This window comes from Eumetopias jubatus, unplaced genomic scaffold (assembly GCF_037043125.1).
Source record: "Eumetopias jubatus isolate StellerSeaLion01/CBP00866 unplaced genomic scaffold, mEumJub1_p1.0 scaffold_16, whole genome shotgun sequence".
NCBI lineage: Eukaryota > Metazoa > Chordata > Mammalia > Carnivora > Otariidae > Eumetopias > Eumetopias jubatus.
Window position 1 is genome coordinate 84,286,074 of NW_028274822.1, and position 269,607 is coordinate 84,555,680.

The following is a 269,607-nucleotide window of genomic DNA, read 5'->3' on the forward strand; positions in this document are numbered from 1 at the left end:
AATTAGTATTTTTCTTTCTTTCCTTTTTAAAATTTTATTTATTTATTTTTATTTTTATTTTTTTTAAGATTTTATTTATTTATTTGCGAGAGAGAGAATGAGAGATAGCACGAGAGGGAAGAGGGTCAGAGGGAGAAGCAGACTCCCTGCTGAGCAGGGAGCCCGATGTGGGACTTGATCCCCGGGGCTCCAGGATCATGACCTGAGCCGAAGGCAGTCGCTTAACCAACTGAGCCACCCAGGTGCCCTTTTCTTCTTTTTTTTTTAAGATTTTATTTATTTGTCAGAGAGAAAGAACGCACAAGCAGGGAGAGTGGCAGCCAGAGGGAGAAGCAGGCTCCCTGCTGAGCAAGGAGCCCGATGTGGGACAAATTAGTATTTTTCAGAGTGGTCCTCAGATTGAATTAGCATGTCTGGGAGTAGGCTCCAGGAAACTCATGTTTATCAAGTTTCCCAAGGGATTCTGATGTGCACTAAAGTTGGAGAATCCTTTCCTTGGACACTAAAAAGCCAAGAAAGGGAGAGGGAAGGAACATCAGTAGAATGGGTCAACCCCAGCTGGTCAAGGATGACACTGGGGACACTGTAGTGCAGGGGATGACTCTGGTTCTCTACTCAGAAAGACCTGAGTTTGAATCATAGTGACTAGTGTGGCCTTACGTTAGGTTATGACTCTACTGAGCCTGGCACACATAAGTGGCTCCTTCCCTCTCCAAGTCTTTGACAATTATCACTTTTTCAGCTAGGCTTTCCCTGACCACATTATACATATAAGATTGTCTCCCTCCCGCACTCTCCAGTCCCTGTTTTACTTTTCTCAGAATCATTTATCACCACCTAATATGCTATCTATTTTCCTGTCTCTCCCACTACAAGTAAAGCTCCGTGAAAACTTTGTCTACTTATTGATGTAGCCTCCGTGCCTAAAACAAAGCACGGCACATAATAGGCATTCAATAACTACGAGTTGTATGAACTGATTTACTTTTTCCCTCCAGTTTTACTGAGGCATAATTGACAAACTAACTGCATTACTATTTTTTAACTTTTTTTTTTTAAAGATTTTATTTATTTGACAGAGAGAGAGAGACAGCGAGAGAGGGAACACAAGCAGGGGGAGTGGGAGAGGGAGAGGCAGGCTTCCCGGCAAGGAGGGAGCCCGATGAAGGGTTCGATCCCGGGGCCCTGGGATCACGACCTGAACCGAAGGCAGACGCTTAACTACCGAGCCACCCAGGCGCCCCTGACTGCATTACTATTAATCTAGGATGCTTCTTAGCTGGTTGAGCCCCAGGCGAAGGGTGAAGGGATCTTGAACTTTTCAGGCTTATTTTTACTGTTGATCAGCGTCCTTCCCCCCCTCGCCCCCCTTTTTAAGTAAGATCTGTGCCCTAGGTGGGGCTTGAACTCATCAACCCCAAGATCAAGACTCTCACGCTCTACCCATTGAGCCAGTCAGGCACCCCAGATCGGACAGACCCCTTTTCCCCACTGTCCCTTGGGTCAGTCTCCCAGAGGAGTTCCCGCTTCCTCAACAATTGGTCACAGACAAGTCTAACTGGTCCTCCCTCGGACACAGGATAAATACGATAAGCAGGAGCAGCCGAGCCCCAACTTTGACCAAGAGTTTCTCCCCTCCTTTCCTCACTACCCAGTACGTGACTCGGAAGGGATTTCAATACGAACAGCCGTCTCTTCCACCCAGGTTGATTCCATCGGGCCAAAGGAGGAAAGTGTCCTATTGAAGAAGCCACTGCGGTACGGGTAGGGGTCAGCGGGCTGGAGGGCTTCCCTTTCCGCGCAGGAGCGTTCAGTCGCAGCTCCGCGACTATCGCGATAGAAGAGCTGGATCGGCGCTGGCCCTTTAACAGCCCCTTCCCGAGGGCCTGCCCCGCGCGTGCGCACTGCGGTTCTGCGCTTGTCATCATGGCGACGCGGGGCCATGTGCAGGACCCTAACGACAGGCGCCTCCGGCCCATTTACGGTGAGTGCCTGGGGCCAGCCTCTTGTCGGCCGGACGCGTCGAGAGCTGCTGAGGCCGGGGCGAAGGTCCAGGAGGGGCGCTGAGGGGGCGGGCGCGGAGCTGGCGGGCGCGGGGGGCGGACCGCGCGGGCCTCTAGGCCGCAGCCCCGGGCCTCGCGTAGGCGCTGGCCGGGCCTTCTTGAGCCCAGCGGTGGCAGCGGCGCGGTCCAGGCAGGGTCTGGTCAGCAGAGCTGGCCCGACGTGCGAGACACACTCTCGCTGAGACGTGCGCTGCCCGCAGGCTGCGTTGTTAATGCCGCACCAAGGAAGACCCAGGATCTCAGGTGGATCCCAAGCCAGGTGAAAGCTGGCTCCGGCATGAGGGTGCGACACTCTGCTTGAGGGAAAATTCCTCACTAAAGACATTTTACTTAGGAGAACCGGGCCTCGGGGGTCGTCTGACTAGTTGTGCTCGGTGCATATGGAGAAACAGGTCCAAAGAGGGGAAGGGGCTTATGCAAGGTCACCCAGATCGAGTCAGGAGCAGGCCCTATTCGAGGCTCCTAATCCAGAGCTCTTTGGTGGAGAAACAGCTGCTCTGGGCGCACGTGGGAGGCGGGGTGTGTGTGGGGGGGTCGTGGGCCCAAAATAGCGGTGAAGAGACAGTGTTAGCTCTTGTCAGAGGGGCATGCAGGGCTGCTGCAGGGCTTTTCCTCTCTGCAGCTTCTCTGGTTTCTCTGCAGCTTCCCTTGTGCTAAGTGGATCCCCCTCCTTAACGCTTACCTCAACTCTCAGGCATTCAGACCTTGATGTCATCCTGCTTACCCGGCTGTGAAAAATCAACAGATTTGAGTCAGGGAGAAACACCTTTTCAGTAACCAGGATGTTCTGTAATTGGGCAGTGGTCCTTTTTGCAGTTCCTCTCTCTCCTCATAGATAGTTGGTGTGTCTTAGTGAACAGTGAGGAAGGCTTCAAGGTCAGTGGTTTTTGCCAAACTAGACCTGGAACTTATAGTGTAAATGTTACTAAATGGAGGTTTCTCCACATGGCTGAGATCATTCAACTTTTTTGGAGGAGGGGGCAACTTTATTTCTGGCACGGTTGGTCCTGCTTTTAAAATTTGTATGATGCTTTACTTACAACTCATTTGATTCTAGCAACAACCTGTGAGGTGGGAAATAATAGCTAATGTATCTAGACCGATTATTATGTTATTCTCTGTGATTGGCCCTTCACATGGCTTATCTCATTTAATATTCACACATTCTCATGAAGTGGATAGTTTTTTCCAGTCCTGCAAATCTCCCCCCACCCTTTTTTCCCCACAGATGAGAAAAATGGGGCTTTGTTGATAATTGTTTAATTTGTCTAAGGTCATTCAGCTAACATTTGATGGAGTTAGGGGCCTAACCCCAGTGTCCCAAGCTCACCCTCTTAACCACTGCTAGAAAATTCCTCGCTTTAAGGGGAAGACACTGACTTTCCAAAGGTCACACGGGTGGTGAGTGGCAGAGATAGGACTCTATTTCCACTTCCCCATGGTGTATGTTACCATACCCTCCAGTATATATTTTCAGAGGGCAGGGATGAAATAAGGATGATTGAGGGTAGGAACTGAATCCAGCCAGGGTCCACAGTTTCTAGCTTATTATGACTCTCTGCAGCAGCAGCTGCCTGCAGACATTTTTTTTTTTTTTAGTTTTATTTATTTAAGTAATCTCTTCACTCATCATGGGGCTCGAACTCACGACCCCGAGATCGACCCCAAGATTGAGTCGCGTGCTCCTCCTACTGAGCAACCAGGTGCCCCCCTCCTTTAAACTAAAAAGATTCAGTACTTTTCTTTTCTTAATATAAATTCTAGTTAGCTAACATGCAGTGTAATACTGGTTTCAGGAGTAGAATTCAGTGATTCATCAGTTACATACAACAAACACCCAGTGCTCATCATAACAAGTTCCCTCCTTAATACCCATCACCCATCTAGCCCATCCCTTACCCACCAGATTCAGTACCTTTTTTTTTTTTAAAGATTTATTTATCTATTTTAGAGAGAGCACTCATGTGCTTGGAGGAAGGAGGATGGCGGGGGAGGGGGGGAGAAGCAGAGGGAGAGGGAGGAAAAAGAAACCCAAGCAGACTCTGCATATGGAGCCTGACTCGGGGCTCGATTCCAGGACCTCGAGATCATGACCTGAGCTGAAGTCGAGTCTGATGCTTAGCTGACTGCGCCATCTAGGTGCCCCCAAGATTCAGTATTTTTGAGAATAATTGGATTTCTAAAATTGTTCTTGAGGACCAAAGGAAATGCCTTTGGTGTCCCATAAGTCATTTAGAAATAACAGTGTTTTGAACTACTCAGTAAGAAAAATCTTGTCCATTTCACGTTGCTAAACATTAGGGTATGTTAACTGGAAGTGACAAGTTGTATTGTCAAACTGAAGCGAGAATTATGTAGCTTTTGTTATAGTTCATGGGGTGAGTATTAGACGAAGCTTCCTTTAAGAATTTCAAGCAGTTAGGGGCGCCTGGGTGGCTCAGTTGGTTAAGTGACTGCCTTTGGCTCTGGTCATGATCCTGGAGTCTCAGGATCGAGCCCTGCATCTGGCTCCCTGCTCAGCAGGGAGTCTGCTTCTCCCTCCGACCCTCCCCCCTCTCATGTGCTCTCTCTTTCTCTCATTCTCTTTCTCTCAAATAAATAAATAAATCTTTAAAAAAAATTTCAAGGCAATTAATATCAACTGGCAGGAACAGGAAAAGAGAGGGTACCAACTGTCCTTGACTTCAGCACTTTTGACCTCCAAACTTTGGGACAGCCCTTGCTTTTGTGTTTAAATATATTAGTACCCCTAAACCACTATTGTTACTTGAATTCAGACATTTATTAGCTGGTAAATGAAAAGCTTATGCTTGGTAGATAGTGCTTGCCCACCAGCCAGAAGTTCAACTGTCAGCATTAACTGAGTGCTTGTTTGTATGCTAACTGTCCTATTAGGTAGTAAGATTATTGTGATCACAGTAGTAAACTAAAGGCCAGAGATTAAATTGCTCAGAGTTAACAGCTAGTAAATTGTAGATCTGGGATTTGAACATAGGCGTTGTCACTGAGAGCCCAGCTCTTCATTGAGTTCAGAATTAGCAGCATCACTCTCTTTGTACAGCATTATTTGTACTGCCAGGGTTTTAGCATTTTACAACTGTTGGAAACTGCCTGTAACCTCAGCTCTTGCTGAATATTGTTTAGGGTAGAAGTGGACAGTACTGTATAGGTGATTAACTGTGAAATTGTGGTGAGTTGAGATGTGGTGGGTTGAAATTATATTTTCATTGTCCAGGTTTAGAATAACTTTTCAGAAAGCTCATTAGTTGAAACATCTTCAGAGTGCTTCTCATTACTTATAAATTGGTAAGTTTAGGTATTATATTTTTAGTGTTTGAAAACCACGCCTGACCTTACTAGAACACCCACTTTATTCATTTTCGTTTTGCTAAAATTATTGTCTCGTGCTATGTGGTTCTTTACAGATTTTGTACTCTGACATGACTTGGTGAGCGCCAATGCTTTTTTCTACCATTATTATTAATTTAAAAATGTTTTTAGTGGCTAGGGGGACAAGCAGGGTGGAAGTGATGGTCAAGTATGGCACATCATAAATTTGTGTAGAATACAGGAATTGCTAGGTCAGCAATTGTAAAATAGAGAAGTTTCAAAGACAAAAAATATTCTCATAGTTTTTAGAATGCACATACATATTTTTATTTACTTTCCTGGCACACGATCTTTTGTTCTCATCTGTCTTACTGGCTTTCAGTCTTGCTATAGTCTGGGTGAGGTGTAACATACTTCCTAGCTGTGTTTCCTGAATGATAGTGACTTTTTAGTGAGTTAAGACGTTTCCCTTTGGTGCCTGGCCAACTCCAGGTAATTATTCTGCTATAGTTCATTAGTAAATGCTCCCAAGTCCTCAATCCAATGTGGTGTTTATTCTGAGCCTTCTGTTGGGCATTGTTAGCCCTGCGAGTCATGTCCTGTTTTCCCCGAGGAGTGGCAGGGCGTCTTGGTGAGTGAAGATTATCTTGTCCTTCTTTAGAAAAGTCACTTGGTACAACCTGTTTTCTTTCTTTCTTTTTGTTTTTGAAATTATTATGACCATTTTAAAAGGTCTGACTTAGGGCGCCTGGGTGGCTCAGATGGTTGGGCGTCTGCCTTCGGCTCAGGTCGTGATCCCAGAGTCCTGGGATCGAGTCCCGCATCGGGCTCCCTGCTCCTTGGGAGCCTGCTTCTCCCTCTGCCTCTCTCTCTCTCTCATGAATAAATAAATAAAATCTTAAAAAAAAAAAAGGTCTGAGTTAGACCTATACATTCTAAAGCATTTTAGACTTAAAAGAATGATTTTAATGCACAGAAAATTCCTAAAAGAATACATAGAGTAGAGCATGGTGAGAGCATAGGTCAGGTTTAAGAGACTAATGCTTTTCACGTTATGCCCGTATGAACTGTTCGGGTTTTTTTTTTTAATTATTTTTTAACCATGGCTTGCACTGTTTCTGTTATTTAAAAAATTAGTTGGGGGTGCCTGGGTGGCTCAGTTGGTTAAGCGACTGCCTTCGGCTCAGGTCATGATCCTGGAGTCCCAGGATCGAGTCCTGCATCGGGCTCCCTGCTCAGCAGGGAGTCTACTTCTCCCTCTGACCCTCCCCCTTTCATGTGCTCTCTCTCTCTCTCAAATAAAGAAATAAAATCTTTAAAAAAAATTAGTTGGGGCACCTTGGTGGCTCAGTTGGCTGAACGTCTGACTCTTGGTCTTAACTCAGGTCTTGATCTCGGGGTCATGAGTTTGAGCCCTGCATTGGGCGCCATGCTGAGCGTGGAGCAGAGTCTCCTTAAAAAAAAAAAAATTAGTTGAGGGGTGCCTGGCTGGCTCAGTTGGAAGAGCATGCGACTCTTGATCTCGGGGTTGTGAGTTCGAGCCCCCCATTGGGTGTAGAGATTACTTAAATAAATAAAACTTGAAGAAAAAAAAGAAAGCTTTAAAAAATTAGTGGAAAAGATTTTTAAAAAACTTAAATAGTATGAAGCCATCACTAGTCATTGGTTCTTTGAACTTACTGTTGTGTTGTGGTCACTTTGTATGTATGCATCTCTCATTTTCCTGATAGACTACTCAATTTCTAGAAGACTTTTTTTCCCCCTATATGGTTTGTTCATTTCTGTATTCCTTTTTTCATTCACCTTATTTATTGAGGGCCCAGTATGCGCTAGGCACAATGTAGATTCAGGGAATGAGTGAGTACTGAACAGCAAAGCAGAGACATGGTTTCTGCTTTCAAGGAGATTGTAGTTTCAACAGATTTCTTAAAAATAATGGTGTACATAATCATTACACTTGTGTTAAGAGCGCGCGCGCGCACACACACACACACACACACACACACACACACACACACAGTTGGGAGTGGTGGGGGGAAAAGGGAGAAGAGCAGGGAGCCTGACGCAGTGCTCTGTCCCAGGACCCCGGGATCATGACCTGAGCCAAAGGCAGATGCTTAACCGACTGAGCCACCCAGGTGCCCTGTGTTAAGAGCTTTGAAGGAAAAATGTAGGTTCCCATGAGTGCATACAATGTGGGCATCTGAGCTGTCAGGGACAAGACAAGAAAAAGTTCCCTATGGAAGTGACATCTTACTTTGAACATGAAAGAAGAGCAGAGGGTTAGTCAGGCAATGATGGAGGGAGCATGTAAAAAGGAGCTTGCTCCACCTTATGTGTTGGCAATGCGAAGATTGGTTGAGATGAGGCTACTGTGGTAGACAGACTCAGCTTTGTAAGCCATTTTAAGAATTTTGAAATTTGTTTTAAAGATAGTGGGAAGCAGTGAAGAGATTTAACCAGGAGAGTGAGGTTATCAGGCTTGCAGTTTAAAAAGATAGCTCTGAATATTCTGAGGGAAATAGTTTAAAAGGGGGCAAATGTAGGCTGTGAGGTAATTGGTTAGGAGGCATCATTCCTTTTTAAATTTAACCCCTCCCAGTCATCTTGCAAGTAGTAGATATTTAACAAAATTTGTTGACTGAAGGAATGTTTTACCTACAATTTGTATTCTTGGTAAAAGCAAGGCTCCTATTCCAAAGCATTTAGAATTTTAAGCAAAGTGGGGCCTGGGTGGCTCAGTTGGTTAAGCGACTGCCTTCAGCTCAGGTCATGACCCTAGGGTCCTGGGATCGAGCCCTGCTTTGGGCTCCCTGCTCCGCGGGAAGCCTGCTTCTCCCTCTCCCACTCCCCCTGCTTGTGTTCCCTCTCTTGCTGTCTCTCTCTCTCTCTCTCTCTCTCTCTTTCTCTCTGTCAATTAAATAAATAAAATCTTTAAAAAAAGAAAAAGAATTTTAAGCAAAGATGGAGCTATGTTGTATTCAGTCTTTTTTTCTAAATTGGAGCAATATTTTCAGTAGTCTTTGAAGCTCTTGTAGGAAGTGGAAACAGTGTAGGTTGTCATTTTAGCTGCCCTAGAGACTTTCACAACAGCTTCAAGAACACACAGCCTAAAAGCAAGCTTGCTTGCTTGCTTTTTTTTTTTTGACAAGACTGATCTCTCTTTTTTAAAGTAAGCTCTATGCCCGACATGGGCATATGCCCGACTCATGACCCTTAAGATCAAGAGGCGCATGCTCCACAGACTGAGCCATGAGCCAGCCAGGCGCCCTAAGACTGATCTCTTTCTTTAATTAATTTATTTTTTTATTCTTTTTTTTTTAAAGATTTTATTTATTTGAGAGAGAGAGAATGAGAGATAGAGAGCACAAGAGGGAAGAGGGTCAGAGGGAGAAGCAGACTCCCTGCCGAGCAGGGAGTCCGATGCGGGACTCGATCCTGGGACTCCAGGATCATGACCTGAGCCAAAGGCAGTCGCTTAACCAACTGAGCCACCCAGGCGCCCCGGACTGATCTCTTTCTTACTGTCAGTATCCCTAAGTATGATTGGACAAATTAATCCCAGGGCCTCTTCTACCAGGCACGTAGGCCTGCATGTGTCAGGGCCTACTGCTGCCTGCATATGTAAGGAAGAGTCACTTCTGTTCAAATTGTTACCCAGGAAGGTGGCTGGCTTAGTCATTTAACAGAATTTGATAGTCTCTTGCCAATGATTTAACCCAATGTTTTCCAGATTTCTGTCGTTCTTCCATCTAGTGTGATGATTCTAGCTTTATTTAGTATTATCTGTGCTATTATTTACTTAATATTTTTCTCTAACTTGATTTTTAACTTAAATTTATTTAAAAATAATCTATATCATTATCATTAATGGAGGACCTGTCACTTGTGCTGAGAAAACAAAGTGATAAGATGAAAACAAAACAGTGTTGTTAAAGTCTTAACTAGATTCTGATATTTGTGTAGCTCTGAGTCTGAAGTCTGTTCCTTTGCTGTTAAAAGAAAAAACATTAGAAAGTATTAAAGAAGTGGCTGGCTTAGTTGGAAGAGCATTCAGCTCTTGATCTTGAGGTTGTGAGTTCGAGCCCATGTTGAATGTAGAGATTCCATTAAAATCTTAAGGGAAGAAAAAGTATTAAAGAAGTGACTGGCTAACCCTAAACTGAGACTGTCTCTTTAATACAAGGGAAACATTGGAAGAGATCAACTTCTCACTGTGTTACCTAGTGCTGACTGCAAGGACCACCTAAAAACATTTCACTCAGAGAGTGGTACCCATGGTTTGCAAACATTGCTTTCATCTGTGCATCATCATCAAACTGTTTCCTATGCCTGATTTGTGGATGGCTGATTTTGGCTTATTCCTGTTATTAAGGGAACACCAGTCCTCATGGTCAAACCACAGTTACCATTGAATAAGTTTTGTTTGTTTGTTTATTTATTTATTTATTTATTTAGAGAGAGGAGGGAAGAGGGAGAGAAAAACACTAGTACACTCCATGCTGAGCGTGGAGCCTGACACGGGTCTTGATCCCATGACCCTGAGATCATGACCTCAGCTGAAACCAAGAGTTGGATGCTCAACTGTGTCACCCAGGGGCCCCACCTTTGAGTAAGTTTTAAAACAACTTACTAAAAAGATTTAGGATATCAATTTATTTATATATTTATTTTAATTCATTTTTTTTTTAGAGGAGAGGGACAGAGGGAGAAAGAATTTTTTTTTTTTGTTTAAGATTTTATTTATTTATTTGACAGAGAGATAGAGAGCACAAATTGGCAGAGTGGCAGGCAGCGGGAGAGGGAGAAGCAGACTTCCCGCTGAGCAGGAAGCCTGATGTGGGGCTCGATCCCACGACCCTGGGATCGTGACCTGAGCTGAAGGCAGATGCTTAACCGACTGAGCCACCCAGGCACCCCGAGAAAGAGAATCTTAAGCAGGCTCCATGCCCAGTATGGAGCTGGATGTGGGGCTCAGTCTCATGACCCTGAGATCATGACCTGAGCCAAAATCAAGTTGGAGGCTTAACCTACTGAGCCACCCAGGGGCTCTGGAATATTGTTTTTATTGGCCTGTTTTCTCCAAGGGCTACATAATTTATATTCCAGAGTCAGTAATGTAAAATGAAAATAGACTTTTACCATCTAGGCATCCAGGAGCAGGGAGCCTGACAGCAGACTGGCTGAATGTAGTGGAGTGTCTTAAACTTTTGGGTGCAAGGAGCAGAAGCCCATTGACACAAGCTCTAGTGAAGGGGCCTTGCTATAAACCCTGGTGGGAGCCTAGAGCAGGGATGCAGTGTTCAGGGTTTGATGGAAACTGGAGATGGGGTGCCTGGGTGGCTCAGTCATTAAGCATCTGCCTTTGACTCAGGTCATGATCCCAGGGTCCTGGGATTGAGCCCCGTGTCAGGCTCCCTGCTCAGTGGGAAGCCTGCTTCTCCCTCTCCTACTCCCCCTGCTTGTGTTCCCTCTCTCGCTGTGTCTCTCTCTGTCAAATAAATAAATAAAATCTTAAAAAAAAAATAAAAAAGCAACTGAAGAGCTGTCAGGATCTAAAGCTTTTTTTTTCTTTTAAGATTTTTAAAAATTTATTTGTCAGAGAGAGAGAGAGAGCACAAGCAGGGGGAGTGGCAGAGGGAGAAGCAGGCTCCCCATTGAGCAAGGAGCCCAATGTGGGACTTGATCACAGGATCCTGGGATCATGACTTGAGCCAAAGGCAGACACTTAACCACCTGAGCTGCCCAGGCATCCCTAAAGCTCCTCCCCCCCAATTTTCATCCTTGCTTTTATCTGTGTGTGTTTATTCTCTGCTTGGTTCTTCAGACTGGGTTTTTTTTTTTTTTTTCCCCCTGCCTACTCATCAGTTTATCCAGGGCCCAACATGTTGGCTTTGTGGCCACACCAAGATGTGACCTCTCTCCACGAGCTTAAATTAATCACACTGCCCTGCCCCCAATCCTTTGATAAAGATAAGTGACATTTTTAATACTTTTATAAATGTTATGTGAATGAAGAGGCAAGAGACAACTCCTTTTCTTCACTCCCCATCAACTAACTTGTATCCCCTAAGGCGTCTTCAAAATGGAAATTCTGGAGCTGCCACTGGTAATGTCAGACTAACAATATTTATTTCCTTCCAAATGAGGTTCCCCATAGTTTCTGACTCTGGCTTTGTGACTCATTGTTGCAGTTACAGATTACCAGGGAGAAACCTGATTTACCCTTAGGTTAATATCCACCCCATTGGGTGTAGTTACAAGGTCTAGACGTGGTCATCCAATCCTACCCCTGCAGTAGAGGCAGTGGAAACCATTCCCAGAGAAGAGGGCATGGGCAGGTAAGTACAGAGGGAGAGGTTAAATGCCCTTATAGTCCTGACCTCTGGTCTCATCCATTTATGGGCAGATCCTCAGAGTTGGGGTCTTATCACGGATGTTTAATTACTCTTCCGGGTATGCTCTAAGAACGTGGAGTCTTACAGGAATGAGTCAGAAGTAACTTAGAACTGACTCAGAAAGAGATCTGCACGTTATTAGGAAGAGAAAGTGTCCTTTATTGAGCTGAAATATCTCTGTCAGGCATTCTGTAAGGACAAATGATGGCATATTGGCTGAGCTATTTAAGAAAACTGGTGTTAGATATTTGGGTAGTTAGGCCAAGTTTGTATGCTTTTAGTTTTCTGGTTCTCCAGTCTCTCCACCTGAGTATTAGGTCTTTGATCTTCCTTTCTAGATTGCGATTGCCTCCACAGTGAGTCTGTCTCTTTTTGATCTTCCTCCTTAGATTGTGATTACCTCCAGAGTAGGGCTTCTTAATCTCTTCACCTAGCATATTTAGTGCTTATCTGTGTTATGGCATTGAAGAAAGACTGAAGAGATGAAACTCATGGGCTCATGTGGGTCTGTTTTAAGTTTTAGTCAAGTATTCATTGGAGGAAAATGGAATTCATTAGGTAAAATGATAGTCTATTTCTGTTATTTGGGGCACTCTGGGCCACGAGGGCCATAGATTATTTTGAGTTCTTTATGTTTCCTTTGTCCCTATGCTGATTTGGGACCTTGATGGACAGAGTGGGACCATTAGCGGTAGTAGATTCTGAACTGGCCCGCATTCAGTCATCTTTCTATAATTAGAACTGACAGCTACCACCCATGTTGCCCACCTATAACACTTCTCACTTTCCGTCTCTGGAAATGAATCTTTGCTTTGTGTGTGTGTGTGTGTGTGTGTGTGAGACACACATTTGTTTTTGTTTTTGTTTTTAATCTTATTTATTTGAAAGAGAGAGAGAGAATGAGAGATAGAGAGCATGAGAGGGAAGAGGGTCAGAGGGAGAAGCAGACTCCTCGCTGAGCAGGGAGCCTGATGTGGGACTCGATCCCAGGACTCCAGGATCATGACCTGAGCCGAAGGCAGTCGCTTAACCACCTGAGCCACCCAGGCGCCCGACACACATTTTGTTAATGTGCTTTATTTGTTAGAGCAGTTTCAGGTTTACAGAAAAAAGAGTGGAAAAGTACAGAGTTCCTATATATCCCTACACTCCCACTCCCTCCCCCCAGTTTCCCCTATTGTTAATATCTTGATTTAGTGTGGTACTTTGTTTCAGTTGCTGAGCCAATATGATAGGTTTTTTATTTTTTTATTTAAAAAAATTTTTTTTAAAGATTTTATTATTTGAGAGAGAGAGGGATAGAGCACAAGCAGGGGGAGCAGCAGAGAGAGGGAGAAGCAGGCTCCCTGCCGAGCAGGGAGCCTGATGCGGGGCTTGATCCCAGGACCCTGGGATTATGACCTGAGCCGAAGGCAGACACCCAACCGACTGAGCCACCCAGGCACCCCAGGTTTTTTAATTTTTTTTTAAAGATTTTATTTTTTTTTGAGAGAGAGGGCTCACGAGCATGAGCGGGGGAGGGGCAGAGGGAGAAGCAGATTCCCTGCTGAGCAGGGAGCCCAATGCAGAACTCAATCCCAGCACTCTGGGATCATGACCTGAGCCACCCAGGAGCCCTGATAGGTTATTTTTAACTAATATACATAGTTTACTAGTTTACATTAGGGTTTCTTCTTTGTGTTGTACCTTCTGTGGGTTTTGACAAAAGTATGATGACCTATATCCATCATTACAGTATCATACAGAATAGTTTCACTGCACTAAAAATTCCCTGTGCTCCACCCATTCATCCTTCCCCCAGCCCCTGGTGACCACTGATTGTTTTATTGGCTCTATACTTTTTTGCCTTTTCCAAAATGTCATATAATTGGAATCATATAGTATGTAGCCTTGTCAGATTGGCTTCTTTCACATAGCAATATGCATATAAAGTTCCTCAGTGTTTTTTTGTGCCTTGATAGCTCATTTCTTTTTATCACTGAGTAATATTCCATTGTATGGCTCTATCACAACTTTGTTTATCCATTGGCCCATTGAAGGACATCTTGGTTGCTTCCAAGGTTTGGTAGTTGTAAATAAAGCTGCCATAAACATTCGTGTGCAAGTTTTTGTGTGGAGGTAAGTTTTCAGCTTATTTGGGTAGATACCAAGGAGCATGATTGCTGATCAAATGGTAGAGTATGTTTAGCATTTGAAGAAACTGCCAGAGTGTCTTCCAAGGTGGTTTTACCATTTTACCTTCCCAGCAGCACTGAGTGAGAGGTGCTGTTGTTCCATGTACTCACCAGCATTTGATCCATAACTTATTTTGAGTTACCCATGCCTCATCTGCCCCTACACTGATTTGGGACCTTGCTGAGCAAAGAGGGATCAGGTAGTAGTAGTAGTAGGTTGTGGACTGGCCTGTTTAGTCATTTTTCTGTATTTAGAATTGACAGCTACCACCATTTTCCATTTATGACACTTCTCATTTTCTTCTGGATCTTCTCATCTGGAAATGAATCTTTTCTTTGGTTAGACTTTTGGATAATAATTGATTCCTTTTTTTCCATAACACAATTCTATAACAGGTCTGAGAGATGACTATAGGAATATAAGATTGTATTCTGGACCATCCTAGCCACTTAGAGTTTTTTTTTTTTTTTTTTTAAGATTTTATTTATTTATTTGAGAGAGAATGAGATAGAGAGAGAGCATGAGAGGGGAGAGGGTCAGAGGGAGAAGCAGACTCCCCGCTGAGCAGGGAGCCCGATGCGGGACTCGATCCCAGGACTCCAGGATCATGACCTGAGCCGAAGGCAGTCGCTCAACCGACTGAGCCACCCAGGCGCCCTAGCCACTTAGAGTTAAAATTGGCACCATGATGTTTTTAATACTGAATTAAAATACTTTATGAAACATCTCATACCAGCATATGCATTTTTCATATTTGCTGAAGGAATATAATTATCATAATTTGTTTTCATAGATTATCTTGATAATGGTAATAATAAAATGGCAATTCAGCAAGCAGATAAATTGTTGAAGAAACATAAGGATCTTCATTGTGCTAAGGTAAGTTCATTTGCTCTTGAGTTACTTATATTTGGTGGGTTATATATTATAATCTTAAAAGGGAAAAGATATTAAATCTGTTAAGGACTTTTTTCAGGTTTTTTTTACCCCCAGGTTATGTTTTGTTTTGTTTTTTAAGCAGGCTCCATGCCCAGTGTGGAGCCCAATGCAGGGCTTGAACTCACAACCCTGAGATGAAGAGTCACACACTCTACCAACTGAGCCAGCCAGGCGCCTCTCTAAGCTCTAAGCCATTTCTTTTTTAAAGATTTTATTTATTCATTCGAGATAGAGGGATACAGAGAGAGAGAGCAAGAGCAGGGGGAGAGGCAGAGGAAGAAGCAGGCTCCCTGCTGAGCCAGGAGCCGGACGTGGGGCTCAGTCCCAGGATCCTGGGATCATGACCCAAGCCGAAGGCAGATGCTTAACCATCTGAGCCACCCAGGTGCCCCTAAGCCATTTATTTTTCTGATTACTTAAATGCCATAAATAGTATTTAATTAAAAGCTAACGGTTTATTTCTTTGGATATTTTGGACATAACTTAGCTAATTTAATTATTTTATATTGATAGACTTCTTTTTTTTAAGCAACTTTGTGTCTTTTATTTATTTTTTTAAAGTAGGTTGTATGCCCAACATGGGGTTTGAACTCACAGCCTCGAGATTGAGAGTTGTATGCTGTAGAGCCTGAGCCAGCCACGTGCCCCTGTTCTGCCTTCTTAACATGACTGAATAGGAAAGACTCTTGATGTGCTGCGATTTTTAGTAAAATATGGTTTACTTGATCAGCAACCTAGGCGTACCTTACAGCTTATCTTGTGTTTTCAAGTTGGCTTCTTTGGCTTATTTTTTTTTTAAGATTTTATTTATTTATTTGACAGAGCATAAGAGGGGGAGCAGGAGAGGGATTAGCAGGCTCCCCTCTGAGCAGGAAGCTTTGGCTCATAGTTTCATTTCTGTCCTTTTAAAACTTATGTTTTTCCTATGTATCAGGTTTTAAAGGCAATTGGTTTACAGAGAACTGGAAAGCAAGAGGAAGCCTTCATGTTAGCACAGGAGGTGGCGGCCCTTGAACCGACAGATGACAACTCGCTACAGGCACTGACTATTCTTTACCGGGAGATGCACCGACGTATGTTTCTTTTTCATTGTTTTTAAACCTGAGCTGTAGTTTTTGTTTCTTCCTTCTTCTTCTTCTTCTTCTTCTTTTTTTAAAGATTTATTTATTTATTTTAGAGAGCGAGAAAGCACACAAGTGGGGGGGAAGGGCAGAGGGAGAGGGAGAGAGAGAATCTTTTTTTTTTTAAAGGTTTTATTTATTTATTTGAGAGAGAGAGAATGAGAGCCAGAGAGCACGAGAGGGAAGAGCGTCAGAGGGAGAAGCAGACTCCCTGCTGAGCAGGGAGCCTGTTGTGGGACTCGATCCCGGGACTCAAGGATCATGACCTGAGCCGAAGGCAGTTGCTTAACCAACTGAGCCACCCAGGCGCCCGAGAGAGAATCTTAAGCAGGCTCCACATCCAGCATGGAGCCCAAGCTGGGGCTCGATCTCATGACCCTGAGATCATGAGCTGAGCTGAAATTAAGAGTTGGATGCTTAACCAACTGAGCCACCCAAGCGCCCCAAGGTTTTGTTTATTTCTGATTGAGTTTTGTATTTGTTCATTTTACTTATCATTCATGTTTTGAGTGGATGGCAATAGGCAAAATAATGCATTAACCATGATTTACAAAGACTGTAGGCAGAAAGGATATTTTACGCATATTAGTATCCTGAATTGGAATGAGTTGATGTTGGTTTGTGACATTTTGATTTACTGAATGGAAGAGTTATCCTTTTTACTATTTGATAGGAAAATTTCAAACATAAAAAAACCAGAACAGCATAAAAAATCTCAGTGAACTCCTTATCCACCTTCAGCAGTCATTGTCCCATGGCAAATTTTACTGTATCCCATCCCCTGCCAGATTATTTCTTTTTTTTTTGACAGAGAGAGACACAGTGAGAGAGGGAACACAAGCAGGGCAAGTGGGAGAGGGAGAAGCAGGTTTCCCGCAGAACAGGGAGCCTGATGCAGGGCTTGATCCCAGGACCCTGGGATCATGACCTGAGCTGAAGTCAGACACTTAACGAAGTCAGATGCTTAACGACTGAGCCATCCAGGCGCCCCTGCCCATCCCCCGCCAGATTATTTCTAAGCATATTCTAGGTAGTCTACCATTTCACCTGTAAATAAAGTTTTTCATTGTTAATTTCTCATATCTTTTATTATGGAATAATACGTATCTTCCATAATACATATTATAGAAGATACATTTTATATAACACACTAGAATACTTCATGTGGAATAATGAATATTCATGAATCTACCAGCCAACTTAAGAAAGAGCATTATCAATACTGGCAGCTTCCTATGTGTTCCTTACCAATCTCACTTCCCCTTTTACATTCCAAGAGGTACTTGTTTTCCTGAATATATTTTATTATCTTGCTTTTAAAAAAATCTTTTATCACTTTTGTTTTTCTAAGTAATACTTTATTAATTTTGCTCAATTTTGACTTACTTGAAAAGTTTTGCCTTTGGGGCGTCTGGATCGCTCAGTTAATAATGTCTTCAGCTCAGGTTATGATCCCGGAGTCCAGGATAGAGCCCCACATTCAGCTCCCTGCTCAGTGTGGGGAGTCTGCTTCTCCCTCTGCCCTTCACTGCACTCGTGCTCTCACGCTCTCTCTCAAATAAATGGGTAAAATCTTAAAAAAAAAAAGGTTTGCCCTCAAACCATCACGTTGTATACCTTAAGATATACAATTTTTATTTGTCAGTTATTCCTCAATAAAGCTGGAAAAAATAAAAAGTTTTGCCAACCTAGGGGACAGAAATGTTACTTTCCAGTTTTGTTTTTCATTTTTTTTAAAGATTTTATTTATTAGGGAGCGCGAGCAAGAGGGGGGAGGGGCAGAGGGAGAGGGAGAAGCAGACTCCCTGTTGAGCAGGGAACCCAGTGTGGGGCTCGATCCCAGGACCCTGGGGTCATGACCTGAGCTGAAGGCAGATGCTTAGCTGACTGAGCCACCCAGGTGTCCCGTGCTTTTCGTTTTTTAAAAGACAGAACTTAAGAGTTGGGTATTATATCTGATTATTTAGGGATTATGTTGATTTGGGGTTATGGATTCTCCCCCAGTGTTTTTTTTTAAAATCATTTATCTCACAAATACTGAATATTTCTCTATGACAAGTATTGCATCCAAGTCAAAGATGAAAGGTGCTCTCTCTGCCCTTGTGTTACAGTCTTTAAGGGGAAATTCAGGGGGACGTGGCTGGCTCAGTCAGTAGAGCATGCAACTTTTGATCTCAGGGTCGTGGATTCAAGCCCCACGTTGGATGTAGAGCTCAATTAAAAAAAAATAAGGGGAAATTCATCAATAGACTCTTTTCTACATTATGTGTTAATAAATGTTATAAGAGACTTGTTTAAAAAATTTAAAGATGGTGGAAGGAAGCAGTGATCAAACCGGGTGGAGGTGCAGAGATGGTGTTGGGGAAGGATTACATTTGAACTTGCACAGTTCCTTGCAGAGAGGATTACATTAGAGCTGGGTCTTGGTCTTGGATGATGTTCACTGAGTAGAAAAGAGAGGAAAGGAGAATCCAGGCAGAGGGAACATGCAGAGGTATGAAACAGCACTGGGAGTCTAGTGGAGCTACAAATAGTTTGAGGTGCTGGAACACGAAGTGCTGTGGGAAATAAGTAGGAAGGAGACAGAGAGGCTAGATCCTGGAGGGTCTTATTTATGTATTGCAAATGTGTTGGGGAGGCCGAGCTATTCCATGCTTCACTGAATAACACCCAACCAAGAGAAGAGTAATGATCAGATGAGGCAAAACAAATACTTTCTTCTTCCTTAGTGATAGGAGACATCTGTTTCCTCCAAAGGGGAAAAAAATTAAATGCTGTTAAGATTTAAGGTATACTTCAATAATTAAGGAATGTCCTCTTTCTCTTTACCCTAGCGGAGTTAGTTACAAAACTCTATGAGGCAGCTGTGAAGAAAGTTCCCAATAGTGAGGAGTATCACTCTCACCTCTTCATGGCTTATGCCAGAGTGGGCGAATATAAGAAAATGCAACAGGTAACTTGATTCCAAACCTCCTGGGCTGTGGGATTTGCTATTAGACGCAAGTCTTTTTAAATATGACTTAATTGTAGGACTGTGTGTGCATGCATGTGGGTGTTTGCGTGTGTGTGTAGAGCCGAATCTCTGTATTTGTGTGTGGAGATCAGGCAGATACTTTCTTGTGTGTTTTAAAGATGAACTATTATGCAAGTTCTTCAAGTGTTTTATTTGGGGAAATCTGATTGTTCTTTGGTGGCCTGGTGGTATGTTTTGTTTGGTTCTGGTAAGTTGGCTTCAAATTGTCCCACTGCATGAGATTGTTGTTATAGTTTCAGAAAATAGGCAGAAATCCCAGAACAAAAAAATGAACAGACTATAGAAAGATTAACCTTAAAGTTTAGATCTAATTTGTAAATTTAACTCTTCGTAGCCTGCGGAGATTTTTAAATCCACCTGGGAAAACTCCCCACTGTTTGGGTACTTGTCTTTTTCATAGAGGCAGCTTATTTGCCAGTTAGCACGTTTTAGGTGTTGCTTATATTTAGATGTATGTGAAGGAACCTCATTTGGACTAGTGGGTGGGTAAAGTCAACATCCCAGAGAAATGAAACTGTTAAGCCCGTAAAGGGTTATGATGTCAAACTAGCATTTTTTTAGAAATGGCTTTGTTTGTGGGTATAATTTCTTCTGAAAGCAAAGCTTTCTTACTTGGGTTTTTATTTTGTCTTATTCTTTACTTGAAATATCAGACTATAACAACAGATAAATTAGGGAGGGTGGAAGGTACTATATTAATATAAATCCTTTCTCCTTAAAATTAATCTTTGTATTTGCTTATGCAAGGTTTTAAATTGGAAGAATTTTTTCCCCCAAATTTAATTCTTTGAAGAAGTTTTATTTACTGATGGAGTATATTCTCAGGAAAAATAATCAGATTATAATTTTTCTTTTCTTTTTTTTTTTTTAAAGATTTTATTTATTTATTTGACAGAGAGAGACACATCAAGAGAGGGAACACAAGCAGGGGGAGTGGGAGAGGGAGAAGCAGGCTTCCTGCAGAGCAGGGAGCCCGATACGGGGCTTGATCCCAGGACCCTGGGATCATGACCTGAGCCGAAGGCAGACGCTTAATGACTGAGCCACCCAGGCACCCCTATAATTTTTCTTTAAATGTAAAATGGGTATATATTTTTAAATTGGCAATGCTAACATGAAAATATGTAAATCTTTAGTATCATTTTTACTTCTAGGAATATGTTTTCAGGAAAGTATATTAAATGTCCATTAATACAGATACAGTTAAAGGAATTATGATTCATCCATGTGGGAGAATAAAATGCAACACCCCACCTCCCCTTAAATGGTACTGTGTCTTTGTCTTTTTCTACCAGTCCCTAAAGGATATCTCTAAGGGAATGTGCCAAAATGTTACCAGGATATAGGCCTATGGATACTTTTCTTTCTCTTAATTTTTTTTTTTAAAGCATGTGTTAATTTTATGATCCCACAAAACATATTTTTGAACCATGTCTTTTATATATACATGCAATAAAATAACAAAAAGGACAAGTTAATGCAATGACAATATTAGGGTAAATTTTGAAAAAGGGAAAAAATAATCTGCCACTTGAACAGATTTTTTTTTTTTTTTTTACTGTTGAACTTTACATGTTGGCAGAGATCTACATATACCTTTGCATCTTGCTCTCGGGAGCCACTGCTTTGATGTGGCTTAATAGTCATTGATCCTAAATATGTTGTAGCTATAGCTTTTTTTTTTAATGTTTGTTTTTAAGATTTTATTTATTTGAGAGAGAGAGTGAGCAAGAGAGATGGAGCAGGAGAGGGGCAGAGGGAGAGGGAGAAGCAGACTCCCCGCTGAGCAGGGAGCCCAATGACGACATGGGGCTTGATCCTTGATCTGGCACTCGGGGATCATGACCTGAGCTGAAGGCAGACGCTTAGCCAGTGGAGTCAGCCAGGCACCCTGCGATAGCTTGTTTTTATATTATTCCATTCTAGTATATTGGAAGAACAGAGCGTTCTGGTGTTAAATGTTTCAGAATGAAAAGTCTTAATTTTTATTTTACCTTTTTTGCTGCTTAAGATTGTTACAATTTCTTAGTTTATATGTATGTTTATTTTGAAAGTGGTTGTCAGTGTGGGGTAATAGGTAGTTTACGAATTAAATGTCATGTTTCATCAGGGTGAGCGTTTTTGTTCCTGTTGAATCCTCAGTGCCTAGAATAGCATCTGCACAATAAATTTTTGTTAAATAAATGAATGATTTGCATTAACTGGTGGAGGTAAAAGGGAGGGAAGCCAGGGAATCAGAAAATATAAGGACTTCTGCTGTCCCAAATGACATTCCTGGCAGGTAATATTTAAAATCATCTTGAATGAAGATTTGCTAGGGGTTCACAGGTAATTGGACTTTTCTTTTTCTGTAAATGGTGTTTCCTTTTGTTCTTTTGTTTGTTCATTTGTTTTTTGACGTTCCTGTATTCTGAGTCACCAGTTCACAGCCATGTTTTTTAAACTTGTCTGTCTTCAAAAGTTTTCTGTATCAGCAGAGTATCAGTGTCTGCAACATAGTATAGGGTGCAGGCATGAAATTTTTGCCTTATCTTTTGTATTAAAAATTCATATTAATTTTATATTTTACTTCTTTTTATTTATGTCATTATAAAAATGTTTTCTTTCCCCAAATGATCAAGTAAAATTGGTTTTCTAACATTTGATTCCATTCCTCCAGAGTTTAGTGTTAGGAGCAGGGACTTTAAGCCATCTTAGACTCTACTTTTTTTTTTTTAATTTTGTTTATTTGAGAGAGAGAGAGAGGGAGAGCAGGAGAGAGAGCGAGCAGGGGGAGGGGCAGAGGCAGAAGGAGAAGCAGACTCCCCGCTGAGCAGGGAGCCTTACTCAGGGCTCAGTCCCAGGACCTTGAGATCATGACCTGAGCCAAAGGCAGATGCTTAACCGACTGAGCCCCCCCGGCGCCCCTTAGACTCTCCTTCTTATCCTGTATTGTGCATTTTGTCTTTAAATCATCTTGACTCTTTTTCTACAGTGTCTTTGAGGTCTCTTTCTAGTTGATCTACCTCATCCTGGTTTAGTTCCTCATTGCCTCATCTCTTCTATTTTTTTTCCTTCACAGTACGGCTAAAACACTCTTCCTAGAAGAGTATAGATGTGTACGTATCACTCCCTTACTCTGTATAACACTCCGTTCTGAGTGCTTTACAACCAGGGTATCTCAGTTGCCTCTCAGCTCTTTTCCCCTCCCTGTCCTCTTAATCCTTATTTATAGCCAAAGGTTCTGTTTGTTCTTGTCAACATATGTCTCTTCTTTCTTTAATATTTTGTTCAGATTCAGATTTTGCTTCTACCTAGAATTGACTCACCCCAAGTGTTTCTCTTTGTGTATATGTATCCTTAACCCCATCTTGGCCTGTAGACATTCTCTTGACCTTCAAGGTTCATCTGAAAGACTGCTACTCTGAAGAAGGCTTTATTGATTAAGTTCCCTTCCCTACTTTCGCTTAAAGAAAGAAAAAGAAAGGAGTGAACAAACTTAACCATGCTTTTTTTGAAAACAAAAAGGCATCGTGTTTTTGTATAGGATGTTTATTTTTTTTGCCAAGTATTATTTTAGTCATTTGAATATTTGTCTTATCTCTTTCCCTAGCTTTTGTGTTTGGGACCGGGACTCAATCTTTTTATCGTGGGCAGAATAGACATTTCCTTCCACTAAATAGGGGCTCCGTATAATTTTTCAAGTGGATTAAAGTTAAGCAAAAGATTAAAAAACATAAAATAGTAACTGTGACAATTAGCTGACTGAGTTCTTAGCATTGATTACTAGTTGGCTAATTATGGGCAGATTCTCAGTTATGCATGAATAGATCTACTTTGTTCCTTCTTGCCATGTCCCTGCTTTTAAGTATTTCATATTATACATTTCACAAAGAAAGGGTTCAGTTCAAGTTAATGGTATCTTGAAAGAACCTGATTATTTTCCTAACCTAAGAATTATTATTTTTTTAATAATGTCAGAGTAAACTTTTCTGATTTTTTTTTTAAAGATTTTATTTATTTATTAGAGAGAGACATAGCGAGAGAGGGAACACAAGCAGGGGGAGTAGGAGAGGGAGAAGCAGACTTCCCGTGGAGCAGGGAGCCCGATGCGGGGCTCGATCCCAGGACCCTGGGATCACGACCTGAGCGGAAGGCAGACGCTTAATGACTGAGCCACCCAGGCGCCCCTAAACTTTTATGATTTTAAGTTTAAATATACTGTCTGGGGGCGCCTGGGTGGCTCAGTCGTTAAGCGTCTGTCTTCGGCTCAGGTCGTGATCCCAGGGTCCTGGGATCGAGCCCCGCATCGGGCTCCCTGCTGAGCAGCAGGGAGCACCTCAATGTTGTCAATTGAGCTTCTTCCTCTCCCACTCCCCAGGCTTGTGTTCCCTCTCTTGCTGTTTCTCTCTCTGTCAAATAAATAAAAATCTTTAAAAATAAATAAATAAATATACTGTCTGCCTTTTTTTGTTTTACTATAACTAGTTAGTGCAGTATTTTTAGGTAAGTTTGTTGGTATACATTCATAAGCCAAATTTTATGTTTGTTGGTAGTCTGTCAGAACCATATTGGATTGCTCTATTTTCCAAAAATACCGGCCTTTAATTTGAAGAAATCTGGTTCAAAAGGTGAAATATTCCTGATGTAAAAATTCACCTTTGTGATTACCTATATTGCTGTCTACTAGAGAATATCCATCAAGTCACTAGGCACTTACAGTAACTGGGATGTGTAGACATGTTGCTATTCTCCTAGGAAACTTCTTGCCACATATCTAGATCATTAATTGCCGTCTGTATTTTGTTTTCCAAATTAAGCATTTATGGCTCTCTGTCTTTCAGGCTGGCATGGCTCTATATAAGATTGTCCCCAAAAACCCTTACTACTTTTGGTCTGTGATGAGCTTAATTATGCAAGTGAGTATGGCATTCAGAATGGGATTGAGATTTATTTTTATTTTTGTGTATAGTTATTGTCCTTAACTTGTCTTCTGAACACCTTGGGTAATGTGTTGCAGCGTGTGTCAAACGGGGACTTTACATAATGTCAATTGACTTTTTGAGTTGGGGAATTTTGGTATTTGTTCCTTATGAGTTGGTATATCAGTTTATTTGTATGTAGCACACACTGTATTTCCCCTGAATCTTAAATCCATTCCTGGGTTATTTGATCAAGTATGAGCCTTGAAAAATTTGGTATTTTGACTTGAGGTTTGTCTTTAAAACAGTATTGTTTGTTAGCGAACACGTTATTGAACTGGATGGCCTTGTTTTATCAATTCTGTTTTTTGAACCTCAGTTTGCTCTTTTGCAGGGAGATGCTTATCTTCCAGAGCTACTGTAAGGACCAAAAGGAGATAGTGTGTAAGAGAAGATAGGGAGGAAAGAGTTAAAATGTAGCGGTTAAGTCAGAGAGGCTCTGGGTTTAGACAGGTCTGCATTCATATACTGGTTTCAGCACATGTCTTAGAGAGCTGTTGGGGAATTTAGTTTATCTATGAAATAAGCATAATAGCTGCCTTGAGCTACTGAGCTCTGAGCAGAATCTCAGGCAATGTTAAAATTATTAATAAGCATTGATTTAATTATCAATCTAAGATAATCCTAATTATCGAAACTAGTTAATACTAGGCTGTATAAATGGAAAGTATTGGCGTTTTCCCTCTAATATGTGAACATCCCAAAAAGACGTCTGAAAGGCTTTTACTCTTCAAACACCTGATGATACCTTTTACATATACTGAACAGTATAGGCATATCCCCTCTTAACATAGTTCTAGAAAAATGTATGAATAACCTATTTAAAAGTTAGACCATATTATGGAAATCCAGTTTGTCAAAAATGTATAGGATAATGCATCTTTAATAAATCTCTTCTAAAGCAAACCACTCTGTAATGTATCTTCATGGCAAGTTCAAATTAGGTCTGATATTAGACATAGTGGACTGATAATTACGTGCTGGAGTCACAGTAATGGTCTGCCTGGTAATAATATAAATAGTGCAAGCAGGGGGGAAATTAGAGTGAAATATTTATTTTTTTCTCCTATAGTCTATATCGGCACAGGATGAAAACCTCTCAAAAACGATGTTTCTGCCCCTCGCTGAAAGAATGGTAGAAAAAATGGTGAAAGAGGACAAGATAGAAGCCGAGGCTGAAGTGAGTAATGGAAGTCCTACAAAAGCCGTACTTTTGTATTTGCATGAGTTTGATATTGCTACAGTATGCTACGGTATTACAAACTGCTCTCTTATTCCAGTTAGAGAGCTGGGTCCTCATTCTTGTGTAAATATGAAGCTTTGGAAGTACCCAGCTTAAGTATAGCGAACATTCTTACTGCTGATTTCATCTCATTTGAAGATAGTGTTCTTTTCTATTAGATACTTTTTAAATTAAATTAAATTAAAATTAAATTTTCTTAAGTAGGCTCCACACCCAGCATGGGGCCCAACTTGGGCTTAAATTCATGACCTTGATACCAAGACCTGAGCTGATATCAGGAGTCGGACACTTAACTGACTGAGCCACCTACATGCCCCTTGATAACTTTTTAAAAACATGCAAATGACTATTCTTATTGAAAAGTTTCGATTGTTGCATTTCTTACTTGTTTTTTCTGTAAGGTTGAACTTTATTATATGATCTTGGAACGTTTGGGAAAGTACCAGGAAGCCTTGGATGTTATCAGAGGAAAATTAGGAGGTAATTTTTAGTTTTCCTAAAGTTTTTTTTCTTCTATTTAAACACAAAAAAAAATATTTTTAAAGATTTTATTTATTTATTAGAGAGAGAGTGAGCGAGAGAGCGAGAACAAGCTGGGGGGTGGCCAGGGGAGAGGTAGAGGGAGAAGCAGACTCCCTGCTGAGCAGGGAGCCTGATGCGGGGCTCGATCCCAGGACCCTGAGATCATGACCTGAGCTGAAGGCAGACACTTAACTGACTGAGCCGTTCAGGCGCCCCAAACATGAAAAATATTTATTGTGAAAAATTTCTTCCTTACACAGAAACATAAAGATATAAAGACATAAAAAAAATCACTTGTGATCATCTTACGTTCTTCCAGACTTTCCTGTATGTTATACATTTACTTTAAAAATATATTTTATTTCATTTTATTTTTTAAAGATTTTATTTGTGAGAGAGAGAGAGAGAGGAAGAGAGCATGAGCAAGGGCACAGCAGGCAGAGGGAGAAGGAGGATCCCTGCTGAGTAAGGAGCCCGATGTGGGACTTGATCCCGGGACTCCAGGATCATGACCTGAGCCGAAGGCAGACACTTAACGACTGAGCCACCCAGGCACCCCAAAGCTTTTTTTTTTTTTTTTTAAGATTTATTAGAGAGAGTGAGAGAGTGAGTGTGAGCTGGGGGAGGAGCAGAGGGAGGGAGACAAGGAGACTCCACGCTGAGGGTGGAGCCAGTGCAGGGATCAATCAAATGATCCTGAGATCAGGACCTGAGCTGAAACCAAGAGTTGTACGCTTAACTAACTGAGTGGCCCAGATACAGCAAGGCTTTTTTTTTTTTTTTTTTTAAGTAAGCTCTACACCCAACATGGGGTTCAAATGCAAAACCCTGAGATCACGAGTCACATACTCTACTGACTGAGCCAGCCAGGTGCCCCTATTTCAATCTTTTTAATGTTTTTCGATCTGATAGATAAAACATATCTTACAGTTTTTATTTAATTTTGAGGGAGGATAATTTTTTTTATTTGTTTAAAAACCATTGATACTTTCTTTGAGCTGCTTTTCCTTATCCTTTGCCTATTTCTAAAAATGTGATTAATCTTAATGATTTGCAAGAGCACTTTATATGTTAAAGATGTTAGCTCTTTTCCATTATAGTGAAAATACTTCTTCCCTTTTTGTTGGAAAACTTATTTGTAGGAACTTAATAGATTGATCTAACCATTCCCCTTTGAAGATGTTTCTGACAGAGATTTAGGTTCCTAAACATTTACCCATTTTTGATGATTTCTGTGGGAGAAAGTCCTGGAAATCCAGTGTTGTTTTGACAAACCTGGTTTTTAATTGTGCCTTTATAGTCATTGGGGGAATCTAACTGTAGATGAATAGCCTGAGATCTCTCATTAGGAACAGTCATTAAAAAACTTCTATTTCAGGGGCGCCTGGGTGGCTCAATCGGTTAAGCATCTGCCTTTGGCTCAGGTCATGATCCCAAGGTCCTGGGATCAAGTCCCTCATTGCGCTCCTTGCTCAGCAGGGAGCCTGCTTCTCCCTCTGCCTGCCACTCCTCCTGCTTGTGCTTTCTCTCTCTGTCAAATAAAATCTTAAAAAAAATAAAATAAAAAAATAAAAACTTTATTTCATACAGGTGTGTATATCCTTTACTTGACCATGTGTGGTTATAAAACTAACACTGATAGTTTTAACTAGTTATATAAAATGTAGGAGTTTTTGTTGTTACTGTTTCTTTTTTTTTTTAAGATTTATTTGAGAGTGAGAGAGAGAAAGTGAGCATGTGTCGGGGAGAGGGTGGTGGCCAGAGGGAGAGGGAGAAGCAGACTCCCTGCTGAGCAGGGAGCCTGATGCAGGCTGATCCCAGGACCCTGAGATCATGACCTGAGCCAGAGTCAGATGCTTAACTGACTGAGCCACTCAGGCACCCCCCCTTTAAGATTTTATTTGTTTATTTGAGAGAGAGATTATTATTGTTTTAATGTTATTTATTCTTTAATTTCAGCCTCCTTGCATATGGGTATAAGTCAGCCTTTCTGTTTTTATCCAGCTGGATTGTAGTTTAGGATAGTTAAAATGAAGATTATCTGTAGGAAATTCGTAATGTAATTGTTGGTATCCGTAATCTGCTAAGCTGTTCTGAAAGGTTGGGGCAAATCTAATTTGTTCAGAAATAGTAGTCATAGTTTTTCTGTTCCCAGCTCTTGGGAAAGTGTTTGATTCATCTCTGTTCATTTTTGTATTCCTCCTAACATCTCACCTTGCTCATCCCATTCCAGTCTTAGCTCATTCAATGTTTTGGAACTGTTTGTATGGATGGGAAGTCTGTCTTTGGACCATTTATACTAGTTCCTAGATGCTTTTGGGGTTTTATAAGTGTACCCCATGTTTTAGATCCTCAACTCAATACATTCTGGATCTTTATAGAAAAAATAATTATAAAAGTTTAGTATCAGAAATTTACTTTTTTCTTCTCAGGAAAATAATCTTTATTAAGATAATAGTTTGTATCTGGTAGTGGTCCCATTTTCTAAGAGAGGGAATAAGAAAATGTGACATTTTCCTTCTTGTGTTTGGACATTATTCTGGTTTCTGAGCAGAAATGAAACTAGCTTACCAATTTTTATAACTTTTAATTGTAGAGAAGTTGACAAGTGAGATTCAAAGTCGGGAAAATAAATGCATGGCTATGTATAAGAAGCTGAGCAGGTGGCCAGAGTGCAATGCCCTTTCCAGGCGCCTCTTATTGAAAAAGTGAGTAGATGCTTCTTTTTGGACCATGAGACTGGAGTGGGGCTCTCAGGTGTCACTACTGAATTTTTTTTTTTTTAATCTGTTGTCTTTTATATTGCCTGGGCATAAATCTTTTAGTATTGTGTGTCCTAGGTATTTTTAAAAGTTTTTGATGAACCTTTATCTTTTGGTAAAGAGGTATAATGGAACTTATGCCGCAAGGGTGCTGAGTGTTACATCTTCAGAATGAATGCTAAAAATCATTGATTTGTTAAATTCAGTATTGGTCTAAAAGAAACATGTCCCTCCCTTATCCCCCCGCCCCCCCATTTTGGGGAAGTGCTAACGTGGGAATTTTCTGTTAAGAATATTAGTTTTCTGGACCTGGTTATTTCATTGAAGGAAATAATTGTTTCTTAAAAGTTTTTTACTTTTTTTTTCTTCAAAAGTTTTTTTGCTTTGAAAATGCCTTTGGAGTTGTCCTTTTAGGGTGGCAGAGGAAACTCAGAGGGAGGGGTGGGCTTTTCCTAGTAAAGACTAAAATGTAACCTAGAAAATAAGTTGAGTATCATGGTTCCTAGGGCAGACTTGTCACAACTTGGGTTTAATCCTTTGTGCATCATTCAATCTGATTTTAGCTCAGATGACTGGCAGTTCTATCTGACTTATTTCGATTCTGTCTTTCGACTGATTGAAGACGCCTGGACTCCTCCTGCTGAAGGTGAACAGTAAGTTGACTCCTTTCCTGAGTTACAGTGGCACTTTTTAGCATGGTGTAGCCAAAGGATTTCTTTGGAAGCCTAATAGAATTCTTTTTTGGTCTCAATAGTGTATCCCTTTCAAAGAAGATTTTTCATTTATTTAAAATTACAAAATAAATATATGTTCATTGTAAAAAATCTTAAACTAGTGCAGAAATGTATGGTGTGAAAGTGTTAGTTCCTAGTCTTACCATCCCAGAAATAACATTTTTTTCCTTTTTCCAATTTTATTGAGGTATAATTGACTCAGAGATAATTCTTTTTTTTTTTTTTTTAAGTAATCTCTGTGCCCATGATCTTTGAACCCATGATCGAGTCGCATGCCCTGCCAATTGAGCCAGCCAGGTGCCCCCAGAGATAACTCTTGATGGCAGTTTAGAGTCTTTTCTTCCAGATTTATTTCTTTCGATATACTAACTTAATTCTCATTATTTAACATAAAAATGCAGTCATATTAGACATAATGGTTTGCAACTTAGTATTTTCTCCCTTAAAATATATCTTGGATATCTTGAGCATCTTCCATATATGGTACATATGGACTCGTTTCATTCTTTGTAGTGACTTAAGAGAACTCCACTTTAGAGATGTACGGTAACTCATTTAACCTGTGCCCCATTGATAGACTGATGGACACTTGGATTGTTGCTGGTTTCCTTTTTTTTTTCTCTGCTATTCTAGACAAAAACACAAACATAAATGGGATCTTTTTAAAAAGGAAACCGGATTTAAGATGGTGATGAGCTGATGCTTACTTTGTAATATTAACTGAGTCATCTAACTTTTCTCAGTCTTCATTCTTTAAGCAATAAAGTAAAATTTACTTAGATTTTTTAATTAGGCAATATTTTACGTATATAAAGTTATCCTTTTTTTTTTTTTTTTTAAGACAGCGGTAGAGATCATTAGTCATAGTGCAGTAATGAGATGCCAGAACTGGGCGCAGTCCTCTGCCACGTTGTCAGAATGTGCTCCTGTATTATCTTATAATTATCAGTGCTTTTTATTTTTTGTTTCTTTAAGTCAGTTTGGCTTCACTTTTAAGTTTTAGGATGGACAAGAGAGGTACAAAATACCTTTCTCCATGTGTTTTATACTTAGCTCTTTAGAAGGAGAAGTGCATTGTTCTGCAGAAGAAGCTGTGAAGTTTATAGAAGATCGGATAACAGAAGAATCTAAAAGTTCCCGCCATCTCCGAGGACCACATCTTGCTAAACTGGAACTGATTAGACGTTTAAGATGCCAAGGTTTTAATGATGAGTACAAACTGGGTAAGAACCCTTAATATTATTTGGGAACCTTGGAGAAGATACAGGAATCAGCTCCATACCCAAGTGCAGTATTCATTCTCTGAGGTCTACGATGAAGTCATGTTTGGGAAGCAGACATCTTCATAACCTGAAAATACTTACTCATGAATGGATTACTGATACCATTAGCCCTCAGTCATATCTTCAACTCAACATTAGCATCTCTTCCTGTTCCACCAGAGTCTTTCTCAGGCATTCTTTTTTGACCCAACATTAATGTCAAAATCAATTTCAAAGTAAAATAACCAGTTTCATGAAAGTTTCAAGATTTCATGAAGTGGATGAAAGGTTTCTTGAAAGTCTGCTTCAAGCCCTCACAAAACCATTGATGAAAGAACATCTGGCAGAGTTAGAACAATTAACAGTTAAGAGAAAATTTATAAGGACAATGACAAGATAGGAGAAAAACATGATTTGGGTAGTAGTGCACGAAGAGAGGCTTTCGGGAAAGTTGATGAAGCCCTTCGATGTTTTTTGAAAATGTTTCTTTTTGAGCTTACTTCATAAGAAATGAAGGATGCCGGGCGCCTGGGTGGCTCAGTTGGTTAAGCGACTGCCTTCGGCTCAGGCCATGATCCCGGAGTCCCGGGATCGAATCCCGCATCGGGCTCCCTGCTCGGCAGGGAGCCTGCTTCTCCCTGTCACCCTCCCCCCTCTCATGTACTCTCTCTCTCTCATTCTCACTCTCTCAAATAAATAAATCTTTAAAAAAAAAAAAAAATGAAGGATGCCATATTGTGCTAGTTCACAGTTTTGTTGGAAAAATGGCACCCTTCCCCTCAGAAAGTAATTCTTTGCTCATACTAAGAATTAGCTTATAGTTTAGTTATACCCTAAATTTTGTTAAGTTTAAGTTAATAAACTTAATTTTTTAGTTTCATTTTTTAAAGATAAAGCTCCAAAGAAACCTTTTCTCCCCCTACTTATCATTATGGAAGTTTAGTTCTCGTTAAAAGTTGATCAGGGGGCGCCTGGGTGGCTCAGTTGTTAAGCGTCTGCCTTCGGCTCAGGTCATGGTCCCAGGGTCCTGGGATCGAGCCCCACATCGGGCTCCCTGCTCCGCGGGAAGCCTGCTTCTCCCTCTCCCACTCCCACTCCCCCTGCTTGTGTTCCCTCTCTTGCTGTGTCTCTCTCTGTCAAATAGATAAATAAAATCTTTAAAAAAAAAATTTGATCAGAAGGGTCTTGTTTAGGCACCAGTTGTCCTGAGATGATGAGCACTTCCAGTTTCTAAAACCTATCTTAGATCGTCTCTGTTCATTTTAATCATCTAACTAATGCTCTTTGCAGCTTATTCTGAAATTAACTGTGGGCTTCTCTCATTCCCTTTGTAGAGTTTTCACAACCAGTTTTTGAATTCCATGTTGACTTTTTTAGGTCTACTTCAGAAACCTTAGTCTCTGTTAGTTCCAGAATTGCAAATGAAAATTTTCGTTTGAGCCTCAGCAAAATGTTAAGATAGATCCCAAAGAATTGCTTCTTTCCAGAGCTGGAACTAAAAGCATTTGGATCTGTGTTGGCACTTGCTATGTCCATCTCCTGTCTTCCTCTTCCTTCTTACCAGCCTGTGGATTAGAAATTTGTGAGTTTGGTTAGTCTCCACAATTTTTTTTTTTTTTTTTTGAAGTAAACTCTACCAGCAACATGGGGTGCCAACTTACAGTCCCAAGATCAAGAGTCACATGCTCTACCAACTGAGCCAGTCGGGTGCCCCTCCACAAATTTTTTTTTTTTTTAAGATTTTATTTATTTATTTGAGAGAGAGCGCGAGCAGGGGGAGGGACAGAAGGAGAGGGAGAGCAGACTCCCCGTGGAGCAGGGAGCCCAACGCAGGGCTCAATCCCAGGACCTTGGGATCATGACTTGAACCTAAGGCAGATGCTTAACCCACTGAAGCCACCCAGGCGTCCCCACAAATTTTTTTTTACCCAGAGCAGTGATTCTTAGTGTCTTGGATCGGAGTCTTTTTTGAGAATCTGATGAAAGCCATGGACTTTTGTTCCTAGAAATGTGAACAGAAACCAACACCTAAAATCTTACAGAAACTCTTGGTTCAGTTTGAGAGCATTTTATTTTTTTATTTTAGTTTTTGTTTTTAAAATTGTTTTGTTTTTAATTTGAGGAAAAACAAAAGGCACTGGTAGCTTCTGCAGATCCAGGTTTGAATTTTCCATAGTGAGTGATCTTGTTGGGAGTTATTGGCTTGTGACTCTTCCCATTTATTTTCTCTTCTGTTAGTGTGCCTGTTAAACATTCCCTTTAATTTAGTTAACATTTAATACTTGTTAAGTAGTTTAAGAACTGTGGAAAGAAGCATGTTTGTTTAATGTTTGTATATAAACTTCAGTCTCAATTTAAACTTTAATGAAAACTTTTTAGCTATTTAAACTTTAATTAATGAAAAGCGTCACATTTCCGAAGCGTAGTAACAAGTAAACTGAGTTTGTAAGATTCAGCTCCTTTTTAAAGTATTTGTTTAAATGGGCAAGCCATCCTGCAGCCCTCATTGTCATTCTCATTCAAGCATTCAAGCAAAATTTTATTTTTTATTTTTTTAAATATTTTATTATTTGAGAGAGAGAGAGCATAAGCTGGGAGAAGGGGCAGAGGGAGAAGCAGACTTCCCACTGAGCAGGGAGCCCGATGGAGGGTGCAGGATCGTGAGATCATGACCTGAGCCAAAGGCAGACCCTTAACTGACTGAACACCATCAAGCAAAATTTTAATTTAATGGAAATAAATGTTTTTCAAATCAGACCTCTTAAATTAGAATTTGCTTCCACTCTTGAATTAATTTAGTGATTTCTTTTTTTCTCTCTCTTAGGTGATCCAGAAGAATTAATGTTCCAGTATTTCAAAAAGTTTGGGGATAAACCTTGTTGTTTTACAGACCTCAAGGTGTTTGTTGACCTCTTGCCTGCTACACAGTGTACAAAAGTAAGTACAGTTCAGAGTTCTGTTGGGTGCCTGTATTTACTGTAACTAGGTTAAATTTGTGTGTGAGAGTGGTGAACACGAGATGCCAAGGTCAAGGACTCCAGGCGCTATCAGATTAAGATATGATTTCTTGTTAAATTAAGCCACCAAGAGAATAAGCCTCTGATGGGTAATTGGATTGTCTTTGTGTTTTATGGTGTGTTTTTGTTTTGTTTTTTTACATGTAGTTGTAAGAGAAATATAATACAGAGAGCTCTGTATACCCCATTCCCATTTTGCCCCATTGATAACATCTTGCATAACTATAGTATAATATCATAACTAGGAAATTGACATTGATACAATTCACTGACTGTATCCAGATTTCATGAGTTTTACATCTGTGTGTGTATGTGTGGTATGTTACATGTGTATTTAGTGCAGTATGTAGTGCATGTGGATTCAGTGACCCCCACCAGCTTCAAGATACAGAACAGTTCCACCACCAGGATCCCATGCGCTACCCCTTTTTACCTAAGGCCATTTCCCTGCACCTTCCCCTTTCCCTGTCTCTGTCCCCTAGCAATCACTACTATGGTTTCTATTTGTGTAATTTTGTCATTTTAAGAATGTTATGTAATAGAATCATATTACGTGTAACTTTTTGAGATTGACTTTTTTCCTCCCTCAGCATAATTCCCTGGAGCTTCATCCATGTTACATGTTTCAATAGTTCATTCTTTTGTATTGCTGAATAGTATTCTGTGGTATGGATGTGCCACCATTTCTTTAAGTTGTTGAAGGACATCCAGTTTCCTGTTTGGGGCTGTTACAGATAGAGCTGCTGTGGACATTTGTGTGTGGGTTTTTTTGTGTGAACTTAAATCTTAATTTCTCTGAAAAAAATGCCCCAGTAGTGTAATGATAGCTACATGTTTAGGGTTTTGTTTTTGTTTTTTTTCTTTAAAGAAATGGCCAAACTTTCACAGTGGCCATTTCATTTTAAATTCCTGTTAGCAGTGAATGAGTGATCCAGTTTCTCTGCATCTTCATCAGCATTTAGTGTTGTCACTATTTTTTATTTTAGCCATTCTGGCAGGTACATAGTGATATTTTATAGTGGTTTTAATGTGCATTTCCCTAATGGTTAATGATGTTGAACATCTTCTCGTGTGCTTATTTATTTGCCAGCTTTATATTCTCAGTGAAATGTGTTTCTGTCTTTTGCTCCCTTTCTAGATTGTTTGCTTTACATCTTGTTCAAGGTGTTTGCTTTACATCTTGAGTTTTGAGAGTTTAGATATTCTAGATACAACTCCTTTGTCAGATTTGTGGTTTCACATATTTTCTCCCAGTCTGTGCTTGTCTTTTCATCCTTTAATAGGATCCTTTGCAGAGCAAGATTTTACATTTTGATCCATTTATTTTGGAATAATTTTAGATTTACCAGAAAGTCACAAAGATGGTACAGAAAGTTACACCATACTTTTAACCCTTGCTTGTTAATATCTTAATTACCATGGTACATTTGTCAAAACTAAGAAACCAACATTGGTGCATTACTATTAACTAACCCCTAGATTTTATTTACATTTCTCCAGTTTTCCCATTAATGTCCTTTTTCTGTGCTGTGATCTAATCCAGAGTACCACATTGTAGTTAGTGGTCATATATTGGGAGTTTTTGATGTGAATGAACCAACGTAAATCTATTACATAATGAGATGGAGAACCATATCTTTAGACTCCTCATCCACAGCAACATGTATTGGGTCAGATTGCTCACCCATTGCTGGGAACTTCATACCCTGTTCCACATTAAAGGTTTGTAGCATTTAGTCCAGAGTGTCCTTGGTAATGGGCAGCTGGAGTACTCTACCAATTGGAAGAACAGTGTATTTGGGGTAGGATAAGAGCACCATATAAAGAAACAGTGGCATGTATAAAAGAAGGTCTGGGGCTTTGATCAGTTTTACTCATAAATACCTCTGTAAATAGTGAAGGTTGCAATGAAGCCTTCCTATCACAGGGTTACCACCACCTGTTATTCCAGAATGCCTTCTGTCACCTCCATAGTGGAGGTGACTAGAGTATTTGGTGGTCATATCTTCAGTCCACCGGGCTTGATACTTGGCAGTCTTGAGGTGACGTATCTAGGGCAGATGGAGTAGTGCATTCCCAAACTGGTAAGTAGCCAGTGGTCTCTGTTGGTTCTGAAATGACTGTCACCATTCACTTTTGTTTAGTAAAGCTATTCTTGGAGTGCTGTACTTACAGGGCTCAGGCCAAGTTTTAGATTTTCCAGATTAATTGCTGCATATCCAGAAAAAGGGTTCTGGGTTGTAGGAGGACTTGAAAGCATAGGAAAGAGAAATGGTTAAGTGGAAGAGAGGTTTGGTCTGGTGAGGACACAGTCCTTCCTTTCTCATAATTGAAAAGCTCCCGTACAAAAGGGGAATGAGAATTGGGATCAGCAAGAAGTTGTTACAGGGAGTTCAAAATTTGGCCAGTGAAAAAAAGATCTTTCTAGTAGTTAGATTCTCTAAAAATATCGTGTGTGAGTTTCATGTTACTAGAGAGATTTAAGCAGAATCTAGAACCACGTTGAAGAGATTCCTTCAGTTGTGTTGCACATATTATGTACTAAGTGCTAAGATATGGAACAATTGATCATGTCTTCCATTGCTTCCCATCTTAGAAGTTGCATCAAATAATGGGGCTGCATTAAAGGAACACTTAAATTACCTTCAGCTGAGATTCACAAGGGTTTGTTAATGTGTATCTAGTACAAGCAGCTCTACTGTATTAGTACGTTTGAAAGTCTTAGGTCATCTCATGTGACCTCATACAGTAATAATCTATTGAGAGGAACCCTCTAGAAATGCTGGAATACTAGCAGTGATAGGTAGTCGTTGTTTTGTGAGACAAAGGGTTTAAAGCTGTTGCAATGAGTTTTGTAGTCCCACGTAAATTTTTCATCGAGAGGGGTCATTTTGCTGCCACAACTTTTTAAATGTAGGATGACTTCAGTAGCTAAAAATTCTGCCACTCAGCAGTGCGTTTGTCAGAGGATTGCAAGCCATTCAAGTAGGTTTCAAGCTGATAGCTGTAGTCCCGGTCTTTTGACACTGGGACTGGCCCCTACGAGTAGGTCACTGAATCCAGTTATCCTGAAGTGGCTCACCCAGAGTGATGTTTTTATCTTTTGATTTCCTTTGCCTTGGGGTTTTAAGCTAAACAGATGATTCCAGTTTTTAAAGAAGCTTTTTGCATAGCAGTAAAACTGTACAGACTAGAATAAAGAATGAACGTATTGTTTCATGACAAAACCTATCTGAAAGATTCTTCAACATTCCCTGAAGAAGGCCTTAATATTAAGCATCACTAATAAATAAAATAGCTAACAAGAATGGAACAGCGGGCAGTAGAAACTATATAGGCATTTAATAAAAAAAATGAAAACCAGTGCTTCAGTTTCTTTGTTGCAAATGGTTATCTGATCATCATAATTAAAATTCATACAATTGGAGACAAATTGAAGCAAAATTGTTACAGATGTGAAACTGCATGAGTGGGGTTTTCTTTTTAATTTTTATTTTTGTCAAAAAATTACATGGATAAAGTTGAAGAAGCCAAATGGTACTATAAGGCTTCTATTGAGAAACAGTAGCAGCTCTTTGCCACCCTCACCCTGGTCTGGCTCTCTACAGCCAGATCACTTTCAACTCCTAACTGTCTTCTGTGATTTACCTCTGTATTTCTAAATTACAGATTTGTATAGCTGTTAGTTTATTTTTACAGTTACAGTCTTCATCTGTCGGAGCGCTTTTGTGGAACGAGGATCATCTCGTTTACAACATCCCACTTCTCTCCTTGAGTACTTGCCCCCCAGTTTAGTTTAGTGTTTATTCAGAATTTATATTTTTATGACCAAAGGCTGAAGCACTTTGTATATGGAGATTACCTTTCTTGCACAGCTTACTTTCTCAGATTTAATATTTTTTTGATTCACCCCAATCTGACAGAACCATAAAAGTATAAAATTCTCTTAGTGTAGTCTAAAACATGAGGTGATCATCTGTTTCATTCTCCCCCAAACCTTCTCCATCCTCCTGCCCCTCACCACTCACCTCAGAAATACTTTTTTTTTTTTTTAAGATTTTATTTATTTATTTGACAGAGAGAGACACAGCGAGAGAGGGAACACAAACAGCGGGAGTGGGAGAGGGAGAAGCAGGCTTCCCGCGGAGCAGGGAGCCCGATGCGGGGCTCAGTCCCAGGACTGTGGGTTCATGACCTGAGGCGAAGGCAAATGCTTAACGACTGAGCCAGCCAGGCGCCCCAGAAATACTTTTTTTTTTAAAGATTTTATTTATTTATTTGAGAGAGAGAGAGGAGAGGGAGAAGCAGACTCCCCAGTGAGGAGGGAGCCCGACATGGTGCTTGATCCCAGGACCCTGGGATCATGACCTAAGCTGAAGGCAGACGCTTAACCGACTGAGCCACCCAGGCGCCCCTCAGAAATACTTTTCATAGAACCTGTTTGCCACCCTTGTGTTTGGGGTCTCAAACATTTGGGCATGTGACATTCTGGGATCTGGTTGGGAGTAGGGGGAGGGGGCCAGGGCACTCATCACTGAATAACTGAGTTTCACTTGATCCTCTTTTTTTTTTTTTTTTTTAAGCTAACACAGAGGTTTTATCCATTTATTTTAATTCCAGTATATTGTATATACAGTGTTAAATGAGTTTCAGATGTACAATATAATGATTCAGCATTTCTGTCTGGTACTCAGTGCTCATCATGATAAGTGTACTCTTTAATCCCCATCATCTGTTCCACCCACCCCCCACCCAACTCTCCTCTGGTAACCGTGTTTGTTCTCTATAGGTAAGAGTCTGTTTCTTGGTTTGCCAAATTTCCCCCCCTTTGCTCATTTGTTTTGTTTCTTAAATTCCACATATGAGTGAAATCATGGTGTTTGTCTTTCTGTGACTTATTTCACCTAGCATTATACTCTTTAGCTCATTGATGTTGTTGTAAATGGCAAGATTTCATTCCTTTTTTGGCTGAATAATACTCCAGTGTGTGTACGGGTGCACACGCGTTTGTGTGTATACACTACATTTTCTTTATCCATTCATCTATTAATGGATACTTGGACTGCTTCTATAATTTGGCTATTGTAAATAATGCTGCAGTAAACATAGGGGTGCACGTATCCCTTTGAATTGGTGTTTTCGTATTCTTTGGGTGGATACCTAGTAGTGTGATAACTGGATCATATGGTAGGTGAGGATGTGGAGTAAAAGGAACCCTTGTGCAGTGTTGGTGGGAATGCAAGCTGTGTAGCCACTGTGGAAAACAGTATGGAGCTTCCTCAAACAATTAAAAATAGCAGTTTAGGGGTACCTGGGTGGCTCAGTCGTTAGGCGTCTGCCTTTGGCTCAGGTCATGATCCCAGGGTCTTGGGATTGAGCCCTGCGTTGGGCTCCCTGCTCCGCGGGAAGCCTGCTTCTCCCTCTCCCACTCCCCCTGCTTGTGTTCCCTCTCTTGCTGTGTCTCTCTCTGTCAGATATAAATAAATAAATACAAACAAACAAACAAACAAAAACACCATTTCTAGCTATGCCTGATATCCCTGAGTCTACAGTGCCTCTGGTTCAGCTTCTCCTTGCGAGTAAAACTGCAGGCTTCTGCTGGGTTTGGGAAGTCAGTCTGTGAGCTAGGGGAGGGGTCAAACTTCTTAGATGGAATTTAACCAATTCTTCTGTTCCGTCCTACCAACACTTGAGCTTTCTAGTGCCCTGAATTTCTGCCTTCCAAGATTCTGTGGCTGGAATAGACTCGAGGCCCCTTGTGTATGTTAGCTTTCTGCCCTGAGCGTGTAGGTTAGCACTTAACACCTGTCCTTTATGCTTTTTATCTTTGAAATCTTCTTAATGTTTATCTGCTGTCATCTTTTCACATGTTCTTGATCCTTGTGGTTTGATTCTTTGTCGTCATCTTAATAAGATTTTGGCAGTGAGGAATAAGCCTGTGTTTAATAATGTGTAATGGAAACGGTACATTTTTTTAAATTCTTATGAATTTAAAGAATTAAAAATGTTTTATTTATTTTAAAAGATTTTATTTATTTGAGAGAGTGAGAAAGAGAGAGCATGAGTGGGGTGAAGGGCAGAGGGAGAAGCAGACTCCCTGCTGAACACGATCCCAGAAGTCTGGGATCATGACCCAAGCTGAAGGCAGATGCATAACCGACTGAGCCACTCAGGCGCCCTGAATTAAAAACAGTTTAATGCAAGATGTTACCATTGGGAGAAACTGGATGAGAAGGGTACATGGGATCTCTCTGGATGATTTCTTAACAACTGCATGTGAATCTGTAATTATCTCAAAATAAAACTTTAATTAAAAAATCATTTAAGGCCACTGACATAACTATTCCTCTCAATGTGTCTTATTTTGTTTAAGAATTTACTTGTATATCAGTTGTAATTGTAGGTTTGTTTTTTGTAATCTGCTCTTTTTATAGTCTAAACTTTTCATTGTCATTTCATATATTATGTTGATGTGGAATAATTTATGAAACATTTTCACAATTCTTTTAATCTTTTAGTTAGTATAGTACCCAGTATTGACAGGTTACTTGTGGCCAGCATTGGATGAGTATGCATGCCATTTTCATTGGCCTTTTACCAGCATTGTGTGCTGTTAGAAACTTTTTTGTTTTAGTAATTTTGGTAAATAGAAAACGTCTTGGGATGCCTGGGTGGCTCAGTCATTAAGAGTCTGCCTTCAGCTCAGTTGGGATCGAGGCCTGCATCGGGCTCCCTGCTCTGCGGGAAGCCTGCTTCTCCCTCTCCCACTCCCCCTGCTTGTGTTCCCTGTCTCGCCATCTCTCTCTCTGTCAAATAAATAAAATCTTTTTTTCTTTTTAAAGATTTTATTTATTTATTTATTTGAGAGAGCGAGAATGAGAGAGAGAGAGAGAGAAAGAGAGAGCGCACATGAGAAGGGCGAGGGTCAGAGGGAGAAGCAGACTCCCTGCTGAGCAGGGAGCCTGATGCGGGACTTGATCCTGGGACTCCAGGATCGTGACCTGAGCCGAAGGCAGACGCTTAACCAACTGAGCCACCCGGACGCCCCTAAATAAAATCTTAAAAAAAAAAAAAAGTCTTTTTCTCAATCATTTCAACGTTTGTTAATTATGGCCTACCAAAGATGCGTTCTGTTTTGAGATCTGTGCTCCTTTTTTCTACATTGCAGTTTATTAATCAGTTACTTGGAGTTGTTCCTTTGTCGACACCAACTGAGGATAAGCTGGCATTGCCCGCGGACATCAGAGCTCTGCAGCAGCATCTGTGTGTGGTGCAGCTGACGAGGTTGCTTGGCTTGTACCACACTATGGATAAAAGTCAGAAACTGAATGTGGTCAGAGAACTCATGTTAAGGTACCAGCATGGACTAGAATTTGGTGAGCATTCTTTCAAAATGTGTAATAGTTGCCTGATTTGCTAAGTTTTAGTCCATTTTTGTTGTTTTTTGTTGTTGTTGTTGTTGTTGTTTTACCACCACTCAGAGCACCTTGTTTTAATGAATTTGGCAAGGAGAAATTTTGTCAGGTGGGAAGAGTGTTCACATGTAAAACCTTTCTTAAGTTTGGAGCTTTAAATAATTATAGTTGTCCATATTCTTGATTGAGCTAACTCTATTACACTGGGGCTCATATGAATTACATGGAGTTTATGGTTAATTGTGACATTTTCTGCTTATAGGCCTTAGTATTTTAATATATAGACTGAAATTGAACAAAATGAATGTTGTAAATTATGAGGTAAATGTTTAGTTTAGAAGTAGATGATCTTTTTGCTAGATATATGTGATAAAGTGTAAATTATGTGACGAGATAATGTCAGTGTTTCTCTAACTGTATTCTAAATCATTAGGTGAAGTAAAGAGCGTACTATTACTTTAGTTGTACATGGCCCTTGGCTTCTGTTCTTCTCTTTACCTGAAACCTTCCAAATCTTGCTGCTCTCCCTTTTGGGGCCATTGCAGATACCACCTTTGTTCTGGAACTCTTTCTTCTTTTCCAGCTGAGTGTGGCCTTAAACCTTCTTTTGAATCCTTTGATTCATGGCTTATATTTTTCTTCTGGTATTTACACGACTCTTACTACTTTCATTTCCTCTTTTTATCTTCTCCCTCCTGTCACTTTCCTGCTTTAAAAAACTCCTTTGGGGCAGTGTTAGTTGAACAAATGTTAAAATACAAATATGGGATTTTTTCCCTACAGGGAAATCCTGTTTGAAAACCGAATTGCAGTTTTCAGACTATTACTGTCTCCTTGCTGTCCATGTGCTTATTGATATATGGAGAGAAACAGGTAAGGAAGAGTAATTTCAGTTTAACTTTACGCTTTGCTTTTATTGATTATAAATCCTGAGACTGATTATATAATCCAAGAATTTGATTTATGCTTTTAGGTTTTTCCTCCTTGCCCTTCTCCAGGGTGCTTCTAGAAGAACCCTTCTCCAGATATCCCCCTCTCTGTAATCAGGATAGTCTTAAATCAGTGCACATCTGTTCTGTATTTTTTAAATTTTGTTAAATTGAAGTATAGTTGACACACATTACATTAATTTCGAGTGTACAACATGGTGATTCGACAATTCTGTACATCATGCTATGCTCACCACAAATGTAGCCACCATCTCTCACCATACACCGCTGTTACAATACCATTGACTATATTTCCTATGCTGTGCCTTTCATCCCTTATTCATTCCATGACTGGAAGTTTGCACCTCCCACTCCTCTTTTTGCCACCCCCACCCCTCCTGACAACCACCAGTTCTCTGTATTTATAGGTCTGTGTCTGCTTTTTTGTTTGTTCATTTTATTTTTTAGATTACACATATAAGTGAAATCATATGGTATTTGTCTTTCTCTGTCCAGCTTATTTCACTTAGCATAATACCCTCTAGGTCCATCCATGTTGTTGGAAATGGCAAAATATTCTTTTTTATGGCTGAATAATATTCGTGTGTGTGTGTACCACATCTTCTTTATCCATTCATCTATTGATGGACACTTGGTTTGCTTCCATATCCTGGCTGTTGTAAATAATGCTGCAGTAAACATAGGGGTGCGTGTATCTTTTTGAGTTAATATTTTCATTTTCTTTTGGTAAATAGTAATAGAATTACTGAATCATATATTTCTATTTTTAATTTTTTGAGAAACCTCCATACTGTTTTCCACAATGGCTGCACCAATTTATATTCCCACCAGCAGTGCATGAGGGATCCTTTCTCTCCACATCCTTGTCAATACATGTTATTTCTTGTTTTTTGTTCTGTTTTTAAACATTTCTAAATAGTGAATAATGACAAAGTTGCAACAATTAAAATATAGAGAAACTGATTCAGAGATAGATGTATAGGCCCATGAAATGGAGTAGCCCTTTTTGTTCACTTAAAAAATGTTTAGGAGATGCACTCTTTTTGGAATATAATTGTAATTAACCTATTTAGGACAGAAATACAATATATGCTGAAGGAAGCATCATATATCATTGAGCAAGAAAAGGATGATTCAGCAGATGGTATTGAGATTACCTTTTCTTTAGGTCTCACTCCTGACATTTTCTTTTATTAGCAGTTTTTTTGGGGAAAAAAATAGGTACTTATTGCATATTATTCACGAGAATAAACTACACAAGAAACAAAGGCCTGGGGAGACAGTACTGTGCATGATGGACACAAGACCTGTCCTCGGGATCATTTCATGGACCACTTGATTTTGATACCATCATCCTCATGCTTAAAATCCTTCAGAGGTGCCCTACTTTCCTGAGGATAAAGGCCAACCTCTTTAGGATAGTTTACAATGCTCTTTATAATCTAGCCTCTGCCTGTATCTCCAAATTCTTAGGTACTTACAGCCTAAATCTGCTGTTTTTTTGTTTGCTAGTATTAGTGAACATCATGTGCCTCTCTTTGAAATAACTTTCTTCCTTCCTTCATCTAACTTTTACTCAAACGGTACCTCTGACAAGCCTGTCTTGATTTCACCCCCCTCCCCCACTGCAGATTTTATGCCCCTTCTCAACTTTTGTAGGACGTTGTGTGTACCCCTGTGCTAGTACTTGTTATACTGTATTGTACTGGAGATGGGGGTGAAATCCTTTTTATCAGTCTTTGTCATCTGAGCCCCAGAATTGTGAGTTTGCATAGAGCTTAAAAAAAAAAAAATCATTGATGAACTGACCTCTTAGTAATTTGGTTCCTACTCAGATACCCTTCCCCACTTATTCTAGCATCCATTCTTGCTCATAAGTGACTATATGGCTTTGCTAATCCCTTGTTTTTTTGAGCAATATGCCCAATATAGCAATAGCGGCTAGCAATTGTTGATCATCAGGCACTTGAAAGTGCTTTACATGAATTAGATAATTTAAACCTCATAATAATACAGTTAAGATTGGTGCAGTTTTATAGATGAAGGAAAGACAGGGCAGAGAGAAAGAAGTTAAGCAAATTTTCCATAATCATACAGTGCAGATGCATTGGAAAATTGCCAATATTATAAAGATGCCAGGTTTCTTGCAGTCACTGAAAGTGATGTTGAAGTGCTCTAATTAGAGGTATAGTCATTGTCCAAGGGGGATCTGACAGATACTAGAAATCTATAGAAATTTGGTACGGATGTTGGAAGAGACTAATTTGAATGTGAAAGATTAAGAAGAGCACTTTAAGAAGTTGATGATGCTCTCGGATATTTTGCAAAAAGGCGTTTGTTTATGATTCTGCACAAGTAAAATGGGGAGTTAAGGATCCTTTTTTCCCTCTAGTTTTATTGAAGAAATGTGATTGGCATATTACATTGTATTAGCTTAAGATTGTATAGCTTAAGATGTATAACATGATGATTTGATGTATGTATATTATGAAATGATTACCACCATAAGTTTAGTTAACATCTGTCACCCCATAGTTAGATGTTTTTCCTTGGGATGAGAAATATTAAGATCTACTCTCCTAGCACCTTTTGAGTATGCAGTACAGTATTGTTATCTGTAGTGCGTGCTATACATTAACATATCCCTAGAATATATCATTTTGTTATAGTACAACATTAAGTTAGAAAATTTTTCTCTCAAAAAGTCTAATCAGTCCTTCATGTTCTTTTCTTTTTTTGCTTGATGCTCTTTTGATTTGGTGAAGAATTTGCATAGGTTGTAGTTACAGCGTAAATTTTGCAAAATAATAAATATCTTTATAACGGTTTAATAGTTGAGAAAGAAGTGTAAATTATTCTTTTTTTTTGCTATTTAGTTTGAAATTTTGTTTCTGTTTTAAGGAGATTATTTTTTTAATACTAGTTATCTTTGAGTAACTAGGACTTTTTTTTTTTAAAAGATATTTATTTGAGAGAGAGAGAGAGAGAGAGAGAGCGAGCATGAGCTGGGGGAGGGGCAGAGGGAGAAGCATACTCCCCTCTGAGCAGGGAGCCGGACACACAGCTAAATCCCAGGACCCTGGGGTCATGACCTGAGCCAAAGGCAGATGCTTAACCCACTGAGCCACCGAGGCACCCCATTTTTTTTTTTTTAAGATTTATTTATTTACTTCAGAGAGAGAGTGAAGAGTAAGTGTGCACACCAGTTGGGGGAGGGGCAGAGGGAGACAACCCTCAAGCTGACTCCCTGCTGAGCACGGAACTGGTTCCATGTGGGGCTTGATCTCACGACTCTGAGATCACGACCCAAGCTGAAACGAAGAGTTGGTTGCCTAACTGACTGAGCCACCCAGGCACCCCGAGTAACTAGGACTTCTTTTTTTAAAATCTTTTTTTAAAGATTTTTATTTATTTATTGAGAGAGAGAGAATGGTAGAGAGAGAGCATGAGAGGGAAGAAGGTCAGAGGGAGAGGCAGACTCCCTGCTGAGCAGGGAGCCCAATGCGGGACTCGATCCTGGGGCTCCAGGATCATGACCTGAGCCGAAGGCAGTCGCTTAACCAACTGAGCCACCCAGGCGCCCTTGAGTAACTAGGACTTCTTAAAATTATTTATTCCCTTTAATTGTCCAGCTGTTTTCTCTACTTACCTCTGAGCCCCTTGAGGCCAGGAATCACCTGTGACCCTTATCCTCTGGTCCTATATCTAGTGTTGCTCCAGAGTTTAAATCAGTAAGTGTTGAATTCAATAAAATTATGGTTGTGAAGACTAGGTAGCAACATGGAAAAATACTTCAAAGAGCAGAACCCAGAATTAGATGTATGTTGTGATTATTACTGTGTAAAAGTAATTCTGATTCAAAGGCAATACATTAAAATCAATGGTAGTTTGCATAGATTATACATATGCATAGTTTGGGTAGGATTATGGATATTTATCTAAAGCCCCAATTTTTGATTATATCTTATTTCTTTTAGAAAAAAGCCTGTAGCATATAATTCGAAAAGCTCAAGGCATAGAGCTTTTACTTTAAGTTTCAGTTTTTTTCTGACTGTAAAAATAACTTATAAAAGTTTTGGGAAATGGGCACACGCCTGAGTGGCTCAGTCATTAAGTATCTGCCTTCAGCTCAGGTCATGATCCCAGTGTCCTGGGATCGAGCCCTGCATCGGGCTCCCTGCTCCGCGGGAAGCCTGCTTCTCCCTCTCCCACTCCCCCTGCTTGTGTTCCCTCTCTCGCTGTGTCTCTCTCTGCCAAATAAATAAATAAAATCTTAAAAAAAAAAAAAGTTTTGGGAAACAGTTTATTTTAATCTTACTTTTCCATCTTCCAAAAGGCATTCTAAAATTTGGCATATTTCCTTGTCTTTTTTTCTGTGCATGTCTTATAGACTAAAGATCACATCTTCACATTAATTTGAATTCTGTGTGTTTTACTGAACTGTTACTGTATAAGTATTTTCCTTTATTACTAAAAACTCATTAATGTCAGATGGCTGCATAATGTGGGTTTTACTATAATTTATTTAATCATTCCCCCATTATTAGTACAGTGAATATTTTTGTATATAAATCTTTATCTCCAGTTCCTATTATTTTCTTAGGTTCATAAAAGAGAAGTTACTTAATCTTTAAGACTATTGATTTAAGACTATTGAATTTTGGTAGGCCACAAATAAGTATATTACATTAATTTGATTATTAATGAACAGCTTTTTTCAAATATCACTTGACATCTGAATAGTAGAGTTACATATGGAAGAAAAACGTTGTCTAGAGAGAGCATCTTTCTGGGGTCTGGTAGAGAAAATCCTGTACTGGGAAGGTTGGTGGACTCAAATTCTCCTGCAAAGTCCATCTCTTCTCAGAATCTAGGATTCTCGGAGATTCTGTAACTTCTTTCATAAGACCTCGCAACTTAAAGTTTGCATCACTTTTGCACATGCATGTTTAAGAACTGAGGTAACTATTGAGAAACTGTCTATTCTGGGAATCCCTGTTTTGCTTACAGGTGTGTATCTAAAATTTGTTCTTTGACACCTAAACTCATTCTTCAGATAGTTAGAGGAGCTGATAATATCAGTAAGTTTTTGTCTTTTGTTTGTGAGAAGCCTCCATTTGCTGCTAAATACTGTGGGTAATACTGTTACATTTTGGTTCTAGGTGACCAGACTGCTGTGTGGCAGGCCCTGACTTTGCTGGAAGAGGGATTAACCCACAGCCCTTCCAATGCTCAATTCAAATTGCTGCTTGTTCGAATCTACTGTGTGCTGGGGGCATTTGAACCAGTGGTGGATCTGTACTCCAGCCTCGATGCTAAGCATATCCAGCATGACACCATTGGGTTGGTAGTATATACTCTGAATACTGAGCAGCCAGCTGCACCAGCCAGTTTATGCCAGGAGCACAAACTCTTCAATTTTAGCAGTAGAGTTGTTTCTGTTAGTAAGCTTTTTAGATTAAGTAATCCCCCGTGATGACCCATTGCAAAGCAGAAAGATTTTTATATCTTCCAGAATTTAATGGTAACTTTTAAATTTGCACAGTTTTGAAAAGGTAACAAAATTTTCCCCAGAGATAGCAAACAGCTATATACTTTGAACACTTTTTCTTAGCACACATTGTCTTGAAGTCTTTATTTCTGCTTTGCAGTTGAGATTAACACATGTACTTTATTTGTTGACCTTAGAGATCCTTTGAATTTGTATTTTGACTATTCTTTATGATGAATCAAGGATATTGTCTCTATTCCCTTTGGTTCCATTAATCATCCGAGCCTAAGAAAGCGTGGCATAGAGCTTTAGGTCTCCCACAAAACTGAAATAACTTTGCTCTTTTTAAAAAAAAAATTGTTGATAGTGGAGGTGGTATGTGGCAAGATATTTTAACTTTCCTGTGTGCCTATTCTCTGCTGTAATAATTTGAAGTGTAGTTGATACTGGAGGTGGTAAGTATAACACACTTTCCCCTTTTCCTTTCTGACCTAGCTATCTTCTGACCCGATACGCCGGATCCCTAGGTCAGTATGCTGCCGCAGCCCAGTCCTGCAACTTCGCACTCAGGTTTTTCCACTCCAACCAGAAAGATGTAAGTGAAAAATATTTTTTTAAAATACGTTCTTTTCTGCTGAATGCACACGATTCAGAGAACGTCTTCCCTCATGCGGCAAGCGCGCATGTTGAGATGCACCATGCGTACTTGCAGGTGCCCTTAGGCCATAGCTTACTGGCCACGTCTTGTTAGGTAGAGATAAAGAGTTATTTGTGGTTGCTAGAATGGGTGTGTTTAATAGAATCCATGCAGAGGTATAGTTAAAATGGTATTACAGAGTAGGAAGTGGTATTCCTCCTAGACCTATCTTTTAATTTCTAAGAGACTTTTTCTAAGGGTATAAGAGGTAACCCATAAGTGTTTCTGGCCTGGGATGCCATAGAAGATTCTGCAATAGCAGCTGCTCTTTATTTCTGAAGTTTATACTACCGTGCTCCTTGCCCACAGCCAGTGCACTCGTATTTTCTTAGAATTATAAAATTGACCAGTTGAAGGACATTTCAAGAAACTTGTGTCAATAGTGTGTTTTAAAGTAGCAATAAATAAGGTAGAGCAATAAATAATAATAGAGCTATGTGCCGTAATGAAAGGATGGGATTTGCACCGTATTTTTCACTGCAAGCAGACTTGGTCTCCACTTGTCAGTTAAGCAGAAGTTTTATGTAGTCTCTAGTCAGTCAACCAGCTGTGCAAACCCACCTAGAACACAGGTGAAAAGAAGGCGAGTCTCTAGGATGGTCATTGCCTGCTTTGTTCTCATGTGCTTCTAAAACTCATTGCCTGGAGTTCGGCCATGCCAGGTATCTGCCCATAGTTTTCTGTTTTCATGGTCTAACAGCAACTAAGGAACTTGGCAAGAAAGCTGGTTTTTGGGGTGGTTCTTTTGTAACCTTAATAGCTATGGCTAATCTATCTTCCATTGAATTCTTTAGGCTTGTATTAAATAGAAGACAGAGCAGAGCATTTCTGAACAATGGAATTTAGGTTTATTGTTGTCAGCTTGCAGTAATTTTGTCCTGACAAGCCTTAGGGGAAGGCCTAGAGGCCTGGTGTAGCAAGGGATGGTAAGCTGTGCATCAGTTGGCTTTTAAGCCCTATTCCCCTTCCCCTGTGGTGCCCTTCCTCCAATGATTGGGATCTCTGTTCATACCTTATTTTGTGTCATAGCTCCTGATCAGGGAGAGAAGGAAGTAGTCATCAGCATTTGAACATGCTGCCTGGAAGGTGCTGGCCTGGCTTAGAGATCCGAGGGCATCTCTAGGACCTTGGGTTTCTAAAATGTCCTAACACAAGTAGGCAGTTGAGTTATAAATCTGTGTTTGTACTGTGTGTTCAGGTATCTGTGCTTGCCCTTCTCTGTTCTTAAGTTTCACTAAGTCAAGGGGAAAAAAAAAACTTTCTCAGATCTCATTATTCTGGCTGTCATTTCTGTATTTCTAAGAAAGAGGTTAAAGAAATATTTGATTTATTAATGACTCCTTTTCAAAGTTTTGTTTCTCAAATAGCTCTGAGGTGGAACTCGGGGATAAATAAGAGATTAATCCATGCCTGGTGGCTGGTTTTATTCTAGTTTTTAATCATCCAGCATTCTAGAAGCATCATATTGTTCCTGATTTGGTCAATAAGGCACATTTCATATACTGCTGAAAATTAACCTTTAATTTTTTCCCCACAATTATTGTGTCTAAAGAGTTGTTCTGAAAACAAAACACACCCACCCCAAAACAAAACAGGTTATTGTTACAGAGAAAGGAGATCCTCAGGAATGATTTGAGAGGGTATTTTATTCTCAGTGGCTTTTTTTTTTTTATCTTTGAAGTTTTGCTGATGCATGTGTAGCAGGAGTGACTAATTGGTCTGAATATATGTGATGCTGGGACTGATCATTTTATTGATCTGGGAGTAGGACTCTGCTTGAAATTTATTTTTATTACTACCAAGAAGAAATAGTTTAATCTTACTGAAGTAAATAATCTTTGGGGAGCCCTAGAGGCAAAAGCAAAAACCAATACAGCAGGGAAAATGCACCTTAAACCTTCATGCCTAGCTTGAGTCCCAAAATAGGGAACTGGAGACTGTGGTGTGGACTGTTTCCTGTAGGAATTTGAGGATAAGAAAGAGCATGATTTTAGTGTTGCCTTGTATGTGTTAAACCTTCTGATAGTATTAGATACATCTCTGGAAACCGAAAGCTCTGTGTTCTGTGTCTTTTATTCTTGGTAGTTTTTGAGATCCCCAGATGGTTTTTTCTTGAGTGACTGATGTATTTCAGTTCCCAACTTGCTCTTTGAAAGAACACTTTTACTCCTTAACTGGAAAATCCAGTGTTCTGCTTTGTAAGGCTTTGTGCTGTGGGATTGAAAGTTATATTTGGAAGGTCTACACAGGGATTTTCTTTCTGGAAAGGTCATCATTGTTGCTGTCATCTTACTTTGGAATAGATTTTTTACAATATGAGACTTAGAGCCAGATCTTCTTATCTCCAAAAGTTACTTATGTATTTGTACTTTAAAAATAATTTCCCTTTAAAAGTCTGTTCTGGTATTCATGAAGATGATCATTCAGGGTTTGATGTCCATCTATTTTGTTAATTTTTACAGTGACCAGGGTTCATTTCAGGAATCCATATGGGATATAACTAGCCTCATGGTGCACTAAATGAGTAGAAATAGGTACGGACAACATTCTCTGATACTCAAAAGTTTTTAAAGTGCCTGTGGCTTCCGGTTTTGCCTGCAGTTCCAGTAGGGGTTGTCTCTTCAAATTGTAGACCTCCCTCATGCTCAGTCTTACTGCAGGATGCCCAGGCCCTTTTCTAGCTCTGCAGTGATACTTTGCTGCAGCATTAAAGGAGGACTACCTTAAAAACAGAAGCCAGAGAGCTGCAGTTACCTTCTCAGTTTGTTAAAGGACTACATTCCCTTTCTGTTGCCCCTTGTTTTTCTTTTTTAAAAAGTTACTGCCTTTTTTTCAAAAGTGGTATTCCATAGACCACTCAGAAATTAAAACTGCCTCTATACTTTGTAAAGCTGAGTTCTTTTCTTTAATCAGCATATTTTGGAGCTGTAATTGAGAAATTTGATTGGAATCCCCAGAAGTCCTGTTTTTATCCTGATTAATTGCTGGATCATTTTGTTCCTAAGCAGCTGGTTTTTTCAAGCTGTAAGTTCGTGTTGCAAGGGCTGATGGTAAACCTTGCTTTTTCCAAGCCAAGAGGCCATCGGATAGGCATGTTGTGTTTAGAGTATCCTGGCCTCTTCTTGATGGGGCATATCACTGTCCTTTAATCAGGCTAGAAGGTACACTTGAGCTTTTTCAGATAGTCCTTCTTTAAACCTGCAGGATCACAAGTAATCTTTTTAATTTTCTTGTGTCCGTCCGTCTTTAATTTCTCCAGATACTGCAGGCAAACAGCTCGCCGAGGTGTCCCATGGGGTTTAAAAGCCGCATCGAATGCAGTTGAATTAGCGCCCGTGGCGCAATCCCGCGGCCTGAAATGAACCCTGCGAGGCTGTATATCAGAGGGTATGTTGTTGACTATTGGCCTATTTTCCTACTGGGCAAATAATTCAGTCATAATGGAGATGGGGGCAGAGCTGACTGAGGCTGTGTAAAAAGACTGGCTTTTCTAGAAAGGTTCTTTGGGGCAGACATCTACTTTGAGCTTAACATTCCTTGGCCCAAAAGGGTACCCTTCTGACTTCTGATCCTGATGGCATAGGCCCATACCCATGAAATGTTCTTCCCTGAGTTTTTCTTCTATTGTGCCAGAATTTCTGTTGACAGTTCTTTTTCTTGCCTCTGTTCACAACATTTCATCTATACATATGTATTAATCTAAAATTAAAGCGCATGTGGTGAGTGTTCCCTTCACTTACTTCTTCATGGAATTTTCCAGCATAGGTCTTACGTAGTTTGGATGGACAAGACACCTGGTTCTTGCAGTCTTTCTGTCCTCAGAATGGAGTCTGATGAATTCTTATGGGTCTTTTGTTTGTTGTCTTCTATCCTGATGTAATGCATATATGCCCTGTGTTTGTGATACATAGTACTCAGAAATAAACAAAACCAAGGAGCAGCCTGTCTTTTTTCTGGAGGAGGGTGATTTTTATTTGGGTTGGTGGTGGGGTGGTTATATTATTCTGGTGTTTTTGGATCCTTTGTATAAAACACAATTTATCTTAGATGCAGAAAAACATGGAGTAACATCCCTTCCACAATGGCACTAACAAACCGACGTGGTATCGCAAAACCTCCAGTCCTACTGAATTGAAAGACATAACTGCTAAGAGAAAGTCTCTGTGGTGGTAGCAGCGGTTGGATATTAGTAGTAGTAGAATTAGTAAAGTACACGTACGACTGGTATAGGAAAGAAGAAAAATAATGTTTTTTAAAGCTGATATTCTACTTGATAACCTTTAAAGATTAGATTTCACATCTTAATTTTTAGTTTGAGTGTTTTGTTTTGCCTGGCAAGGTTTGCCTTCATTGTCTGATCTGTGAAATATTTATACGGAGGTGATGTCTTTCCTTCCCAGACCTCAGAATATATTATTCAAGCTTACAAATATGGTGCATTTGAGAAGATCCCAGAGTTTATCGCTTTTAGGAACAGGCTGAATAATTCTCTTCATTTTGCACAAGTCCGTACTGAACGGATGTTATTAGACCTTCTACTTGAAGCAAATATGTAAGTATTGCACAAGAGCTAAAAAGGAACTAAGGATTAGATCAGAACCTGAGAGCCATTAATGGGCTCCTGGGTGATAATAGCAGGCGTAGGCTAAGGAAAAATGGGGGGAAAAAAAAGAGAGAATGAGAGAGAGGAAGTTGGGAGTAAAGAAGAAAGGGGAAATGACCCAGGTCATGTCGTGGGGAATGATGGGCGCTACCAGCACCGCACCATCTCATGTCACATACACAAGCCAGCCACCCCACTCCATGTGGTGTTTAAAGGGTTTCCCTTCCCCTGTTAAACATGGGATTTCAGGAATTAATGTTGATCCACTTCCAGATGCTTTCTCTTGCTGTGTAGCAGGCCAGCATGGTATGGGCTTGGTTCTGTGTCATCCTCTGTGAACTTTTACTTCTTAATAGTAAATCCTTCTTCCTCTTTCTTGTCCTTTCTAGTAAAACAGAGTTGTAGCTAATATGTTTTCATGGCTGTTTTACTATTGAAATAATACATAAATTTTCTATATCACAGATCAACCAGTTTAGCAGAAAGTATAAAGTCAATGAATCTTCGGCCAGAAGAAGATGACATTCCGTGGGAAGCCTTGCGAGACAACAGAGACTTAAATGTTTTCTTTAGCTGGGATCCAAAAGACAGGTAACTGGAATTAAACCCCAGGTATTTATTTTTGAACAATTAGGATGAATCTAAGAGATACAGAAAAAAATTTCTTTTTTACACAAATAAAATAACATAGTTATTGTAGAGATAAGAAGGTATAGGTAAGCCAAATGAAGAAAATGACTCTCACTCCTATGTTGGATTGCTGGCTAGTCTAAAAATTAGATTGTCCTTCATAGCATACATGAAAAGAGGTTCCAGATGGATTAAAGGTTATGTGCTAAAACCCCTTAGAAGTTCTATAAGAAAATTTAAAAAAATAAATAAATTTTTTTTTTTTTTTGGAGAGAGAGCATGGGGGTTGGGGGCTGGAGGTGGGGTAGGGTGGGAGCAGAGGGAGAGGGAGGGCGCAAATCCCAAGCAGGCAGCACACCCTGTGCAGAGCCTGATCTGGGGCTCGATTTCGAGATCATGACCTGAGCTGAAATCAAGAGTCAGACACTTAACCGACCGTGTCATCCAGGCACCCCTAAAAAATATTTTTAAATGGTTAGGGAAAGCCTTTCTTAGCATTACATCAAACCTGGAAACAAAGGATTTGGTTTCTGTAACTATTAACCTTCTATATAGAAGTAAATTTGTTAACAAGTTCTAAAGGTATGTGGTAGATTGGTAATTTTCTTCGTATAAATATCTTTCACATAAAGGGAGACTTTTTTTAAAGTTTTTTTTAATTTTTTTTTAAGATTTTATTTTTCATTTGACAGAGGAGAGACACAGCGAGAGAGGGAACACAAGCAGGGGGAGTGGGAGTGGGAGAGGGAGAAGCAGGCTTCCCGCGGAGCAGGGAGCCCGATGCGGGGCTTGATCCCAGGACCCTGGGACCATGACCTGAGCCGAACGCAGATGTTTAACTGACTGAGCCACCCAGGCGTCCCTAAAGGGAGAGTTCCTAATAAATCAGTAAGAAGAAGATAACTAAAAAACAAATTGGACTTAAGAAATTCAAAGAGATGCACCTTATAGTGATAAAGATTTTTTTTTTTTTAACTATTGGACAAAGATAAAAAAAGATTAATACTTGTGGTCAGCAAGGTTGTGGGGAGAGAGGTTGTTGTACATTGACATGGAGATATAACTTTATATAATCTTCCTATAGAGAATTTTAGTAATCTGTATTAAGATTGAAAACTCTATCCCACTTAATTCAGCAGATCACTTCTAGGCAAGTACAACCAAAGGCAGTAAGTGCACAAGCATGCAGAGAAATGTATATGAGGTAGTTCTGAATATACATTTGACCCCTGAACAATGCAAAGTTGGGGTCTGACCCCCTAGCACAGTCGGAAATCCATGTGTAACTTTTAACTCCCCAGAAACTTAACTACTAAGAGCGTACTATTGACTGGAAGCCTTGCCTATAACATGAACAATTGATCCGCACATATTTTGTATGTCGTATATTATATCCTGTATTCTTACAATAAAGTAAGCTAGAGAAAGAAAATGTTATTAAGAAAATTACAAGGAAGAGACAATACATTACAGTACTGTACTGTATTTACAAAAAAAAAAAAAAATCTGTGCATAAGTGGACCCATGCAGTTCGAATCAGTGTTGTTCAAATGTCAACTGCACTATGATTTGGGGATTGCCAAGACCACATTCAGTGATTTGCTAGGACTCATAATTAACCTATAGTTGTCTTCACAGCTAAGGTTTATTATAACAGGACAAATGATAGGATTAGCAAGGGAAAAAGACAAAAAATCTGGAAAACTCCATGCACAGACTTCCAGTGCTCTCTCCCTCCTGTGTTCCTAGCAGCAAAAAAATGCAGTGATGTGTGTATAGCATTTCTGCCCAGAGAAGCCCATTTGAGATTTGGTGCCCAAGGTTTTTACCAGCTGGTTATGTAAGCACCCTCTGTCCATCATGTGTCAACATTCCAGACTCCCAGAAGGAAAGCAGATGTTCACCATAGACCATATGGTTTGTACAAAAAGCCTAGGCATAGTGAGCCACTGTTATCATTTAGGGAATGGTTGGAGTGCCAAGTTCCTAGACATCAGCTAAAGGTCAACCTTGCAAGCTGGCCCTTCTAAAGATAATAGCCTCAGGCTTTCTATGTTAATTCTTTTCTGCACACTGTCAAAAAAGATGTCGTTTGCAAAATAGTATAAATATCATGAACCCATTTTATTTAAAACATGTCAAATTATATATATATATTTTTTAAAGAATTTATTTATTTATTTGACAGAGAGAGACACAGCGAGAGGGGGAACACAAACAGGGCGAGTGGGAGAGGGAGAAGCAGGCTTCCTGCAGAGCAGGGATCCTGATGCGGGGCTTGATCCCAGGACCCTGGGATCATGGCCTGAGCCGAAGGCAGATGCTTAATGACTGAGCCACCCAGGCGCCCCTATATAAATATTTTTAGTTGCAGTTTTGTACATCTGTATTGTAAGAGTCTGAAAGGATTGATACCAAGCTTGTTAATATTGCAGGTGTTTGGTTATTGCACATTTTTCTATTTTTCAGTTTTCCATCATTTGAAGTTTTTATATCGTGTATTTTGTTGAAAATGCATGATACAAGAATTTTCAACAAAATACATGATAAATATTTTGTTATTAGAAGTCTCACTGAAGCGGAAAAATGACCTGTTAGGTAGGTTATCATTCCCCATTTTATTGATCCTGAATTGGGGACTTGGGTGATTGGGTTTATCTGAGATCATTCAGCTAGGAGACGAGCACCGGGACCATTCAATGGCATCTTGCCTGATGGAAGTAAAGCCTAAAAGATGTAAAGGCAACACATTGAATAAAATGGATGGTTTGGGGGCACCTGGGTGGCTCAGTTGGTTAAGCGACTGCCTTCGGCTCAGGTCATGATCCTGGAGTCCCGGGATCGAGTCCCACATCGGGCTTCTTGCTTGGCAGGGAGTCTGCTTCTCCCTCAGACCCTCTTCCCTCTCATGCTCTCTATCTCTCATTCTCTCTCAAATAAATAAACAAAATCTTTAAAAAAAAAAATAAAATGGATGGTTTGGGGATGTTTCTTTTTAAGGGATGTTTCTGAAGAACATAAGAAACTTTCCTTGGAGGAGGAGACCATGTGGTTAAGAATCCGTTCCTTAACATTGAGGCTGATCAGTGGACTTCCAAGTCTAAACCACCCCGTGGAGCCAAGGAACTCGGAAAAGACCACTGAGAATGGTGTGTCCTCCCGGATTGATATTCTTCGTTTACTCCTTCAACAGCTGGAGTTGGCCATGGAGACAGGAAAGCGATTTATTGAGAAGGAAGTTCAGGTATCATCAATATGTGTTTACCATCAAAGCTGCAATAACCTATGACTGTCTTTTTTAAAAATAGAAATTTGGGGGTGGATGAATAGTAAAAGAACAGTATTTTGTCCCAGTTTATGGCACCTCTAGGAAAAACCTGATTTTATAGACTTGGGAATTACCGAGGCTTCCTCACTATCCAAACTGGATAGCGAGGAAAAGCAAAACAGCTTTATTTGTAATGGTAAATACCATTAAAAATGGTATTTTTAATAGCTCTCAGCAAACTAATACAGAGTTTCTGTTTTCACCATAATGATTCAGTTGTTAGTTATTTAGATCAGTGGTTTGCAACTTAATCACTGAGATAGACTTTATCCAATAGTTATAGTCCCGTGTTTTCTTGTTTTATATAAATTTAGATGGATTTAAAGGACATTACTTTTTCCCCTTTTTTTCCAGTATCCTTTCCTTGGTCCTGTACCTACCAGGATGGCTGGATTCTTTAGTTCTGGCTGTTCTCAGTGTCAGACCAGTTCTTTTTATCTTGTTAGTGATATTTATGAGCTGGACACCAGTGGTTTAGGTAAGTATACATTTGCATGAGTGTATTTACTAGGTCTTTGTCTTTGAAAACTTAGTAAATATAACAGTTCACATATTTGGACAGATTGGGAGGAGGCGGAAGGTGTTCTGTCTGGTTTAATATCAAAGAAGGTACATTCCTAGGTTACCAAGTAATGTTTTAGAAATTTAAATCTTCCCTACTTAAAATCACTTGTTAGGTCCAAAAGTTGAAAAAATCCTTAATTTGTTGAAGTATTGTTGGATTTCAGATTGAATTCTCTACGAAACTTTGTGTAAAAGACTATTTTCCTAACTCAGTGTGAATCACACATATTCCATTAATTCCCCCCACCAAATCATAAGGTTTGTGGATTCTGTCATTGAGAGTATTTGAAGCACATAGATTTTAAGTCTTCCTAGAGAACTTTAGGTATTACTTTTGAGAGAAAGGTAATTAATGCCCTTTTTTCCTTTTACTCTCTTTTATCTTTTTGTCTCTTAGTAATGAAATTTGATACCTGTGAGTCTTAAGAGTAAAGAAAATGTCCTTGCCCATGAGTTGCTTGCAGTTGTTGATCTTAGTTCTTTTTCTTCCTAAAAAAATGAATCGAATGTTTTTTCTTTTTTTTTTTTCCAATTTTAGAGGATACAGTGGAGATCCAGGATCGAGTAGAGAATAGTCTTAAGTCTTTACTAGAACAATTAAAAGGTAAGCATTCTGACTGTGGACTCCCATATTTTATTGATTGTCTGACAGGAACTCATTTTTTTTTAGCAGAAATTTGCAAGAGTTGCAAACAACAACTTGAAAGTAATAATGCATACTTTTGGTATTTTGAAAGACTTATTTTTAATTTTAAAAAGTGTTGATTACAAAAGTAGTAGACAACCTACTATAAAACAGTACACAAGTGGGTATGATCTTTCTCCCATTCCCAGCTCCATTCCCCCAGAGAGAAGTAAACACTTTTACTTACAAGGTAAGTAACACTTTTGGAGTCTGTACTCCCAGATGCCCCCTAAACAGTCTTACATGTGTATGTGGAAATACATAGTAGTGATTTTATTTTTTTAAACACACGAAAAGGTATAATACATACTTTTTTTTATTTTAATGTTTTTTTGTCTTGAACATTTACCATGTCAGTTATATATAATATGCCACAGTACTGTATCAGTGTACTAAGTTTTTTTATGTATGCCCCATGGAGTATATAACATACTATATACTTGAGTTATTCATAACTGTATTTATAATAATGCTGAAGTGAACATCTTGGGACATAAGTGTTTGGGTACTTACTTGAGCATTTCCTTGGGATTAAATTCCTGGAAATAGAATTGTTTGGTACAAGAGGACATAAATGCATTTCAAATCTATAAGGATCTTTCTTTTCAAGAGCATAAATGGTCTTTTATTTTATTGCCCAACTGAAGAATGATAATTAAAAGACAAAGATTGTGAGAATAAAACATGGCATTTATTATGAAGGTGAATTTCTATTTTGCGCCTTAGTCTTTTAGTCCATAATGGCATACATTCTTTTAAATCATTCATTTGGAGTCTTAATTTTATTGTGGCAGTGGCCTGTTTGTGGAAAGGCTAGCTGGTGTTTAGACTCTAGAATGTATAACTTATAAGGCCACCTTTTATATTTTGAAGGCAACAGAGCAATAGTTACATGGCCTTTTAAAGAGCTTAAAGTAGGGGCTCCTGGCTGGCTCAGTTGGTAGAGCCTGCGACTCTTGATCTTGGGGTCGTGAGTTTGAGTCCCACCTTGGGGGTAGAGATTAAAAAGCTTAAAATAGATATCCTTTGTTGTTTGGTTCACTGTAGGGGGAAAAACTTTCTGGATCAAGCTTTTTGTATTTGTTTACTCTTTATTAGAGTGTACATTTGTATTCCTAAAAATATCATTGAAACAAAAGCTGAATAAAACAATAAAATACTTTCCTGTTTTCAGATGTCTTCAGTAGATGTAAAGGTGACCTCTTAGAAGTTAAAGATGGTAACTTGAAAACACGCCCTGCTCTTTTAGAGAACCTAGTCTTCTTTGTTGAGGTATGTCTTTGTTCTCTTCCTGAAAAACTCGGTTTTCCTTAATTGAGTGAAGGATTAATTTTTAAAAAATGAACAGGTAATAGGCACCTTACACCTGTAATTTAATCCTCCACCCCCACCTTTTGTTAAGTGAAAAGCAATTTAAATCATTAAATTTTTTTCAAATTTTATTTTATTATGTTATGTTAATCACCATACATTACATCATTAGGTTTTTTTTTTTTTTTTAAGATTTTATTTATTTGACAGAGAGAGACACAGTGAGAGAGGGAACACAAGCAGGGGGAGTGGGAGAGGGAGAAGCAGGCTTCCTGCGGAGCAGGGAGCCCGATGCAGGGCTCGATCCCAGGACCCTGGGATCATGACCTTAGCTGAAGGCAGACGCTTAACGACTGAGCCACCCAGGCACCCCCATCATTAGTTTTTGATGTAGTGTTTCATGATTCATTGTTTGCGTATAAGATCCCAGTGCTCCATGCAATATGTGCCCTCTTTAATACCCATCACCAGGCTAACCCGTCCCCCCACCCCCTCATCATTTTTGAATGAGTTCCTTCCAAGCATACTAAGAAGGTTTTGTTCGTAATGAATAAAACTTGCAATTTGCTTTACCAGTCTTTAAAAATTCCTCAGATTCACTCCAAATCCGCCTGTTCTTCTTTCCTTTTTGACTCAACTGTTACATATTTTAAGTTAACCACCAGCTCTTTATTATTTATTTATTTATTTTACCATGGATTTTTTTTAATTAACATACAATATATTATTTGTTTCAGCGGTACAGGTCTGTGATTCATCAGTCTTACACAGTACACAGCGCTCACCACAACACATACCCTCCCCAGTGTCCATCACCCAGCAACCCCAACCACCAGCTTTTTCTATTTATTTATTTATTTATTTATTTAATGAACATATAATGTATTATTTGTTTCAGGGGTACAGATCTGTGATTCATTAGTCTTACACAATTCACAGCGCTCATCATAGTATATACCCTCCCCAATGTCCATCACCCCAGCCACTGCATCCCTCCCACCCTGCTCCACTCCAGCAACCCTCAGTTTGTTTCCTGAGATTAAGAGTCTCTTATGATTTGTTTCCCTCTCTGGTTTTGTTGTTTCATTTTTTCCTCTCTTCCTATGATTCTCTGCCTTGTTTCTCAAATTCCACATATCAGTGAGATCATATGATAATTGTCTTTGATTGACTTATTTCACTTAGCATAATACCCTGTAGTTCCATCCACATCATTGCAAATGGCAAGATTTCATTTTTTGATGGTTGCATAATATTCCATTGTATGTATATACATCTTCTTTATCCATTCATTTCCAGCCACCAGCTTTTTAAATTTGTTGTTGCTATTCACTAATTACTAAGATTCCGCATTTTTTTTTTAAGATTTTATTTATTTATTTGACAGAGACACAGCAAGAGAGGGACACAAGCAGGGGGAGAGGGAGAGGGAGAAGCAGGCTTCCCGCTGAGCAGGGAGCCCGACATGGGGCTCAATCCCAGGACCCTGGGGACACGACCCAAGCCGAAGGCAGACGCTCAACGACTGAGCCACCCAGGCGCCCCTAAGATTCTGCATTATGAAGGAAGCAAAACTTTCTCCTCTTTTTTAACCAGAGAGAAGAGGAGGATTGCAAACACTCATAATCCATTATCTTATTTTTGTCACATGTTTATTTACTTTTCTCTTCCTCCTAGTCTGTTCTGGTGACTGGCACAGTGTAAGTGTCTAAGACTGAACAGATCAGTAATAATTGCATGGGTGTGTCCATACACTCTGTAGCAGAGAAGCAGCATAGGTATAAATATGTAACTTAAAGGAGGAAGCGTGCTGACCAAGGAGATTTCTCTGTTTTTTGCGTTTTTTTGTTTTTTGTTTTTTTTAGAGAGCATGGGGGGAGGGGCAGAGGGGGAGAGAATCTTTTTTTGTTTAAAGATTTTATTTATTTATTTGAGAGAGAGTGTACAGAGGGAGAGGGACAAGCTGACTGTGCTGAGTGCAGAGCCCCATGTGGCGCTCTATCCCATGACCCTGAAATCATGACCTGAGCCTCAATCAAGAGTCAGACACTTAACCAACTGAGCCAGGGGCCCCGAAGGAGAGAGAATCTTAAGTTGGCTCCACGCCCAGCATGGAGCCTGACGTTGTTCTTGATCTCACAGCCCTGAGATCGTGACCTGAGCCGAAATCAAGAGTCGGATTCTTAACTGACTGAGACAGCCAGGCACCCCTCTCTGTTTATATTTAAGTTAAGATTTGTAGGTGAGCTAATATCTTACTGGGCTGGGAGGTGGGTGGGGGGAGGCATGTTGTAATGAATCTTTGGATTCCATGCATAGGAATTTGGACCTCTCACTTGAGTGAAAGGGATTTCTACTTCCTGTAAGGGAGTGAAAGGAAACTGGACCAAGTGGAGGATGGCTTTAGGGCTGGATGAGCTAGAAGTGAGGTTAAAGATTGAAGCAATCGTAGTATTCTGAGCAGTATTCAGATGAAGGTCTTCTGGATCTGTGTGGTAATTGTAGAAATTAATCTCTCTAATCTGTAGTAGAGAGCTAGAGAAGAATTTGAAGGGATTTGCACAGAAGAACTGTCAGCAAGGATTGTTTAATCCATAACCCTTAACTGTTCCTGATAGATGTCTTGAATATAATCCTTATTGATGAATTTGCAATTTTTCCTCTTTTAGACTATTTCTATTATCCTTTGGGTGTCCAGTTACTGTGAGAGTGTCCTGCGACCATACAAATTAAATTTACAGAAAAAGAAAAAGAAGAAAAAAGAAACCAGCATCATCATGGTAATAACAGAGAAAATACAACCTGGCTGCATGCTGCTTTTTCTTTTCACTGTTTTCCTGCATATTATAAGAGACCTTAGGATCCTGTGTACTCATTTTCTCTCCCCAGCTTGTTTTTGTTTTTAAATTACACACCTGTAGTAAAGCCGAAACGCTAGCATGGTGACGCCCAGATGTCCTTACCTCGATTCGTGTGTTGACCCCACTTTGCCCCATATGCTTTCTCTTTCTCTCTCTCATCCTGTCATCTACCCCCCTTGTTTGTTGAACTGTTTGAAAGAAAAGTATAGACTTTGTGATACTGAACAGGATGGAACAGGGCAGTCTCCCTACAAAACCACAATGCTCACATTTTCACAGTCCGGACATTAGATTGATAGGATAATATTATAATGTCTATGTTCACATATCCCCCTTTATCCCAATTGTGTCCTTTATTATAGCCTTTTTCAAAATACTAGAATCCTATTAAGGATCTGACCTGGCTTTTAGTTCTCATGTCTTTTTACCCTCCATTAATCTAAAATACTTCCATAGCCTTTTTTGGTGAAGAGAGTCTAGCTAGGTTTTTGGTAGAATGTCTGGCAGTCTGGATTTGGTTAATTATTTCTTTGGGTTTAGGTTCAACAAAAATGCATCTGTTTTAGCACATTAAATCAGGAGGCACTAAGGTTGTTATGTCCCATTTTTGGTGCTTTTAGATTTAATTATTTGATAAAGGAAATGTCTATGGATTTCTTCATTGTAAAGGTGCCTTTTCCCCCTGTAATTATTAAGTCATCTGTAGGATGACGCTTCGAGACTGTGAATAATCCTATTCCCTTACCAGCCTTTCACCTACTGGTTTTAGCATCCACTGTTAAGTCTAACTTGCATGAATCATTTGGTACCCTGATGGTGCCACAATGGTGATTTTTAAAAATTCTGTCAATCCTTTATCACCTATTAGCATTTTTCTGTAAAAGAGAGCTGTCTCACCCCCATTCGTATATATATATATATATATATATATATATATATTTGTGTGTATAGTTTTTAATATTACTATCTATTTGAGTATCATTCTTTTTAAAATTTCTCTTCTAATCCATTATAATCATTCTGTTGTGCATGCTCAGATTTGGCTAATGGGAGCGACTTTAAGCTGGATCCTGTCTTTGAACATATCCCCACCAGCTTTGGAGCCCTTGTTTTCTGGAACAGCAAAAATGCTCCGTCCTCCTTGTTCCCTTGAACTGAACTGAGACATTGTTTGAAGGAGCCCTGCCTGGTTCCTTTATGGGGAGTGGCATTTCAAAATCAAGATCTAGGTGTTAGGTGTACTAATTGTTAATGGGGTTTCGAGTTTATGTTAGTGGAAAGAGACAGGAAATTTGTTTACTTTACATTCTTATTCTGTGTGTTTGCCTGTGTAAAGTAAAATAAATTCTTTTAGTCCAGCATCATAGCATTCTTCCTTCTTTTCTTTTCCTCATTCCAGTTTGTAGCTCCAAGTTTGAACCCCGGTTCCCTACAGCATCAATATATTTATTTCACTTGTTTTACAAGAAATACTAAATAGTTTTGGAATTACATCAGTATATCATTTGCATTACTAGTTTCAATAAGCCACTAAATAAAGTTCAAATTGTCTGCAGTTTTTCTTTGTCCTTAGAATATGTTCCAGTGAATAGAAACAGTTGAGGTACTCGGTAAAAACACTGGAATTAAAAACTGAGATTATATTATTAGTATGATATAAATAAGATTCACTTATTGCTCTTTGTCTTCAATTTTGGAGTGTCCTCCCATCTTTATTGATTTAATTTTTGAATGTGTAAAACATTAACATAATTTGTATCCTTTTCATAAGGAAAGTTTTTTAGGATTCATTCTGCACAGGACATGCTGTTTTATTAATGTTTGAGTTTATCCTGTCATTCTAAATGGGAGATTTTTCTTCACTGTAGCAACATACAGTGACTATTATCATTTGAAAATGTTGATGGTTTTAGTGGTAATATGGACTTCGTGCATAATTCAGTAACAATTCAGGAATTCTTTAGATTTGACACTGTGCTTTGCTGGATGTTTCCATTCATTCAGAAACAAAGGGTAGTTATATTTGGATGAGGGGCTAAGTGAAGGAACTTTCTCTCCTCTTTTTTCAAGATAATTTAACAGATGAATGTAAAGTTTGAAAATACAGATAAAAGTTGCTCTGTTATTCTCTTCCTCTAATGAAAGCCTATGTTCCTAGAAAATGTTGAATAGCTTATTGGTATTTGGATTTTGGGGCAGGGGTGGTGGTGGTTTGTAGTTATTGCTTTTCTAATTTCTAAAAATGAGAACAGCTTTCCTATTTTTTTGATCATCGAAGTAACCTAAAGGTGTGAATAAAGTGAAGATCACTCATATTCCCACCAACCAGTGATCACCACTGCAGACAAGCCAGAATTATGCTCTATATTTGCAACTTGCCTGTTTGTGTTTTCACTTAACAGGGTACCTTGGACATCTCTTTTGGAGATACATAGATGTATCCCGTTAACTTTTTTTTTTTTTAAGATTTTATTTATTTGAGAGAGAGAGAATGAGAGCGTGCATGAGCTTGCTTTACTAACTGATTGGCCAGGTTTCTTGTGTTTGTCTGATTTTTAAATTGTGTCATATGTTGCTGGGATTTCTTTGATGTATTTTCTGTTCATATCTTTGCCCAGGTTTCCGTTTGTGGTAGTATTTTTCCTAATGATATATTTTAAGCTATTGGGCTCTTAATAATGTTATTAATTCTGTATCCCATATGATGCAGTTTTTTTTAGTTTTTCATTTACCTTTTAACTTGAGTAATTTTTTGGTCAACATAGTAATTAAAAAAATTTTTTTAATGGTTCTTAGCTTGGTGTAATGTTTAGAAAGCGTTTTCAATTTATTATACAAGCCTTTACCTCAGTTTTCTTCTGGTGCTTTGGTGGATTTTTTAAAACTTAGATATTTACTCTATTTGGAATTTATTTTGGTACTTTTTATTTTGTTTATTTTTTTTAATTAATTTTTTTAAGATTTTATTTATTTATTTGACAGAGAGAGGCACAGGAAGAGAAGGAGCAGAAGCAGGGGGAGTGGGAAAAGCAGGCTTCCTATGGAGCAGGGAGCCCGATGCGGGGCTCGATTCCAGGACCCTGGGATCATGACCTGAGCCAAAGGCAGATGCTTAATGACTGAACCACCTAGGCGCCCCTATTTTGTTTATTTTTTAAAAGATTTTATTTTGGGGGCACCTGGGTGGCTCAGTTGGTTAAGCATCCAACTCTTGGTTTCGGCTCAAGTCATGATCTCATGGGTTATTGGGCTCTGTGCTCAGTGGGGAGTCTGCTTGAGATTTTCTCCATCTGCCCTTATCCCTACTTGCGTGCTTGCTCACTCTCTCTCAAGTAAATGTTAAAAAAAAATTACTTTGAAGTCATCCCTACACCCAAGGTGAGGCTTGAACTCAAGACCACAAGCCCCAAGATCAAGAGTTGCCTGCTCTACTGACTGAGCCAGCCAGGTGCCCCTATTTTATATTTTCAGATAGCTAGTTATCTCAGTACCCTCTCAGTACCATTCATCCACTGCAAACCACTGTTTTGAGATAGCACCATTTACATTCCCTTACAGTCTTTGGTTTATCTTGGGACTTGTTTCCTTTCACTTTTTATTTCACTTATATACCAGTACTGTCTGGATTTCATGTAACTTTATAATATACTCTAACATATATGAGGGCAAGTTTCCCTTAATTGCTATTTTTCAGAATTTTTGTGACTGTTGTTACCCATTTTTTTTTTTTTTAAGATTTTATTTATTTGACAGAGACACAGAAAGAGAGGGAACACAAGCAGGGGGAGTGGGAGAGGGAGAAGCAGGCTTCTGGGCTCGATCCCAGGACCCTGGGATCGTGACTTGAGCCAAAGGCAGACTCTTAAATGACTAAGCCACCCAGGCGCCCCATTACCCATTATTTTTTCTATTGGAACTTAGAAAACTCTATTTCTGTTATTAACATTAGAGGAAATCTCAGATATAGAGAAGAAATGATATTTTGGTTCCTCTCATCTTCTTTAGTGTTCCAGAAGATTCTCAGCCTGAAGTTGAGTAATGACCAACTAAGATATTTTCTGTTGGTTTTTCCATCTCCAGTTCCCCAGAGTGAATAAACCCCATTTAAAAAAAATGCTTCTCATTGTTGCTGAGTTAAGCATTATTTGGTGGCAATTAAGTTTACCTTGGTTTGAGAGACTGTCTTAATATCCAAAACTGTGTCCATCCTGGTTACTATTAATAGCATTGAGTAATACTGGAGCAGGAAATTAATACAGCTTATGAGATGTAAGCAGAGGAAATATGTTTGATACTCTTTCATCTTTTTAAAAATCTTTTTTTCCAGCCACCTGTCTTCACCAGTTTCCAAGACTATGTTACTGGGCTTCAGACTTTAATTTCCAACGTCGTGGATCATATTAAAGGGCTTGAAACACATCTAATTGCACTTAAACTTGAAGAACTTATTTTAGAAGATACTTCTCTCTCACTGGTAAGAGACTATAGGCGATCAGCAGTAAGTTATTTGTAGATACTCAAGTGTTCTTTTCTTTATCACAAGGACAAGTTAATTTCAATTCATCATCTGTCCCATATAGGACTTGTGATTGGAAGGTGCCTGGCAGCAGTGTTTTGTTGTGTCATTTTTGGTGGTGGGTTCCCCTCCCCCTTCACTTCTCCCCACCCCATTACTTCCTTTCTGTACATTTTGGGGGTTGTTCTTTTACTGTGAAGACTGATGATTAATTAATGAGGAATACAATTAGAACTATTCGTATTGTGAACAACAGAGGAAACCAGCCATTGAGATCCAGGGACAGTCTCCTTGAGTGAGAAGTTACCTGCTGCTGGGTTGGCTGGTTTCTTTGCTACCCCAGCAGTTACCACCTGAAAAAGAGATGCTGGACATCATAAATAATTATGTCAGTAATAATTAGGCTGGAGCGTAAGCCAGTCAAAAGGGGAAATGGAGCCAAGCATGGAATCAAAGCTGTCACTCATTAGATTTCTCCTGGTAATTACTTTAGACTAGTTTCTTAAAAATTTGTTAGCAAAATCCTTGTAAAGTCTTGCCTTTAAGATATGTATTCTTTAAAAAATTTAAATTAGTAAACTTTTAGTTTGAAATGATTGTCAGGTGAGTTAGCATTCACCAGCCTAGTTGCTCTAGTGATGAAACTCCAGTCATGAGGGAGTGCTCCCTTGAGGAGTTCATCTGACCTGAGCCTCTGCTAGTGAGGGAGCTCATCCACTAATGAGAGCAGCCATCATTTCTAGCCCCAGACCTTTCCAGGAGGAGAATGAATGGAATCTTATTTGGCACACAGTTTTAAAGATTGTTAAGCCCCTCATTTGTAAAGCTTCAACTCATTAGAGCTATAAACAAGGGGCTTACTGTGGGAAGGGGCTCAGAGCCTTTAATAACATTTCCAAAGACTGGTTAAAGAAAGCAGATGTATTCAGAGGTGACACTAGAAGTTTGGTTTTAGACAGTTAAGCTGTCTTTCCTATATACATTAGAACGAATATAGACTTCAGTGGTGAGTAGGACTAATTGATGGATTAATTCTTTAGTATTTTTGTTTTATTTATTTAGTCTTCCTTTTTTCAAGCTTTACAAATTGTTTTAAAAAGTAAAATAAGCACATGGTAAAAAAAATGTGGCATAAATAAAGACTGTATAGTGAAATGTCTTCCTCCCATTCTAACACGTTTCCTTGTTCGTTTCCAAGAAGAAACCATTGTTGTTGGTAGTTTCTTGTACAATCTTCCTGAGTCGATAACCCAGCTACAAGCATATGATGTCTGTTTCCTTCCCCACAACCTTTCTCACTTTTAAACCCAAATGGCATACTATACTATAGCATATATACTATAGACAATATACAGAAGTATATAGAAATATACTGTATACTACTGGAAATAGAGAATAGCACCTCTCATTTCTCAGCCCCAGATAAGTCCCAGTCTCATCATCAGAACCATTCCCACCTCTTCCTCTTCTGTATTCCTATAACACATTTGTATCTGCCACTAGCCTTTATAACTTCTGGGCACTTGGGGAGCCAGTAAAGGACTAGTAATTGAATTCTTTTTTTTTTTTTAAAGATTTATTTATTTGAGAGAGAGAGAATGAGAGATAGCACGAGAGGGAAGAGGGTCAGAGGGAGAAGCAGACTCCCTGCTGAGCAGGGAGCCCGATGTGGGACTCGATCCCAGAACTCCAGGATCATGACCTGAGCCGAAGGCAGTCACTTCACCAACTGAGCCACCCAGGTGACCCTAGTAATTGAATTCTTGAGAAATAGGTACATCCTAGCTAGGATTCTTGCCTTCCACCTCCCACTTGCACACCCCTCTGAAAGAAGAGATACTTGATGGTCTATTTGGAACACTTTTACATATAGAGAAATATGGTAATTAGTGGTAGATTTCCAGCTTTTTGACTTTTTAGGACAAACCCAAACTTATTCTCTACCCCAAACTCTCATCCCCTTTCCTGAATATTGTAGAACAATAAAAATCAAAATTATAGCATTGTTAAAAAAAAAAAATCTTAGGGACGCCTGGATGGCTGTCAGTTAAGCGTCTTCCTTCAGCTCTGGTCATGATCCCAGGGTCCTGGGATCGAGCCCCGCATCGGGTTCCTTGTTCAGCAAGGAGCCTGCTTCTCCCTCTGCCTCTGCCTCCTCCTTCTGCTTATGCTTGCTCCTTCTCCCTCTGACAAATAGATAAAATCTTAAAAAATATCTTAAAGATCACAAACTGGAATGAATGTCACATTGCTTCATGTCACATGCTTCATTGGGCTTTGCTGGTGGGTACCTTTGAGATTGTTAATATAAATTTATTGAGCTTGCCGTTTTGGGTAAATGCTCATAAAATACAGTGATCAAAAGACCTGGCTGTAACTCTGGAAAACAGTATGGAGGTTCCTCAGAAAGTTGAAAATAGAGCTGCCCTATGACCCAGCAATTGCACTACTGGGTATTTACCTGAAGGATATAAACACAGTGATCGGAAGGGGCACGTGCACCCCAGTGTTTAGAGCAGCAATGTCCACAATAGCCAAACTGTGGAAAGAGCCCAGGTGTCCTGTCTATGGGGGCCCAGTGTGCCATGGCTGCAAACAGTAGCCTCCTTGGTAGTGTATGCAGCCTGTTGATTGTATGGGTTGCCCTAAGGGACCTTGGAGACAGCCCTTTCCAGTGGATATTGAGGTCTGACCGCATGCTATCTCCAATCTAGGCTGCAGACAGGTATGCAGGGTGCCTTTGGAAAGTCCCAGGGCACAGTAGCCAGGGTCCACATTGGCCAAGTCATCATGTCCATCCGAACCAAGCTGCAGAACAAGGAGCATGTGATTGAGGCCCTACACAGGGCCAAGTTCAAGTTCCCTGGCTGCCAGAAGATCCACATCTCCAAGAAGTAGGGCTTTACTGAGTTTAATGCGGATGAATTTGAAGACACGTGGCTGAAAAGTGGCTTATCCCAGATAGCTGCGGGGTCAAATACATCCCTAATCGTGGCCACTTGGACAAATGGAGGGCTCTGCACTCAAGAGAACCTCAGCACTGCCCCCTCCCTATTCATGCCCACCAATAAAACCTACTTTCTGTCAAAAAAAAAAAAAACCATCAACAAAACTGAAATTATATAAACTTACAATTAAATAAATTCTATTTTAAAAAGGTAAAAAAAAAAAAAGAGCCCAGATGTCCGTCAGCAGATGAATGGATAAGAATGATGTGGTATAGCTATACAGTGGAATACTACTCAGCCATCAGAAAATGAAATCTTGCCATTTGCAACAATGTGGATGGAACTAGAGGTATTATGCTAAATGAAATAAGTCAATCAGAGAAAGACAGTTACATGATCTCACTCATGTGGAATTTAAGAAACAAAGCAGGATCATAGGGGAAGGGAGGGAAAAATAAAACAAGACGAAATCAGAGAGGGAGACAACCCATAAGAGACTCTTAATCATAGGAAACAAACTGAGGGTTGCTGGAGGGGAGGGGCGTGGGAGGGTGGGCTAAGTGGGTGATGGACATTAAGGAGGGCATGTGATATAATGAGCACTGGGTGTTATATAAGGCTGATGAATCACTGGACTCGATCTGAAACTATTAATACACTATATGTTAATTTGAAAAAAAAAGACCCGGCTGTAGAGAGATGCATACAGATTAATTTGGACATATGATAGAGGCACAAAAACTGAGTGAGTCAGAAAGAGTCTTACCAGAGAGGGGACATTTAAGGATTAATAAGTTTTCGCTAGGTAGACCAGAATGGATGAAAGGAGTCCAAAGCAGAAAGAGGCAGACAAAAACAGGGAGGTAGAAAGGTGAATTGTGTGGGGGCACCGTGAGTCAGTCGGCAGAGCTGGAGCACATGGTATGTGGGAAGGACTGTCCAGTACAAAGATGACAGGCACAGTAGCCCGCTGTTGCTGGTTGTGTGGTTGTTGTTAAAGGATCTGTGCCTTCTGATGTGAGGAATAAGATTTCTCATTTTAAGTATTCATTCTGAAGGTTATCTTTAACTTTGGGCTACTTTAGATTTTTCAAGACTTGACTCTATCCTCATCTTTTTTTTTTTTTTCTTTAAGATTTTATTTACTTGGGCACCTGAGTGGCTCAGTAGGATAAGTGTCTGCCTTCGCCTCAGGTCATGATCCCAGGGTCCTTGGGATCGAGCCCCGCATCGGGCTCCCTGCTCCGTGGAGAGTCTGCTTCTCCCTCTGCTGCTGCTCCCCATGCTCGTGCTCACTTTCTCTCTCTGTCAAATAAATAAATAAAATCTTTAAGATTAAACTAATTTGACAGAGAAAAGAGAGAGAGAGAGCATGAGCAGAGGGAGAGAGAATCTCAAGCAGACTCCCTGCTGAGCACAGAGCCCAATGCGGGGCTTGATCTCACAATCCTGAGATCATGACTTGAGCTGAAACCAAGAGTTGGATGCTTAACTGACTGAGCCACCCAGGTTCCCCATCCTTATGTTTTGACCTTGGGAAGTCACTTAACCTTCCTGGGCCCCAATTTCTTTATCTGTAAAATGGAAATCATAATAACTCTTTTATAGGATTATAGTGAGGATTACACAAAACAGTAATGGAGGGGGTATGGGAGGATGGGGTATTTTATTGCCTATTTTTATTGAAGTCGTAATACTTATACCAAGCAGCACCAGCCACCAAATGTAGGGTCCATATAGTGCTGGCTATTTGTCTTTTGGGTGGAAAAAATTTTTTTCTTCAATTCCGTTTCCACTAGGTTTACTTCTTTTTTCTTTCTTTCTTAACTTGAAACACTATGCCTCTGGGCTGCCACCTCTAGTCTTAGTCCTTTTTCCTCTTCCCTAGGGGTATCCACTGAAACTGGTTGTTTGCCAAGACCTTTTAATGTAACCTTATAATGTACTCTAATAGCTGTTAGGTTTTTGAAAGTAAATGATAAACTCTATTTTACACTGAAACTTGGCTTTTTTTTCACCTAACTTTATGTTCAAGAGATTTGTTCAGGCTAATGCATATATATCAGTCTTACTCTTTTAAACAACTGTATGGTATTCAAAATATGAATGGATCATAGCCATTGGATATTTTAGTTGTCTATATACATTTACTTTTACTACAGTCCTGAATGAGGTGTATTTTACATACCTTCTCTACTAACGCACATGTGTATTTCCAAAGTAGATGAGGTCTCAAGGTGATATTGTTCAGCCAAAAGGTGTGCTTCCTTGGGTTCTTCAGGGCTTTGCAATACTGCCAACTTCATGTAACCCTAACCAGTTCTCAACCAGCCTCCTTTCTCTGTTTGAATACTCCATCCCTTTATCTTTTGTAGTCTCTACTTAGCACATATTTGAGGAGGTCTAGGAAAGCTTTGTTATTTTTTTTTTAGCTGTTTGGTCTCTGGAACCCATGGACTTTGTCAGTGTGGAGGGACACCTATCAATATTGTAACTAGAAAAGTTGGCAAAGGTAAAAGGTAAATTTGATGCCTTTAAGAAGTGGCTCTGATAATGTCCAAATTAATAATTTCTACTTTTGTTTTCTGATGAAATAATCAGAAATCTTAAGTTTTCTATTTTGTACAGCTAATAACAAAATAGTAGTGATTTTATATCCAGACTACTTAGTAATAATTTTCTACCTTTTTTTCTGGATGAACATTAATAATCAGAAATCTCAGTTTTTTTATTTTGTATAACTTAAAACAGAATACTGATGAAAGAATTGAAAGAATAATGATGCTAAAGCAGTAGGGCGTCAGTGAAAAATCACATGGAAAAATACTCATCTGTGATGAGCTTTAAGCCTTCTTTGCATTTTTTGAAATTGAAAATGACCCATTGTATTCTGATGGAGCTTGTAGTGAGACCAAAGGTAATGGTAATTTTTACTTCTATGAGTGGAACTATAATCTGGGGGAATGCTTTCAGAGCAAGACCACTAATTCTTATCTCCTTTGTAGGAAGAGAGAAAATTTTCAAAGACTGTGCAAGGGAAGGTACAGAGCAGTTATCTACACTCACTTCTGGAAATTGGAGAGCTGCTGAAAAAAAGACTGGAGACCACGAAGAAACTAAAAATTTAAGGAGGCGTGAACCACAGGCACCAATGACTCTATAGCAGAAAATGACATCATCTTCCCAGGCAAAAGCTACATCTGGTTGACCATCATTTTAATCCAGAACTTCCTCATAAAATGCATGAAGGACTTTGATTGTGAATTAATTTTTTAGGTATTAAATGTATACAACTGATTAAATTATTGTATATAAAGCAGAAGCAGGACCCTCATCTGGGTTTGACCACTTTTTATACATGTTCATATGCATATGGCAGCCACAAGAGAGCCCCTTTTCTTCTTTCCTCCCATCGCCAGAAACATCTGGTGGGTGGGTACAGGGGGTCCTATAAAAGCAGCAATAGAAATTAAGCATAAAGCATTGACCTCAGAGCAGCTGAATGGGCCTACCATTATCATAGTGGATGTTTGGTCTGGTCCTTGAGCCTTAGGAAGCAGAAAGCAGAAGTATAGGCGGACCATGACTGGGAGAAGGCCCTCTTTCCACATTAGTTTAGTTTTGAGGCTTCCTTAGCTGCTTGGCTCCCACAGAACCCAAAGCAGGTACCCAAAGAGCCTCAGATGAAATTTGGCATAAGCACCTGTCACTGAAGAGCACCACTCAGATGACCACGGGCACTCAGTGTTTGGCTTCATGGTCCAAAAGCCAAGAAATCCCCATCGTAGCTCCTGTGAAAGTTAAATCACAGATAGGCTTGTGTTAACTTACACCATATGGAGGGGAAAGCAGTGCAGACCACTTATGAGCCTGCTGAGGACTAGCTTGCTGTCTTCTCCATCTTTGGGAAAGATGGGAATCACTGTTTTAACGAAGAGAGGTGTACATAATTTATGCAAGCAAGTCTAATACCAATGTCATTGGTTTTGTGAGATATATATATATGTATATGCTTTACATATATATTTTCAAGCATATATATATATATATGCTTGAAAATAAAGATTTAATACTTTAGTGTTTTTTAAGTGGGGGGTTTGGGGAGGAAGGAAGGAATGTATATTATGGACTTAACCTAGGTTTTAAGTTTTAGGCTGGCAAAAGAAATGTTACCCATTGGGTTTGACGTTTGGTCTACTTTCTTCAAACTTGAGGATTACACCAGGATGGTGTTTACATTGCTCACCTGGAGCTCCCCAAGACTATAGCTTCAGAGGTTGGTCTGACAGAAAAGATAAACATTGCTCTTGAAAGTGTTATACAGTTTATATAATTGCTTTGATAACTTTTTGCATTTGAATCTGTGCTTCTATTTTTGGTCTTTGTTACTCAAACACCATTAAAGTTAGTAATTGTAAGAGCAAAGATACGAGTTTTATGAGAAAATTCAAGCATCTGGTGGAGGGTTGATTGGTCTTAAAGACCTTACAGGTCCTTTCCTACTCCTCCAGTGAAATGTGATACTTTTTTCTTTTAAAAGGAAACAAAAGAGAGCTTGGAAAATCTCTGTATGCAAAACAATTGCATTTTGTCCCCTCATCATGACTTTCTTAGATTCACAATTTGATAGGGTGATTGATAGCTGCTTAAACTTCCAAGGAGATTTTTAAGAAAATTACTACATTATCTGTTCAAAATAAGACTTGCTGGAAATCCTAGTCCATCAAGTAATTTCAAGAAGTTATTTTTTGCTGTAAGTTGGTACCCACAGCCATCATACCCCATCCCAAATGGAAGAACTGCCTTCAACAAGATGAATTGAAAATTCTTATTGATTCCAAATCTAATTTAATGACATCATAATTTCATAAAACTATTGCCTATTTAAAATGATGGAACTTGGTGTGTGTATGAGGGTGGGGGGTATGTGTGTATGGCATGTGTTCTTGAAATGATGTTTCTTTGAATATCCAAAAATACTGTACATAGAAATAGAAATGCTCCATGAAACAAGTCTTCAGCTGACCATGGTCAATCTAGCATATGTGTGGTCAGTGAGCTGGCTTTGGTCCTCAGGGACAGTGCTTGACTCCAGTGGTCTACCTAACTAGTCTTTTGCCTAGGGGCACCTGGGACCTCTCCTGGTTTTAGTGACAAATAATGTTATGTCGAGGTTATGCTTCCTTTGTTACTTGCTGACTTTCCTACTAAATGTAGCATTTCAATTAGATCCAACCTCTTACATTTTGGGATAATTGTAAAAAGAATGAAATTATGCAGAAATGGCCAATATCTTTTATTGATCTGTTCTTTTGGAAACTGTTATGCACTATAAATTGTGTACAGTTTAAAAAAATATATATATATATATATTCTTACATGAGTAAAAAGCACCCTCCAGCAATTGTATGTCATTGGTATTTGAAGAGAATTCCCAAATAACCCATTGCTGCTGCTGCTGTTTTTGGTTTGTGTGGGTTTTTTGTTGTTGTTGTTGTATTTGTTTTTGTGTGGTAAATTGATAATTTAAAAAAAAAAGAAAGAAAAAACACGACTACTGTTTACAGACTGAAAAATTACTGCTTTTTATACTACTGAGATCCTAAGTTAAGACTCTCCAAAGCAAACATTTGGTTTAAATCATTGATGTGGATAAAGCATAGAGAAATTTTTAGTGTTCTTCACATAATGGAAAATGTACAAATGCCTAGCTGTGTTGCCCATCAATTTTGTATATTTTCATAATTTTAATTGTTCAAAATTGCATTATATTTTGCAGTCACTATGTTCAACCTGGATTTGTCTTTCATTTAAATTTTTAATATAAAAAGGGGTTTCAATGTATCTATGGCCTTGTTATTGAAACTCTTCCTACTTATTTGATGTCATTTATTAATATGGGAAGTATATATTCTTCCTTCTTCAGAACTAAGTGAAGCATACATAGCCAATTCAACTAGATGGGTTAATTTATATAAACACTTCCATTTTAAGTTGGCATTTCTGCCTGGGTCACTTCTGTTTGGATTCCTAGAAGCCACAACCTTTTAAATGATGTAATTCATCTTAGTTTTGTACTGAGTGTTATATTCCTTCACAAAATTGTAGTATTTGTGAATTTAAGATTTTTATTCCAAGGCCACTGGCCTTTTTGTTTAAAAGTAGTACCTCACATGCTAGCATTCACGAATTCAACATATACGTACTGAACACTTCTTTACACTTTAGGCTCTGCTGATACAGTGGTAAATTAGAGCACACATCCTAGTTAGTGGTTCAAGTGGGGGAGGAGATAAGAAAAAGAAACATTAGTTTGTAAGTCCTGTTTTAGGTAAATCAGAGTGTGTGATAACCTGGGCCCATCTGACCTGACTGATGAAGAGTCAACAACCGAGAAAGGAACCTAAGTGCAGAGGCCCCAAGGCAGGAATTACTGAGCATGTCCCAATGAATGACGAAAAAGGGTTCAAGTGACTGGGCTTAAAGGAGTCAAAAGGGGGAAGGAAACAGGGTAGAAAGTACAGTGGCAGGGGTGTGTGTGTGTGAGAGAGCAATCAGGACTTCATAGACGGGAAGGAATGAGCTTTCTAAATTTGGTGGGAAGTTACTGGAGGATTTCAGGCTGCTATTATTAATCCAAGAGTACTTGGGCCCACAGGCTGAGATCAAAAGTTGATTCGCACATACTGACAGTAAAAGAGGAGCTCCTAGTTTCCTTTCTGTCCTATACTATTAAATGCCCTTGTCTGTGCCCTGAGAAAAGTGTGCTTTTGCCTGCTACTCCATCTCAGCATTCTTTTCCTGTTATAAAAGGTGGGTACTTGGATTTAGAGCGTGTGTGTGTGCATGTGCACAGGGGAGAAGCAGAGGGAGGGAGAGAGAATCCCAAGTAGACTCCGTGCTAATCACAAGCCTGGTGTGGGGCTTGATCTCACGACCCTGAGATCACAACCCGCACCAAAACCAAGACTTTGCCGCTCAACTGCCATTTTTAGTCTAACCCCAAAAGGTGGGCTCAGGTTTATACTTTTTCTTCCATTTTTAGATGCTGTCACTGCCTTGATCCCGACACATATTTCACAGTAACAGCTAGAAGGTAAGCAACCATGGGCCAAATGCTTATAAAAATTATTTGTGGGGTACCTACAGCAATTTATACATGGAACCACAGAGCTCTCTTGCAACCTCCAGCTTCCGTGTATCCCAGTAAAAGTACTATTTCACATACATGAGAAAGGAAGTTACCGCAGGTAAGGCTATCACCTAAGACTACCTAGTGAGGTAAGGGTTACAGAAGATTTAAACCCTTAAGCATTACCATCCCCAACCCACTATCTCACATTCTTAGTCTTGATGGCCACATTCAAATTCCCAGATTCTGTCTTGGTTATTTACTGAAGAATCAATCTTTCCTCAATTAATTCTGATGCCAGCTTTTTTAGTGGCACCAATTGCCAAGGATTATTTGAGGTAACTTACAAGTTCCTCAGAATGAGGTTCTTTATGTTGGATCCAGGGTCTCATTTGCTTCAGGTTATCTACAAATTCCCGAGAAATTGTCTATACTTGTTTGATTCTGGGAAGCCAGTCCATAGCCTTCCTTGTAGTCTGATTAGTAGCATCAATATTATTGTGAGCCACAATATTATTTAATTAGAGGAAGAGGAGGGAAGGAATCCATTTGACCTAAGTGTAAAGGAAGATTTAATTTTATGTGGCATATGCCAGTCACTTCAGACTCTAGAGGGAGCATCTTTAATGAAAAATATTTGATACAAAGAGCCTCTCATAGGATAATCTAGCCCTGCCCAATGGCTCTTCAAGTCAAGACCCTAGACTTAGAAATAATAATACTCAGCCTGGACTCATCCAATGAAGTACCCATTGATGTGCTGCCACCTTTCACAACTGACGGGATCACATTCAGGGACTGTGGATGCATGTAGTTTTAGAGTTCTTTCCCTACTTGCCATTTGTCTTACTATATTTCCCATAATGACAGAAAATGCTTAGTTCTTTGGAAGTGAACCTGTTTTATACAGATGAGAAAAAACTAGAACAGCTAAACAAGGTTATCAGTGAGAAGCATCCAGAAAGATCTTCCAAAATTTTCAATTAGAATGAAACGAGTAGGGGAAATACTGAAATATATAGAGTTACATCCTTTTCTCAAACGTTGAGAGTACCTATGCTGGTTACCGGCAGGTGTTTAGGTCTGAACATATTTTTTTTAGATTTTATTGGGGGGGAGGGGCAAAGGGAGAGAGAATCTCAAAGCAGACTCTGCGCTGAGCATGGAGCCTGACTTGAGACTCCATCCCATGACCCTGAGATCATGACCTGAGCCGAAATCCAGAGTCAGACGCTCAACCCACTGAGCCACCTAGGTGCCCCTGAACATCTTTTACTTAGTTGATTTGAATTGTGAGCCTAAGCTACCACAATTGTTTTTGTTCCATCCAATTCAACACATGGATTTTCCTGCATTTTTGGTTTCCAGTGACTTTAAATACCAATCTGGCTGAAATGGAGGAACACAGACAAGTTAAGGTTTTATTTGCTAACTCCGTTCAACTCAAATTTGTGTGGCTGTAATAATAAATATTTTAGGAGCTGCACTTTGGTATTTCCAGGTAGTTAAATATGAAAGTGGAGATGGTATCATGAACCTTACCACTGCAGGTAATTGCTTGTCACTCCTGAAAACAGATTTTAGTCAGTACAATGGTCTCCCATTACGCTTCTTTAATATTGGTACTTACTGAGTAACTGACAGTGACAAAGTAGCTTAGATGGAAAACAATCCCTTTTAAAAAAAACTTTCAAATTAGACTGAATTCTATTATTTTGCTATCTAAATCCAACTCAAAAAAAAAAACCCATCTGATTTTATCAGTAAAACTAAGAATTTGGGCTCTATTTTTTTTTAAAGCTCCTTTTTTTTTAAAGATTTTATTTACTTATTGGACAGAGACAGACACACAGAGAGAGGGAACAGAAGCAGTGGGAGGAGAGGGAGAAGCAGGCTTCCTGCTGAGCAGGGAGCCCGATGCGGGGCTCGATCCCAGGACCCTGAGATCATGACCTGAGCCAAAGGCAGACACTTAACGACTGAGCCACCCAGGCGCCCCATGGGCTCTATATTTTTCATGGAGTATGGAAAATGATTACACTGAGCTTCCTTAATGTTGCCATTCCACAGGCACCTGGGTGGCTCAGTCCATTAGGCGTCTGCCTTTGGCTCAGGTCGTGGTCCCAGGGTCCTGGGACCGAGCTCCGCATCAGGCTCCCTCTCTGCCTGTTGCTCCCCCTGCTTGGGCTGTCAAATAAATAAAATCTTAAAAAAAAAAAAAAAAAAGTTGCCATTCCACTTTAAGGACCAGAAAAAGGACAATGCATTTTGCCACCCACAATCAGTCCACTGGAGTTTGAACACCGGTAGAAAGTAATATAGGTAGGCCTTGAGCTGGGACCAGTTTCTACAATATTAAAAGGATAGTCAATTACTGTGGTAGAGTGTGCTCCATACCGGCTTAGATTAAAAAATAAATTCAAAGGAGAAAGCAGATCACAGGCCAAAGTATAATTTGTGAAAGAAAACTGAATGGCTTCAGATCCTTTTAACCAAAACACAGAAACTTTAATTGGGTCAGAATAACACCTGTCAAGGACCTGGGCAATACACTCTTCTTTATAGCACCAATTCCTTCAGAGGGGGAATTTCACAAGCCATCTGGTAAGTGCTCCAGTTATACACAGACTGGCTATAGTGATGTCCCAAGCATGGTCACATCAGCGTCAATGTTTGGGCATGCTCAGATTTCTGGCTTAGTGCCACTTTAACCATCACTCTCTTACATCCCAGGAGGGTCTCTCACAGCCAGCAGGTAACGCTCCCCTCCCCACCCCCACCAAACCCTGGAAAACCCAGAGTGCCTTTTTACAGCTCTTCCTTCTCGACCCCCTTCTTCTGGAAAGCAGTCAAGATGTTTAAGCTCTTCTGGAGCTCTTCCTTCTTCCCATCACTCATCTTGTTCTTCTCAATCAGCTTGGTTATCCGGGTCATTTCTGACGCTGGGAAATCCTCACCTTGGTCTAAGACCTTCCCCATGATCTTCAGGTATTGCTCAGCCCACTTCTTCTCAGTCTGCTTTACCTTTGCGAGGTTGTCCTGCCCCTGCTTCAGGAGGGCCTGGCGGGCCTCCACGCCTGAGGCCCTGATGAACTCCCCAGCAAGGGCGTCATATGCAGGCAGGCAACCAGGCATGCCTAGGTAGACTCCTTGCCCCTTTAGCCAGCGCTGGATGGCTCCAACCTTAACCGCCCCACTATATAGGACTGGGTTCTCAAAGTCCCCATCCCGAAAGAGGTAGAAGACTGGGTAGTTCTCTTTGTCCAGCTTGTATTTCTCACTCAGCTCCATATTCAGCTTATCTCCATAATCTGTGAACAGAAATCAGGTATGAGGAGCAAGACCAAGAGGAATGCAGGGCAGGAGACTGCTATGAGGCCTCTCTGAGCTGACAGCAGGAAAGATCCTTGTGTTTACATTTCTCCTCTGCTACTTCTTAGCCGCGCGGCATTAGTCATTTAACTTCTCTGAACTTCACTTTCCTCATCTGAAAAATGGGAATAATTCTGAATATTTATTCTATGCCCACTATATGCCAGGTTCTGTTCTGAGTGCTACGGATCTAGTTATGATTAAGAGTTACAACTTCTCTGACCTCAAGGACCTTATATTCTTTTAAGGGTAAGAAGAGAGATGGTAAACAATGTACATAATTAGTGCCAAAAAGATAAAAATAAAATGGGGTGATGTGACAGGTAAGGAGGCCTACTTTGGGTGGTCATGGAAGGCCTTTCTATGGAGATCATATGAGACCAAGGACTGGAGTTTCAAGGAGGCAGACACGTGATAATCTGGGAAGAATGTCTCAGGTAGGAAGGACTGAAAGTGCCAAAGCTCTGAGGCAGGACTAAGCTGGGTGGACTGAAGGCTTTCAAGTGCCGTTCTGGCTGGAGCTTGGTGAGCAAGGGGAACATGTGATAGGTAACAGGCAGAGTCTCTACCACATGTGAGGTGTTGGGAAGACCCAATGGGGAGATAAGTGCACTTAACCTGGAGAGTTCAGTGCAATCCATGGTATTTGCTATGTACTTCCTAACAGGCAGTAGCGCCAAGGACTGATGCTGTGACAACAGGTTTCTTATACCTTGCCAAAAAGAAAGGGCCAAGGCTGCCTGTTATAGGGCAGTAGTATAGGAAGTGTGGGGTTCCAATCCTCATGCTGCCACTTCAAACTGTACAATCTTGAGCATGGTACTCTAAGCATGAAGTACAGGGGTCATAGTACTTTATTCCTAGAGTTGTCACAAGGATAAGATACATGGATAACACTTAGCACAGGGGTCTGGCACATGGTAAATGTTTGATAAATGTCAGCTGCTATTTTTCTAAAAGCCCCAAGGGAGTGGATTTGCAGCTGAGTCAGAACTGACTGCCCTGGAAAAGTGTGGCGACTATCTCTATCCAGGACCAGACTCTCCAGCTAGCTAGGGAACTGGGGCATCCCAGCTGGAAGGAAGCTGAGAGAGGGAAGAACCACTGCACTTGGGGATAAATACTCAGGTGGAGTTCTGGATGAGCCACTTCCTACTATTCCATGGCCTGAAACAAGTCATTTAGTTCCTCGAACTTTAGTTTTCCTCAAGTATAAAAATGGAGAAAATGTGCCTCACTTTTTAGGCAGGGTCAAGTGAAGATGCAAAGTGCACTGTCTGTGCACACCTTTACAGACTGGGAACCACCACGCTGACAACTATTATTATTAGAGTGGTCACTGTGGTTGACAGCTGTCCTTGATTTAGTGGTACCTCTGATGGATTTGAGTTAAAGCCAAAATCCAATCGTTTTGGTAAAAAAACAGCTGAAAAGAAGATGGAGAAGTGACTATGGAGACCCTAGGAAGCATGATACCTCCTCTGACCACAGTCCCCTGCAAGGAGAGCTCCAGATTCTCAGAGTAGGTTTAATGTCAGTGTGGGGTGGAGGGTGAAGGATGGGGGGATCCCCTTCCCTTGAGCACCTGCAAGGACGAACTGAGGTTCTGTGGTATCAGAATCTGCTCAAGCTAAGCCTGCCACGGGTACCAGATTCTCGAGGCCATGATCCCACTTACACTCCTGTGTGGCTTAGAAAAGTGTTGGGTATTCCACCTACAAGGGCGGAAATAATTCCTAGCTTCCTCCCCTTCTGCCCTCCACAGTCGTGCTGGACTTGTCCATACCTGAGACCCCCACCTCTGCCACCAAGAGATCATCGCTGGAGGCCGAGTTTTCAGCCAGACGCTTGAACTCATCCTGTTTCTCACCGTAGGGGTACTGGGTGTCGAACTTCACCAAGACGAACTTGCTTTTGGGAATGACCTGAGGGCATAGAGAGCTGAGCAAGTCCAGGATTCCAGGGACCTTTGGGGCTAATTCCCTTTCTCAAGGGACCCCTGTTTAAGAAACAGAATGAAAACCATGCCTGCAAGGGAGATAAGTGCTCACACACTAATATTCATTCATTCATTCATTCATTGACCCATTGAATCATTTAATAATTTATTGGTATTTGGTACCCCATTAGGTACTGGTTCATAGTAATCAAAGACATATACAACCCTGCTAAGAATAAACAAAGCTGCAGCTGTATTAAGGCCTTCTCTTCCAGTGGCCTTTTCAGTAAGATTAAGAGAACCCTTAGAAAATACTACATTGGTCCCATTGGCCCTATGGTATGCCCATCATCCCAGAGGGCCTTTCTCAGTAAACAATGAACAAGAAATCTGACAAAAACCAACCAACCGGGGCGCCTGGGTGGCTCAGTCGGTTAAGCGACTGCCTTCGGCTCAGGTCATGATCCTGAAGTCTCGGGATCGAGTCCCACATCAGGCTCCCTGCTCAGCGGGGAGTCTGCTTCTCCCTCTGACCCTCCGTGCTCTCATGCTCTCTCTCTCTCTCGCTCTCATTCTAATAAATAAAATCTTAAAAAAAAAAAACCCAAAAAACAACCAACCAACCATCTGGCACCCATGGAGGTACTTTGGCTAGGGAGCCAAGAGGCTGAACTCTGCAGTTTCAGGGCTCACAGGAAGTTGCTGAGAGGCAGGCTTAGGATAATGTCCCCTCCCTAGACCACAGTTCCTTTGGCTAGATCTCCAGGTCCTAAACTGTCAGAGTCAAGACCATTATTTCAATTGTGGTAAAATTCTCATCACACAACAGTCACCATTTTAGCCATTTTAAAGTGTGCAATACAGTGAAATTTAGTCCATTAACACTAGTGTGCAATAATCACTAATACCGATTCCAGAACATTCCTGAAAAGGAATCACATACCCATACACATTTTAAGCAGTCACTTCCCATTCCTCCTTCTCTCCCCAGCCCCTGGCAACCACTTATCTGCTTTTTGTCTCTATGAGGTCTACTCTGATGGCATCCTACAATATGCAGCCTTTGGTACCTGGCTTCTTTCACTCAGCATCATGCTTTCAAGGTTCACCCATGTTGTAGCAAGTCTCAGTATTTCATTCCTTTTTGTGGGAAAATATATATATATCCACTGTATGGATAGGCCACATTTTATTTATTTATTCATCAGGTGATGGACATTTGAGCTGTTCCCACCTTTTGGCTATTTGTGAATAGCACTGTTATAAACATTTGTGTACAAATGTTTGTTTGAATGCCTGTTTTCATTTCTTTTGGGTATATACCTAGGAGTGGAAATGCTGGGTCATATAGTAATTCTGTTTAAGTTTTAGAGGAATCCCCAAGATCTTTGTTTTGACCATTTCTCCCAATGCACAGCTTTATTCTAACAAACTGCCCTCTCCTTCTCCTATAACTTTTTGCTTTTCTAATCAAAGTGATCACTTCTGGCCAATTTTTCATCATAGACAATCACTGTTATAATTAAGTTGACATCATTCCAGTTTTTTTAATCTTTGTTCCTCACTGTGTGTTGATGTCTATTTGGTTTTAGCTTTTAAAAAATATTTAACACTGCCTAGGGACACAAGGAAAGGAGGAGAAACTACCTGAACAGGCAATTTTTTAAGTGATCACTGACCCCCAAAATCTGAGCTCTGGGGGCCTAAAGGCAGGTAAGATTTTTTTTTTAAGATTTTATTTATTGGGGTGCCTGGGTGGCTCAGTCGGCTAAGCATCTGCTTCGGCTCAGGTCATGATCCCGAGCTGGGACTGAGTCTCACATCAGGCACCTACTCAGCAGGGAGCCTGCTTTTCCCTCTCCCATTCCCCTCTGCTTGTGCTCTCTCTCTTTTGAAAATTTATTTCTAAAATAAAGATTTTATTTATTTATTTGAGCCACCTGAGCCACCCAGGTGCCCCACAGGTTAAGACTTAAAATATAAATCAGATCACATCCCTCTGGCTTGACTGTCCTTATTTCAGTTCAGCACAACAAATTCATTTCCACTTAGGGCCTTTTCATTTGCTGTCTCTGCTGGCTGGAAGGCTGAAATACACTTTCCCCAACTCCTTCATTCAAAGCTCAGTTCAAATGTCCCCCCTCCCCGCCATGGAGAGGCCTCCTCCACTCATACCATCCGAGCACTGCTTCATTTTCACCCTCCTCTATCACGTTACCCTGCTGTGCTTTCTTCACAGCATTAATCACTCACTAAAATTCTTATCTGCGTGTTTGGTGTCTGTCCTCTCCACTAGAACGTACATTATGAGTACAAAGGCCTTGTCTGACTTGTTTTCTGCTCTTTCCTACTGCCCAAGAGTGGCTGGCATGTAGCAGATGCTCTGAAAATTTTTCATATTTGATAGATGAACACAACTAGGGTAGGCTACGGTAGCATACATCTGGGGGAAAAATAATTTAAAAGCACAACACAGGATCCCTACCTTCAAGGAGCCTACATTCGTATTATGGAATAATTAATAATTATATGGTGGTCTAACACTGAAACAGAATTGAGAGGCCTCTGCCATTTTAAGCCATCGGGAGAATGGTTTTGAATGGCACACATTTGCACAGTGGATTTTTTCCTTTTCATTAATCAGTCTGTACCTCTTAATTGCTTTAGAAATCTGTCTCCTTTATCCATAAGGAATCGACTCCACCATATCCTATATTTAGGCAACTTGCTTCCTCAAGATGAAGATGAATTCATCATTCACTCATTGAATAAAAAGGTACCAAGGGCCTATCACGTGCCAGACACTGCTCTAAGTGAACAAAGCAGTAAAAAAAGCAGACAGGGTCTCTTATTTCTAGTGATGGTGAAGAGCAAGAAACAAAAGAAGACACTGGAAATTGCTGAAAGACAAAGCACAAGGCCTCTGGATGTATTACCAGGTAGCTCCCCTTTTGTTCAGTGGTGATGGCAGGAAGATCTAGAAAGGGACTGAAGACATTTGTTCATTCATTCAACAAATTATCTTCTATGTGACAGGTAACCTGCTAGGTGGTGCAGATGATCAGGGGACAAAACAGACAAGGCAGTTCTTCATATTCTAGTGTGGGAGATGATAAAATAGACAAGGGGAAAAAGAGTGATGAGTGCTCCACAGAGAAATCCAACTAATGTGAGTGGCTCTTTTGACAGGGGGACGAGGAAGTCAAGGAAGGACTCTGAGAAGGTAATATTTAACCCAAGCCTGAATGATGAGAAGCAACCAGCCTTTCAAAGACTGGGCAAAGAATGTTCTAGTCAGAAGGAACAGCCAGGGCAAAGGGCCCATACCAGCGATGAGCTAGGGATACTCAAAGGACAGAAGGCATGTATGGCTGGAGCAGAGGGAACAAAAGGGAGAATGGTCAGGAGAGGGGAGGAAAGGCTGAGCAGTGAGACCTGCAAGACTACTGTAATGACAACCGAGACCAGGGTGGTAGCAATAAAAACAGAGAGGCACCAACTGAATAGGAAATACTATTAACTTTACAGTGCAAAATTTCCCTCTAAGTCACACTTGGTCTGTGTTGTTAACCCATTCCTGCTTTTGGGGGTGGGGTGTAATCTTCCCAATAAAGGCCCCAAAAGCATAGGGTGCTGTGGGGTGTGCCTGACAACCAACTAGCCATACCTACCCTTTTAAATATTTGAATAAGCCACAGATGCCACATCTAGGACAAGGAAACCTTTTGGGGAGAGTTCAACCGCTTGAGACAGATTTAGAACTCCACTTTTTGGTTTCACTTCCCAGCAATGGGTACAAATTAAAAAAAATAAAACGAATGGCTTCTCTCTCTATGCTTAGTTTGCCCATCTTGTAGGCGAAGTTGAAAGCTGCCGGTGGGTGAAGACAGGTGCCAGAGGAGGGAGTTGGGACTGCATTCAGCCTTCAACATTTCCAACGTCCATTTACCAGGCGAATCCTTCCAAGTCTTTTTTTTTTTTTAATTTTATTTATTTATTTGACAGAGACACAGCGAGAGAGGGAACACAAGCAGGGGGAGTGGGAGAGGGAGAAGCAGGCCTCCCGCGGAGCAGGGAGCCCGATGCGGGGCTCGAACCTGAGCCGAAGGCACACGCCTAACGACTGAGCCACCCAGGTGCCCCCGAATCCTTCCAAGTCTTGACCCGATGTTTTTCATTTTGTCCCTAAGCCCAAGATATTCCCTACAGAGTTCCCTTATTCTTAACGCTTGCACTTTTCAGGAAGACACAGGATCTCTGGACATTGTTTGCATGGTGCACTCCACACCAAGGAAAGAGGGGCGCAGAAACGCCAGTTAACACGCCGGGTTTCCAACCACCGCCCTCACCTCCCCCGCCCCACCACAGCCGGGAGCACTGTGGCGTCCGCCTCGCACAGCGCTCCAGGCCTGCCACTTGGGACTCGAGGATTGGATCTTGCCCGGCACCGCCCTCTCCCCCTAGGTGCGGGGAAGGGGCCCCTGGTTCCCTAGACTGCATCTCTGCAGCTCTTTTGCAAAAGAGGAAGTACAAATACTCCAAAGGCAAGGGTGCCGGGGACCCTAGCTCCTGTGTGCCCCATGGTCACGGTATGGCCCCGGCCCAGAGTCCACCAGCCCTTTAGGATGGAGGGAAGCCCTGGGACCGTCGCTACAGACTACCTTCTGCCAGCCCTGCCTTCTTCCCCACGGGTGTGCGCTCCCCCCGGTGCTCAGGCTGCACCTGCGCGCGATTCCCCCACCCCCGTTACCTTGTAGAAAGTGACTGTATCCAGGGGAAGAGCGCCCTTGGTGTGCAGGCCGCTACCGCCATGCGGAGCGGAAAGGAGCAGGAGGAACAGGAGAAGGGGAAACAGCGGAGAGAGAGAAGCGGCACGGGGTATGCCGGAAGCCATAACGCCGGATTCTGGCAGTAGGAGCTAGGAAGGCTGTAGTAGAGAAAACGCGGAGTCGGGGGTCACGTGACTTGCAGGGCCGGCTCGGATGCGCGCACGTGTACAGCCCGGGAGGCTCGAGCCGGCCTAGGGTGACAGGGAGGGGCCACGTGAGGGGCGGGGAAATGGGGCTGCCGCGCGCGCGCACTCGGCGAAGCTCGCACAGGCCTAGGGTGTGGGGGCGGGGCCGCGGGGTGGCGGAAAGACGCTGCTGCGCACGCGCACTCGGCGAGGCTCGCAGTCCACCTGCCCTTTTCCCGTCCTCTTCCGCGTGAGAAGAGGCTCGAAGCGCGTGCTTGGCGTCTTGCAGCGATTAGTTCGCTCTCTTTACTTTCGAAGATGACGAGGCTGGCCATCATTTATTCCTGCTTTTGGCCCGTCTCGCAGTCCATTGGGACCCGCTACTACTTTAGGTTAGTCTGTCAGTCTGTGTTACCATCCTCACGAGGTCGGTCATACTCCCCCAGCTCCCTTAGCCAGGACCCGAGTAGGTCACGCAGACGCGTCTTTTCGTCAGCATGGGGGTCAGGGCCACCCCTGAACCCTGCCCAGTGCCTGCTCTCTGGTGAGTGCCTCAGCGGCAAGACGCCGGGTTCCTGTAAAAACAGGCTTTACTGAAAGCCCAGTACTTGCCCAGCTAGTCCTAGGCTCCTGGAGGTCTTCAAAACAAAAAAGTCCTAATAATTGTATTCCCTAGATACTTGTTCAGAGCACGGTTTAAACCAGATCCTGGTTTTGCCTGCGAGAATACGGAATAGAGATGAACGAGACAGAGCTCTGGACTGAAGGAACTCACAGTGTTGGGGAGGAGGAGACAGAGCAATAGTAGTAAGACCATTAGAGTGTTGTGAAAACATAAATGGAAATTCAGTTAGTCCCGCTCAGGAGTGTCAGGGAAAGTTGAAGACAGGAAATGACTTTTGAACTGGATCGTGAAAGAGGAGGAGGCATTTACAAGGCAAACACAGAAGGGTATTTCTAGAAAGGGGGAAAAACATGATGACTCTGTAAAGGTAAACCGGGGAGCATTGCAAAGGTTCTCATCAAGCTGAAAGGTTTGGAGCCACCACAGGTGTTAACCAGAAGAGTGAAGTTGGATTTGCTGTCACTTAAGAGTGAAGGGAGTGGGGGGGAGAAAAAGGAGCCAAGGGAGTGGATCAGAAGAAGGGAGAAGGTTGAAGTCAGGGAGACTAGTTAAGGGTCAATTGTAGTAGTCTAGGTGAGAGAGGTTAGGGTCCTGCAGTAGCACACAACGAGAGGGAAGGGTCGAATTGAGAAATTTTGTAGGGTAGAATTCACAAAACTTATGAACAAATGGTGTGAGGTAAGAGAATAAATTATATATACATTATGAGGGGCTTAGCACCATATTAACCATTGTATATGTCTAATGTGTGGGTGTATAAAATCATCAAAGATCATAGGATCTTATAATGGACAACCAGTTTATATAGAAATTTTGAAAGAGTCAATGTGTATGTGTTTTGGGGGTTTTGGGAAAATTTATTTTGAGTTTGCTCTAATAAGTTATTAAATAAAATGAGCTACATAGACAAATGATAGAAGGTGAGGGGAAAATTATGAGCTAAAGTGGTTGAAGCAGACTTCGTGTAGGAAGTGGAAATGGAGTTAAGCCTTGGAAGAAAGAACATTTTAGGTGAAGAACAAATGAAAAGGGAGCAGAAGTGAGAATAAGCATGATGGTTCGGCGAGACCGACTTGGCTGGAGAGAGTTCTCAAAACACTAGTTAGTAAGACAGTTTTAAGCCCAGGTAGGGGAAAGTCTTGAAAATCAAACTAAGAATTTTCTGTTTTGTCCTGTACTCAATAAGGAGCTATTAAGAGTTTTTAGAACCTTTTATAAGATGTTTAGACTTTTTAAATTACTCACTTCTGAACATGTAGGTGCTTTGGGTACACCTAGTTAGCATGACCAATCAGGAATGACTTTCTAGTCATAGTTTTGAAGTAGGTTTTGAAAAAAAGTGAAGGAAGAGGATTGGTTGGAGAGGGAAGGGAAGTATCGGTACTTTTGCAATGAATTGCAACAATTCAGTGCAGTACAATAATTGTCTCAGTGCTTCCTTTTAGTAGTGCCCTGGTCCCAGTCAGTTGCTTTATAATATTATTAGATTCTTAGCTTCAGGACCCTGACAACAATCTGCACAAATAAGCCAGGTATAATTCTCCATATTTAGGAAGTTATGCAATCCCATAGTTGACACTCATGTGGAAAATCTAAAGGCTGGGAATTGTAGAGAGGTAGGAAGAGGCAGGGCATGTTAAGTTGATGCGAGATCGTTGAGCCTAATGGTCAATAAAGAATTGAGACATTTTATGGTGCAAAAGGTGTTTTTATTATAGTGCAGGGAAAGGACCTGTGGGCAGAAAGAGCTGCAGTGGAGTTGTGAGGAGTTACTGATTATATACTTTCATGTTGGGAGGGGGTTAGGGATAGTGTAAGTCTCTAAGGAATTTGGAAACAGGGTTCCAGGACCTTGAGGGGTCATTTATTACTGTCTAGTAAAACCTTAATCATAAGACCCTTCAGATGTATATCAGTGGGCCGTATATTTGGAGGAGGATTGCTAACATATATCTTAGGGCGGTAGAGATAAAGGAAGTTTCCAAAGAGATTTTCATCTGTTAAAGTGGACTTAACGGGATCCTGGAAGTTAGGATAATGTCAAGCTAAGGTTGCCTTTTGCCCCTAGCAAAGCATTAACATTGAGGCAGTTGAGTTTCTGGAGGAAGGTCACCCTGCCAGTCCCAAGTACTTGTCAATGAGCTGAAAGTCATAAGGAAGTTTAATTGTTTCTGTATTTCTTTTGCCTTTGTTCTCCACATCAAAATGAGTGTGCACATGACCCAGGGTAGGAGCTGGAGTGAGGAGGAAAAAAATGTCATGGTTCTGCTAAAGCAACTAATAAATTTCAGTCTTTTTCTTCTAACATCATCAAGCCATTGTGTCCCCAGTCTCATTGACTTCTTTGCTATCCCTTGTATATACAAGGCATGTTCTTGCCTCAGGGCCTTTGTACTGGCTTTCTCCCTCTAAAACTTTTCTTTAAGATATTCATATGGCTGGCTCCTTCACTACCCTTAAGTCTTTGCTCATATGTCAGCTTCCTAAGATCTACCCTGACCATCCTTTAAAAAATTGCCCCTTCTGGTAGGGACTACTTAGTTCCAGGCCTTGCATATTCGATTTTTACTTCTGCTCTGCTGGAGGGCTCTGCTACAGCCAAGTTAGGCCAGATCCTCAGTCCAAGAAGCATCCAAGCTTAATCCCCCTTTTCATATTTATTGGTGCAGCAGGTACTGGAACAGCGCTGTATGTCTTGCCCCTGGCATTGTGCAATCCAGATGTCAGTTGGTATAGGAAGAATAACCCAGAACCCTGGAACAGACTGGGTCCCAATGATCAATACAAGTTCTACTCAGTGAATGTAGATTACAGCAAACTGAAGAAAGAAGGTCTAGACTTCTAAATGAAATGTTTCACTAGGGGCACCTGGGTGGCTCAGTTGTTAAGCGTCTGCCTTCAGCTCAGGTCATGATCCGGGAGTCCTGGGATCAAGTCTGAAGTCAGGCTCCTTGCTCAGCAGGGAGTCTGCTTCTCCCTCTCCCTCTGCCCCTCCTCCCTGCTCCTGCTTGCATACACACCCTCTCTCTCTCAAACAAATAAAATGTAAAAAAAAGAATGCTTTCTACATTAAAAAAATTCTTTCAGTGTTTCAATATTTAACAACTATTTACTGTACATTTTTCAGGCACCATACACTCTTTTGAGGGTAAGGGTTACACTGGTGAACAAAATAGATGTGCTTCCTGCAAGACCTAGTTGGGGAAACCAGCATTAAATAATCACACAAATAAATATATAATTACAAATTGTGATAATTTCTAGAAAGAAAAGTTGAAGATCTATGAAAAAATAGGATGGAGGGATCAATTGGGATTGGAGTTCATGGGAAACTTCTACAAACAAGTATATGTAAGTTGAGGTAAGACCTAAAGGATGGATAGGATTGAGCTCTCAAGGAACTTAGACTCATGTGATGAGAAAGACATTAAATAATTATAAATAAATATGAAATTGCAGGTTGGTGTGTGTTAGGAAGCACCTTAGGAAAAGAAAAGAGCAAGTGTAAAGGTTCTAGGGTGAGAAAGAACTTGAAATATTTGAGAACTAAAAGAATTCCACTCTGGAATTTATTCTTTAGTAGCAAGGTCATCAGCACAGAAGGAGGTTATAAGTGCAGAGATTAGGGATATTTATTGCAGCATTGTTTGCAGAAGAAAAAAAAAAGAAAGAAAAGGAAGAAAAACAAAACCTGAGGAGAACTCACATGTCTCTGAGAGTAAGTGTTGGATAAATGATCTTTTTTTTTTCTTAAGTAGGCTCAACACCCAATGTGGGGCCTGAACTCAGGATGCCAAGACCAAGAGTTACATGCTCTACTGACTGAGCAAGCCAGGTGCCCCTAGAGAAAGGATCTTGTATAGAATGTTATATAGCTATCAAATGTGTTAGAACTATTTCCATGAAATACTAGATGAGAAAAGAAATGTGTACAGAAATAAGTGATCCCATTTTTAAAACCCTACAACTATAACATAACATAAACATAACAGCCCCTATTATGTATGTATGCATTTGGATATGGTTTTGTTTTTGTTGCACAAAGAACTTTATTTGCACCAAATAAGGAAATCATGGGAAATAGCTTCTAAAGCTGTGAATTCACTCCAGGAGAGGGCGAATGGGTGCTTTTTGTTTACAGATAGGATGAATAGTTAGTTTTTATTTACTTATTTATTTTTTAGTAATCTCTATATTCAACACGGGGCTCAAACTCATGAGTTGCCTCCTCTTCCGACTGAGCCAGCCAGGCGCCCCAGGATGAATATTTAAATAGGGAAGCCTTGTCATTGTATGTAGAGGCGGGCATAAAATCCTGTGTGCATCTTAAGAAAACCTGCCTGTACATACTTTGTATGTTATGCAAATGAGGTGGAGGCTCCTCCTTGAGCAGAGATTTTAGTATTATAATGAGGTAAAGGTAATTGCAGGTTATTCCAGGGGTCACTCCAAGGTCCTTCAGGGGTTTAGCTCAAATTATCTGGGTGGTCTGGGCTGGTGGGAGGTCTTGTCAGGGAAGTTGCTGTCGCCTGAGGGGTGGTTTCAGTTTTCCTTTGCCTGTTCTTTGGTGCATGCTTCCAGCGACCCAAAGAGCTGCTGTGTCCTTTGTCCCTATCTGGATATATTTTAACAAGCATAGAGAAAGATGTAGAGAAATACATTAGGCTTTTAGCATTGGTTACAGTCCAGAGGAATGGAGAGAAAGAAAATAAGACTAACAAAAGAGAATAAAATTATTATGGAATAATGTTGAGAAAAATGTAGAATATAAAATACTAGCCATAGAATTACTACAAACAGGTAGAAACTGGACATGTATGGGGACAAGGACTTAAAGTAACATCAATAAAAAGAATGTTCTGACTAGCTGATGAGATTGTAGGAAACTTTATTTTGGATTTCTGTTACCGTTTTTTTCAATGAAGTAGCATTAAAAAAATAAGATTTTAACATCCATGGATCAAATCATTTCAACAGAGATGTTTTTCTTCTTTTTGTCCCACTTTTAATTCATGTTATTTTGTCTTATTTTAGTACTCTTATAAGCCACCTGAAATACTATCTAGGTCAAAGTGGGATATAAGTAAGTAAATAAAAGTAACTTAGCCCTTGCCAATCTCTTCCCCCTTTAATCTTTCCTGCACACTGCCAACGTATTATTGCAATGTTATCATGTAAAATGGGGATAATAATAATACTTGTCTCATAGGATTGTGAGTAGATTAAATTAGTTAACACTAGTTATAAAGCATTTACAAGAGTATCTGCTATATAGTACATATTCACTTAAAGACTAGCTATTATGGTTATTATGTCATACCATTTATTTTCTTGGAAATTTGCTTGATTATAGAAATTTATAGTGGCATTTTTACAGGATAAAATCCAAATGCAAGAGCCTCTAAAATCAAGTTATAAATTAAGGAGTCTAAATAAAATGACATTTATAATATCACACGTAGCTACTGAGCTCTTGAAATGTGGCTATTCTGAATTGAGATGTTATAAGAGTAAAATGCACACTGAATTTCAAAGTACAAAATTACAAATGTAAAATATATCAGTAATTTTTTTATATTGATTGCATGCTGAAAGGACAAAATTTGGATATTTAGGTTAAGTAAAATTTATTAAAATTTCATCTGTTTTTGCTTTTTTAATGTGGTCACTAGAAACTTTTATTTGTTTTTTTTTAAAGATTTTATTTATTTGAGAGAAAGAGAGAGTGAGAGAGAGCATGGGCAGGGTGAAGGGCAGAGGGAGAAGTAGACTCCCCCCTAAGCAGGGAGCCCAATGTGGGACTCCATCCCAGGACTCTGGGATCATGACCTGAGCCCAAGGCAGACACTTAACCGACTGAGCCACATAGCCACCCCCCCTAGAAACTTTTAAATTACATCCATGACTTATATTTTTATTGGATGGCACTGCTCTAGATTTTTTTAAAGAGTTTATTTATTTACTAGAGAGTGAGAGAGGGAGCACAAGCAGGGAAGTGGGAGAGGGAGAAGCAGGCTCCCCACCGAGCAGGGAGCCCCATGCAGGGCTGGATCCCAGGACACTGGGATCATGACCTGAGCCGAAGGCAGACGCTCAACCGACTGAGCCACCCAGGGGCCCCTGCTCTAGATTTTTAAAGTAAAATGTTGCTACTTTTTCATCCTAATCTTTGTCCAGTTGGTACTTTAGATGCAAGGACAGTATACTTACATTTACTTCTATTAACTTTTATTAAATAAAACTCATTATTCTAAAGTATTTAGGTCTTATTAGATCTTAAGTCTGTCATCTACTTGAGTACATTTACTGAATGTATTTACTGAAAATACTGAGTACCTATTCTAGGTACTGTTTTAGGTACTGAAGATATTGGGGTGAGTTAGACAGATAGGTTGCCTATCCTCAAGGATGTTACAGTATACTAGGGGAAAGCAGACAGCACAAACAAACATGGTATTTTGGAATTTGATAAATGTTACATCTCTGAGGTAATGACATTTAAGCTGATACTTGAAGGATGAGAAGGAGCTGGTCATATGATTATCTGGTGGAAGAACATTCCAGAGAGAGGGAAGCTATTACAAATGATCTGAATTGGAAAAGTACCTGATACATTGGATGAAAACACAGTGGCAGACCCTAAGATAGTCTCCAATAATCCCTGCCTTTTAGTATTTACCCTCTCATGTGATCCTTTCTCCTTGGCTATTGGCAAAATCTGTGGTCAGTAGAATACAGGAGAGGTGATGAAATATCACTTCAGTGATTTTGTTACATAAGGTTCTGACTTCCATTTTGGGAGTCTTGCAGAAATCCATGTGGCAAAGAACTGAGTGAAGTGTTTGGCCAACAATTAGTTTGGAACTTATGCCCTTAGATCAACAACCCTCAAAGAACTGAATTAGACCAACAACTTTGTGAACTTGAAAGCAGAACACTTCCCCATTTGAGCCTTCAGATGAGACTCAGTCCTGGTTGATATCTTGATTATAGCCTTGTGAGAGGCCCTGAAGCAGAGGATCCAACTAAGCTAAGCTATTCTTGTACTCATGACCCACAGAAGCTGTGGGTCATCATGAGATGATAAATGTGTGTTTTAAGCCACTAAATTTGTGGAAAGTTGTTATGCAACAGTAATAGCACACACACATATTTGATAAATGTGCCCACTGTATTTTCTCTCAAGTAATGAAAGTGTTTTACAGAACTGTGCCAAGTCAGAATGCTGATTCACTCCACTAGAAGTCATTTCTAAGTTGATATTTATAAATTAGTTAGCGCTCCCTTAGGCTTATTTGTGCAAGAAATACCCTTAATTGTACTTCTACTTGGTCTATAGTTCCTTTTTTTTTTGTTAAGATTTTATTTATTTATTTGAGAGAGAGAGAGAGAGAGAGAGAAAGAGCACGAGTGGGGCAGAGGGAGGGGGAGAGGGAGAAGCAGACTTCCCACTAAGCAGGGAGCCTAATGCGGGACTAGATCCCAGGACCCTAAGATCATGACCTGAGCTGAAGGCAGAGGCTTAACCAGCTGAGCCACTCAGGCACCCCTCATTATTTTTTTTAAAGATTTTATTTATTTATTCGAGAGAGAGGGAGAATGTAAGCAGGGGAGGAGCAGAGGGAGAGGGAGAGAGAGAATCCCAAGCAGACCTGCTGAACATGGAGCCTGACGCGGGGCTTGATCTTATGAGCCTGAGATCACAACCCAAGCCGAAACCAAGAATCAGACACTCACCCAGCTGAGCCACTCAGGTGTCTCTCCTTATTTTTATATCATGAAATTTCTCACCAAATGCTTTGTCAAAATACCATATATACTGTGTCTGGTAATTCTATCCAAAGAGAGAGTGGGGTAGTCTGACATGATTTTTTTATAAAGCCAGGAGGGCGGAGCAGATGGCAGAGGAGTAGGAGACCTGGATTTCATCTGGTCTCAGGAATTCAGCTGGATAGGGATCAAACCATTCTGAACACCTACGAACTCAACAGGAGATTTTTTTATAAATCCATTTTTAGAGATTACTTTTTTTAAAATTGTTTAAAAGCACACCTTTGGATAGTTCATTTTAGAATCTTATTTGGGATGAGTACTGAGATCTTTGACCTACGGCTTGCAGATTCCACCATCCTTTCTCCTTATAAAAATTAAAAATTTAGTTATCACCAGTTTTCTATAATTTCTAGAAATTTCTACAGTTTTCTACAATTTCTAACAATTTTCCCCTTTTACACAAACTCTCAGATTTCATTCAATGGTTTATTGGGTTAACCTGCAAGTTTTATCAAAGTCCTAGAGTGTAATTTGTTCAGACCAGGAGTGGTGGATTCATTTAGAGCAGTCAGGTGCTCTCTTACAATCTTTATCTTCAGTTCCCTCTTACAGTGTTTGTTTTACACTTTTTGTTCTAAATATTATTTTTTCAGTAGGAAAGACAGAAACATGTTATCCATTAATCATTACACCATGAATTTCAGCAAGGGACATTTACTGTATCCCTATACAATTTTCCTATTTACAGTTTATCCTTTTAAAGTGTACAATTCAATTAGTTTTAGTATATTCATAAAGTGTGCAACCATCGCTACTGCCTAATTTTGGAATATTTTTGTCACCCTAAAAAGAAATCTTGTGCCCATCAGTATTCACTCCCCATTCTCTCCCAGATTACCTTCCTAGTTCTAGGCAACTACTAATTTACTTTATGTGTCTATAAATTTGCTTGTTTTGGACATTTATACAAATGGAATCATACAATATGTGGTCTTTTGTGATTGGCTTCTTTAGCATAATGTTTTCAAGGTTCTTCATGTTGTAGAATGCATCAGTACTTCTTTGCTTTTAATTGTTGAATATTTCATTATGTGGGTATACTACATTTTATTTATTCACCAATTGATGGACACTTGTGTTTCTACCTTTTGTCTTTTAGGAATAACAACATTATAAACATTTGTGTTCAAGTTTTTGTGTGGACATATGTTTAATTTCTCTTAGGTATATGCCTAGAAGTAGAACTGAGTTTATACCTCGCAGCTGAGTCATATCGTATGTTTAACCTTTTGAGGAACTGCCAAAGTGGTTGCAGCATTTTACATTCTCACCAGCAGTGTATAAGAGTTTCTATTCCTCCACATTTTCAGCAACACTTGCTATTGTCTATCTTTTTTTTTTAAAGATTTTATTTATTTATTTGACAGAGAGATAGCAAGAGCATATTATATATAATAAAATGAGATAGCTATAATAAAATGAGAAATGTTATCTCATTGTGATTTTAATCTGTATTTCCCTGCTGGCTTATGAGGTTAATCATCTTTTCTTATGGTAATTAGTCATTTGTTTATTTGGGGGCAGAAATTTCTATTTAAAACCTTTGCACTTTTTTTTTTTAGATTTTATTTATTTATTTGACAGAGAGCTAGCAAGAGCAGGAACACAAGCAGGGGGGGTGGGAGAGGGAGAAGCAGGCTTCCTGCGGAGCAGGGAGCCTGATTCGGGGCTCGATCCCAGGACCCTGGGATCATGACCTGAGCTGAAGGCAGACACTTAATGACTGAGCTACCCAGGTGCCCTTTGCCCATTTTTAAATTGGGTTGTATTTTTATTATTGAATTGTAGGAGATTTTTTTTTTAAGATTTTATTTATTTATTTACTTATTTATTTAGAGAGTGTGCATGTGAGTGGGGGAAGAGGGAGAGAGAATCTCAAGCAGACTCCCTGCTGAGCATGGAGCCTGCTGTGGGGTTTGATCCCATCATCTTTTTTTTTTTTAAATATTTTATTTATTTATTTATTTGAGAGAGAGAGAGAATGAGAGAGAGAGAAAGAACATGAGATGGGGAGAGGGTCAGTGGGAGAAGCAGACTCCCCGCTGAGCAGGGATCCCGATGCGGGACTCGATCCAGGGACTCCAGGATCATGACCTGAGCCAAAGGCAGTCGCTTAACCAACTGAGCCACCCAGGTGCCCATCATCTTGAGATCATGACCTGAGCCAAAATCAAGAGTCAGAGGCTTAACTGACTGAGCCACCCAGGTGCCCTTGTAGGAGTTCTTTATATATTCTCTATATAAGTCCATTATTAGGTGTATGGTTTATAAATATTTTTTTTCCATTCTGTGGCTTGTCTTCACTTTCTTGATGGTATCCTTTGAAGCAGAAAAGTTTTTAATTTTGAAGAAGGCCAATTTATCTGTTTTTTCTTTTGTTGCTTATGCATGTGTTATCATATCTAAGAAGCCATTGCCTAATAAAAGAGCTACCTTGATGTTACATTAGTTTTTTTATTTTAAAGATTTTATTTATCAATTTGAGAGAGATAGCTACAGAGAGCACGGGGCGGGGTGGGGGGAGGGGCAGAAGGAAAGAGAGAAGCAGGCTCCCCACCGAGCAGGGAGCCCGACATGGGGCTGGATCCCAGGATCCTGAGATCATGACCTGAGCCGAAGGCAGATGCTCAACCCACGGAGCCACCCAGGCACCTCACATTAGTTGTTTTTTTTTTTAAGACTTTATTTATTTATTTGTGAGAGAGAGAGCACAAGCAGCAGGCCGGGGGAGCTGCAGGCAGTGGGAGAAGCAAGCTCCCCACTGAGCAAGGAACCTGATGTGGGACTCCATCCCAGGACCCTAGGATCATGACCTGAGCTGAAGGCAGATGCTTAAATGACTGAGCTACCTTGGTGTCCCAGATGTTACATTAATTTTTTTAAAAAAGATTTTATTTATTTATTTGGCAGAGAGAGAGAGAGAGCACAGATAGAGTGGCAGGCAGAGGGAGAAGCAGGCTCTCCGCTGAGCAGGGAGCCCCATGCGGGGCTCAATCCCAGGGCCCTGGGATTATGATCTGAGCTGAAGGCAGACGCCTAACTGACTGAGCCACTCAGGTGCCCTGATGTTACATTAATTTTTAACATTATCTTTCCCTGTGTTCCTATTAACTAGTTCTCCACTAGGATATTGTGTGTGTTAAGAGTGCAAACTATGAAGTCATAGTTTGATAACTTGTAACCACTTGATAACTCTGTAACCACTAGAAGTGACTTCTTTAAGCCTCAGTTTCTTCATCTGAAAAATGGGAACATTACTGGGGTGCCTGGTTAGCTCAGTTGGTAGAACATGGGACTCTTGACCTTAGGGTCGTGAGTTCAAGTCCCACATTGGATGTAGAGTCTACTAAAATTTTTTTTTAAATGGGAATATTACTTCTTACCTCAAAGGTTGTGTTGACAATTAAAATGCTTAGCATAGAACCTTACGCATAGATAGCACTTGATAATTGGTAGATGTTATTACTAGAAATTGTATTTGAGTTAAGTATAAGTTTTGCTTAAATAAAAAATATTTTACTAGGAAGGTGTCTTTCTTGACTTTGTATCCACAGTAGTAACTTGCTCATGGTAGAAGTTTAATGAATATCTATTAATTTAATTGATACATGAAATGTAGTAACCCATTACATTAAGTGAGCTGTGATGTTTCTGAGCTTACTAAGGAGCTAAGTGAAAGAACAGAAAACTAAAAATAAGTATCATTCATTTGGGCTTGGGTTAGCCCTTGCAGAAAAGGAAGATGGGAAGATTATGTTTCAAAAGATATTTCAAGGGGGAATGATGCTAAATATACAAAAAACAGGGTACTAATAATAGAGAGAAAAATGGAAAGGTAAATCCCCACATAGGAATTTGGTCAGTGGCATAAGACATTTTAGAAGAGGTGGCAAGAGAGAAAGGTTCTTAATGTCAAGAGCAGCAGACTGATTTGGCATGGTTGTTCCTTGAACAATCTGAGATTTGTTCTTGGCTGAACAAGAGTCCTTTGTCCAAAAGCATTCTCTTATCACTTAATGAGACTGTCATTAGTCCTCTCACCCTTATTAGATAGATATATGTTTAGAGGCCTCAGAACACTCCCTGAGACCTTATGGTAGGGATTTCTGAACCAGGAATCTACTTGTGTTTTTTATTTGTTTATCTAATGATTTTTTAATAAAGATTTTATTTATTTATTTGACAGAGGGACACAGCGGGAGAGGGAACACAAGCAGAGGGAATGGGAGAGGGAGAAGCAGCCTTTCCACCAAGCAGAGAGCCCGACACAGGGCTCCATCCCAGGACCCTGGGATCACGTCCTGAGCTGAAGGCAGATGCTTAATGACTGAGCCACTCAGGCGCCCCTCTTTATCAAATGATCTAAGCAAAGTGGTTAGAGCCTACCTCCACTTTAACAGTTTCCCACCAGAACCTACCTCTTAACGATGTCCCTTCTTCTACTCCACACTATGGTAAATAAATGAATCGTATATTAACCTCATATGAATAAATGAATCACATATTTAAATCACCAAATCACTGAACCTATGCAAATGATCCAATTTATGTTATCAATAAATATTTGTAGAGTGTATGAAAGTATAGTTAGATGAAAGATAAACGGTTATATAAATGAAATGTTCTTGGGCCCCTGGGTGGCTCAGTCCTTAAGCGTCTACCTTGGGCTCAGGTCATGGTCCCAGGGTCCTGGGATCGAGTCCTGCATCCGGCTTCCTGCTCTGCGGGGAGCCTCCCTCTCCCACTCCCCCTGCTTGTGTTCCCTCTCTTCCTGTCTATCTCTCTGTCAAATAAATAAATAAAATCTTTAAAAAAATAAATGAAATGGTTTTTCCTTCTGCTTTCTCCTTACCATAGTCTTTGTCCAAATTTCACCAGTTCTTCCAAATATTGTTCAAATGATAGGCAGTGTATATTTTTTTGTATGCAAATAATTTGAGATTCTGGTATTCAGTCCATTTTTCCTACTATGTTATAAGCTCCTGGAAGTCTGGGTCTGTCTCTTACTTCTATCTTCTGTAGCACAATGCTTTATACAGAGTGGTTATATAAACATAAGTATAGTAAATGAATCATGTAATTTAATATATTTCTGGTGGGAATTTTTGGTACAGAATATTTCAGATGTTACTATTAAATATGAGATATTAACAACACCTTCTCTTCACAGCTTTTCTTGGTATTACTAAAAATTTATTGATTGTTTAATATGCAGTCTCTCTTTTCCATCACAGGCTTTTGTCCCTAAATGGGGCAAGTTTTAAGCAGACCTTCTTTCTTACTTATTTTTTTCTCCCTTTTTTCTGTTCCACTTCTCTCTTGCAGCTCTATTTATCTTTTCACCATTCTCTCTATTTTTTATTATTCCTGTCTCTTCCTCTTCTTACAATTCCTAATGCTTTTTAGGACTTTGTTTCCTTGTCACCTGCTCTTTCTATTTTTGTTCTTTCTGCTTGGCTTTCTCCTCCACTTGTCCCCACCTTCTTTCCTTGTTTTCAAGATACAGGGCAGTATTGGTAGGGAGGGGCCCAGCTGGGCTAGGGGTGGAGCCACTTGTTCAGTGCTTCAAGATTCAGAACCTGAGAAGGGTTGGGCTGTTTAAGCATAGCTGGGGCCGAAGTCCCTATGGCCTTCCTGCTGGGGGCTAGCATTCTGGAGGACAGTTGGGACTTGGTGAGATTATAAATTGTCCCTTTCTTTTTGCTCCCCCTTTCTTCCTCCTTGTTCTGTATTTTTCACTTGCAGTATCTCTTTACTACTTCTTCCTATTTCTTTATTGCCTACTATTCTATTTTTTCTCTAGCTCTCAGCCGACTTTATTTAGTATTTGTTTACCTTTCCTTTTACCCATTCTTTTCACACATCTGTCTATTCTCTCTCAAAACTTAACTTTTCCTGTGTCGTCTTAATTTTATTCTTTCCTTTGGGGCGCCTGGGTGGCTCAGATGGTTAAGCGTCTGTCTGCCTTCGGCTCAGGTCATGATCCCGGAGTCCTGGGATCGAGTCCCGCATCGGGCTCCCTGCTCCTTGGGATCCTGCTTCTCCCTCTGCTTCTCCCTCTCTCTCTCTCTCCTCCTCTGTCTCTCATGAATAAATAAATAAAATCTTTAAAAAAAAAATTTTATTCTTTCCTTTTTAAATCTTCTTATCCAACTCTTTTTTCATTTAGTCATTTTCTGTCCAGCTCTCTATTCTTTTTATCTTACTGTTTCCAGAGGTGGAGCAATAAGAGAGGACACAAGGATCCACCTTGCCTTTCCAGAGGCCTTTCTGCTCCTTCTCAGACTTGTAGGGTATTTTGATTAGATACTGAAGACTTTGTGCTCTGCACAGTTAATAAACAGTGAAATTGGTGTAAGGTTGGATATTAAATGTAAAAGTTTTAATTTTATTCTCTTGTTTTATTTAGGTTTTTTCTGCAGTACAGTGGATACAATTTGTTATGGCTACTCTGAGGTAAATTTATTTAATCTCATGTACTATGACTGTTTAAAGTAGTAGAAGCAAAGCTGTAGAATTCTAAAGTTTTCTGCATTTTCCCCCTGGGTATTTGCTTTTACTCTTTAGGGAGAAATGCTGTTCTTTACCATGTTGATATTTTCTGATTAATAAAATGTAACATCAACAATAACAAAAAAACAGATTGAGGAATAACATCTGAAAATCAAAGGACTTGGTCAACAGAATTGATTTGCAAAATCAGTAGGAATGATACAGAGAAGATTAGCATGGCCCCTATGCAAAGATGACACACATTCACGAAGCATTCCATATTTTAGAAAAATGTGCAGTTTATTTTACATCCATTATATATCAGTAAAGCTATAAAAAATCATTAGGCTGCTCCCCTCCTCGCCTCCTCTGCCCCCCTAGACTGCAGGCCTGGGTCGGGTTCTCTTGGGCGCAGCCGGAGGAGGCCTCCCGAGGGACATTTTGTAAATGGAATTCTGTCGTGTGGGCGTGTGACTTGATGTTTGTACTGCGATTTTTGGCAATACCGAGCTTTATTAAACATACCGAGTTCATTTTTAACTAAAAAAAAAAAATCATTAGGAAAAATGAAGGAGTCCCACTCGTCCTCTTTTAATGATTATCTTTTATCTCTGTCAGTGTTATAGGCTCAAGTTCACTTATTGCCTATGCCGTATTCCCGAATATACAGAAATCTCCAGAGGTGAGCAAACTCTTTTTGTGTTGGATTTGAACTTTTAGTGACTTAGCTTTTGAAATAAATAAGAGAAGTGTGACCATAAATAATGGAATAATTCTATGAATTACTTGTAAATTTGTCATTATGATACATTGAGATATTTTAGACATAGTCAATAGGTTTCCCTTTTCTTCTAGGTAATTATTTTAACTATAACTTTGAATACTGAGAGATTGCCTACTAAAAAGTACACTTTTTTGCTATTCACTGATTATTAAAGTTAGGAAACAGAGTTGTTTGAAGCCTCTAGTCACTCTAAGCACAGTATGGTCCTGCCAAGAGGTGAGTTTTCTGATATTGATATCTTGGTAACATTGCTAGTGGGGCTAGGATATAGCTCAGAGACTTTGTTGTGCAAAAAATACTAGGTTTGTTGCTCAGGCCTTCTAGGCAATTACAATTTAATGTGAAAACAGAGTAAAAATACATCCTATGTAAAATTATTCATACCAAAAAGATCAAGTAAAAAAACCTTTCCTTTTATTGAGGTATAATTGACAAACAAAAATTGTATATATTTAAGGTGTAAACAAACAAAAAACCTTCCTGATTGAGAGAGGACTAAGAAGAGAGGTGTATTTCCTAGCTATGAAAAGATTTTAAGAGAAATGTAACAACTACTTCTCTAACCAGGCCAAATGGCACAAAATTAGACAAAATATAGTTCAGGATGTAAATGGGAGAGCTTTTGTATGTGGAAAATGTGATTGGGTTTTATTGGGCCCACTTTAGTAATCCAAATAGTTCTGTATGTTGAACACTTTCTGAGTTCCAAGTATGCTGGGTGCTTTACAAACTTTTATCTTATTGGCTATCATCACTCTCCCATGAGAAGGATGATATTAGCTCCATTTCATAGATGAGGAAATTGAGGCTCAAAGTCATGAAATAACTTGTTCAGATTTTACAGTAAGTAGCAGAACAGATTTTCAAAAGTCCACCTCTTAGCTACAGTCCCCCTTCAAATTAAACACAGTATTTAGTATTTATTATATTCTAGACAGATGTGCTCAGTGTTTTAAATACATTTTTCATTTAATCCTTAAAACAACTCTGTGAGGAAGATATTATTAATCTCATATTATAGTGAAGAAATAGAATCCTAGTAAGCTTGAGGGACATTCCTAAGGTCTTATTTATAGCCAGTAAGTTGTTAGAGCTAGAATTTGAGTATAGGATTGTCTTGTTCCAAAGCCTTTCTCCATATGTGCTTTTTAAGCCACTGAAATATGATACCTAATGAAGATAGGATTTTGAATTTCAGACATAGACTGTGACTGTGTAGGTAAAACTGGAGAGTAGAAGTCTTGGTACTGTAGTGTCATTGCCTACCAAAGTAATCTTAGGCCACATATCTTTCTGTGATTCAGATTTCCCTAATGTTTGTCTCCTTTGCTGAAATTTGAATTCATACATGATTAAGTTAATAAAGTATTAGTTACATAGTAGAGAGAGCTAAGCAGAGATTCTCAGTCTCTGCATTATTTATCTGTTGGACTGGATGATTATTTGTTATAGGGGGCTGTGTGCACATTAGGATGTTTAGCAGACTTTACCCACTAGATGCTAAAAGCAAACCACCTCCCCCTACCTTTGAGGTTGTAAAAACCAAAATATCTTCAAATATTGCCAGATGTCTCCTCGGGGAGGCAAAATTGCTCCTGGCTGAGAACCACTGCTCTGAGGTGACTTCTGGTGTGACAGTGGGTTAGAGCTTTATAAAGATGTGGGATCTAGTTTGGCCTAGGATGTGACCTTTAGTTTCTCTGGCTTCAGTTCTCATACCTTTCACATAACCAGAGCCTAAAGGACCTTAGCAACCACTAGTTCACTGGTTCCCACACATTCTGTTTTCTTGGTGTAGGAAAAATTCCAGTTTTTCCAGGTTAAGAATGTCAACCATCCTCCAGTTTTCCTTTTTCCTCCATCAAAGAATATTTTTAACAGCAAAAAACACATGGAAGTCATAATCTGAAAAAGACCAAAATAGTCTATTAAATTAAAAATAAATATAGTAAATTGGAGAAATCCATAGGGAATCTTTGAAGGGACTAGCTGATGAAACAATGACTCAGAGAAGCAAACTGAAGAGAGAAGAAAGTGGCCAGACTAGCCATTGTTAAATAATACTCAAGGCAGATACTTTATTACACTTATGTGACTTAATTTGCCCAAGAAGATCACTTTTTTTTTTAAAGATTTTATTTATTTATTTGAGAGAGAGAGAGAATGAGAGATAGAAAGCACGAGAAGGAAGAGGGTCAGAGGGAGAAGCAGACTCCCTGCTGAGCAGGGAGCCCGATGCGGGACTCGATCCCGGGACTCCAGGATCATGACCTGAGCTGAAGGCAGTCGCTTAACCAACTGAGCCACCCAGGCGCCCCCAAGAAGATCACTTTTAATACTCTTTGTAACCTGATTTCATTTGAATAGAAATATTGGGAAGCAGGGTTTTAGAAGAGTATTCCTATGAACCTCACCAGCACAGACTTGGACCCGAACCTCCCCAGGGAAAGCCTTTCACACAATGCACATCCTCCCTTCCCTAGCCCTTATCCTGCTCTTGATTTAAATTAGGTACAAATTAGGCATTTTTAAAAAAAGATTTTATCTTTTTATCTGTCAGAGAGAGAGCACAAGCAGGGGGTGTGGCAGGCAGAGGGAAAAGCAGGCTCCCTTCTGAACAAGGAGCCCAATGCAGGACTCGAACCCAGGACCCTGGGATTATGACCTGAGCCGAAGGCAGACACTTAACCAACTGAGCCACCCAGATATCCCTATGCATGTTTTTTTAAAAAGAGTTTTTGCTTTCATATTTTGGACTATGTTTTAGGCTTTTATGTGTCTGCCTAAGTACTGCACACTGTACTTAATTGCACTTTCCTTTGCAAACCGGTCTTTGCATTACATTCAACATAGTATCTTGTGAACCTAGGCAGGGTGAAATTTTTCTTGACTTCAGTAGGTACTCAGTTAATTTTTGTTGTTTACTTGATTGACTTTATCTCCTGTCACTAGAACTCATTGTTTTCCAAGCATGAGTGAAGTTATATAAACCTCTTTTTATCCTCCATTTCCCTGCCAAAGACTAGATATGTTTTAGTGGCAAACAGCTCTCTCTCTCTAAGGCTATTTATTGAATCAATGACCATAAATAAAATTACATTCTTGCTCACAAAAGTCTCTTGGCTGCCTTTCTCCTCCAGAGTTTATTTTGTGTTCAGTTTTAATTTTTTACCCATTAACAGTTAGAAACTTGTGGAAGGTCATGGGCCAGTAGAATCTGTGAATGTGCCATCTGGTTGGAATTTTAGTAGGCTTACCCAGAGCAAAGGCTATATATGGTAAAAATAATAATATCTGATATCTATTAAATGTAGTTTAAAATGTTATTTCACTTGTTTTTGTATCTGTTAGCCAAAGCAACTTGACCATTTACCCGTTTGCCAGGTATAGTATCTTAGCTTTCCTCTCATTTGGAAGAGGGGAGTCAGAAAAATTCCCTTTTGTACAGGTGAGATTAGTTGTTATATTAGGTAGTATGTGATAATAACTTAAAAAAATTTTTAATTTACTTTTTCTTGTGATATATATCAGATATGGATTAGAAAGCATAAAACTTGTATGTACTGTTTAAAGAATGATTATAACCACTATGGACAAGAAATAGAAATTGCCTGTACCAAAATGCTCCTTACTGGTCAACCTACTATGCTCCTTACTGGTCACAAATCTCTTCCTCACATCTAGAGATAACCACTATCCTGACTTCTGTGATCATAATTACTTTGCTTTTATGTACAGTTTTGTCAGTGTATGTATCTTTAAACAATTTATTTCAGCTCATTTTTTAACTTTTTGTAAATGGACTAATATTGTATATATTTTTTATATAGTTTTGTGATTTGCTGTTTTTTGTCAACGTTATTTGTAAGATTTATTCATGTTGTGTAAAGCTCTGGTTCATTTCATTTTCACTGATGTTTAGCATTCTGTATTTTGAACATATCATAATTTATGTATCTATATTGCTATAAATAATCTTGCCCATATCTTCTGGTGCACACATGCAAACATTTCTCTAGTGTATTTACCTAATGACGGAATTGCTGTAGGAGAGGCATATCTCCTAGATAATGCCAAACTTTTTCTAAATGGTTGTGCCAGTAGGGTATGAAAGGTCTCATTGCTTCATGTTTCCATTAATCCTTGATATTGTCAGACTTTAAAAATTTTTGCCATGAATGTATAATTTTTTTTCTCATTGTGGATTTAATTTTTCATTTCCTTGATTACTAATGATAGTAGGCATATTTTCATATGTTTATGGCCATTTGGATTTCCTCTTAAGTACCTGTTCACATCTTTTGCCTAGTTTTTTCTACTGGGTTTTTTTTAATTGCTTTGTAAGAGTTTTTGTTTGTTTTTGTTTTTAATATTGTTTTGATACCGGTCCTTTGTCAGTTTTATGTGTTGCAAATAATCTTCTCCCATTTTGTGGCCTGTCTTTTTCTTTATGGTGTCTTTTGACACATTTTTCTTTTTCACTGGTTGAATTTTTCAGTTACTTCCTTTTAGAGCCTTTTTGTTTTGTTTAGGAAAAATTTCCCGGCCAGAAGTTGAAGACATTCTCCTCTATTATCTAAAAAAATTTTTTTATGGTTTTTGCCTTTCACATTTAGTTATTTAAATCAGTTGGAACTCATTTTTGAGTGTGTGAGATAGAAAGTAGGGGTCCACTTTTATATTTATCCATATAGATCCCCAGTTGTTGCAACAGCATATTTTGAAAAGACTATCCTTTCTCTCTTGATCCAGAAAGCTGCCTTATGGGTTGCCTGGCTGGCTTAGTCAGCAGAGCCTGCAACTCTTGATCTCAGGGTTGTGAGTTTGAGCTCCACATTGGGTGTAGAGTTTACTATGATAATAATAATAATAATAATAAAATAAAAATGTTCTACAAAAGACATTTCTAGGGGCACCTGGGTGGCTCAGATGGCTTGGGTCATGATCTCAGGGTCCTGGGATCGAGCCTCGCATCGGGCTCCCTGCTCAGCGGGGAGTCTGCTTCTCTCTCTCCCTCTGCTTGTGCTCTCTCTTGAGCTCTCTCTGTCAAATAAATAAAATCTTTTTTAAAAAGCCACTTCTATCATGTATCAAAAGTTTTTACTTATGCTTAGGTTTGTTTGAGCTCTGATTCTGTTTCATTTGTCTATTTGCTTATTCCTGTGCTAGTACCACAGTATCTGCGCTCTAGCTTTATATTAAGTTTTGCTATGTGTAGGACAAGTCTTCTTTTTCCTTTTTCATCAAGAATGTCTTGGTTATCTTGATATTTTGTATTTCTATATCAGATGTAGAGCCAGCTTGTCAACTTCCACAAAAAAATATGTTGAGATACAATTGATAATTGCATTTAGTCTATATATCAGTTTAGAGAGAACCAACATTTTTGTAATCTTAGGTCTTACAATTCATGAGCATAGTATATTTCTTCAGTGTAGATCTTTTTTGGTGTCTCTCAATAAACATTTTATAATTTTCTCTGTAGGCTAACCAATACTATTTTTAGAAATGTGGGAGTAGGGAGGCCAAAGGGGAAGAATACTAGAAAGTGATAAAGAAGGACAAACTTTACTGATGGGGTCAGAAATTGAAAAGCAGCATACACAATTCATACCGGTATTTTTCCTACTCCGAGTTTTCATTGACAAAATAAGATGAATAAGGTCTGAGGATCTAATGTATAATGTGGTGACTATAGTTGATAACATCGTGTGGTATAATTGAAATTTGCTAAGAGAGTAGAACTTAAATGTTCTCATCAAAAAAAAAAAGTAAATGTGTGTGGTGATGGAGGTGTTAACTTGGGGAAATCCTTTCATAATGTACATGTATATCAAATCATCCCATTGCACACTTTAAATATCTTACAATTTTTCAATAAAGAAAAGAATAAGAAAAATGCAAGTTAAACTATGTTAAGATTTAAAAAACCTCTTTTTTTTCTTGAGTCCTTAACCCTATCCCTAAATACTCAGCTGATGATCTCATTTCCTGTTGTTGGATGTTGACTGTGCAACTAGAGCACTTTTAATTTTCTATTTGTGGTGTGTCTCCCATCACAAAATTTCTTATCTGCCCATTTTTTCCTTTGTCCCTATATCTGAGGAAGGAATATGTTTATGAGGAAGAAGTTCCAGTGCTAGTCTGTCCATGAGTAGTCTGGTTCCAGGACAGTTGGGATAGTTGCAGTTATATATTCCTTCCTACCTGGAGTATTCCTTTACATTCCCCACAGTCCACCAATGACAGAGACCCCAGAAGAATGATGCCCAGGTTTCTACTAGAAAGGTATAACATAAAAATAATTGATTGTTATATTCTCCTAGCTACATCATTTATGAAATGAGCCTCTTGTTGCTTTGACAGATAAGGCCACTCTTTTATCTGAGCTTCTCTGACCTTCTCCTGGGGATATGCTGGCTCATTGAGGCACTTCTTTATGGAACTTCAGCAGCCAATAAGGACATTGTCTGCTATAACTTGCAAGCAGTTGGACAGGTGAGTGGTACTAGACTGTGACTGTATCTTATAAGACAGGTATACTCAGACCTAAATAGAAAGCAAAGATAATCCATCTTGGTAAGTGGGGCCCTTTTGTTTATTGTTACACTTTGAAACAATAGCTCTTAATGTTTTTCCATATTAAAAAACACTACTTGTTTATTATATAAAGGGTGGAAAATTCAGAGAAGCAAAAAGATAATTAAAATCACCCATAATCACCCACGATATTTTATATGTATTATATATCTTTCCAATCTTTTTCTCTGTAAGTATATGCATTTTAAAACAAATAATTTTTTGTAAATTGCTTTTTTTTAACATAGCATGAGTGTATTTCCATGTAACGAAATTGTCTTTAACAATATCTTTTGAGATTAATGCATTTTTTTAAAAGATTTTATTCATTTATTTGAGAGAGAGAGAGAGCACATGAGATGGGGGAGGGTCAGAGGGAGAAGCAGACTCCCTGCTGAGCAGGGAGCCCGATATGGGACTCGATCCCGGGACTCCAGGATCATGACCTGAGCCGAAGGCAGTCGCTTAACCAACTGAGCCACCCAGGCGCCCAATGCATGGTTTTTTATTAAAAGACTATAATAAGCATTGGCTTAAATTGGGAAATACTACATAGCATTATGTATAGATTATAGATCTTTCACAGATTTTATCAGTAGATTAACCCACACAGTACCATCTGTATATAAAGTTTCTTATATTTCTCAGACTTGCTATGTGAAAAAGTAGAGGTTAAAATGCAATCTGTACTCACTGTTACGTGTTTCCTTTGAGATTTGTTACTAGAGAGAATATTTCTTTCAGTTTAGTAGGAAAATATTAACATGTCATTGGTGGTATGAAATCTATTACTAATATAAGTTAACTATCTCATATGAATTTTAGTATCATAGAAACATACTTTATTCAATCCTCCTAATATCTCATAAATTGAGTAACACTGTATTATTTTCTCAGCTAAGGAAATAATATAGCTTTGGAAGTAAAAAAAATCTGCATAGAATTCTGAACCCAGTTAACTTTGTAACCTTAGGCAAATACTTAATTTCTGAACTTAAGTCTCCTAGTCTGTAAAATGGTCATTAATAATATTTACCTTGTGCTTGGCATAGGTATGATTGATTCTTTTTTTTACAACTTTATTGAGCTATACATACAATAAATGACATATATTTATTTATTTAATTTTTAAAATATTTTATTTATTTGAGAGAGGGAGAAAGCATGAATGGGGGGAGGGAAGAGGAAGAGGGAGAAGCAGAGCCTCCACTGAGCAGGGAGCCCGATGTGGGGCTCAGTCACAGGAGCCCAAGATCATGACCCGAGCCAAAGGCAGATGCTTAACTGACTGAGCCACCCAGGTGCCCCTACACCACAATATTTAAAGTATACAATTTTACCTTTTTAAATATATGTATACCCCTGTCAAATCATTACCACAATTAAGATAACAAACATTTCTATTTCCATCACCCCCCAAAATCATTTCAAGTTTATTTTCCTTTACCTCATGGAGCATATAAATTACAATAGTTGCTTTTAAAAATTTTAGTCGGATATTTCCAATATCTGGCTATTTCTAAGTTGGTGTTTGTTGATTGTCTTCTCCCATGATAATAGGTGACAAATTTCTGTTCTTTGCGTGTCAAGTAATTTAGGATTTCATCTTGGACATTGTGAATGCTACGTAGCATAGACTCTGGGTTCTTTTGTAATTCTCTGGAGAATGCTGATGTTTTTGCTTAGCAGACAGTAACCCTGATTAGGTTTAGAATGTGAATTTCTTTTTTAAACAACTTTATTTATTTGAGAGAGAGAGAGGGCAGGAGAGGGGGGGATCAGAGGGAGAATCAGACTCCCTACTGAGCAGGGAGCCCAATGCCGGACTTGATCCTGGGACTCCAGGATCATGACCTGAGCCGAAGGCAGTTATTTAACCAACAGAGCCACCCAGGCACCCTAGAATGTGAATTTCACTTCATCATTTTTAGGTTCAAGTTCTCTAAGCCTAGTTCTCTAAGCCTTAGTTATGCTGGTTTTGGGCTGTCATGTGCAGGTATAGTGTAGTGGTTAGGTTGAGACTTATATGACATTATACACAGAATTAGGACATCTGCTTTTCTTGCTCTGTCACTTTTGGGATTCCATCCACACTTTCCTGCCTGAAAGGGGACATTCTCTGGTTTATGTGGCTTAGAACATAGGTTTCTGTTAGAGTTTTAGGTGCCTTCATTGAGAAGCATCATGATTGGGATGCACACTTGAGGAAAAGCTGTAAGAGAGCAAGAGAGAAAAGTTTGGGAAACTCGCTTTTGTGCAGTTTGCTTCTCCATATTTGACTCCTTTGTTTGAGGGAGAAGCAGAGCCTCCACTGAGGAGGGAGCTTTTCAGTCTTCAAGTAGTTAATTTTTATATTTTTCCCAGAGTTTTTGTTTGTAATCAATGGGAGGGATGGCCTGAAGAGGGCTAAAAAACACTAACTTATTTGGTTATATTTATTTATTATTTATTATTTATTTATTGAGAGAGAAAGAGCATGTGGATGGGGAGGGGCAGAGGGAGAGAGATTTTTTTGTTTTTTAGAGATTTTATTTATTTGAGAGAGAGAGCACAAGCAGTGGGGGAGGGAGGCAGAGGGAGAGGGAGAAGCAGACTCTCTTCTGAGCAGGGAACTGGACATGGGGCTCGATCCCAGGTCCCTGAGATTATGACCTGAACTGAAGGCAGATACTTAACCAGCTGAGCCTCCCAGGTTCCCTGGAGAGAGAATTTTAAGCAGGCTCCATGCTCAGCTCAGAGCCTGATGCAGGGCTCGATCTCATGACCCTGAGATCATGACCTGAGCTGAAATCAAGAGTCCATGCTTAACCGACTGAGCCACCCAGACACCCCTAGCTTTATTTTTTTAATTGTGATAAAGTGCATAACATAAAACCATTTTAATCATTAATTTTTTAAAAATTGTGGTAAAAAACACATAACAAAATTTATCATCCTGACATTTTTAAATATACAGTTCAGGGGTGGCTGGGTGGCTCAGTTTGTTAAGCGTCTGCCTTTGGCTCAGGTGATGATCCTGGGATCCTGGGATCAAGCCCTGTGTTGGGCTCTCTGCTCAGCGGGAGCCTGCTTCTCCCTCTCCCTACCTCTCTCCCTGCTTGTACTCTCTCTCTCTCTCTCTCTCTCTGTCAAATAAATAAAATCTTTTAAAAAAATCTTTAAATGCACAATTCAGTGATATTAAGTACATTCATATTGTTGTGTAATTATCACCACCATCCATCTCCAGAAATTCTCATCATCCCAAACTGAAACTCTGTATCCAGTGATTCCACTTCTCCCACCAAGCACTACCATTCTTTCTGTCTGTATGAATTTACCACTCTAGTTACCTCCTATCAGTGGAATCATACAATATTCGTCTTTTTGTGTCTAACTTATTTAACTTAGCTTAACGTATTCAGTGTCCATCCATGTTGTAGCATATGTCAGAATTCCATTCCTTTATAAGGCTGAATTATATTCCACTGCATGATTATACCACATTTTATTTATTCATTTATCCATTGATGGACACTTGAGTTACTTCCATCTTTCGGCTATTGTGTATAATGCTGCTTTGAACATGGGTATACAAATACCTGTTTGAGCCCTTGCTCTTTAATTCTTATAAGTATATATCTAAAAGTGGAATTGCTGGATCAAATGATAATTCTATGTTCAATTTTTTGAGGAACCACCATATTGTTTTCCATAACAGTGGTATCATTTTACAGTTCCACTGCATAAAGTTTCTAATTTCTCCATATCCACATTAACAGTTGTTTTCTGGTTGTGTGTGTGTGTTTTTTTAAATAGCTATCCTGATGGAAGTAAAGTGGATTAATGTGGTTTTTGAGTTGTATTTCTTTAAAGATTAGTGGTATTAGTGATGTTAAATATCTTGTTGTGTGCTTATTGACCATTTGTATATCTTCCTTGAAGAAATGTTTATTCAAGTTCTTTGTTCATTTTTAAATTTGTTGTTGTTGATTTATAGGGGTTCATTATGTATTATGAATATTAATTCCTTATCAAATACATGATTTATAAATATTTTCACCCATTCTTTCACAGGTTGCTCTTTCACTCTGTAGATTATGTCTTTTGATGCACAGAAATATTTAATTTTGAATTAGTCCAATATATTGTTTCTTTTGTTACCTGTGCTTTTGATGTTGTATTCAAGAAATCATTGCCAAGTCCAGTGTCATGAAGATTTTCCCCTATGTCTTCTGCTAGAAGTTTTATAGTTTTACCTCTTAGATTTAAGTCTTTGATCTATTTTAAACTAATTTTTGTATATGGTATAAGGTAAGTGTCCACCTTCATTCACGTGCACGTGGATATTCAATTTTTTAAATAACATTTGCTAAAAAGACTGTCCTTTCCTCACTAAATGATCTTGCCACTCTTGTTTAAAATCATATGACTTATATGTGACATTTTATTCCAGGCTTTTTATTCTGATCCATTAATTCTATATGTCTTTAATTGTTTTTTTTCTTTAATTGTTTTAATTACTGTTACTTTGTACAAGTTTTGAAACTGGGAAGTACAAGTCCTCCAACTTGGTTCTTCTTTTTTTTTAAAAGATTTTATTTATTTGAGAGAGAGAATGAGAGAGAAAGAGAGCATGAGAGGGGGGAGGGTCAGAGGGAGAAGCAGACTCCCCGCCGAGCAGGGAGCCCGATGCGGGACTCGATCCCGGGACTCCAGGAGCATGACCTGAGCCGAAGGCAGTTGCTCAACCAACTGAGCCACCCAGGTGCCCCTTGGTTCTTATTTATTTATTTATTTATTTATTTATTTATTTTTAAAAGATTTTATTCATTTCAGACACAGAGATAGAGAGAGAGAGAGAGCATGAGCAGGGGGAGAGGCAGAGGGAGAGGGAGAAGCGGGCTCCACGCTGAGCCAGGAGCCTGATGTGGGGCTCGATCCCTGGGATCACGACCTGAGCCAAAGGCAGACGCTCAACCATCTGAGCCACCCAGGCGCCCCTTGGTTCTTCTTTTTAAAGATTGTTTTGGCAGCCATCAAAAAAAATGAAATCTTGCCATTTGCAATGACGTGGATGTAACTAGAGGGTATTATGCTAAGTGAAATAAGTCAATCGGAGAAAGACAATTATCATATGATCTCACTGATATGTGGAATTTAAGAAACAAGGCAGAGGTTCATAGGGGAAGAGAGGAAAAAATGAAACAAGATGAAACCAGAGAGGGAGACAAACCATAAGAGACTCTTAATCTTAGGAAACAAACTGAGGTGGCTGGAGGGGTGGGTGAATGGGGTAACTGGATGATGGACATTGGGGAGGGTATGCATTGTAAGGAGCACTGGGTATTATATAAGACTGATGAATCACAGACCTGTATCCCTGAAACAAATAATACATTATATGTTAATTAATTGAATTTAAATTTAAAAAAAAGATTGTTTTAGCCAAAACAATCTCAGGGTCCCTTGAGGTTATGTATGGATTTTAGGATGTATTCTGCTGTCATTGGATGGAATGTTCTGTACATGTTGTTACGTCAGGTTGATTGATAGTGACCTTCAAGTCTATTAAATTCTTGCTGATTTTCTGTCTACTTGTTGTATTCATTAGTGAGAGATAGTGATTTTCCTGATAATAATTGTGGGTTTATCTGTTTCTCATTTTAGTTCTATTAGTTTTTGCTTCATGTATTCTGAAGTTCTCTTCTAAGGAGTATACAAATTTAAGATTTTTATATTCTCTTGATTAGATGAACTAGTTGCCATGATGAAATGACCTTTGTCCTTGGTAATATTCTTTGCTCTGTAATTTCCTTTTTTTTCTGATATTTATATAGCCATTCACCTTTTGTTATGTTTTGTTGTTTCACTTTCAGTTATCATTATCATGGTATATATTCTTACCTCCTTGTAAATTTAAATTATTTGTATATTTTTATTTAAAATGCACTTGTAGGCAGCATATATTTAGGTTTTAGCATTTTATCCAGTCCAACAATCTCTGCCTTTTATTTGTGGTTTTTAGGCCACTTACACTTAATTTGATTGTACTATTTTATTTGAATCTATCATTTTGCTCTTTGTTTTCTGTTCTGTTCTTTGTTCCCTTTTCTTCCTTTTTCTGCCTTCTTTGGCTTAATATACTATTTTTATTATTACCTTTTATCTCCTTTGTTGGCTTATTAGCTAAAACCCTTTGTTGTGTTACTTTAGTGGTTGTATTACAGGATTCATAGTATACATTTTAACTTATCATAGTTGAAGTGATATCATATTTCTTCACATATAGGGTGAGAATCTTACAATGTAATACTTTCATTTCTCCTCTCCTGGCCTTTATGCTATTGTCATGTATTTCTTACATGTATACTGTAAAGCTCACAATATATTTTTATATTTGCTCAGTTAATTATCATTACAGAGATTTAAATAATAAGAAAAAATCTTTTCTACTTACTATTTCCAATGTTCTTCATTCTTTTGTGTAGATTCAGATTTTTGTGTGATACCATTTTTCTTCTGCCTGAAGCATACTCTTTAACATTTCTTATGTTGTGGGCCTGCTTTTGTATGTTTGAAAATGTCTATTTTGCCTTTGTTTTTGAGAGTATATTTGGTGGGTATAGACTTCCTAGAAAATTTTAGTACTTTAACATATTGCTTCACTGTCTTTTTGCTTGAACTGTTTCCTTTAAGAAATCTGATACTATTATCTTTGTTCCTCTCTGCATCTTTCTTCCTCTGGTTGCTTTTAAGATTTTTCTATTAAAAATGAATAATTTCGGATGCTTGGATGGCTCAGCTTGTTAAGCATCTGCCTTCGGCTCAGGTCATGACCCCCGAGTCCTGGAATCCAGTCCCACATCGGGCTCTTGGCTCAGCGAGGAGCCTGCTTCTTCCCTGCCTGCCATTCCCCGCTGCTTGTGTGTGTGCACGCTCTCTCTCTCTCTCTCTCTGACAAATAAATAAATAAAATCTTTAAAAAATGAATAATTTGATTATGATGGGCCTTGGTGTCATTTTATTCACATTTCTTTTCCTTGGGATTAATTGAGCTTTGTACCTATGAGTTTATAGTCTTCATCAAATTTGGAAAGCTAGCTTTTGTCCATTATTTCTTCAAATATGTTTTCTTTTTCCCTTTCCCCCACCACTTGTACTCCTTTTAGGCATCCTATTACCTATATATAATGCTGCTTAAAGCTTTCCCACTATTCATTGATGCTTTTTCAGTTTTTGGATTCTTTTTTTTTCTTTGTTTTTCATTTTGAATATTTTCTATTATTATAGAAATATATATATTTCAGATTCATTAGTCATTTCTTCTGCCATGTCTAATCTGTATATTTACTTCATCTATTGTAGTTTTCATGTTTAGCAGCTCAAATAAGGTCTTTAAAAATATCTTCCATGTTTGTACTTATTAAAAATATGGGACAGAATATAATAACTATTTTATTGTCTTTTATTGCTAATTCTAATATCTGTTTCAGTTTTGCGTAGGTTTCAGTTGATTGATTATTCTCCTCTGTATAGGTCATGTTTTACTCCCTCTTTGCATCTAATCTTTTATTGGATGTCAGACACTGTGAATTTTATTTTTGGGGTGTACTAGATATTTCTGTATACCTATAACCATTATTGAATTTTATCCTTGGATGCAGATAAATTACTTAAAATAGCTTGAATCTTTCAGATCCTGCTTTTATGATTTTTTAGTTAGTTCTGGAGTGATGCTTAGTCTCAGGCTAATTATTTCTCACAACTGAGCCATGGTCTTCCTGAGTACTCTATCTTATGTCCTTTTGAATTACCAGTTTTTTGAATCTTGGTGGTAGGAACTATTTTTGGCCCTATGTGAACTATAGATACTGTTCTGTAATACTTTTAGATAGTTCTTTCGGCTTTGGATATTTCCCTTATATACATGCATCAATCAGTACTTGGCTGAATACTCCAGGAAGAGCCCCTGCAAATATCCAGGGTGCTCTGAGCAGCTCTTTCCTCTCCAGCACTCTGGTCTATGAACTCTAGCAGCCTTTGTCTTCCTGGATTCTCATCTCTATCTTCAACTCAGAGTTAGCCAAGCTCTGCCTCAATTTTTTCTTCCTGTACTATAGCATGGGAGCTCTCTTTAGAAAATAAGCTGAAGTAGGAGTGCCTGGGTGGCCCTGTTGATTAAGTGGCTAACTCTTGATTTTGGCTCAGTTCATGATCTCAGTGTTGTGAGATCAAGCCCCCATCTGGCTCTATGCTCAGCATGGAGCCTGCTTGAAATTTTCTTCCTCTCCCTTTTCTTCTCCCTCTGCCCTGCCCCCTTCCTCCCCCCCCCCCCACGGGCATGCACTCTCTCTCTCTCTCTCTTTCTCTCTCTCAAATAAATAAATAAATCTTAAAAAAAAAATAAGCTGAGGTAGTTCTATGGTTCGTCTCATGTTTCCCATGTTTCAGAGATCACTGACTTTGTTATCTGATGTCTAATGTCTTTTAAAACTGTTGTTTGAAATATTTTGTCTGTCTTTTTTGTTTGTTTGCCAGGAAGGTAAATTGAGTTCTTGTTATTCCATCTTGGCCAGAAGTAGAAATTCATAAGTAAAGCTTGGGACTGAGAATGTGCTCAAAAAACTTCAGCCATTTGGATATTCAGGGTTAACTTGGAGGTTTTCGGGGAATATATTATTTAAATAATTCTCAATATCTAAGTTATTCTTTAGAATACAAAAATGTGTAGACTGTATCAGATTAATGTTTCAATATTCCCTGTTGTCTTCCCTCCTGATAAACTCTCTTGGCTTGGAGGGAAAAAATGCTATTTAACTTGGGTCTTTTCTTTATACTGAGACACACAATTCATTTGAATAGTCAATTGGTCCATTTATTCAACTTTAGGAGAGAATGAGATGTAGGTATCCCTGACATTTCAAAAGTTTGTGTTATACCTCTTTGCTTTTACAGAAGACCTACATGAGTACCTGTTCTTGCTAACCAAAAGAAATCCAAAGAGGATTTTGGTCTTTGTGGAAAAAGGCAAAAAGCAAAAATAGCATTCAGTGTTTGTTTTGCAACATGCCATTATAGAGGCAGTGTGTTCCCCAACCAGCAAGTGGCACCACCAAGCTCTTTCCCCAGGAATACACTCAACATCAAGCTGCCATAACTTTGAACTGTGTATGGGAGCATCTGTGCTGCATCTCTATTTATTTTGTACATCCATTAGAAGATATTTCCGTTAACAAGGGTATCAGAAGTGACAATCATTACTGCATTGTTTTGCTGTTTGAGAATCTGTATGACTTTGAGGAAGTCATTTGATTTTTATGACAATCATTATTGCTAGTTGAATATAATTAAGGATACAGATGAATAGCCAGATAAAGAGATACATAAGTCCAAAAGGGTCCTGAACGCAGGAGCTTCTGTCCCTGTGGAGCTGGATGTGTTTACCAGCCCAGAAGCTTTCTGAATCCTGTAGTTTAGAGTTTTTTATGGAGGCTTTATTTTGTAGGCATGGTCAATTATTAATTCAATCTCTAGCCTCTCTCCTCACCCTGGGGGATGGGATGTAGGGCTGAAAGTTCTAAGTCTCAAGTCATGGTTTGATCTTTCTGGTAACCAGCATCTATCCTAAAACTATCCAGGAGCCCACCAAGTATCATCTCATTAGAACAAAAGGTGCTCCTATCACCCAGGAAATTTCAAGGGATTTAGGAGCTTTGTGTAAGATGCTCCTATCATTCTCATCACTCAGGAAATTCCAGGGGTTTTAGGAGTGCTGTGTCAGGAATTGGGGGGCAGATACCAAACATATATTTATTATGTCACAAGAGCAAACCCAAACTTGGTTCTTTTATCTCTCTCTCTCTCCATGTTACTGGAGAATCCTGGTACCCAGTTTAATACTCTTTAGAGACCCAGAGACTAAAAAATACATTCTTTTGTTAAAAATGGAACATTTACATTTTTTAGCTTTTCTACATTAAGATTTTTTATAATTTATAAAATTAATACATGTTCTTGACAAATTTTAAAACATGTTTTTGCATACCTGGGGTTTACAAATGAAAAGTTCACCTCCCTTTTCTAACCCTGACTTTCACAGTTTAACCAGTTGAGATTAAATGTCTCTGGTTTTCAAAATTCCTCTGTAACTGGTTCTTGAGAAAAAAATTGGGAGTGAGTGGAGGTGTGGCACTCCTTACTTGCACAAGCAGATGAGAGGTCCTAGATTTTCCAAGAGTCATAGTAAGGAAAGGACTAGTCACCTGATTTAAACAAACAAGATATCCAAGTTCCTTAATTTAGCTTTCCAGTTTCATTCTTTGAACAGGGAGACCCTTTTGAAAAAAATTTTTTGAAAACAAGTGCCAAGATTTTTAGAACATAGTTAGTAGTTATTAATTATTTCCACTGAAGCAGAATGAAAGAAAATGGGCTTAAGCAATAGTAGGAAAATACTTAGTTTGGGTAGAAACCTTGAGGATTATTATGCAGGAATAAATCATTAGGGTCAGTTTGGTGTTTCCCTGTCAAATGTGTGTGTAATTTTCATGTGAAATGGATTTGCCAGGTGATACACCAGATAGATGGTTCACTGGTTCTTAGACTTCAGGGTTTTATAAATGAGTAAAACTAAAGAGAAAAATGTGAGTTGTCATACTGTTGCTATTTTGTTAAATTAAGAACACTTTTAAAACAAGTAGTACTTAATTTCATAAAAGGAATAACAATTCATACTAAAAAACTAGGCAAAATAAAATCTCACACTATAATATGGACTCTTTAAATTAGTAGATTTAGCTATATGAAAAATTTAATTACATCACCTATGTTTTTCTCAATATTTCTTAGACCAATGCCTATTTTGTTAGGGATCACCACTAATTTTTGAACTGGCATTTGGAAATTATTGCACTATATAGGCTTTCACAGCTCTTTCCAGGTTTCAGATGTTAAAGCTTCAGGATGTGTGGATTTTTTGTTTTGTTTTGAGCTTTTCCTCCTCTACTGGGGTGGGTGTGGAATGCAAATTAGAATCAGGCTTATTCATCTCTTATGTTATTACTTTATTATGTGCCTGGAGTTACTGAGTTCTTGCCTGATTTAGATAATGAAAAGAGTTTTGTAGGAGACCCAGAGCTGGTCAGGAGTGAACACTGGCTCACTACAGCTCTAGTGCTTTTATGTGTCTTCAGTGAACTGGAACAGAAGAAATCAATCATTTACCAAGAGCTAGTCATTTGTTCTGGAACTTACCTGAGAAGCAAAGTGAGTTTGAAAACTAGGCTATCAGAAATAATTTCATTCTTTGATTAATAAATTAAGATGTGGGATTTTCCAATTGCTTTTTTTTTTTTTTTTTGAAACTCAGCCAACCAGTAAATAGATGTTACTGTGCCACCATAACATTGGAATCAGAAGGCTTTGTCTGGTCTATAGGATTTGACTCTGAAAGATGGAATCTGATCCATAGTCTAAGATGCTGAGAACTTTTAATTCTGTTAGATGATTAGATCTACACCAAGAAGATTAATTTGATTGTATATGATTGTCCCCCAGATCAGTCTTGGGATCAGGAACAGATTCCATGCTTTTTCCAAAAGGGTCTAGGAGTACTGCTGTGCTGATATCTCTGCTTATCAGAGATAACTGCTATGGAGAAATAAGATAAGGGAAAATGACAGTGCCAGACACTATCCCAGTCTGCTTCCCTATTTACTTTTGGCTATTCTAGTGTTTATTTTGACATAGGTTGAAGTGTCAGCAGTCACCTTTTCTTAGTGAGTGAACCAGGTTTCATTTCTTGAAGAATATGCTAGGCATATACTTTAGAGACACCAGTTTGGATTGCAGATGACATGAAATTTGTGGCTTGGAGTTAAAGCATTGAGTTTGGAGTCAAACAGATCTGGGTTTAAATCCCCCAGCTCTGGTACCTATTAGCTGTATGATTTTTAAGCAAGTTAATTTTTCTAAGTCTTAGTTTCCCTATGTAAGATACGAATAATGATAGGATTTGTAGGGTTGTCATGAAGATTAAATTCGGTAAAAATGCAAAGTGCTTGCCCCTAGTGTAAACTGTTGTTGTTCTTGTTATTTTTGGAGGTAAAATAGGATATCTGCTGATCTTCTTAGGACTAGAATTCACCTGCAGGCCTTTTATTTCCTCCCCATATTTATTGATCTATTACTTTCTGAATCTCTCTGGTAGAAAGCAGTCTATTAAAAATATTCTCTTATCTAGGATTTGACTTCATGATATTTGCTTGTTAATATATTCTCACTGCCTCTCTGACCTTTTGGACTTAGCCTGCCTAACTCCAAGGCCTAAATTTTACAGTAGCTAGGGGTTTGTATGACATTATTATTTGATTTTTAGGGTCTTTTATTGGCTTAAATATAATAGGAGTGCAAATAAACTTTTGCTGATTGATAGCTGACCTCTCTGGATTTAATTTCATGCTTAAAGACTCTGTGCCCTTCTCTATGGGTAGATTTCTGATGCTAGCCCACTTCAGCTAGCTTTTATTTCTTTTAGCCATTGTGTACTAACCGACATCTGATTAATGCCGTGGCACGATGTCTGATCTATGACAGAACAGATTTGTGTCATGATCAATCCCGTTTGTGAAGGGAAAGTACTCTTAACAACAACAGCAAAAATCTGTTGTACCCTAGGTCCATGTAACAGAAGTAGCTGTATCTAACACTGTTAAGTGTTTTGGGACATCTAGAGTCTACTTTAGAGTGGAATTCTCTCCCTGTATTTTCTGTTGCTCAGAAAATGGGTTCTTGTCTACATAGAGACAAGAATGAACTTGTTTAAAAATGTCATCTGAGAGGGGCACCTGGGTGGCTCAGTCGTTAAGTGTCTGCCTTCGGCTCAGGTCATGATCCCAGTGTCCTGGGATTGAGCCCTGCATTGGGCTCCCTGCTGAGCAGGAACCCTGCTTCTCCCTCTCCCACTCCCCCTGCTTGTGTTCCCTCTCTTGCTGTGTCTCTGTCAAATAAATAAATAAAATCTTAAATCTTTTTTTTAAGATTTTATTTTTATTTATTCATTTGAGAGAGCGAGAATGAGAAAGAGAGAGAGCACATGAGGGGGGGAGGGTCAGAGGGAGAAGCAGACTCTGCGGGACTTGATCCCGGGACTCCAGGATCATGACCTGAGCCGAAGGCAGTCGCTTAACCAACTGAGCCACCCAGGCGCCCCTAAAATCTTAAATCTTTAAAAAAAATGTCATCTGAGAGTATTTTTATACTAGATTGTACTCATTTCTATTTTCAGTTGATAAGCTTGAGCTGACATCTTTTCAAGACAATTTTACAAAAAAGTAGAAAACCACATTTGAAATTTAGGTATCTTCATTTTGTAAGAGTGAACTAAATAAGCTATTGAGATCTTGTTTAGTTTCAGGATTTAATAAAAAAAAAACAAAAAAAAAGCCTGGTTGAAAACTGAGACTCTGGAATTATATTTTGGTGTATGGAATATTTGGGGCAAATAAATTCTTACATTAATTTTTTACTAATAATAGAAGTAAACTTGTTTCGGGGCGCCTGGGTGGCTCAGTTGTTAAGCGTCTGCCTTCGGCTCAGGTCACGATCCCAGGGGCCTGGGATCGAGCCCCGCATCAGGCTCCCTGCTCGGTGGGAAGCCTGCTTCTTTCTCTCCCACTCCCCCTGCTTGTGTTCCCTCTCTCGCTGTGTCTCTCTGTCAAATAAATAAATAAAATCTTAAAAAAAAAAAAGAAGTAAACTTGTTTCTGCCACATAACAGACCTTAAATAAATCACGTTAAAATACTAGTTTTGGTTTTTTCATCACAAAAATAGAATGAAATGTCAGTATATATGTAAAAGTACTTTTAAGTTCTAAAGCATTATACACATATAAGGTTGAATAGAAGGTTCTTGCTCATCTTCCCTATTATAAATTCTTCTTTATACATGGTATTGATTCAGTAACTGTTTGCCTCACTGGGATTTTAGGAGAATAAAGATGATGGATTTGATGAGTTGTGAGTGTCTCAAAAGAATACAAGGTAGTTAGGATGATAAATTTAATTTAATTTTTAAAAGATTTTATTTATTCATTTGAGAGAGCACAAGCAAGGGGAGAGGCAGAAGGAGAGGGAGAAGCAGACTCCCCGCCAAGCTGGGAGACTGACATGGGGCTTGATCCCAGGACCTGGAGATCATGACCTGAGCCGAAGGCAGATGCTTAACCATCTCAGCCTCCCAGGTGCCCCAAAGGATGATAAATTTATAATTAGTCACCTCTGTTTGATATTGAAGAATGTTAACATTTGTCATAATCATCAAGGTTATTAACAACAATACTCTCAGGCTTTAACAAATTTTTAAATCTGAAAGCTGCAAGAAATGTCAAATTTAGAATATTTACATATCTAGTGGGAGGGTGGAGGAATCCGTCAGATATAATGACATCCTGGTTCCCTCTACTGGGCTTAAATGAAATTACCTTTTTTTTTTTTAAGTTTTAATTTTAATTCCAGTTGGTTAACATACAGTGTTATATTAGTTTCAGGCATACAATATAATGATTCAACACGTCCATACATCACCTGGTGCTCATCATGACAGGTGTACTCCTTAATCCCCATCACTTATTTTACCCAAGCCCCCAACTCTGCTTTTCTAATTAAAAGTCTGTTTCTTGGTGTCTTTCTCTTTCCCTTTGCTCTTTTGTTTCTTAAATTCCACGTATGAGTGAAATCATATGGTATTTGTCTTTCTCTGACTATTTCACTTAGCATAATATTCTCTAGATCCATCCATGTTGTTGCAAATGGAAGATTTCATTCTTTTTTATGGGTGAATCATATTCCATTGTATATAATGGATACCTATTGTTTCTTAAAACTTGTTTCCTTGGCATAGAATGATCAGTGTCTTTAAGTGTCAACAAGAGGAGAGAGGAAGACAGGGGAATCAGATCACGTTTCAAATTTTACTGCCAATGTTGAAGAGCCATGTAATTTAGAGGACACTGCTCCCTACTTATAGATCATCACTTCTCTCACATGTTTGCCTTAGTAATGGTGGGAAAGTTTTAGGGATCTTTCTTTATAGATTTTTTTCTAAAAACTAAACTTGCATCTGCCTATGGCCTTGGATAAAGAAACTTGGAGTTATTAGATGAAAATGTATTGTTTACACTTTGTCAGTCATTATACTATACGTTGGAGCACACATCCTTTAAAGTTTGTTCATGAGATTGCAGAAATTCAGTCACATCTTCAGGCTCCACTTCTAGTTCTCTCACAATTTCCACCACATCTGAAGTACTTCCTCCACTGAAGTCTTAAACACCTCAAAGTCATACATGAGGGTTGGAAACAGCTTCTTCCAAACTCCTGTTAATGTTGATATTTTGACCTCTTCCAAAGAATCACAGATGTTCTTAATGTTACCTAGAATGATGAATCTTTTCCAGAGGTTTTCAATTTACTTTATCCAGATCCATCAGAGAAATCACAATCTGTGACAGTTATAGTCTTATGAAATGTATTTATTAAATAATAAAACTTGAAATTCTAAATTATTCCTTGATCCATGGGCTGCAGGATGGATATTGTGTTAGGAGGCAGGAAAACAATATTAATCTCATCATATATTTCTTTTTTTCTTTTTTTTTAAGATTTTATTTATTTATTTGAGAGAGAGAGAGAATGAGAGATAGCACGCGAGGGAGGAGGGTCAGAGGGAGAAGCAGACTCCCCGCTGAGCAGGGAGCCCTATGTGGGACTCGATCCTGGGACTCCAGGATCATGACCTGAGCCAAAGGCAATCGCTTAACCAACTGAGCCACCCAGGCGCCCCTATTTTTTTCTTTCTTTTTATTTATTTGACAGAGAGAGACACAGCGAGAGATGGAACACAAGCAGGGGGAGTGGGAGAGGGAGAAGCAGGCTTCCCGCTGAGTGGGGAGCCCGATGCGGGGCTTGATCCCAGGACCCTGGGATCATGACCTGAGCCGAAGGCAGACGCCTAACAACTGAGCCCCTCATTGTATATTTCTGTCAGAGCTCTTGTGTGACTCAGTACATTGTCAATGAGCAGTAATATTTTGAAAAGAATCTTTCTTTTTCTGAGCAGCAGGTCTCAACAGTGGGCTTAAAATATTCAGTAAACCATGTTGTAAACAGATGTGCTGTCATTCAGGCTTTTTTTTTTTTTTTTTTTTCATTTCTAGAGCACAGGCAGAGTAGATTTAGCATGATCCCGGGGTGCCTCAGTGCCTCAGGTCATGATCCCAGAGTCCTGGGATCGAGCCCCATGTTGGGCTCCCTGCTCAGCTGGAGCCTGCTTCTGTCTCTCCTTCCTGCTTGTGCTCTCTCTCGCTGTCTCTGTCACTATCTGTTTCTCTCTCCCAAATAAATAAATAATAAAATCTTTTCAAAAATAATAGTAATGATCCCTAAGTGAACTAATAGATATAAGTATTGAACACTGACAGCTGCTTATATTATAAAAAGACAGGCTATTTGATGCTATGTGTTTCTTGAAGGAAGAACATGCCACAACCTATGAAATATTACTGGTCATTGACTCTAAAACCCCTGAATTTGACCTTTTAGGGTGGTAGTATATATCTAACCATCAATAAACAGAAAATACCGAGACAAAAAATATGATAAACTATACCATAGAGGTGTGATCAGAAGAATACAGAGGAATCTGTGGAAAATTAAAGGATAAAAAACTGATTTGGGGGCACCTAGGTGGTGCAGTTGGTTAAGTGTCCGACTCTTGGTTTTGGCTCAGGTTGTGATCTCAGGGTTGTGGGATTGAGCCCTGTATCAGGCTCCATGCTCTGTGTGGAGTCTGCTTGAGGCTCTCTCTCCCTCTGCCCCCCTCAAAAATAAGTAAATCTTTAAAAAATTTTTGATTTCTTCAACAAATCAATAAATAATAATGAAAAAAACCCAAAAGATGGAAGGGGAAACTGGTGTTTAGAAGAGATTTAAAAATATATATATATATTGCAGAGGCAGGACTTCTGGAAAGGTGGTGTGAAGCGCTCGAAAGACCTACTGCCCAGTGAAACAGCTATTTAACTGTGAAAATTATAAGAAAACAACCATGTAAAGTCACTGGAAATTGTCCTATGGATATAAAACAAATAGACAAATATTTATTCAAGAAACTTTATTAAATCTTAATAGAGCAGTGAGAATCTATGGCATTTGAGACATGACTTGTTTGCCTCTTCCTGTCAGACGTGTGATGAAAGCTCTACTCTAGGTGCTTTACTGTGAGTGGGTGTGGCCAAGAGATGGAAACTCCCTCCCCACCCAGCTCCTGGTCTAGGGCTACAGTTTCATTCCAGGAGGGGCAGCAGAAGACTGCCAACATCATCATCCTTCCCAACCCTATGCTCTGTTTCAGACAGGTACAGCTAAGGGAACAGAGACTTCTTTCTCCTACTCACCCCCTATTCATAGAGCAAGGGCTCTGCCTCATATGCAACAGGCAGAGAATACTGGGGCCTGATGACACTTGTGCCAACTTGCTTATATATTGGAGGCTGGTAGAGATAAGCCAAAAGAACCAGGGTCTGCCATTCCCCTTTCCCTGTGCTTCTGGTGTCATATCCAAAAAATCATTGCCAAGACTAATTAGGCATTTTCCTCTATGTTTTCTTCTGGAAGCTTACAATTTCAGGTCATATATTTAAATCTTAATCCATTCTGAGTTGACTTTTCTGTATAGTATAAGGATCCAATTCCTTTTTTTTAAAATGTGAATATCCAGTTTTGCCATCACCCTATATTGAAGAGATTATTCTTTACCCATTGTTTATTCTTGGTTCCTTTGTCAAAGATTAGTTATATGGTTGTTTATTTCTGGGCTCTCAATTCTGGTTTTTTTTTCTTACATGTCTGTTTTTATTCTATATTATTTTGCTTACTCTACCATATTATACCAATTGCCATAAGCATTATTTTGCTTACTGTATCATATTATTTTGCTTCCTATAGCTTTGTAATATAATAGGAAATCAGGAAGTATGATGCATTCATTTTTGTTGTTCTTGCTCAAGATTGCTTTAGCTATTCAGGGTCTTTTGTGTTTACATTTTTCTCCAAAAAATGTCATTGGAATTTTATAGGGATTGAACCTGTAGATTATTTTGGCTAGTATGGACATTTTAATAATCCTAATTCTTCTAGTCCATGGGCACAGGATATCTTTCCATTTATGTGTGTCTTCAGTTTCTTTCATTAGTGTTTTAAGAGTCTTGAGCGTACAGATTTTTCATCTCCTTGGCTAAATTTTTTTTTCTTTTTCTTTTTTTATTTGACAGAGAGAGAGAGAGAGACAGCGAGAGAGGGAACACGAGCAGGGGCAGAGGGAGAGGGAGAAGCAGGCTTCCCGCTGAGCAGGGAGCCCGATGCGGGGCTTGATCCCAGGACCCTGGGATCATGACCTGAGCCAAAGGCAGATGCTTAACAACTGAGCCACCCAGGCACCCCTTGGCTAAACTTTTTCTTACATATTTTATTATTTTTGATGCTATTGTAAGTTAGATTGTTTTCTTAATTTCTTTTTCATATAGTTTGTTGTTAGTGCTTAGAAACACAGATGATTTTTGTAGATTGATTTTGTATCCTGCAGCTTTACTGAATTTACTTCTAAAAGTTTTTTTTTTTGGAGTCCTTAGGTTTTTTATGGAGTCCTTAGGATTTTCTGTGTATAAGACCTTGTCATCTGCAAATAGAGACAATTTTACTTCTTCCTTTACAATTTGGATACTTTTTACTTCTTTTTCTTGCCTAACTGCTCTGGCTAGGACTCCCATAGAAGTGACAAGAGTGAGCATCCTGTCTTGTTGCTGATTTTAGGGGAAAAGCTTTCAGATTTCACCACTGAGTATGATGTTAGCTTGTCATATATGGCCTTTATTGTGTTGAGGTACATTTCTTTTATATCTAATATGTTGAGAAGTTTTTATTATGATAAGATGTTGAATTTTCTTAAATGCTTTTAATGCTCCAGTTCAGATGATCATGTGATTTTTAGACTTCATTCTGTTTATGTGCTTGTTACGACTTTGTTAAATTAAATTTGTTAAGAGGAGCACAGGGCAGGTCCTAGAGGAAGTATACAGCACTCTTCAAGGGGCCACGTGGGGAGGTCAAGGGCAGAGTGCAGAGAGAGAGGCAGAATTTGGGGCACACTGTTTTGTTACCGGCTGTGGGTGGAATGCGTTGGGGTTCCCAGGGTAGGGCCAGATCAGCCAATTCAACCAAAGAAGCGGAATTTTCATAAGCCCATGGGGGTCTTTATCCAAGAGGCACATAAAGCATACTGGTCCTGGGAGGCAAGGGGTACTGTTGATCACAAGGGCTGTTGGGGAAGTCATATCAGGAACTTATATTTATTGTGACTCTGGACTGCTATCAAGGGCATGCACTTGCCTGAGGGGACTGGTGTCTAAGGATCCTGCAAGCCCTGGGCTTAACAAAATGGATCTCAAGGTAGCAGTGCCATGGAGTAGCTTAGGTAAACTCTTAACAGTGGTGTATCACATTTATTGTTTTGCATATGTTGAATCAGCTTTGCCTTCAAGGGATAAATCCCATTGGGTAATAGTATATGATCCTTTTAATGTTCTGTTGAATTTTATTTGCTAGCATTTTGTTGATGATTTTTGCACCTCTGTTCTTCAGGGATATTGGCCTATAATTTTCTTTTCTTGTAGTGTTTTTGTTTAGCTTTGAACAGGATAGTACAGGCCTCATTAAATGAGCTTGGAAGTATTCCATCTTCTGTAATTTTTTTGGAAGAATTTGAGAAGGTCGGGCATTAATTCTTCTCTTAGGGGAGAACACAGGCAGTACCCTCTTCGACATTGGCCACAGCAACTTCTTGGAAGACATGTCTCTAAAGACAAGGGAAGCAAAAGCAAAAATGAACTGTTGGGACTTCATCAAGATAAAAAGCTTCTGCACAGCAAAGGAAACAGTCAACAAAGCTAAAAGGCAACCCATGGAATGGGAGAAGATATTTGCAAATTACATCAGATAGAGGGTCGGTATCCAAGATCTATAAAGAACTTACAAACTCAACACCCAAAAAACAAATAATCTAGTCAAGAAATGGGCAGAAGACATGAACAGACCCTTCTCCAAAGAAGACATATAAATGGCTAACAAACACATGAAAAAATGCTCCACATCGCTAGCCCTCAGGGAAATACAAATCAAAACCACAGTAAGATACCACCTTACAGCAGTTAGAATGGCTAAAATTAACAAGACAGGGAACAACAAATGTTGGTGAGGATGTGAGAAAGGGGAACCCTCTAACACTGTTGGTAGGAATGCAAGCTGGTACAGCCACTCTGGAAAACAGTGTGGAGGTTCAAGTTAAAAATAGAGCTACCCTGCAACCCAGCAATTGCACTACTAGGTATTTACCCCAAAAATACAGATGTAGTGAAAAGAAGGGGCACATGCACCCTGATGTTCATAGCAGCAATGTCCACAGTAGCCAAACTGTGGAAGGAGCCAAGATGTCCTTCAACAGAAGAATGGATAAAGATGTGGTTCATATATACAATGGAATATACTCAGCCATCAGAAAGGATGAATACCTATCATTTGCATCGACATAGATGGAACTGGAGGGGATTATGCTAAGTGAAATAAGTCAAGCAGAGAAAGACAATGACCATATGGTTTCACTCATATGTGGAATATAAGGAATAGTGCAGAGGATCATAGGGGAAGGGAGGGAAAACTGAATGTGAAGAAATCAGAGAGGGAGACAAACCATGAGAGACTCTGGACTCTGGGAAACAAACTGAGGGTTACAGAAGGGAGGGGGGTGGGAGGATGGAGTAACTGGGTGATGGGTATTAAGGGGGGCACGTGATGTGATGAGCACTGGTTGTTATATGCAACTAATGAATCACTGAACACTACAACACTACATCAGAAACTAATGATATACTATATGTTGGCTAATTGAACATAATAAAAAATAAATAAATTTAAAAAAATGTTTAGTAGAGTTCACCGGTGAAACCAAATTGTCCTAAAATTTTCTTTGTTGGGAGGTTGGCAATTACGGATTCTGTCTTCTTACTCATTATTTGTCTGTTCAGAGTTCCTGTTTCTTCATGATTCAGTCATGATAATTTGTATGTTTCTAGGATTTTATCCATTTCTTCTGTGTTACTCAATTTGTAAGTGTATAATTGTTCATAATAGTCTCAGGATCTTTTGTATTTCTGTGGTATTGGTTGTAATGTCTTTCCTTTTTTCTTTTTTGACAATAAAAATGATAATTAAATTTTATTGGATCAGTGATCCTTTTGTTCTAGTACCCAGTTCATTATCTGTTAACACATTTTTATCAAATAATATAGTTACTAAAACTTCCATATTATTTTCCAATAAAGCTGATAAAACTCATTGAAATTTTTTTTTTTATTTTACTATAGTTGACACACAATGTTATATTGGTTTCAGGCATACATCATAGTGACTCAACATCTTTATTCATTATGCTCTGCTCACCACAAGTATAGCTATCATCTGTCACCATACAATGCTGTTACAGTATTACTGACTATATTTCCTACGCTGTGCTTGTGTAATGTCTGTAATGTATGCGGTGCCTGTGTAATGTCTCCCCTTTCATTTCGTTTATTTGAATCTTTTCTCCTTTTTCTTAGTCATTCTAGCCAAAAGTTAGTCAGTTTTGTATATATTTATGAAAAACTCGGTTTTGTTGATCTTTCTGTTGTTTTTCATCCTCTATTTCATTTATTTCTGCTCTGATCCTGTTTCCTTCCTTCTACTACTATTGGGCTTACTTTGTTCTTTTTCTAGTTCCTAGAGGTGTAAACTTAGGTTGTTTATTTGAGATGTTTCTTTTTCTTTATGTAAGCATTTATTGTTCTAAATTTCCCTCTTAGAACTATTTTTGCTGCATCCCCTAAGTTTTGATATGTTGTGTTTCTTTTTTGCAGTTGTCTTGAGATATTTTTAAATTTTTCTTGGGGTGCTTGGGTGGCACAGTTAACTGTCTGCCTTCGGCTCAGGTCATGATCCCTGGTCCTGGGATCGAGTCCCACATTGGGCTCCTTGCTCAGCAGGGACTCTGCTTGTCCCTCTGCCTGCCTCTCTCTCTCTCTGACAAATAAATAAAATCTTTAAAAATTTTTTTCTTTTGATTTCTTCTTTGAGGCATTGGTTGTTCAGGAGTGTATTGTTTAGTTTCCATGTATTTGGGGATTTTACAGTTTCCCTCTTGTTATTGATTTCTAGTTTCATATCATTATGATTGGAAAAGATGCTTGATATGATTTCAGTCTTCTTAAATTTGTTAAGACTTGTTTTGTGACCTAATATATTATCATTCTGGAGAATATTCCAAGTGCATTTGAAAAGGATGTATATTCTCTACTGTTGAATAGAATGTTATATATATGTCTGTTAGGTCCATTTGGTCTAAAGTGTAATTCAAGTCCAGTGTTACCTTATTGATCCTCTGGATGATCTCTCCATTGTTGAAAGCGAGGTATTGAAGTCCCCTATTATTATTGATATTGCTCTTTATTTCTCCTTTAAGATCTGTTAATATTTGCTTTATATATTTAGGTATCCCTAAATATATGTATATTTTAAAGATTTTATTTATTTATTTTAGAGCAAGTGGAGGGAGGGGCAGAGGGAGAGAGAGAATCTCAAGCCGATGTCATGCTAAGCACAGAGCCCAATGTGGGGCTCAGTCCTATGACCCTAAGATCATGACCTGAACTGAAACCAAGAGTCTGATGCTCAACTGACTGACCCACCCATGTGCCCCTACATATATTTTTATGGTTCTTCATTCTTTTCTTCTTCTCTTGCTTTCTTCCTTTGTGATTTGATTGCTTTCTTTAGTGTTATGTTTGGATTCCTTTCTATATACTTTCTATGTATCTATTATAGGGTTTTGGTTTGTGGTTAACTTGAGGTTCATATATAACATCCTCTGTATATAGCAGTCTGTTTTAAGTGAATAATCACTTAAGTTCAAACACATTTTTTTGAAGATTTTATTTATTTATTTGACAGAGAGAGACATAGCAAGAGAGGGAACACAAGCAGGGGGAGTAGGAGAGGGAGAAGCAGGCTTCCCCGCGGAGCAGGGACCCCGATGTGAGGCCCGATCCTAGGACCCTGGGATCATGACCCGAGCCGAAGGCAGATGCTTAATGACTGAGCCACCCAGGCGCCCAAGTTCAAACACATTTTAAAAGCACTATATTTTTACTCCCCTTCCCTGTTTTACGTATTTGATGTCATATTTTATATTTTATTTTGTGCATCCCTTAACTAATTATTGTAGATACAGTTGATTTTACTACTTTAGAATTTTAACATTCATATTAGGTTTGCAAATGGTTGATCCACTACCTTTACTATTTATTTGTTACTGGTGAGATTTTTTTTCTTTCATAATTTTCTTACTTCCAGTTATGGCCTCTTCTTTCCGCTCTAAGAAGGTCCTTTAACTTTTCTTGAAAGGTTTGTTTAATGGTGATGAACTCCTTTAACTTTTGTTTTTGAAATTATCTCTTTTTCAATTCTGAATGATAATCTTGCTAAATGGAGTATTCTTAGTCGTAGGTTTTTTTCCTTTTAGCTCTTGGAATATATCATGTCACTCTTTTCTGGCCTGCAAAGTTTTTGCTTGAAAAATCAGCTGATAGTCTTATGGATGGTCCCTTGTATATAACTAGTTGCTTTTCTCTTACTGCTTTTAAGATTCTCTCTTTAATTTTTGGCATTTAAATTATGTGTCTTGGTGTGGACTTCTTTGGATTCGTTTTGTTTGGGGTTCTTTTTTACTTTCTGGACTTGGATGTTTGTTTCCTTCCTCAGGTGAGGGAAGTTTTCAGCAATTATTTCTTTAAATATTTTTTCTGCCCCTTTCTCTCTTCTGAGAGCACTATAATGTGAATGTTTGTACACTCAATGTTGCCCAGAGGTCCCTTAAACTATCCTCATTTTTCTTTTCTTTTTTTTTATTTAAAAAAACTATCCTCCTTGGGCGCCTGGGTGGCTCAGTCGTTAAGCGTCTGCCTTCAGCTCAGGTCATGATCCCAGGGTCCTGGGATTGAGTCCCACAGCGGGCTCCCTGCTCAGCGGGAAGCCTGCTTCTCCCTCTCCCACTCCCCCTGCTTGTGTTCCCTCTCTCGCTGTGTCTCTCTCTGTCAAATAAATAAATAAAATCTTTAAAAAAATAAAAATAAAAAAATAAAAAAACTATCCTCATTTTTCTTGCTCTTTTTTCTTTTTGTTGTTCAGCTAGGATGATTTCTGCTACCCTCTTTCAGATTGTTGGTACATTCTGCATTTTCTAATCCTCTGTTGATTCCTTCTAGTATAGTTTTCATTTCAGTAATTGTATTTTTCAGCTCTGATTGGTTCTTTTTTATATTTTTTATATTCTTTTGAAATTATCACTGTGTCATTCATTCCCCCCAAGTTCAGTGAGCATCATAATGACCATTACTTTGAGCTCTGTTATGTGGAGTGCTTATTTCCATTTCATTTAGTTCCTTTGCTGTGGTGTTGTCTCATTCTTTCATTTGGAACATATTCCCCTGTCTCCTCATTTTGCATGGTTCTCTGTGTTTGTTTCTATGTCTTACGTAGGCAAACTGTGCCTCCTGGTCTTGATGGAGTGACCTTATGTAGAGTTCATCCTATGGGGCCCAGAAACACATTCCTTCCTGGTCACCAGAAGCAGGTGCTCCAGGGATGTCTTCTGTATAGGCTGTATCTGCCCTCCTATTGTAGCTGGGCCATGACTGTTCTGAGTGCACTGGTGTGCAGAACTGGCCCCTGGCACAACTGGCTTAGAGGCCTGGGTATGGCTGCTATGGTGGTGCTGGTAATTGGGGCTAGTCCTGGGTATGGCTGCCTTCAGGGCCCAGCCACAGCTGTTGGTGCACTGGTAGGGGGAGCCTGTCCCATCCCCCATAGGAGCTGCTTTGAAAGGGGTACCTGCTGGGGCAGGTGGGTTGAGCAAGGCATAGGATAATTTTGGGGTAGGGTTAGCAGGCTTGAAAGGTAGATGGAGAGTGTCAGAATGGGTACCCACCAGAGTTGGGCCAGCTAGGCAGAAGGAGGGCAAGAATAATGGCATTCACCAGCATTTCCATTCCTGGAGAAAGTTCCTATAGATACCTGCCCTTCCATCACATGCCCTAAAATTAGTCAATAAGCCTCCTTCATATATGGCCTGGGTGCTTTTAAAACTGCTGCCTGTGTGCTGGGTCTCAGTGTGACTGAATTTGTGCATGGGCTCTTTAAGAGTGGAGTCTCAGTTTCCTGTATCCCTCTATCTCTTCTGGAGGTAAGCCCCACTGATTTTCAAAGCCAGGTGTTATGGGGGCTCATCTTCCTGGTGCAAGTCCCCAGGGCAGGGGGTGCCCAATGTAGAAATTGAACCCCTTGCTCTTCAGGGAGGACTTCCATGCCTGTGATATCCTTCCTGCTGTGGGTCACTGTGCTGAGTCTGGATCCTGATCAGTCTGTGTCTCTCTCTCCTACCCTTCTTGACGTGTTTTTTTCTTTTTATATTTAGGTGTGGAAGAGCTGTCCTACTAATCTTCAGCTTGTTCTAAGAGTTGCTTTATATGTAGTAGTAGCCTTGGTATGTCAGTGGGAGGTGAGCTCAGGATCCTCCTATTCTACCATCTTCATTGGGATCCTCTGATGCTGAAAAAAACTTTAAAACAATTTATTGAGAAACAAAACAGATGAGAATAGAGTGGAGAAAAGAGAGGTAAACCAGAAAACAGACTCTTAACTATAGAGAACAAACTGGAGTGCTGGAGGGGAGGTGGGCAGGGGAATGGGTTAAATGGGTGATGGGTATTAAAGAGGGCATTTGTGATGAGCACAAATGTGTTGTATGTAAGTGATGAATCGCTAAATTCTGCACCTGAAACTAACATTACATTGCATGCTAACTAACTGGAATTTAAATAAAAACTTGAAAAAGAAAAAAAATTTGTTAAGTTGCAATTCACATAAGATAAAATTGATCATGGGGCGCCTGGGTGGCTCAGTCATTAAGTGTCTGCCTTTGACTTAGGTCATGATCCCAGAGTCCTGGGATCGAGCCCCACATCGGGCTCCCTGCTCTGCAGGAACCCTGCTTCTCCCTCCCCCACTCCCCCTGCTTGTGTTCCCTCTCTTTGCTGTGTCTCTCTCTGTCAAATAAATAAAATCTTTTTAAAAAAGATAAAATTGATCACTTTAAAGTGAACAGTGTAGTGGTAGTTAGTACATTCACAATGTTGTGCAACCCCCATCTCTATCTAGTTCCAAAACATTTCTGTCACTCCAAAGTAAAAACCCCTTTCTCATTAAGCAGTTTCTCTCCATTTCCCTACCTGGAAACCACTGATCTGAGTTAAGTTGCTATGGCTATATCTATTCTGGATGCTTTATATTAATAGAATCATTAAAAAATGTGGCCTTTGTATCTGTTTTTTTTTTTCACTTAGCATAATGTTTTGAAGGGTAATCCATGTAGCATGTACCAGTACTTCATTCCTGTTTATGGCTGAATAATATTGTATGTATATGTCACAGTCTGTTTATTCATTCATATTTTTATGGACCTTTGGACTGTTTCTACTTTTTGGCTATTCTCAGTGCTTTTATGAGCATAGATATACATGTAGTTGTTTGAGTATTTGTTTTCAATTCTTCGAGGTGTGTACCTAGGAGTGGAATTGCTGAATCATATGGTTAATTCTATATTTAATTATTTAAGGAAACATCCAACTGTTCCCATTTTTGGTACTCTTAATTTCTTTGTGTAGATTCAAATTTCTATCTGTTATCACATGTTTTTTCCTGAATGATTTCCTTTAACACTTCTTATAGCAATGGTCTGCTTCAGTGTATTCTCTCAGCTTTTGTTTGCCTACAAAAGTCCTTACTTTTTGTCCTTGTTTTTGAAAGGTATTTTTTCTATGTATAGAATTCTAGGTTGACAGGTTTGTTTTAAAGATTTTATTTATTTATTTTGACAGAGAGAGAGAGAACACAAGCAGGGGGAGGGGCAGAGGCAGAGGGAGAAGCAGACTCCCCACTAAACAAGGAGCTTGACGCAGGGCTTGATCCCAGGACTCTGGGGATCATGACCTGGAAGGCAGATGCATAACTGACTGAGCCACCCAGGAGTCCCTAGGTTGACGGATTTTTTTTTCCCCATTTCAGTTATTTTAAAGATGTTGTGTCTATGTTTTCTGGATTGTATTATTTCTTGTAAGAAGTGTGATGTCAAAAAAAATTTTCAAAAAAACTTAATATGCAAAGACAAACCAGGAAAAACAACTTATAATCTATGTGAAAATGAAAGTCTAGCTTCCTTAATATATAAAGAGCTTTCAAAATCAATTAGGAGTAGGCCAATAACTTGTTTGCAAAGAATACAATTCACAGAAAAGAAACAAAATGGATTTCAAACATGCAAAAGGATACCCAGCCCTATGTACCAAACAAAATACCAGTTAAAACTAGGAGTGCAACTGTTTTTCATTTAGCAGATTGGCACAGACCAGAGTTTGAAAATATGTTAGGGATGACAAAGGTGTGGAAGAGCAGAAACTCTTTCACACTGTTGGCTGAGAAATGTAAATTGACACAATAGAGTAAGGATGGCAGTTTGGTACTATCAGATAATAAATGTATATGCCCTTTGATCAAACAAACAAAAAAAGAAGTGTAATGTCATTCTAATCTTTGTTCCTGTGTACATAATATGGCTTTTTACCCTGAATGCTTTTGTTGTTTGCTGTTTATCACTGATTTTCAGTAATTTGATTAGGATGTGCCTTGGTGTGTTTTTTTATCCCCATGTTTCTTGTGCTTTCTATTTTCATTAAATTTGAAAAAAATTTGGTTATTTCTTCAAATATATTTTGCTTCTTCCTGCTTCTCTACTCCTTCTGGAATTCAGTTCCATGGGCATTAGCCTTCTTGATATTGTCTCACTGAGGGTTTGCTCATTTTTTCTTAAAATAAATCTTAAAGATTTATTTATTTGAAGAGATGGAGGGGAACAGAAGAAGAGGGAGAGAGAAACCCAAGCAGACTCTGCACTGAGTACAGAGCCAGTTGTGGGGCTCAATCTTACAACCCTGAGATCACGACCTGAGCTGAAATCGAGTTGGACGCTTAACTGACTGTGCCACCCAGGTGCCCCTGCTCATTTTTTAAAAGTCTTTTTTCTCTGTTTCATTTCAGATATTTTCTGTTTCGATATTTTTAAGTTTACTAATCTTTTCTTTTGCAGTTTCTATTTTGTCATATTTTAATTTCATGTATTTTTCATCTGTAGAATTTCAGTTTGGGTCTTTTTTATATCTTCCATATCTCTACTTGTCTATTTTCCTCTACCTTCTTGGACATTATGGAGTATATTTGTTTTTTTGTTTTTGTTTTTAAAGATTTTATTTATTTATTTGACAGAGAGAGAGAGAGATACAGCGAGAGAGGGAACACAAGCAGGGGGAATGGGAGAGGGAGAAGCAGGCTTCCCGCAGAGCAGGGAGCCCAATGCGGGGCTCGATCCCAGGACCCTGGGATCATGACCCGAGCCAAAGGCAGACGCTTAACGACTGAGCCACCCAGGCGCCCCTGGAGTATATTTGTTATAATTTTGTTAACATCTTTGTCTACTGATTTTTATGATGTTATTTCTGAGTCCCATTTCCATTGATTAATTTTTCTCGGGCATGGGCCATATTTTCCTGCTTCATTGTATATTTATAATATTTTTTTTAGAAGGCAAGGTAAGGGGTATCTGGGTGGCTCAGTTGGTTAAGCAGATGATTTTGGCTCAGGTCATGATCTTAGGGTCCTGGGATCAAGCTCTGCTGGCATGGAGCTCTGCGCTTAGTGGGGAGTCTGCTTCTCCCTCTGTCCCTTGCCCTGCTCATGCTCTGTCTCTCTCAAATAAATAAATAAAATCTTGGGGTGCCTGGGTGGTTCAATCACTTAAGTGTCTGTCTTCAGCTCGGGTCATGATCCTTGGGTCTTGGGATCGAGCCCCGTGTCAGGCTCCTTGCTTAGTGGAGGATCTGCTTCTCCCTCTTCCTCTGCCCCTCCCACCTGCTTGTTCTCTCTCTCTCAAATAAATAAAATCTTTAAAAAAAATCTTTTAAAAAATTTTTTAAATTATTAGAGAGAGATAGTGAGAGAGAGAGAGAGAGATAGTACAAGCCAGGGAAGAGGCGTCCCAAAAAAGAAATAAAATCTTTTAAAAAGGCAAGGTAAACAAATAGCTGAAATATTTTATTTGTTCATAAGTAAGCTTGTTAACACTATATAATGAAAACTTACCAAGAATAATGTTGCAGATTTTGGTTAGATTTAAGTCAGACATTCATTAATAAGGAATCTTAGAATATGAACATTCCAGAAATTTCTCTAAGCCATCTGATCCAAACAACTATCTCTGATTATTACCTTACTTTAAAAGGTACAGGGAGGGACACCTGGGTGGCTCACAGTCTGTTAAGCGGCTGCCTTTGGCTCAGGTCATGATCTCAGGGTCCTGGGATTGAGCCCCGCAGGGGGCTCCAGGCTCAGCGAGACTGCTTCTCCCTCTCTCTCTGCCTGCCTGCCACTCCCCCTGCTTGTGCTCTCTCTCTCTCTCTCACTCTCTCTCTGTGTCAAATAAAGTCTTAAAAAAAGAGAGAGAGAAAGGACAGGGATACATTTGAATTGAACTCAGAATTTTTCAAAATAAGCCCTAATTAATAAAACTATTTTATAATCAAACTAAAACAATTTTAATAAAACTTTCTTTTCCAGAAACAATAATAAAGGAAACAAGGCATTTTGTAAAATGTGGTTCTAAACAAGTAACAGTAAAAAATGTATACTTCCACCTCCTCAAAACAGAGGCTACTTTCTGTTCCTCAGCCTTGGAAACAAGGTGATGAACAGTCTGTAAGTTTTGGAAGAGGGTTTGCAATAACAAAGCTCAAACAGTTCTTAAAAAGAATTTGGGGGAACTTGACCAAAGGATCCAAATTCAGTTTTTTGATAACAGATATAGGGGTGAAATGGCTCCTTCCAAGTAGCAGTGCCACTGCCCCATGCTCACCTGTGTTTTGCTCCTGCTCTGAGGGGAACTTTTTCTTTTTAGAGGTTCACTGTCCAGGGAGCTCTCTGTGTGAATGAGGTGAGCACAGACTCCACATGGCTATTTTAAGGCTTGGACTCAAAGTATTTTTCAACATGACTGGGCAGAGTCCATGTGTTAACCCATCTCCAGTTTGTCCTAATTCCTCATCAAGCATTTGTAGACCTAGGACAACAGACAGTTTTTATGTCACCATAATCACATCTTTGTCATTCTAACTTATGATTCATACTCTGTGCCTTGAAATAGTCCATGTATTTAATATGTGTCATATATTTATGTGTATTATATTTATGTGTAATACCTACACATAAAACAATCCACCGTTATAACTTATACGGTCACAAAACATTAATGATCTTCTGTAGACCAAGCAAGTGTTTTTAACCATAATTGTGGCACATCAAATTCACAGCCAAAATCCCCAAGATCAAAAAAATTTGCACAATGCAAATAATATTTTAAAATACACACATACGGGCGCCTGGGTGGCTCAGTTGGTTAAGCGACTGCCTTCGGCTCAGGTCATGATCCTGGAGTCCCGGGATCGAGTCCCACATCGGGCTTCCTGCTCAGCAGGGAGTCTGCTTCTCCCTCTGACCCTCTTCTCTCTCGTGCTTTCTATCTCTCATTCTCTCTCTCTCTCAAATAAATAAATAAAATCTTTAAAAAATAAAAATAAAATAAAATAAAATACACACACACATTCACACACACACTTCTTACAGGATTGTGCTTGGGAAAACTCCTATTTGTTGAGTGGCAATGAGGACATCTTTTGCTAAACTGCTCCAGGTATTTTGTTTGGAAAACCTATCACAATGGGTCACAGCTGTTTACTGGTAAGCAGAAAAGAAAGATACGCTTGTGGCAAGCAGAAGGTCTTAAGGTCTTTCAAGTTGTATTTTAAAAAGGACCTACAGAAATGTTTAAATGTTCTCAGGATGCAAAGTTGGAGCTGAAATGTGATTATCAAACCAGCTAGAAAAAGTGTATGGCAGCCATCTCTTCAGGTAAAACCTGGTACCCAGATATGCAAGAAAGCTTCAGGACAGGCTTCAGGAAAGCTTCAGGCTTGTTGATCTTGTCCCATATTCTCGCATAATCTGATCATATGTGGAGCTGGACAGAGGGACAGGTGCTGCCATTTTGGGGAACCAGGGCTCAGCAGCACCACCGCGAACTCCATGGGCCACTTCAGCATCACCTGCATGTCATGCCACTGAGGGACCAGGGATCAGGAGCGACTGGGGAGCTGCTGGAGCAGCTGCCCAACCTCTGACTCCTCAGCGGAGCTCACAGCCAACCAAGATTTATAAGATTTTATTAGATGCCAGACATTGCAGAGTTTACATTATTGGTTATTAGATTTATATATACATACATTATATATATATATATATTCCTTTATATATGTATGTATATTCCTTTAAATTTGATTTTGTCTTGGATGTCACTAACTGAATCTATCTGATCCTTTCAAGGCTTGCTTATTTTTCTAAGTCTTGCTTTTAAACTTTCATCTGGGCAGTGTTCCATGTAGAGCTAATTTCGTCCCATTAGTGAGGCAATACTCTTCTTATGATTCTACCTTATTATTCTGTAGGACCTTCATTTCCTGCCTGTATGTTAGGAAGTCTTTCCACTCTGGTTGATGGAAACACAAACTATTGCTTCGGAGATTGTTTCACCTATTCCTCTCTGGTTGTTCTGTTTCCAGTCTTCATGGTTTTCTGTCTCACATGCATAGATCAATACTTAATCAAGGACTCGAGGGTACCCCTGCAAATCTCCAGAGCACTATATCTGTGTGGCTACCTCTTCTCAGATAATCTGCTTCATGTATTGCAACTCTTTGGCCTTTCCAAACTCTGAACTCTGTCTCCTCACTCATCAAGACAGCCTATCTGTTTGGATTTCCCGTCACTGCACTCACTTCTTCCTGCCAATGAGATGGGGCATTTGCTTGTTTTTCTTCTTTCAGGGATTACTGTTCTGCACTGATTATTACCTAATATTTGAAAACCAGTTGTTTCATATTTTCCCAATTTTTAGTTTTTAAGGCTGAAGGGCAAATTCTGTTTCTATTATTTTATCAAAGATGGAAGCAGAAATTTTTTTCTCTGAGATTTTGTCCTGCTGATTCCTTGCTATCTTGTCAGTTCTTTGATGCTTTTAAGGATTTAAAAAATATTTCATCCAGCATGTTTAATTTTTTTTAAATGGGAAATTTGGTTCAAATAGCCTAAGCTATCATTATTTGAAATGGAAATCCTTATGTTCTTTCCAATTAAAAAATAAAATAGAAAAATACTTTAGGATGTCTTCATAAAAGTAGAATAGCTGGGTGAGAGGAGGTGGCTAATGCTATGGTTCCTCTAAATAGTCAAAAGGATAAAATAAGGAATCCAAGACATATAATAGGTAGGGCTAGGTAGAATTCCCGGACATGGCCCAGTTTAGCATGTTATGGATATTAGGCAGTAAGGTACTAATAGACCATTAGGTAGGATTCTTATAGCAGAAAATAATGTAATAAATTGAAAGAAGTCAGAGTGGGACAGTTATGAGTTTTTTTGATTCTCACCTAGATATTCTACATTTCCTCATTTCTTTACACCGTCAATTACATCTGGTATCTGTACAAAGAGCTGAGGATGAGACACAACCAGAGTGGACAGAGCACATTTCCACTGGTAAGTTTTATTCAGAGCTAATAGTTAAGAACAGTATGCTAAAACAAATCTGTATGTCCTTGATAAACAGTGTAAGCATTCAGCACTGGGTAGGTGAATTCATGGAGGTTAATAAAAGAACAATCATGTTCTCATGATTGTTTCCATTCTGTTGAAAAGATTTCCTCTTCTCTCTTGCCATCAAAAAAATAAAAAGGAGGCGCCTGAGTGGCTCAGTTGTTAAGCGTCTGCCTTCAGCTCAGGTCATGATCCCGGGGTCCTGGGATCGAGTCCCACAGCGGGCTCTCTGCTCGGCGGGAAGCCTGCTTCTCCCTTTCCCACTCGCCCTGCTTGTGTTCCCTCCCTTGCTGTCTCTCTCTCTGTTAAAAAATAAATAAAATCTTTAAAAAAAAATGAAATGGTTTTGATTATAGGAAACATTATTTACAGTACTATCCTTACTGCCTGGTTCCATCCTTCTTAGCTCCATGCCAATCCATCATTATTGCTAGAGTAAAGAATAAGATCTTGGCTAGAGTCAGGGAAGGTGCTCAGTTTGCTCACATGGAATTTGAGCTACAGGTTTTGGAAAAGGAGAATGTCTGTTTTGCTCTGCTGTATTTATTCAGTATGTGCAGATAACAGATACTGGTTTGCTGAAGGGCAGAGGGGTTCATGTGTGGTAATCAGAAAACAAGATGGATCCAGGGAGTAGTTGTTTCCCCTTCTTTGGTTCAAAGAGAGTTTGGGGCACTGTCTAGTATTACATTTATAAAAGAGAGGAGAACACTAAGTACATCTGGATTTTTTTTGTTGTGTATGCATATTTTACATATCACATAATTTGTTTATTTTAAGTTACAGTTCAGTGGTTTTTAAAGGAGACTTTTACTAGCTTGTAAAATAATATCATAAATCAGTTCTAGAATATTTTCTTCGCCCTAGTCAAATTCTTCATGCCCATTTATTGTTAATTTCCTGCCCACCCCCTGCACTAGGCAACTGCTAATCTAATTTCTGACTCTATAGATTTTCCTTCTCTGGACATTTCATATAGATGGAATCATCCAATATATAGTCTGTTGTGTCTGATTGATTTCATTTGGCATAATACTTTTGAAGTTTATCCATTATAGCATTTATGATCATTCCTTTTTAGTGCTGAATAGTACTCCATTGTATAGTACACTCATTTTCTTATTCCTGATTCTTTCAGTATATCACTAAGTGATCTTGGTAGAAAACATTTTTAGGGGCGCCTGGGTGGCTCAGTCAGTTAAGTGTCTGCCTTTGGCTCAGGTCATGAACCCGGGGTCCTGGGATCAAGTTCCGCATCAGGCTCCCTGCTCAGCAAGGAGTCTGCTTCTCCCTCTGCCCCTTTCCCCTGCTCGTGCTTTCTCTCACTCTCTCTCAAATAAATAAAATCATTAAAAAAAACCCATTTTTATGATGTTAGCAATTTTCATTTCTTTGGCTGTCATTATATATTTTAATCTTATTATATAAATCTTACTAAATATTCCAGTTTTCGTATTTCTATAGTATCCATTCTGTTATTTTTTTTTAAAGATTTTATCTTTAAGTAATCTGTGTACCCAACATGGGGCTTGAACCTGCAACCCCGAAGTCAAGAGTTGCACACTTCACTGACTGAGCCAACCAGGCACCCCGTTGTGTTTTTTTTATTTTGTTTTTTGTTTTGTTTTGTTTTTAAAGATTTTTTTATTTATTCATTTGACAGAGAGAGACACAGCGAGAGAGGGAACAGAAGCAGGGGGAGTGGGAGAGGGGAAAGCAGGCTTCCCGCCGAGCAGGGAGCCTGATGCAGGGCTCGATCCCAGGACCCTGGGATCATGACCTGAGCTGAAGGCAGACGCCTAACAACTGAGCCACCCAGGCACCCCTTGTTGTTTTTTTTGAAGGGGATTTTTTGTTTAAGAGCATGAATGAGTGAATGAATGAATTTCAAGAAATGAATCTGGAAAACTTCCCCACATACCTTTCTCTAGAGCCTACAGATCAGTTCTAGACCTAATGAAAGTGGTATATCATCATACACATGATGAAACTCAATAAAAATTTGTTGAATGAATAAATGGTACTATTATCAGTTTTTTTTTAAATCAGAGATTCATTGACAGCAAGGTAAGTACAAAAATTAAACACAAGTTAGCCTGATGGATGGAGGATAGAATAAGAAGAAGAGAACAGGTGGGAGAGGTCACCAAAGACTGATTTTGCTTATTTCCCATTTTGCTTAAAGTCAACAATGGCTGTCTTACTTGAAATCATTTACTATTCCTGATCCATAGTTTTTAGGGCAAATTGGTTACCCATCTCTGATTATTGATTAACTGCTCACTTAATGCTTATTGATTTTTAACAATGCCAGTCTAGAATATAATATGATTTCTTACCTCAGAACAGAAAAAAGCTGTTTTCTATTCTATTTTCACTTTAAGATGTTCTATTCAAAGTCTTTTACCATAAACTTCCAGTGGGTAGATAACATTCTTCTGTAAATTATTTTTCAGTGTCTAACACAACTAGGGGTTTTTGGAATGTTCTTTCTTCTAGAGTCTAATAGATGTTATATCCAAAGGGCTTATTTGACCCTCCTCCCTTATGCTAATCCTGGCCTATTAAGCTTTCTGCTGGTCATCTTATACATAGACTTCTGCTCCACCCATAAGGTCTGAAAAGTCCATACTTCCCTGGATCTAAAAGAGAATAGGATTGAACTATTATTAGAAGATGGAGGAGTACTGTATGATTTTGTGTTTACCTTTCTTCCTAAGAGAATTTGTTGTGGTATCCAAGTCTTATATTAAGCTACTTCCCACAGGCTCTCCTTGTGGCTGTTGTTGTACTTTTTAGAATATAGTAATACAGATAAAATTCTCTTGCCTCCAATGCTAAGGAACTATCTGTTTGATTGAATTTTGGAGCAAATATTGCTTGACAGAAGCAAGGTGGCTCTTGGGAATTTTTGTTTGTTCAAGTGCTAAGTGATGACCTGATATTTATTATATTATGATTGGCAATATTCTAAGAGTTTACTCACATTTATTCTTTTCACAGGTCATAGATTATACTTGTCACGTTGGTCAAATAGCCATCATTTTGTCAAGGTAAGGTTTTTGCTTTCCTTTCTAGCAAGGCGTAAACTCTCATTATTCTGTGGTCTAGGTGAGAACAAATAGGAGGACAGTGCCCTTCATTTCCATTGAGTCTGTTACTCCTAGGTCCTCACAGAGCCTTCCTGAGTTGGAAGCAACAAACACATGATCACTGGAACCATATTCCCAGATAGAATAGGCAGGCAGTTACAGATTTGGATTTTAACCTTAACTCTGCCATTAACTCTATGTGACCTTCAACAAATATTTCTCTTTAAGTCTTTGGACTTCTAATTCCTTTTTATGTCATAAAGAGTTATAACAGATGGCTTTTAAGATCTCATCTACCGGGCGCCTGGGTGGCTCAGTTGTTAAACGACTGCCTTCGGCTCAGGTCATGATCCTGGAGTCCCTGGATCAAGTCCCGCATCGGGCTCCCTGCTCAGCAGGGAGTCTGCTTCTCCCTCTGACCCTCCCTCCTCTCATGTGCTCTCTCTCTAATGAATAAATAAAATCTTTAAAAAAAAATAAAAATAAAGATCTCATCTACCTTTATAACACAGGGTGAGAGTCTTACAACTGTTTACCCCCAGAAGGATCTAGATCTCACCTAACGTAGTGGTCATATCAGAGTTTGTAACTTTTACTTCTGGATCTTTTCCTCTTACAGGGAGCTGGCTATATTTAGCTGGATAAATAATTGGTTATTTAAACGTATGCTTTGAAAAAGCTCCCAGGAAGGGGCTAATGAAAATGAAGTTATTCCTGGTGGTCATAGAAAGTTAGCACAGAACTCCTTGTTAGATTTTTTCCTTTAACTTTGACCCACACCCAAAGACTCTCTGACAGTCTTTTAGGGTTCATTAATTTAGGTTTGAAATGCATTCTCCACTCCACTTACCCAACAATTGGACAAGAAGTATATGTAAGGGTTTTGAACCATTTTTCTTGAAGAAATTATATATTTGTGGAGAGTCGGGGGTGATGGAGTTGGGAGAAGAACAGAGTATTTTGTGAAGGGGAAAGACATAAAAATGCCTGAATATTAGGGTGATAAGTTTTTTTTCCCCCTCCCAGCCTGATACCTCTACTGTTGATGATACCTGTATTCTGTCTGGGCAATGTTAGTGAATGTTTCCACAACTTTAGCCAGAGCCACAGGTAAGCAAGGACCAAGTCTATCATTTCCATTTTCTTTTCTATATAAAGATATGGAAAAGACTTTCTACATATGTTCTGGACAAGTTGCTTGTATTTGGAACAAGGTTCTATGGAACCTTGGTAGCGTTTATAGAACAAGGTATAGTCAAGGCAAAAAATACTTAAGTAGAAATATAATGCGAAGTGACTGGAAGATAATGTATCTATGAGAAGGAATAAGGTGTTCTGGGCAAGGGTTAGCAAAATGATAAGAAAAATTGCATATTTACTAAATTGTGTTGTGCCAAATGGGTATCTCTCTAGTCTTGTATCTGTAGTAGTGGTCGTGTCCATTGATTCTCTTCCTAGGTGTATTCTGATGTACTCACCACCGTCAGCCGTGGCTGAACTGCCTTCTGCCAACACATCAGTCTGTAGCACACTTTATTTTTATGGGGTCACCATTTTCCTGACCACCTTTCTCCTCAGCCTCATCACCATTGTGGTATGGTTTCACCTGCTTTTATGGAAAGAGGGGATTGGGAGGGATGGGACATTATTCCCGGGGACTGGGAAAATGGGATGGAGAGGCATTTCCTAAAGTCCTAGAACTAAGGAAGTAGCCAAGAGATATTGACAATTTAATTGCTACCTCAGTATTTGGACTTCCCAAGATTAAATGATTGGTGGGGAAAGAGTCTGTAGTCATTATGTGAGAATTATGCTCAGTCTAGGGCTAATTAATATATGTTCCTGTGGATCCTCATGGAAGACCAGACCAGAAAACTAGTATATGTCAAGTATGTCCTTTATACAGGATAACACTCCAGAACATAGGAAATGTGCTTTGATTTAATTTGATAATTTTCCAGGGCACCTGGGTGGCTCAGTTGGTTAGGCGACTGCCTTCGGCTCAGGTCATGATCCTGGAGTCCCGGGATCGAGTCCCGCATCGGGCTCCCTGCTCAGCGGGGAGTCTGCTTCTCCCTCTGACCCTCTTCCCTCTAGTGCTCTCTATCTCTCATTCTCTCTCTCTCAAACAAATAAGTAAAATATTTTTTAAAAAATCCTATAATTTGATAATTTTCCAAATAATGAAGGAATTTTCTTTTCTCAATCCTTTACTAGCTATAAATGTATTTATGCTATGTCTACCTGGGGTTAAAGTGCTAAGGGGCTTAGGCATTTACTAAGTACTCATTTGACATCATCAGAATGATGTACAGTTAAAATAATTAGCCATGGAATAATATGTTATTTACACATAACTGCCTAGTACAAAATCAGCACACAAGTGAATATGCCTTTTTATTTGCCATGTCTACTTTTCAGTGTCATTTTCTCCTCTCTCCATATGCTGGTTCAAGGATTACAAACTGTCTGTCTGCAGAGCAAATTGATCCCATGGATATGTTTTGTTTTGCTAGCGCAGCTGGCACATGTAAACCAAATAAAATTATGGAGAATTTCCTTTAACAATTTAAAAATAAGTTACAGAGGGGCACGTGGGTGGCTCAGTCATTAAGCATCTGCCTTCGGCTCAGGTCATGATTCCAGGGTCCTAGGATCGAGCCCCACATTGGGCTCCCTGCTCAGCAGGAAGCCTGCTTCTCCCTCTCCCACTCCCCCTGCTTGTGTTCCCTCTCTTGCTGTCCCTCTCTGTCAAATAAATAAAAATTTTAAAAAAAATCTTTAAAAATACAAAAATAAGTTATAGAGATAGCTTAGCTCAAATCAGCAACTTTGTAAAGAGGGTGAAATGAATAGTTTATATTAAGATGATTTTGATGATCTACATTTAGAACTGATTGACAAGAGAGGCAGGTATCCCAGAGCCTAGCACCCTGGGGATACTTGATTGTTTCTTTATTTTTTTGGGTTTTTTTTTGTTTTATTTTATTATGTTATGTTAATCACCATACATTACATCATTAGTTTTTGAGGTAGTGTTCCATGATTCATTGTTTGCATATAACACCCAGTGCTCCATGCAGAATGTGCCCTCTTAATACCCATCACCAGGCTAACCCGTCCCCCCACCCCCCTCCCCTCTAGAACCCTCAGTTTGTTTCTCAGAGTCCATCGTCTCTCATGGCTCATCTCCCCCTCTGATTTCCCTCCCTTCATTTTTCCCTTCCTGCTATCTTCTTTTTTTTTTTTAACATATAATGTATTATTTGTTTCAGAAGTACGGATCTGTGATTCAACAGTCTTGCACAATTCACAGCGCTCACCGTAGCACATACCCTCCCCAGTGTCCATCACCCAGCCACCCCTTCCCTCCCACCCCCCACCACTCCAGCAACCCTCGGTTTGTTTCCTGAGATGAAGAATTCCTCCTATCAGTGAGGTCATATGATTGCTTCTTTAAATAACACAAGCTTCAGTGGGCATTCAGAATCAGAACTGATTCTACTAGATATAAATATTCCCAAATAAGTAAAAGCCTCCTTTTGATTCCTGTGTCTGTGGGGAAAGGAATGGCTACATGGCTAAACTTAAATAATCGGCTTGTTAACTTAGAGAGTGGGTCTGGATTATTAGGGAAAATTTTAGATTTGTCAGATCTGTTACCAAGATTATTACCTAATTTACTTCCCACAGAAAGCACGTTGGACTTCCGAACTGATTTATATTTGTTTCATTAGCTTAACCTTATACGGATAGCCCCCAAATGGAAGGGGAAAACAGTCTATTTTCCATCTAAGGGCAAGAAGAGACTTCCTAAAACTTTTTTTTTTTTTGCTTAGAGTTGAGAATTTAAGCTCAGCCACGGTGCTGATGTGTTTATTCTAAGGGTATTAAGCACAGACTTCTTTCTAACACAATCTCTAGTAAACTGTTTATAAAAGAGGGTCTGGTTAGATCTTAGCTTTAACTTCCCATACATATTGTAATTAGCCTCGGGGGGAAAAAAAAAGCCTGAGGGTTGATGTCAAGTTTATGTATTGAACATGGTAACCACAGGTTTGTCCAATATCTGTCCATTTCCCCTGGCTAAGCAAAAGTTCACTCTGAAGATGATTTTCTTTCAGAAAAAGCCCAGTCTTAAATGGTAAAGACAGGAGAATGAGTTTTCCTGCTGTCAGATCCTGAGAGAAGTGATTCCTCTACAACAAGAGGAAGCTAGAGCTGGGAAGCTTTACCAAGCCTCAGGCAAACTACTCACTCACGTACCCATGTTTAGGTCTTACTCATCCAAGCCCAGACTCTGTATAAGAAGTTTGTGAAATCAACTGGCTTCCTGGGGAGTGAACAGTGGGCAGTGATTCACATTGTGGAGCAGCGAGTACGCTTCTACCCAGTGGCCTTCTCTTGCTGCTGGGGCCCAGGTGGGTATCTTAATGGGAAGAGCTGGGTAATGATGAGCGCACCTCTTGGGTTCTGATCAAGCAAAGTGGGCTCATCAAGAAGGATGACTGAAACTTGTAAAATTCCTGTCCAGCCGTAAAAATCTCTGTTGGTCCTACTTTTTATTCCTGTGTTTTAGAAATTAAGGTAATTAGACATGAGATGCAGCCTAAGAGAGGAAACATCCTGAGAGAGCTCAGAGATATTAACACCCGCCCTTCCTACTACACAAAGTATAGTGAGGATCAGATTGGATAATGCTTATGAAAGAGCTTGGTAAATTCTAAAACACTAAGAAGTGTAACTTATCTCCCATAGTGTGTCTTACCATCATTGCTACACTAAGAACCTGCAGAGTTTAGTCAGTGAGGAATAGAAGTTGGAGACCGGAGGCCCAGTGGTTTTATGTGACTGGTTAATCTCACTCCTAGTCTTCATTATGCTTATACCTTTATCTCTCACGGTGTGTAGGCATGTATACTGGGGAATTTTTTTTAGGATTTTATTTATCAGAGAGAGAGAGCAGGAGCAGGCGGAGCGGCAGGCAGAGGGAGAACCTGGCTCCCTGCTGAGCAGGGAGTCCGATGTGGGACTCTATCCCAGGACGCTGGGATCATGATCTGAGCTGAAGGCAGACGCTTAACGACTGAGCCACCCAGGCGTCCCTATATTGGGGAGTTTTATGCTCAGACAGGTAGGGCTGGCAAGAAGATTTATACTTTGTGTTTTCACAGCTGTCATTCTGATGATCATAAAGTTGACTAAGCCACAGGACGTGAAACTTCACATGGCCCTCTGTGTTCTCCAGGTAACACCTTCAACATCTGTTTTTATACCCTCTTATCCTGTTCTCTTACACTGACATTACTCAGTAAGCACAGTTTTTTCCCTTAGCATATTTATTTCTATGTTGCAAAGAGAAGATGTATTATTTATATTGTTATGAAGAATGTGAGGTTTTCCTCACAGATGAAGTAGATACTTTTGTGAAAGTGCTGCCATGCATTCCAGAGCATATGTATCTCTAGTTAACTTCATTTTATTGGTGTGTTTTTAAGGGATGGGTAGCAAAAAAACAAGATTGACCAGATAATGTTTTTATGAAACACTGATAGTAACATAATTCTCCCCCACCCAGAGTGAATTGAATGGCATAAATTAGCTATTCTAGGTAAATGGGGAGAGAGGAATACAGATATAGAACAATTCTCTCTTTTCCTCTTTAATCAGACTTATGAAGCCTTTTTTGAGTTATCTGACTATACTGATAGGGCATTTGTCTCAAACCTGACCTGGGAAATGGAAGTAATAAGGAAGGGCATTGAAACGAGTTCATTTTCCTTATATATATGCCAAGAAGTATGACCAACTTTCAGTCATCCATAACAAGGTACAGTGTAAAGAGTGAGTTCAGAAAGAGCTAGAAAGGGAAGAAATCAGAGAGGGAGACAAACCATGAGAGACTCAGGACTCCAGGAAACAAACTGAGGGTTACAGAGTTAGGGGGTGGGGGGATGGAGTAACCGGGTGATAGGTATTAAGGGCACATGTTGTGATGAGAACTGGGTGTTATATGCAACTAATGAATCATTGAACACTATATCAAAAACTAATGATGTACTATATGTTGGCTAATTGAACATAATAAAAAAAAAAACTAGAAAAATATAAAAAACTGACACCAGATCTTGCTGTTTGAGATAAAACAAATATAACAATGAGTATAAATAAGGGGAATGGGGATGATTCCCTGGATCTCTGAACACCTGAAGGATGGATTCCGTCACTTCATCTCCTCCAGGCTCTAACAGCATCATCCCAGGGTCTGCTCAACTGTGGAGTATATAGCTGGACACAATACAAGTTCTACCAACTAAAGCAACAGGCTCGGCGTGATGCAGACACCCAAACACCATTATTATGTTCACAGAAGAGATTCTATAGCAGGGGCCTAGATACAATGGAGTCTACCCTTGGTTTTGCTACCAGCCCTCCACCATTCTTTGAAACTGTAATACTGGAACATCCAGGAACCAGAATTATTCCACACTAATGGATTGAGAAGAGTGTTGGGAAACATCTCAAGTCTTTTCCAACCATGCCTTAAACTATGAAAGTGAAAGAGGATGTAGTGCTGTGGTTAGTAGCTTTTCTTGTTGAATTGGGCAGGATCTCTCTGTTATTCTCAGATTCACTAGTAATTCTTCAAGTCTTTGTTCAGAGAGGTGAAGCCACTTTCCTTCTAAGAGATAGACTCCTGTCACCTCAGTGAATACTAGATTTGTTTAAATCTCTTCTAGATAAGTTCCAGGTTATTATTTATATGTGCCATTTCCAGGCTCTCTACTCCATGGTCGTGGGAGAAGTAGGGTGGCATGCAGCAGCCTGCTCAGATTTTGCTAGTATTGTTATTCTCTCTGAGGTTGGACAAAGAAAGTCCTGGGTTTCTGTTCTTTGAAGAGTTTTTGAAACTCAGAAGAAGCAAGGACAGTAACTATCAAAAAACTGACAGTGGGATCCTCAGGCACATCCTACTCTCTTATTTGTTCAGTGCTGTTCTAAGTCTTAACAGTAGGAACCATCTGCTCTAGGAAATTAAGGCCAATCTTATGGAGTTAGAGGGGATAATAAGATTTCAGAGAAATCAGGATTAAAAGAAATTTTAGGTATCAAAAACTCTCAACTCCCATTTATAAGCAAAAGTCCAAAAGTAGGTTTCATAGTGCCTGGACATAGAATTAGGTTGAACCATATAAACTTACCATTTTTGTAGATGAAAATGGCATAATATCATCAATTTTACATGGTTTAACCTAATGGTAAGTGTTTAATGTATGTTTATAGAATAAATGAATGAATAAGTGAATGAATGGCTAGAAGGAACCTTTTGGTAAGGAAAAGATTCCAAGACTGCAAAGCCTCATTCACTAGTAGGAATGTCTAATCCGTTTCTTCTTCCCCCTCCCTTTTCCCTCCTCCTCCTCCTCCTCTTCTTCTTCTAAAAGATTTAATTTATTTATTTGAGAGAGTGCAAGCAGGGGGTGGAGCAGAGGGAGAGGGACAAGCAGACTCTATGCTGAGCATAGAGCCCGACACAGGGCTCGATCCCAGGACCCTGATATCACGACCTGAGCTGAAACCAAGAGTCGGACACTTAACTGACTGAGCCACCCAGGCACCTCTTCTTTAATCACACAACAAGTGATGTTTTATCTCTTCAGTTAAGTTATGAACAAAGTCAGTCTGAGGCCAGGGCATCAGATACTGTGATGCCACAACAAAGAGGAAAAGCCAAATGGACAAAGTAGCTGGAATGACAATCAACTAAAACACCTGGAACTAGTAATGAGATGCTTCTCACCTGATATACTCCTTTGGTCTGTCCAAGGAAAAATCCTTAAGATTAGAGAAAATTGACAGAGTAGATTACAATGGTGAATTAGATAGGATACTCTGAAACATAAGTTCCAGAGATCATTCCAAAGGAACTCTCTGTAGAAATGTTAGGAAGCTCGGTTAACAGCTCTTTAGGTTTGAGGCCTTGAGCTTCACCCTTACTGTGGAGGGTGACCTGGACTTGTTATGTCAAAAACATATCTTGAGGCCTGTCATTGCCCTATAGCTCTGAAACTTGATCTGGATAGCATGGAACAAGAAAGATTGCTTCACATAGGGAGCTGCTTTAAGTTCTTTTAATTTAGAAATGAATAAGTATTCAACATTTGGAGAGACAGATGAAAAAAAAAAAGAATTTCTATTTCTGTAGACCTTGAGGGACACCAGAACTACAGAGTCCAATTCTTAAAAAAGTTCTTTTAGTGGGGCGCCTGGGTGGCTCAGTCATTAAACGTCTACCTTCGGCTCAGATCATGATCTCAGGGCCCTGGGATCGAGTCCCGCATCGGGCTCCCTGCTCAGCAGGGAGCCTGCTTCTCCCTCTCCCACTACCCCTGCTTGTGTTCCCTCTCTCGCTGTCAAATAAATAAATAAATCTTTTTTTTAAAAAGTCCTTTTTGTTTTAATTTTTTTTTTTTAGATTTTATTTATTTATTTGACAGAGAGAGAGAGACAGCAAGAGAGGGAACACAAGCCGAGGGAGAAGCAGGCTTCCCGCAGAGCAGGGAGCCTGATGTAGGACTCGATCCCAGGACTCCGGGATCATGACCTGAGCCGAAGGCAGTCGCCCAACCAACTGAGCCACCCAGGCGCCCAAAAAAAGTCCTTTTTGTATCACTTCATATTTGGCTTTATTACCAGAAAGAAGGTAATCATCAAATGTTTGTCAGGTTTGTTCATCTTGCTTCTCTGATTAATGTTTTGCATTGACACTGGTCTTAGATCTTCTATGGACATAAGTAAACAAAAAGGTAGTAGGAATGAGAAATAGTAAAAGGCTAGGCAAGATCCAGATTAGGATTATAAGCTTTTTGTCATACTGAGAGTCAGAGGGGACACATGGAGCTGGGCCACTATTCAAAAACACAGTTTGAATGACATTGACATGAATGACATTTTTATGAATGACAGTGACATTCATATGACACTTGTCCAGATTGTAGTCATAGTGGGATATAGTGGTACCTATATTCCACCCACTATATTCCACTCAGTGGCATATAAGCAGGTTTGATTAATATAGATCTGTGAACCACGTCGGGTCCCATCCCTCTCATCAGCTCTGTCTGTGGCTTCAAAAAACTCTGCACTCCAACACCACACGTCCTACATGGGGAAGTGGGGAAGTGTTTGATGTTTTTTAATTCAGTCAGCAGCCTTTCACATTTTGCATCTTTGGCCTTGCACTTACTGAAGACCTTAATCATCCCCTTAGATTCACTGCCATGGTTTCCAAACCTGTCCCCTTTGTATTCATGTAATGATATCATATCTTTAACCCTGTAAGTAATATTGTCACATGTAATTTCTTCTTGTACCTGTCAATATGAACATCAATTACCATCTGTATTGTCTTGGTAGCATTATTATTCCACATTTGGAACTGCATATTGTCAACCACAGTAAATGTTTCGGCATGCTTGGAAAGTGACCACATACAGGACATTGAAAAGGAAGAGGGTTCTATTTTGCTCTGAAATTGTGAAGTGGTTAAGAGCTTCTCCTGTTTATCTCCACTCACTGTACAAGACTAACCTGATTTAAAGATATGCTGAAAACCATATGCCCAAAATTCTTTGAAGTATATATAGGCTTGATGCCAAAGACAGTGTCATGTAAAGTCAGGACTCCCTTTATAGCCCTGAGCAGGTGCTAATAGTCACAAGAGAATGCAGGTCATCCTCTAAACATCCAGTCATCCTGAATAAAAGGCATGTCAAGCCTAGTATCCCATTTTGTTGTGTATAAACAGGGAAGTTCTTGATAAATAATCCTTTCTTTTGCTTCAAATTAATAATAGGCCATTTTTCTTGTATGAGCAGAATATAGGACACTTTTTCTGCTTTTGCTTCCCGTCCTTTGAATATTATCAAGTTGCTAGGGATGACTGTTTTATAATAAAGAGATTTCCATTTACAATGCATCCCTTGAAGAATATTCACTATCAGCAATAAGATGACCTGTAGCTTAATATAGGAAGGGCTCATTCTCAAGAGCCCCATTCAGGAACTCCTGGAAGAAAAATCACCCTAAACCTTACCCATGACCACTTGATTTCATAGAAGGAAGTGCATAAGGGAGGCAAAGTAACTGGGGTTGTCAATTGTCATGGCCCAGTTGAAACAACTAATGATCCTACACCTCTGTCTCTGTTGCCTTGCCTGAGATCCAAATCTTTGTCAGTAACACAGTTTGGCTAAAGCTCAAAGCTTTGCTGCCTGTTGCAAGGATAGCTGCTCCCACCCTGGGAGTTACAAGATGACATCTATTGTTTGACTGTGCCTCTTCCTACTCCTGTTGTGGTCTCTCTTCACAGGAGTGCTCTTACTTTGCAACCTTCATGAAAGCACAAAGTTTTAGTGCTGCTTAGCTGAGCTCCTGGTATCTTCATAGAGGAGTGTACTAAGGGGAGGGAACTTTCAGAGATCCTATCAGTATTATGACTCAGGATCAGGCTCCAAGAAAAGAAAAAGCTATAACTTCTTCCTTTATTCCCAGTACCGGTGGAAGTCTTCCCCTCCTGTCATTCATTGTTCTTTTGAGTCATTGAAACCAAATGTTTCCAGAGCAGGGGTTTGTAGATCTCTGGGTAGGTCACATTTTGCACCATCCCTACTCTGAACCATTCAGCCCTTTGCAAACCTCCAGTTCCTTTTTCTTTCTTTGTTATTCACAATATGTGTATTGGCTTATTCCTGGAAAACATGTAAAGTATTAGAATAACCCATGGCTCTGTGAAAAGCAAATATGTGAACTGGAGAACGGTATTTGCGTTCAGTTCTTTTTTCTCTTTAGCCTTATGGTATGAGGTCAAAATAATGTTTTCTAAAATTATCTAGGTTATAATTCTTTATCTAGACCTATTCTAGATATTATGGCGGTATTATTCATTTTGAATACAGCTAAGTTCAGATGTTACTGTTTGTATTTCATTTTGGGTTTTCCCCCACCTTTTGGATGATGATGATTTGGGGAAAATGTGAAATATTACCACGATTCTAAAACTCAGGAGTATACCAGGGGCGCCTGGGTGGCTCAGTCGTTGGGCGTCTGCCTTCGGCTCAGGTCACGGTCCTGGGGTCCTGGGATCGAGCCCCGCGTCGGGCTCCCTGCTCCGCGGGGAGTCTGCGTCTCCCTCTCCCGCTCCCCCTGCTTGTGTTACCTCTCTCGCTGTGTGTCTCTCTGTCAAATAAATAAATAGAATCTTTAAAAAAATAAAAAGAAAAGAAAAGAAAAAATAAAACTCAGTAGTGTACTGGAGAAGAGTATGCAGAGTACGCCTCCTTGAGCCTTCAGTCTAGCCCGTGTCCTCCTTCTCTCCACCCAGTTCCCAGCCATGAGTCTTAACAGTACTTAGTTTGTTTTTCCTGTATTTTTTTCTGCACAAATTAGTAGATGCGTGTATATTTTCTTGTATCCTCCTCTCTCTCTTTTTTAAAGATTTTATTTATTTGAGAGAGAGAGAATGCACAAGAGAGTGAGCCCGAGTGGTGGGGAAGGGCGGAGGGAGAGGGAGAAGCAGAGGAGAAGCTCAGCAGGGAGCCCGGCGCGGGGCTCGGTCCCAGGACCCTGGGATCATGCTCTGACCTGAAGGCAGACGCTCAACCATTGAGCCACCCAGGCGCCTCTGTCCTCTTCTTTCTTATATAAATGTAGTGTAACATTTTGCATTTTCCTCTTTAAACTTAAAGATACATCCTATACATCATTCCATAGCAGTTCAGTGAGATATTCCTCATTCTCTCTCTCTCTCTCCCTCTCTCTCTCTCTCTCTCTCTCTGTTTTTACAGCTGCATAGAACTCCATTTTGTGGATATAATTTATTCAATCACTCTTCTGTGTATGGGCTTCTCAATTGTTTATATTGTTTTGAAATTACACACAATACATCAACAAATAATCTTGCACATATGTATTTTTGTGGAGGCAAGTTCCTCCACAAAATGGGGAAGCAGTGCCTCTGTAACTAACTGTAAATGTAGCTTTGTTTGATATTTTGAAATTCCCCTTCAAAAGGGTTTTGCCAGTTGCATTTCCACCAGCAATGTATTAGAGTGCCTATTTTTCCACATTGTAAGCAACAGGGTATGTTACCATAAATTTTAATTTTCACCAAACTAATAGGTGAGAGGTGGCATCTCAGTGTAGTTTAACTTGTATTTTTCTAATGTGAATGAATTTGAACATGTTTTAATATGTTTAAGGTCATTTTTGTATCTTTTAATAGTTATCTGTTCATGCCTTTCCCCCCTTTTCTATCAAGTTTTTGGTCTGTTTTCTCTTTAACTACCTCCCAGCTTTATTGAAGTATATAATTCATGAATAAAGTGGCATATATATGAAAGTATACAACATGCTGACTTGATATATGTATGGACTGTGAAGTATTTATTTACATATAAAATATAAATATATTTATGTAAATATAAATTTTCTAAAAGGCAAGGAACTAGGACAGTTCAAACAGTTTTGGAGAAGAATAACATATAGGAGGAACCCCTCTTTTCAATTTGAAGACTGTGTGGCATTGGTGATGGGATAGATACATAGATCAAGCAAAAAGAAAAGAGAACCACACACGTGTGGCCAACTAGTTTTTGGCAGAGGAGCAGTAACAACTGCATGGAGGAAGGACAGTCTTTTCAACAAATGGTGCTGGAAAATTAGATACATATAGACCAAAAAAAAAAAAAAAATGACCTCAACCTAAACCTCACATACAAAAATCACCTCAAAATGGTCATAGATTTAAATGTAAAATGTAAAACTATAAAACTTTTTAGAAGAAAATACAGAACATCTTTAGAACCTAGGGCTTGGTGAGGAATTTTTTTTTTCAAAGATTTTATTTATTTATTTGACAGAGAGAGACACAGTGAGAGAGGGAACACAAGCAGGGGGAGTGGGAGAGGGAGAAGCGGGGAGCCCCATGCAGAGCTCGATCCCAGGACCCTGGGATCATGACCTGAGCTGAAGGCAGACACTTAACGACTGAGCCACCCAGGCGCCCCAAAACTCTTAACTTATAAAAGACCCTGTTAAGGTGTGAAAAGACAAGGTAAAAACTGGGAGAAAATATTTGCAAACCACATATCTGATAAAGGACTCATCTAGAATATATAAAGAACTCTCATTACTCAGCAATCCAATTAGAGAATAGGCAAAAGACAAAGACATTTCACTGAACAGGATATATGGATGGTAAATAAGCACATGAAAAGATGTTTAACATCAGTAGGCATTAGAGAGATGCAACTTAAGACCCCATGAGAGATCACTACAGACCTATTAGAACAGCTAAAATTTGAAAAATAGACAATGTCAAATGTTAGTGAGGACGCAGAGAAACTAGATCTTTCTAATAGGAATATAAAATTGTATAACAGCTCTGGAAAACAGACAGTTTCTTTAAACTAAGCAAATGGTGTGACTTAGCAGTTATGGTTCTAGATACTTATCCCAGAGAAATGAAAATGTATCTTCATAAAAACTGTACACAGATAATCACAGCAGCTTTATTTGTAATAGCCCAAAACTGGAGACAACCTAAGTGTTGCTCAATAGGTGAAAGGTTAAACTGTGGAAGTCCATATCATGTATTAGCAGCAAAAACAAATGAACCATTGATCCACAAAATTTAGCTGGATCTCAAGGGCATTATAGTGAGCAAAAAAAGCAATCTCAAAAGGTTACATACTGTACGATTCCATTTGTGTAACATTTTTGAAATGACAAAATTATAAAGATGGAAAACAAATCATTGTTTGCCAGGGGTTAGGGATAGTGGGGTGGGCTAGGAGTGGTGGTATGATTATATAAAGGGGTAGCATGAGTGAGAACTTGTGATGACAGAAGAGTCCTCTATCTTGGTTATGGTGGTGGTTACAGAAATCTACACCTATTACAAAATGGCATAGAACTATTCACATTTTATCAATGTCAGTGTCCTGGTTGTGATACTCTTCTGTATCAAAGGGGAAAAGCTCAGTGAAAGGTATATATGACCTTTCCATGTTATCTTTGTAATTTCCTATTATTTCAAAATAAGTTTAAAAAAAAACACAAGTGCCAAACACATTTAAAAATCTATTAGAAATATAAGGAACAGGGGCACCTGGGTGGCTCAGTTGGTTAAGCATCTGCCTTTGGCTCAGGTCATGATCCCAGTGTCCTGGGATCAAGCCCCACGTCGGGCTTCCTGCTTGGCAGGGAGCCTGTTTCTCCCTCTCTCTCTGCCTGCTGCTCCCCCTGTTTGTGCTCTCTCTCTGTCGAATAAATGAATAAAATCTTTAAAAAAGAAAAGAAATATAAGGAACAGCTGATAAAAACATAATTTAAGAGGAAGTTTTAAATACAGTATATATCTTTCAGAATTTGCCAGTATAGTAAATAATAAAGAATGGTATACACACAAAATATAATAGAAACAACAAGCTTGATATTTTATGCACACCTATATGATATTTGCTTCCTGTAGAAAGTGCATATTCTTCTCTTATGCCCATTTGAACAACTGTAAAAATCAGTGATGAAAAAAATCATGAATTTTGTAATAAACAATTGGTTAAGAGGACATTAGGAAGATGGCAGAATAGTAAGTCCTGGACCCTCATTCCCCTCAGAAACAAACATATACAGCAACATTTCATAGATTCCCTTTTTGAGAAATTCAGATACTAATTGAAAGTCTCCTGCACCCCAAGTGAACATGCATCCAGACTCTGATTGCTGATAGATTGAGGACACCTTCTTGCCAGGATCCCTACCCATGTAACAGTGCTGTATGGTCAGAGAGAGACCTCTGCCCCCCAGCTCCCAGCTTCTTCCATGGGAGAGAAGGGGTTGGTTTGCATTTCTAGCACCCAGATTTTCTGAGGGGGCTCTCCAGAGGACTAGATTTTGTCATGACAGTATTGGAGCTCTGATGGGACTTGCACAGTCTAGCTTCCCTGGGGGAGAACAGAGATGGCAGTTTAGACTGGTAGACATCATAGTATCTACCCCCTGCTCAGCACAGAGTGAGAAGATGAAAAATCCCAGCTCAGCTTCTCCTTGAGGAGGGAAAGAGTTAATCTGTATATCATATGCCCCAACTTTTCTAGGATTGCCTCAAAACTGGCATCAGTCTTGCTGGACTTAGAACCTTGATGATCTGATATAGTATATCCACCTGGTGGAGAACAGAGATGGTGGTTTGGACTGATGGATGCTATACCTCCTCCCTCTGGCTTAGCATAGAGTAAGGAGACAAAAACATAGCTTCCTGCTGCTCCCTGAAGGAGGTAAAGAGTTGGTAGAGATGCCCAGAATCTCTGGCTAGACTGATCAGTGGAGGTTTTCTATATGAGGCCAGCCCATGAAGACTGAGGTGCCCGCTTTGTTTAATACACAGACAACAACAGAAAGAGTCAAGGAAATGAAGAATCAGGTAGATAAGTTTCAAATAAATCTCCAGAAACAAACCCTAATGAAGTGGAGGTATATATTCACCTAATGGAGAATTCAAAATAACCATCATAAAGATGCTTACTGAGGTCAAAAGAATAACACACAAACAAAGTGAGACTTTCAACACAGTGGTAAAAACAGGTAATGGATCCTTGGGTGGCTCAGTCGTTAAGCGTCTGCCTTCGGCTCGGATCATGGTCCCAGGGTCCTGGGATCGAGCCCCACATCAGGCTCCCTGTTTCATGGGAAGCCTGCTTCTCCCTCTCCCACTCCCCCTGCTTGTGTTTCCTCTCTCGCTGTGTCTCTCTCTGTCAAGTTAAAACAACAACAACAACAACAAAACATGTGAAAAAGTGCTCAACATCACTCAGCATCAGGGAAGTACGAATCAAAACCACAATGAGATACCACCTCAGACCAGTCAGAATGGCTAAAATTAACAACTCAGGAAACAACAGATATTGGCAAGATGTGGAGAAAGGGGAACACTCTAACACTGTTGGTGGGAATGCAAACTGGTACAGGCACTCTGGAAAACAGTATGGAGCTTCCTCAAAAAGTTAAACATAGAGCTACCCTGTGACCCAGCAATTGCACTACTAGGTATTTATCCAAAGGATACAAACGTAGTGATCTCAAGGGGCACATGCACGCCAGTGTTTATAAGCAGCACTATCCACAATAGTCAAAATAAGGAAGGAGCCCAGATGTCCATCAGCTGATGAATGAATGAAGAAGATGTGGTGTATATATATATATATATATATATACACAATGGAATATTACTCAGCCACCAAAAAGAATGAAATCTTGCCATTTGCAACAACGTGGATGGAACTAGAGGGTATTATGCTAAGCAAAATTAGTCAGAGAAAGACAAATATGATCTCACTCATATGTGGAATTTAAGAAACAAAACTGATGAACGTAGGGGAAGGGAAGGAAAAATAAGGTAAGATTAAAAACAGAGAGGGACTAAAAGCATAAGAGACTCTTAACAATAGGGAACAAACTGGATACCTGGGTGGCTCAGGTGGTTAAGTGTCTGCCTTCAGCTCAGGTCATGATCTCAGAGTCCGGGATGGAGCCCTGCATTGGGCTTCCTGCTCTGTAGGGAGTTTACTTCTCCCTCTCCCTCTGACCCTCCCAACCCCCCAACCCCCGCTCCGCTCGTGCTCTCTCGATCTCTGTCTCTCTCTCAAATAAAATCTTTTTTAAAAAAACAATAGGGAACAAACTGAGCTGTTGAAGGGGAGGAGGATGGGGGCATTGAGTAAAATGGGTGATGGGCATTAAGGAGGGCACTTGATGGAATGAGCACTGGATGTTATATGCAAATGATGAATCACTAAATTCTACCCCTGAAATTAATATTACACTATATGTTAACTAACTTGAATTTAAATAAAATCTAAAATAAAAAATAAAAGCTTCCACAGCAAAGGAAGCCGTCAACAAAATGAAAAGGCAACTACTGAATGGAAGAAAATATCTGCAAATCGTGTATTTAACAAGGGGTTAATATCCAAACTATATAAAGAACTCCTACAACTAAATAGCAATAAAACAAACCAATTAAAAAATGGGCAGAGCATCTGAATAGACATTTTTGCAAAGAAGACATACCAGATGGCGAACAGGTCCATGTAAAGGAACTCAGTATCACTAATCATCAGGGAAATGCAAATCAAAGGTACAATGAGATATCACCCTGCACCTGTTAGAATGGTTATTATCAAAAAGACACGAAATAACAAGTGTTGGCTAGGATGTGGACAAAAGGGAACCCTTGTGCACTGTTGGTGGAAATGTAAATTGATGCAGCCATTATGAAAAAAACACTATGGAGGTTCCTCAAAAAATTAAAAATAAAACTATGATATGATTTAGTAATTCCACTACTGGCTATCCAAAGGAAACAAAAACATGAAATTGAAAAGATATCTGCACCTCCATATTCATGCAGCATTATTTACAATAGCTAAGACATGGAAGCAACCTAGGTGTTTATCATTGGATGAATGGATAAAGAAAAACACATTATACATAATATATATATATATATATACACTATTATTAAGCAATAAAAAAGGAAATCTTGCCATTTATAACAACATGAATGGACCTTGAGAGAATTCTGATAAGTAAAATAAGTCACTAGAGAAAGAGCAATACCATATGATCTCAATTGTATGTGGAATCTAAAAACAAGCAAAAATATAGACACAGAGAACAAATAAGTTGCCAGAGGCAGGGGATGAGAGAGTTGGTGAAATGGGTGAAGGTGGCTAAGAAGTACAGACTTTCAGTTAGAATAAATAAGTCCTGGGGATATAATATACAGCATGATGACTAATTAATACTGTACTATGTATTTGAAAATTGCTAAGACAGTTTAAACTCATCGTAAGAAAAAAAATTATAATTGTGTGGTGATGGATGTTAACTACACTTACTGTGGTAACCATTTCACAATATTTGCAAATATGAATCCTTATGTTGTGCACCTGAAACTAATGTAATGTTATATGTCAATTATATTTCAATAAAAATAAGCTTAAAAAAAGTTTGAGGGGCACCTGGGTGGCTCAGTCATTAAGCGTCTGCCTTCGGCTCAGTTCATGGTCCCAGGGTCCTGGGATTGAGCCCCGCGTCGGGCTCCCTTCTCCATGGGAGGCCTGCTTCTCCCTCTCCCACTCTCCCTGCTTGTGTTCCCTCTCTCACTGTGTCTCTCTCTGTCAAATAAATAAATAAAATCTTTTTAAAAAATGAAGTTTGAACATACAAAAAGCTAAATTTTTATCAAACTAATTTCATACTTTGTCTTTATTGTGGGCATAATTACATTCATGTGAGGTTATGATGATGTGATCTGGGTTTTCTGTAAATTATTTTTAAAATAATTTCTTTCCCATCTCACTGGGCCCTAGAGAATGTGGTGGAGTCTGACTCCAGGCAACAAGGATATTCTCACAAGCAGTCCTATAGGAACAGGAGAGGATGTTGGGTCAGGTCTGAGGAGAGGAATGACCTATCCAACTCTAGCAACAGGGCAAAACCCCTGGACTCCAGGAGCATTAATACATATCTGCAGCAATCCAAATTTTTCTTTTTCCACATTGTAATTTCCCTTTGCTCCAAAATACGGATAAAAATGTAGAGCCTGGACCCGGCTGTGCTTTGAGGAATTAAGGGAAGGGCCTGGGTCTCTGCTGCCTGAGGCAGCACAGAAAGGACAATAGCTGCTCAGGAAAGACAGGGGAAAGCAGTAAGTCACCATCAGAGGTTTTAGGGGAGCAGATGGCTGGTGACTGCTGACACAAATGATTGGAACAGGCAAACATTCATCAGAATCCCCCAAATGTAATGGGGAGAGGAATCAGATGAAAAGGTATACTTCCTAGAGGCAGTCACACACAATGCAGAACTGTTGTCACCCAAACTTCACAAGAAACAGACCTTTCAACAGGGAGATTTCACAATGCAAGTTACATCTAACTGCTTTCTCCTGCCCACATTTAAACTGGCCTCCTCCCCTACCATAGTCTACCCTAATGTGGTTCAATCTTCATTTCCTGGAATTCAAGATTTTATAAACGTTTTATTATTTACTTGACGATTTACAAATATTTAGCAGTCAGGGCCTTGGGGTGGCAGAGTTGGCTAAGCATCTGACTCTTGGTTTCAGCTTAGGTCGTGATCTCAGGGTCCTGGGATAGAGCACCCTGTCGGGCTCCAAGTTCAGCAAAGAGTCTGCTTAGGATTCTCTCTCCCTCCCTCTCTTCCCCTCCCCCCCAAATGAATAAATTTAAAAAGTGTTTAATATTAATACTGCATCTAAGTAAGATTTTGGTTGTGTTAAGGAGTAGCAAGAGGCATTCTGCCAAGGGAATGAATCTGGACCTGTATTTTAAGGTTAGCTCCAGTTAATTACTCACGTGATAGACATTTATTAATCATTTACAATATGCTGACTCCAAGTACTGAATAGGATGACAACCTGCTATTCCATGATGTCAAGATGTAATAGGAGAAAAGACATTTTTGTTGATGATAATTACATGATTTGAGAACTCATAAAATAGAGGTCAACTAGGGACATATTGAGTGCCTTCCCTATCACTTTTTACCACAAGAATAGGCCCATGAGGGAGTGAAGAATGGAGATTAAATCGTACCTGAGGAGTGATGGAGGTTCCACCACTGACCGGTTCTGGAGCAAATTTTCTTTGCTTCCTCATGAACAAGATGGAGGTTTCATGGGGAAGTTGGGAGGATTAAGATGAGAAAATGAATGCAAAGTATTTTACACAGTTCCTACCACAGAATGAATAACATTAATATTATACTTGCTTTGTGCTTCTTCACAGAGAAATATTTACCACCTCTAAGCTCTGTTACCTGTAAGTGGAGAGATTCCTTCTGATGTTAGTCAACAAGTTATTAATTTCAATGAATTAAAAAAATAGAAAAACTGTGGGTTGGGATCTGTATACTGTTATAAGCATAAATACAGTTTTCTGAGTCTAGGTGATGTTCATCACACATGAGACATTTGGAGGTCTGAAATTCATCCCATGAAGATTAGTAAAGAGTAAAGGCTATGAAATCTGCTCTAGAAGAAAAAGAAATGAAACCTTTTGAGTGAAAGGGAGAAAGATTCTATGAAGTTCTTGGAGATACTGGGAAGTAATAAATTGGATATACATACATCATGTTAAACATCTGCCAGATTTGAAAAGGTACATGAATTTAACACTTGCCCCTTGACCTTGGGACAATCAGGGTCTTCTGGCTTCCCAGGTATACTACATCCCACAGAGTCCCAGAACAAAATGGACTCAATAACTATGCCAAGTGCAATCTGAAGAGATGTATAATCTGAATAGGGTTTTATTTATTTTTGTATTTAAACACTCATTTCATGAATGTACATTTATAAGACAAATTAAAATGATCACATAAACAACTGTCCTCATAATAGGTAGTGGTTGCTTGCAAAATGAAAGTAATAGATCCAGGGAAATGTGGTAGCATATGTCAAACAACTTAGATGAAAGATGGCATGTACTAAAGAAGTTTCTGGTGAATGGAAAAATAGGCCCAAGACAAAGACACTGATGTCTACAGATGCATGTGAAGAGTTCAAATGAAATGTGGAAAAGAAAAAGTAAAATATTTAATATATTAAATAAATAAAACCTTAATTACTAAAATGAATAATAAAAGTGGATGAATCCCTCCCCCTACATTAGTATATTTTCGTAGACAGCATATTTCTATTCAGAGCCAGTGGAGCCATCAATTCCCACTTCACCTTTACTTCCCTGAACATCTCATTCCCATTCAGTGCTTCAGATGTTTGATATATTTAGCTTCTTCCTGCTACTACTTCTCTTATGGCTCTGATTCTTCCTCTTCTTCCTCTTCTTCCTCTTCCTCCTCTCCCTCTTCTTCCTCTTCCTCTTCCTCTTCCTCGTCCTCTTCTTCTGGCGAAGCCTCTTCCGCTGCCTCTTCTGGGGGCTTTACTGCAGCCTCTTCTGGACCCTTTTCTGTGGGCTCTGGAGGAGCTTCTCTTGAACGTTTACACATGATGATGACACAAACAATTATGATTATTAATATTAGGGAAAAAAGTATGAAAAATAATATGACCATATAGTCTAAGTAACTATCTTCATGTTTGGCAACATTGATAGTGTTTCCAGTTTCCTGTTGTACAACAGGAGAGCCACTGTCCACACTACCCCCAGTTCCTCCAGTTTTGCAGTCAGGTGGAGCATAGCCAGCCTCACAATGACAGTGCTTTAAATTGTTGCAAACTCCTCTCCCATTACACATCTCTTCTGTATCACAATCATAGTTGAGCGCATCATGATTGACGCAGGAGTTATTCATACAGATTTTTTCTGGGGCACAGAGTGTGCCAATTTGCACATAACCATCATCAGGGATATCAGTATCATTATAGACATCCATGCTCCAACACCAGTCATCCTTATGAGGGACCTGGATCATTGTTTCCATGGGTTTGATCGATGGTACATGTTTAACATTTGTACATATAATTTTCCCACAATATATATTTTCACCTCTACACTTAACATATTCCTGGTTACCTAAAGTGGGAAGGCCACAGTTTCCAAACCGATCCCCTTTAGTGTTCATGTGAATGTAACAGTCTTCTGGGGCAGACCTTGCAGGGTATCCAAAAACACTTACACATTGAAAATCCGGGGTCTGGCACACACCCTGAATGCAATAGTGAACTCTTTGACAAGATGTACCATCTTGCTTGTATGTGTTGGTGGGGCATCTGTCAGAGGTACCATCACAATATTCTGGGAGGTCACACTCTCCAGAAGAAGGACGACACATGGATCCCTTTACTAAATATTGACACGTGTCATTACAGCAGGGCCCAGGACTGCACTTTGCTTTTTCCTTCAGCCTACAAGTTTGGTCACAGCATGGGTTATTACCACAGTCAGGTCCACAGTCACACTCCTCATTCTCCTCCAACACACCATTCCCACACGTGGCTTGCCTACGCAGGCGACCTTTGGGCCGAGGCTTGTTAAATAGGCAGGCCCCTTTGTGTTCCCGCAGGAACTGATAGAAGTGGTCAGAGCTGCAGTTGCTGAAGCCACTGTCTTTAGTGATATTTTCATGCATGAGGCAAAAGCGTTTATCTTTACAAATGCAGGCCGAGTGGTCGTGCTGAATACCCAAGTTGTGCCCAAGCTCATGGACCATGAGCGCTGCAAACAGGAGGACATCTTCATGATGGAAGGCTTCAACAGCTGCTGCAAAGCCTCTTGAACAGGCACCGTTGAGAAATGCCTGTCCCACGTCCTCTTCAGGATGATGTCCCACGATCATGTGGGCAACATCGTGCTTCACACGATGGAGGAGCTGCTCCTGTCTCCAGCTATTGAAATTCCTGAGTGTAACTCGCAAGTCCGCTGGGACTTCTATGAGGTCCCCCTCGGTCCAAATCTCCATTCCAGCCAGCACCACCTCGGTGTTTATTTCCCGACTGAAGATGTTGGCCAGAGCAGTGATGTCCATTACTCTCTGGACTGTCTCATTGACGTTACTGCCCCACATTTGGAACCGCTGGTTGTTGACCACGACAAACATCTCCACGTACTTGGTGTGTGACCAAAAGGAGGACAGTGCCTGTAGACTTCGAGGCTTCCTGCTCCCTTGTTGCCGGCTGGTGGACACCACTTGGCTGCCTTTGGAGGTGACACTACAGGAGACTCGAGCTTGGTGTGCCATGGTGTACAGCACATGTTCAAACCGTTTTGAAGTGTCCATGGGCTCAATGCCATAGGGTTTCCCCTCCTTAATCAGGATGCCCCTGAGGCCTGAACAGGTGTTGAGGGAAACAAAAGAACCTGGGACTCCTTCTATGTAGCCTTCATAGTGACAGTCATGCGAGATGAAAGGCGTTTCTTGCCCCAGGACACCATTGTGGTAGCTGAAGACTGGGAAGTTATTCACAAAATAGTCTCTCTTCACCTTCAGGTGAATCACCTGTTTCTGGCCCTGCATTAATAGCATATAGGATGCCTTTTCCCCTGGGTCTTCCCTTCCCTTGACTGTCAGACCCTTGGGGATGACTGTTTCATAAGAAGAGTAATATACAGATCCAGGGTCACAGTACAAGCTTGGCAGGAAAATCAGTACCAAGACCAGCATGATCCCCAGCCTGACACACGGAGGTCCTGGCACTACTGGTGCCCGCCTCGAGCCCTTCATTTGGGGAGCCCGAGTCTGAAGCACTCTGCCAGCCTCATAGGTAACCACTTGGTATTTCTGTAGAGAAGACAAGGAGGAGGCAGAGTGTCTCAAAGGAGCTGCCACTGACGTGGCCATCGTGAATCGGTCGACGGTGTGTGGCCTCTGTCCATCAGCAGCAGCTCTCCCTGACACAGAGACCCTCAGGCATTAGCTCCAGATCTATGCTGGCTGCATAAAGGGTGGCAACTGCCTGGCTGTGAGAGGCATAGCCTCTGGCTGTGGCCTTTCCAGTCTTTCTGATCTGTTATCCTTCAGATAGCGTCCTTTCTATGTGACTTCCTTCCACAGCATCAGCTTCAGTGCTCCTTGGCTAAGGGCCTTTTGGCATGATGGACTGATGTAATCATGAAGGACTGCAAACGCTAAAAGGCAAGACCCTACCTTGAGAGTGGAAACAAAACCTCCATGCCTTCTCAACTGTGCCACACGGAATGCCCCACCCCCACCCCTCCTGTCGTCCGTTGCTTGGCTAACTCCAAGTGTTCCAGGCCAGGGGGCTTAGACATCTTCGGAGGGCACACTCTGTTGCTCACTTCCCCTCCTTTGAAACTCTTGCTCTGTAACACGTGGACATCATAGCTCAGATTGTTCTTTATCCCTGGATGGCATTATAGTGATACGCACATCTCACGGGCCAGTCTGTTAGATAAGGCAAATGGCCACAAGATAGACCCAAGTGGGCTGGTGACTCATGGGGCCAGGGTCAATACCCCTGTTTTAACATCATCAAAGTTCGTTTTCCCAAGTTCTGTTTATAAAACTGCCCAAACGTGTGTAGGGGCTGCCAATAGAGCGGCCTCCTCTTAGGCGTGAGTATCATGGGCACGTTGGTGGGTGAGTCCAGGCCCACACCCTTCTCAGGATATCCCTGACATACTGGTATGCTAAGATTATGCCTGTTGTAAACTAGGTATCCTAAAAGTCTCTCCTGTGTTAGAATACGGCCTCCATGTGTTCGGTGACCACTTCTGTCTGTTCCTCTTTATACCCTCAGGTCTAGAAGAGTGCTTGTCCAAGAGTAGATGAACAAGAATTATTTATCAAGTGAATAAATGACTCCCAGGTTATGAGTCCTGTGATGTCTCATCTGTTGTGTGTTGTTTGTACTTGCTCGATGCCTGCCCTGAATGGCTAAAAATGTCTTCAGGAAAACCCATAACCATGCTGACTAATGGCACATTTGTGATCTCAATATGTACCTCTTCTTACATTTAACCTTTAGCCAGCAGTTCACTCTCATGATTTCTTCCGGCCCCACCTTTGGCTGAGAAAAATAGAAGCAATCCAAAGAGTACTTCCACATGTAGGTGCCAGGTGAGCCCACGTGTATCTAGATTTTCCTCCTACTATAGTGGATAAGTTGTCCATGCTCCAATCTAAGGCCAGTCCCTCTGCTTGTGTGCGGAGTCTCCTTCCCTTTCAATTTCTCGTGGACTTTGTTTGCTTTTCCAGTTGTCCCTTCTCCCTTTTCCATCTTAAACATCTGTTTGTCCATTAGATCCAGTCTCATTATATGCTGTAATATCTCACCTTTATGAAACCGTCCTTCTCAGCCCGTATCATTCTCCAGTCGCATCCAGTTTCTCTTCTCTGTTTCATAATGAAACCCTTTGAAAGAGTGTATAAACATTCTTGTTCCAGTTTGCATCACTACTTTTTTCTCTTCTGAAATGTTTAACTTTGAATCACAGCACAAACACATTACATGCATAAAACAGAAATTTATTTTACACTGAATTATTAAAAAGAGGGAAGCTGAGCCAGGCACAAAAGGACAAATATTTTTATTTATTTTTTTAAATTTTTTATTTACACGCAATTTAACAAATGGTGTATTATTAGTTTCAGAGGTAGAATTTAGGGATCCATCAGTTGCATATAACACCCAGTGCTCATCCCATCAAGCACCTTCCTTAGTGGCCATCACCCAGTTACCCCATCCCCCCACCTACCTCCGCTCCAGCAACCGTCAGTTTGATTCCGATGGTTAAGTCTCTTATGGTTTTGTCTCCCTCTCTGTTTCCATCTTATTTTATTTTTCCTTCCCGTCCCCTGTGTTTATCTGTTTTGTTTCTTCGATTCCACATATGAGTGAAATCATATGATATTTGTCTTTCTTTGTCTTCTTTCACTTAGCATAATACCCTCTAGTTCTATCCAAGTCATTGCAAATGGCAGGATTTCATTCTTTCTGATGGCTGAGTAATATTCCATTCTATATCTCACATCTTCTTTATCCATTCGTCTGTTGATGGACATCTGGGCTCTTTCCATACTTACCATACTTCGGTCATGGACATCGGTGCTATAAACATTGGCGTGCATGTGCCCCTTGAGATCACTACGTTTGTATCCTTTGGATAAATACCTAGTAGTGCAATTGCTGGGTCATAGGGTAGCTCTGTGTTTAACTTTTTGAGGAAGCTCCATACTGTTTTCCAGAGTGCCTGTACCAGTTTGCATTCCCACCAACAGTGTTAGAGGGTTCCCCTTTGTCCGCATCCTTGCCAACATCTGTTGTTTCCTGAGTTGTTAATTTTAGCCATTCTGACTGGTCTGAGGTGGTATCTCATTGTGGTTTTGATTTGTATTTCCCTGATGCTGAGTGATGTTGAGCCATTTTTCACATATCTGTTAGCCATTTGTATGTCTTCTTTGGAGAAATATCTACTCATGTCTTCTGCCCATTTGTTGACTAGATTTTTTTGTCTTTTGGGTGTTTGAGAAGTTCTTTATAGATTTTGGATACTAGCCCTTTATCTGATATGTCATTTGCAAATATCTTCTCCCATTCTGTAAGGTTGCCTTTTACTTTTGTCGACCATTTCCTTTGCTGTGCAAAACTTTTTATCTTGATGAAGTCCCAGTAGTTCATTTTGGCTTTTGTTTCCCTTGCCTTTGAAGGCGTGTCGGGCAAGAAGTTGCTGCAGCCGAGGTCAGAGAGGTTGCTGCCTGTGTTCCCCTCTAGGATTTTGATGGATTCCTGTCTCACATTTAGGTCTTTCATCCATTTTGAGTTTATTTTGTGTATGGTTTAAGAAAGAGGTCTGATTTCATTCTTCTGCAATGTGGCTGTCCGGTGTGAGTTATATATCAATAAAGCTATTGTTGAAAGTCAGTAAAGTCAATAAATGTTGAACCCTTGCAGCCCAGGAGTAAATCCCACTTGGTCATGGTGAATAATCCTTTTAATGTACTCTGAGATCCTATTAGCTAGGATCTTGGAGAGAATTTTTGCATCCCTGTTTGTCAGGGATATTGCTCTGTAATTCTCCTTTTTGGTGGGGTCTTTGTCTGGCTTTGGGATCAAGGTAATGCTGGCCTCATAGAATGAGTTTGGAAGTTTTCCTTCCATTTCAATTTTTTGAAACAGCTTCAGAAGAACAGGAATTAATTCTTCTTTAAATGTTTGGTAGAATTCCGCTGGGAGGCCATCTGGCCCTGGCTCTCGGTTTTTGATTACTGCTTCAATTTATTTGCTGGTTATGGGTCTGTTCAGGTTTTCTATTTCTTTTTGTTTCCATTTTGGTAGTTGATATGTTTCTAGGAATGCATCCATTTCTTCCAGATTGCCTAATTTGTTGTCATACAATTGCTCATAATATTCTCTTGTAATTGTTTGTATTTCTTCAGTGTTGATTGTGATCTCTCCTCTTTCCTTCATGATTTTGTTTATTTGGGTCCTTTCTCTTTTCTTTTTGATAAGTCTGGCTGGGGGTTTATTGATCTTATTAATTCTTTCAGGGAACCAGCTCCTAGTTTCCCTGTCATCTGTTCTACTGTTTTTGTTTTTGTCTTTTTAGTTTCTGTAGTAATTGATTTCTGCTCTAGTCCTTCTTATTGCTCTTCTCCTGCTGGACTTAGGCTTTATTTGCTGTTCCTTTCCCAGCTCCTTTAGGTGTAAGGTGAGGTTATATATTTGAGACTTTTCTTGTTTCTTGAGAAAGGCTTGTATCGGTATATACTTCGCTCTTAGGACTGCCTTTGGTGCATCCCAAAGGTTCTGAACTGTTGTGTTTTCGTTTTCATTTGTTTCCATGTATTTTTTTTAAATAGTTCTTTAATTTCCTGGTTGACCCATTCATTCTTTCGTAGGATGCTCTTTAACCTCCATGTATTTGTGTTCCTTCCAACTTTCCTCTTGTGATTACTTAATGCAAGTTTTAAAGCATTGTGGTCTGAAAACATGCATGGTATGATCTCAGTCTTTTTGTACCAGTTGAGACCTGACTTGTGACCCATTGTGTGATCTGTTCTGGAGAATGTTCCATGTGCACTTGAGAAGAATGTGTATTCTGTTACTTTAGGATGAAATGCACTGAATATGTCTGTGAAGGCCATCTGGTGCAGTGTGTCACTCAAAGCCCTTGTTTCTTTGTTGATCTTCTGCTTAGATGATCTGTGCATTGCCGTGAGTAGGGTGTTAAAGTCCCCTGTGATTATTGTACTATTATCAATGTGTGTTTCTTTAATTTTGTTATTAATTGGTTTATATAGCAGGCTGCTCCCAAGTTAGGGGCATAAATATTTACAATTGTTGGATCCTCTTGTTGGATAGACCCTTTTATTATGATATAGTGTCCTTCTTCATCTCTTATTACAGCCTTTGGTTTAAAATCTACTTTGTCTGATGAAAAGATTGCTACTCCAGCTTTCTTTCGATGCCCGTTAGCATGAAAAATGGGTCTCTACCCCCTCACTTTGAATCTGGAGGTGCCTTTGGGTCTAAAATGAGTCTCTTGTAGACAGCATATCGATGGGTCTTGTTTTTTTTTTTAATCCAGTCTGATACCGTGTGTCTGTTGATTGGAGCATTCAGTCCATTTACATTCAGAGTAATTATTGAAAGATACTAAGTGCCATTGTATTACCTGTAAAATCGCCGTTTCTGTAGATTGTTCCTTCCTGATCTTTGTTACTTTTGGGCTCGTTCTTCCCTCAGAGGATCCCCTTTACTATTTCTTTGCAGGGCTGGTTTAGTGTTCAGGATTTCCTTTAGTTTTTGTTTGTCCTGGAAACTCTTAATCTTGCCTTCTAGTCTGAATGACAGCCTTGCTGGATAAAGGGTTCTTGGCTGCATATTTTTCCCATTTAGCACATTGAATATATCATGCCAGTCCTTTCTGGCCTGCCAGGTCTCTGTGGACAGGTCTGCTGCCAGCCTTATGTTTCTACCCTTGTAGGTTACAGACCTCCTGTCCCGAGCTGCTTTCAGGATTTTCTCTTTATCTCGGAAATTTGCAAGCTTCACTATTGTATGTGGAGATCTTGACCTATTTTTATTGATTTTGAGGGGGTTTCTCTGTGCCTCCTGGACTTGAATGCTTCTTTTCTTCCCCAGATTAGGGAAGTGCTGAGCTATAATTTGTTCAAATAAACCTTCTGCACCCCACCCCCGTTCATCTTCTGGGACCCCCTATTATTGGAATATTAATTCACCATATGGTATCACTGATTTCTCAAAGTCTCCCTTCATCATCCAGTAGTTGTTTTTCTCTCTCTTTCTCAGCTTCCTTGTTTTCCATCATTGTGTCTTATCTATCACTGACTCTCTATTCTGCCTCATTTATCCAAGCTGTTAGAGCCTCCGTTTTTTTACTGCATCTCAGTAATAGCATTTTTAATTTTCACTTGATTAGATTTTGGCTCTTTTATTTCTACAGTAATGGATTCTCTAGTGTCTTCTAAGCTTTTTTTCAAGCATATTTTTTATAATTGTTTTGAATTCTAGTTGTGACATCTTACTTATATCCATATTGATTAAATCCCTGCCAGTGAGTAGTACTTCCTCCTGTTCTTTCTTTTGCGGTGAGTTTCTCCATCTCATCATCATGTCCAGAAAAGAATAGAAGAAAGAGAGAAAAGACGAAAATAACAACAACAACACCAGAAAAATACAAACAAAGCTCACCAGAAGTAAACAGAAACAAACAAAAATAAGAAGAAGTCAATCAAGAAGTAAAACAGAACAAAACAATAAACTAGATCCTGAGTGTATTTTGGTTTGTTTGTTAAAAGAAACTAGATCTCAAAAATAGGAAAAAAATAAAAACTTACGTAAATATATATATATATATATACATATATATATATAGTGTGTGTGTGTGTATCTCAGTGTGTACATATAGATCTCAAAATAGGAAAGAATGAAAAACTTTTATATATAAATATATATTTCTATATAAATGTATATATAACATATAAGTATAAAATATATATGTTATAATAATATATGTAACATATATAATAAAAATACAATAAAATACAATGGAAGGAAATAAAAATAAAGTATACATGAAACATTTTAATAAGAACAAAAAAGGAATTAAAAAAATAAGAAAATACCTGAAAAAAATAAAACTGAAAGACTAAAGAATAATGATTTAAAAAAAATAACCGTGAATGCTATATACTGTTTTTCCCAAAAGCTGAAGTTTTGCAGTTCCCTATGATTGGTAAACGTGGTGCTAGCCAGTTGTTCCAGCTGGTCTTCTGGGGGAGGGGTCTGTTGCGGTGATTCTCAGGTGTCCTTGCTTGGTGGTATTGGACTCCTGTTACCAGGGGGCAGGGCTCAGCGCAAGCAGCTCCAGATTGCGCTTTGTTGCGTACTGTTTTGTTCTCTGAAGGTTTTCAGCACTGACAGGGTGGGGGGTATGGAAATGGCGGTGCCCCGATCTCTAGCCCCCCACCCCCCACTCTTCAGGGAGCCCTCACAGAAATGCAGTGAATCACTCTTGTCTCCCTGGTTTCCGACCAACCTCTTTGTTCACGTGGCCTGTGACCGAGCATTTTTATCTCAGGCACCCCACCCAATTTTGAGTCTCCAAACTTTACAGACTCCTGTGGTGCAGACCCATGCCATTCCCTCCGGGGGAGGGAGAGGGGGGTCTCCCTGTGCTTCTGCCTTTTGCTGGCCCCTGCCCAGAGAGCGGTCAGGTCATGCGAGCATGCAGCAATTCAGTTTATGGCAACACGGAGCAGAAAGCTGGCTCCTAGGCTTGCTGTTTTCAGCCCACTTCCCGGCTCGGATGCCTGGAAACTCTGCCGCACTGCGGCACCCCCCCACCCCGTTCTTCTAGTGACCCTGGGGATCCTGGGGCCACGCTGTCCGCTGTCCGACGTGGGAGTCCACCCCGCTTCTTCGCCACCTGAGCATCTTTAAGCCAGGGACGTTCCCCCACTGTAGCAGAACTCTAAAGATTCCGATTTTGTGCTCCCTTGCTTGTAATACTTTGAGGTAGCCTCCTTTAGCAAGCTCCCTCCCCTCTGCCCTCTCTACCTATATATTGCCCCGGATTCACATCTCCACACCTCCTACCTTCCAAAAAGTGGTCACTTTTCTATTTGTAGAATCGCAGCAGTTCTTTTCTCAGACCTCCGATTGATTTTGCAGGTGTTCAGAATTTGATAATTATCTAGCTGAATTCCAGGGACCAGATGAAATTAGGGTCCCCTACTCCTCTGCCATCTTAACTCCTCCTCTGTGATTTCATTTTGATGAGGTTCCTCAAAAAGTCAAGTCCACAGAGAGAGAAAAAGTAGAATAGAGTTGACCAGGAGCTGAGGAAAAGAGTAACGGGGAGTTATTATTGTCTAATGGGTACAGAGTTTCAGTTTGGGATGATGACAAGTTCTGGAAATGGACGGTGGTGAAGGCAGCACAACAGTGTGAATGTACTTAATGCCACCAAACTGTACACCAAACTGTACACTTAAAAAATGGGTAAGATGGTTAATTTTATGTGATGTATATTTTACTGAGACATGGAAACCGCTGTGTAGGTACAACCCCAATGAAGTAATCAACAGTTTTAGCTCCATAGAAGCCACCCATGTGCCGTTGCCAATCACAAATCCTCCTGCTTCAGAGATAGTCATGATCCTGTCTCTTACGAGAACTACTTTCTCACTTTTTAAAAAAATTGTTTTGCTTCCTGAATATGCATCCCGGTGTAATTGTATAATTTTATTTTACTTGTCTCTTAATAACACCGTTGTTGAGATACAGCTCACAGGCCATGATATTCTTTGTTTAAAGAGTCCAGTTCAGGGGCGCCTGGGTGGCTCAGTTGGTTAAGCGTCTGCACATTAAGGACTGCTCAGGTCATGATCCCAGGGTCCTGGGATGGAGCCCCAAGCCGGCTCTCTGCTCAGCGGAGAGCCTGCTTCTCCCTCTCCCTGCCATTCCCCCTGCTTGTACTCTCTCTCTGTCAAATAAATAAATAAGATCTTTAAAAAAATAGAGTCCAGTTCAGTGGTTTATAGTATGTTGAGAAAATTATACAACCATCACCGCAGTTGATTTTAGAACATCCTCTTCACCCTCTAAAGGAAACCCTCCTATTCATTAGCAGTCCCTCTTCATTCCCCGCCTCCCTGAGCCCCTGGCCATCACTAGTGTACTTTCTAGCTCTAGGACTTTGTCTGTTCCGGGTATTTCATAGCAATGGACTCCTACAAGTTGTCGTCTTCTGTGACTTACTTCACCTTGCGTGTTTTCAAGGATGAGCCATGTTGTAGCATGTGTCACAACTTCATTTCCTTTGGGCCAAATAATAGATTCTCTTTGAATGAAGGAATATGCCATGTTTTATTTTTTCAACCCATCAGTGGATGACCATTTTGGTTGTTTCCACTTTTTGGCTATCGTGAATAACACTGCCGTGGACATTTGAGTACAAGTTTTTGCTTGGACACATGTTTTCATTTCCCTTGGGTAGGTGCTTGGGAGTGGAATTGCTCAGTCATGGGTTAACTCTATGATTAGCCTTTCGAGGAACTGCCCAACTGTTCTCTAGAGCAGCTACGTAATTTTACATTCCTGCCAGGGTGAACGAGGGTTCCAATTGCTCCATATCCTCACTGGCATTCGATACTGCCTGTCTTTTCGATTTTAGCCGGAATCCCGGTGGATCTAAAAGGGTATCTCTTTGTAGTTTTTTTTTTTTTAATAAGGTGTTTTTTTTTAAAGATTTTATTTATTTATTTGAGAGAGAGAGAATGAGAGATAGAAAGCATGAGAGAGAAGAGGGTCAGAGGGAGAAGCAGACTCCTTGCTGAGCAGGGAGCCCGATGTGGGACTCGATCCCGGGATTCCAGGATCATGACCTGAGCCGAAGGCAGTCGCTTAACCAACTAAGCCACCCAGGCGTCCCTCTCTTTGTCGTTTTGATGTGCACTTTTCTGATAATTCATGATATTGCACATCCTTTCATATTCTTATTGGTCTTTTATTTCTTCTTTGGAGAAATGTCTATTCCCGTCCTGTGCCCTTTTAAAATCGGACGTCTTTTTCTGGTTGAGTTCTAAGAGTGCTTAATATTTTCTGGGTACTAGTCCCCATCAGATATATGATCTGCTAATATTTTCTCCCATCCTGTGGGCTGTCTTTTCACTCTCTCAGTGCTGTGTTTTCTCTCAGAGCAGAGAAGTATTTCATTTTTCCTTCCAATCTTTTTTATTGAGTTGAAACACGTATAGCATAAAGTTTACCATCGTAACCATTTTTAAGTGCACACTTCAGTGGCATTAAATACATTTATAATGTTGTGCCACCGTCACCACTCTCGATCTCCAGGACTCCTTTTCTTCTTATAACTGAAACTGTATGGTCATTAAACTGTAAATCCCCATTGCCTGTTTGCCTCCAGCCCCTGGCAACCTCCATTCTACTTTCTGTCTCTAGGATTGTGACTACTCTGGGTGCCTCCTATGAGTGGAATCATACAAGATTTGTCTTTGGGGGACTGGCTTATTTCACTTGGCATAATATCCTCAAGGGTCATCCGTGCTGTGGCACGTGTCAGGATTTCTTTTCTTTCTGAGGGTCAGTAGTGTTTCATTGCAAGTATATACCACATTTTGCTTATCCATTGGTCGTCCATCAGTGGACACTTAGGTTGCTTCCGTGTTTTAGCTATTGTGAATAGTGCTGCTGTGAACATGGACATACAAGCAGCTCTTCAAGACCCTGCTTTCAGTTCTTTGGGGTGTATACCCAGAAGTGGAATTGCCGGGTCATATGGCAAGTCTAGTTTTGATCTTTTGAAGGAACCACGACACCGTATTCTGCAGCGGCTGTACCATTTTACATTTCCACCGGCAGCACACATGGGTTCCAATTTCCTCCATGTCCTCTCCAACACAGGACATCTTATTTTCTGTTGTTTTGTTTTGTTTTGTTTTGTTTTTTACAGTAGCCATCCTCATGGGTGGGAGGTGGTATCTCACTGTAGTTGTGGCTTGCATTTCCCTCGTGATGAGTGATGTTGAGCATCTTTTTATGTGCTCATAGGCCATTTGTGTATCTTCTTGGCAGAAATGTCTCTTCGAGTCTTTTGCCCATTTTTTGAATCGGGTCGTTTCTTTTGTTGTTGTTGAGTTGTAGGGGTGTTCTCTGTATGTTCTGAATATTAATCCCTTATCAGACAGACACTTGATTTGCAAATATTTTCTCCCATTCTGTGGGTAACCTTTTTACTGTGTCAAGAGTGTTTTTAGATGCAGAAAATTTTTAAAGTTTCGTTAAGTCCATTTTGTCTGTTTTTTTGTTACCTGTGTCTTTGGTGTCATGCATCAGAGGGATCTTTGCCAAATCCAGTGCCGTGAAACTTTTGCCTTATGTTTTCTTCTGAGAGTTTTTTATGGCAAGGCAAGCCCCGTGAAGGGGGATTTTTCTGGGGGACTGCCAGGCGTGAAATTCGTAACAGTTCTATGGCCATGGCGCTTTTGAGGAGGCTCTAAACTGTTCTGCCCATTCCACTAGGTGCTAGGCGACCTGTTTTCACAGCTACCCTAGTTGTTATGGTGTGGTTTCTCAAGGCTAGTGAGGACCTGAGGGAGAGGGATATGGGACTAGGGCAATTAAAACTTCACGTAGCTCGCTGCTCTTACCAAGATTCAGCAGTTTTATTGAACAAACAATTTTTTCTGGGTACTAGTCCCCATCAGATATATGATCCACTAGTATTTTCTCTCATAATGTTGTGCCACCGTCGCCACTCTCCTTGACTCTTTTTGCCTGTGTTGTAACTGTTTGTATGGAGGAGGGCATTTCTGGAGGACCTTACTTTAACATTTTGGGAGTGCTTCCCATTCTACCTCTTAACTTCCTGTGAATCCATACAAATGCAGTGTGGCCTCTTTTGTTCCACGTGGTATTTAAGTTTACACTTACTCTTTGGGTGCCACCATAGTTCATTTCCTGCCACATTGTTCTACACTTGTCTTTCTCTGTGTGGATCAGTCCCAACATCATTGTATCATCTGTGAACACAGGGTTCTTTTCTTTTGGAATACTATGAAGAGTACTTCTTATGACCATTATTGTCCAGCAACATGATGCAAAGAAGCAGAAATCTCTAGCTAAGTTATAGGGTACTTGAGAAAATAAAATTTAACTAGAAAATTAAAAGTGTTATTTCAAAGTGGCATGCCACTTTACGTCTCTGAAGCGGTTTAGAGAGCTTCTGCTGTTCCACAGCAATACTTGGCATTTTCAGTTTCGTATAGCCAATCTTGTGGGTGTGTAGCAACATCTCTTTGTGGCTATATCATCTGTATTTCTCTGAATCCCGATGACATTGAACACCCTCACAGATGTTTGTTTGGCTCATCCTTTACATTTTGACTCCAGTAGAATAAGCTTTCATTCCCACCCATCCATCCAAACTGCTCTGCTCCAGGATACCAATGAATAACTCTCCGTTGTCAAATCAAACAATCAACACTCGGTCCTCACCTTGGAGCTACTGGCAACACTTAAAAGATGATCGGAATGTTCTCACTTACCTTGAAAATAATCACTCTGCTCACTGGGTGGAAAATAGGCTATCGGGAGAGCCAGAGTGGAAGCAGAGAGACCAGTTAGAGACTTCTGCGGTTGGAGAAGAGAAGAGGGAGTTGATGATGGCTTGCAGTGCACTGGAGAGTGGGGGTCGGGGGCGGTGGTGAGAAGAGGTCACATTCTGGATATATGTTGAAGGTAGGGCCAAGAGAATTTGCAGATGGACTGGCTTTGTAGTGTAAGGCTCTTCTAGAAACGCTTTCTTTCTTGGTTTTCAGGACAATGCTCTCTCCTGGTGGTACCCCTACCATACCAGCCACTCCTTCTCCCACTTCTTTCCTGAGTCCTCATCTTATCAACACCTATACATGGAATGCCCTGGAGCTAGGTCCTCACCCAGTCCTCGTATCTGGTCCTTTCTCTAGCTGCTGGCTCTGCTCCCTGGGCAGTGGCAGCCGGTCCCATGGCTTGGATATCATCTCCAGACTGGCAGCTCTCAAGTAGACACCTGTAACTGACTTCTCTCCTGAATTCCAGACTCAGTCATCTGGCTGCCTAGCTGGCATACCCACGTGGGTGTTTAGTAGGCATCTCAGGCTAAACACGTCCCAACGCCTGCTCTTTCCACACTCATCTGCACCTCAGTGAATGGCAACTCTGTGCTTGCAGTTGCTCAGGGCAGGGCCACTGGAGTCCTCCTTTGCCGCCTTCCTCTTACACTCTACGTCTGCTCTGTCAGCAAATCCTTTGAGCTCTACCTCACAATATACCCAGATTCTAGCCTCTTCTCACCACTACCGCTTCAACCACCCTCCTAAAAGCTTCCAACATCTCCCACTTGGCACGTCACAAGGTCTCTAAGGATTCTCTGCTTATGCAATGGCCCATCGCCCTACCCCTGCCTGCTCTTGGATCATGTGACAGATGGAGTGATCCTTCAGTACTTCTCAGCTCTGGTCACTCCTTTGCTAAAACCCTTCCGTGCTTCCCATCTCCACTGAAATAGAGACATAATTCCTGAGGCACCTGGGTGGCTCAGTTGGTTAAGCGACTGCTTTCAGCTCAGGTCATGATCCTGGAGTCCTGGGATCGAGTCCCACATCGATCAGGGATGTCTGATGATGAGAAGCAGGGAGTCTGCTTCTCCCTCTGACCCTCCCCCCTCTCATGTGCTCTCTCTTTCTCTTTCAAATAAATAAATAAAATCTTTAAAAAAAAAAAAAGAAACATAATTCCTTACCGATCCTTACCAAGTCTTCGTGTGACCTGCCTTCACCCACAGCCCTCAGCTGCCACTCCACAATGCCCACTCTGTCCAGATAATGGTGACCTCCTTGCTGATCTTCAAACATGCCAAGCGTGCTCCCATCTCCGGACCCTTCCACTTAGCCTTCCCTCTCCCTGATTTCCTCTTCCCCTTCTCTGACCACTGGCTTCAAATAGCACTCCACCCTAACATCACCCTTGTTCCCCTTGCACTGCTTCATTCTGTTCCATTGCACATATTACAACCTGGCACATCATGTAGTTACCTTTCTGTTTGTGCCAGGTTTGTAATTTTTTTTCATTTTCATGGGATCATAGACTTTGTCTTATTTTCTACCATGTCCCTAGTACTAGTACACCAGTTCATACATAAGGACTCAACAGTGATGGGATGAATGAATGAAAGGATGAATGAATGAACGAATGAGGAGAGGTGGAATGTGTCAGCTTCACTGTCAAATTAGGCTTCTGTAAAAAGCACCAAGGTTGGACAGCATGCTTCAAATGTGCAAGTCGGCCTGTCCTGAGCCATTTGCACATTAAGGACTAAGGATACAGTCAGAAGAGAGAGAAAGCTAGAATCCTTGACTTAGGATCCAAGCGGCAGGATTGCCTTTAATGCCACCATGGTCTTGAAAGGGGCTCTAAGGAAAGGAAGAAAGTCCTTACCAGTCTTACCCGTAACTGGGCCCAAGGTAGTGATTGCCACGTCAACCAAATCTTACTCCTCCTCACATCCAGAGATTTTCAGTTTAGTAGGGGAAGTAGAATGTGTTTGCAAAGGACCGTATAGATGATAGGTCCGAATGCCATAGGCATAAAGGAAGTGCAGTATTGTGACTCGGTAGCGGTAGATCTTACCATTGCTGAACAACATACGATTCATACAATCGTAGATACATCGACACAGTTGAGTTTAGATCTTCTCAGTGTTGATCTGAGCACCCGCTGTATGCCAAGAAGTGCACTCAGTACCGGCACACACGTCACCTAACTTAATCTCTCAACCATTCTGTGAGAGGCATCCTTTGTGTGGCCATCTTACTGAAGCAGAAACCTAGGCCTGAGGAAGTGAAGGCCGATGTCTAAGACCAATCAGCCGGAAAGTAGCACCTGGGATTTAGGGACAGGGAAGATGAAAGCCCCCTGAACCAGAAGAAAGGTGACTCTCTTCTTTTTTAAAAAGGTTATTTGTTTACTCTCAGAAAATCCTTTCTGGCTGGATTTGTTAGGCTAGGAGAACACAAGACTCCAAGCTTACACAGCTCTCATGCTCTTAGCATCCAAGGAGAAGAAAAGAGCTCTCACGGTGCTTAGGAAAGGTAGCCTACTGTTTTCTCTTATGCTTGAGTTGTTTTGTAAAACACCACTAGACGTTGACATGGGTCATAAAAGCAGCTAACGTGACGATAAAGATGATTGAAGATTGTGTCTGTTTGGAAAAAAAATCATGAATAAAAGGAATAGTTTCTTTTTTTTAGGCGCATTGTTACATAAAATGTAAATACTGCAATAGAGATTCTGAATAGTTGGAGGATCTGATGTACTGGTATCATTTTGTTGCAATAGTTTTATAAAGAGATTCCCACCTGTAAGCTTTCTTTAAACCATAACATATCAGTTACCTCAATGTTGGGGTCCGTTCTCATTTTTACAAAGCATAGAACTAATTGGTAGCCTTTGCTTTATTTGGCGTCTTGTTTACATTTCTCTATTTTTCTGATGACCTAACTTAACTGTGGATTCATAAAGGAAGGTTTTGGGTTTATAAGGGGTCAGTGGATGGCATGAGGGTGAGTCTTCTCTCCTGTCCCCTGGCGCTGACACTGTGCCTTTTTTATTTCTGTTTTTCATTGGGGGAAATAGTCTGCACTCACACTCAGCTCATGATTATTAGGTGACTGAAAATGCATTACTAGGAGAAATGTTGTGGCTTTGGAGCTCACTCCTTTTGTGTCTTGCGATGCTTTCTTTCCATTTCTCTACTAACACATGAGTAGCTCCAGAATTTGAGATTCTGAGATCGTGTTGCGTGAGTAAATACATTTCTCGCTCTCAAAGTAGTAGTTGGAGATTTCACTCAAGGACAAGGATGGATGGATACTCCCTTGTTCTGTAGAAAACAATCACTTGATGGTCTGTTTCAGACTGACTGCCCTATAGGTTCTCTCCATGAGTATCCTCAAAGAGAACCCATGTTTCCTTTAAAAAGGTAGAGAAAGGTATGTTGGAGCAGTTTCAAGAGCCTTCCCAGAGCTGTGAGGGTTGAACCAAGTAAGGAGAGGGAAGATAAGATCATTTGGTGGGATCAAAAACCCAGAGTGGGAAGTGGCCACGTCATGTAGTGAGGACACAGGTCCTTTCCTGTCAGACAAACTGATATGAGGAATGAGGACATGCTTGTTTTCAAAAGTCATAGGAGACAATGGCTGGAAGCAGACCGGAGAACCTAGTGGTCAGAGTCCTTTAATGCCACACCAAGTTTACATCTTCTGCTCTGGATAATGAGAGAGCAGTGGATGTTCCTGAACTCCAGACTGTGGTGACAAGATCAGTGTCTGGAGAACCTTGGGAAGGTCATTAGAGAGCCCGATTAGTAGTTTCCAGCAGTAAAATGGGCATTGGTTTGCAAACACTTGTTCAGTCATGATTCCACCTCTGATGATTCCTTTGTAAATATTTAGAAAATAGTTTTCTTTTTTTTTTTTAAAGATTTTATTTATTTATTTGAGAGAGAGAGAATGAGAGATAGAGAGCACGAGAGGGAAGAGGGTCAGAGGGAGAAGCAGACTCCCCGCCGAGCAGGGAGCCCGATGTGGGACTCGATCCTGGGACTCCAGGATCATGACCCGAGCTGAAGGCAGTCGCTTAACCAACTGAGCCACCCAGGCGCCCTAGAAAATAGTTTTCTAACTGTGAGAAGAGTCACCATGGCTTTGTCCTTCACAAACTAATCCATGGCCTTCATTATCCTCATATATTTCATTACAGCATGACCTGCTTAGGTAAGACTGCCATGATTTTATTAAATAACAAAGGTGGTATTGGACCTTTCTTCCCCCTTATTCTTCCCTGGTCCAAAAAGTTTTACAGCTTAATGTCCAGAAGCAGGGGGAATATTAATTTTAAAGGGTCAGCATTTTGCAAACATTCTTGGAGGAAGTCTGCTCTTGGTTTTGAGAAAACATTTCAGTGAGCATGTTTGCCCAAAGGAAACACCACAATTCTGTTCTGAAGTTAAGTTTGTAAACACTGGAAGTTTTTATTTTAATTTTTAATACAGTGTCAAGAAATTTTGCAGACTAGTGCAAAACTTTAGTTAGTGCAGAATTGCATCCCTGCAAGGTTGATAATGTCACCCGTGTTTAATGTAAATCTTTTATTTTTCCTTCAACTGAGCCCCAGAGGGGAGGTTGGTGTCTTGGCTCCAAGTTTTGAGGATATTCCCAAAGTACTCCTACATGGACAAGGAAAGATGTCAGGTTGGGGACGTCCAAGGAAAGAGAGGACCTATCCAAGTCTCCCAGAGAGGGGCATGACCTTTGGACTCCAAGAACATTAATATTGGCCACTCCCAAATGCTTTCTTTTCCACATTGTAGTTTCCCTTTGTTCCCTCTAAGTCTGGATAAAAGTCTAGAGCCTGGACTTGGCTGTGCTTTGGGAAAGTAAGGAAAGGGCCTGGGTCTCCACCAGCCTTAGGGAGCAGAGAGAGCACAACAGCCACTCCGGGAAGCGGGGTAAAGGATGGCAAGGAGTCATTGTCAGAATCTCTTGGGGTTGCAACTGGCTGGGTCATGAGTGACTACCCACATAGATCATTGGAACGTGTAAGCAAGCACACCTCAGAATCCCCCAAATATAAGGGGGGGGAAGGAATCAGGTGAAAGAGTGTTTTATAGAAGCAATCACACGAATTCAGAACGCTGAACCTCGAACCCAACTTACCCTACCTCCCTCTTTTGCGCACATTAAAATTGGTCCCCTCCCTTCCATAGCATATGCTAAAGAACTCAATTTTTTAGTTCTTCTCATTTTAAGATTTACTTGACAGTTTATGAGTACGTCCAATTTTCTATCACTTTTTCAGAGGAAGTTCAATCAAATAGCCTGTCCTGACCTTTGTTTACTGCCTTCAACTTTGTCTTGCAATCATAAGGACAACAACTAAAAATTAAAAATAAGTCTATTCTAAACTTCCAACTTGCATATTTGCTAAATTTTTATAAATTTTGTTGTCAAATATTGTGAAGTATTTGTTGTTTTAAAGATTTTATTTACTTACTTGAGAGAGAGCATGAGTGTGGGGAGGTGTGGCAGGGAGGGGAAGAGGGAGAGGGAGAAGCAGACTCCCCACTGAGCAGGAAGTCTGACACTGGGCTCTATCTCAGGACCCTGAGATCATGACCTGAGCCAAAGGCAGACGCTTAACTGACTCAGCCACCCAGGCACCCCTTTTGTGAAGTTTTAAATAAGTTTTATTTTTAAAACCTATTTATTGGTTGATTCCCAATTATCTATCTGACTTTTGGTCTTTAAAGAATGCCATTAAATTAGCTAAGCATAATTACCCCCTACCTAAATTATGATTCCCTTATACTTGAGAAGCTAGTAAAACTATGTGATGCTTTTTAGCTTTTAGCATAATCACCATCACATGTGCAGTTAGGAAGGTCATCCCTCCTGTTCTCCACTGAAGTGCTTCTCAGCAGAAATCCTCCACATCTTTTTCAAAAGTCTCTAATCACAAGTTTACATGCAGAGGCCTTCACTTACCCAGTTTTACCTTTATCGTCACAGCTCTCAGCTGACTACCATCTAATTGTTTCTTTTCACCATGCATCCTGACCTTCTGGCATAAAACACTTTGAGATTTGGTTACCAGTAAATCTCATGACCTGGAATCTTACATAACTGAAGTCCTGAGTTTGGATTTTGCCCTGAAGTTTAGTTTTGTTCCAGCAAAAGTAATTAATACAAGCTTCTTAAAGGCAGAAGTCAGGTCTTATTGTTCTTTTTTTCTGTTCTCTTCTGTTCATGTAGGTCAGGCAGTTAGGAGAGGGACTCAGCAAATATATCGTTAGGGACTGATGCTCAGGAACTTCCTGAGACGCAGAACACTCAACCTGTAACAACACTGCACCCGAGCAAGGTTTTGGCAAGTGACATCCATAGAAATTACCTTCCTATTTTAAGGTTGGCTCTTGTTAAGTCCTTCACTTGGCCAATATTTACTGAGCAGCCACAATGAGCTGGGACCTCAGAGCTGAATAAGATAAACCTGCCATTCCATGATGTCAGGATGTAATAGGGGCAAAGGCACTTTCATCAGTAATGACTACACTGTGTGTCAAGTTCATGATAGCAGTAAGGCATCCATCTGTAAGGCTTTTGTTTCGTTAGAGTCACTGAGGAGGAAGCCGTTATTTGGGCACTTAAAGGACATATTGATTATCTTTCTGGTCACTTTTTTTTACTGAAGGAAGGGCTCATGAGGCAGTGGGGAATGTAGATTCAATCATACCTTGGGCAGGACAAAGGTTACTAGCTCTAGAGCAGAACTCTTTGGGGTCTGTTTCCTCATGTAGAAGATGGGAGATCTCATAGGACAGATGGGAGAATAAAATTAAGACAACGAACGTAAAGTGTTTACTGCAGCATCTTGTTCCAAATGGGTCATGTTATTATATAGGTACTTGTGCTGTCTTTATAATTACGCTCCAAAGCTCTGGTACTTTGGACAGTCTCTCAACAGTATATTAACTTAATAAAGAATTGAGAGTTAAATAGAATCAACTAAGTAGAAAATAGAAGAAAGTAAAATGAGCACTAGTCCACGTCTTGGCCAGGTTGCCCACCCCGGCCCTTTCACACTGAACCAGGGTGATCATACCACCCTGAATTAAATGGAGCCCCTTCAAGAGAACTGCAAAATGGAAGGAGAGCCGGGTAATAGGCCACATAAAGCCTAAAGTGATACTTGTTTGAAAACAGATATTTACTTTTTAATTTAAAATCTTTTCATTTCATGGATACACTTCACAGAGCAATTAGAACAACAAACATAGACACAATTTTCCTAACATAATGTGTAAATTTAAGTGGGGTGAAAAACCTGGACCCCCATAGATATACGTACATAGAATTCTGTACATCCAACAAAGTAGATGAAAGATGACATTTCCTAAAAGGTAACTCAAAATTGGACCTACTGAGACAAGATATTAAGCTGAATGTTTCATGAGAAAAGTTTATTTTTTTGGTGATAAGGAAAATATTAAAATATTTTTATAAATGATTTTAGTATGTATACATAATCAATGACTACACTGAAGAAGAAAAGCTCTCCTTCCACAGTTGCACATTTCTACAGACCGCAGAGTCCCTGTTAGGGCCACTGCTGCCATGATCATGCACTCCGTGTTTCCTCCACAGAACCTCTGTTCCACTCAGTGTTTTGGGTATTTGCTACATTAGACTTCTTCTTGTCACTACTCATTTCTTTCCCTCTACTTCTTCGTCCACTCTGCCTACTTCCTTTCCTTGCACAGCTTCTTCTTCAGTTTCTTCTAGAGCCTCTTGTGAGCACTGTGATATCTCCTTTCCAGCTCCAACACTGGCACCAATAATCAGACTTAAAAATAATGCTACAAGAAATAAGGGAAATATGTACACTATCTTGCCAAGCCTTTTGCTTTCATCCTGTTTCTCACCACCTCTGCCAGAATTACCACGATCAAAACTAAGACTTCTCCTTTCATATTCACTTGGATTTCCATCATCTGGCTTGCCTGGGGGACCACTGTCCACACTACCCCCATTTCCTGGAAGTTTACAGTCAGGGGGGGCATAGCCCTCCTCACAATGGCAGTGCCTTAAATCGTTGCAAACGCCTCTCCCATTACACATTTCTTTTGGTTCACAGTCATACTTGAGCACAGCATGATCAATGCAGGAGTAATTCACGCAGACTTTGTGTGGGGCACAAAGGGTGCCAGTGTCCACATCTCCGTCATCAGGGATATCAGTAATGTTATAGACATCCATGCTCCAGCACCAGTCATGTTTGTGAGCTACCTGAATCAGAGTATGGTGGGGTTTGATTGGTGGTACCTGTGTAATATTTGTACATACAAGTTTCCCACAAAATATATTCTCATCAAAACACTTAACATATCTTGGGACAGAAGCAGTAGGACAGCCACAGTTGCCAAACCGGGTCCCTTTGGTGTTCATAGAAATATAACAGTCTTCTGGGGCAGACATTGCATGGGCCCCATATAGATCCATGCACTGAATATCAGGGTTCTTACACCGGCCCATAAAACAATAGTGAATTATATCACACGATGTACCATCTTGCTTATAGTGGTCTCTGGGGCATTCTCTAGAAGTACCATCACAATACTCTGGGAGGTCACACTCTCCAAAAGCAGAACGACACATGAAGCCCTTATGTCTCAACTGGCAATTAAAACAGCATAGTCCATCACTACACTGTGCATGCTCCTTCAGCCTACATGTTTGGTCACAGCATGGGTTATTACCACAGTCAGGTCCACAGTCACACTCCTCATTGTAGTCCAACACACCATTCCCACACGTGGCTTGCCTACGCAGGCGACCTTTGGGCCGAGGCTTGTTAAATAGGCAGGCCCCTTTGTGTTCCCGCAGGAACTGATAGAAGTGGTCAGAGCTGCAGTTGCTGAAGCCACTGTCTTTAGTGATATTTTCATGCATGAGGCAAAAGCGTTTATCTTTACAAATGCAGGCCGAGTGGTCGTGCTGAATACCCAAGTTGTGCCCAAGCTCATGGACCATGAGCGCTGCAAACAGGAGGACATCTTCATGATGGAAGGCTTCAACAGCTGCTGCAAAGCCTCTTGAACAGGCACCATTGAGAAATGCCTGTCCCACGTCCTCTTCAGGATGATGTCCCACGATCATGTGGGCAACATCGTGCTTCACACGATGGAGGAGCTGCTCCTGTCTCCAGCTATTGAAATTCCTGAGTGTAACTCGCAAGTCCGCTGGGACTTCTGTGAGGTCCCCCTCGGTCCAAATCTCCATTCCAGCCAGCACCACCTCGGTGTTTATTTCCCGACTGAAGATGTTGGCCAGAGCAGTGATGTCCATTACTCTCTGGACTGTCTCATTGACGTTACTGCCCCACATTTGGAACCGCTGGTTGTTGACCACGACAAACATCTCCACGTACTTGGTGTGTGACCAAAAGGAGGACAGTGCCTGTAGACTTCGAGGCTTCCTGCTCCCTTGTTGCCGGCTGGTGGACACCACTTGGCTGCCTTTGGAGGTGACACTACAGGAGACTCGAGCTTGGTGTGCCATGGTGTACAGCACATGTTCAAACCGTTTTGAAGTGTCCATGGGCTCAATGCCATAGGGTTTCCCCTCCTTAATCAGGATGCCCCTGAGGCCTGAACAGGTGTTGAGGGAAACAAAAGAACCTGGGACTCCTTCTATGTAGCCTTCATAGTGACAGTCATGCGAGATGAAAGGCGTTTCTTGCCCCAGGACACCATTGTGGTAGCTGAAGACTGGGAAGTTATTCACAAAATAGTCTCTCTTCACCTTCAGGTGAATCACCTGTTTCTGGCCCTGCATTAATAGCATATAGGATGCCTTTTCCCCTGGGTCTTCCCTTCCCTTGACTGTCAGACCCTTGGGGATGACTGTTTCATAAGAAGAGTAATATACAGATCCAGGGTCACAGTACAAGCTTGGCAGGAAAATCAGTACCAAGACCAGCATGATCCCCAGCCTGACACACGGAGGTCCTGGCACTACTGGTGCCCGCCTCGAGCCCTTCATTTGGGGAGCCCGAGTCTGAAGCACTCTGCCAGCCTCATAGGTAACCACTTGGTATTTCTGTAGAGAAGACAAGGAGGAGGCAGAGTGTCTCAAAGGAGCTGCCACTGACGTGGCCATTGTGAATCGGTCGACGGTGTGTGGCCTCTGTCCATCAGCAGCAGCTCTCCCTGACACAGAGACCCTCAGGCATTAGCTCCAGATCTATGCTGGCTGCATAAAGGGTGGCAACTGCCTGGCTGTGAGAGGCATAGCCTCTGGCTGTGGCCTTTCCAGTCTTTCTGATCTGTTATCCTTCAGATAGCGTCCTTTCTATGTGACTTCCTTCCACAGCATCAGCTTCAGTGCTCCTTGGCTAAGGGCCTTTTGGCATGATGGACTGATGTAATCATGAAGGACTGCAAACGCTAAAAGGCAAGACCCTACCTTGAGAGTGGAAACAAAACCTCCATGCCTTCTCAACTGTGCCACACGGAATGCCCCACCCCCACCCCTCCTGTCGTCCGTTGCTTGGCTAACTCCAAGTGTTCCAGGCCAGGGGGCTTAGACATCTTCGGAGGGCACACTCTGTTGCTCACTTCCCCTCCTTTGAAACTCTTGCTCTGTAACACGTGGACATCATAGCTCAGATTGTTCTTTATCCCTGGATGGCATTATAGTGATACGCACATCTCACGGGCCAGTCTGTTAGATAAGGCAAATGGCCACAAGATAGACCCAAGTGGGCTGGTGACTCATGGGGCCAGGGTCAATACCCCTGTTTTAACATCATCAAAGTTCGTTTTCCCAAGTTCTGTTTATAAAACTGCCCAAACGTGTGTAGGGGCTGCCAATAGAGCGGCCTCCTCTTAGGCGTGAGTATCATGGGCACGTTGGTGGGTGAGTCCAGGCCCACACCCTTCTCAGGATATCCCTGACATACTGGTATGCTAAGATTATGCCTGTTGTAAACTAGGTATCCTAAAAGTCTCTCCTGTGTTAGAATACGGCCTCCATGTGTTCGGTGACCACTTCTGTCTGTTCCTCTTTATACCCTCAGGTCTAGAAGAGTGCTTGTCCAAGAGTAGATGAACAAGAATTATTTATCAAGTGAATAAATGACTCCCAGGTTATGAGTCCTGTGATGTCTCATCTGTTGTGTGTTGTTTGTACTTGCTCGATGCCTGCCCTGAATGGCTAAAAATGTCTTCAGGAAAACCCATAACCATGCTGACTAATGGCACATTTGTGATCTCAATATGTACCTCTTCTTACATTTAACCTTTAGCCAGCAGTTCACTCTCATGATTTCTTCCGGCCCCACCTTTGGCTGAGAAAAATAGAAGCAATCCAAAGAGTACTTCCACATGTAGGTGCCAGGTGAGCCCACGTGTATCTAGATTTTCCTCCTACTATAGTGGATAAGTTGTCCATGCTCCAATCTAAGGCCAGTCCCTCTGCTTGTATGCGGAGTCTCCTTCCCTTTCAATTTCTCGTGGACTTTGTTTGCTTTTCCAGTTGTCCCTTCTCCCTTTTCCATCTTAAACATCTGTTTGTCCATTAGATCCAGTCTCATTATATGCTGTAATATCTCACCTTTATGAAACCGTCCTTCTCAGCCCGTATCATTCTCCAGTTGCATCCAGTTTCTCTTCTCTGTTTCATAATGAAACCCTTTGAAAGAGTGTATAAACATTCTTGTTCCAGTTTGCATCACTACTTTTTTCTCTTCTGAAATGTTTAACTTTGAATCACAGCACAAACACATTACATGCATAAAACAGAAATTTATTTTACACTGAATTATTAAAAAGAGGGAAGCTGAGCCAGGCACAAAAGGACAAATATTTTTATTTATTTTTTTAAATTTTTTATTTACACGCAATTTAACAAATGGTGTATTATTAGTTTCAGAGGTAGAATTTAGGGATCCATCAGTTGCATATAACACCCAGTGCTCATCCCATCAAGCACCTTCCTTAGTGGCCATCACCCAGTTACCCCATCCCCCCACCTACCTCCGCTCCAGCAACCGTCAGTTTGATTCCGATGGTTAAGTCTCTTATGGTTTTGTCTCCCTCTCTGTTTCCATCTTATTTTATTTTTCCTTCCCGTCCCCTGTGTTTATCTGTTTTGTTTCTTCGATTCCACATATGAGTGAAATCATATGATATTTGTCTTTCTTTGTCTTCTTTCACTTAGCATAATACCCTCTAGTTCTATCCAAGTCATTGCAAATGGCAGGATTTCATTCTTTCTGATGGCTGAGTAATATTCCATTCTATATCTCACATCTTCTTTATCCATTCGTCTGTTGATGGACATCTGGGCTCTTTCCATACTTACCATACTTCGGTCATGGACATCGGTGCTATAAACATTGGCGTGCATGTGCCCCTTGAGATCACTACGTTTGTATCCTTTGGATAAATACCTAGTAGTGCAATTGCTGGGTCATAGGGTAGCTCTGTGTTTAACTTTTTGAGGAAGCTCCATACTGTTTTCCAGAGTGCCTGTACCAGTTTGCATTCCCACCAACAGTGTTAGAGGGTTCCCCTTTGTCCGCATCCTTGCCAACATCTGTTGTTTCCTGAGTTGTTAATTTTAGCCATTCTGACTGGTCTGAGGTGGTATCTCATTGTGGTTTTGATTTGTATTTCCCTGATGCTGAGTGATGTTGAGCCATTTTTCACATATCTGTTAGCCATTTGTATGTCTTCTTTGGAGAAATATCTACTCATGTCTTCTGCCCATTTGTTGACTAGATTTTTTTGTCTTTTGGGTGTTTGAGAAGTTCTTTATAGATTTTGGATACTAGCCCTTTATCTGATATGTCATTTGCAAATATCTTCTCCCATTCTGTAAGGTTGCCTTTTACTTTTGTCGACCATTTCCTTTGCTGTGCAAAACTTTTTATCTTGATGAAGTCCCAGTAGTTCATTTTGGCTTTTGTTTCCCTTGCCTTTGAAGGCGTGTCGGGCAAGAAGTTGCTGCAGCCGAGGTCAGAGAGGTTGCTGCCTGTGTTCCCCTCTAGGATTTTGATGGATTCCTGTCTCACATTTAGGTCTTTCATCCATTTTGAGTTTATTTTGTGTGTGGTTTAAGAAAGAGGTCTGATTTCATTCTTCTGCAATGTGGCTGTCCGGTGTGAGTTATATATCAATAAAGCTATTGTTGAAAGTCAGTAAAGTCAATAAATGTTGAACCCTTGCAGCCCAGGAGTAAATCCCACTTGGTCATGGTGAATAATCCTTTTAATGTACTCTGAGATCCTATTAGCTAGGATCTTGGAGAGAATTTTTGCATCCCTGTTTGTCAGGGATATTGCTCTGTAATTCTCCTTTTTGGTGGGGTCTTTGTCTGGCTTTGGGATCAAGGTAATGCTGGCCTCATAGAATGAGTTTGGAAGTTTTCCTTCCATTTCAATTTTTTGAAACAGCTTCAGAAGAACAGGAATTAATTCTTCTTTAAATGTTTGGTAGAATTCCGCTGGGAGGCCATCTGGCCCTGGCTCTCGGTTTTTGATTACTGCTTCAATTTATTTGCTGGTTATGGGTCTGTTCAGGTTTTCTATTTCTTTTTGTTTCCATTTTGGTAGTTGATATGTTTCTAGGAATGCATCCATTTCTTCCAGATTGCCTAATTTGTTGTCATACAATTGCTCATAATATTCTCTTGTAATTGTTTGTATTTCTTCAGTGTTGGTTGTGATCTCTCCTCTTTCCTTCATGATTTTGTTTATTTGGGTCCTTTCTCTTTTCTTTTTGATAAGTCTGGCTGGGGGTTTATTGATCTTATTAATTCTTTCAGGGAACCAGCTCCTAGTTTCCCTGTCATCTGTTCTACTGTTTTTGTTTTTGTCTTTTTAGTTTCTGTAGTAATTGATTTCTGCTCTAGTCCTTCTTATTGCTCTTCTCCTGCTGGACTTAGGCTTTATTTGCTGTTCCTTTCCCAGCTCCTTTAGGTGTAAGGTGAGGTTATATATTTGAGACTTTTCTTGTTTCTTGAGAAAGGCTTGTATCGGTATATACTTCGCTCTTAGGACTGCCTTTGGTGCATCCCAAAGGTTCTGAACTGTTGTGTTTTCGTTTTCATTTGTTTCCATGTATTTTTTTTAAATAGTTCTTTAATTTCCTGGTTGACCCATTCATTCTTTCGTAGGATGCTCTTTAACCTCCATGTATTTGTGTTCCTTCCAACTTTCCTCTTGTGATTACTTAATGCAAGTTTTAAAGCATTGTGGTCTGAAAACATGCATGGTATGATCTCAGTCTTTTTGTACCAGTTGAGACCTGACTTGTGACCCATTGTGTGATCTGTTCTGGAGAATGTTCCGTGTGCACTTGAGAAGAATGTGTATTCTGTTACTTTAGGATGAAATGCACTGAATATGTCTGTGAAGGCCATCTGGTGCAGTGTGTCACTCAAAGCCCTTGTTTCTTTGTTGATCTTCTGCTTAGATGATCTGTGCATTGCCGTGAGTAGGGTGTTAAAGTCCCCTGTGATTATTGTACTATTATCAATGTGTGTTTCTTTAATTTTGTTATTAATTGGTTTATATAGCAGGCTGCTCCCAAGTTAGGGGCATAAATATTTACAATTGTTGGATCCTCTTGTTGGATAGACCCTTTTATTATGATATAGTGTCCTTCTTCATCTCTTATTACAGCCTTTGGTTTAAAATCTACTTTGTCTGATGAAAAGATTGCTACTCCAGCTTTCTTTCGATGCCCGTTAGCATGAAAAATGGGTCTCTACCCCCTCACTTTGAATCTGGAGGTGCCTTTGGGTCTAAAATGAGTCTCTTGTAGACAGCATATCGATGGGTCTTGTTTTTTTTTTTTAATCCAGTCTGATACCGTGTGTCTGTTGATTGGAGCATTCAGTCCATTTACATTCAGAGTAATTATTGAAAGATACTAAGTGCCATTGTATTACCTGTAAAATCGCCGTTTCTGTAGATTGTTCCTTCCTGATCTTTGTTACTTTTGGGCTCGTTCTTCACTCAGAGGATCCCCTTTACTATTTCTTTGCAGGGCTGGTTTAGTGTTCAGGATTTCCTTTAGTTTTTGTTTGTCCTGGAAACTCTTAATCTTGCCTTCTAGTCTGAATGACAGCCTTGCTGGATAAAGGGTTCTTGGCTGCATATTTTTCCCATTTAGCACATTGAATATATCATGCCAGTCCTTTCTGGCCTGCCAGGTCTCTGTGGACAGGTCTGCTGCCAGCCTTATGTTTCTACCCTTGTAGGTTACAGACCTCCTGTCCCGAGCTGCTTTCAGGATTTTCTCTTTATCTCGGAAATTTGCAAGCTTCACTATTGTATGTGGAGATCTTGACCTATTTTTATTGATTTTGAGGGGGTTTCTCTGTGCCTCCTGGACTTGAATGCTTCTTTTCTTCCCCAGATTAGGGAAGTGCTGAGCTATAATTTGTTCAAATAAACCTTCTGCACCCCACCCCCGTTCATCTTCTGGGACCCCCTATTATTCGAATATTAATTCACCATATGGTATCACTGATTTCTCAAAGTCTCCCTTCATCATCCAGTAGTTGTTTTTCTCTCTCTTTCTCAGCTTCCTTGTTTTCCATCATTGTGTCTTATCTATCACTGACTCTCTATTCTGCCTCATTTATCCAAGCTGTTAGAGCCTCCGTTTTTTTACTGCATCTCAGTAATAGCATTTTTAATTTTCACTTGATTAGATTTTGGCTCTTTTATTTCTACAGTAATGGATTCTCTAGTGTCTTCTAAGCTTTTTTTCAAGCATATTTTTTATAATTGTTTTGAATTCTAGTTGTGACATCTTACTTATATCCATATTGATTAAATCCCTGCCAGTGAGTAGTACTTCCTCCTGTTCTTTCTTTTGCGGTGAGTTTCTCCATCTCATCATCATGTCCAGAAAAGAATAGAAGAAAGAGAGAAAAGACGAAAATAACAACAACAACACCAGAAAAATACAAACAAAGCTCACCAGAAGTAAACAGAAACAAACAAAAATAAGAAGAAGTCAATCAAGAAGTAAAACAGAACAAAACAATAAACTAGATCCTGAGTGTATTTTGGTTTGTTTGTTAAAAGAAACTAGATCTCAAAAATAGGAAAAAAAGAAACACTTACGTAAATATATATATATATAGTGTGTGTGTGTGTATCTCAGTGTGTACATATAGATCTCAAAATAGGAAAGAATGAAAAACTTTTATATATAAATATATATTTCTATATAAATGTATATATAACATATAAGTATAAAATATATATGTTATAATAATATATGTAACATATATAATAAAAATACAATAAAATACAATGGAAGGAAATAAAAATAAAGTATACATGAAACATTTTAATAAGAACAAAAAAGGAATTAAAAAAATAAGAAAATACCTGAAAAAAATAAAACTGAAAGACTAAAGAATAATGATTTAAAAAAAATAACCGTGAATGCTATATACTGTTTTTCCCAAAAGCTGAAGTTTTGCAGTTCCCTATGATTGGTAAACGTGGTGCTAGCCAGTTGTTCCAGCTGGTCTTCTGGGGGAGGGGTCTGTTGCGGTGATTCTCAGGTGTCCTTGCTTGGTGGTATTGGACTCCTGTTACCAGGGGGCAGGGCTCAGCGCAAGCAGCTCCAGATTGCGCTTTGTTGCGTACTGTTTTGTTCTCTGAAGGTTTTCAGCACTGACGGGGTGGGGGGTATGGAAATGGCGGTGCCCCGATCTCTAGCCCCCCACCCCCCACTCTTCAGGGAGCCCTCACAGAAATGCAGTGAATCACTCTTGTCTCCCTGGTTTCCGACCAACCTCTTTGTTCACGTGGCCTGTGACCGAGCATTTTTATCTCAGGCACCCCACCCAATTTTGAGTCTCCAAACTTTACAGACTCCTGTGGTGCAGACCCATGCCATTCCCTCCGGGGGAGGGAGAGGGGGGTCTCCCTGTGCTTCTGCCTTTTGCTGGCCCCTGCCCAGAGAGCGGTCAGGTCATGTGAGCATGCAGCAATTCAGTTTATGGCAACACGGAGCAGAAAGCTGGCTCCTAGGCTTGCTGTTTTCAGCCCACTTCCCGGCTCGGATGCCTGGAAACTCTGCCGCACTGCGGCACCCCCCCACCCCGTTCTTCTAGTGACCCTGGGGATCCTGGGGCCACGCTGTCCGCTGTCCGACGTGGGAGTCCACCCCGCTTCTTCGCCACCTGAGCATCTTTAAGCCAGGGACGTTCCCCCACTGTAGCAGAACTCTAAAGATTCCGATTTTGTGCTCCCTTGCTTGTAATACTTTGAGGTAGCCTCCTTTAGCAAGCTCCCTCCCCTCTGCCCTCTCTACCTATATATTGCCCCGGATTCACATCTCCACACCTCCTACCTTCCAAAAAGTGGTCACTTTTCTATTTGTAGAATCGCAGCAGTTCTTTTCTCAGACCTCCGATTGATTTTGCAGGTGTTCAGAATTTGATAATTATCTAGCTGAATTCCAGGGACCAGATGAAATTAGGGTCCCCTACTCCTCTGCCATCTTAACTCCTCCTCTGTGATTTCATTTTGATGAGGTTCCTCAAAAAGTCAAGTCCACAGAGAGAGAAAAAGTAGAATAGAGTTGACCAGGAGCTGAGGAAAAGAGTAACGGGGAGTTATTATTGTCTAATGGGTACAGAGTTTCAGTTTGGGATGATGACAAGTTCTGGAAATGGACGGTGGTGAAGGCAGCACAACAGTGTGAATGTACTTAATGCCACCAAACTGTACACCAAACTGTACACTTAAAAAATGGGTAAGATGGTTAATTTTATGTGATGTATATTTTACTGAGACATGGAAACCACTGTGTAGGTACAACCCCAATGAAGTAATCAACAGTTTTAGCTCCATAGAAGCCACCCATGTGCCGTTGCCAATCACAAATCCTCCTGCTTCAGAGATAGTCATGATCCTGTCTCTTACGAGAACTACTTTCTCACTTTTTAAAAAAATTGTTTTGCTTCCTGAATATGCATCCCGGTGTAATTGTATAATTTTATTTTACTTGTCTCTTAATAACACCGTTGTTGAGATACAGCTCACAGGCCATGATATTCTTTGTTTAAAGAGTCCAGTTCAGGGGCGCCTGGGTGGCTCAGTTGGTTAAGCGTCTGCACATTAAGGACTGCTCAGGTCATGATCCCAGGGTCCTGGGATGGAGCCCCAAGCCGGCTCTCTGCTCAGCGGAGAGCCTGCTTCTCCCTCTCCCTGCCATTCCCCCTGCTTGTACTCTCTCTCTGTCAAATAAATAAATAAGATCTTTAAAAAAATAGAGTCCAGTTCAGTGGTTTATAGTATGTTGAGAAAATTATACAACCATCACCGCAGTTGATTTTAGAACATCCTCTTCACCCTCTAAAGGAAACCCTCCTATTCATTAGCAGTCCCTCTTCATTCCCCGCCTCCCTGAGCCCCTGGCCATCACTAGTGTACTTTCTAGCTCTAGGACTTTGTCTGTTCCGGGTATTTCATAGCAATGGACTCCTACAAGTTGTCGTCTTCTGTGACTTACTTCACCTTGCGTGTTTTCAAGGATGAGCCATGTTGTAGCATGTGTCACAACTTCATTTCCTTTGGGCCAAATAATAGATTCTCTTTGAATGAAGGAATATGCCATGTTTTATTTTTTCAACCCATCAGTGGATGACCATTTTGGTTGTTTCCACTTTTTGGCTATCGTGAATAACACTGCCGTGGACATTTGAGTACAAGTTTTTGCTTGGACACATGTTTTCATTTCCCTTGGGTAGGTGCTTGGGAGTGGAATTGCTCAGTCATGGGTTAACTCTATGATTAGCCTTTCGAGGAACTGCCCAACTGTTCTCTAGAGCAGCTACGTAATTTTACATTCCTGCCAGGGTGAACGAGGGTTCCAATTGCTCCATATCCTCACTGGCATTCGATACTGCCTGTCTTTTCGATTTTAGCCGGAATCCCGGTGGATCTAAAAGGGTATCTCTTTGTAGTTTTTTTTTTTTTAATAAGGTGTTTTTTTTTAAAGATTTTATTTATTTATTTGAGAGAGAGAGAATGAGAGATAGAAAGCATGAGAGAGAAGAGGGTCAGAGGGAGAAGCAGACTCCTTGCTGAGCAGGGAGCCCGATGTGGGACTCGATCCCGGGATTCCAGGATCATGACCTGAGCCGAAGGCAGTCGCTTAACCAACTAAGCCACCCAGGCGTCCCTCTCTTTGTCGTTTTGATGTGCACTTTTCTGATAATTCATGATATTGCACATCCTTTCATATTCTTATTGGTCTTTTATTTCTTCTTTGGAGAAATGTCTATTCCCGTCCTGTGCCCTTTTAAAATTGGACGTCTTTTTCTGGTTGAGTTCTAAGAGTGCTTAATATTTTCTGGGTACTAGTCCCCATCAGATATATGATCTGCTAATATTTTCTCCCATCCTGTGGGCTGTCTTTTCACTCTCTCAGTGCTGTGTTTTCTCTCAGAGCAGAGAAGTATTTCATTTTTCCTTCCAATCTTTTTTATTGAGTTGAAACACGTATAGCATAAAGTTTACCATCGTAACCATTTTTAAGTGCACACTTCAGTGGCATTAAATACATTTATAATGTTGTGCCACCGTCACCACTCTCGATCTCCAGGACTCCTTTTCTTCTTATAACTGAAACTGTATGGTCATTAAACTGTAAATCCCCATTGCCTGTTTGCCTCCAGCCCCTGGCAACCTCCATTCTACTTTCTGTCTCTAGGATTGTGACTACTCTGGGTGCCTCCTATGAGTGGAATCATACAAGATTTGTCTTTGGGGGACTGGCTTATTTCACTTGGCATAATATCCTCAAGGGTCATCCGTGCTGTGGCACGTGTCAGGATTTCTTTTCTTTCTGAGGGTCAGTAGTGTTTCATTGCAAGTATATACCACATTTTGCTTATCCATTGGTCGTCCATCAGTGGACACTTAGGTTGCTTCCGTGTTTTAGCTATTGTGAATAGTGCTGCTGTGAACATGGACATACAAGCAGCTCTTCAAGACCCTGCTTTCAGTTCTTTGGGGTGTATACCCAGAAGTGGAATTGCCGGGTCATATGGCAAGTCTAGTTTTGATCTTTTGAAGGAACCACGACACCGTATTCTGCAGCGGCTGTACCATTTTACATTTCCACCGGCAGCACACATGGGTTCCAATTTCCTCCATGTCCTCTCCAACACAGGACATCTTATTTTCTGTTGTTTTGTTTTGTTTTGTTTTGTTTTTTACAGTAGCCATCCTCATGGGTGGGAGGTGGTATCTCACTGTAGTTGTGGCTTGCATTTCCCTCGTGATGAGTGATGTTGAGCATCTTTTTATGTGCTCATAGGCCATTTGTGTATCTTCTTTGCAGAAATGTCTCTTCGAGTCTTTTGCCCATTTTTTGAATCGGGTCGTTTCTTTTGTTGTTGTTGAGTTGTAGGGGTGTTCTCTGTATGTTCTGAATATTAATCCCTTATCAGACAGACACTTGATTTGCAAATATTTTCTCCCATTCTGTGGGTAACCTTTTTACTGTGTCAAGAGTGTTTTTAGATGCAGAAAATTTTTAAAGTTTCGTTAAGTCCATTTTGTCTGTTTTTTTGTTACCTGTGTCTTTGGTGTCATGCATCAGAGGGATCTTTGCCAAATCCAGTGCCGTGAAACTTTTGCCTTATGTTTTCTTCTGAGAGTTTTTTATGGCAAGGCAAGCCCCGTGAAGGGGGATTTTTCTGGGGGACTGCCAGGCGTGAAATTCGTAACAGTTCTATGGCCATGGCGCTTTTGAGGAGGCTCTAAACTGTTCTGCCCATTCCACTAGGTGCTAGGCGACCTGTTTTCACAGCTACCCTAGTTGTTATGGTGTGGTTTCTCAAGGCTAGTGAGGACCTGAGGGAGAGGGATATGGGACTAGGGCAATTAAAACTTCACGTAGCTCGCTGCTCTTACCAAGATTCAGCAGTTTTATTGAACAAACAATTTTTTCTGGGTACTAGTCCCCATCAGATATATGATCCACTAGTATTTTCTCTCATAATGTTGTGCCACCGTCGCCACTCTCCTTGACTCTTTTTGCCTGTGTTGTAACTGTTTGTATGGAGGAGGGCATTTCTGGAGGACCTTACTTTAACATTTTGGGAGTGCTTCCCATTCTACCTCTTAACTTCCTGTGAATCCATACAAATGCAGTGTGGCCTCTTTTGTTCCACGTGGTATTTAAGTTTACACTTACTCTTTGGGTGCCACCATAGTTCATTTCCTGCCACATTGTTCTACACTTGTCTTTCTCTGTGTGGATCAGTCCCAACATCATTGTATCATCTGTGAACACAGGGTTCTTTTCTTTTGGAATACTATGAAGAGTACTTCTTATGACCATTATTGTCCAGCAACATGATGCAAAGAAGCAGAAATCTCTAGCTAAGTTATAGGGTACTTGAGAAAATAAAATTTAACTAGAAAATTAAAAGTGTTATTTCAAAGTGGCATGCCACTTTACGTCTCTGAAGCGGTTTAGAGAGCTTCTGCTGTTCCACAGCAATACTTGGCATTTTCAGTTTCGTATAGCCAATCTTGTGGGTGTGTAGCAACATCTCTTTGTGGCTATATCATCTGTATTTCTCTGAATCCCGATGACATTGAACACCCTCACAGATGTTTGTTTGGCTCATCCTTTACATTTTGACTCCAGTAGAATAAGCTTTCATTCCCACCCATCCATCCAAACTGCTCTGCTCCAGGATACCAATGAATAACTCTCCGTTGTCAAATCAAACAATCAACACTCGGTCCTCACCTTGGAGCTACTGGCAACACTTAAAAGATGATCGGAATGTTCTCACTTACCTTGAAAATAATCACTCTGCTCACTGGGTGGAAAATAGGCTATCGGGAGAGCCAGAGTGGAAGCAGAGAGACCAGTTAGAGACTTCTGCGGTTGGAGAAGAGAAGAGGGAGTTGATGATGGCTTGCAGTGCACTGGAGAGTGGGGGTCGGGGGCGGTGGTGAGAAGAGGTCACATTCTGGATATATGTTGAAGGTAGGGCCAAGAGAATTTGCAGATGGACTGGCTTTGTAGTGTAAGGCTCTTCTAGAAACGCTTTCTTTCTTGGTTTTCAGGACAATGCTCTCTCCTGGTGGTACCCCTACCATACCAGCCACTCCTTCTCCCACTTCTTTCCTGAGTCCTCATCTTATCAACACCTATACATGGAATGCCCTGGAGCTAGGTCCTCACCCAGTCCTCGTATCTGGTCCTTTCTCTAGCTGCTGGCTCTGCTCCCTGGGCAGTGGCAGCCGGTCCCATGGCTTGGATATCATCTCCAGACTGGCAGCTCTCAAGTAGACATCTGTAACTGACTTCTCTCCTGAATTCCAGACTCAGTCATCTGGCTGCCTAGCTGGCATACCCACGTGGGTGTTTAGTAGGCATCTCAGGCTAAACACGTCCCAACGCCTGCTCTTTCCACACTCATCTGCACCTCAGTGAATGGCAACTCTGTGCTTGCAGTTGCTCAGGGCAGGGCCACTGGAGTCCTCCTTTGCCGCCTTCCTCTTACACTCTACGTCTGCTCTGTCAGCAAATCCTTTGAGCTCTACCTCACAATATACCCAGATTCTAGCCTCTTCTCACCACTACCGCTTCAACCACCCTCCTAAAAGCTTCCAACATCTCCCACTTGGCACGTCACAAGGTCTCTAAGGATTCTCTGCTTATGCAATGGCCCATCGCCCTACCCCTGCCTGCTCTTGGATCATGTGACAGATGGAGTGATCCTTCAGTACTTCTCAGCTCTGGTCACTCCTTTGCTAAAACCCTTCCATGCTTCCCATCTCCACTGAAATAGAGACATAATTCCTGAGGCACCTGGGTGGCTCAGTTGGTTAAGCGACTGCTTTCAGCTCAGGTCATGATCCTGGAGTCCTGGGATCGAGTCCCACATCGATCAGGGATGTCTGATGATGAGAAGCAGGGAGTCTGCTTCTCCCTCTGACCCTCCCCCCTCTCATGTGCTCTCTCTTTCTCTTTCAAATAAATAAATAAAATCTTTAAAAAAAAAAAAAGAAACATAATTCCTTACCGATCCTTACCAAGTCTTCATGTGACCTGCCTTCACCCACAGCCCTCAGCTGCCACTCCACAATGCCCACTCTGTCCAGATAATGGTGACCTCCTTGCTGATCTTCAAACATGCCAAGCGTGCTCCCATCTCCGGACCCTTCCACTTAGCCTTCCCTCTCCCTGATTTCCTCTTCCCCTTCTCTGACCACTGGCTTCAAATAGCACTCCACCCTAACATCACCCTTGTTCCCCTTGCACTGCTTCATTCTGTTCCATTGCACATATTACAACCTGGCACATCATGTAGTTACCTTTCTGTTTGTGCCAGGTTTGTAATTTTTTTTCATTTTCATGGGATCATAGACTTTGTCTTATTTTCTACCATGTCCCTAGTACTAGTACACCAGTTCATACATAAGGACTCAACAGTGATGGGATGAATGAATGAAAGGATGAATGAATGAACGAATGAGGAGAGGTGGAATGTGTCAGCTTCACTGTCAAATTAGGCTTCTGTAAAAAGCACCAAGGTTGGACAGCATGCTTCAAATGTGCAAGTCGGCCTGTCCTGAGCCATTTGCACATTAAGGACTAAGGATACAGTCAGAAGAGAGAGAAAGCTAGAATCCTTGACTTAGGATCCAAGCGGCAGGATTGCCTTTAATGCCACCATGGTCTTGAAAGGGGCTCTAAGGAAAGGAAGAAAGTCCTTACCAGTCTTACCCGTAACTGGGCCCAAGGTAGTGATTGCCACGTCAACCAAATCTTACTCCTCCTCACATCCAGAGATTTTCAGTTTAGTAGGGGAAGTAGAATGTGTTTGCAAAGGACCGTATAGATGATAGGTCCGAATGCCATAGGCATAAAGGAAGTGCAGTATTGTGACTCGGTAGCGGTAGATCTTACCATTGCTGAACAACATACGATTCATACAATCGTAGATACATCGACACAGTTGAGTTTAGATCTTCTCAGTGTTGATCTGAGCACCCGCTGTATGCCAAGAAGTGCACTCAGTACCGGCACACACGTCACCTAACTTAATCTCTCAACCATTCTGTGAGAGGCATCCTTTGTGTGGCCATCTTACTGAAGCAGAAACCTAGGCCTGAGGAAGTGAAGGCCGATGTCTAAGACCAATCAGCCGGAAAGTAGCACCTGGGATTTAGGGACAGGGAAGATGAAAGCCCCCTGAACCAGAAGAAAGGTGACTCTCTTCTTTTTTAAAAAGGTTATTTGTTTACTCTCAGAAAATCCTTTCTGGCTGGATTTGTTAGGCTAGGAGAACACAAGACTCCAAGCTTACACAGCTCTCATGCTCTTAGCATCCAAGGAGAAGAAAAGAGCTCTCACGGTGCTTAGGAAAGGTAGCCTACTGTTTTCTCTTATGCTTGAGTTGTTTTGTAAAACACCACTAGACGTTGACATGGGTCATAAAAGCAGCTAACGTGACGATAAAGATGATTAAAGATTGTGTCTGTTTTGGGTGCCTGGGTGGCTCAGTTGGTTAAGCGACTGCCTTCGGCTCAGGTCATGATCCTGGAGTCCCGAGATCGAGTCCCATATCGGGCTCCCTGCTCAGCGGGGTGTCTGCTTCTTCCCTGACCCTCTTCCCTCTTGTGCTCTCTGTTTCTCATTCTCTCTCTCTCAAATAAGTAAAATCTTTAAGAAAAAAAAAGATTGTGTCTGTTTTGGAAAAATATCATGAATAAAAGGAATAGTTTTTTTTTAGGCACATTGTTACATAAAATGTAAATACTGCAATAGAGACTCTGAATAGTTGGGGGATCTGATCTACTGGTATCATTTTGTTGCAACAGATTTATAAATAGATTTATATACTGTCTGTAGGCTTTCCTTAAACCATGACAGATCAGTTACCTCAAAGTTTATGTATTGTTACCTGTAATTTGAGAGGTTCCCATGAATTGTCAGTAGATAAAATATCAACTTTAATATAGAAATTAAGAAACCAGGAGAATAAGCAAAACTCAAACATGAATTCAACACTGTGTATGTGTCCACTGGCCTCAGGTGTCCACCCTGCCCCATTCCACTGGATCCCTGAATCAGATGCAGCCTCTTCCAGACAGCCCCAATATATAAAGACCCCAATTACTAGGCTGCATCGAGGCTGAAGTAATGTTTCATCCAAAAATTGCCTTTATTTAATTTAAATTACCTCTGTTTCATGAACGGAAACTGTCATGGTAAATTAGAGTACTCAGTAGATATCGTTCCTAAAATAATGCATTGATGTGACTTGTGTGAATAATCCCAGGATAGTAATAATATAGATACAGATAATACAATTGGGTGAAACGAGGTAGATGGAAGATGGTATTCCCTGACAGATCATTTTAGCTCAGAAATTGAACCAAGTGATACAGGATATTGATGCAATGATCCATGAGAAGAGCTTAAATAAAATTTTTTCATGAAATGGGCAAAGGCAATACTACAGAATATTTTGTATATGATTTCATGTATCGATGTATAACCAAATTGCTAAAGTAAATATTGAAAGCTGGTTTCCTCCTCCCAGATTACTATGTTTCTCTAGACTACATAGTCCATTTAGAGCCACTGGATCCATCATTTCTCACTTCACCTTTGCCTCTATGAGCCTCTCATTCCCACTCAGTGCTTGAGGTATTTGATGTATTTGGCTTCTTCTCCACTATTCTTCTGCCTTCGGTTACTCCTTAGTCCTTCACCTGCTACCTCTTATGGTGCAGGCGCTCCTGGGACTTCTGGTGGTGGGGCCTCCGCGGGCGGTGGGGCCTCCGGGGGCGGGGGGGCCTCCGGGGGCGGGGGGGCCTCCGGGGCCGGGGGGGCCTCGGGGGGCGGGGGGGCCTCGGAGGGTGGGGCTTCCGGTTGTTGAGGGGCCTGCTGTGGTTGAGGAGCCTCCTGGGGTAGCGGCTCCTCCTGCGGTGGAGGGGCCTCCAGCGGTGGGGGCTCCTCCTGTGGTTGGGGGGCTTCCTTTGGCGTCTCCTCTGGACCCATCTCTGAAATATCCGCGGGTTTATTTCCTAAATCCTGTGTGTCCTCAGTAGTCTCTGTGGTCTCTGAGGTCTCCTCTGAGGAGCCTCCTGGCGTCTCTATTGACTCAATTCCAGCCCTAAGGCTAATGGCAAGTATTAAAATCAACAATAATAGTAAAAGAAATGCGGGGAGTATGAAAATTGCCTTGCCAATAATGTCCATTTCATTCTTACGTTTAGTAATAATGCCACTTCCTCCTGCACTTAGATTTTCATTAGGTGATTTGCCGGGGGCACCACTGTCCACACTACCCCCATTTCCTGGAGCTTTGCAGTCAGGGGGGGCATAGCCCTCCTCACAATGGCAGTGCCTTAAATCATTGCAAACTCCTCTCCCATTACACATTTCTTTTGGTTCACAGTCATACTTGAACACAGCACGATCAATGCAGGAGTAATTCACGCAGACTTTGTGTGGGGCACAAAGGGTGCCAGTGTCCACATCTCCGTCATCAGGGATATCAGTAATGTTATAGGCATCCATGCTCCAGCAGAAGTCTTTTTCATGAGGGACCTGGATCAATGTATGGTGGTGTTTGATTGCTGGTATCTGTCTAATATTTGTACATACAAGTTTCCCACAAAATATATTCTCATCAAAACACTTAACATATTTTGAACTAGGTGAGGCCCCAAAGCCACAGTTTCCAAACCGGGTCCCTTTGGTGTTCATAAAAATATAACAGTTTTCTGGGGCTGACCTTGCAGGGAACCCATATATATCCATGCACTGAGTATCAGGGTTCTTACACCGGCCCATAAAACAATAGTGAATTATATCACACGATGTACCATCTTGCTTATAGTGGTCTCTGGGGCATTCTCTAGAAGTACCATCACAATACTCTGGGAGGTCACACTCTCCAAAAGCAGAACGACACATGAAGCCCTTATGTCTCAACTGGCAATTAAAACAGCATAGTCCATCACTACACTGTGCATGCTCCTTCAGCCTACATGTTTGGTCACAGCATGGGTTATTATCACAGTCAGGTCCACAGTCACACTCCTCATTGTAGTCCAACACACCATTCCCACACGTGGCTTGCCTACGCAGGCGACCTTTGGGCCGAGGCTTGTTAAATAGGCAGGCCCCTTTGTGTTCCCGCAGGAACTGATAGAAGTGGTCAGAGCTGCAGTTGCTGAAGCCACTGTCTTTAGTGATATTTTCATGCATGAGGCAAAAGCGTTTATCTTTACAAATGCAGGCCGAGTGGTCGTGCTGAATACCCAAGTTGTGCCCAAGCTCATGGACCATGAGCGCTGCAAACAGGAGGACATCTTCATGATGGAAGGCTTCAACAGCTGCTGCAAAGCCTCTTGAACAGGCACCATTGAGAAATGCCTGTCCCACGTCCTCTTCAGGATGATGTCCCACGATCATGTGGGCAACATCGTGCTTCACACGATGGAGGAGCTGCTCCTGTCTCCAGCTATTGAAATTCCTGAGTGTAACTCGCAAGTCCGCTGGGACTTCTGTGAGGTCCCCCTCGGTCCAAATCTCCATTCCAGCCAGCACCACCTCGGTGTTTATTTCCCGACTGAAGATGTTGGCCAGAGCAGTGATGTCCATTACTCTCTGGACTGTCTCATTGACGTTACTGCCCCACATTTGGAACCGCTGGTTGTTGACCACGACAAACATCTCCACGTACTTGGTGTGTGACCAAAAGGAGGACAGTGCCTGTAGACTTCGAGGCTTCCTGCTCCCTTGTTGCCGGCTGGTGGACACCACTTGGCTGCCTCTGGAGGTGACACTACAGGAGACTCGAGCTTGGTGTGCCATGGTGTACAGCACATGTTCAAACCGTTTTGAAGTGTCCATGGGCTCAATGCCATAGGGTTTCCCCTCCTTAATCAGGATGCCCCTGAGGCCTGAACAGGTGTTGAGGGAAACAAAAGAACCTGGGACTCCTTCTATGTAGCCTTCATAGTGACAGTCATGCGAGATGAAAGGCGTTTCTTGCCCCAGGACACCATTGTGGTAGCTGAAGACTGGGAAGTTATTCACAAAATAGTCTCTCTTCACCTTCAGGTGAATCACCTGTTTCTGGCCCTGCATTAATAGCATATAGGATGCCTTTTCCCCTGGGTCTTCCCTTCCCTTGACTGTCAGACCCTTGGGGATGACTGTTTCATAAGAAGAGTAATATACAGATCCAGGGTCACAGTACATGCTTGGCAGGAAAATCACCAACAGCAACACAATCCCCAACCTGACACATGAAGATTCTGGCACTGGTCCCAGCCTGAAGTCCCTCTTTTGCCGAGCCCAAGTCTGAAACGTTGTCTTACCCTCTTTCAAGGCCCCTTGGTTTTTCCATAGCGAAGGCAGTGTAAAGGCAGGGTGTCTCGAAGAGGCTACCATTGACATGGCCATTGTGAATCAGTTGATGCTGCGTGGCCTATGTCCCACAGCAACAGCTATCCCTGGCATGGTGAGACTCAGGGAGTCAGGTATTAGCCCCAGATCTAGGCTGGCTCCCTAAGGGGTTGCTGCTGTGCAGCTCTTGAGTAATACAGACTTTGGGGCTGTATTTCTATTAGCTCTTGGCCTTTGGTAGTTCCCTTACCATATGACTTCTTCCAACAGCAGAAGCTCTAATGTTCCTTGGCTAAGTTCCCTTTACCTTCACAGATATGCCCCGTAGGCGGACTGTAATGATTCAAACAATACTATAACTCATAATTTGCCTAAATTATCCTTATTCTCAGCCCAGGCCACACTACTCCTGATATCCGTTAATCTGCTCATTCTTTGAAACTCAACATTCTGGCAGGAGGTAGGGGGAGGGGACAGGGATTCTTCGGGGATCTCTGAGCAGGACATTCTCTGTGCCCACTACCTCCTTTCCTCATTTCCATAATTTTCAGGATACTGTTTCTCAGCCCAACCCTCCTTTGTCAGCCTTTGTTCATGAGATGAGTTTAGACATTTTCTATCTGTATGTAAACATAATTTTTCCCTACTATGAAGTTTTCCTAATGCACATATCAAGTGATAAATGAAATAAAGCTTAGTTTTACCATGGAAGTATACAAGTGACTAGGATCATCATTCAATTCCTCCCAACTGCCCCAACATAAAAACAAACTCTGATTAGGTATCTAGTTACCATTTCATCAAGAAAATAAAAAATGGGGGTGCCTGGGTGGCTCAGTCGTTAAGCGTCTGCCTTCAGCTCAGGTCATGATCCCAGAGTCCTGGGATCAAGCCCCGTATCGGGCTCCCTGCTCAGCAGGAAGCCTGCTTCTCCCTCTCCCACTCCCCCTGCTTGTGTTCCCTCTCTTGCTGTCTCTGTCAAATAAATAAATAAAATCTTTAAAAAAAATTACTATAAAAAAGAAAATAAAAAATGGACTGTATAATATTTTTTTAAAGATTTCTTCACTCTTGTAACTAAAATTGAACTGTAATGTCTGAATAAGTCTTTGGATTTGGTTTTGTGTCAATTTCCTGGTGTATTTAGCAGTAATTTTAAAGGGGAAAAAAAAACATTATCCACTTTCCTTGCACAGTTATTCTCCCATACATTCTATGATGAACTAAAAAATAAGACTGTACATCTTTTATCTTGCATAAAAGTAATTTTATATCATGTAAAATATTTACAATATAAAACCTTTAAAATAAAGGATATGACTATAAGTAACACTAAAAAATGGGGATACACCCTATCTAATTCAAAAAGGAATGGTACAGGGGCATCTGGGTAGCTCAGTCGGTTGAACCTCCTGACTCCTGGTTTTGGCTCAGGTCATGATCTCAGGGTTGTGAGATCAAGCCCTGCGTCAGGCTCTGTGCTCAGTGAGGAGACCACTTGAGATTCTCTCTCTCCCTCTGCTTCTGCCCCTCCGCCCACTCACACTTGCTCTGAGCATCAAATAAATTAATTAAAAAAAAAAAGGAATGGTTCAGTACCACAAGTTCTCAGCTATGAGCAGGAGAGCAGATCAACTCAATAATATTTAATTCCTAATACAGATTTTAAAATTTATCATTAGCATCTGGCAATAGAACTTGTACTGTCATATCACAAATCCATTAAAAAATTTATAGCAAAAAAGGTAAAATAATTTCTAGCTAGATTTCTTCTTGTATTTTATATAAGAGGAGAAAGCCTCTCAAAATTATATAATTTGAAAATTATCACAGATTTAAGGTATTTCCCTTATTTTAACCACAAACAGGCAGGGCAAATCAGGTTAAGTCATTTTGTAGGATAAAATAAATCAATAATGAAAGAACACTTCTATTTTTTAAATAAATAAAAATATAACTAAGTATATCCAATTTTCCAATTCTCGAAACACATTTTCTTCAAAATACACATGCACATAAGCGTTCACAAACAAAATCTGATTTGTATCATTTAAACTCTTTAACCAGTAATTCCTTCAATTTGTTCTTACATGAATACAACAAGCTCTTTTTTAAAAAGCTGTCCTATCTTTTTAATTATTTTTCATTTCTTAAGTAAGCTCTACGCCTATTATGGGGTTTGAACTCATAACCCTGACATCAAGAGTCGCAGGCTCCACCGGCTGAGCCAGCCAGGTGCCCCTAAAAAGCGTATCTATTTTTAGCTTTGAAGAGCTAAAAAGTGGGGTGCCTGCATGGCTCAGTTTGTTAAGCATCTGACTCTTGATTTCTGCTCAGGTCATGATCTCAGGGTCATGGGATTCAGCCCTGTGTCGGGCTCAGCACAGAGTCTGCTTGTCCCTCTCCCTCTGCTCTTCTCCCTGCTTGCACTCTCTCTCTCGAATAAATAAAATCTTTAAAAAAAACAAAAACTAAACTAAAAATCTATCCTATGTTTCAAACAGTAAATTTCTGACAGGTATTCTCCTATGCTCATACAATATATTAAAACCATGAAGATACACAAATTGTTTTACATCAAGCAGATCTGTAACTATGTGAAGTTGATAGGCAACTGAGTGGTAAGTAATGGCTTTAAACAGAGGGTTAGCAAATCATGTGGGAAAACTGGAGACTCTAACTTCCTGCCTACAAGAACTGTTCCTACAATGTGAACTTCCTGCAGGTACAGGCATTTAGAGTCTGGAAAAGATGAGGATGATTTTGTCTCACTTCCAGTTACATGCAGAATTTGCCCTATCAGTCAACCTGACTGGCATGTCAAAGCAGAATTTGCTACTAGCCTACAAACTCCAAATAAAACTCCACTTGGAAGACCAAACAGTGCTGAGTCCTTTGGGAACTACTGTTTTGTCAAGAATCCAGAGTAGGACCCGCTTTTCTATGACAACAACTGGACCATCCTCCAGGGCATTCACAAACTTCCAGCATGGTACTCTCGTATGGACATATCTGGACATAGCGTTTATTTTGGGGGCTAGATTAATTCAGTCTGGTAAGACTAAGACATGGGCAACTGCTGCTTTGAGTTAAAGGAAGCACTATTTTTGTTTTGTTTTGTTTTTAAAGATTTTATTTGACAGAGAGACAGCAAGAGAGGGAACACAAGCAGGGGGAGTGGGAGAGGGAGAAGCAGGCTTCCCACTGAGCAGGGAGCCCGATGTGGGGCTCCATCCCAGGACCCCGGGATCATGACCTGAGCCGAAGGCAGACGCTTAACGACTGAGCCACCCAGGTGCCCAGGAAGCACTATTTTGGATGTCCTTCTAGATCATGCCTAAGATTCACCACACACAAAGGAAAAAAATCATCCTGAGCCTTTGGAAGACACCTAAGTAACAAACTGAGAAGAGAATGGTAGACTGGGCATACCAGAAGTTTCCTCTGAAGAAAAAGAGTAACAAAGCAGCCTTCCTCTCTCCAGCCAATACCTCTGCCTGCATTTCACTAAAACACAATAATTTGATTCAACACTTAATTCAACTCTCAGCTAAGTCTTCTGGTCAGTAAATAAGAAAATCCATTGTTTTCCTCTGCTGCCTAACTCTTAGATTTTGCCATTTAAAGGTATCGAATTCTCAGGGCCCCTGGGTGGCTCAGTCGGTAAAGCGTCTGCCTCCGGCTCAGGTCATGATTCCAGGGTCCTGGGATCAAGCCTGGCATCAGGCTCCCTGCTCAGCGGGAAGCCTGCTTCTCCCTCTGCCCCTCCCCCTGCTCATGCTCCCTCTCCCTCTCTCTCTCAAATAAATAAAATCTTAAAAAAAAAAAAAAAGTATTTAATTCTCCTTACACAGTATCCATTTACAAGTTATTCATCACCTAAGATTAGGGAGCCTTACCTCAAAAAATATCTATTACCTAATGTAATAAGGTAATTCTTACAAAATACTTTGTTTTTATCCCACATTTCCAGTCAGTCACATACATATGGGGCATACTAACCAAATGTCATCCTGAAGACATGCTAAGCAAAGTGGAAGAGTTACAAAGTAAGTGAGCTCTGTGAGATCAATTTTGATTGAAGAGAATGTGATGGGATGAAAGTGAAGAACTGTGCCTACAGACTGTCTTCCTCTGCTCTGTAAATTGGAATTCACCTGCTAGCCCTTCTATTTACCAACACAGGCATCCACCAAAAACTGCTACAATAAGTAAACAAATAAATAAAAATGGTTTATGGAAGCCCATGTGCACAACAGAAAACTAAAAAAGCATCCAGCCTTATTTTCTATTCAAACAGCTGATCTCTGGGCCAAAACCACCCTTCCTGAAAATGAAGGGTACTGAACAAAATAAATGTAGCCTGGAGATGCCAACATTAAGCGCAGGCCAAAACATTTGACAGTAAAACGGCAGCTTTCAGAGAAAAAAACTGGACCACCTTAGGTGTTAACCCAATAGTTCAGTTTACATGATATGTGACTTTCTCAGAAAAATCATCCAATAAAAAGAGCCAGGAGAACAGAGAAAAAGATGAAAAAGCAACAGAGCTTGGTGAGGCCTGCGGGGAAGGGGAGAGGACTGAGCGGGACCTCAGATGAACAGAATGAAGCTCTGATCCTACATGAAAAGAATAAACTCAAAATCCCATTAGATTTAAGAAACACACCAATACCTTTTAAAAGAATGGCAAAAAAATGTTACTACTTTTCTCGAAATAATCAGGGACAAGAAAAATGAGGACTCAGATCCCTGCCTCCTCCATCATGGGAGTTGGCATCCTGTGGGTTCCAGCAGGCAGTCTGCAGTATGGATCCACAAAAATTTTTTGGCACCAGAGGTAAATCTACCAATCGTGCAGAAAGCAAATACACATGGCAAGTGAAACCAGATTCCACAGTACTTGATTCACCTGTTTACTAAACAGGTCAGTATAGTCGGTCCTTTGTCTACCACTGGCAAATGGTTTTTGTACACTTTATTACAAATAAAACAATCTTGTTTGACGATACCATCTGTCATCTTACAAACATATGAGAAAACAGTCCTAGAGTAATAGTATATCTCTAGGAACTGAGCTTTTCTTAAAAACAAACAAATGAACTATACTATGAATAAGTCCTGTATCTAAATCTATACAGCATCTTAATGTGGAAATGAAATTATGATTTATTAATTTACATAAAAATTACTTTATACATTAAAGAATAATTTTTCAAATTGTTAAAAAAACGAAGTCTGAAGCTGTCATTATTGGGATTCATGGGACATGGTTTGCTCTTCTATCACTTGCTTCACAATTTCTGCCAGTTTTAGTCGATCTACTTTATCTGTGAATCCACGACCTGAAATGCAAAAAAGGAAAAAGTCAGTCTCCAAACGTGTAGAGGTGAGATTCTTGACAGGGACCCAATAAGGTACCCATATGGTGTACGACAGGGGCTCTGCAGGGTTGAATCGACAGCACATAGTTTATCTGAATTCTGTGAAACAAGTGAAAGGCCAGATGTCCAGATATGCCTGTGCAGTTAATGTAGGAATAACCCCCGTCCCATAATACCCCATAATACCCCACTCACTCTCTAGCCTCACTTCACTTCAAAACAGCCCCAGCTCAGCCCCCAGAGATCCTCCATGTTCTACACATAATCACTGCATCCATGGAGAAAGGAAGAATTATTTTCCTACCATTCCAGCTGAAGCTTTGCAGAGTATCTCTTAGGAGTTTGCATTCCCGGTTATACTTCCAAGCCTCCTGCATTACTTCATTCAACTTTTCATCTTCATTCTCTCCTATTGATAAAGATGAAGAAGTTGTGTTTTCCAGTGGCATCATGGGATTTTAAGTGTCAGAGATGGAAGGACACAATCTCCAACTTATTGAGAAGTGATGAGTAAAGGTGCAAACTTTTGACACTGCTGTTACTAGCAGTCCCTACATTACATATAGGCCGCTTCTGGGCTTTGCACTCTTCTACTCTGACAACCTCACACAAATCCTCTGATGTCCCCGGGGTCTCAGCACTAGGGTATGGGAAGTAGACAGAGTCAGACTCTGCGGCTGAGCAAAAACACATGATTAATCTAAGAGACCAAGAGAAGAAGGGAGAACAAGGCTGAGTGGACCACCTTCTTTCTCCTAAGCTCATTTCTTACTTTGGAAGCTATCTAAGTACACTGAATTCTCTGAAAACCTAAGGAAGTTAGACAGTTTTCAGGCTTCCTACTTCAGGCATCTCCTTCATCTGCTCTGCTTCAAGAGCCCATTACACCCCACTGAGTAAAGAGAGACTATACTAAAAGAAAGCTCTCACTCAAAAGGAGACACGTACAAGTCACACTCTGGCCATGATACACAGAGCAGCAGGGACCACTTCTGAACTTCTGGGAGGTACTCTCTTTATATTCACAAGTGAATGATAGCCTTGCACTCTAAAGGCTCTGGAAATGTTTTCTGACCTTCACAAGCTGATCGTGACCCTGTCCACATTTTTCATTCTTCATCTTCTGTCCTGTGCCCTCGTTAACAAACTAAGAAAACACAAAATTGCATGCTGCACCAGACACTGGTAATTAGACCTCAACTAGCAGTTTCACAGAAAACCAAAGGAGGGGCAGAACTTACCACCTTTCTGAGTTCCCACTGCCCTCTCTTTTCAATGGGCACAGAATAATTTATATAATGTACTTATTTTCTTGTAACACAAAGATGAGAAAGACCACCTCATATTAAACTGCTCCTTCGATCATGTGCACGCACGCACGCACACACGCGGAACATTCATAAATGGCGTGACCTTTACCAGCCTGGGGGAGAATACATTGAGCAATCACATCTCGGAGCTTTTCCAAGGCAACATTTGAATCCTCGGCTCCATTCTCACGGTCATGGATATAAACACCGTCCTTTGGCTTGGTGCTTTAAAAGTTTGGAAGAGAGGGAATAACAAGGTGAAACCTCAGAAACCAACTCTCCACAGAAGTTAACTCTAAACATAAGGCAGCACATTTTTCAGATAAATAATTAACTGTAGTGTCTCCAACTTCTGATGCTATTTAAAGGGCTTATCCTTTCCACCGTCTTAAGAGGCAGCAAAAAGGCAAACCCCTGGCTAACCTTTCAGAACCCTGCACTCAGCCATACCAGCCATGGAGGAAAATCCACAGAATAAGCTCAGTTACCCGAGTAATTTCCTCTTCCTCAGAATGGGGTTGTTCACAGAGTGCAGGGGTTTGAGGCTGACTTTCAGATCCTGGATTCTCATGTTGGCCAACTGTTCCGCGTGAGCCTGCTGGATTCCTGCAACCACCGCCTGAATGTAAACACTATCATCAGTTTTCACACTCACTTCAGGGCACCTAAAAAGCTAATCTAAGAAACTGTGAAGGAGAAGCTCCAAGAACTAAGAAGGCAATTTCACTGTTATGCTGGCAGGACACAAATTTTGATAAGTCAGAACATTCTTCATGGATCAGCAAGCGCAAGGAATACCAGGCAAACCAAGGGCCATACAACAGCTAGCCCTTCCTCCCTGCACAGGGACAGAAATGCAAGTAAGAAATACTAAAAAGAGTCATGTTCACAGTCATTGGCAAGAGCAAGTGTAAAGAGAGGCATTCATGTACATCAGGGAAAAGGCTGGTAAGCTGCTGACCAAGAAGCCTCCCACAGTGGCATTTATTCACTGCCCCCATGGTGTGGACAGTACTTCAGCCCCGATGGCTCAGAACCCCAAGCACTTCACATGGTAAGCGGGTAGATCTCAGGAACTCATCTACAAGTCAATTAATTTACAATGAGAAATAATTGTCATGGAGTCTAGAACTTTTGAAGCCTGTGTCTTTATGACCAGTGCGAGCTCTTACTATGGGCAGACCAATTAAGGCAGGTAAATAGTCAGCAGAAAGTTTTCTAAGAACAAGGTGAGCCCATGTTTATATTTTAGAAAAGGACAAACTGTGAGTATATGTGTGTCTCCCCAGAAAAAGATTAGGAAGGATACATTAAGCCAGAGATTACCTCATCTCTGAGGGGTGAGACTGAAGCAGAGGAATGAAAAGGAAATTATGCTTTCTAAAAATATATACCTCTGTACTATTTTAATTTCAACAATAAAATTTGACAATTTTAAAAAGTAGTTCCCTGTTAAGCATGTGGTTAGATCAGGTCTGAACTCGTTTAAAGGAGCTGTAATAGCTGGCTCTGGCTATATACTCTACCGGAGCTCAGGCTCCATCTCCTAGGCAGCGCTTAGATGGGCACTATTCAACATCTGCATATGTGGCCATTTTTCTACAAAGTTAGCCAACTCACATCATGACCCCATAATTTCTTTAAAAATGGGAATATACTGTCACCTTGCAGTTCAACCTTGTGGGCCTCGGGGCCACTCTTTCTCATTAAGAAGATTCTGCATATCCATATTTGGCTTAATTATATACTAATTCTACAGTAACTCTAGAAAGCAATCTTATTTCTTCAATTCCAAGATTTTGAGGAAAGCCACACTGTAACCCTCATGTGCTGACCTAAGCAATCCCTTAGGATTTTGGACTGATCAAACCAATTCCGGACTTCTAGGCATATTTAAACCAGAAAGAGAACCACACACAAATCAGAGATGGCAGAGAACTTTGTTCCTTCCAGCTTTCTTTCCCATACTCCAGCAAAACCAAGGGAGGTCTCAGAATTTTTTTTTCCAGGGTGCCTGGGTGGCTCAGTCGTTAAGTGTCTGCCTTCGGCTCAGGTCATGACCCCAGGCTCCTGGGATCGAGCCCCACATCGGGCTCCCTGCTCCGCGGGGAGCCTGCTTCTCCCTCTCCCACTCCCCCTGCTCGTATTCCTTCTCTTGCTGTGTCTCTCTCTGTCAAATAAATAAATAAAATCTTAAAAAAAAAAAAAAAAGAATTCTTTTTTCCTGGGACATCTGGGTGGGTCAGTCGGTTAAGCGTTTGACTTCGGCTCAGATCATGATCTCAGGGTCCTAGGACTGAGCCCCATGGTGGGCTCCCCACTCAGTGGAGAGTCTGCTTGTCCTTCTCCCTCTCCCTCTGTCCCTCCCCGCCCTTTGGCTCCTGCTCGCTCTCTCAAATAAATAAAATCTTTAGGAAAAAAAATTCTTTTTTCCTGTTCCCTTATTCTTTCTTACACTTCAGTCCCCCTCCCTTCTAAGTGGGTAAAGCATATGCCTGTGTCTCTGCCTTTACCTCTCAGCCACACTACGGTCCCACACGACACATCTCATTCATCTGCATGTCCATCTAAGCAATATCTAAAACCTAAGAGACTTCCCTTGACCTAAACCAGCCTCCATCCTGATTTCCCTCTATTTGTCAGTGTTATCACTAGATATGATACCCATTGTCCCCTTATCTAGTAAGTCACCCCAAATTGTAGAAATTTGTCTTCAAAAATACTGAGCCTGGGGCGCCTGGGTAGGCTCAGTCGTTAAGCATCTGCCTTCGGCTCAGGTCACGGTCCCAGGGTCCTGGGATCGAGCCCCGCACAGGGCTCCCTGCTCAGCAGGAAGCCTGCTTCTCCCTCTCCCACTCCCCCTGCTTGTGTTCCCTCTCTCGCTTTGTCTCTCTCCACCATATAAAAAAAAATCTTAAAAAAAAAATATATTGAAACTATTCACTTGTCTCTACTTCTCTGCTCCCAGAGCTGCTCCCAGGCTTGTCGATTACTGCAGAAGTCTTAGGTTGACAAGTCTGCAAGTCTGGTTGACCATCCCTAAATACCTTCCTTGTGGCAAATCTCTTCTCCAAAATTGACAATGGCCTCTCAGTTATGTCCTACTAAGACTTAAGTCCCTCTGTGTGCTTTCAAAGCCTGGCCCTGCCACATGTATTTCACTGACTTCCCATTAATGAAGCCAGGTGGTTTTCCCCATGGATGCACTTCTGTCTGTAATTGTTTGCTCCTGTTGCTCACTGCACCTGGCCAGGTATGTTAAAAACTGCCATGCAGTAATTAATAAATATGAGGGGTTTTGCCTTCTCTTTGGGAACCCTTCCCTAATTACAGCCCTTCAAAGATGTTCACTTTTTCTGAATTCCCATAGCGTTCGTAGAAAATGTAGCATGCAAAGCTCTGATGTCTGAAATGTTCCCTCCTTGTTTCACATAAATTGGTCTTTCCAGTCTTGTTTAAGCCCCTCGGGGGAAGGGAGGTTTGTCTCATAGTACTCCATGCCCCTCAACCCCGAAGCACAAATATGGAGGGTTTGCGTTTTCACTTAGTGTATATTTACTGGGCCTTGATCTGGTCTTTTACGCAAAGAAGCTTTTATTTCAGACCCTGATTTTTAGGAAAACAGGGATGTCTCTCTGGGAAAGACTGAGTTCTCTGCTCTGCCTTTGACCCCTCCCCGAGCCTTGTCTCAGCATTCCTTCTCAACACAGCCTTTTTGGTGAACAAAGTAAGTATCATTCAAAACCTTATCCATCATCAGTTGAGCAGAGGGTAGCACATTATCCAAGGCCTCAGTCGAGTTGAGCCACGGGTGGTCCAATACTCCCTCGATGGTGAGTCTTTCCTCTGGTTTGACCTTCAAGAGCCTGTGGAGAAAAGGCCAACAGGGCTGCCATGCATAGTTGCTTCCAGAAGGCCAGGAAGTTCCTGGGTCTGGTATTAACCAGCTCCAATTTCTGACTTTCTACCAACTCCTACAAGCCTAGGCTTTCCATCTGTAGGCAGGAGTGGGAATCTAGTACCTAACCCCTAGTGGTGAAGGCACTGTGTCCTTTGGTGTCCTTTGGTCCTTTGGTAGTCCTTGGACCAAAGTCCAAGACTTTGGTACAGTCCTTGTCTGTACACTAGACAGAGTGAGATAAACATGCTAGGATAAGGCTTAACCCAGTGATACTTCAGACTGAGTTCTAGGTTCAATAAGCCTACATACAGTTTATAGTTCCTGAGACTTGAATCTCCACATCCATGTTTTTAGGACAGTGGGCTCCAATTTCCAAAAGGGACGCAAAGTGCTCTTTTGGCTGACAGTGGCTACAAAATTAGTTGAGAGGTCATGTGGTTATGAAAATCTAGGTTGCTACTTGTGATAAAACTGTTAGATGTCACCATATGGCAGGACATGAACCCTTTATTCCAGAAACATTCAAAAGCCAAAAAATCTACAGTCTCTGATAAGGGGATGGCATTTCCTTCTAAGCCGAATGTATTTCTCTGTACCATCTGCTTTTTGATCCTACTTCTTCACATCTTGTCCATTCGTGCTGATGCAATTCTTGGCCCACCTCAGCACGTTCCCTGGGCTTTTTAGCCCCTCCTTCCAACTACACATCCTCCCATTGTAAACGTCAGTCAGGACAACGTACTTGCTCTTTCAGGTTCTCTGCAACCTTCTGGATCATTCTGAACAAACAGCTTCAGATTCTGAAGAAATGATTATTTAGAAAAGAATCCCAAAGCTGAAAGAAGATAGTATCGCTCTAGGGACAGGAAATATATTCTATAGAACTGACAAAGGGGGCGCCTGGGTGGCTCAGTTGTTGGGCGTCTGCCTTCGGCTCAGGTCATGACCCCAGGGTCCTGGGATGGAGCCCTGCCTCCCTCTCCCACTCCCCCTGCTTGTGTTCCCTCTCTCGCTGTGTTTCTGTCAAATAAATTAAATCTTAAAAAAAAAAAAATTGACAAAGAACCACTTAGAGAATATTGATGTTTTGATTAAGTAGCTGAGAATACAGTGTGGAAACAGCATGGGAAGGCAAGTGATGCTTTAAACATTGTCTCCACCCTCCTAAAAACTTTTACTTATATATTATAGAAACTAGTCCTTCTTTATATACATAGATCCTTAACCAACAGGACAAGCTCTCTATTGAAAGGGAGTAATCTCCATAGAGAAATGGCTGTACTGTCAGGAGAAAGTTCCCAGGCACTCCCCCTTTGATGCTTATCTTCATCATATTACTGATGAAGAAACTGAAACCAAAAGAGAAAAATGACTCAGTGAACACCAACCAGTAGGAATACCAGAAGAGTGCCCAAATCCCAGGCAGCTGAGACTCCCACACAGGTGGGCAGGAAAAGCAAATATACGTCAAATTTAGATCTGACTTCTTACCTAGTCCTTCAGCTACCAAAGGACTCTGACTGTCAACTCTCCCTCACCCACTCACTAGGACTAAATCTTCTAAATCTATCTTAGCAGTTGGGGAGGTTAGACACCCATAAATTTAGCCATCTACTCCCGACAGCAGCCAAGGAATGAAAAGCCAAAATGTCATTGTCATCTTAGCCTGAGTTCAGTTCCTGGAACCATGTCTGTTCCACATGACTGGCTAACATGCAGGAACGGCATACCATGGGGCTTACCATTTAAGGTCCTAAATTAATGCTCCAAGGCACCTGGGTTCACAACCCTTGGGACAAATTCTAAGAATGCAACAAGAGAGAGCAAAGCTCCATTTTCACCAAGGTGTGGACATGAAGAACTCTCATCTCAAGCTCCAGGGATAAGATTTCTATGATGCGCCAATGGGAAGGAGCATGCCTGGGAAACCAAAGACTTTTCCCTTGTGATCCACCACCTTAAGGCCTCCTTGGCCTCCCCACCCCACAGCCTGGGGACTCACTTCCTCACAACATCTTTGGCCATCTCTGAAATCTGGCTCCACTCTTCTTCTGGGAACTCAAAACTGCCTGTCATGATCTTTCTCCGCATATCCTTTGGGATAGTTCGGCTGTGGTGTTTGGAGTAAAAAGGAGGGTATCCGCACAACATCACGTAGATAATCACCCCTAGGGACCACAAGTCACAGCTCTGAAAGGAAAATGAAAATAGTCACTTACAGCAGAGGCACAGCCCCAAAATAAAGCCCCCAGGACCAGCCCAGAAATAGCCCCTAACATACACAGGCTGATATCTCCAAAAATCACTTAACAGAGACTGGAAAAGTTTCAGGAAGTCTTAAGGGAACCAACCTTTCTTTCTATCATAGGTTTTCTATGTCACCAACACTACATATATACACACCAGCATACAAGGCCAGTCTAGGGTGAAATAAACAGTCACTTTTATTCTCACTGCTCAGGCCCAAGCTACTAGCTGATCCTTGGGCACAGGTATAGGATACTTCATCTCCAGCTAGAGAAATAACAGATATAAGCCAGCTGGTTGGGAAACATGTACGCTGTCAATCTGGGCAGGGTTGAGGGTGCAGGCACAAAGCAGCTAAGACACAGGTAGGCTGACCCCATAATACAGCATAAGTCATTTTGTAAAGGCCCAAAGCAGTTTGACACAGATCAGGAAGAGGCAGTAGAGGGAAGAACAAGAAGTCTAAAAGCACTCCTTTGGCCACAGATGACTCACTGTACCCATTGCCAGGACCATACACCATTCTTGGAGAAGATATGAAAGAAAGAAAACTGCCACCAACTATTTTGTCTGTAGGTATTAGGTGCCTTCATGAGCTACAGTCACAGCATGGTTATTAATAAAGGACTCCTAATTTAGTTAAATGCAGCTCTACCTGCCCCAGAAACTGGATCCTCAGAGCTTCAGTTCAAGCCTGTCTTGAATCACAGGATAAAAAGTGTCTGCCTGAGAAAGGCAGCCCAGGGAGTCTACCACTGCGGCCACATGCTCTTGCCATACCACAGCTGTGTCCTGCTGATAGAAGTCTAGAAAATGGGATGTCTCAGGTACTCCCACCCATGTTTTTGCATCATACTAATGGGTATTTGTAAACGACATGACCCATGCTACAGAACATAATTATAAAATTATAGAGGTGAGGTGCCTGGGTGGCTCAGTTGGTTAAGTATCTGCCTTCGGCTCAGGTCATGATCCCAGGGTCCTGCTCAGCGAGGAGTCTGCTTCTGCCTCTGCTCCTCATCCCGCTCATGCTCGCTCTCTCCCTCTCTCTCAATAAATGAAATCTTAAAAAAAAAAATTATAGAGGTGAAGGAATCTTAAAAATAGTTCAAATTGGGGCACCTGGGTTGCTCAGTCAGTTAAGCGCCTGCTTTCAGTTCAGGTCATGATCCAGGGTCCTGGGATCGAGCCCCACATCAGGCTCCCTGCTCAATGGGGAGCCTGCTTCTCCCTCTCCCTCTGCCTGCCGCTCTGCCTACTTGTGCTCGCGCTCTCTCTCTCTCTCTAATAAATAAATAAAATCTTAAAAAAAAATAGTTCAAATCCCTCACTTTCCACATGAGGAAACTAATACTTTTTTTTAAGATTGATGTAGTTATTTAACTTCTAAAAATTTAATTACATCTTATTACAGATTTTTGTTAAAATATTATTTGCAAATGTAGCATTCAGTGTTCACTTAGTTGCCAATATAAAGAGGATTATCTCTAGACTAACATATATACACATTCAAAAGTAATATGAGCTGTTTATTATTCCAACAGGCTACTCATCTGCAGTGTGTAATTTTTATGAATGCCATGCTAACTCATGAGCACCACTAGCGGTTCACAAAATGGAACAGGAAAAGAAGACAAAAATACTACTGGAAAATAACGTATCATACAAGAATCCATTGCATTCATGCTGAGAAAATATCGCAACTAAATTAACGTCATCTGAGTGCTTCTACCACTCACTTCCTGCATGCATCAAGAAATGGGAAGCAGTTTCTGACTTTGAGGCTGTAATCAGCACAGCCCTCAAACCTTCACTACATAAGGGTAGAGCTGACTATGATTTTGAGTTTGTAGGGCAAGAAGGTGTGGATCAGTGACTTCTTGGGGACTGACCAGTGTTACTCATGAAAGTAGGTGTTTCGGGTTCTTGGTTACACTGTGCCAGTGACAGGGTAGAGCACAGGGTCCTGAGCAGCAGAGGAGCCCGGGTGTTCTCTCTGATGTTTGCTTGTGTGCATGTGTGTGCACGCGCCATAGGAACATGTGGGGCCCTAAAGTGTGGGACCCAAGAAGAGCCAACCTACTGCCTTTTTACCACCCTCAGGTCCCTCTCTGTCATCTATATTCAGCCATGAGTCCCCAAGAAGCATCATTTTTTTTTCCTGATCCACTCAGCGACTCCAGAACCTGCTTTAAGAGGCCCTAATCCTCTTGTGTTTTAGAACAGAGATGCTTGATGTGTAGGCTACAGACTGAGAACTATAAGACCAGGAATACTTGCTGTTGTGTTGCAGTGTTCTAAGTTGGGTATTTTACGGGAAGAAAGAACAGTACCATAAATGGCCATGGACACCTCAAAAAAAGCAAGACAACCATGTCTTTTAAATGTGGTCAGTGGACTACAACTATCCAAATAAATAACCTACAGGTGACCATTGCCCTTGGTTCCTGCTGCAAAACCTCAATTGTTAAGAACCTTATTTCATATTTCATCAGACAAAAAAACCCGAATTCCAAGATCTTCTACATGTGTAGCTGCTGCTAGCCTTTTGGACAGGAATATTAAGGGATAAGAATTCCCTTAGAATTCCAAAGAATTCATTCCCAAAGAACCACAAACACCTCACAGGAGAGGTGCTTTGCTATACCTGAAGCGTGCAGGTATCTCTTCCCCTACCTTGTTGTAAGTGTAGGGTGTTGGCGAGGTAGGTATGATGCCAGATTTCTCCTTCTGATGCCTTCTCTGTGCCTCCAATACCTGTCAGAGTCAGACCAAAGGGGACAATTTACTGAAAACCACACCAATGACCTACAACTTGAGAAAGAATGTTGAAAAAGAATGCTGAAGGAGAGTAGACACTGGCAGTTAACAATTAAAAACAAAACAAATCCCAACCCTCCAGAAAACACAAACTTTCAAAAACTTTCTTTCCCTCTTATAACCAGCAATTTATCAGTTTTTGCCCAGGTCAAGGACACGAAGAGCAAGTCCTTGGAAGAGATTTAACTCTTCTTCCTGCCCATCAAGGCATCCGAGATCATGGACTTTTTCCTGGAGACATAGACATCCCTTATGCCTGTATAAAAGCAGACCAGTGCTGGCCAGTAGATCAGGTTCAAGGTACTTGTTGCCATCAAGGATTATAACAGTCATGTTGGTCTGGGTGTTAAGTGTTCAAGGAGGCAACCACTGCCATCCATGGGGCCATCATCCTGGCCAAGCTCTCCACTGTCCTGTGCAGTGAGACCCCTGGGGGAACAATATTGGCATGCCCCGTAGATTCCTTGCAAGATGACAGGATGCTGCAACTATGCACTGGTCTGCTTCCTCCTCACACCCAGACCCATGCTATGGTCTTAGCCCCACGCCCACGAAGCTGCTGATGGCAGATGTTCACAACTGCTACACCTCAGCCAGGGGCTGCAATGTCACCTGGGGCAACTTTGCCAAAGCAACCTTCGATGCCATCTCCAAGACCTACAGCTGCCTTACCCCAACACTCTGGAAAGAGACTGTGTTCACCAAGTCTCCCTGTCAGGAATTCACTGACCATCTCGTAAAGACCCACATCAGAGTCTCCATGCGGAGGACCCAGGCTCCAGCTATGGCCACCACATAGTGTTTTTATACAAGAAGAGTAAAGCGAATTAATTAAACCTGAAAAAGAAAATACCATTTATAATAGCACCATAGAATAAATCTTAACAAAGATGGGAAAGACCTGTACACTGAAAACCACACAAATATTGCTGAGAAAAACTAAAGGCAAAAATAAATGGAGCAATACAGCTTGCTCATGGGCTAGAAGGCTCAGTATTGTTCAGATGTCAGTGTCCTCATATTGAACCATACCTCTAAAAGAACCCTAGACAAAATTCCAGCAGGCTTTTTTGTAGAAATTAACAGCTGTTTCTAAAGTTTATATGGGGGCGCCTGGGTGGCTCAGTTGGTTAAGCATCTACCTTCGGCTCAGGTCATGATCTCAGGGTCCTGGGATCCAGTCCCATGTCGGGATCCCTGCTCAGCGGGAAGCCTGTTTCTCCCTCTCCTCCCCGCTCATGCTCTCTGTCACTCTCTCTGGCTCTCTCTCTCTCAAATATTAAAATCTTAAAAATAAAAGTTTATATGGAAATGCAAAGAAGTTAGAATAGCCAAAACAACTATGACAAAGAACTGAGTTGGAGGGCGAACACTACCTTATCTCAATAGTTATTATAAAAAAAAGTTACTATAAAGCCACAGTAATCAAGACAGTACAGTACTGGTGTAAAGACAAAGATCACGGGAACAGAACAGAAAAACCAAAGTTAAACCCACACATATACATTCAATTGATCTTTGACGAAGATTCAAAAGCAATGCAATGGAGAAAAGATAGCCTTTTCAACAAATGGTACTGGAACTAGATATCCAAATCCTAAAAAAAAGAACTTAGATTCATATTCATACATTATACAAAAATTAAATCAAAATGGATCATGCATATAAATGCAAAACCTAAAACTATTAACTTGTAGGAGGAAATCTTGGGTGATCTTGGGTGAGACAAAGATTTCTTACACAGGAAACCAAAAGCTGAGCCCATAAAATATATGTATGTATATATATATATATTTTTTTTTTAAGATTTTATTTATTTATTTGACCAAGAGAGACACAGCGAGGGAGGGAACACAAGCAGGGGGAGTGGGAGAGGGAGAAGCAGGCTTCCCACCCAGCAGGGAGCCCGACACGGGGCTTGATCCCAGAATCCTGGGATCATGACCCGAGCCGAAGGTAGACGCTTAATGACTGAGCCACCCAGGCACCCCCATAAGATATTCTTAAAAATTGGTAAATTGTGGGGCGCCTGCGTGGCTCAGTGCATTAAGCATCTGCCTTCGGCTCAGGCCATGATTCCACGGTCCTGGGATCGAGTCCCGCATCGAGCTCCTTGCTCAAGGGGGAGCCTGCTTCTCCCTCTGCCTGCCGCTCCCCCTGCTCCTGCTCTCTCTCTCTCTCTGACAAATAAATAAATAAAATCTTTAAAAAAATCAATTAATTTATCATATTAACAAAATAAAGAAGAAAAATATATTATCAGCCTAAGATGCAGAAAAAGCATTGGACAAAATTTAACACATTCCCTTTCAGTAAACTAGGAATAGAAGGAAACTTCCTCAACCCGAAAAAGGGCATCTACAAAAATATAACAGTTAATATGGCTAATGGTAAAAGATTGAACATTTTTTCTAAGATCAGGAATGAGGCAAGGAGGTCTGCTCTAATCCCTTATATTCAGCTAGTGGTCCCAGCCAGTACAATAAGGCAAGGAAAAGAAATAAAAGGCAAACATACTGGAAAGAGCAAAGTAAATGTCATTATTCATAGACATGATTTTGTATGTAGAAAATCTTAACAAATCTACAAAAAATCTATAATTGGTAAGTGAATTTAGCAAGATACAAGGGATCAAAAGTCATTTGTATTTCTACAAACTAGCAACAAACAATTGGAAAATGAAATTGTTAAAAATAAAATTTCCAACAGCATCCAAAAATATAAAATATAGGAATAAACTTAAGAAAATATGTACAAAACCTATGCACCAAGAAATATAAATATTTCTGAGAAAAATTAAAGACTTAGATCTACCATGTTCACTGATTGAAAGACTTAATAATGTTAAGAGGTCACCTTTCTCCAAATTCATCAGCAAATTAAACACAATCCAAATCAAATCCCAGGAGATTTTTTCCGTTACAGAGAAGTGAATTCTAAAATTTATAGAAAAGTGCAAAGGGTTCAGAATAATCAAAACAATTTTGAAAAAGAATAAATTTGAAGAACTTCTTACACTATCTGATATCCGAGATCAAGACTTAATATAAAGCTACAGTAATCCACATGATATAGCTGTAAGGGTAGATACATAAACAGAATAGAACAGAATAGAATAGACTAACACATATATGGTCAACTGATTTTTTTTAAGATATTCATTCATTCATTCATTCATTCATTTGAGGTGGGGAGGGGCAGAAAGAGAGGGAGAGAGAGAATCTCAAGCAGACTCTGCGATGAACCCAGAGCCTGACGCAGGGCTCCATCCCACAACCCTGAGATCATGACCTGAGCCGAAATCAAGAGTGGGATGCTTAACTGACTGAGGTACCCAGGTGCCCCTGGTCAACTGATTTTTGACAAAACTGCAAGATAATTCAGTTCAACAAAACTGTAAGGTAATTCAATGACACAAGGTTATTCTTTTCAACAAATGATGTGGAAACCTGACATGCATAAGGAAAAAGAACTTTGACCCTTATTTTACACACACATACACACACACACACAGAGACACCACCCATCAAATGAATCACAGTCCAAAAGGTAAAAGCTAAAACTATAGGGGCACCTGGGTGGCTCAACTGGTTAAGCATCTGACACCTGATCTCAGCTCAGGTCTTGATCTCAGGGTCATGAGTTCAAGTCCTGTGTTGGGCTCCGTGCCAGGCATGGAGCCTACTTAAAAAATGTGGGGGGAGGCGCCTGGGTGGCTCAGGTTAAATATCCAACTTTTGTTTTGTTTTTGTTTTTTTAAAGATTTATTTATTTATTTATTTGACAGAGAGAGAGAGACACAGCGAGAGAGGGAACACAAGCAGGGGGAGAGGGAGAGGGAGAAGCAGGCTTCCCTCTGAGCAGGGAGCCCAACATGGGGCTCGATCCCAGGACCCTGGGATCATGACCTGAGCCGAAGGCAGACGCTTAACGACTGAGCCACCCAGGCGCCCTAAGTATCCAACTTTTGATCTCGGCTCAGGTCATAATTTCAGGGTCATGGGATCAGGCCCGGAGTCAGGCTCCACGCTCAGTGGGAGTGTGCTTTTCTCCCTCTCCCCCTTCTGCTCGCTAACACTCTCTCTAAAATAAATAAATAAATCTTTAAAAAAAAAAAGGCTAAAACTATAACCTTTAATAAGAAACCATGGTGCTCGCTTCGGCAGCACATATACTAATAAGAAACCATGAGAAAAATCTTCATGTACATGGGTATGGAAAGACCTCTTAGGAACAGAATCACCAACCATTTAAAAAAAAAAAATGGGTGAGAGGCGCCTCGGTGGCTCAGTCGGTAAAGCATCCAACTCTTGTTTTCAGCTCAGGTCATGATCTCAGGGTTGTGAGATCAAGCTCTATGTCAGGCTCCATGCTGGACATGGAGCCTGCTTGAGATTCTCTCTCCCTCTACCTCTGATCCTCTCTTCTTTTCCTCTCTTTCTCAAAAAATAAATAAATAAATAAAAGGGATGAATTGGATTTGATCAAAATAAAAAAGTTCTAGGGTGCCTGGCTGGCTCAGTTGGTGGACCATGAGACTCTTGATCTCCGGGTTGTGAGTTAAAGCCCCACGTTGGGAATGGAGATTACTTAAATAAATAAATAAACTTTGGGGCCCCTGGGTGGCTCAGTCGTTAAGCATCTGCCTTCAGCTCAGGTCATGATCCCAGGGTCATGGGATCAAGCCCCACATCGGGATCCCTGCTCAGCTTCCCTGCTTCTCCCTCGCCCACTCCCCCCGCTTATGTTCCCTTTCTCACTGTGTCTCCCTCTGTCAAATAAATAAATAAAATCTTTTAAAAATAATAAAATTAATTAACTTTAACAAAAATTTAAAATTTTTTAAAAAAATAACCTGCTGCTATTCTGAAAAGCAAGCCACAGTCTGAGAGAAATACTCATAATATATATGTGGTGGGCAGAATAATGGCTTCCCAAAGACATCCATGTTCCAACCCCTGGAATCTGTGAATATGTTACCCTACACAGCAAAAGGGACTTTGCAGATTTTATTAAATGGGGGATCTTGAGATGGGGAAGTATCCTGGATTATCTGGGTGTATCTAATGTAATCACAATTATGAAAGGGAAGCAAGAGGGTCAGAGTCAGAGAGACTAAAAGATGCTATGGTACTGGCTTTGAAAATGGAGAAAGACAGGATGCCTGGGTGGCTGTCAGTCAAGCATCTGCGTTCAGCTCAGGTCACGATCCCAGGGTCCTGAGATGGAGCCCTGAATCGGGGCTGCTCGATGGGGAGCCTGCTTCCCCCTCTGCCTGCCCCTCCCCCTGCTTGTGCTCTCTCTCTGACAAATAAATAAAATCTTTAAAAGAAAAAAGAAAGAAAGAAAATGGAGAAGGAGGCCACCAACCAAAGAATGCAAGTGCCTCTTGAAGCTGGAAAAGGCAAGGGAATGGATTCTCCCCTAGAGCTTCCAGAAGGAACACAGTCCTGACAACACCTTGAACCGTTTCAGACTTCTAGCCTCCAAAACTGTGAGGAAATAAATGTGTTGCTTTAAGGCACTAAGTCTGTGGCAATTCATCACAGTAGCAATAAAAAGTAATACATATATACAACAAAGAACTTGTATCCAGAAAATAATAAGAACTTTTTATACCTCACAATTATAAAACCAAAAATGGGCAAAAGATTTATACCTGTACTTCACAAGAGAATGTTTTACCCATATTTCACAGTAGAATGTCTAATAAACACATGAAAAAATACTCAACAGTAACTATTAAGAAATCATTATAATTAGGGGCGCCTGGGTGGCTCAGTCGTTAAGCGTCTGCCTTCGGCTCAGGTCATGATCCCAGGGTCCTGGGATCGAGCCCCACATCGGGCTCCCTGCTCAGCGGGAAGCCTGCTTCTCCCTCTCCCACTCCCCCTGCTGTGTTCCTTCTCTCGCTTTGTCTCTCTCTGTCAAATAAATAAATAAAATTCTTTAAAATAAAAAAAAAAAAAGAAATCATTATAATTAAATCCATAATGAAATAATACTATGGACCTACCAGAAAAACTAAAATTATATATACTAACAAACATGAATTGATGGTAAGAACATGAAGCAACTGGAACTCTTATATTATTGGGGAATAGGTAAAATGGTACAACCATTTTGGAAAAGATGTCCCCCAAAACTTGTAAATGAATGTTCCTAGCAGCTTTATTCATAATAGCCAAAAATAGAAAACCCAAAATGGCCATCAGTCAGTGAATGGATAAACAAACATGGCTTAGTCCTCTATGATAGAATACTACTTAACAACAAAAAGGAACTAACTGCTGATATATGCAGCAACATGGATGAATTTCAAACACACACTAAGCAAAAGAAGTGAAACACAACAGGTACATGAGTTCCATTCATATGAATTTCTACAAAAGGCAAAACTAACCCATAATGACAGAAAGTAGATCAGTGGTTACCTGGTGCAAACTGACTACAAAGATACACAAGAGTTCCGGACGTGACAGAAATGTTTCGTATCTTGATCGCGGTGGTGACTGTGCAGGAGTATCTATTTGTCAAAACTCATCAAATTATACTTAAAGCATGAGTATTTTATTGTATACAAATCATACCTTGTTTTTAAAACAAGTTGATTTTAAAATAAAATGCCTGCATCTAATTAAGCAGACTGTAGGTTTCTGAAGCTGAGTTCTTCCCTTCCCAGTGGTAATACATGCCCACTTGTGCTGTGGAAGAGAAGAACGTGTCTACAGACAGCCCGGTGACACATCCTGTGGCAGAAAGAGCAAATGCTTACCTGAGGTGCAACATAATAAGGGGTGAACTGGGGTGTCATCAAGTCACCTTGGTCAATTTTGGCAAATCCAAAGTCACACAACTTCACTGGGGCATCCTGAAATAAAACAAATGGGAGTCACTGCTCCAGAGTTCTCAATAAACACTAAAAGAAAATCCAGGTGGAAGACAGGTTATCTTGAGCTCTCTCTCACGAGTTTCTGGCTGACACCTGAGCCTATGAATAGCATGTCCTCACATCTGGAGAAATGATTCATACTGAGGAATTTTTCTTAGTAACACAGAGGTAAAGAATTTCTATCCACTCATAATTGGCCTTGTTTCATGACTGGTATATGCAGTACTAAAATCAAGATCTTAACCAAGTGCCCCCTGAATCTATCTACCAGCCCATCATCTCCAATCCAGGGTGCGATTTCACGTTTAGCATCAGCTTCAAGATTGCCAGAGCAACTTATTTGGTGGGACACAGTACATGGGGCAGGGGGTGAGACTAGAGAGAAAAAAACATCTTATCAGCATTAACGAACAGCAAATACAACTATTACACTTCAAGATAAGTGTAATAGATTCCTGCCCCTTTCCAAAGCACCCCCAAATCATATCCAAAATCTTAAGTCTTACAAACGTATATCAGTACCATCCAAAACTATCAATGCCAGGGGTATAGTAGAATGTCTCTGAGCCTCTTACAAGGAAACAAGTGGGGAAAGTAAGCTGCTGGAAGCACTTTGGCTTAAAGCCTCTTCACCATGGATTCAGAGAACTCTGAATCTACACCTACACACCCATTCCCGAACTGTGTTGAGAGTGGCAGCACTAAAATGCAGAAAAACAAGTCATCTCACCAAAGAGTTATCCTTGAAGAGCAGATTTTCAGGCTTGAGGTCTCTGTGAGCGATGTTTAACAAGTGACAGTGCTGTAGAGCCAAAGCTATCTGGAAAAGGACATAATGGAGCAACCATATCTTAGAAAAGATAGTTCTTTAATGCCACTGGCTTAGAGAACTCAGGATATTAAAAAAAAAATCCTTAATTAAGTCAATTAAGACTGTGGTTGGTTTTCAATTTTACAGCAGAAATTAAGTAAGACTTTGGATACCAAGAAATAGAAATGAATTCAGCTTAGTTTAGCTGCAACCTGTATTTCATTAAGCTAAATAAATAAATAAACAAATAAATACAGTAAAACACTTCTTTGTCCAAGTAAACTGATGGGTACCAAGAAATAGAAATGAATTCAGCTTAGTTTAGCTGCAACCTGTATTTCATTAAACTAAATAAATAAATAAATAAAACAGTAAAACACTTCTTTGTCCAAGTAAACTGATGGTTAAATCCTGTACGAAATAGGAAGGACGAAATGCTTCTAATTCCACTCCTCTGAGATGCACCCACCACGGCAGAGTAAACTCTGTGCCGGGCAGTCTTCAGCGGGCCTGGGCTCCCCTAGCAGGACAGCGGGCGCTAACACCTGGCTCCAGAGAGAACCACGCTGTCCAGGGGTTCAACTCCAGGCTCTGCCTTCAAGAAAAATGGAAAGCCGCTAACTGCATTTTTCCACCTGATGTTCCAATTTGCTCATCCCATTTGCTGAAATGAAATGTCGCCTGTTTAGGTGGGTTGGAAGGGTTTTTGTTTTATATGAGATTCTCAGAGCACATCCTAATATTTGAAATCTTTGAAAAATACAAGATGTAATTTTTAAAATTAAATAGAGAGAACAAATTCTACCTGTTCTTCAACTCTCAGTATGGAATTATCTTGGCATTCCAAATATCAGTTCCCCCCTACCAGAAAGGAGGCATCCAAAAATGCTTAAGGCTCCCGTACACTGTTAGCGCTTGAAGCTGAGGCCGCTGGCTGGCCGCAGTGCTCACAAGCTCAGCTAGTGCGCTACCAGAGGGCCAAGTCTTCTGCTAACACCACAAGAGGCTCTGGCCCAGTGAGCAGAGACTTTGATAGGAATTCTTGCTTTAAGTGAGGGAAAAATGCTTGAGACTCATGGAAAACTTGGAAGAAATTTTAGAAACCAATTGAGCTCTGATTCCTGCTTTCTGCCTTGCTTGCTTGGCCTGAAGATAAGCCTTGTGGAGTTAGCTTGTCACCTCCTCAAGAGGTTATTTTGTTAGAGTCCTAGTATGGTTTGTGACATAAATCATTTTTCTAGCAATAAAATGTGATGTCAAAATAGACTATAATCAGGAATAACCCAGAATTACAAAGACCTTAGAATTCTATTAAAATCTGATGAGGTGACTCATAAGCAAAAAGTATCTTGTATACAGTTGTCCCAGAAGATATTTTTATCCCATACAATCTTTCAGGTGTTATCAACAGCAATTTATCTCAAAGTCCAACACTGCTTGGAACGCTACATACTCAAAGATATCTACAGTCTACAGAGGAATTAAAAGGCTACCTTTCTTCCAGAGTTTATTTAAATCTTGTAATAGGCAAGCAATTGACAACCACTTAAAAATACAGTCCCCCCCAAGCATAAAAGGGGTCACATTTCTCCTGTCAAAGCATCTTTTCTGATTACATAACAAAGCAGGCAATGAGAGATCAAATAGAGCTTTTCTTCAAGCTTTCTTTTATTCCCCCCAATGAAATTGTACTTGTTAACCAACATTGTTGGCAGTTTGATTGGTACCCGGGGTTAACTTGCCTGCTTTGTTACTTGGCTGGCTTGCTTCTCTGTAAAGTGCCGGTGCTGGCTGATTCTGTGAAATAGCTCTCCCCCTTCCATCATCTCCATTACAATTAAGAGTCGAGCCCTGTTTGAAAGCATTTGATTTTGTTAAGTTAAAAAAAAAAAAAAACTGAAACATCAAATAGCTAACCTAAAGATACCTCATCTACAAAGTGTGTAACTACTTCCTAAGTCTAGCCCTACCATGCCCCTTGGGAGTTGGACCCCTTGTCACTATCAACTGGACACTATAGATAAGGAATATCCCTCACCTAAAATTTTCTAAGAAGCTAAGATGAGAGTAAAATAATTAAGTTTTGAAGACAATGATCCTTTTGAAGATACTGGACTTAACTTGTTATTACTAGATGTTAAAGGGGGGGGGTGACCTTTTTTTTTTTTGAAGATTTTATTTATTCATTTGACAGAGAGAGAGACAGCGAGAGTGGGAACACAAGCAGGGGGAGTGGGAGAGGGAGAAGCAGGCTTCCCGCTGAGCAGGGAGCCCGATGCGGGGCTCAATCCCAGGACCCTGGGATCATGACCTGAGCTGAAGGCAGATGCTTAACGACTGAGCCACCCAGGTGCCCCGGGGGTGATCTTTTAAGTGACATGTTTTTGTATCATATTTAGGGCAGCTAGATAGAAAGTGTATTGAAAACAGAACATGACTTTGTATAGGACATGAATTTCAAGTCACTTGGCTGGTGTTGGGCTACCTTGGTTATTCACTCTCATTCTTTGTCTATGTCTGTATCTATGTGTGTCTCTCTTCACTCCTTCTTCCCACTATACTAGTTTTCCATGTGACCCACAGCATACCCAGCAAGACAGCTGGACAGGGTTACACAGCTACTAAAGAAAAGCAAAAATTCTCATGTTGTTAAAAAAAAAAAAAATCAGAATTCTGGTTACCATTCTTTGATATAAATGCTTCCAGCTTCTATCCAAATGCTTTCACCAACAGAGCACAGTTGTTAAGAAATAGTTATGATTTCCCATTTGTTTTTACAAATCCATCTTCTTTCTCCACCTGGAAGACTCCTACCAAGTCCTAGCCCCCACATAACCACTCTGTGAGACACCTCACCTCCCCAGCCTACAGTTAGCAGCTCTCTTCTCCTTTGTAAGCTCAAAATATCTTATGGATGCCTCTCCTTGGTGCCTATCACACTGCTATGAAGATAGGTTTACATCTCAGTCCCCAGTAGAAATCATACCTTATTTAACTTTGAATCCCCTGGAAGACACTTAGAATGCCACCCAGTGGGCTTGCCAAACATTTGGCAGCTAAAAGAATAATGTTGATTTATTCCTTTAAAAGGAATGTCAGACTAAGCAATAAGAGCTTTTTGCCATATCAACTCTAAGCCAGTGCCTAGTAATATCTGGTCCCCTTTCACTAATTTGAAATAGAATCTATTTTAATTCCACATTACATACTTTTTTTTTTTAAGAGAAAGTAATCACAATAATCAGGGGGTCCCAAAGAGTGGGTGGGGCATAGATGAAACAAGACTGACAATGAGTTGGCCACCCCAACTGTTGAAGTTGGGTGATGGCTACCTGGGGATTCATTACATAATTCTGTCTGCTTTTACAAATGTTTGAAATTTTCCAAAATAAGAAGAGAAGAGAGAAAAGAGGGAGGGAAGCAGGCAGGCAGGCAGGGAGGGAAGGAGGGATGGAGAGAAAGGGGGAGGGGGAAAGAGAGCACAAAAGAGAGGAAAACCCCACTACACCTTGACCTACATGTACAGAGGTGGACATGTGGTGATGACCCCATGTAGTCTTACCTGGGGCTGGACTCATGAGGAAACTGTACACTGTTAGCAAACACTTCAATAATTTGAACTATATTTGGGTGTGTGGCACACATCATGTGCAGACGTACCTTAAAGAGAACAGAGGAAACGTATCACCTCACCAACAGATTTACTTTCTACTGCCCTATCCATTAGCAAATGAAAAATTTGGCAAATAACTCATTTTGTTTCAGAAATTATTCATGTATCAAAAAAAATTTTTTTAAAAAGAAATTATTCATGTATCTCTAAGCAAAAGAATACGTCCTCCACTGCACATGTTACTAGTATGTCATCACCACACCCAGATGATTTAAAACAAATGCGTATTTTTTAGAACTAGAACCACATCCTCACAGCCCTCCTGCAGCACACTTACAAGACACTAGTCACCATTCTCCACTCTTCAAGGACCTTGTCCAATAAGTAAAAGCTGAGGCAAACCTGAATACTTCAGGGTATAAGAACCACATTAATTGAAAAAAAAACAAGAGGTGGTTTAAAGGAAGTAAGACTGACAGCCTTTGGTACTGATAGATATGGGACCACTTTGTAATGATGATAGGAATAGAGAAAGGGATAAATATGGATATAAAATTCTTTGTGCATCTCTGTATTCCTTCCAGGAAGCTGCCTTACTTGTAAAAAGAATAATTTGTAGGCACTTCCAATATTTAGGCAAATCAAGGCAATAAAGGGTCATACCTCATTTCTAGCTTTTGGACGATCAAAAAGAATTTTCAGTGCAAACCGTTCTTGAGTAGATTTCTTTACACAGACTCTAGATTTGGAGGAAAAAAATTTAATCAGAAATCATCTACGTTACACTGAAAACTAATTTAACAGGTTTGTTCTTTTAGAACTGTACTTCTAATCAAGAATATATCCGGTGCATCCAAACAAACTTGCCCCTAGGGCTAGCAGGTGGAGAGGCAGAAAAGCCATCTCACTCTCCCGGCACAGGCCTCAGCCACTGAGCCACGTGGGAGCAACCTGAAGAAGGCCAAGGAAGTAATGGCCAAGGATGGCCTCTGCCAGCAACTCTCACAGTAGCTCCACAGCCTCAATATCCTTTTTTTTTTTTTTTTTTTGAGAGAGACAGAGAGAATGAGGGGGTGGGGGCAGAGGGGGAAGGAGAGAATCTTAAGCAGGCTCCACACCTAGCGCAAGCCCAACATAGCGCTCAATCTCACAACCCTGAGATCATGACCTGAGCCGAAATCAAGAGTCAAACACAACCGAGTCACCCAGGTGCCCCAGTCTCGATATCTTAAATGATTCTATGTTACAGATCACGTGACTCAGTCACTTAAATATATTTCTAAATGGATGATGAAAAGCCTTACATAAATATGTCCACTTGTTAAATTAAAGCTATTTCACAAATCTGGCACACCTGATGCTTCTAATGTACGACGTATGTCAAATGGCCCTTTGCGGAGCAATTCTGCCATAGTTTGCATGTTGTCTCTTACCTAACTGGACCACTAATTCCAGCTCCCAGCTTCTGAGTCCAATTGATATTGTATTCCTCTAAAATGGAGGTTTCCTATTAAAACAGAAAAGGGAGGGGGCAGACAATAATTCTCCAATTAAAAAGCCGAATAATTGAGCAAGGTGGGACAACAGAAAACCTTATCACTCACTATCTCATCTTCTAAAAGAAACTGATAAACAGGGCTTTGCATTCTTTTGGCTTTATAATTAGGTACTTCTTCTAAATGACTAAGGCACTGTTTTCCAGCAAAAAGAAAGCAAACACTTTTGGATAAGAAGAAATTCTTCAGCTCATCCACAAGGTCCATTTTACTCAATGTTTTTCAGGGGGCGGGGGTAGTGTGAGAGAAACATATTCTTTCAAAATGCTTCACTACTGAATATTCAATTGCTAAAATGAAATGGTCAGTATATTTTCTGAGGTTCCAGAAAATCTGCTCTGATACATGCTTCTATGATACAGAAGGCCTATACCCTTGAAGAAGTTGATCAAATTGTTGAAATTACTGAATAAATTGAGACTTAAAAGTTCAAACAAGGTAGTAGTGAATATAATAAATTTATCTAATTTTCAACAGCATCATTTTGAGTACAAAGATATTGTATTATTCATTTCGTAACTATTTTTTATAGTTTTCAGTTGTTTTATTTAGTTTTAATAGCTTCCAATAGTTCCCGATACAGCCTCTATGATTTAGTGAAAGTTTTTATGGAATTCCTGTCTAATCACCATATGCTGAACTCCTGTTGCCATAGGCTTTCAGGCATGAAAGCCATATTTAAGTTATGGCAGGCTAAAATTCATTTTTCAGGGTTCCACAGGAAGAAAAAGAAACCAAATGGAGACCTTGAGAAATTAGGCTGGAACTCATGAGATTTTCAAAGTGTTTTGCTGCAATGAGAATCGAATAGAATCCCGATTCTCAGTACATGGGAACAGGCTATCTGTCCACACTCATTGAGCAGTTGCTATGTGCCAGACACCAGGCTAAGTTCAGAGACAGAAAAACAAGAGCTTCTGCCCAATTAATATGCAAGCATACAAAATACGCTTACAACAGTCATCATCTCCACTTTCCTGCTGCCCAGTTCTTGATAAAGGTTCTCTGCATATAATAAATGCTCACTAACTGTGGAATGAGAAACTAGAAAGGTAGACTAAAGCTGGATGATAGAGGGATATTGACTTGGGAAAGATCAGTTAGATCATTACACAAACTTCCTTCTGAAAAAACTGTACACTGGGGTTAAGGAGCTTGAGGTCACACAGTGAGTTACAGGGACTAATGAGACTAGAATCTATGGCTTTGGCCTCTTCCCTAGCACCGTTCCAGCTATCAGAGTTAACTGCCTTACACGGAAGATCAGGGACAGATCTTGCCCAATCAGGGAGGTCCCAGGCTCTGTCCCCAATCACCACCTTCTAAACAGAATTCAAACCTACCCATTTAACTTGCCTACCTCCTTTATGTTCCCACTGTTTAGAAGTGCTTGAGAAGACAGGGAGGAATACAGGATTGGGAAAGAGGGAGTTGGGAGCATAGTCTAAGCATCATGGTGGAGTAAAATCATTTGCTAAACCCCTCCTTCTCCTCAACTCCAGTGAAAACATACACTCATAGGAGATTCGTGGAAAAGAGAGATTTGTTCCATGGAATTATCTGTCATGAACAGATCAAAGGATTGTTCATTTCCCCAGTTCCTGAGATGTGAAAATAACGTTAGACAAAATTCTTCACTGTGCCGGTGCTCATTCAGATGGTACTCTACACAGCCAAGACCGTTCAACTTGTAGAGGCTCTGATGAGGCTCTGACAGGAGTTTTACCACTTGACGTTACAGAAGGTAAGAGAGGCACTTTCAGGCCTCTCTACAGCCCTGATTTCTGAACCCTGTTTTCCTTACACCTCTTGTCCTCTTTCCCAGCTTTTATTCTTACACCTTTGTTGATGGTGCCATAAACACTAACCGGTCTAAGGCTTCAAGAAGCCTGGCTGGGGAGGAGAAGTAACAGTCTCAGATCTGTCAACTCTTCCATGTGTGGATGGCCTATTTTCTCACATATTTTAATGACAAGGAGAATATAGGAAGGGATGGGTCAGTTAAAACACTTCACTGAAGTAAATTATGGACTAATTCAAAGGCATCAATGAGAAACACATTGACTGAATTCTGCTAAAGAAATATATATACTGCCTTTAATAAAGATAGAGATACATGGAATGAAGTAATTCTTTGGAATCCTTCTAGACCAAGGGTTAGGAAATCACAACCCACAGGCAAATCTATCCATTGTCTGTTTTTGTAAATAATAAACAAAATATATTTGTGAGAGATATAAAAATAATGATATAGTAAAAAAGTTAACATTTACTGGATTAAAAAAAAAGATCCAACCATAGCTGTCTATAAGAGATATACTTTGGATTCAGAGAAGCAAACAAGTTAAAAATAAAAGGATTTCAATGATTATACTGGGTAGACTGGGTATCCACATGCAAGCAAAAGAACAAAGTTGGACCCTTAACCCCATATACAAAAACTCAGAATGGATCAAAGACCTTAATGTAAGACCTAAAACAATAAAATTCTTAGAAGAAAACATAGGACACGAGTTTTGTAACACTGTATTTGGCAATGATTTCTTGGATAAGACACTAAAGGAACAGGCAACAAAAGAAAAACTAGACAAGTTGAACATGAAAATTTAAAAATTTTGTGCATCATAAAACACTATTAACAGAGTAAAAAAGGCAACCCACATAATGGAAGAAAATATCTGCAGATCAAGTATCTAATAAGGGATTAACATCCAGAATATACAACAATTCCTAAAACTCAAAAACAACCTGATTCAAAAAACGGGCTAAGAACTTGAAAAGACATTTTCCCAAAGAAATACAAATGGCCAATAAACACATGAAACAATGTTCAGCATCACTAATCATGAAGAAATGCAAATCAAAACTCCAATGAGATACAACCTCACACCCATTAGGACAGCTACTATCAAAAAACAAACAAATAGGGGTGCCTCAGTGGCTCAGTTGGCTAAGTGTCAAACTCTTGATCTCAGCTCAGGTCTTAATCTCAGGGTTGTGAGTTCAAGCTCCATGCTGGGTGTGGAGACTATTTAAAAAACAAACAAACAGAAAATAACAAGTGTTGGTGAGGATATGGAGAAATTGGAACACTTGTGCACTACTGGTGGGAATGTACAATGGTACATTTCCAATGCCATGGAAGACAGTATGACAGTTCCTCAAAAAAATTAAAAATAGAATTACCATATGATCCAGCAATTCCACTTCTGGGTATATACCCAAAAGAACTGAAAACAGGGTCTTCAAGAGATATTTGTATATCCATGTTCATAACAACTATTCTAATAGCTAAAACATGGAAGGGACCTAAGTGTCCATACACATATGATGGAATATCATTCAGCCTTAAAAAGTAAGGAAATTCAGAAATATGCCACAATATGGATGAACCATAAGAATATTATGCTAAGTGAAATAAGCCAGTCACAAAAAGACAAACACTGATTCCATTTTTCTGCGGTGCTTAGAGTAGTAAGTATTACAGAGACAGAAAGGAGAATGGTGATTGGTAGAGGCTGAGGGGAAGGAGGCAGAGGAGTTACTGTTTAATGGGTACAGAGTTTCAGTTTTACAAGATCAAAAAAATTATATGGATGGATGGTGGTGATGGTTGTACAACATTATAAATATATTTAATTCCAGTGAAGCGTACATATAAAAATGGTTAAGACGGTAAATTTTATGATATGAGTAATTTTATTACAATTTTTTAAATGGAGAAAAAAGTAAAAGGATGGAAAAAGACATACCATGAGTAACTATAAGACAGCTGAAGTAGCTATACAGACAACAGACAAAATAGACTTTAAAACAAAAAGATATTAATAGAGAGAGGCACTTTTTATAAAGATGAAAAGGTCAATTCAACAGGAAAATACGAGGATTATAAACACATATGCAGGCACCTAACAATAGAGTCCAAAAATACATGAAGCAAAAACTGACAGAATATAAGAGGAAAATAGATAATTCAAAAATAATAGTTGGAGATTCCAATACCACGACTCTCAGTAATAGAAAAGCTGAACAGAAAATCAGCTAGATGTAGAAGATAACACTGTCAACCAACTTGACCTGACATCTATAGAACACTGCACCTAACAACAGGAGAATATACATTCTTCCCAAGTACACATGGAATATTCTTCAGGATAAATCATATGCTGAATCATAGTCTCAATAAATTTTTAAAAAACTGAAATTATATAAAGTTCTTCAACTATAATGAAATAAAGCTAGAAATCAATTAAGCTAGAAATCAACAAAAAGTTTAAAATTACATAATATTTCTAAATAATCAATGGGTCAAAGAAGAAATAGGGAAATTAGAAAATATTTTGATCTGAATGAAAATAAAAACACGGGGCGCCTGGGTGGCTCAGTCGTTAAGCGTCTGCCTTCGGCTCAGGTCATGATCCCAGGGTCCTGAGATCGAGCCCCGCATCGGGCTCCTTGCTCCGTGGGAGGCCTGCTTCTCCCTCTCCCACTGCCCCTGCTTGTGTTCCCTCTCTCGCTGTGTAACTCTCTGTCAAAAAATAAATAAAATCTTTAAAAATAAATTAATTAATTAATCAATCAAATAAAAACACAATACAGTAGTCCCCTCCCTTGTCTGTGGGGGGTACATTCCAAGACGCCCAGGGAATGCCTGAAATCAGAGCTGGTACCAAATCCTATATATACTACGTTTTTCCTACACATACATACCTATAATAAAGTTTAATAATTTAAAATCTATAACTTAACATTATAAATTATAATTTATAAATTAGGCACAGTAAGAGGCCAACAATAATAAAATAGAACAATTATAACAATATGCTGTAATAAAAGTTATGTGAATATAATCTCTCTCTCACACACAAATATCTTTTTGTACCACACTCACCCTTCCTCTTCTTGTGATGGTGTGAGATAACAAAGTGCCTATGTGATGAGATGAAGTGAGGTGAGTGACGTAGGCTTTGTGACAAGGCATGACCTTCTGATGATTCAGAAGGAGGATCGTCTGCTTCCAGACCATGGTTGACCATGGGTAACTAAAACCACAGAAAGCAAAACCATGGCTATGATGGGACTATATGCTAAAATATATGATGTACAGTTAAAGTGGTGTTTAGATGTAAACTTATACCTATAAATCCCTACATAAGAAAGATCACAAATCAATAACCTAAGCTTCTACCTTGAAAAACTAGAGAAAAAAGAAATAAACTCAAAGCAAGCATAAATAATAAAAACTAGGGCAGAAATCAATACAATAGAAGACTGAAAATTCAAAACCAAAAGTTGATTCTTCAAGATAACAAAATTAACAAACCTTCAGCTAGACTGAAGAGAAAAAACACAAATTATTAATATTAGAAATGAAAGAGGAGACATCACAATTGACCTTACAGGAAGCTAAGCATGATAAAGGATCACCATAAACAACTTTATGCCAGAAATTAGACCACTAGATGAAATGGGCAAATTCTAGAAAGACATAAATTACCAAAACTCACTCATGAAGAAATAGAAAATCTGAATAAATCTATAAAAAAAACGGAATTAATAACAAAAAATCTTCCCACAAAGCAAAGCCGTGGCCTACAGTTTTGGTGGTAAATTCTACCAAATCATTTAAAGTGCAGTTTCTCATTTCAACATCACTGACATTTTGAAGCAGATAGTTCTTTGTTGTGAGATAGTCCTGTGCATTGTTAAGATGTTCAGGAGCATTCCTGGCCTCTACCTGCTAGATGCCAGAAGCATCCCCTACCTGCACTGAACAACTATAATATCTCCAGACACTGCCAAATGTCTTGTGAGAGACAAAAATTGCCCCCTATTGAGAACTATTGATTTAATGAATACCAAACCTCCACACAAATTCTTCCAGAAAATAAAGGAGGGTATGCTTCCCAACTCATTTTGAGGCACGTATTACCCTCATACCAAAGCTAGACAAAGGCATCACAAAACTATAGACCTATAACTCTCATGAATACAGATGCAAAAATCCTCAGCAAAATTATAAGCAAACTGAATACAGAAACATATAAGAATAATTTTACATCAGACTAAGTGGGGTTTATACCAAGAATGCAAGATTGGTTTAATATCTGAAAATCAATTGTTACTACATATCACATTAAGAAGAAAGAACAAAAACTACATGATCAACTCAATAGGTGAAGAAAAGGCATTTAACAAAAATTCAATGCCTATTCCTGATAAAAACTCTCAGCAAACAAGGAACAGAAGGAAACTCCTCAATTGGACAAAGGACATCTACAAAACCACTTACTTAGTGATAAGTCTTTAACATTTTCCCCCTGAGATCAGGAACAAGGCAAGATGTCCACTTTTGCCACTTTCATTCAACATTGTACCTGAGGTTCTACCCATGGAATAAGGCAAGAAAACAAAATTAATAGCATTAATAGCATCCTGTAAAGGAAGAAGTAAAACGGTATTTATTTGCTGAAGACAGGATTTTTATATGTAGAAAATCCTAAAGAACCTAGAACACAACAACAAAAAAATCTAGAACTTAGCAAATGTGGTAAGGATGCAAAACACATTATCAATATACAGAAATGAACTGTTATTTCTATACACTAGTGACAAATAATCCAAAGAATGAAATTAAACAATTCTTAATAGCATCATAGAGAATAAAATATTAGGAATAAATTTATTAAAGAGTGCAAGCTCCATACACTGAAAACTACAAATACACTGCTAAGAGAAACGGAAGAAGCCCTAATGAAATGGAGAGCTATACCATGTTCATGGATTAGAAGACAATATTGTTAAGAAGGCAACTGTCCCCAAATTGACCTATAGATTCAATGGAGCCCCTGCCAAAATCCCAGCACATTTTTTGAAGAAATAGACAAGCTGATCCTAAAATTTGTTTGGAAATACAAAGAACTTGAAGATCTAACTTAATTTTCCAAAAGAGAAACCAAGTTTGTTCTCATACTACCCAATTTTGAAAATTTACTATAAAGCTTCAGTAATCAAATTTAGTATGATACTAGCATAAGGATAGTCATATTGATCAATAGAACAGAACAGAGAATCCAGAAATAAACTTTCACACTTATGATCAACTGATTCTCAAAAAACGTAACCAAAGTAATTCAATAGGCAAAAGACAGTGTTTTGAACAAACTGTCCTGGAACAACTGGATATCCATATTAAAGACAAATAAAACCATAGATCTTTATGTAACACCACACACAAAAGTTAATTCCAAGTGGATATTAGACCTAAATAAAGAACTAAAAACTGTAGAACTTCTAGAAGAAAATACAGTTGAAAAATCTTGTAACCTGAGACTAGGCAAAGATTTCTTAGCTATGACACCATAAGCACAATCCATAAAAGAAAAAGAAAAAAAGATAAACTGGACTTCATCAAAATTAAAACCATTAAAAGTGAAAAAATAAGCCACAGACTGGAAAAATATTTGCAGATCATATGTCTGATAAATCACCTTTATTTAGAGTTTAGAGAGAACTCTTACAACTCAATAATAAAACAACTCAATTTAAAAATGAGTAAAAGATTTTAATACAGTTAAATACCAGGGAAAAAAATACATGAATGGCAAACATATGAAAAAGATGCTCAATAGCATTAGAATTAGTTTTTACTCAGAGTATATAAAGAACCCTTACAACTCAATAATAAAACAAATAACCCAATTTAAAAATGGGCAAATGATTTGAATAGACATTTCACCAAGAAAGATACACAAATGGCAGATAAGCACATGAAAAGTTGACCAACAATATTAGTCATTAGGGAAATGCACATTAAAATCACAATCAGGCCACTACACAACCACTAGGATGGCTAAAATGGAAAGACTAACAATACCAAGTATTTGTCAGGAAGGAAACAAAAACAAAGACAAAAAAACAAAAACAACAGACCCCTCAAACACTACTGGTGGGAATGAATAATGGTAAAGCTACTTTGGAAAAGTTTTGCAGTTTCTTAAAAAGTTAAACATAAACTTACCATACCACCCAGTAATTCGATACCTAGGTTTTTAACCAGAAGAAATTAAAACAAATGTTTACACAAAAACTTGTATGGGCAAGTTCTATATATCATTTTGTTCGTATTAGCTAAAACTGGAAACAATCTAAATGTTCATCAACTGGGGATGAATAAATAATAAAAAGATTACTCAACAATAAAAAAGAAATAAACTCCTAATATATGCACTAACATGGGTGAACCTCAAAAGTACTGTAAGTAAAAGAAGCCAAATATGTAAGACTATGTATTATACAATTCCATTAATTTGGAATTTCTAGAGACAAAACTAGTGGCAGAAAGTAGATCAGTGACTGTCTGGAGTGGGGAGTGGGAGTAGAGGCTGACTACAAATAAGCAAAAGGAACTTTCTAGGGGGGATGGAAATATTCTTTAAAAAAAAAGATTTTATCCATTTATTTGAGAGAGAATGCGAGCAGGGGTTTGGGGGGGAGGGGCAGAGAATCCCAAGCAGGCTCCACACCCAGCACGGAGACCACTGCAGGGCTTGATCTCACAAGGGAGATCATAACCTGAGCCAAAACCGAGTCAGACACCCAACCCACTGAACCACCCAGGTGCCCAGGGATGGAAATATTCTAAAACTGGATTGTGATGATAGTTGCACAACTCTGTAAACTTACTAAAAATTCTTGAACTACACACTTACATTGACTGAATTTTATGGTATGTAAATTATATTGCAATTTTTTTTAAAGATTTATTTATTTATTTATTTGTGAGAGAGAGAGAAAGAGAGCACAAGCAGGGGGAGCAGCAGAGGGAGAGGGAGAAGCAGGCTCCTCACTGAGCAGGGAGCCCGATGTGGGACTCGATCCCAGGACCCTGGGATCATGACCAGAGCTGAAGGCAGACGCTTAACGACTGAGCCACCCAGGCATCCCTATACTGCAATTTTAAAAATATTTTTAGAACTAAGGAAATGAATTTTCATTAAGTTCATCAAATATTAAAAACTCTGCCATATACAGGGTGCCTGGGTGGCTCAGTCGTTAAGCATCTGCCTTCGGCTCAGGTCTTGATCCCAGGGTCCTGGGATTGAGCCCCGCGTTGGGCTCCAAGCTCAGCGGGAAGCCTTTTTCTTCCTCTCCCACTCCCCCTGCTTGTGTTCCCTCTCCCGCTGTCTCTGTCAAATAAATAAAATCTTAAAAAAAAAAAAAAACTCTGCCATATACAATAGAAGGCAAATATGTAAGCAATCCCTAATCCCAAAATGCTCTTTCTCCAGGTTTAGGTAAGTGCCTTAGGAATAGTGAGTCATGGGGCTATGGGAGAAGAGACAGAAATGAGAAGACAGAGCCTATGGTTGTTGCCTTGGCCTTATCCTAATTATTTTGAAGAGTAATAGGATGAGATGTTAAAGTCTAATCAGACTGCTCTTAGGTAGTGAGGAAGCAGAAATTTAAATGGTCTGATTAGAGCCCAGGAAAACAGCTTTTCCAGCTGAACTCCACTGGTCTCAGACTTCACCACTGAGGGACATCCTCCAGAAAGCAAAACAATGAATACAACACGATGCCGCAGAAGTTTTATTTGATGTCATGCTGGCTTGCTTCCAAGGGAGTATATCCTAGTCAGTACTAGTTGTCAGATTAGATATTTTCAGCTCCACTTATTTTTATTGGTTGGACACACTCAAACTAGTAGGCAGACTCACCAATGACCTGTCAAGTACATGAAGAAAAGCTAAAAAAAAATTTAAGAAAGATTGGGCCATAGTGACCAAGTGAAAAAATTATGACTTTCTTAAATGACTCTTTAGTTGCTATGAGCTAACATTCATCAAGTTCCTACTAAATGTTAGGTATTATTGTAAGCACATTTAGATATATTTGTTCATTAAATCCTCAAAAAACGCTATGAGCTGTGGAGTGTTTTTATCTCCTTTCTATGAGTGGGGAAACTAAGGGACAGAGAAGTGAAGTGACTTACTCAAGGACACAGCTAATGAATGGCAAGGCTGAGATTTTAACCCATGAGTTTACCTAGAGAAACTATGGTAGCCACTATGTAACATTGCCTCCCCATTTATATATTTACCCACTAGAACTATGTCCCTCTTCTGTTCAAAACTCCCTAGTGTTCCTCTGCTACTCAAGGTCAAAGCCAAAGTTCCTACAATGGTCTACAAGTCCCTGTGTGCTCTAGCTTCCCATCACCTCCCTAAAACATCACTGACCCATTGCATTCACTTTGCTGTTCCTGGATCACACTAGACTTGTACCTATCTCAGAGCCTTTGTATCTGCTGTTCCTACTGCCTGTAACACTCTTTTCTGAGACAGTGGTTTGCTCCCTTGTTCCTTTCAGACCTCTACACAAATGTCACCTTTTTAGAGAGGGCTTCCCTGACTACTCTTCCTAAAATAGTACTCCCCACCCTTTTTATACTTAATTATAAGCACCCGAGAATGTTTATTATCTAACTCCACCATCTAGAATAGAAGCTCCATAAGAGCAGGGACATCTAGGAGTTTGGCTTTGCACCACCAGTGCCTAAGACAGCACCTGGCAAAAAACAGACAATCCTTGAATTTAAAAATCTGCCCCATATGCTTTGATTCACAACCCAGTCATATAACTTTAGGTAACAATTCATGACCCTGTACCAATAAAATTCAAACCAAAAGAAAAAATGCAGTCTTTTAGAACCTTTATTTCTATTATTTAAAATCTGATCTTCCTTAATGTGTATGTATATTTCCATGCCTCCTTTAAAAGGTGAAGTTTCTTTGGAAAGTCTAATGACTTCTATAAACTTTGCTACACAAAAAATTATTACAAGTGTAACTTCTTAACTGTGTCTTGAAGGGGAAAATAAGCCCAAGTTGCCAATGGATGCCTGTCCCTCAAGGGAAAATGAAATTCTTAAATGCACTGACTTAATACTGCAAAGTAAGTAAATAACACATATTGAACTTCGGGCTCAATTTACACAAGACTCTAACTTCCTAGCTACAGCTAGATGACTTTCTGACTATTAGTACCTCAAAGTGCCTGTTTAAAAAAAAAAAAAAAAAGAGTAAAAAGCAGATTTTTAAAAACTTTTCACTTTATTTGGGTCATTTTAGAACACACATATTTGCTTTGTTGTTGTTGTTGTTAACAGAGCAGTAAGTCACAGAACACCATGAGCTCTTCCTCAATAAATTAAATGCTCCCTAGGAGGAGAGGAAAGAGGAAAAGGTGAGGGAACACAGGCAAAAGTAAGAACAGTATGTGCCAAAAGATAGATCTTATAAGAAGGCGAGCCACCCCTTCCGAAACTGCAGGTTTCGAGGAGGCTGGTTTCAAACAAATCGAGAGCGATGGGTAAAGTCCAACTCTCCAAGTACTGTTGCAGATCATCCGGAAACAAATACTGGCGGCAGTCGGGGAGTGATCGAAAGTGTAGTAGTAGGGCCCCCTCCGTCCCACTCATATCAAGTATCTCCACGCCACTCACCTTGCGTTTTAGATGAGCACAAATCACATCCCTACTTTAATCAGGGAAGTTAGGAGTCAGACATCCCTCCCTATACATACACAAACCATTCACTCAAGGGCTGTAAAACGCAGTCCACGGAATCTGGGAAGACCGAAACCCGGAGTCGCTGGAATCTCTCACTCCAAGTTCTCTCCGCTTTCTGAGGCTGAGCCGAGAGGAATGCCACAGGGACAAAGCGGGGAGGAAGGGGGCATCTCCCCCTTACCTTGATGGCTTTCTCCATGTCGCTCTCCTTGGACATGCTCCGTGGGGCCTCTACAGCCGGGAGCGGCGGAGGCTGCACAGGTGCCCGGTCCCACCGTAGCCGGGGGAGCAAGGGGCTCGGCGCTCGGGCCCCTGGGCCTCGGGGAGACCGGCAGCAGCCGTCCCCAGGGACCGGCGGGGATGAGGGCCCCGGCGCCGGCTCCGCTTCGGTGGGTGGCTCTAGGCTGGCGGCGGCGGCCCCCGGGGACAAGCCTTTGTGCTGGGCCCCGTGCGGCCGCCTCCCGGCTTCATCCCCGGCCGGGGAGGCAGGCTCCCGGGGCAGGGCGAGGCGGGGAGGGTCCCCGTCCGGGGAGCTATGCAGAGGCCTCGCGGGGCCGCCGATTAGGCCTGGGCTCGCCAGGTCCTAATGAGGAACCTGCGCCTCCGTCTCCGCCGCCGGCACCGCTGAGAAGCCGAAGCCGAGCCGGCCGCCGCCGCCGCCGCCGCCGCTGCTCCCGATGCCGCTTCAGCGCCACACATCGCCGGGACACCCGCGCCGGGCAGCCCCGCCGGCCGGCCGGCCGCCTGCCGGCGCTGGGTCCCGCCTGAGCTCCGGGCCGCCCGTCCTGCCGCCCGACTCCTTGCCCCCACGGCTCCACGCGCCCCTCGCCGCCCTCCGCTGGGGTTTCCGAGCGCCCCCAAACCACGCAGTTGATGTTCAGGCATCTGCCAGGGTCTCCTCAAGCTGCGCCACACTCGGGACAGGCCCCGGGGCCCTCCGCAGCGCTGGCGCCGCGCTGATGACGCAATGCGTCGGGCTCCGACGGGGCGGATGCACTGGAGAACGCCACCTGACTCGAGTGGCGTTCGCGCCCCTTTTTTCCTCTCAGACGCCGAGAGGGAGGTTCGTTCTGCCAGAAACAGCCCGCGCGCAGGAGCCGGGGGTTTCAATTCGTGATGAAGAAGAGAAAACGGAGGTCCCGGGCGGGTCTAGCGGTAAGGGAACAAAGTTGTGTATAATAATAGCAGGCATAGTTATGTATTCGGAGGGTTAATTTTACGTGAGGCTCTTTTTCCCAATCAGGTTCTTTATTCTTTACAAAGCAGGCATTTGGCGCTGCGAGGTAAGTGTGTTCTTACCCCGCGTTTACAGGTTAGGTAATTAAGGCTCTGAGAGCCCAACTCTCTTGGGCACAGCTGAGAAGTAGTCAAGTCAGAATTGGGACCCACGTTTGTGTTCCTTCCACTACACCAACTACCTGTCCAAGGACCTTGTACGAGCTGTTGGCAGATCACCTCTTCATTCGTTCAGTTATGTACTGAACACCACCGTGTACCAGGCCTACTCAACACTTGGGAAACAATAGGAACAACAGTCGGTACCTACTCAGTGGATCTTAATTTCAGGAAAACTAAGCAGCAAATAAACGGGGAAACACAAGAGTTTGTAGGTGCCAAGAAGAAAGTGTACAGGATGCTGAGATAAGAGAATAACTGGATGTGGGGACTTTTCCCAGTAGATGATCAGGGAATGGGGTAACGCTGAAGCTGAGACCTCTAAGGGATGAGAAGGAGCTGACTGTTGCAAATCTGAGGAGATTTCTGGGCGGATGGAACAGCAGGTGCAAAAATCTTAAGGTGGAAATAAGCTAAATATATTCAAGGAGCAGTAGAATGTTCATTGTAGCTGGAGCAGAGCAAGTAGAAGGAGAAAATGACAAAGAATGAGGTTGGAGAGGTGGACAGAGGCTGTATCATACACTCTAGGGTCATGGTAATGACTTTAGATTTTATCCTATGTAACTGGAAGGTTTTAAACCAAAGAGTGATGTGAACAAAGTTATGTTTTGAAAGATCATTCTGCTAGATAGAGAAATATGGGCAAGCAAGAGGGAAGACATGGAGAGGTATTAAGAGGCTATTGGAATAATCCAGATGAGAGATTATTTTGATGCTTGAACTCAGATAGTGGCAGCAAAGATGAAGTAGATGGATTTATGGTATGTTTTGGGAGTAGAGTTGACAGTATTTCCTGAAGAATTCGATATGGAACGTAAGAATAAGAAATGAGGGGCGCCTGGGTGGCTCATTCGTTAAGTGTCTGCCTTTGGCTCAGGTCGTGATCCCGGGGTCCTGGGATGGAGCCCCACATCGGGCTTCCTGCTTGCGAGGAAGCCTGCTTCTCCCTCCCCTACTCCCTCTGCTTGTGTTCCTGCTCTCACTATCTCTCTGTCAAATAAATAAAATCTTAAAAAAAAAAAAAATCAAGAGTAACTTCTCTGAGTCTGGCTTCAGCAACTGGAGAGACAATGGTACCATTCAGTGATTGACAGACTTGATGCAGGTGAAGATGGGGAATCCATATTTTTTTTTCTGTCGAGGATAATTTGAGGATTTTGTGTGATTTACCAGAAGATAAGTCAAGTAATTGGATATATGTTGTGGTGCGGACGTAGTTGTCCTCTTTGTTGGCCATACGCCTACTGTACATTCCTCAGCCCCCTTAAAGTGGTGTGGCCATGTGCCTATGCTCTCCCCAATGGAAAGTGAACAGGAGAGATGTGCACAGTTTCCAGGTTTGGCCCAGAAAATTTGTCAGCAGGTGCGCTTACTTACTCTGCCAGCTGGATGATGATGAGAAGGTTCTGGAGAAGGCAAGGCTCTAAGATGGAAGATTCCTGAGTAGAGGAGAACCACTGCTCCATTGACTTATATATCCACCTAGGACTGTTACATGAGAAAAAAAATAAACTTTCATTGTTTTGAACTTTTATGTATTTGACTCTTTTTGTAATGTCAGCTTTGCCTGTGCTTTCTAACACAAATAAGAGCAGTGATCCAGTAGTGAACTTTGGGAGAAATTTTCTGAATGAATTGACATTATCCATAACAGCAAGGAAATAAAAGGTGCCTTGGATTTATTCATTCATTGATTCCGTAATAATTTATCAGGTGCCTCTCTGTGCCAGGCACTGTGTTCACTTAATAGAAATGCAGAGATGAAGAACTCGTACACGAGTCTGGCAGCTCAACTTACTGGCTGTTATCTGCATGTGCTTTCCCTCTACCTGGAAACAATCTCCCCTCCCAACATACACACACAGACACACACACAGCCTAATTTCTACATGTTCTTCAACCACATTCTAAATACCATTTTAGGGGCACCGGGGTGGCTCAGTCGGTTGAGCAGCCAACTCTTGGTTTTGGCTCAGGTCATGATCTCAGGGTCATGGGATGGAGCCCCATATTAGGCTTTGGGCTCAGCACAGAGTCTGCTTGAGATTCTCCCTCCCTCCAGCTCACGCTCTCTCTTCCTCAAATAAATAAAAATAAAATCTTAAAAAAAAATTATCGGAAAGACATGCCTAATTCTTATCCCTAATCTAAGTCAGATATTCCTGTTGTCTCATAACTTACTTTCTTGTACTTACCACAGTTTTTATTTATGTATTTATTTGTTTGTTATACTTTAATGTTCTCTCCCCAACTAGACTGTAAATAATCTCAAGGGAAAGAATCTTAACATATTACTGGCCACATCCTCAACACTTAACCCACTGCAGGTGTTTAATAAATATTTGCTGAAGGAATCAGTGAATGGAGAAGGCAGAGCCCAGAGGAAGGAGAAGTTTCCTCCATGTTTTGCTGGGGAGGTGGCTGTGGTAGGCAGCCTCTAAGGTAGCCGTCCATGATGCCCACCTCTAGGTATTCATGATCTTGTGTAATCCCCTCACCCTGCTTGTGGGCTGATCTAGGGACTTGCTTCTGATGACGAAATGTCATGTCTCAGATTACATTACAGAAAGACTGTCTTTCATCTTGGGTGCGATCTCTTACTCTCTTCCTCATTTGCTCTGAAGGAAGCCAGCTCAAATGTGAGGTTCTTTGTTAGTTTCCTGGGGGCTGCCATAATAAATTGCCATAAACTGGGTGACTTAAAACAACAGAAATTTTATTTTCTCACAGTTCTGGAAGCCAAAAGTCTGAAATCCATGTGTTAGCAGGGCTGTGCTCCCTCTGAAGGCTCTAGAGGAGAATCCTTCCTTACCTCTTCGAGCTTCTGGTGGCTCCCAGCAGTCCTCAGCATTCCTTGGGCAAAAGGGGTGCATTACTCCAGTCTCTGCCTCTGTCTTCATATGGCCTTCTTCTCTGTCCTTTCCTCTTATGGAGACACTATCATTCTACCCAAATCCAGTATGATTTTATCTTAATTACATCTGCAAAGACGCTGTTTCTAAATAAGGTCACATTCTGAGGTTACATGTGGACATGAATTTGGAGGGCAGGATACTAATCAGGCCACTATAGTTGCCTAGTTGAGGGGCCCACATGTCAAGGAACTAATGTCTCTTGCCAACTGCTAGTGAGAACCTGAGACCTGCCAAAGGCCACATAAATGACTTTAGAATGGATCCTCCCCCAGTTGAGCCTTGAGATGACTGCAGCCTTCTGTGCCAGGAAGAGGCACCCAGCTAAACTGTGCCCAAATTCCTGACGCACAGAAACTGAGATAACAAATGTTGTTTTTAGGACACTGAATTTGAGGGTAATTTGTCACACAGCATAGATAAACTAATACGGAATTTGGTGCCTGGAAGTGGGATGCTGCCATAACAACTAGCTAAAATGTGGGAGTGGCTTAGAACTAGGCAGTGGGCAGAGGCTGGAAAGATTTTGAGGAGTGCATTAGAGAAAGCCTACATTATCTTGAGCAAACTTAGTAGTTTGTACTTCTCTGGAAGTACAAACTTCTCTCTGTACTGGAATCTGTACTTCTCAGTACCAAAATCTGTCTTTGTCAGCTTGGGCTGCTATAACAAAATACCATAGACTGGGCATCTTAAAAATAGAAGTTTGTTCCTCACAGTTCTGGAGTCTGGGAAATCCAAGATCAAGGTGTGGGCAGATTTGATTCCTGGCAAGGCCTTCTTCCTGGCTTGCAGATGACCACCCTCTTGATGTGTTCTTCACATGGTGGAAAGAAAGCCACCTTGAGTGTCTTCTTTTTCTTATAAGGATACTAATCCCATCATCCTCATGACCTCATCTAAACCCGATGACAACCCAAAGGCCCCACCTCCAAATAGCATCACGGTGGGGGTTTGGAGCATCAACATATGAATTTGGTGGGGAACATAACATGGCCTAAAGGTAAAGTAGAAGATGTGACTGTATAATAGTTTGTGAAGACCTCAGACAATCAAAGGTGGTACCTCAGAAGCCTATTCAGTCATGGAAAAGATCCTTTACAGAGACTCAGGTGCATCTCAAAGATCCTCTCAAACATAAGGCCTCTAGAATGCTTGAGGTCATTGTTCTGCAGCAGTCACAGCAGAAACTGAAGGTAGAGGGGGACTTGTTCAGGGAGATTTGTGGATGTGGCTTTAGTCTAATGGTGTGAATGCCCAGTAAGGTTCCCAGGAAGCCCACAGAGTTCTTGAAAGAGTCATAGTTGGGCTCTTGGAAGGAGAAGGAGACAGCACAGGCTGAAAAGAGGCCTTTAGACCTCCAGGATTCTTGCAGGAAGCCAACTGAGCTGCTCAGCTGCACATACGTGCTACTTTTTATGAAATAGTATGACTCAGAGTGGAGCCAAGAGCCATGTATAATCATTCTCAGGCTCTGAAAACTGGAGGAGTTGCCAACATTTGCCGAGCTGGCTTTCAGACTTACTATGGGCCAGGGACTCCTTTGTGTGTGCCTCTCACTTCCCCCTCCTTGAACAAGAATGTCCATCACTGTTGTCCTAGGCTGGTCCCACCACAGTATGTTGGGGGGACAAATAATTTGTCTCCTTATTTTCATAAATCTACAGATTGGAAAGATTGTATTTTGAGGAAATGTACTTAAGGAACTATACTTAAGGGATTAATTTACACCTAGACTTGATTTAGTTTTGAGATTCTGGACTTCCCACTGATACTTTAGTGGGATGAGGCTTTTGAGGCCCTTCAAAGGGAGAGGATGCATTTTGCATATGCAAAAGACATGAATCACTGGCTGCCAGAGGACAGGTTGTAAAGGGTAGCTTCTATGATGGTGCCTGGTGATACCTCTGTGTAGTCCCCACCCTTAAAGGTGGGGGGGGGACTCCCCCACTTCTTAAAGGTGACCTGGAACCAGTTATTTGCTTTTAATAAACGGAATATAGCAAAGTGATGGAATATCCCTTCTAGGATTAGGTTACAAAGACTGTGATGTTTGTCTTGGGCTCCCTCTCACTCTTGCTCATTTGCTCTGAAGGAAATCAGCTGCCATGTTGTGTGCTGCCTTATAGAGGAGTCCACATGGCAAAGAACTGTTGTCTCCAGCCAACAGCCCACAAGGCCCTGAGCCCTGCCAAGAGCCATGTGAGTGAGCTGGGAAAAAGATCCTCCATCAGTTGAGCCATGGGATGACAGGAGCCCCAGCCAACACCTTGATTGTTGTGAGGTTATGAGTCCGAGCTGGGTGTAGAGATTACTAAAGAAAAAAATTGTGGGTTTTAAGCTGCCACATTTGTAGTCATCTGTTCTATAGCAATAGCTAACTGATACAGGTGGTTAAAAAGAAGAAGAGGCGGGGCGCCTGGGTGGCTCAGTCGTTAAGTGTCTGCCTTCGGCTCAGGTCATGATCCCAGGGTCCTGGGATCGAGCCCCGCACCGGGCTCCTTGCTCCGCGGGAAGCCTGCTTCTCCTTCTCCCACTCCCCCTGCTTGTGTTCCTGCTTTCGCTATCTCTCTCTCTCTGTCAAATAAATAAATAAAATCTTAAAAAAAAAAAAAGAAGAAGAGGCATGCAGGTGAGAGGTCGTGGTGACCTGGACCGGGATGATTGCAGCAGACCTCAGGGAGAAGGGAACAGATCTAGAGATGTATTTTGCATGTGGAATCAGCAGGAGTTGGTGATGGATTGGATATGGGGGAGACGGGAAGACAGTGGCAAGGGTCATGCCCAAGTTATCCCAGGGCACAAGCTCCCAGTGGGCAGGGGTGACTTACTAAGAGCAAACTCCCTGGGGGTAAAGGAGCACTTGTAGGGGCTCAATGAGTGAAATGTAAGGGTGGATGGATGAGAACCTGCAGTCAAATGACACTGCATGTCATTTTTTGTGATGCACAAGTACCCTTCATCAGTTTTGGAAGAGTGACGCTGCTTGGCAAGGGTTGGAGAGGATGTGAACCTGGAACCGTCATACATTCTCATACATTTTATATTGGTGAGCTACTGTGGGAAACAGTTCAGCAGCTCCTCTGAAAGCTAAACATAGAATTCCCATGTGTTCCAGCAATTCTATCCTAGATACATACCCCAAAAAATCAAAAATAGGTATTCAAACAAATACTTGTAAACAAATGTTCATAGCAGCACCATTCACAATGGCCGGGGATGGAAACATCCTAGATGTCTATCAACACATGAGCGGATTAACAAAACATATATCCATATAATGGAATATTATTCAATCATAAAAAGGAAAGAAGCACTGATTCGTGCTAACACATGGATAAACCTCAAAGACATGATGCAGAACAAGAGAAGCCAGAACGAAAGGTCACATATTTTATGATTTCATTCATAGGAAATTTCCAGAATAGGCAAACCCATAGAGACAAAAAGCTGACCAGTGGTTGCCAGGGCCTGGGTGGAGAAGGGAATGGGGAGTAACCATTTCATTGATACAGAATTCCCTTTTGGGGTGATGAAAATGTTTTGAAATTAGATAGAGGTGGTGGTTGTACAGCATTGAGAATGTGCTGAATGCCACTGAATTGTACAGTTTAAAATAGTGGTCAATTTTATGATCTGTGAATTTGACCTTAATTTAAAAACCAATATGACAATTAGCCCCATTACTCTCAAAAGGATCTTTCCTTTTTAAACTGAATTATTTCATAACACAGTTAAAAGTCCACTTAAAGTATTAACAGACCCAGACTACTAGATGAATTTTCTAAGTGCTTAGAACAATGGTGGTGAACTTGTGAGTCTGACATGTTTAGTCATCTCACTTACTGGACAATCTGCTTGAGTAATTGCCAGGGAAGCATGTTCGCTTTCTTTTCCCGTGGTAGCTTGGGATAGCTCTCATTCCAAGTGGGGCCTTTGATGATTTGAGACAAGAAAGCAGTTGAAAACCATATAGCCTTTCTCCCTCCCCCCTTATATTTTCCCTGTAGTTGAGTTTCTTTTCCAATTTCAGAAGCATTGTGTATGTCATTAGTTTTTAAGAGTTGAGCAGTACCGAGTGCCTGGGTGGCTCAGATGGTTAAGCGTCTGCCTTCAGCTCAGGTCATGATCCTGTGGTCCTGGGATCAAGTCCCATATCGGGCTCCCTGCTCAGTGGGGAGCCTGCCTCTCCCTCTGCCTCCGCCTCTCTCTCTGTGTTTCTCATGAATAAATAAATAAAATATTTTTTAAAAAAAGGAAAAAAAAGAGTTGAGGAGTATAGGGGCAGCTCAGTGGGTTAAGCGTCTGCCTTCAGCTCAGGTCATGATCCCAGGGTCCTGGACTCAAGCCCCCACGTGGGGCTCCCTGCTCAGCAGGGAGCTGCTTTTCCCTCTCCTTCTCCCTCTGCAGCTTCCCCTGCTTGTGCTCTCTCACACTCTGTCAAATAAATAAATAAGTAAATAAGAGTTAAACAGTATAGCAGTTAATGCAGACAGTGGAAATCTATGAACTCACTACCAGAGGCAGCCTTTGTTAACTCTTTCCTGCTGCCCTTCTCTGAAACCAAGTTTGCATTTACCTGCCCCTAGCATAGCACCTGTAACAGCAGCTGGCTTTTGGGGAAACACAACTTACCTCCTTTCCAAAAACCGCAGAAACCCAAGCTTTATTCTGTGATAGGAACTAACAACCCTAAGGTAACCTTCACCTACCTTATCTCATTTAACCTCCTAGCAGCCCTGGGAGGTGGGCGAAGTGACGGTCATCTAAGAGAGGTTAACTAGGTTTAACCAATCTTCAGTAATTCATCCAAAAATATTTATCGAGGACCTACTGTGTGCCCAGCAATGGGCTGGATCACCCAGCTGGTTAAGTGGCAGCTCATCCTGGAACCGAGGACAGACCTGATTCTGGTGCCATAGCCCCATTTCCCACCCAAGCACCCACCGACCTTGCTGAGGTGAGGGTTGCTGCAATGTGCTACTTACTGAACCTTCCCCAGGATTCTTCCCACCTACTCAGGACAAGAATAAACAGTTGGTCTGAAGGCCTGGCAACACCTCTTCTAGCATAGTACTTCCAAAACCTTAAGGTGCAGGGGCGCCTGGGTGGCTCAGTCGTTAAGGGTCTGCCTTCGGCTCAGGTCATGATCCCAGGGTTCTGGGATTGAGCCCCATATCGGGCTCCCTGCTCAGTGGGAAGCCTGCTTCTCCCTCTCCCACTCCCCCTTCTTGTGTTCCCTCTCTCACTGTCTCTCTCTGTCAAATAAATGAATAAAATCTTAAAAAAAAAAAAAAAACCCTTAAGGTGCAGACAAATCCGTGGGGAATCTTACTCAAATGCACATTTGGGTTCAGTCTGCCTGAGCTGGGGCCTGAGATTCTGTAGTTCTCACAAGTACCCAGGTGATGTCGATGCTGCTGGTTTATGACCCATCCTTTGACTGGCAGTGTTTGAGTGCTCCATTAGCCACCCTCTTCAACCATTTTCCATTCCTCCATGTACCAGGCCCATGTTCCTGAGTTTAGAATAATGCAGTCCTTCAGTGGCACCCCAGTTCAGTTTCTTAATATATCACTTCAGGCATTGTAACGCACATTCACTGAGCACCTACTCTTAAGTAGAACTCTCAGAGAGTTCAGAGTCCAAAGAAGGAAACAGATCAAGTACAGCATAATATAGGCAACACGCAGAAGTCTGGACTAAGTACAAAGTGCACTTGGGGCTGGGAGGAGAATACCAGCTCCTAAAGGAAATGAGCTGAGTACCATCCCAGAGAAGACATGGGGCAGGAACCGGCATTGATGTTGTAAGACATTGTAGTGAGTGATAGGACCAACAGCATGTTTGCCAGGGCAAATAAAATGAATGAGAAGCTCCAGGATTCAGTGCTCACAAGTTGTGGTGTTATCAGATCCAAGGATAGCTGGTGCCCATTGCAGTCAAGCTCTGCTCTAGTTTGGACAAGTTGTGGAATCCCTCTGGGCAGTTAGAAACTGGTGAACAACTCATCATCAGTCAGAGCAGAAACGCTTTGCTCAGTTTTACAGAAATAACATGCCCAGAGGCCCACTAATCCTCACACCCCAGGGGGGCTCTTCCTCCAGGTGACATGAAAGTTCCAGTAACAAAGTGGAAATCAGCAGGAGAAACCCACTGGGACATTGGTTTTCTGTTGTGGTGGCATCTTCTTTTTTTAACTGTGATTTTTCAAAATTAAATTCTCCCTATTGTGTTTGCTGGTTATAAAAGTAATATTACCTGAATATCCATTAGTAGAGGCTTGTTCAATAGCTTATAAACACTTATACGTTAAGTAATAGGGTAGCCATTGGACAAGAGGCCTATTATATGCACCGAAATGAAAGATGCTCATAGTAGAACAAGTAAAAAAAAGTAGTAAGATACTAAACATTCTGGATAAAGGCAATGCTTCTCATAATTAATAATGAAGGATTGTATAAAAGGAAATAAAGGTTTATTATTGACACGCACAATTTTCTATACTTCAGATGTTTTTATACGCACTTGTAAATGTGTGTTTGTTGTGAGATAGGGATGTGCAGACCAGCAGGAACTACAATTCTTTGTGACAGGAGGATGATTTATCAGTTACCACCACCACTGTTCTCCAGGAAAGGTCCTTGATTTGCTGACCAAGGTCAGGGGTAGGTGAGAGGGAGCAGATTGTACCCAGCTGCTTTGCTGAGTGGTAGAAAAGGCTGATGGCAGGAGAATGCAGGGAGAAAGGAGGAGGGGCCATGGAGGTGAGGAACAAGAGACAAGGAAACCCCTGGGCTAGGGGAAGGGATGATCTCGAGGAAAGGAGGCGTGTTGGGGTGGGAAAGGACTGGATTGATAGTTCGACCCCCATATGATGTGTCACTCCCCCTTGTCCCCGCCCCCTTGTCCCCCTGAAAAGCTTCAGTACATTTTGCTTTCAGGCATGTATTTGCTTTGGAGTGGATCTACACAGTTCTGAGTCCTGTTTCAAGATTAGCACTGGGTGATATCAGAAGCTGCCCAGCAGGGCCCAGTCACACCTGAGTTTGTTATGCAATTTTTTTTTCCTACAAAAATGGAAGTCTAACCCAAGAGAAATGAAAACACGTCCACCCAAACACTTGTGCATGAATGTTCCTAGCAGCATGATTCATAATAGCCAAAAAGTGGAAACAGCAGATGAACAGATAAACAAAATGTGATCTGCCCCTACGCTGGAATAGTATTCGGCCATACAAAGGCATGAAGTGCTGACGCATGCTACACTGTGCAGGAATCTTGAAAACACTCCGCTAAGTGAAAGAAGCCAGGCAGAAGAGGCCACATACTGTTATGACTCCACTTATATGAAATGTAAATGTAAATGTAAATCACGACAGGCAGATCTCTAGAGACAAAGTTAGACTAGTGATTGCCAGGGAAGAGGGTGATTTGGGGGGGTGGAGGGGATTGGGAGATGAAAGCCAGGGAGTATGGGTTTCTTTTTTGGACAATGAAAGTGTACTACAATCAGCTGTGGTGATGTGAACATACTAAAAAATTTGAATTATGTGCTTTAAATAGGTGAACTGTATGGTGTGATATACAGCAATAAAATTGTTTGAGTAAGGGAGGGAGGGAGGGAGGAAGGGCCAACCTTCCTTTCTTGTGATAAACCAGTGTCTGTCAAACTTTATTTTTTTTAAAGATTTTATTTATTTATTTGAGAGAGAGAGAATGAGATAGAGAGAGCATGAGGGGGCGAGGGTCAGAGGGAGAAGCAGACTCCCCGCTGAGCAGGGAGCCCAATGCGGGACTCAATCCCGGGACTCCGGGATCATGACCTGAGCTGAAGGCAGTCGCTTAACCAACTGAGCCACCCAGGCGCCCTGTCAAACTTTAATAGACCGACCACTAAGGACCCTGTTAAAATGATTCCTAGGTGTGGGGTGGAACCTGGGGTTCTACATTGCTTCAAAGCTGCCTAGTGATGCAGTTGCTTCCAGCTGGTCCTAGATCACTCTGGTGAGCGAGTGTAGACACCTGCAGGGCGCCCATCCCTCAACAGTCCCTGCCTAGGTGATGGGCCTAACTACAAGCGAATGCCGAGTGCCATGTAACCCCATCCTCCAGGCACAGCTGACTGGTTCAGGAATGGGCATCTGACCCAAGCCGGGCCCAGAGGAAGCTCCTGGGAATTGAGACTGGAACATTAAGCCAGTCAGGGGTCATGGTGTCCAGGCTGAGGCAGTCATTGTCTGTCCCATGAATATTAAAGTGGGGAAAGCCTGTCTGCAGAGAGAGGAGAAGGCTGTGGACAGAAGCAGAAAGAAACAGTATTCCTGGCTCACTGCATTTCCTGTCCCACATCCTTCCCCAAACATCTCCCTTTTGCTTAGAGTGGCACCTCGTCCCTCCGAATGCCATCAAATGGCCACTGTTTTTTTTTATGGACATTTAAGTTGTTTGATGTTTTCTGCTATTAGAAATAACAATGACATGCTTTTCACACTTGTCCAGTTATTTCCTTGGATACATTTTTAGTAGTGTATTCCTACCAGAAAGGTCGTACTAGGTTATATTCTCCCATAGTGCGAAAGCACACACCATTGTTGTTTGTTTTTACCTAAACTTCTGTTTTTCAAATATATCGTAAGATTTTACAGTCTGTGAATGGAAAATTCTCTCATTTGCTAAACTTGACTCAGCTCCAATCCTTCAGCCTCTCAGAGTTGGAAGGAACCCTAGCAATCGTCAAGGCCAACTCTGTGCCCACAGTACTGCCCTGCATTTCCACAGAGTCCCTGCTGGAACACTTCCCCTGACCTGGTCTGAACCATCCCTCGTGGAGCCTTTTCTGCCCATTGCAAGAGGACTCCCACTGGCTTCCCTCACTGTTTGCCAATGGCCCGGGTCTCTCCTTTGGGAGCCACAGAAACATCATCACTCTCCTGGGACAGCTTTTCAGATGTCTCACTTGGTAGCCTTTTTAAAAAATGATTAAAAAAACATATAAAATTAAAAATTAAAAAGCATATAACATAAAATTTAGCATCATAACCTTTTCTAAGCGTATAGTTTAGGAGATTTAAGTATATTCGCATTGGTATACAATCAGTCTCCACAGCTTTCTCATCCAGCAAAACCGAAACTCTGTACTTACTAAATGACAGCTCTTGAAGCCCAAATGGAAAAGTGGATTTGGAAAAGGCACACTTACTAAAGAATTATAATATCTCACTTGATAGCCATGATTTCCGCTTTCCAGCTGAGAAACAAGACACAGAGGTTACCTCAAATGTACAGGTATATGACACTTTGATGTACTTTTAAAAATAAACTGTTAAACTCTCCATTTTTATCATTATCATCATCATCTACCATCACCAGTTAATATACACAACTGACATCCTTGCCCCCACCCCCAGCAATGGGATTAAAGAGAGGAGTCAGCAGGAGTCAGAAATGAGTGAAGGTCCGGTGCTATCTCAGTCTGTTCTGGCTGCTGTAAGGAGATGCCACAGACTAAGTGGCTTATAAACAATGGAAATGTATTTCTCATGGTTCTGGAAGCTAAAAGTCTGAGATCAGGGTGCCATTGTGGTTGGGTGAGGGCCCTCTTCTTGGTTCATAGCTAGTGTATGAGTCTCCAAGGAGGCAGACCAGGACCAGGAAATGTCACCTGCTTCCCCCAGGATAATCCTGACCCCTCATATGTTTCCAGTGTGTTGTCCAAAGCTCCCACAAATATTGTATTGATGGGTATCCAATTAAATTCCCCAAATAGTACATAACTGAACTGTGGTTATATAAGAGAATATCCAAGGTAAAAATTCAAACACAATAAAGTATTAAGAGGTAAATGGGCATGATGCCTGCAACCTATTCCTAGGAAGTCCAGTAACAAAGGAAAAACATATAGGAGGTGAGAAGTTGGGGGAGGAGAGGTAGAGCCAATGGGGAAAATGCTACATGTGGTTGAATCTGGGTAAAAAGTATATGGGAGCTTGTTGTACTCTCCTTAAAACTTTTGTAAGTCTGAAACAACTTCAGAATAAAAAGCAAAAAGCAGGGCTCCCTGCTCAGCAGAGAGCCTGCTTCACCCTCTCCCTCTGCTGCTCCCCCTGCTTGTTCTCGCTCTCTCTCTCTCTCTCTCTCTCTCTCTGTAAAATAAATAGATAAAATCTTAAAAAAAAAAAAAGCAAAAAGCAAGCAAACACAAATCTTTCTAAAGGAAGTTCTGGTCCCTCTCTTATTAAGTGCGGCCCCCAATCCCCTCCAACCCCCAAGTGCAATAGAAGCATCACCTGGCACTTAATAGGTACACCTTAAATATTTCTTCTTGGGGCCACAAGATTAGGAGCCAGATTTATATTTCATTGATTTTTTTTTTGACCATGTGTATTTCCTTTTTTTTTTTTTTCAAGTACTCAATAATTTATTTTTAAGCTAAGTGTGCCTATTGAAATGTGGAAGACTGCTTCGGCATAAAAAGAATCACACTTCAAACTAAATAACGAATGTGTTATTTCTCTCCTAATTTTTAAAATATGAACATTCTGTAATTCAGTCATGGGGCCCTTTTACTTCCAGGTGACTTCTTCATTGGGTCTCAATTCCCTTTTAAACAACAAATTTTTGTTCCGGAAGGCAGTCAGCTTTTCATCATTCTTTCTGTCTAGATAACATCCAAGGACAAACCCATGGGCACAAGTATATGTACCCAGTGGTCACGAACAATCTGAATTACGTTCATCCTGAGTGCTGCGGCCTTGATGTCAAAAACGACCCCACGACCAAGGGCAGTGACGACCCAACCACCGGCGCCCTGACCATGTGTATTTCCTTTTGAAAAAAGTTTAATAAAATCAGTATGAATCAATAAATACCAGTTCCCTTTTATCCTTCACAAAATTGCTGAATGGGAGCTGGAAGTGACCATAGGGGTTATGCGGCTTGCCCAAGTTACCCCAAACAGCTGTGACTCTGGCTGCCTTATTTTTTTTTAATTGAGGGGAAATTCACATAACATAACATTGGCCATTTTGAAGTAAACAATGTGGCATTTGTTACATTCACCAATGATAACGCAACTCTCATCGCTATCTAGTTCCAAAACATTTTCATCACCCCAAAAGGAAACCCCACATCCATTAAGTAGTCACTTTCCAACCCCCAGCCTCTGGCAACCACCAGTCTACTCTCCATCCCTATGGACTTGCCTGTTCTGGACATTTCATATACATGGAAACCTACACTGTGTGGCCTTCTGTGTCTGGCTTCTTTCTCTCAGCCTCATGTCTTCGAGGTTCATCTGTGTTGCACCATATGTCAGTGCTTCACTTCTTTTCATGGTTGAATATATTCCATTATGTGGATAGACCACATTCTGGTGGTCTTTTTATCTGGTGATGGACATTTGGATTGTTTCCACCTTTGGCTACTGTGAATAGTACTGCTGTGAACATTTGTGAATAAGTTTTTGCTGGAGTCCCTGTGTTCAGTTGTTTGGGGTATGTGACCCTGGTCTCTTGATTCCCTCATTGCATTGCCTGCCAGACATAAGCAGTGTACAGTTGTGTTGTAACATTGTCTTTGAAAGACCCCAGCAGGTGGGTCTCTCCTATCAGCTCTTGCAGAGGATGATGCTGTAGTTGTACTTATGGCCCACGAGGTGGCGCCTTACGTAAAAAAAAAAAACCACCACATCAACCCAGTTCTCTAGCCTACCCGAAAAGTTCCTTGTGTCCTTTATCCAACCAGAAGCAGAGCATTTCCTCTTGGACACTCAACAAGACTAAAGGCAGAAACAGCAGCTTTACACCCAATACTCCTGTGACTGACCCATATACAAATACCCAGAGAGATTAGGTTGTTCATAACCTGAGAACTTTGTTTTTTTCTTCAGAGAGCTACTTATGGTTCAAACTGGTTCCTATCACTGAAAACACAAGGAGATTAATAAATGTCTAGCACGTCAAAGTCAACATTATATAATTTTGGAATATAGGTAAATTTTGGCAGAGTGAGTTCCAGAACCGACGATCAAGAAAGAATTCTTGAGACGTCTTTGGTGCAAAATGGGGTTTTATTAAAGCACAGGGACAGAACCCGTGGGCAGAAAGAGCTGCTGCCCCAGGATTGTGAGGGGTGACTGATTATACAGTTGAGAGTTGAGGGAGGTAAGGAAAAGGGAGGTTTTCAAAAGAACTTTCATGTGCTAAAGAGGACCTACAAGACACTGGAGGCCTTGCCATTGTCAAGTTAAGGTTGTTTTTCCCTCTAGCAAGGCATTAATGTGAGGAGAGTTGGGAACTTCCTAGAGGAACATTCTATTCTGCTTGCCTCAAGTATTTGTGAATGGACTGCAGATTATAAGGGCATTTAACTTTTTTTAAAGATTTTATTTGGGGTACCTGGGTGGCTCAGTCGGTTAAACGTCTGCCTTCGACTCAGGTCATGATCCCAGGGTCCTGGGATCCAGCCCCACATCAGGCTCCTTGCTCAGTGGGGAGCCTGCGTCTCCCTCTGCCTCTGCCTCTCCCCCTGCTTGTGTTCTCCCTGTGTCAAATCAATAAATAAAATCTTAAAAAAAAGAAAAAGATTTTATTTATTGATTTGACACAGAGCAAGCACGAGCAGGGGGAGCGGCAAAGGGAGAAGCAGACTCCCCACCGAGCACAGAGCTTGAGGCCAAGCTCAATCCCAGGACCCTAGGTTCATGACCTGAGCCGAAGGCTGACACTTAACCGACTGTCGCTTAACCCTTTCCTTCTGGAAGTTAAGTTATTGATAAGAATGCTTTTCTCTTGTAAATCACTAAGACATTTATAAACTGAGGGAGACTCATGTCTTTCAGGACTATAATCTCTATAAATTAACCATTTGTTTTTGCTTCCCTTAACTTTAGGACAGTCAGGAGTGCCTGAGGAATGTCAACACATGTCCCACCCAGGAGTGGGGGAGGGGGTGCGGGGTGTCAGCTTGTGCTTTGTCCTCAGCTTGCCTTCTGCTCCCTCATCATTATAGGCATGTCTTCATAGCTAGCATTTCCTTGTTTTTCCATCGGTTTAGAGTGTGGTTGCTCTTAAAATTACAATAAGTTTGATTCACAGGACCCCAGGGGCAAGAAACTTCACATTTCTCTTTTTTTCAATACATTCCTAAAAGGGTTCTTGGCAACATCGTTTGGAATACTAGAAGGTTGATTAACTCAGAAGGGAATGTTACGGTCTCTGTGTCCCCTACTTCCACAATTTTCTTTTGGGGATCTACTCCTCTCTCATTCTTAGCCCAGGTTGGACTGGACGGGGGACACTCTTGGCTACAAGAGTGGACCATTATGACTCAGGTCTAAGTGAATCACCACATCTCATCCCTCTGACCGCAGTAAGTGGTCAGGGGAGACATGGGATGTCACATCAACGGAACCAATCAGCATGAACCTCAGGGTCCTTGCAGGAGCTAGCAAAAATGGTCTTTTTCCTAGCCAGTGGATTTGAGCCGGCAGGGTGTGAGGCTAGAGTTCTTGAGGGCACTCGGCTCTTCTAAGGATCCAGACCCACCAGAAAATGGATATGGCCTGAAAATGAAGCCCATGTGGCAGAGGCGGAGCCAAGAGGTGGAAACTGATTTTCAAACTTCTGAATCAAGCCATGGCAAAGCCATGATTCTGGGATTTTGTAGTATTTTTTACACTAGTTGGAATTTGGTTTTCTGACACTTGCAACTAAAATATTGTTAAATGGTACACTGTATGAAAACCTTCCCAGAAATAATCTCACCCTACATCATGAGATTTGGAGTAAGTTGGTGGTAAGGTTAGGCACCGGGAGGTATCACTCTAAAAAGGAATTTTCTTTAGCTTAGAGAATATTGAAAAGAAGGCATTGCCTTGATGACTGTCAAATCACAGTGTGGTGTTTCACAACATGGTAGGGATTGCTATTTGCCCCTAATCCATCTTCTTTCTTCTTGAGAATGAAGAACTTCAATTTTAACTAGGCACACAGATACCCAACTAAAAGACAAAATGCCTCTTCCTTTGCAGCTGGATGTGGCCATGAGTCTAAATTTTGTCCAAGGACATGTAAATGGAAGTATTATGTGCAACCTCTGGAAGTCTCCTTATAGAGAAGAGGATAGCCCCTTCCTTTATCCTTTTTACCATCCTGTTACTTGGAATACAGATGTGATGACTGGAATGTCAGCATCCACATTAAACCTTGAGGATGAGGGCCATACCCTAGGGATGATGGAACATTGCAATAGTAGGGGCCCAGGTCTCTTAAAGACTTGGTGGGTTCACTTTACCTGCCCACCTCTAGACTTATTTTACTTGAGAGAAAAATTAACTTTTATCCTTGTTTGAACTATTTTTGTCACACATGTGGACTGGGAATAAAATCAAGGAGTGGAAGAGTCAGACACTGTAACTCAGTGACAGACACCAAAGTAGCTAAATAAACATGAGCTTTCCTTCCATAATTCCTAATACATTTTTCCTTCTAAGCAGTAAAACCAAACATTAAGTGTGTTTAGTCCATGGAGGGTGACGCAAGCCCCGCACGGTATAATCCCACAATCTGGGGGATGTTTGTCATCCTATTGTGACACTTCACTTGATTGCACTCACTCGTTTCATTATCGCCACAGCTGGACTGCACACGGTGGGGGCAGGTCACGTGCCCAGCTTGCTCGCTGCGGAAGCAGTGCCTAGCACAGGACCTGGCCTAGGAAATGCGCTACTGAAGACTTACTAGAACAAGGAATAGATGAATGAATGGGAAAAAGTAAACTTTAAAAGCTCTTAACAACAAAAAATAAATAAAATAAAAATAAAAGCTCTGACCAAACCCAGCGTTTTTTGTGCAAGTGTTGCTGCAAGGTGAAGCCAATCTCAAGGCTCCTCATGTACCTCTACCCACGGTGGCTTGGGCAGGTCTCAAATCTCACAGGTAGAAAAGAAGTAGTGAACCTCATGAGGGAACAGACAGCAAGCTGAAGACAAAGCATAAGCTGATACCCCGCAACCTCCCCTCACCCCCCTTCCTGGGTGGGACATGTGTGACATTCTTTCTGCAATCTCCCAAATGTCTTAATGTTAATGCCTTGCTAGAGGGGAAAAACAACCTTAACTTGACAATGTCAAGTCCTCTGGTCTTGTAGGTCCTATGAAAGTTTTTTGCGTATGAAAGTTCTTTTGAAACCTCCCCCTTTCCTTATGTCCCCCAACCCTATAGTATATAATCAGCCACCCCTCACCACCCCAGGGCAGCCGCTCTCTGCCCACGGGCCCTGTCCCCATGCTTTAATAAACCACCATTTTGCACCAAAGACGCCTCAAGAATTCTTTCTCGGTCGTCAGCTCCAGGTTCCACTGCACTGAACCTCACCTATATTCCAAAACCACATCAAATCAAAGGTTAGGAACTGTTGAATCCTAACTGCTGGAGAGACATTCTTGGAACCATGGGAGCAAGTAATCCTGTTTCCCAACGTAAGCTTCGCCCAGCAGTGGTGTTACAGGGATAATTTTAGTTGGTACAAGGGCAAGCTTTTGTTTTGCTGACCGCGTATTTGTAAATTATCCAAAACTTCCGAATGTTGCCAGATGAGCAATGTATATCCCTTCAACATCATGCCAAAACACAGTTTAACAGGCCTACCCAAGGATCTCATTCTCTAGGAAAAGGTCAGCTAACTATGGCCAAGGGCCAAACCCAGCCTGTGGCTACTTGAGTTAAAAGAGTTTTTCCATTTTTAAAGGCTTATAAAAAACAAAACTAAAAACAAAAGAATATGTGACAAAGGTCACATATTACATAACCTACAAAGTCTAGCACTTTTTTTTTTAAAGATTTATTTATCTGAGAGAGAGACCACAAGCTGGTGGGGGTGGGGGGCAGGGGAGAGGGAGAAGCGGGCTTCCCGCGGAGCAAGGAGCCCGATGTGGGGCTCAATCCCAGGACCCTGGGATCATGACCCGAGCTGAAGGCAGATGCTTAACGACTGAGCCACATTTATCTTGGCCTTTTACTGAAAAAGCTTACCACCTTGGCCCCTAGGAGATTATAGCATTTTTTGTACTTGGTCTTTACTAATTTAAGAGCTCACACTGTGAAGTGACCTGTAACATGTAGGTTTATGCAGATGATTTCTAGCTGGTAAAGACAAAATGCTTGTGGTTACCTGTTTCTTGCTCTGTAAGACTTTAACCAGTTTTGTACCTAACCTAGCGATCTTACTCTCACATTCCTTTACTAAAATGCCACAGCCAGTTCCTCAACATGATTTTGAACCTGCTTCATCTTACTGGT

General features: G+C 40.7%; 7 protein-coding genes, 1 non-coding gene and 4 pseudogenes across 10 annotated transcripts; 6 read left to right on the forward strand and 6 right to left on the reverse strand.

The window, feature by feature from the left end:
• Positions 1-1,910: 1,910 nt before the first annotated feature.
• Positions 1,911-75,405, forward strand: NAA25 (N-alpha-acetyltransferase 25, NatB auxiliary subunit). The gene is made up of 24 exons (XM_028116639.2): positions 1,911-1,984; positions 14,760-14,845; positions 15,840-15,978; positions 18,861-18,979; positions 23,884-23,958; positions 25,094-25,201; positions 25,666-25,744; positions 28,383-28,494; positions 29,112-29,201; positions 30,336-30,505; positions 33,369-33,481; positions 40,730-40,937; positions 41,760-41,849; positions 47,089-47,269; positions 47,913-48,012; positions 52,515-52,666; positions 53,183-53,308; positions 56,348-56,591; positions 57,030-57,153; positions 57,778-57,843; positions 59,099-59,196; positions 61,905-62,015; positions 66,424-66,570; positions 72,566-75,405. Exons 1-24 carry the CDS (start codon positions 1,927-1,929, stop codon positions 72,686-72,688), a joined length of 2,919 nt encoding a protein of 972 aa, XP_027972440.1. The 5' UTR covers positions 1,911-1,926; the 3' UTR covers positions 72,689-75,405.
• Positions 69,155-69,279, forward strand: LOC114219232 (small nucleolar RNA SNORA70; annotated as a pseudogene).
• LOC148162328 (large ribosomal subunit protein uL16-like) lies at positions 69,340-69,683 on the forward strand (annotated as a pseudogene).
• Positions 75,406-79,175: 3,770 nt separating the features above from the next.
• Positions 79,176-87,023, reverse strand: ERP29 (endoplasmic reticulum protein 29). The gene is made up of 3 exons (XM_028116669.2): positions 86,754-87,023; positions 81,851-81,989; positions 79,176-80,003 (listed from the first exon to the last, which is right to left on the reverse strand). Exons 1-3 carry the CDS (start codon positions 86,895-86,897, stop codon positions 79,501-79,503), a joined length of 786 nt encoding a protein of 261 aa, XP_027972470.1. The 5' UTR covers positions 86,898-87,023; the 3' UTR covers positions 79,176-79,500.
• A 14,017-nt stretch (positions 87,024-101,040) lies between these two features.
• Positions 101,041-151,790, forward strand: TMEM116 (transmembrane protein 116). The gene is made up of 11 exons (XM_028116440.1): positions 101,041-101,088; positions 101,825-101,871; positions 102,526-102,589; positions 109,058-109,189; positions 142,044-142,148; positions 145,209-145,258; positions 146,324-146,407; positions 146,756-146,891; positions 149,574-149,718; positions 150,472-150,545; positions 151,539-151,790. The coding sequence occupies exons 1-11, from the start codon at positions 101,041-101,043 to the stop codon at positions 151,788-151,790; spliced, it is 1,137 nt and encodes a 378-aa protein (XP_027972241.1).
• LOC114219229 (U6 spliceosomal RNA) lies at positions 102,092-102,193 on the forward strand. The gene has a single exon (XR_003611348.1). It is a non-coding gene; the product is annotated as a U6 spliceosomal RNA (small nuclear RNA).
• A 14,408-nt stretch (positions 151,791-166,198) lies between the features above and the next one.
• Positions 166,199-168,700, reverse strand: LOC114219219 (disintegrin and metalloproteinase domain-containing protein 1a-like). The gene has a single exon (XM_028116732.2). The coding sequence runs from the start codon at positions 168,683-168,685 to the stop codon at positions 166,199-166,201; it is 2,487 nt and encodes an 828-aa protein (XP_027972533.2). The 5' UTR covers positions 168,686-168,700.
• Positions 168,701-188,155: 19,455 nt separating this feature from the next.
• On the reverse strand, positions 188,156-190,624 carry LOC148162329 (disintegrin and metalloproteinase domain-containing protein 1a-like). The gene has a single exon (XM_088019409.1). The coding sequence runs from the start codon at positions 190,607-190,609 to the stop codon at positions 188,156-188,158; it is 2,454 nt and encodes an 817-aa protein (XP_087875535.1). The 5' UTR covers positions 190,610-190,624.
• A 15,626-nt stretch (positions 190,625-206,250) lies between these two features.
• Positions 206,251-209,104, reverse strand: LOC114203667 (disintegrin and metalloproteinase domain-containing protein 1a-like). Its single transcript, XM_088019414.1, has one exon. It carries the CDS (start codon positions 208,945-208,947, stop codon positions 206,251-206,253), a length of 2,697 nt encoding a protein of 898 aa, XP_087875540.1. The 5' UTR covers positions 208,948-209,104.
• A 4,689-nt stretch (positions 209,105-213,793) lies between these two features.
• MAPKAPK5 (MAPK activated protein kinase 5) lies at positions 213,794-249,879 on the reverse strand. 3 transcript variants are annotated; one of them, XM_028116634.2, is made up of 14 exons: positions 249,178-249,879; positions 237,302-237,375; positions 236,532-236,607; positions 235,818-235,915; positions 233,998-234,106; positions 232,175-232,264; positions 231,328-231,423; positions 224,409-224,489; positions 221,488-221,675; positions 219,330-219,450; positions 216,073-216,203; positions 215,688-215,809; positions 214,579-214,683; positions 213,794-214,235 (listed from the first exon to the last, which is right to left on the reverse strand). In XM_028116634.2, the coding sequence occupies exons 1-14, from the start codon at positions 249,211-249,213 to the stop codon at positions 214,141-214,143; spliced, it is 1,422 nt and encodes a 473-aa protein (XP_027972435.1). In that variant the 5' UTR covers positions 249,214-249,879; the 3' UTR covers positions 213,794-214,140. The 3 variants fall into 3 exon arrangements, with proteins under 3 accessions (XP_027972435.1, XP_027972436.1, XP_087875606.1); XM_028116635.2 differs by having other exon boundaries at positions 215,694-215,809; positions 249,178-249,878; XM_088019480.1 differs by lacking the exons at positions 236,532-236,607; positions 249,178-249,879 and having other exon boundaries at positions 237,302-237,377.
• On the forward strand, positions 249,356-249,982 carry LOC148162330 (uncharacterized; annotated as a pseudogene).
• A 13,841-nt stretch (positions 249,983-263,823) lies between these two features.
• LOC114219166 (NADH dehydrogenase [ubiquinone] 1 beta subcomplex subunit 1 pseudogene) lies at positions 263,824-264,055 on the reverse strand (annotated as a pseudogene).
• Positions 264,056-269,607: the final 5,552 nt, after the last annotated feature.

Coding starts and splice junctions, on each gene's coding strand:
- NAA25 (XM_028116639.2), top strand. CDS start 1,927: ATGGCGACGCGGGGCCATGTGCAGGACCCTAACGACAGGCGCCTCCGG. Junction 1,985..14,759: donor GCGCCTCCGGCCCATTTACG/GTGAGTGCCTGG, acceptor TTGTTTTCATAG/ATTATCTTGATAATGGTAAT. Junction 29,202..30,335: donor CCTCCTGCTGAAGGTGAACA/GTAAGTTGACTC, acceptor TTTTATACTTAG/CTCTTTAGAAGGAGAAGTGC.
- LOC114219219 (XM_028116732.2), bottom strand. CDS start 168,685: ATGGCCACGTCAGTGGCAGCTCCTTTGAGACACTCTGCCTCCTCCTTG.
- LOC148162329 (XM_088019409.1), bottom strand. CDS start 190,609: ATGGCCACGTCAGTGGCAGCTCCTTTGAGACACTCTGCCTCCTCCTTG.
- TMEM116 (XM_028116440.1), top strand. CDS start 101,041: ATGGCCTTCCTGCTGGGGGCTAGCATTCTGGAGGACAGTTGGGACTTG. Junction 145,259..146,323: donor ATAGCCATCATTTTGTCAAG/GTAAGGTTTTTG, acceptor TCCCCCTCCCAG/CCTGATACCTCTACTGTTGA. Junction 149,719..150,471: donor CTCTTGCTGCTGGGGCCCAG/GTGGGTATCTTA, acceptor GTGTTTTCACAG/CTGTCATTCTGATGATCATA.
- ERP29 (XM_028116669.2), bottom strand. CDS start 86,897: ATGGCTTCCGGCATACCCCGTGCCGCTTCTCTCTCTCCGCTGTTTCCC. Junction 81,990..86,753: donor ATACAGTCACTTTCTACAAG/GTAACGGGGGTG, acceptor CTATGCCCTCAG/GTCATTCCCAAAAGCAAGTT. Junction 80,004..81,850: donor GGCAGAGGTGGGGGTCTCAG/GTATGGACAAGT, acceptor TTCTGTTCACAG/ATTATGGAGATAAGCTGAAT.
- LOC114203667 (XM_088019414.1), bottom strand. CDS start 208,947: ATGGCCATGTCAATGGTAGCCTCTTCGAGACACCCTGCCTTTACACTG.
- MAPKAPK5 (XM_028116634.2), bottom strand. CDS start 249,213: ATGTCCAAGGAGAGCGACATGGAGAAAGCCATCAAG. Junction 234,107..235,817: donor CCTCATGAGTCCAGCCCCAG/GTAAGACTACAT, acceptor GCTTTCAAACAG/GGCTCGACTCTTAATTGTAA. Junction 215,810..216,072: donor AGGAAGAGGAAATTACTCGG/GTAACTGAGCTT, acceptor AAACTTTTAAAG/CACCAAGCCAAAGGACGGTG.